The sequence below is a fragment of the Vicugna pacos genome, chromosome 30 (genome assembly GCF_048564905.1).
Source record: "Vicugna pacos chromosome 30, VicPac4, whole genome shotgun sequence".
In the NCBI taxonomy this organism is placed as follows: domain Eukaryota; kingdom Metazoa; phylum Chordata; class Mammalia; order Artiodactyla; family Camelidae; genus Vicugna; species Vicugna pacos.
In genome coordinates, this window is record NC_133016.1 from 13,520,933 (window position 1) to 13,809,290 (window position 288,358).

The 288,358-nt window shown below is 45.6% G+C and overlaps 2 protein-coding genes and 1 long non-coding RNA gene across 4 annotated transcripts; 1 reads left to right on the forward strand and 2 right to left on the reverse strand.

The window, feature by feature from the left end:
* Nucleotides 1–10,626: 10,626 nt before the first annotated feature.
* On the reverse strand, nucleotides 10,627–43,476 carry ONECUT2 (one cut homeobox 2). The gene is made up of 2 exons (XM_006205749.4): nucleotides 42,234–43,476; nucleotides 10,627–11,725 (listed from the first exon to the last, which is right to left on the reverse strand). The coding sequence occupies exons 1-2, from the start codon at nucleotides 43,474–43,476 to the stop codon at nucleotides 11,439–11,441; spliced, it is 1,530 nt and encodes a 509-aa protein (XP_006205811.2). The 3' UTR covers nucleotides 10,627–11,438.
* An 8,249-nt stretch (nucleotides 43,477–51,725) lies between these two features.
* Nucleotides 51,726–182,748, forward strand: LOC140690472 (uncharacterized). Of its 2 annotated transcripts, XR_012065773.1 has the most exons (4): nucleotides 51,726–51,796; nucleotides 63,918–64,062; nucleotides 172,963–173,013; nucleotides 182,620–182,748. It is a non-coding gene; the product is annotated as an uncharacterized lncRNA (long non-coding RNA). The 2 variants fall into 2 exon arrangements; XR_012065772.1 differs by lacking the exons at nucleotides 172,963–173,013; nucleotides 182,620–182,748 and adding an exon at nucleotides 94,044–94,621.
* On the reverse strand, nucleotides 90,760–98,759 carry ST8SIA3 (ST8 alpha-N-acetyl-neuraminide alpha-2,8-sialyltransferase 3). Its single transcript, XM_006205750.4, has 4 exons — nucleotides 98,470–98,759; nucleotides 96,987–97,106; nucleotides 94,016–94,573; nucleotides 90,760–91,538 (listed from the first exon to the last, which is right to left on the reverse strand). Exons 1-4 carry the CDS (start codon nucleotides 98,646–98,648, stop codon nucleotides 91,256–91,258), a joined length of 1,140 nt encoding a protein of 379 aa, XP_006205812.1. The 5' UTR covers nucleotides 98,649–98,759; the 3' UTR covers nucleotides 90,760–91,255.
* Nucleotides 182,749–288,358: the final 105,610 nt, after the last annotated feature.

The window sequence follows — 288,358 nt, forward strand, 5'->3', positions numbered from 1 at the left end:
ATCCACTGCAAGTGAAAGATACTTTTGAGATATAGAGGCCTCAGAGAATTACGGGGTTTAAACAAAGATCACTTTCCTAAACTGGGTTTCAAAACTTCTTATACCCTCTTTAGGACAGACGTAACATTGCTGGGCAGGAAAGAGTAAGTGAGCATCACCTCTCACTCTGGGGAGGAAAAACCATGATATGGCTGCACAGCTGATGTTTTGGGGAATGGCCATCTACTTTTGCCCAAATCACTGGAATAGTTGGTGGAGTCACCCAAGAGAATGCACCAAAAAACCCAGAGAATAATTATTGATGTTGATGCTGTTTGAGTTTCTACTGGGAACTGATCTAACAAAATACTCTAACATTCTTCCAAGAAACCAAGCACAGTCAAGGTGGCCATTCCTGAGCAAAGATCCAGGAGAGGCTAAAACTGGATGAATTTGCATCGCCATAGACACGGCTGAGGTCACGAACATAAAGCCAAAATGACTCTTTTTAGTGGAAATTAAAAATGCAGCATTGTTTCCAAACCCCTCTTGCCGGAGTGATACAGCCGGGTTATGCGGGTCCCAGTAGCGGAATGCAGGTTGCTGAACCCCAACGTGGAAGGACCTTTCTCATCAAATTTGAACTCGATTTAAAACTGACTCATTTTGAAATCCCAACAGAGGTCAAGGTATTTTCGAGGTGCGGTATCTCCCAATAAAACCAATATTACCACTGTCTGAGGCTGAACTGTGTACATTTTCACAGTTTAATGTATACACAACTGTTCCACAACCGCTAACGAACAATTGGCGCCCATGCATAAATCAAGTCCATTGAACCAAAGAGAAGATCTAGTTCAAAATGAAAAATGTTGCTATTAAGACCACAATGCATCACACTGCTAAACTTTTAGCCTCATGCATAAAATTATAGCACTGATTGGCAGTTGCTAATAATACTACACTGTTAACACAGAACAATTAATTGTTCAGACCAAGTAGCACAAATGTAGAAAATAATCATTTTTTTCAACAGAGCAAATGAACACAGATTGTTTCTTCAGCAAAATATGAAACTGTAAACTTTGGGCTCATTCTGCAACTTTCCCCAATCCAGAATAAATAAAATCCAAAGAGGGAAAAAAAAAAAAAGAACATACATTTTTTTTCAAGCGCACCTTTTCGTCTATTACAAAAGCACAACCTAAAACGTATAAAGCTTTTTTTTCTTTTTTCTTTTTTTAAATCACAGTTACCAAAAGAAACAGTGAATAATTTATTACATACGCTATAATAACATTACTCTAAACACTATTATCTATGAGGTATATCTGAGAAAATTCGGTAAGGAATTGCGCGGTCTGCATTGCCAACATGCCCAGGTTCATATTAAAGCTTTGGAACCGTGAAGAACTAGAAAAGGGAGAAGAACAGGGGAGACAGGAGGAGACAGAGAGAAAGAACCTTTGGTATTAGTACAAATCTTGTTCTTTGCAGGGTTGCGTTGCAAAGCACCACAGTACAATAAGCCCACCAGTTTACTGTATGGAGGCCCAGTTGAAGCTGAGGTATTCACAGGAAGGATTAAAAAAAGCACAGAGAGGTCCAGACTGGCTAAATCGTTGCTTTGGTTCAAGCAAGGCACTCGTCCCGTGGTTACGTCACACTTTGCACGTGAAGCATGAGGCTGAGTGGGGATTGCTGAGGAAGGGGGGTCTGCCAACCGGGGATGTTTTCTGTGTTCAGGCTGCCACCCATCTCTCTAGGCTCCCTCTTCTAGGGGTGGGTGCTCGGAAGGCTGCGGAAGGTGGTGTTTGCTTAGAGATGAGCACCCTGCTGCTCAGTGACCAGATCTTCTTTGCTGTGTTTCCCAGGTATTCTGAGAATTCTATTTCCAATAGGAATTTGGGAAGAAAACCAAAGCAATTTGCTGTTTGGAAGGCTGGCCTTACACGTTTGCCTGGTGTAGAGGGAAGATGGCGCTCTGAGCCTGTTTGGACAGGAAAGGACTTTCACATGTCAGTGTGGTATGGAAACTACAGAGAGGGGATAAGTCTGTCCATTTATCTTCTAAATCCCTCTACTAGCTGCACTCTGTCTATGCCTGGACCAGATGAGTTGTTTTTTTTTCATGTTACTTTATGTTTATTAATCCTTCCATGGAGGAATCACTATCCACTCTTTTTTTTTTCCGGACCAGATGAGTTGATTGGTCTTTTCCCTTCTTAGCTTCTTTGTCTAAATGGTCTCTTAAAAAAGCTCAAAGAGAACACACATGGAATGCAAAATACTAGTACTCAGTAAAGAACTACGCAGACTAGAGGCTGATCTTTGCATATGTCTGAATTCATTTGCTGAGAATGATTCATTGGCTAACAGACAAATCACTCTGAAGAATGAATCTTAACAGTGATTTAATCATTTGATGGACTCAGGAGAAACTTAGAAAAAGACCAATTAATCTCATGAGTAAGAAGGGAAGAGAGAAGCAACTTTTAAATAATCACTTCTTAAACTGGCGTATCTATTCCTCTGAAATTTGGGGGACATCTTTTGTTTACAATGAATACTTTTTCAGCATCCAAGGCTTAGGTATCTCTTATAGATACAGGATAGATATTGATACAGAGTTGATATAAAAACGATATATCAACGTGTACAAGTAAAGAAGAAAAGGAAAAAGCCGAACAGCTTAAAAGTCACACGTGCAAGCGGTGATCAAATTCCCCTTCTCTCTTACTGACCTAAATGTATCCATAATAATTAAACTCAACAGACCAAGAATGAACTTCCTCTTCTCGCTGAATTAAAAGCTTATATAGACAACACTCTGGAGCAGGGAGGTTCAACAGTGATCACACTGGACCACTGTGTACTTCCATGGCGAAAACCCCTCCATGAGCCCTGACGTAGCAAGGCTGGCCACCTTTACAAGCAACTGATCATATGTGGCTTTTTGTTGGGGTTCTAACTAGACAGGCACTGAAATGCCTGCGACTCTTTTTACAGGGTGGAAATGTTAAGTGACAAGCCTCAGGCCCTCCTCACTGCTAAAGGATTGCTACCTTCTTCTTTGCCAAACTGTGGCTCATCTCGGCAGCACTGAGCAATGGGTACAGCACTAGAGCGGAAGGCAGGAGGCTTGTCTGGGCTTTGTCTCTAGAGTTACTTGCCTTGGATAACTGTTTCACTCCTCCAGGCTTCCTGAAAGACTCCTAAGGTCCCTTCCAGCTCTGCTATTCAATGATTAGAATTTCTATGAGCCAATCATTGGAAATCTTGACTATGATAGCTCCAAAGAGGGGACAGAGGTCGGGGCGAGGACTGAAGGCCACTTCCAACCAGGCTTCTTCACCAATTTGGAATTGGAATTTAAGGAATCCAATTATGGCAGCCTCTGAACGTGCATCCTGAATGTGTGGAGGGGACAGCAAACGAATGAGGGAAACACAGAAAATATCCCTTTCCAATTAGCAGCCACCGTCACAGAGAGAACGATTTCTTTGGGGTATCTGAGCTGTGGCTGTACATACCGTATGTCAGAGAGAACAGTTAAAATTATAAAAGAGCACAAGCAAAATGCAGACCGCACAGAGAAAGAAATCTTTGGTATCTTTGGTGTCATCAACACGATTAAAATTACAAATGGAAAAAGTCAGTGAGGTAGCCTTCTTTGGTTCTCACTAGAAATAGAAAGTTTTTCCTTTTTTTTTTCTTTTTTCTGCTTTTTTTTTTCCTTTTTTGTTTTGTTGTTTTACACACACACAGAGTTCATTCTTGGAAGCAGCTAGTGTCAGGGTTTCTCTCTTTTTGCTGTTCTGATTTTTTTTTAAATGTATTTTTCCAGTTTCTGTATAGAAGCCCCGAAATCCAGGCTGGTGAAGCAGGGTCTCGGCTTAACGTTTTCTGAATGCAGAAAGGTTCAGGTTGAATGGTCACTGCTTGTCCACAAACTTTGCTCTGTTGTTCTGACAGCAAACAAACTGTAGCGCTCTCTGTTGTTTTAAATAAAAAATATAAACTCTATAGTGCACCTTTAGCAGATGCTGAATAAGTTAAATAAATAAGTTACAATATGAAGGCTCTGAGGGCCCCATAATTAAAAGGTGAAATTCGCCTGGTACCAGGTGGGGCTGGGAACTTAAATAATTTAATAACTGTTATTTAAACTATTTTCAAAGTTAATTCAAGAAGGAACAATACCTTGCTTTTTTTTTTTTGTAACCTGTATTTCTTCCCTGTCTGTAACAGAATTTCACTGCTTTATAAAGCAAACTAAGACTCAAGGGAATGCTAAAAGGGACTTTGCATCTCTGATGCACCACTGGTCTAGATTTTGATAAATAAGGACAAAGAATTAAAATCAAAGGAAATATGATTAAATAATTACCAAAATCCTATACACTTGTGTGCTAAAAAACTAATTTAAATTAGTTAATTACATACTTAGCTTGTTGGGTCATAACCCAAAGGGGTAAGAAAAAAAGAAAGTTTGACTGTCTTCATTTTCTGATGGACGAAATATACAGCCTCTTTCAATAGTCAATGAAAATAAAGCAGGGAATTATAACCTCTAAACTTTCTCACGTTCATGGAGACCATTTAAATGTGACAAGCATGAAAGAAAATTACCACATTCCCCCTCTAGCTAGCACAGCCCCACAATTCCATGTCACCTTTGTCTTAACCCTGGAAACCAGAGCCCACTTATTCCTCACTAGTTTGCGCTTTGCTTTGCTAAGTTTCCTTCTATTTTTTTTTTCTTTTTCTTCCTTTTTTTTTTTTTTTTTTTTTTGGTGTGTGTCCTTTTTCAGGTCTTTGGATTCAGCTTTAGTTATGACAGATCCAGAATAAAGCTATTCAACCGAAGTCCTCAAGCACATATGTCAATCTTACACGGATGATTAAATAATAGCCAAGGTTTCTTGAAAGTTGAGTTTATCTTGGATGTGCCCAAATGAAAGTAATTCTGAATAGACAGAATGAGGATGTTGGGGTACTTTTTTCTTTTTCCTGCACTTTTGTTTTCAATGTTACAATAAATAATAAAAACAATGTACATTGTAGAAGTACCACATACATGCTAAAATGATTGTTTAAAATTTATTTATTGTAACAGATGACAGTATGTATGTATGTATGGAGGTGTCTGTGCATGTGTCTGCAGTCTAGACACTCACAGGTGATATGAGTTGCTTTGGGGACATCCATGAGAATACATGCTGAAAGATGTATCTACACCTCTACACATCCAAGCTGACAGACTGTATAAAATTCAGGCAAACTCATCTACCAAGGTTTCTGCTGTGTGGAACGCCTGCTGCTAAAGACAGAGCAGAGTGGAAGACTTCCACAGAATGGACAGACCTGTAGCGATGAATTTTTTTTTTTTTTTGCTATACACATTTTCCCCACTAAAAAGGGGTTAGCTGGTTAATTCCAGTCAACCAAGCTCAAAAACCTGTACGGAAAGCTTAGGCTCTAGCTTTAACTTGCCTCAGACTTTCAGAGACTTTTTGGTATCTGAGAACAATGAACACTTGTGGTTCCCATGGGATTCATGCAATAGCCCATCAGCCTCAATCGTAAGTTTTGTGTCTACCTATGTGAGGCCTTCTGCTATTTCAATAATTATTTTTATATTTTATAACCCATTCTGAGACTTTCTAAAACAAATAAACAAACCCTCTCCCTTCCCCCTGCCCCTGGAAAGAAACACATTGTAGGTAGAAAATAGACATGGGACATCCATATTTAAAGCCATCGTTAACTTATGAAATTTACACAGCAAAGTCGGGTGCACCTTCTTCCTCTAGCACGGATTTTGTGGCCTTATTTGAAAACAAGAATCTCCTGTTGTTTTAGAGGTGACCTGGTCTTAGCTAAATGTACAACATTATTAAGCTCTCCAGTCTTACAGGTAAACGTCGGAACATTACAGGCACACCAGCTCCACCCCTTCTGTCTACCACCTTCCACTCTCTCTTCCTGGTTAGGCTAACAAGCCTGGATCACGAGGCAGCAGCAGCAAAAACAACAACAAAAAGTCAGCTCTGATCTGTTAGGAGTCGTGACAGTTATTGTCACAGTCCTTGTGTCTGGGCTTTGGGGTCAACCTTGACCACATGTATCAGCCCTTTTTCTCTACTTTTTCATATACTCCATTGTTCTTCAACAACACTGGAACCCAGCAGATTCTTTTTCTATTTTGAAAGATTCATACTATACAACCTCCTGAAAATCAAAAGTTCACCGCAAAGGTATACTGTCACGACACTTCGGTAACGGTGATCAGACAGACACTTCTGTAATTCTAAAAGCATTTTCAAAAGTGGGCAAGTGCCCCCCTGCGCCAGGTGGTGGTGATATTAAAAAAAAAATTCAACTTTAACTTATGGGCATGAATTTAATTTATCTATGCTGGGTAAAATGGTTGATTATCTAAAAGGGATTTATGTTTGTCTTTGAAATACGTTGTCTGACTTACAAAAATGCGTGTGTGTGTGCGGTATCAGATTTACCTCCCTAATTCTGATTTTATTTTAGCTAGAAATAATGATTAGCTTGAATTTCCTAAGCCCACAATTGCCAAGCGCCTGTGGGGAATGAGATGCTGCAGAGGAGACGCTTTGATTTCTCCAGACAAAGCGTCAGGCTGGGGCCTTCTTGGCTCATCTCGCCTGTGCCGTTAAGTGGTTCAACCTACACACTATTTAACATTTTGGAAAAGCCTTTAAATACCGTGGACAAGTTTTTATTGTTCTTGCTGTTTTCTTTTCCAAAAGAAATATATTGGCTCTTTTTTTTTAATAAAAATTTCCTAGAATGAACGAAGTATACTTCTAGTACCAAAATCACATTGAAAATAAAAATAAAGCAAGCTTATTTCTCTAAAGAAACAAAGAAAAGTATTTCCCACTCATTAGCCTTTGGATTTCTGTTGTCTCAAGAATGGGAATTTTGTGCAGCTTCCATTTTCATGTTTTATTTTAATTACTAGTCACTCTGAAAATGAAATTTATTTCAGAGCAGCAGTATTTTGTTAAACAAAAAGTAACACAACTCAAATTCTGAATAATTCTCAATGCTTGGCATTGAAACCAAAATAAAACCAAAAACTTAAAAAAAATGTATCTTTTTAATCAAGGAAAAAAAAAAGAATGGGAATTTTGGGTTGGAACTGCCCCTGCACACTGCCTTTTTCATTGCTGGTGGCCGAGGCATGCCTGGATTTTTTTTTTTTGGATTGAGAAAACGGATCCTGAATAATAACCAGTCCAAACAGTTATTTTTTTTTCCCCTGACATTATTAACTGAAAATAAGTTTTTAAAATGCTTGAAGGAAACTTACTGGGTCAAATTCCACTACCTTTCAGTTTGCAGGGTTTTTTTTTCCTTCCCAATTTTTAACAAATTGAAATTCTGTAGGGCTTCACTTTTTGAAACAAAGATATAGGTACACACATGTATTTATATATGTATGTAGAGAATTTTTAAGAAGCAAGCACTTCTCTCTAGTAGCACATTACCTAGTGTGAGACATTTATCAGAAGTCCTTGGAAGGAAGTTCTTGCCTTTCTACATTATGACATCTTCCTCTGGTCACCAGGAACCCTGAGGGTGTGTGTGTGACTATACCTGGTTTGACCAATGTTGAAATCTCAGGCCACAAAGACAGCCTCTTTTGGTTTAGACATCTTCATAGGATGCCAGAGCCCGAAATGCTGAGATTAAGCTGCCAAAGAATCACCAACCAATATAATCTCGAGAAGAACAACCATTTCCATTGGGCCACACGTCACAAGGATTCATTTAGAAAGAGCCAAGATGAAATTCATTTTTATCAACCCAGAGGCATGTTCCCCTGCTGAAATATGCTCTTCTCTTAGTCATTTGACAGAGACAAAGGGACACAGGACAAAGCCAAGGAATATCCCTAAATAGGATGAATTACAAAAGCCATGGAAAATCACTTCCTTTCATGGCTCCATGGCTGCTGCCCCTGCAAAGGGAGACCCCACGTGGTGGGAGCAAGGAGGTGGCACCATGGACAGTGGGGCTCCCAAAGGCAGGATGCTAGGATTCTCCCCAAACCCTGCTTTGTGTTTTCTCTCTAGGATTGAGACACCCCCACCCCCAACAGCACTGCCTCACCCCAGTGCCAGCTGTGGATGCACACAGGCTTGTCTGAACAAATTGGTAATTACTACCCTGAGAAAACCTGATCAACTCACTGCAGCAGAAGTTGGACTTCCCCTCTGAGAAGTCCCTTTGGTGGATCTACTCAATGAGGGGGATCTGGGAACACCCCAATGGGATAGGGCAGTTCCTGGAGAACAGATTCTGGGCTGGCCTCATCTCTGTAACGGGTGGGAACAGACCACTGAGCTTTCCCAGCAGTTACAGAAGAGGAGCACCCCACTAACCACGGCCCAGGTCTGGTGGATGGACCTCACTCACCACCTAGATCATGCTTGAGGCGTAGAATAGAGATGACTCAAAATACAAATAAAATTCATTTGTACCATGGATCCATTTATCAACAGGTTAAATGCTGAAAGGCTTGAACTTGGCTTTCAACCATCTCCAGGGACTTTCACAGAAATCTGAATACTCCAAATCATCCGCAGCAGCAAACGTACTCTGGGATGGCATGAGAAATGAGCAGAATTCTGAACTGGGTACTTAATAGATGAAGCACTTGACAAAAACAAGACATGAATTTGGACAGCAATAATTTGGGGTTATCACCAATGTCAAGCTGAATCTATATATGTATTCATATATATTATATATATCTTTCTTTAGAAATGCAACTTTACAGCTGATTTTTAAAAAGCTAATAGAAAAGTAGAAACTGACAATTATTTTTACATGTTTCTCCCCACCCCCAAATGAAGCCCTGTTAGGATGTAGCAATCACATGAAGATGAGGCTGTCAATTCCTCTATAAATTCTTTGGTTCTGTGGCTCGGGAGAGGATGTGTCACCAAGACCCCTACCCCTGACCCTCAACCCCCCTTCCCTCCCCTGATGCTGAGACTCTGAACATAGAAGGACCCAAGACTAAGGGTTAAGCAAAGAACATTCAAGGGACAATATTATTCCCCACACTCTGCGGAGCAGAAAGAGAATGGTTCAGTTTCCCAACACCTTAAACTTGGAGTCCACGGAACCTTTTGAGAGATTCCGTGTTGGGTAGAAAGCCATAAAACAAAATTAAAGGAAAACAATAAAATCAAATAAATGACCCTTTCCTTTCGTTGCTCAGAAACAAAATTGATTACCTTTACACAGATCAATGGCGCTATTAGTATTTAAGCCAGGCAAGAGGAGATAATGAACTGAAACAAAAGGTGTGAGAAATCCTCATCTTTGGTATTGTAGCTGTTGAGGTTTCTGTTGCTCTGTTCCGTGTTCTTTTGAAAAACTGCATAGGCACAAATTAAAGACAATCTTCAACTTTAAGATTACCGCGTGAGTTGTCAAATGAAGCAGCAGCCACGGAGGCTTTTCCTTATTCCTATTCCTGTCTCAACCCTTTCTTTAAAATCTGCTTCCAAAAAATGTCCCAGAGGTCTGTTTGAACACAGTGTGTTTCGCTGTTTTTCCATTTCTGGTTTTTGTTTTTTTTTTTCCTGGCGTGCTTCCTTCTTGTTGGTGGTGATTTTCATTGATTTATGTATTTACTTATTTACTCATTTTAATGGGACAGTTTTGTTTGTTGCAGAAGTAGGTGCAGAAAAAGTTTCTTTGGTTTCGATTAAGTAATTCATAAAAAAAGTCAGTCTCAAGTGTCTGTAAAGAATCATTGCAGCGTTTGGCTTGCTTTGAACACCCCTGTGGTGCCCACCTGGGGCCATTCACTGGTAAATACACACATGGTGACCCTTGCAATCTCCCAGGGTTCTGTGGGCGCTCTTCCGCTTGCTGTGGGAAGGTGACAGCCAGGAACTACTCGCTGGGTGGCTTGGCGAACGTCTTTGGCATAGCCGGTCCGCTCAGCCCAATGGTGAGCCAAATGCAAGAGCTGAATGCCATTTGGAGTTGCAGAGGCTTTCTGACTTCTAAAAGTAATCACAGTATTTTTAGGCTAGAAAATGGCAAGTAGTAAATGTCTTTGGTTTGCAGTATCCTGCTTCTTTGGTGTGCTGCGTTTTCTCCAGATTTAGTCAGCTGTTTTGCTAGGATGATTCAACAATGGAAGAGATTCAGGACTACATGACAGTGATGAGTAACACATATGGCGGTTTGAATGACTTCTTTCTTCCTTGCTAGGAAACACTGAAAACACCCCTACCAATGGGATGGACAAGGGAACAACCCAAATCTGAAAGAATGAGAATGTATTATGTGGTGGTCATAATGTATAGTAGGAGCGACCAGGTGATGGATAACCAAGAAGGATACATTAATGATCTAAAATAATCTAGAGCTTTTAAAATGCTGCATTTGCTCCATGTACCGTAACAGTTAAGTTGGCCTCCTGAGTGTGCGTCTGCATTATGTACAAACAGAATTTGTAGCAAACGGCAAAATGTGCTTGAAGCCATATTCCTAATGATTCCCTAATGACTTCCCAACTGGCGTCTTGAAAATCCAGATGCAGTGAATCCAGAACCTTCCTTACTTCTCTGTTTATCTTCGTTGTGCTTGATACTTTGAGCTCAAGTGAACTGATCTGTTTTGTTTTTTTTTTGATGGATCCAAGACATGTGAGATTTCCAGGAGGTAAGAAAAAGGAAATGGTAAATGAGATCAACTTAAAGCTTTCTAAACCATTCAATGAAAAAGATGCCTGAGTTGGAAAAACAGGTCCTTGGATTTTTTTTTTAACTTCCATATTTAAAACTTGTGCTCAGTAATTGTCCTTCTGATGGTTTTTTTTTTTAATGTTATGGCTGCGAATGTTGGTGTACTATGGTATGATGAGGCTAAGCACTTGGAAAGCAAATGAGGTCATTCTTGTTGCTAGATTCTCCTCTTATTTGTAGCTTCTTGGGAGCCCAAACTCAAGAGTCCTTACACAGGCCAAAGTCCCACTATTACTCACAGGAACTCCGACTGCAAGAGGTTAACAGGACCCAAAGTGGGACTGTTGACGTTCTAAGCAATCTTAAGCTTGGCTGACACCACAATGAAATTCACTTGCTCCAGGAAGGTCCCATTTGGGTTTCTGGGGTACTTAGCATGCTCACTCAGAGGACAATGTCCGGTTCCAAGAGATTAATTTTCAGCTTGCACTTGGACTCCATAGCCATTAAAAACAAACAAACAAAAAAGAACACCTGGTCTATGATTACAGCTAGAATAGAAGTTTTCTTTTCAAGAGAATTGTGCTTTCAAATCACCAGTGAAGGGCCCCAGCTAAGAATCCGGTGTCTTTTTCCTTTGTGTTTTCTTTTGGTATCTGTTGTCCTCATTTGGAGGTGACTTGTGCCCAACTGAGAGTCCTTCCATCACGCTTTGGTACAAGTGCTGGAGGTGGACGAGGAGCCCCCTGTGCTCAGATCGTCCTGCCACTTCTCCAGGCTGCGGCGCCGGGCGTTCATGAAGAAGTTGCTGACAGTTGTGAGCTCCAGGCCCAGCTGCTGGGAAATGGTGATCTGCATCTCTTTGGACGGGCGTTTGTTCTCTTTGAAGATGGCAAAGAGTGTTCGGCGCTGGAGGTCGGTGAACACCAGGCGGGATTTCTTCTGGGAATTGTTCCTGTCTTTATTTGGTTCTTGCTCTTTGCGTTTGCACGCTGGAAAGGGAAGAGAAGAGAGAGTCAGTGCGAGTCTGAGGACCAGCACCCGGGAAGGTGAGCCATTGAGAACATTGACAGAGTCGTACCAGGGGATGTAAACCGTTAAACTTTATTGTGCAAATTGCCCAGCTGTCAATAGCCAGCCTTCCCAGTTCATCTCAGGGTGATGGAAGGCATCGTTAGTGGGGGAAGGGAGAGAGGAGGAAATAGCAGGGCTGTTTTACACAGTTTCGTTTTGAATCAAACGTGGTTGCTTTTTTTTCACTCCCGACCCCCCAGCACACCCTGAAAACGCTTTATCTCTGAAATCAGGTGCTGTGAAGGGAGCGATGACTTCCCCAGGGCAAGCCTGGTTAGGCAGTTCCTCTTTCACATTCACCATCTAGAATTGTTTACAGCTGAGCAGAAATTACTTTCTGGAGTCAAAGCTTGAAAGTGCGTAATTTTTCAAAAATCAAAGGTTCCACTCATGTGATTCGAATAATTGTTAACAGGATGAAATCAGAAGCGATAGAACGATGGTATCATCTCGACCCAAATCCCCTTCTTCCAGACTTTTGAAAAATCAAAAAATAAAATCAAACAGAGAGGGAAAGACTGTGAAAAAATTGGTTTAACCAATTCTAATTTGGCTGGAATTATACTAACATATTGAAGTGAAGCCAGGGCTGAGGGTCACTGGAAGAACCCAAATTTACAATGACAGGATCTTGAGGCCCTAGATATGTCAATCAATAGATGCAGTCTCTGACTTCATAGGTGGGTGTCCACATCTGGGTTGACATATGCAGCCAGGACATTAATTTATGTGTCACTACCTGTGTCATACCCCACAAGTTCCTAGACGGCAGGGACCAGGTCTGTGTGACATCCCCAACCGGCTTCTTTTTGGAGACATGGACTTAAATGAATGCTTGGGATGCTGATGACAAGTGGTGCCTCGATTCTTTCAGGGAATCTGCATACTTCACAGACAGAGTGAGTCTCAGAAGAGTCACTTGTAAGGATTAAATAGTGCAGTGCATACAAATCACGAATTTGAACATGAGAACATGTGTTCAAACTGCCAGAAAGAAATCCCAGCTCATCCAGGGGTGTTGTGCAGCCTCAACAGAGCTCATCCGGGAAAGGCGAGGAGGGAGCAGAGGCCTGGCTCTGAGCATCCTTCCCTGAATCAAATCCTACTGGATGTTCTGGCCCCAGGTTGACAATCTCTTTGTACTCAACTGACACTCCCCCAAGACCAGCTGTCTGGGGTGCCACCCGGAAGCCTTTTCATACTTCTCAGAGCCCTGGTTTGTGAGTTTTGTTTCTGAGCTTTGGGTCAGGCCACTTTCTACTCTTTGCCTTTTGTAGGGAGCATCAGGTAGAGAGGGGCTGACACAGGTTGAGTATATGCATATGATTTAAGGGACAAATGTTAAAGGTTTAATGTTCAGCAACCTGCAGAGAAACACAGAGAAACTGTGTTTGCCTTCCCAACAGCTTTCCAAAGCCACCAGATTCTAAACCAAGAAATGCAAAGCAGTAGCCTGTGGTCTGCAGATGTACGGCGTGTCCCAAAGCCCAGAACAACGAGGCAGCAGGGAGATCACCCGCCCGGAGTCCTGACAGCTGGCAGTTGCCACCCCATGATTCTTACACACAATAGCGGTTGGTCAGGAGCTGAAGGAAAATAAAAACAAGAGGGCAAATGCCTGCTGTGAAAGTCCAAGAAAAAAGAGACAGATTGGATGATGTCTGGAAGCTGGTACGAAGGCGTGAACCTCAGAATTTCTCAGTCAAGGTGTGAGGAAGCCAGCTATTCCCATAGGTGCGGAGTGTAAATGCTTTCAGTGTCAAAACATTACACGGCACAGTCAAATACCCATTTCAGAACGGCTGGGAAATGCCAAGGAGCTCCCTTCCGCCCGGGGATGCATGTTAGGTTTCTAACCCACCAGACAGCATTCGTCAGTGGTGTGGGTGCAGGGAGACTCTGGCGGGTCCCAGCCACTCAAGGGGAATTCTGCCCCTGGAGGGTGTGAGGTCAGCCCGGGCTCCTGCAGGCTTCTTCTCCCCGCTCTTCTAGGAGGGAAGCAGGGAGGGTGTGCAATGGGGCACAGGCGTGTTGCTGGATGGGAGGTTGGGGTGAGGACATGGAAAGCCCTCAGCCATTCTTGACCTTCCTTCCTCTCTTGGGAAGTGGTCCCTACGTGGGTCCCTACTTGGAGGGTTGAGAGCTCATTTCCATTTCAAAAACTAGGAGAAATCCTTTGTTTATCTACAGTGAGGCCACCTATTGAGCCTACCCGTGCCTTTTCCCAGTTTTGGGACAGGAACAATATCAGCTCAGATGGAGAACGCTGCCTGTCTCCTGTGGACCAGGACCAGGGACGAGCAGGTATACACAGCCAGACGCATCTGTGATTAGCAACAGTGGTGACAGCCACTGCTTAAGACTAGCAAGGTCCTTTTTTCAACTCAAATTGTTCAAACCACCGGGTTCCCAGGGTGAAATCATAAGCTCTGGTTCAAGGCACAAGCGCCGGCGCCACCTGCCTTCCCCTCCCCACCCCCCCCCCCCAGATCGTGAGACGCCCACTCACCTTCTCCCTGGTGGCCACTCTCAGAGGGTCAGAAACAGGACAAAGAAAGTGCCTCTCCGAGGATGTGCCACTTCCCTGGGGCTGATCTTTCTAAACCAGAAGAGAGAGAAGAATTTCTCTCCACCACTGGCCTTTCCCCCTGCTCCCTCCATGGCCAGGCTGCTCCCAGGTGTTCCCAGGCGCCCGGGTAACCGGCCACAGCTCTGTCCAATGCCTGCCGCATGGAGACATGCAGTCAGGCGTGTGGTGAGGCTGGAAAGCCAGAAGTCATCCCCATCAGGAGGGCGTTCCAAGGGAGGTGAGACAGAGCAAGGGGCAGTACCAGGGACTTGGGGAAAATATTAAGGAGGCCACGAAAAGCGCTGCATCATCTGGGGCTTTCCTTTCACACACAGCCAGTCAGGGACTGTAGTTTCTCTGAAAAGAGTCACTTTTACTCACCCCTAATTTTCCTTCCTGGGACAAACGTCTTTGGTATTTGCATGCCAAGGGGTGGAGGACTGTGCAGGCAGGAGGGGAAGGCAGGCAGTGTGGGAGGGAGCAGCAAGTGGGACAGGCACAGGGCCACGAGCTGCCAGCTGCCAGCCCACGGGCCTTGTTTTTCTCCTCGGTCTTCCCTAGGAGGGCCCGTGCCTGGACACAGGTGGAGCGACCTCAGCTGTGAGCACCTGCAGGGTCAGGGCGACAGTAACAGCTGGTTCTGTGAGGCAGATCCAGGTGGGGGGCCACCTGGAACCACACTTCACCTTGATGCTCAGTCCCACAGGTGCAGTGGCTTCAGCCCTTCAAGGCACCTGCACATCTTCCACTGCTCATAACTTGACCCTCACCACTGAGTCACAGAGAGGCAGGGCTCCTGTTGGGTCTGGGGGCTGGAGGCACACAAGACGAGCTTGAGAGGCAGCTGAGGTCTGCACCCCCATCAGTGCCTTCCTTTCACAACCTCCTTGTGAGGAACGAGGGGCTGAGCTGTGGATTCCCATTTGACAGTCGGTGAAGGTCCAGTGACTTATTTAGGGTGACACAATGAGACACAGACCTGGAAACCCCTTCTCAGCCTCCCTGGGTCCTGAGGAGCCCGGGAGGTAAGGGGCTCTCAGCCTCCCTGGGTCCTGAGGAGCCCGGGAGGTAAGGGGCACCCAACACTGGGTCAGACTCCTCGGTCCTCCCTGCTCTGGGGCTGAAACTCCCACCTGTTGGGATTCTGCCCCACGAATTCAGGACCCTCAGGAGCAACCTTTGCTGTAGTGGGCTGAAATGCTCCCACCTGTCTTTGGAGAATCTGGCTCCATCTCATGATTTGCTACAGAATTATGAGTACTGGAGGGGTCCCGCACGCCTGCCTGAATTGACAGGAAAAGAAAACGTCTCGTGGAAATGAATTACACGCCTCAGATTTGAAACAAAAGGTTCTGTAGTTTGTTTGTTTGTTTGTTTCTGAGGCAACTGACAAGGGAGAAGATGAAAATGGATGAGGGCAGGGCGGTTTCCATCGGACCCAAGGTCAAACCCAGCTCTGCCACTCACCAGCCGCAAGGCCTGGGTCTGATCACCGCGCCTCCCCCTCCCTCGCGCTGACGGGACCAGAAACGATTGCCGGGTCCATTCCATCCTTCTCACCGATTTGCCTTCCTCTGCCTGGCACCATTTTACTGACTTTTCCAAACCAAAGGCAAATGGTGCCTTCTCAGTGACACCTCTCATTGCTCCTGAGAGGTCAGAAGAATGAAAGAAATCGCCAGCTGTTCCCTGCAGGCTGTTCTTGGACGCGACCCACTCTGCCTCTCAAGTCCCGTGCTGGGCCGGCGCCTCCTGGGGAACGATTGCCCCACCTGCCTAATGGGAAGTGGAATCGGGGCTGCTCTGGCCTTCCAGACTAGAAGCTGCAGGGTTAGGGAGGGGTGTCTTTACCCTCCTGGACCGCCTCACAGGGGTCATCAATAATCTGCTGGTGAAGGTGGTCCGAGCAGGAGCCGGGCCGGGCAAGTGCGGGCTCCGGCGTCTGGAAACCCCGGCCTCCTTTGGCTTGTCCTCTCATCTCTGACCTTTTAGATCTGATTTTTAAACTGCCATCTCTCGTTTCCTCTCAACTTGTTGTCTCTTTCTCATGACTTTGGGTCTGTCCCAGTCCTCCAGGAATCCGCAGCCCTTTCCATTTCTGCCCCGAGGTCCCCTTCTTTTCCTCCCCAAGTGCCCACGCTGCCTCTCCCCCACAGCCTGACATCAGCTCCCATGTCCTCCAGGGTAGCCCTGCGGTCCTGCGGAAGCAGACTCTTCCTTCCAACCCTCCTCCCCAGAAACCTCAGGCACACAGGCCAAAGGGAGGTCCTTGCAGAGGCCTGTGCGAGGGTGAGGGGCTGAGACCCTGCAGAGGAGGGGAATTCTGGCTCCACCAGCACAGCCCGATGCCCTCAGATGCTGGCAGCTGGACCGGGGGGGGGGGGTCAACTCCAAAGAAGTATCTGGAAGAAGCACGGGTCTCAGGTGCAGGCAGAGAAGGACGCTTCTCGATGTGGTTTCTGAGAGCCCCGGAAGGCCAGCTCCACTCCCCCCCGACCCGGTTCCCCTCCTGTGCTGGTTGAGGCCGAGGGCTGCCTGCTTCAGTTTAATCAGGTCAGTGGAAGGCTTAACCCCTGCCAAACTGACTGCCTCCCTTCCCCTCGGGAAGAGGGCCTTTAAATCCTCCTCCAAGGTCATTCTGCACCTCAGTACAAATAAAAAACAGCTGCGAGCACAGGCTTGGAGAGGAGGGAGTGGAGGGAACTGAGGCTTCCAGGAAGCTGGTGCCCCCCAAGGAAGCAGAGCGGCCCCACCAATGGGAAATGAGGCAGACTAACTGCAAAACTGGCCCCAATTCTTCCCCTCCTGCCACCTCCACCCTCTACAACGACACTCCGCAGCTCCTCCCGGCACAAGATGGAGTTTGTCTGCCTTCCCTGGATCTGGGCTAGTCTGGTGATCTGCTTTGTTCAGCTCAATGTGGCAGAGGTGACAGCTTATGCCTCAAGAAGCCGTGGGTTTCGTTCATGCTCTTGGAGCTCTGCCTGGCCACCTCCTGACAAGGCCAGGCCAGCCTGGCTCAGCCCGCCTCTGCCGCCCCGGCAGCTGACAGCAGCGAGCCCAGCTGAGACCCCTGGAGCGGGGCCGGGGTCAGGAGAACTGCCCGGCTGACCCACAGAGTCTTGAGCAAAAATGAATGTTTATATTTGCATGTTCAAGAGCATTGAATGCCACTGGTTTTGTGGTTCCGGGCATGTGGCATCTCTGTGGAGACAGAAAACCAAGAAAGAAGCAAAGACCAACCAACCGTTGCCTTCCTGCCCCGGTGGTGAGTCAAATGTAGGGCAAGCAATCTTAGCGTGAAGTCAAAACCTGGTTTCAAATCCATGTTGGCCACTCATCAGCTGCAGGACCTTGAGCCTCAATTTCTTCATCTATAAAATGGGGATATGAAAGCAAAACAGTCCGGACACCAAGGTGCTAGCTGTAACTCTTGGCACACAGTAGGCGCTCAGTAAATGTAAATATCCTTCCTTCCTTCCTTCTTAGAAAGAGAAGAAAGAAGGTGGTGGATGAGAAAGTGAGGTTAAAGAATCCTTAGTTTGAAGTGATTTGCCAAGACTAACTCAACAGGAGATGAGCTGCCCAGAGGGCTTATGGCAAATAAAAGGTTAAAGGTTTTTGTTTTCTTTGTGAAGTTGTCTCAGAGTCAATTCCCAGCCTCACAGAAAAGGTAAGACTATGATGCGTTTTTACGTATGTGTCAGAGATCCTAATAGGTTTTGGACCACTGGTGTTTCCTAACATCACTAATTTATGTCCAAATACATTCTCCCTATGATGGGTATTGTTAGCCCCTCATAAATAATGCAGACGTGCTCTGTTCTCCTTGCGTTCAGTAAATACTTTCCCTGAATAGTTCAATGTGATCTTGCCAGGGCATCGGGTGGGGGAAGGGAAGGAAGTCATCGGGGTGGGCACTGTCAGCATGGTCACTTAACCTCCAAGTACAAGGGTTTGAAAACAATGCTGAGGGAGAAACATTTCCATCCTTCAGCTCGAGAGCACGAAGCTGCCCCCTTCCCAGGGCTTGTGCAAAGAGGGAGAGTGACCCCTCCAGCAAGGAGGGCACCCGCGCAGGGGCTGGAGTTGAATCCCCAGTACCACAATAAAACAAACAAACACATAAAAAAACACAAGAGTAAGTTCATATTTGTACCTCTAGTCTTTTTCCAAGAAGCCAGTCTTTTTGAGGTAAGAAGAAATCAACTCCCTTTTCTTCCCTGGTCTGAAGAGGTGACCCTTTGTTACTGTCAGGATGGCAAGCCCCTGGGAGAAGTGATCACGGTGTCCAGGAGGGCCCCCTTCCTCTGGAACTAATTTGCATATTCAAGAGCACTGAAAATAATCACAGCATCCCTTGCATTCAAATAGGGAAGCAAGAATAGAAGAGTAACATACTCTGATAGTACATATTCAATGTTCAGGAAGCCATCAATACCGGTAAATCCTAGCAATGCAGGCTTCTCCGGCCAGCAAAGGGATAGGTGCTGGCACATTGCTACAGGGGCACGGAGACGAGGCGTCTGATGCACAAGACTTGGGGCTTAGGCTCTAAGCTTTGGCCACTAAGGGCCAGAGGGTGGCAGGGGCACTGATCACTCACCTGGGAGGTGGCAGAGCTTGATGAAAGGGGAGGGGCTACAAAGGACAAGATCTTTTCATCATCATTTGATTATCTTGTGCTCTCTGCAATTTGGAAACGATACACAGTTTGCAGCTAGATGCTCTGCAGTTTTCCCTGAGCCTATTATCAAAGACCACCTGGGTCCAGATGACCACGGAGCCAGGATGGTGACCTTCGCCCCAGAGAGCTAAACTCTAGCTTCCCTCTCATTTCTCCAAACAGCCCTGACCTAAGTCAGATGAGAAACTTTAATGGCTTTGGCTCCAGGTTGGGACATAGCTTTCCTTACGGACCAGATGCCAGTCCACTCAGGCAGTGGAGCCAGTGACATCCAGATCAACGTCCATTTGGGCGGCCAAGAGCGGAGACAGGGAGGCCGTGCTGCACAAATGGACTTGCAGTCATTCTTGGTCTGGAGTTTTATCCCTCCTTTCACTCCCTTCTCACTGGACTTCCCTGCTGAGAAAAACCTCTAAACTACTTGGCAAATTATTCTGGACAGCCAAGGCGCTCTGGGCCGAACAACCCATGTGCCAGTGAGATAGCTCCTGCCTGGCTCGTTAGAGCAAATACTCCAGGCACAGAAAGATGAAGCAGGAGCAAAAGAGGAGAGAGAGGGAGGAGAGAGGAGTGAGAAAGAAACTGAGCAAGGGACCTCGCTTGTGTGAGCACACACCCCGCATCCTGGAGACTCTGGAAGGGGTCACGTCCAAAGTGCAGAGAAGCCAGGAGCCCCAGGAAGCCTGGCGTTGCCTGCAAGAGCCCGAGCCCCGCCTGGGGCTTCACTTCTGACCTGGGGCATGGCTCTGCCCACCTGGGCATCCCTGCAGTAGTACTGTCTTCCTCCCATTTGGGAAATAGGGCTGATAAGTGATGACTCTGCGCTTCCACTATGCCCCGCCCCTGCCTTCACCTGGGAGTTGGGAGGGCTGTAAGCAGGTTGGTCGTGACAAATGTGACAGCAACTCCCCCACGTCTGCTCGTTGTCACGTGAAAGGCAGCCAGCCAGCCACCATTCCCAGTGCCTGAAATACATTCTCTGAAGAAAACAAGTTTCATTTCCTACCCCTATTTTTCTCTTCAATACAAAGTCACTGAAGGGGACTCAGGAAATGGGGTCCTTAAATGTCTGACAACTTGTTTATACAGAGGCCTGGTGTGGCCCCAGGGGGCGGACCTCCAGAGGGGGTGCCGGGCCTCTGTCCCCCTCTGCCCCTCGCTCCTCCAGCCGTCCCGCCCAGCAGGCTCTGCCTGTGGCTGGGGCTCGCCCACCCAGCATGGATGTACCTTCTCCCCTGCTTCCTGTTCTGCAGAAACTCTGGGAGTAAAAGGGGAGCCCCAAGGAATAGGTTTCTAACAGTAGACGTTCCAGGCCAGCAGGTAAAACCACTGAGTCCTAGAATGGCAGGACTTCAGCGACTGTTTGGTCCTCTCCTTTATTGTAGACACAGAGAGTCCAGGCTCTTAGAGGTGTTGTGATTTGCACAACACTGACCACAGCGAGTCAGTGACAGAGCCCTGAGAACCCAGATTCCCTCACTTCTAGTCCAGTGGGTCTTTAATTTCCCCCTAGGCTATTAGAATAAATCTTTAGGGGGCACTCAGCCTTTGAAATCACAATTTCTGATCATCTATCCCCACTGTGAAGAAGCAGGGCAAAGAGAGATCCTTAGTTCTGCTGCATAGCTGCCTTCCTGCAAGCTATCCAAGAAGTCATGAGTTGCTAAAACAAATATTTAATTCTGGATAGAACCATTTTGTTTAAATTGGTTAGGAGAATCTAGTACAGCCTCTCTAACTTCCCACTGAAATCATCTCAAAGACCCAGAATAAAAGATAAAACTCACCAAACGGAAGACTAAGATACACTCAACCTGCATGGGGGCATTTCTGAGGAATTCTCACCTAAACACAAGGCCCATGGAACTGGATTGAAAACATAACACCTGAGTCCTCCAGCTGTTCAGAAATTCAAATTAAGCAGCTGTCATTCAATTTGATCGGTGATGCCTTGAAACAGCCAGAGTGCCGTCCACTCCCCTGCACTTACTAATTGAGAACTTCAACTCTCAGAAAACAACTGGGCAAAAAAACTGAGGATGGGATGGGTAGACGACGGACAACAATGGTGGCAGATCACACCCTGGGAGGTGTAGTTTCCAAAGAGTGCTCCAGGGGAGCGTAAGGACAGGAGGAGGCCGTGGCATGTGGCATTTGGGGGAACTGATGCCCAGCAGTGGGAATGCTGGCTCCCATGGTAATTCTATTTTTAATTTTTTAATAAACTGCCATATTCTTTTCATAGAAGCTATACCATTTTACATTCCCACCTAACAGTGCACAAGGTCTCCAATTTCTCCACATCTGACACTTCCTGGGTTTTTTGATAGCACCATCCCAATGGGTGTGAGGACAAATAAACTTTTAATGAAAAGATCTGGCCAGCAGAGGTCTGAGAGAGAACCAGACTTCCAGAGTCTAGCCAGTGCCCAGCCACATATCTGCTAAAACTGAAGAAAATTTGTTTTTCTTATTCCTTCCCAAGTACAAGTTCTCAGGGCAGATTTCTTATAGCGCTACCCTGTCCTTAACTCAGCTTCCAGAAGAGGCTAAAGTGATGTTCACCTCCCACCAGGAACTCCGCCCCCTCTGCTGCCCTGGACCCCTTCCAGAGGACCGGTCTTCAGTGCAGGCTTCCCTCTCTCCCTGCATCCAAAGGGCAGGGGCGAGGGTACAGCTGCAACCAGACCCCATCAGAGCCGCCGGAGATGCGCCTGTGGATCAGAACTAATGGCATTAGGCGATCACTCAGGGAATAGAGCTGCAATTACCCCTTGGATGCTTTCTCCAAGATGACCACATGCAGAACACCAAGAGGGGAGAGAGTAATGAATCACCAAGTGAATTAACTGAAAGCCGCTCTAATTAGTGTTATAATTTTTCATGAAAACACTAATGAATATGAAATAATGTGGCCATGAAACCACTAGGACAATTAATGCCTCGGAGTAATTTGGGGTCAGGAAAGGATTCTAGAGACTGTTTAAATACGACGTGTGCGTTGAGAATTCAGAGGCCCACGGCTTCAAAATCTTACATTAGCAAATAAGCTGCCACTTCAGGAAAAGCAACAGTAGGGTGTCTGTAGGTTTTCTTCCTTTCTTTCTTTTCTGGTTAAGGCTCCTGGCTTTGGGAATAAAAATGATGGCATGAACCAAAACAGGAGCCCTTCAGGGACTAAGATGAGAACCAAATGGATCTGGGAAACGAGAAAGAGGCAGGGGCCAGACATACTAAAACCAGAAAGGAGGAAACAGTACTCTGCACTTTTAGGCTCACGACCACCTGGATGTCTGAGAAAATCACTTGCTGATATGACTCCCAAACCTGCAGTTTTGATGGAGATATGAGACAAGCGGAGCCTTGTGGGCTGAGCTGCAATTTTTATGTGTAACATTGTACAGTCCTATCAAATGGAGCGTTTGTGCTCAACACAGACCACATTTGCAAAATGGACTTCATCCCAACATAAGTCAGTAAGGATTCAGCAGTATCTGCTGCATACACAGCAGACTTAGCAAAATGCTCGTGATTGTTAAGAGAGCATTAAAGGACACAGGGGTCAGGGAGGCGGGTGGTGATAGCAGGAGGAAATAGCACTGCTGCATGTTTGGCTGGTTTGCAGGGGGAGGATCCAAAGACCATCGTGGTGTCTGGCAACCTCTCTCAGCACAAATTCCACTGGTGAAGATGACATCGATTATGCTGAAGAACAGATGTGTCCATGTGGAATGGGGGGTGATCTGGGGTATGAAGGAAATCAGAGGTAAAAATGGCAGGTGCCGTGCTAAACACTTCATGTTATCTCATTCAACCTGCACACCAACTAGATGATGTTAGCATCAGCCTTCTCCCCATTCTACAAAAGAGGCAACTGAGGCTCTTTGAGGTTAATGACTTGCGTTGAAGTCACATACCAAGTAATTGGTCGTAGCTGGGACCCAAACTGGATATATCCACCCCTGAAGCTCATGCTATCAATGACAATGCCAAGCAATACTCTTGATACATAAAAATTATGGAAGAGTTGGTGATTCAGGCCAAATTCCTGCTTATGTACAGAGAAGTGACAGAGTTTTGGAACTATTTTCTTAAATATATATTAAAGCAGCGCTTATGAAATGCCAGCTTTCCAACTACAGCTCGAGTATCACAGGTTTCCCTCCCAGAATTGAACGAGATGGCTGTGCCAAGGAGAGCCAGGATAAAAGATGAGGAGGATCGGTTTTTCTTGTCTTCAGTGGCAGAGTGGGTGGAGCTGAGAGATAAGGCCTTTCTCCTGGGTCTTGCTTCCAAAGATACAAAACATCTGGAATCTATCTCTTCCCCTGGGAATGAATCCTTGGACGACAAAGCCTATTTGCTTTCAAACTCAATCTGGAATTCCACCTGCCTCCGCTATGCAAATAAGACTTTTGTCCGCCCTACAGGAAGCAAGCTGCCCTGAGCTGGACTGTGAGCTTGTAAATAAGAGTCCTAAGACTCCAGCTAATCTATGGAAGAAGTTACAGATTTTGTTCACTATGCTCAGAATCCGAATACATCAGCCTGTCAAACTGCAGGCACAAAAACATGAGGACTTTTTGGAATTACAGGGTGAACAAGTTCCGTAACCAAGGACAGCCTGTTATGAATAGCAGGAGTCCACGTTTTGCCTACTAAGGGTGTCATTTCTTCACATCCATGGGAAGCATACGCACTGGGCATTGATTCATAGGATGCCGTTTCATATGTACGCAGAACGGATCCAGCTAAACAAAGTTATCTGCCCAATGGAACTCAAAAATATTTCTCAATTTAATTTTAAACAGACCTCGATGTGAAGGAAATTTAATTAGGTACGTAATATAGAACACAATGAAATGTCCATCAAAATTGCTTCCAAAGGTTTAAAATGTTTTCCCTTTCAGACAATGTAGTTAGAGCGGCTGAGATATCTATGTTAGTACAATGTCTTGAAAAGTGGGCCTGGGAAATCAATGTGATCACCTCTCTGAATTAAGTATGCGCAAATGAGAGCAACTGAGATCCATATAAATCAGCTCAAGTAGCCCTCTGTGTACCAGACCATTAGGGGACAGGCAGGGAAGAAGGAAGATGCAAATAAACACATTATCTGAGGCATACTCACTAATGGAAGGCATCTCTTAACACCCACATTAAGAACCAAGACAAAACGGGCAAGAATTTTTAACACTGCTTATGATTAAAAACAGAACCAGCTTGCCCCAGATGTAGAACCTAAGGTTAAACAAAACAAAACACCTCAACAAACCTTAGACATTGTTAAGAGTCACAAATGAGTAAATCTCTTGGTCTTTTTGCTATCACCTCCAAATTGCTTCTATACTCATTGGCAAAATGAATGAAGTGCTCGCACTGTTTGGACTTTGTTGGCACAGAGTAATGGAGATCTGGATTGGATGGCTTAACTTCCATAGGCAACAGATTTGGACTTTTGTTTCTCAGGTGTTTGGTGATGATTTCAGTAGAAAAAAATAAGAAAAGTTTAGAATGAAGTCTTTTTTTTTTTTGAGTAAAGGTAGACTTATTCAGAGAGATACATACTGCATAGAGTGTAGGCTGTTTCAAAAGGCAAGAGAAAGGCTACGAGGGGGTTGAGTGCTCAGATTAGAGTAAAAGTAGGTACACACTTCATAGACAGGATGCGGGCATCTCTGAAGATGATGGAGCAAGAGGTGGCCAGGCATGGTGCTGCCAGTTTCTATGGGCTTGGTAGCTTCACACACCTACAGGTGGGACCATAGAACGAAGTCTTTTTCAAAAATACATGTAGAGCTACATGTGGTGGTCTGGTGGGGCTGGAAGGGACCTCCTGTTAGGATATCAGAGCCAGTGACCCTGGGCTTCACCTGCATTGACTGAGCACCCACTACGTGTTAGGTACTGTGCGGGCACTAAAGGGAAGATGAAGGAGAGCCTGCTGTCACCTAGAGGGCAGGTCAGGCATGTCCACAGATCTTCATGGTACAAAGAAACACTGCTCCTGACAAGCTGGGCATAGTCTGTTAGCTGTATAAAGTATGAAATAATAAAAGGTTTTGAAATACTTCCATATTTATTTTCTATTTGTTGCCATATTTGTTTTCCTATCCTATCACAACCATAGGAATGGCTTCCTGCAAGAATGGAAGTGAGCTAAAATATGTGGTAGGAGGTAGATAGCCAAAGAACAAACCAGCCCCCACTCCCAACTCCAATTCACCCTTTCCTGGACCCAGGCTCCTTGCCACGGAACCTAGTACTGCCTTCCCATTCTGTCCCTAGGCTCAGCCACGTGACTTGCTTTCACCAATGGAATGTTATAGTGCATTTTATTGCCTGTGCATCACCCCATGAGGACATATTCAGGCTACCCCTGGAGAGGATGGGAAACATGGAGCAGAGTCACCCACAGACACATGATCTAGCCAGCCAAACCACAGATGCATGGGCAATTCCAGCTGGGACCAGTCTAGATCAGCTGAATCCCACAAACATGTGGGAAAAGAATGTTTATTGCTGAATGTCATGAGTTTTGGAGTGGTTTGTTACTTAGCATTATTATGGCAACAGGTAACTGATACATAGCACATAACAGAAGTTGAATAAAATCTATACTTTATTTTCTTTCTCTCTTCCTCCCCAATATCCAAGGCCATCTTGTCCCTCAGGTCACCACTCTAGGCAAGGGATTCTATGGGGAAGTCCTGAGGACAGTTCATCAGCCTGGTAACCTGACAGTGACTCCATACAGATCATCTCTAATATTTCTATCATTCTCCAAGGTGGACATGTTATTCCCATTTTATAAAGGAGGAAACAGAGACTCAGAAATTAAATTAGAGCCAGTAAATGGCAGAGTTAGAATGAGTACTCACAGCTATCTGAGTCTAAAGCCAAAGACCATTCGTTTCACTGTGCTACCCTGCAACTGCTTCCATAAGATCGGCTCTGAGAGAGGTGGGGAGAAAGAAATGCTTGGTGCCTCCGACCCCTTCCCAGCTGCCTCAGAGAGACAGATCTAGGTCATGTAGACAGTGCTCCCAGGACCTGCTGTAGTCTTCTCTTCTTAGCGTGCGGCTCCTCTGTCATCTCAGGTGGGGATATTCATATCCTGGGGACTACTAGAGCTCTAAGGAAGCAGAACACTTGGGGTCCTGACTCACTGTGGCTTACAGTAGAAAAGCCCACCTATCTCTGCTGCAGATTTTCCTCCCCTCCCCCCAAGTCCAACCACCTACCTATGTCCTGTTTGGTCTTTAAGCTGACTTCCCAGAATCTGTCTATGGAAGCCCAAATCCCATTCTCTAGGTGGAGAACGGGTCAGGGATGGTGAACTCAGCAGTACTGACTCCTCCAGGTCCCATCTGATTGCTTTGGGAGGATGGCAGAGGAGGAAGATGAGGCACCAGGCAGAAAGGAAAAAAGGAGTATGTGGTCTTTGGTGCCAGCCACCAACAGGCCATGGTACCCCAGGCAGAGAAGAGGGCAGCTTCTGACTGGGGTGGGGGTGGGGGTCTCAGGATCTTCAGAGAGACATCAGAGTTGCCTCCTGCTCTGCCCAACCCTGCCTCTCTCTACCTCCGTGTCAATGGAAACTTGGTTTAGCTAAGCAAGGCACACAAATGACAGTCACTTAAGTCAACTGCTTACCAAGCATACTTAATTATCACGTAGTATTCATGCGTGACAGCAATGCATTCAATTAAACGCATTAAAAAATGGTCTGGAATGTTTTAACATTTTGTTCATATATGAATGGTCTTCCTAGTTTGTTACTCATGTGCCATGAATATCAAAACATAACTGTAAACAAAAATCTCCAGGCAATATATTATTTCCACATAAGACATACAACAAATTATCTCAGTTTCAGTTTCTCACTAAAGTTAAGATAATAGCAGAACCTCTTTTCACTCAATCTTATATAGATATTGTAAACATGTGGATTTATACACTCAAATCTTAAAATTCCAGTAAAATCAAAGGTAAAAAAAGCTAGTTAATTTTTCCCATGCTTAATTACTTAGTTCAATACTGTGTAGGCAGAACTGTGTATACCCCTGAAAATTTTTGAACTACTGGGTTTCAAAGACCTCCAGTAACTTTATGTTCTCAGTTGCGAAAAGACAAAGAAATGAGAAAGAAAAAGGATAAACTTTTAAAAATGTTGACCTCTGGCTTTTTTCCTTACAGGTAAATCTAAGTCAGTAACAATCTAAGAATTTTCAGTATATCAAGTAATTGCCATTTATATGCAAATTTGGTTTACTGATAATTAAGCTGACTTAAAACAGTCCCTGTGATTCGCTGATGTGTTTGCAGGCTCAAATGTCCTAAAATGGGTAACATTTTCAGCTGTATGTGGAAGCAGAACCACCTTTGTTATTTACCAAGCCATCATGAACATTGTTTTCACCATACTAAGCTTATGTATCACTTCAGGTTAACACAGGAATCCATTTCTGTCAACAAAGAATTTACAAAAAAGAATACATTCTGCTTTTTAAAGAGTAGAGGCTAGAAAAGGATGCTAGATGTAAGGAAACATACACAATCTATTTCCCCCCAACCCAGAGTGACTGAAATTAGGAGAGTTCAGGAGTGCATCAAATGACTCAGTTGGAAAAAAAGCCCACTGTGGGTTCAGCCATGGACCAGCAGCTGTGGGAGGCACAAAGGATACAGTGTCTTCCCTCCAGAGCCACAGGAAAGGGATACAGAAGAGACCCAGAGAGTGGTGTAAGACCACAGCTAAAAAGCTGCTATGTAGTTTGAAACGGATGATTGCAACCACAGTTGAGGAAAGGAAAAAAAAAAAGAATGGGCTAGAGTTTGCTGGGGACATTCAGAGAAGGAGGACCTGAGGTGGCCAGGAAGGATGGGGAGGAACTGAAGAGGGCCAGATAAGACATTCCAGGTAGGAAGAAGAGAGTGTGCAGAGACACGGACATGGTGAGGAGGGCAACATATCAGCAGAATGCCAAGGAGAACTACCTGATTCGAGCGGGTTACCTTGCAGACTAGAGTCAACTGGTAAAACGGGTCACTAGTCTGGTGATCAGTGATCATCAGTTCACATCCTTTGCCTCATTGGCGATAATCTGAAACTTTGATTCAGACTTAACCCCACTTCAAGATTTCCTTTGAAACTCATAGATACTTGTAGTATCTTAGCTTAGGAAGAAAATGACATTAATGAGAACTTGATATTGTGAAATACGAAGTACTGCCCCAAAATGATGCACCAACACTGATGCTTCTTTTTCAACTGCCATCTGCTAACCTGGGGGAGTAAAATGGGCAGAAACAGTGTCATATAAAAGTATTTATTAGTCTATTTACAGATATTTATTGGCTGCCATCATATGCTAAATCCAATCTTTGGTCTCACGGAATTTACAATCTGGCTGGCGGGGCATTGACAAGTAAGCACGTGATATCTACCTGTGTTCTATGTGAAATGGGAGCAGTAATCCAAGGAGATCCCAATTTAGCAGACCAGAGAAGACTTTCTAGAGGCAAAGACCTCTAAGCCAAGACCTGAAGTTAAGTTAAAGTTAGTGGAGTGAAGGAAAAAGTGTTCCAGGCCAAAGGAATGGCCTGGTGTGTTTGAGGAGCTGGAAGAAGCACAGCGTGTCTGGAGCCCACAAAGAACGGGCGGAATGATGTGAGATGAGGCAGGAGGTGAGCAGGGGTTAGTCTACACAGTGGCGAGTACACCCTGCTCAAGGATCTGGACCTCCTCCAACGGTCAAAGGGAGCTTACAAAGAGTTTTTAAACAAGAGTATAATGAGTTCCAGAAAAATCACTCCGGCTTAAGGCTGGAAAATGGATGGGAGAAGGCAAGACTGAAAATGGCGAGACCAGTCAGGAGGCTGTTTAAATTGGTGATGCCCCCAAGGAGGGCAGCAGCAGAAGGGATGGAAGCAGATATATAGTAGGTATAATCCACATGGCTGGGATGGTTGAGTAGTAGGGGAAAAGGAAAGAGTCTGAGTTGACTTCCTGGTTTCTGGTTTGAGATTCTGTGTATAAGGTGATGTTATTGAAGGAGAGAGAGAATAAACAAAGAGACTCGTATTTGGTGATGGTGGTGATGGGGGCTGTGGGATAAGGAAAATGAGATCACTTTGAGATAGACTGAGTTTGTGGACACTCAGGCAATGATGTCCAGATGCAGAAGGAAATAGGGACCTGGAACTCGGGAGAGATATAAGGGCTGGAGAGAGACCCAGAAGCCCTCAGCATAGAGAGATGACAACCAAATGGATGCACTCTTCCAGGTTGAGTATGTTGAGTGAATAAAAAAATAAGCCTAGGCCTGAATGCTGAGCTAGATGGACAGAGCAAGAGAAGCCCAGAAAGGAGTCTGAGTAGGAGTAGGCAGAATGCCAAAAAGAAAAATAAGAGAGTACAGTATTTCAGAAGTCAGGGGAAGAAAGGGAGAGAGGAGGATGGTCAGTAGTGTGTCACATGCTGTGGAGAGGCCAAGCTAAGACTGAGATGAACCCACTGGATTTAGCTACAAAGACCTCAACAGTGTGACACTGGTAAGAGCATGTTTATTTAGTAAGCAGGAGTGGCTGGAACCAGACAGCAAAGGGCTGGGACTGAAGAGGGAGGCAAGAAACAGACACCGAGTTATAGCAACTCCTCCTAGAAGTGAAAGGAGGGAAGAGCTAAAGCTAGAACAGGTGTTGAGGGAACATTAAAAAAAGAGAGTCTGGAGCACAACTTTTCTGATGGGAAAAAGCTAATGAAGAAGAGGCTATAAGCACAGGAAAGAAAGGGGTCCTGAGAAGACAGGAGAGGCAGGGCCCAGAATGAGGTTGAGGAATCAGTTTTCAACAGGAAGAATTCCTCTTCCCTTTCAGAAGAATGAAAAAAAGAAAAAAAAAGATGAGAAGGGTTAAACATTGAGAGTGACTAAAGAATTCATTCTTGTGCCTTGAATGTGAACTGATATGAACTCTGCTATATATTAGGAGGCATCTGAATCTAAGATTTAAAAAAAAAAGATTAGATCTGGGAATCTGTTGCACTGTTTCAGAAAAGCAAAAAATTCTTTTACTCTACACTTTTTTTTTTAGTATTTATTGTCAAAGAAGACTATAAAAGAGGTCCTGTTTATAGTGCAGTTTTAACAAAATATCTTTTGAAAGCCACTAGAAAGGACATGCATTTAGTGTAAGCCTTGCAGAATGGACTGCTTTATTTTAATAAGATGCAGTGATGCATACAAAGTAGGCTTTAAAAAAAAGGCTTTGCTTACTGTCAAATCCATGTTTTACTGGAAAAGGTTTTGATAGTGTAACCCAACAACTACTAGGAAATACATGTCTGCAAATTGGAAGATCCTATGACTTGAGGAAACTGCTTTAATCAGTGTTTATCAAGTAGATTTAAAACCAGTTCTTAGATCTTATTCAAATGTGTTTCTGCTCATTTATAGATCAAAATTTTAGATATTTAGACAAAGAAAACAATTTTTTTTTAACACTAAGAGTGAATGCTCTACCAGATTTAATTGTTTGAGGCTGGATTTTCTTTTCACCCAAGAGCCACTTGGAATTTAAAGATGAATTGTCACAGGGAAGAAAATCTCATTTATCATACCCTTGACTTTCTTTTTAAGGGGATACACTTGTCTGTTTCTATGCTTCACCTCCCTCAGAACCACTTTAGCAGTAAATTAGGCTTGAACTAAAGTTCCTTGATATAAAGCAAAAGTTTTACATTTTAATTAGCTTTGGGAAGTCAAGGACCATTTTACTAGAAACCTAAAGAGATGTAAGTTGTGCCCAACCACAGACCAAAAGGACCCACCTGCCTCCTCTCTCTGGAATAAAAACACAAATAAAGCAGAGCAACTGACTGAAAATGGCCAGAGTCAGGGGTCAGCGCCTAATGTCAGCTCTCACCCTGGCCAGGGTCATATGACTCTTTTGTGTGGCCTTGAGGAGGTGACTCAACCCTTGGCCCACAGAAGCTGTGAAGAGGTTCCTCTGAAAAAGATAACTCTCGAGAAATCAAACGCACTTTCTGGATTTATTGGCGGTAGTGATGGCTCTCCTAGCAATATTACTGCTAATATAATGTGAGATCTTGCTTAATATAATGAAAACCATGTTTTCAAAAACCATGAGCATATACATGGGGAGAAAAAAACCTGTTTTTGAATGTCTGTGTAGGACAACCAGACCACAAACCTTGAAAGGAAATCCTAAATCTGAAATACTGTGTTAAGAGTCGCAACTGGCGGCTGCAGAAGCCAGGAACATCGAGCAAAACAGTTCAACTCCTCCTCCCCTCAACAGAGGTAATGTTCTTCCTCTTTGAAAGGAAAGGGTCGTTTAGCATCTTTTGTCCTCTCACCGCCGTTGCCTCCTCTCCCTTTATTATCGCTGATCTCACACAGAGAACCGAAGCCACGCGTTGATAGTGGAAAATATGAGGCCCCCTTCTGTCTGGAACTCAGAGATTTAGAGAGCTGGAGCTACTGACCAGGGTCTTGCCCGGATTTAACCCGGTAGAGGACCCATCTCCCTTCTCTGGGTTGAGATGTAAACTCGCTCGGACCATAGCTAGGGCGCGCTGGCTCTTGGGGCGCTCCGTGGCGCTGTTCGTGGTGCTGAAGCCTGAGCCGGGGCGCGGAGGCAGCAACTCACCCTCAGGCGCTCTGCTGCCAGGGGCTCCGGGGACCGGATAGATGTGAGGCGAGTCTGGAAACAGCTGCCACCCACAGAGCTACATCCAGCTTCACAGTTTGGCCCCAAGTGTAGCTCACTGGCTTACTTCTTTGCAATTGCAAAACGGCTGGTTCATTCTCTTCCCAGGAGATTTCACAGAGCCCACCTCTGGCTCACTAATCCAGCACATTTCTTTCCTAATGTCTTTCCTGCCCATAGGAATTCTCTCCCACCTCCCTCTCTTTTGTACAGTATTTTGCCTTAGCAGAGCACCTTACACTTGGCACAGCCCTCACTGGCACCATCAACTGAGCCATTTCTCTTACACACACAACCAATCCCTATTCCTTCCAAGGATTTTTTTTTTTTGCTTTCTCTGCCCCTCCTCTCCCAAGCACTTTCCAACTAAGCAGGAGACTATTACCTCAATGTGCAGGGTGGATGAATAACCTTACCCATCATAGCAAAAAATCATAGCTGATTTCTCCTTGGCAACGAAATAGAAGAGACAGAGGTTAGAGTCCCAAAGGACCAGGAAAAAGCCCCTTAAGAAATTTTTAGGAAAATATACATTATGGTCAGGAGGGTGGGGAATGGAAACAAAGATACTAGGAACAAAGTGAAGGAAGGGGCTTGGAACTTAGAGGTGCAAGGCTTCCTGCAGTTAGAAGACTTCCGGCAGGTGGCACTCTAGTTCAAGGTGCTCTTGATAGAAGCCTTGATTGTGCTCTTGGCTCCACCTCAAACCTTTTTTTCTGCTAAACAATCCCTCCTCGCCCCCCTTCCCCCCAGCCACGTTTGGAAGTCTGTCTTCCTCTTGATCTAAGCATGTATCCAGAATATATTCCTGCTAAAAAGCACTGTTTGCACAATTCTATTTACTGTAATACACAATGTTGAAGGGAACATAAATGGGAAAGAGAGGGTCAGTGGGAGAACTGTTTTTTTTTTTATGTGTGATTGATGGTGCTCAGATCAAAACTGTGTAATCATCAATAACGTGATTCAGCAATTGGGAAATACAAGCACGTTGTGCAAGGGCATGCTTTGGTCAAAGCCCTGGAGGAGCCCATGGGTCTGGGCCAAGCTTGGGGAGGGTGGTGCCAACAGGATGCTTTCTCCCACCCACCAGGGCAGAGCTGGCTGTGCCTACAGCCTGACTTGCGTGACCTTTGGCTTTTGCAACACACATGCGGATGGGCCAGGGTTAATGGCACTTCGCAGGGAGCTCCAATTGAGTAAACAAAAATGCCTTGCCCTGTTCTAATGGAGCACATTATTCTGAAGCCTAAGCCTTCATCCAGGCCCCTGCAGCTGCTCTGCAGGTCAGTGCTACCAATAAAGCAATTAGCCAATGAGAAAACTCTTCTTCCCCGAGGGGGACTCTGGGGTTTTGTTGCAGTTGCTGTACTTTGCTTTGGGTTTTTAAACAAGCAATCCAAGTTGATCTGAGCCTCTTACATCAGACTCTAGGATGAGGACAGTGAAATTGTGTGTTTGCTGAGTGTGATATTTTAAGGGACTGGTCCCTTGTTCAGCACAGACTGGCGAGCTCACTGCTTCCTGTTCAATTAACCTGAACCACAGCTGAACTCTGCCCTTTGAACTCACTCAGCAGATAAATACATTAGCTCACCTAAGGAATCATTAATATTTTTCAATCACATAAAACAAACATGAATGTCTGAACAAAACCCAAGAGACAGCCAATTAGGAATAGCGCATGGAACATGTTGAAAAAAATCACAAATGAATGTTATTTACAGAACAAAAAGGGTCAAGAAAGAAAAAATGGATCATGCCAACAGTTCTGGAAACAAAGAGGACTTTCCTGTTCATATCTGCAAACATGAGGGATATCGAGCAATATTTAGCAATTCCTGTTTCATCTACACTGCTCTATAAGAAAAGTTGTACCTTACTCTCGGTCTAGTTTCTACCCACATCTGTCAGAACACATAACTCCAAGCCCCTCTCTCTTCTAAAGTAACTTCAGTGTCCTTGCTCATATACAGAGTCTAGACTATTGCGTTTCTGGGGACAATTCTATTCCTAATTTACTACAAGTGAACTAAAATAATTTTTGTGGTAGTACTGCTTTTAAGTGAACCAGCCTAAACGAACCAAGTCAGTGGCTTGATTTAAATAATTTTACAGTAGAAAGTGATATTCCTGAGATGTTGCTACTCTAGCATGTAAACAGATTTTGTTTTGTGGAGAGGGAGAGAGAGAGAGAGAGATGCTAAATGCATCTATTTTGTCCTTATCTCCACATGTCATCTTTGAAGAATGAGAAAAACATCCCCAACTGAGTCATTACACATTTCAGTTTGATTCAGTTTCACTTCCCACAATTCTGCCTCCTGACTCCTCCCCTCCTACCCCCTTTTCATTTTTGTTTGGTTTGGAGTGTGGGCTTAATGCCCAGCTATCCTAGATGAGAACACTTAAAGGAGTATCACAAGCACTGAGGGTAAATCTATTGAACGAGGGTCTTTAACTATGTGGTTTCCTTAAAGGGAAAGGTTGGATCAATAGGATCAATATGAAAGGTTTCCCTGGCCCTGCATAAAAGGGTAAGGGCTTCTCTTTTCACTGGTTTAACTTTACTCTCTGACAAATGCAAATCAATGGATCTGTGTTTACAACAGATTCCCTAACAGACCCAACTTGGGTAAAGCCCAGAGCCTCGCCATGGGGGTGGGGAGTCCAAGCTTGTCTTGGGGGATGCTCGAGGGCAGAGCTTCGAGCTCAAGGTCCTGGACGATGGAGTGGGCTTCCTGCCTCCCCTCATCCCCCGAGGATCCTGCTGCTGCTGCCTGTGGTCTCTCCAAAGAGGACTGAAATAAATGGAGCGCCAAACAGGTTCCTCCAAGGATGTCTCAACCCAACATAAATATAAAGCCCAAATTCCTAGGATCTAGTGAGCCAGTCAGCCTTGTTTCCTACCAATATAGATTTGGGAGGTTGACTACACAGAGGACGCCGGAGTGGGATACCTACAATTGGAGCAGCCCAAGTGTTTGAGCTCTAGAATGCTCCTTCTGCCCTCTCTTAGGCAGTAACTGGCTCTCTTAGCTATTACCAGGGAAACCACTAAAACTGTGGGTTCTTTCCCCCTTCATTTTACCTTTCCTTTTAAAAATGTGATGCTTTCCAGAAATTACATGGCTTCAAGTCAATACCAGTTACAGAGAAATTATTTTTCTTCCTGCAGGAGAAAGTATATGTATATTTGATTACATGAGCCAAAGTCCAATGCTGATTAAATTACGTTGGAGGTGTGCTTCCAACCCAAACAAAGTCTGCTTTCTACAGAAGAGTAATGGATCTTCAAATGGCGAGAGAGGCGCCAAGGTGGAACGCAGAGCCTCCCTTCCCTTTGGGACAATTTGTGTGGGACAGTTTTTCAATAACAAATGTCCACAGCTTCTAGGAATCCTGCTCCCCCAGTGAGACTAGCTCTGTCTGCAGCGCCCCTAGCCTACCTCCCTGCCTCGCCCATCTGCACCTTGTCATGCATCAGATGGGCTGAGTTATCCAATCAAACTCCCTAGCTCCTCCCTCTCTGGCCCTACAAAGACCTACGCACATTTCTCAGCGTCGTTGCCTGGAGTGAGTCTTGGAAATGAAAAAAGCCTTTCCTGAAAGCACTGGAGTGTGTTATAGGAGGATGGACTGGGTGACGAGCGGTGATGATGGGCCCGGCCCACCTTGAGCAGGCCCTGGACCAGACAGCATAAATGACTGCTGGGCTCTGACACAATGGTCTCCTCCTACCAAGAAAAGTATCCCCTTGGAGGAAGCAACTTTCCCTGGGTCAGGGTTGGGGATGAGGGTTGGGGATGAGGATAATGCAGAGTCTGTAGATGATGTTTAAGGCCCAGGGTTCCTCAATATTCGCCCTTTTCCCCAGGGCCCTTTATCCAGACAATTATTTCTATTTATTCCCTCCTCATTTCCCTTCCTTTGGCGAGAACCCAGAAACTAAATCTCTCTGCTTCTCCTCGGAGGTTTTCATTCCTCCAGGGATACCCCGACATGATACCACTTTTCCTCAAGACAGTTTCTGCCAACACCAGCCACCAGCGTAGTGTGGTGGGGTCCAGGACCTTCTTCCTGAGAACTCTTCAACTCCCTTCCTCTGCTCTTCTTTAGAAACAGGTTCAAAAGGCCAGAAAACCAAGAGGTGACCCTAAAGTGAAGTTCTGGGTTGAAGACAGCAGGAGAGGCAGCCTCTTTTTCTCGCAGGGTTCAGGCCTGAGGCTCTGGAAGGTAAAGCCCAACCAGGGGCCCTCTTTATCTCCGGGCAGACCTGTGTCTCAAGAGGGAAGTGGGGCCCCTCTCCTTTTGGAAACACAGAGAATCCGGGGGAAGCCCTTTTCCCCCTCTGCCCCACCCTCACCGCACCGTTCACCAGGAATCCAGCCCTGTTTGGGGATTTTAAGGTGGGGGCGGGGAAGAGTCTAAGACTCCACGATCCAAAAGCCGACTCACCTCTCCCAGAACCTAAAGACCCTTCACATGGGCATGTAAGAAGGGGCCAGCTGTCCTTCTCACCAGAAGGAAACAATTCAACCTTTTTGGTTTCTGTATCTGATCACCTGACCTAGTTCACTACAGTTTTCAGAATGGGGTAGGGCTCGTTCTGACCAGCAATCAAGGAGCTGTATCAAACCTCCTTTCTTTAAGGAAACCCACTGGTGGGAAGATGACCCCCCTCTCCAGGGAGTGGGGAACAGAAAGAAATAACTGCTTACCCTTTGCCACAAGTCAAAGCAGAACAATGAAAGATACGATTTTCCCCCCTTTCACCTTTCCTTCCTCCTTTTTCTCATTTCGTTCTTGGGGGAGGAATTTTCCCTCCTGATTCAGAACTTCTCTTGAAGGAAAAGCTTAGTTTTCTCAAATTGGAGAATTTATAATTTTAAAAAACCCAAACAATTTAGTTCTCATCCTACCCCCATCACCGCCCCAGCTCTTTCATTCATTCAGTGTTCCTTCTGGGAGAATAAGCCAGGTGGCAAAGGGAGCGGCTGGCAGAGTGTGGAGGTCTCCCCTGCCGGTTGGCAGGAAGGAAAAGCTTTGAAGTTTCTTTTCCAGTCGATTCAGGTGTCTCAGAGAAAACCTCTTTGAGTCCTGGTTCTGAGGGGACGTTCTCTCCGCCTTGTGGGAAGGGGAGGGTCCCCCCAGTCTGGTTTTCTTATCTTTCTGCCCCAGCTGGGGTAAGAAACAAGATTCTTCCCTGGTTGACCCAACTAGCCCAGAGCAGAGCAGGCTACTCTAAGGGATGAAGCCCCAACCATTATCACTTGGGCCTCATTTAATTGTCCAACTAATGCATCGGTGTAGAAAGCCTGCGAATGGGAACATTTAAGGCGATTGTTCTTTTTTAGCGAGAACAAATACGGATGAAGGGGATCCGCGGGTCCGGAAGCTGCGAGGTTAGTAGGCAGCTTTAGAGACATGGCTTCTATGTCATACCAAGAGAAGACCAAATTTCCTGGCTAGTTTCAATGGAAGAAGATGAGTTGCCCTGGGCCCTGTTAGACCAGACGCGGGCCACATGGGGAGGAGGTGAAGGCCCGTCGATAACCAGAGGAATGGGAGACCTCAGGCGCCGTCCTCCGCACGGCCTGCGCGATGCCAACCACCCGGAGAGTCCGCAGCGGGGGCGCAGAAAGCGGAGTGCGCGCGCGGGGATTCAGGGAGACGGCTGGCAGCCCTGCGGCAGGAGAAAGCCGGGGGGGGGGGGGGGGGGGGATGTAGCGGGCCAGGGCCGCGCGGGAGCGGCGCAGCGGCCCGACCCGAGAACCCGCCTGGAGCTGGGGAAGCTGCGCGGCAGGAGCGCTGGTTCCGGAAGCTGCGCGGCAGAAGAGCCGCGGAGAGCAGCAGCTCTGCGGAGAGCAGCGCCGCGGAGAGGAGCAGCGCCGCGGAAAGCAGCTGAGCGGCAAGAACGCCGCGGAAAGCAGCAGCTCTGCGGAGAGCAGCGCCTCGGAGAGCAGCAGCGCTGCGGAGAGCTGCGCGGCAAGAGCGCCGGGGAGGCGCTGGCGAGCGCTCTGCTGGGAAGAGGGCGCCGTCGGGCTTACTGGAAACGCGCCGGATCAGGTTCCAGATCAATGAAATCTGGGTCCACACGTTTACGTTATTGTTGCCAGCATTAATGCTCTTTTAATCTTCTAAACATTATCAGCATCGATCTCCCTTCATATACACATTTGTTTGAGAAAGTGACATAACCACACGGTGGAAAGCCTGGAATAAAAATTAGTGCGCAGCCTCTCGCACCGAGGGCGCCCGCCGGCCTGGGCTACTTCTCGCGCTCGGGTTCACTACCCTCCCTCGCATGCCGCCTGCTCGGCCTCGCTCCCGGCCACTCTAATGCAAGTTAGGAAGGTGTTCTCGAGGCACCTGGAACTTGACTAAGCAAGGACTGTAGCGAGCTTTTCAATTCTTAATCCGACCTGCCAGCGGGCGGAAACACCGTGTGTTCCGTACCGACGTGGGCTACAGTCGCCTCTCCAGATCGGATCCCAAACTGTCGGGAGAGACTGGCTGAGCCGGGCCGGAAGCCAGACCAACGGGAGGGGAAAAGAGTGGTGGGCTCTACAGATGAGGCCCGGGCCCTCGGCCCTCGCCCTTAGGTTTAGCGCAGCCTGAGGATTTCCCCTGGCGCCAAAAGGACATGCGCACGAACGTGGTGCCCCTGGCAGGTGCCACTGCGTACTGCCCTGGCCACTCTCCATCGCCGCGGGCATCAGGTAGCCCAGACGACATCTCGTTGGGTTGGTTAAGGGCCCACCGCTGCCTCACAGTGTTGGCCCCAGATTGGCCGCGGGGAGCAGTTGTCTGGAGAAGGCCGGGCGTCTGTCCGTCAGGCTCATGGGAGGCAGAAACCTCGGCAGGGTATGTTGTCGGGGGCTCTGCTTTGTCTTGCGGTCGTAGGAGGAAACCACTCTCGCTATCGGGCCTGGATCTTCCTCCGCAAGACGCCCATCCAGTTTCTTGCCTGGGTTCTCTCCGTCCCTCCTAGTTCGTGTTTGTGCTTGGGTCAGAGTCTCCTTGGGCTCAAAGCCTTAGAGGGTTTGTGCTCTGACCGAGGGAGTTTATCGTTGCCGCTTCCTGCCCTTCGAGAACCAGCCCTGGGGACCGCCAAAGAGGCCCAACGCGGCGCGCTTGCAACCACTTGCTACCCTCACCACCCTTTAGGAATGAAGTCGTGTACTTGGAGCCCATTTCTCCTAAATCTAATCTTGGAGCAACCTGAGTTTCCCCGACATCTTCTCCCTTACCCTTTGAAATGCTATCCGAGGCTGTGGATACGCCGAGGAGGTGGGCAAGGAAGAAAGCCGCGGAATGTGGCTGGGAGAGGAGACGAAGGACCGCTTCTGTTGTGACCGAGTGTACTTCTCCTAAGGGTGAGGTTGCCGATGCTGTCCCAAATCAGACATCTTAACTCCGCGGTGCCTCAAACTCCTATCTGCTTAGGCCTCTGGGGGCCCCGAAATGAGAAAGAGAAAGGGGGGAAAAAGGAGACAGAGATAGAGATGGACCTGGTCTCGGTGAGATGAGGGGGCCAGCCGGTCTCTGCGAGGCGTGTACCTGGGAGTCGGGCACAGCAGTCCTGTGGGTTAAACTAGGCTTGTTTAACCCTGGGAGCCTAATGGTGTGCTCCCTCAGCAGCATCCGGCGGGATTCCGATCGATACTCCTAGAGGAGAAGGCCTCAGCTTTTCTTCTCCATTTGCTTCTGTCTCCTAGCGCTTCTGAGCACATAATACCTACTTATCAGTCCCAGCTTCTGCATCAGTGTCTGAAGAGACTGATCTACTGACCCCAAACTGAAAAGACTCCTATGTAATAATAACCACTCAACACACTTGTAGTTGCTGATAAAATGGCCAGATAAAAAGGCTAAAGCTCTTGTCCCTTTTCAACTCGGGGTAATAAAACAGACACATATTTGAATGCTTGAGCAGAGCAGGGTCCTTGGCAGGAAATCCCCACTTGCTGAAGGAGGCTTTCAGTCTCCCACTGAGGGGGCTTTCTTGCTCCTGCTCTGAAAAGCCCCGGTGCTGCCCAAGGCCAGCCTCTGAGGAGTGACCCTGGGACTCTCCCATGGTGGGTGGTGGGACCGGGGACCCCCTGCTCAGATGATGCCACACTCTCCCTCACCCCAGCAATGCTTGAGGGCATTGTAAAGGCTGTTGTAAAAGTGCATCAGACCAGCTAATAGGCAAAGCATTACTTTCCACATCACTTTCGACACACACAGGCAAAAGACACCTGTTTTTAAAAAGCTCCGTCCTTTGCCCGGCAGGCGTGAGGGGGCGGCAGTGCTCTGAGATGGGCTGGAGTTGAATAGCTGTCATCCTGCCTTCAACTGTACTCCAGCCCCACTTCCCCAAGACCAACTGCTAAATTTCTTCAGGCTGCCTGTACCCAGAAATCCAGCTCTCGCTAGAACTCACCTGAGAGGAACCAAGAACGTTTTCCGGAGCCTAAGACAAAGGGGTACTACATTGTTCAGAATTGTCAGTAAGCTTCCAGTTTATTTTTCACTGCTCCTCTCTATTCACTGCTTAATCTTTGCTAGGAACCAAAAGCAATCGGAGAAAACTGCAGAAGATGAAGAGTAAGCTAAATTTGGAGAAAGATACAGTTGGTTTCTAAATCCATGCAAAACTATCTGGAGCCCCAGATTTGGGGAAGCTCTGAGGGGAAAACTAGTTTTCTTTACCTTTTCAGATCAACACTGCGAGATTACTGACTCGAGATTGGAATCCTTCAACAGTGGGCAAAGGCGGAGTCTGTCAGAGTGGAAACGCCCCCTCCTCAAGCCTGGGCGAACACGCTGCCTGTCACAGCCCCAGCCCTGTCGGGCGTCGGTAGAATGCACCTCATAAGCCAGGCTCAGCGGTGCGAGGAAAGCCCCGGGGAGCCGGAGAAGAAGCCTGAGCTCGCCTCTCCAGAAGCGCGTTGTGTGCCACAGGCTCGCAGCCGCGCGAGACCCCACTGTGCGCGCCAGTCTAAATCACTGCCACCACGACTTGTCCCCCCAGATAACCCGACGATCTGAAGAGGTAGCCCCAGTCCAAAAGAAGCTGCCCATCCTGGCTTGCAGTCGGGTACGTGAGTCCTCCCCAGTGGGGCGCCTGGACACTTTGCCCTTCTTGGCCCGCGGCTGGGTCCTGGGGGCAGCGCAAATGCCACGCGCACCGCGCTGGGTCTGTGCGCACAAAAGCGCCCAACTGTGTGCCAGTCACAGCCACGGCTGCGTCTTTCTCGCTCCCGCCGCCCACACAGGAGGTTTCTGCGCTCCTAGAACAATAGAGGGCTGTACCTCGCGGCTCGGCCGCTAGAGGAGGCACAAAGAGCCAAGCCCGCTCCAGAACAATGTAGCCGGCGCGTCGCCCAGTCCCCTCCCGCCGGCCGCCGGCCCTCCCTGCCGCCGAGCTAAGCGCACCATCAGCGTCCGCTTAACGCAAAGGCGGAGCCTGTAGCCCACGGCCAAGATGCGTTAACTAACCTGCATCTTAATTTCTCAGCACCGCTTCCCGCGAGCTCCTAGCCTCTCCCGGAGGCCAACCAAACCTCGGCAAATCCCAGCAAACGCTGGGAGAGGGGCAAGGGCGGCCGGCGAGTAAGGCAGGGAGCTCTCCACACTCGTTTCTCCTCTCTTGTCCTCCCAAAGAGGTAAATATGGCATTCCCGACCTTCATCCTTGCACCTCCCCTCACTGTGGGCAGTGACACGAGACTGGCCCAAGCCTGCTTTCCGTCAGAAAGTGCCCCCGCTAATGTCAAGGCCAGAGGTGGTCTCGGAAGCGCTGTTGTAGCCTGGCTACACGTTCTCCGCCTGGGCAAGCTGTGACTCTTGTCAGTGGCCAAAGAAGTTTGCCTCATATGGTGGGTCGGAGGAGAGCAGAAAGATCTTTTTCCCTTCTGTAGAGCAAAGCACCCCCCCCCGCCCCTCCACCACAACTACCTCCACATAGGGAGACTAGGCAGCCTGGTAAACTGAAGTGTATTGTCTAAGCAAGAGTTTAAGAGCACAGGATTTTGAGTAAGGGCAATCCCCCATCTCTGTGAATCCTGGAAAGAGAAGCTCCTAGCTGACACGGCATACCCCCATTTCGCCTCCCACAACTGGATACGGTTGGAAAGAGGGCAGAGTTGGCACGTCAAGCAGAGTGCGAGTGAAATGGGGGCGGGGGTCGGCCAATGAAGCTCGGGAGACAAGGAGGTAGGAAGGAAGAGAAGTAAAGAAAAAAGTGAAGGGGAAAAAAGGGAGAAAAGAAGACAGACAAAGAGAAAAAGGAAACGGAAGAAGAAACATAGTACAGAAAAAGTAAGAACTGTTGAGGGGAGAGGAGCAGAAAACCAAGAGAAGTGGCTAGGCGCGCTTACCCGGGGCCACAGGCACCCCGGAGCTCTCTCCCTGCAACCTAACTCCAGGCGAGCCTCTGAGCTTACCTGCCAGGCGTAAGGCGGACATGCGCTGGAACTCGGGCTCCTGCAGCCACTTCCACATCCTGCGGAAGGTCTCCCTGCCAGATTTGAGTTTACTCCACGGTTTCGGGTTCCGGAGCAGGTCGGAGAGAGTCCCCTGAGACCGGCACAACACCCTCTGCGCGAAGATCGCCTGTGGGATGCTGTAGCGCTTCAGCTCGGCGGTGATGCGCTGGGCCACCTCTTTGGTGTTGATCTCCTCCAGCTGGCCTGATGTGGCCACTTGCGATCCCGAAGAGGACGAGGGTGGCCTCTCGCGGCTGGGCGCCAGCACAGGCCCATGGGACTGAGCGTGGCCCGGGTGGTGCAGGCCGTTGAGGTGCGACATCATGGCCGCGGGCGGGGTGCCCAGGCCGCGGGACAGGTGTTGCTCACCGCGGGTCAGCATGGCAGTGTGGTGCGCGTCGAAGTTGGGGCTGAGCATTTTGTCGTGGCCAGGGGGCCCGTAGTTAGGCAGGCTCTGCTGCGCGTTGTGGAGGCCGCCCAGCCCATTGCCCAGCGGTGTGGCGGCCAGCGGGGACAGGCTCTGGCTCATGCCAGGCATCTCCTTGTAGGGACTGTAGAGGTTGTTCATGGCCGGAAGCCCGCGCTCGTCGCGCATGAGAGTGAAGCTGCCGCTGACGTTGCCTGACAGGCGCTGGTGGTGGTGGTGGTGGTGGTGGTGCGGGTGGTGGTGCGGGTGCGGGTGGTGGAACTTGTCCGAAACGGTGGAGATGGGCGGCAGTGGCTGGAGCGGTGTCAGCGTGGTGTAGGTGTTGCTCATGCCCATGCCGGGCGGGGACGAGTCGCAGGACATACTCATGGCGTGATGGAGCGGGATGGAGAGCTCGGGCCGGTAGTCGCCGCCGTCCAGGATCGAGGCCATGCTAGTGACCATGGCCGAGCGCGACGCCGCCGCCGCCGCCGCTGCCGCCGTGCCCAGCTCCTGGTGCGCCGTTGGCGGCGGCGGCGGCGGCGGCGGCGGCGGGCCCCGCAGCGAGCCTGCCGCGCCGCGGCCCGCGTGGTGGGGGCTAGGGCTAGCCAGCAGCTCCTGCTCATGGCCCGGGCCCCCGCCGCCGCCCCCGCCGCCCCCGCCGCCGCCCCCGCCGCTGCCGCCGCCGGCCGGCCCGTGCAAAGTGCCCAGACTTTCCATTGTCAGCTCCGGGTTCATGGCGCAGCCTTCTAGGTCTTTGGTGAGGCATCGATAGGCGTTGTAGGCAGCCTTCATTCAGTCCATCGGGGCCCGGGGGCGGCGGGGGCGGCGGGGGCGGCCGGCGGGCTGGCGAGGCGCGCGTGGCGGAGCTCGGCCGCGGGAGCGAGGGGGGGCGCGGGAGTGCGTGAGTGTGTGGAGGGGGAGCGTGCGTGCGGGTGTGCGCCCCAGGCTGCGAACGGGCGGGCGCGCCCGGGGTGGGGGCGGGGTGGGGGCGGACGGGGCGTGCGTGCGGGAGAGGGGAGGGGGCAGGGAAGGAGGGAGGGATCACCGGGCCCCGCCGCTCGGGCCGGCGCGCTGCCTCGCCATGTCCGAGCCCGCTCCGGCGCCGACGTCTTCTGTTTGGGTGAGCGGGAGCTGTCCAGAAGGGCTCTGCCGCTCGCCGGGGCAGCCAACCTACCCTCCCGTACCGGGGGCGGGGTAGTGCCCGATGGGCGTCGCGAGCAGCCACTCCGCGGCCGCGGCTTCCCTCGGGGGCGGGCCTCCTGCGCTCAACTGCCAATGGCTGGTGAGGGGGCGCGGCCGCGCGTTTCATGTTTGGCTGACGGCTCTGTGCTTTTTTTTTTATTCCTCCTTTGCCACAGGAATCAAACGTCAAGGAGAGGGAGGGAGGGGAAGAGTGGGTAGTGGGGAGAGAGGGGATAGTACGAGCGAGGGAGAGAAATTACGTTAAAGATGCTGCTCTGTCTCTCCGGAGCTGCTGCGATCTGGGGAAAAGGGCATTTGCTTTAGTTCCCTTCGCTTCACCCCAAAGCTTTTCTGGAGGCTAGTAAGCCAGGAGAAAAAGACTCCAGCTACGTGCTGGTATAAAAACAAACACAAATCTTCTAACAAGCCACTGCCCAAGGGTCCGTAGCTGGGAGCCAGTAGTTTAGCCTTTTAAAATACAGGCGCTAATGTATTCTAATGCAGGGTAAATTCCCAAGACTGGGGAGTGCATAATCCCACAGAGCGAAGCGAACTCCAGCGCCCTCGCCGCCAGCGAGCTGCGGCCGGCAGACGCAAGCCCACCCGCCGTGCGGGCCGCGGTAATGCATGCAAAGTTAACACAATAACATCATTTAATTACCTAGCAAGCCCATAAATCTCTCAGTTATGAGCCTTCAGAAGGGCCCTGCTAGATTGCAAAACAAAATTAGAACTCCAAGAGCTGCGGTTTCAAGGTGACCAAGTGCTTGCCGGGCGAGCGAGTTGGAAAGAAGAGGTGGGGTTGGAGGGGGGGGGGCAGTGCACATCATGGTTGTTGCAGATGCCAGTAGTGAACAAACTTCTCCTGGGGGCAGGGAGTGTGTAAACCGTCCAGGTCGTTACCCGCGCGGATCTCTCTCTCTCTCTCTCTCTCCCTCTCTCTCTCTCTCTCTCTCTCTCTCCCTCCCCCCTCCCTCCCTCTCTATCTCTTTCCCTTTCCCCCCTCGCCTACCCCCTTTCTAGAATCGCCGGAGAGGAATGCCCCGGGTTAGACTGTGAGTAGATGACACGGAGCCGATATCTATATGCCCAAATCTTGTTTCCGAGAAGACCAGACCTCTGGCGAGTTTCAGAAACCTCAGCTTGCTTGAAAAGTGCACCTTCATCTACCTACGATTTGCGTTGTTTAGTAAACCGGGTCTGCGACTGGGAGTGGAACTGGGGAAGAGAGAAGGTGGGGATTTCTGCGGCCCGGGTAGGAGTGGAGAGGTCGTTGAAGAGAGCCACTCGTCATTGAAAGCCTTACAAGTAACAGATTCTTCCAAAGCAGGTTGCGCTCTGTTTGCCTCCGAAGATTCAAGCTAGCTGAGGTTGCGCAGATGTTGCCTTTGTTTAAAGAGACAGTAATTAAGGACAGGGTGGACATAAGTTTGAGAAGCGTGACCTATTTTCTTTTGATCAGCTGTCAAAAGAAGAGCAGGGGGTCTCCTTAAGACAGCCCCCTCCAACCACTTACAGCTGTTAGAGAAAACTTGATAAGAAAACAAGGACACAGTCTGGAATATGCCTTCCTGGCGCTAGAGAAAGATTTAATTTATTTGGAAAACAGTTCTTAGTCTCGGTGACCTTTTACGGCTGCCCTCCTCTCTTTTCTAGCTACAGAGCAAAAAAATCCACCCCTACTACCGCATCATCCTGCCACATGAATGTACGGTGACACTATTTATAGATCAACTTTATTGAGCTCAGGCCAATACCTTGCCAATTATTCTTTCAAATAGCTTCTTCTCTGTGATATCAAAGCCTGGATAAGAAAGTGGACGATCCCCTGCTTTGCTAGACATACTTTTCTAGCTTCTCATGTCTTTAATGTCACAATACTAGACAGGTAAAATCACTCAGTTTTCTGTTTCTCTAACATTCCTCTCTCCCTCACCTTCTCCTACTGTCTCTCTACCACTCCGCACCTTAAATATGGCGGCTGGACATTTGAGATAACTTGAAACAGTTAGTGTATGAAATACACGCCAAGTTGAACAAAAGTTCACAAGAATGCAACCTCCTGTTGGTCCAGGAGTGCTCAGAAACTGAAATAGGGCAGGAGACGAGCCAGGCAGGGGAAGAGTCTGTCTGACGTGCCCCAGTGCTGAATGAAGGCTGCCTCCTCTGCCCTGGCTTCAGGCTCAAGGAGTGGCCAGTGACCCCTGGCTGGGACATCGGGGTAGGCAGTACCTCCTATAGAAATCTAGGCATATAAATTGCCATTTAAATAATTTTTCAAAATGATAAACTCATTTACCAGGCCACCAAGATAAATCTGCTCCTAGATATTGCATCTTGGTGTGCCTGGGAGCAGTCACGTGCTGGGGAGTTGAAAGGTGAGTTGCATATTCTCGCTGCCCTGCTTCCTCCCTCCCTCCTCCCTCCCTTCCCCCTTCCCTCGATCAATATCGGCGATCTCAGGGAAATCATGAAATCGTATTGGCTTCTTTGTGTATAATTTCATTGGGCTAGATTAAAGCTGATTTTCCACGTTGTTTTTCTAACAGTGGTTTGAGGTTTTGTATTTCAACCTAGATCCTATTTAAAAGAAAAATTAATGTGCTTGTTTAGTCAGCATCCTAATGTTTTCTGAATTAGGTTTGCATGTTTTCATCCTTTCTTTCTAAACAGGAAAAAATATTTAGTATCTACTTGAAGAAAAATGTAAGAATATCAGTACTAATAAGATTTTCAAATATGTTTTGAAATGTCTTTGCTTTTTTTTTTCTACAGTTCTTCAAGAAAATAAAAAGGAGGAGTCGCTTTTTAACTGCCCCTTGTTTAGCACACATGCTCTAACCTTCAGAAGTTCTGGTACTCAGAATTTTTTTCTTTTAATTTGAAGTTATACTCCTATTCCCTCTGACCGTGTAGAAGTGTGATAGTGGGAGTGCTCCTTCACGACTATCAGAATCTCGACAGACAGTTTCACCAGCCATTATACCAGAAGCAGGATATTCGTTTCTTAGAATACCACATCGGCAGGTCCGATTTTCTTCACGATCAGACACTTAAGTGGGTCTAAAGAAGCCTGTGAATAAAAATGCAGCTTCGACAACAAATGTAAGCTGTTGTACTGTAAAAGAAAATAAATCTGAATTTGAGTTAGCAAGGGCAGGAAGAGGCTGGAAATTTTTACTGTCGGAGCTTTTCAGACGTATTTTAACGTTAATTTTTTTTTTTTAGGCTCCGAGAGGGAGAGAGAGGAGAACGTTCAATTAAAACAGAGACTCTATAAATTATTCACAGAAAAAAAATAAACAGACCACAAGTAAACCCAATCTGGATATGGGGCCCAACCAGCTCTGTTTTCACTAAACAACAGTAACCTTAGCCCAAACCCCAGGAAGAGGGGGGCTGCTTATTTCCACCCAAATGTTCAAAATCCTGAAGGTTTTGTGTTGGGCAGAACACATTTGTGCTGCAACTAGGTTTATCAGAGCATTACAAAAAGACATAATGGTGGGTTGATTTGGACTATTTTATTTTTGTCCTTCCCCAAACCATCTGGCGTGTGAGTGTAGGGGTATTGATCAGGATCTGTGAGCTGCAGACCCCATGCCAATCCATAGCGTTTCTGGCAATCAGCGTCGCCTATGAATTGCAGCTGTCTGTGCAGCTCCTGAACACAGAAATCTTCAAAAAAAAAAAAGTCCCCCCCTTATCAAACACATCATCCGTTCAGGGGTAAGTCAATATCATTTCTTTGTCATTCCGTGAGCCAGGATTATGCAGGAGAAAGTTTTTGTTGTCTGTCGTAGCTGCTGCTGTGCCCCCCCCCCACCTTTTTTTTAAAGGAAGGAGAGCAATTTTCTAGCTATTGAATGGTAATGGTTTTCCAGAAAGGCCTCAAGCGTTTGTATGAATCGGACAACAAATGGTGTTTCAATATTGTGGGGGAATTTTAAGACTAGGGAGAAATTCTTATGTTGCTATACACAAATAAAAATAGTGATAATAGAGGGTTCCTTTTAATGACGGAGAATTTTCTCCCCCATTCTCGGAGCCCCTGGTGATGAAGACACCGCAAGTCTGTGATTACACTTGCAGATGGACGGTGGGTGCTGGTGGCGGGAAAGGAGCCTTCCGAGCTGTGGCTCTGTTTGATATCTCCATTAGCTGCAGTTTTCTGCTGCCTGAAAGATCGTGCTGGTCGAACATAGGCAGAAGAAAACTAAATTTCAAGCCCAGCCCCACTAACTCCCTTCTGTTTCTCAGCTCAGAAATTCACCGACACTTCTCAGATTCCAGGTGAATCAAGGAAAGTTAAAAAAAAAAAAGTTTGCTAGGTAGTGAGGCCGAATATGTTCTTTTCGCCTGCTTCTGGCTCTGCGTGGATGTCGTTAAAATCGAAAACGCCGTGTTACTTAGAAGAGCTGGCCCAGGACTGCCCTTAACTTTTCGACGGACAAAGGGCACTTTGCGCCAGGATCGGGGAAGCGGTGGAGTTTGTTAGCGTTCATCCCACCCTCAGCTAGCCTCTTAGGGAAAGAAAAACGAAGCTCCCAGAGCTCTCCCCGCCGAGGGGAGCGGTCTCTTGGAGCCAGCCCTGCACCTGGATTCGAAGGTGGGGAGCAGGGCCGAGGCGCGAACCCAGCGGGAGCCTGGGCCAAATCCACCCAACCTCAGTAGTCCGGGCACGGGGAGTGGGCGGGCTTGGGGGAAGGGAGGGATGGGAGGAGACCCCGCTCGAAAGAGCACTGGCACCTGCTCCTGGGGCGGTGAGTCTGGAGAGGCAGCGGCAGTCGGAATCCCAGCTCCGCAGAGCGAAGCTTCGTGCGTGTCCACCTGCCTAATTTTAAAGAAAGCTTAGGAGTAGGTCGGCCGACCTTGATCGTCACCCTCCACTCCCACAGATAGGGGACTGAGGGAGTTTTGTGTTTTCAGGGACACAGACACGTACACGTTTCTGTCCTCCTCTCTCCCTGTCCTCTCTGGGTTCTCCGGCCCCCTCGTGGGAGGAGTCTGCGCAGAAGTCGGTGCCCAGGGCCTCGTATCTGGACTGGAGGTGACTGTTGCCAGGGATGGGTGCCAGGGTTTTAGCCCCTGCCAGAGAACTTTTCTTCCTTCGAATTCGGGGCCCACAACAGAACCCTCTCTGGAGGCCCCTTCCAGTTGTTTCTGATGCTGCTACCACAACAGAAGCTGGTGGGAGAACAATGAAAATGAAACTCAAAAAAAGTGAAGAGGAATTTGAGATTCGAACCTGCGAAGATCAGAGGGCTGCTGCTTCTTTTCTGGTGGGAGTAGTGGCGCGGGGGGCCGCGAACATGGTTTCACAACTACGTAGCTTTCCCGCACCCACAAAAGAAAGTTGAGATCTTTAAGAAAGCAACTCAGACTGAAAACGATGAGGAATTTTCTTAACGGCCTTCAGTTTCTGTCCCGTTATCTCTCTCTACAAAGCCCTGAAGTCTTTATTTTGTGGATCTGCAGTCTCATTTTCTTTTTACAGTGGGTTTCCAAAAGTACAATTCAAGTATACTTAAAGTTTTCCTCTCCTCCAGTTGTCACCCCACAAAAGAAAAACTGGCGTGAGGTCCTTTTGTTCAGGTCAACTTGTGCGTGAAATCTTTTTGTTGTCCTTTCAAAAGGACGGCAAAAAGTTGCAGTTGATTTTAAAAAGGACAAATTTAACTCCCTGAAAGTGGAGCTGTTTTCAAGTTGCTCTCAGACACTAAGCACAGGCGTTGCTTTTTATTACCTTAAAACAATCATTTATTTGCTCTGGATATAACCCCCCCCCCCAAATTGTTTAGACATTAACGCAAATACCTAGCACTTTCCCTCTCTATGAAAATGGGAGCAAGAGTTAAAAATCTTTTTGCATAACTTCAATTGCCTAGTTACCGTTGAATTAAAAAAATGTACTTACAGAGTATTAAAAAAGTTGGCCAGGTTTTAAACTTGAGAAATACTATTTTCGATTTCAAAAGATGTTTCTGTTGGAAAACTAAGAAAACTAACCGAGGGGCTTAACATATATATGCGAATGAGACCACTTCTTTAAAAAAAAATCACATAATGTATTTATTCTTTTAGATTCCTCCGGTATCAGCTTCCAAAGATATTAAATAAATAAGTGAATCTCAGCTGATCTTTCAAGGTAATACGATAAAAAAATATAATAGAAAGCACACTCGGTTTATTTTAGGAGCATCTTATCTTTGGAAAATCGCTTCGATGCCACTTTTGAGAAATTTCGAACTGTTTCTCTTCTAAACGGGTTAAGAAAAACCAACTCTGGCCGACCGCAGGGTTCAGAGGCGGCCGTTCGGTAAGTGTGGGGGCCGTGCTCGTTCGAGGAGCGGAAGACGGTCCCCGCGGGCCACGCGATCCAGCCCCGGGGCCGCGCCTGGCCCGGGCACAGGTGGTTTGGCTGCTTCTAAAAAAGCCAGGCTCCGAGGGCGTCCCGCCGCCGGGGTTTGGAGAGCGATGCCGGCAGCGCGCCTGACTCCGGGGAGACCTGTTGGCCACAAGGAAGCCGTGTTTGCGCCGACCGGCCGGCGTCGAGGCCGCGGGCGCCAGTGGCCACCAGTGGCTTCCCTGGTCCGCCGCGCCCTCGAGTTGCCCTGGTCCAGCCCTCCCGGCCCCGCCGAGCCCGGCGGCCCCGGGGCCCGCGCCCAGCCGCTTCTGGAGGAGGGGGCCGCGCGGCCCCATGGCTCAGGGGCGGAGGGAGCCGGCGGGAGCCGGCCGGGATTGATGTCTAAATCAATGCCGTTTCTAGGCGCTTCTCTGTGCTCCTCTCCATCTTCCTCAAAGGCAGATCGCTTCGCGAGGGTGCATTTCTTCTCCCTTCGCAAAGTCAGCGAGAGGAGGGAGTCCGCGCGAAACCGAAACCGCAGCCCCATGCGAGGCCCCTGACTGGTGGGGGATCTGAAACGCGGAGGGAAATTGCGGAACTGGTAGCCGGGCCTCGGCGGAGCCTGCTCGTCCCTCCTCATGCCCGGTTCTCCCCAGGCTGACACCCTGCTTGTTCCCCACAGCGGAGCTCCTGCTTCCCTCAGCCGCTCCGAAAGGCGCCCCGACAAGGGTCGCACTCTCAGCCGAGACACAGGGCGAGGCCTAGCCCCGGTCCTCTCTCCCAGCTCCCACCTGGGCCCCCAATTTGACAGGATCTGAAGAAGAGACCCCTAGTCTCGGACGCCAACCCCGGCCCTGCTCGGGCAGGCCTGGCTGCTTCTGATTTAATTATTCACTGATGAATTAGACAGCTGCAATTGTGAAAAGTCAGCGGACACTATTGATTCCCGGAATGAGCAGAGGGTGGGGAGGCCGCGGGGCGCGGGGGAAGGGAGGGGAGTCGGCTCCGGCCCTCGGGTGACCCTCGATCCGGCGGCCTCGCCCGGCCCCGGGCCCCCCGCGGAGCACGCGGCCGGGTCCGGCCACCAAGATTCAAGCTCCCCTCCACGCTCTAGGCCCGGCGGGGCGCGGGTGGCGCCTGCCGTAGCCTCTTGAGGAGAAGGGGAACTGGGGTTCCCCGGGGGGGGCCCCCTCCAGCGCCAGGGGAGCATCCCTCCCCTGCCCTTTGTTTCCTTGACGGGAACTGAAAACTGAAAACAAAGGGCAGGGGAGAGATGCTCCCCTGGCGCTGGCGGGGGGGCCCCCCCGGGGAAAACCCAGGCCCCACGCGGCTCCCGGGCCCGGCGCCCGCGTCCTGGCGGCGGAAGGGCGGGCTAGGGGCGCTTCCGGTCCCGCACGCTGGAGCGAGGGGGCCGAGGGCGGCCGCTGCCGGGCTCCAGGCCCCGCCTGGCGACGGTCCCGGGCTCCTAGGGCCGCGCGGTCCCCGAACCGCCGCCGTGCGACAGGCGGCCGAGCCCCCGGACACCGGCTGCCCGCACAGGCCGCCCTCCTCGTGGGCAGGGCGAACCACACTCGGTGGACAATGGTGAGTTCCCGCCGCCGCCGCCAGAGCAACAAGTCCAGGCGGCCTTGGGGCAGGAGCACCCTGAGGGCAGGCGGTGGATGCCCGTTTCCTCTCCTTTGTCCCAAACTGAGTCAGAAATGCGTGCCCTGAGGAGGAATGTCTGGGTGTCGTCAGCCAAGGAGCGGAAAATACATGCTAAAGAAGCCATGGTGGTTCTAATTGAAACAAAAATGTAGAAGGATTTGATGTATTCAGATAGCGTACGAGAAGCACCCGCCTCCTTTTTTTGGTATCGGAAAAGCACTGGCAGCCCGGTAGTGTTTTGGGGAGTTTTACATTTTATGCCCGCTTCTTTGGCCGTCTTAAAGCCATGTGCTCTCCATTACGATTTGAAATTATATTTTATACGACATTTTGTAGGCATCACAAATTATACAGGAAATACGAAAGCAATGCAGAGCAAAAGTCTTAAAGGTATAAAGCTCCTCATTCCCAATATTTTCCTCTTTCTTTCTAAAACTACTCTTAAGTATTTCTATCTTCCTTTGTTGGAGGAATGTGTTCTTCAGACTTTATCACGGAAAGAGTTGAGCACTGTCTCCCTGGAGATCAAATATAGAGTCAGAAAGGGACCTCTCATTACATTGCCTGCTTCATAATCCATGGGCTGAGTATAGGTCACTGAACACAAAATGGCCTTTCGTCTCTTGCTTACTGAGATGGTTTAATGGATTTTGTAATGGTTTTCCAACTATCAGACTAGGGAAACCTGGTTTGGGGGCATTGTGTTCACATAAACCAAATGCAGTGCGCTTTGTCAAATACTTTACCTTATCAGCACAAATCAGTGACAAGATATGGAATTTCATAGGACAATTTTGAAACATCGTGTTTTGAAACACCAAGTTTCAAACATGGCCAGTCATTTTCAATGTGAAAGTCCTTAAATTTTCCATTTAAGGGCTCGGTGAAGGTTCTGAAAATCCTTTAAATGATATTCTATATACATCTGCTACAAAACGATGATATTTGATCTGGTGGCAGTTTTTAGTATTAGTCTCCTCACCACTTTTTTTTTTTAAGTAGAGGATTTGGGGTAGGGGAATGAATTATGGTGCATGACTACCTACAGTAAAGTAGAGGTGGGGTGAGTGGAAACATTTTTAAGGATTCACTAACCAACCAAGATTCATATTCATATTCATATCAAGATTCATATCAAACCAAGATTACCTAGTTTCATATGATTAAAGCAAAGATTTTTGTGTTGTGAAAGGACGTAATTTTTGCCTTCGAAGATGCCATTCCCTCAGTGATGAAGTGTGTCAAACCCCAGTACACCTGGTGAATGCCAGCTCATATCTGAAGTTTCATTTTTATAGTTCTTTTTGAAGCTATTTGTATATCAGAGTTATTCTGGGAGATTTTTAAAAATTCCTTTTATTTTCATACTTTAGCTTTCCCAGCTCTTACTCAGAATCATTTTTAGAGTTCTCACTTAATAAATTACTCGTTGCTTAAATGATACCACTAGTAGTGGTAAAACTACAACACATGATATTATGACATACTTGGGGAAATTATGACTAACCCTAGTTTAAGTGTTAAAAAATTCTTTTTTTTTTACTTGACTCTTGCATCAGAAAGAACTTGCCATGGTTAAATATTGTAATTTAATTATTGGGACATGAATACGGCAGCAACCAGGTACAATGATCAGAATACGAAAGAGTTCTTGGAAACTATAAAGTGTCATATGGAAACTTAGGCTGATGGTCAATTGATTCATTAATTTATTTGTTCATTTAAGAAATATTTATTGAATGCCTACTATGTGCCTGTTAGATAATGGTTTTGGTTGCAAGCAAGAGAAGCTGTTTTAAATTAACTTAAGTAGAAAAGAACTTCCCTGGAATGAACCAGGTAGCTCACAGAAGCAACAGGAATGCAGGAGATGTAATTTGGAAAGCAAGCAGCAACCAAGACAGAACGCAGCAGAGTCAGGGTCATGCCATTCAGGAGACTGGTCAGGCAGCCTCTGTTCCTGCTGCCAAGAGCAACTTCTAAGCTTCTCCCTACGTTTTCATGTTGCTTCTACAAGAGCCAGTTGCGGGGTGTCCTCTCCTAACACATATATCGGGCTCCCAGCTGCCAGAGGGTGAAAAGGAGGGGGCACTGCATTCTACCTATACTGCACACTTTAGGGAGTCACTTCAAAATAAGCAGATTTGAATAGTGGGCAGCGAAGAAAAAACTTCCCAGAAAGCAAACAAAAAGCATCCAGAAATATGTGACCATTTAGGTGCTGGGAATAGAACAATGAACAAGTTAGATGTGGTTCCTGCTCTCATGAAACTTACATCTTCGTGGAGTGATGATGATGACTGTTTATTTTTTGTATAAAGGAGGAAAAACAAGTTATTCAGCTCCCATCTCAAAGTAATGGGCTCAGGTTTCCCTCTATTTTTTTTCTCTCGTTCTCTTTTGGGTATGATTGGATGTTGGTCAGGAGAAGTTAGAAATTACCAATTAAGGAGGTGCTGTGTTTGCCAGTGCACCACCCTCAGTCTTAGGGTCAAGGGTGTGGTGGAAACAAGCTCTGGATCTGGAGGTAGAGCCCTGCATTCCAGTCCCAATCCTATTATTCTGTGTGTCTTGGAGCTCCCTCCTCCTAAAGAGGCTCTCCAAAGTCTTTCCCACACTTCAAGTCTAATTTGATATGAATCCCTTTTATCAGTAGGGTCCTTTGTTTTGTTTTTTTTTTTATTGAATACTTTATATAACATTTATTCACTGCAACATATTAGGATAAAGGATTGGATTAGGATTTCCAATTTATTACTGCTATTAATTTTTATTGCAGTGACTGGGTTAATTTCCTGAGGGCTTTTTTTCAAAGATACCCTAAGTCAAGTTCCAAGTATTTTTGGGGCTTGTAGTCTTAAAAAGCTATTTTTTAAAATTGAAGTATAGTTGATTTACAGTATTGTGTTAATTTCAGGGGTACAGCGAAGTGATTCAGTTATACATGTATATCTGTATTCTTTTTTTCCAATTCTTTTCCATTATAATTTATTCCAAGATATTGAATGTAGTTCTTTGTGCTATACAGTAAGTCCTTGTGTATCTATTTTATGAATGATAGTGTGCATCTGTTAATCGCATACTTCCAATTTATCCCTGTCCCCCCTGCCCCTGTGGTAAGCATACATTTATTTTCTATGTCTGTGAGTCTGTTTCTGTTTTGTAAATCGTTCATTTGTACTATTTTTTTTTAGATTCCACATATATGTGATATCATATAATATTTGTTTTTCTCTGACTTGCTTCACTTAATGTGATTAACTCTAGGTCTGTCCATGTTACTGCAAATGACATTATTTCATTCTTAAAAAGCTACTTCTCATGGGATAACTTTATAATGATTAACTTCATATTCCAAAAGCATTCAGGATTCTCTTTAAAAAAAAATGAATTTTCTTTTAGTTCTAATTCCAAGTGGTGTCATTCAGGGAGTGAGTTCTGGGTTTCTTGGTTCCTATCTGTGTCTAATTTACAGACCAAGAAAGGCAGAAGGACCAGAAGACAGAGAATGAAAGAACAGAAACTGTCATGATTTAAAGTGATTAGTGAGACCAGAATTACTTTAGAGTTAAGTGATTTTTTGGAATTTATTACACAGTTTTGACTGAAGGACTTCTTCTGAAGGAAATTTTAAGTTCCATGCGAAAAAATTACTTGACAGGGCTAAATCCTTGTTTAAACCCTGTGTTTTCAACGTGGAACCATAGCAATATTTACTATATCATCTAAGTGTCCTGACTGGAGAGATTTGGGAACAGTTTCAAGGGTCATGTTTAACATTAGGTTTGTTACACAATGTAGGCAAACAGCAGCAACCCTGGATATTTTGTATTCTTGGTATTCTAAAAAAACTGGGTATCAATCCATGCACACATTTTAAACCAGGGTCACTTGCCTTGTAAATGAACCCTCTGCATGGACCCGTTTTAAAAGTGAATAATCCCTTGGAAAACCAATTAATCATTAAATAAATAAATAAATAAGCTTAAAATATTGATTTCTCTGTGTTGGGGTTGCTTATAGTAGTGGGTGTTTGGGGTGGGGTGGGTGGAGTGAAATGGGCAGTGGAAGTATTTCCATCTATGGGGGTTTGTTGGTCCATAACAGGGTAAGATTTATTTCCTTGGTTTACTCTCCCCTTCTCTATGATAATTCAAACCCTACCATCTTTTACTACCGTGTTTGTAAACTTTCTGGGTGATAGCAACTGTAAGAAGTGGATTTTATGTTGCAGCCCTAGTATACATTTCAGGAAGGAAGGCATCTTTTAAAATGCCCTTTTGTAACCAAACTTAAATTTGAGATTAATTACTAAAGTATAGAGCCTTGTCTGATGGTTCTGAGCTGTGTTATTTTCTTCTCTGTGTATCATTTGTTTTTCTTGCTGCTCATTCAGTACATGTCGTTTAGAACTTGGTGTTGTTATTTGTTCATTGGCTGTTTGAGATAGTGAGCACTTGAGGATGCCTTCCTCGAGGGAAGCCTCTAGTGGGTTGCCACAGGGCTTTTGATCCTATCTTGTTCAATATTTTTTATTAAAATCTTCACTGAAGGTTAGAAGGCGTGCTCATCAAATTTGTAGGCGACCCAGGGCCAGCAGTCATAGCTAATATACTGAAAGTCAAACTCAAGATTCAAAATGAAATATGAATGTTAGAATGAAAACCAACACGATGCATTGACCAAAGACCCATATAAGAGCCCTTTACTGAGGCTGAAAATATAAGTCAAAGGAGGCTCCAGGATTATGATAACAATGCATGTGCAAAGATGGGGGTGTTAATTTAATATACATACAGAATGATACAAAAGTATTATGCTAAATAAAAGAGCTAATGTAATTTTAGGTTGCATTAATAGAAATATGGCATATAGCTTACAAAGAAGGTAACAGTGCCCTGTACCCTGAATTGGAGGTTTATCTGGCTCTAGCTACCTCATTTTAATGTAGATATTGATAAATCGGAGATTAGCATGAGCTCTCAGGATGTCAGGGAAGAGAAAATCATACTTTATGTGGAAGAGTTAGAGCAAATGTTTAGAAGCAAATGGTGTACCTGACTGCCACTTCAAATATTTGCCTAGCTGTCATGTGGCAGAGGGGTGGAGTAATTTTTCCTGATCCCCAGGGCAGTTAGGACCAAAGGGTAAAAGTGACAGAGGATCTGACTTTGATCCTAATAATTAAGGATGCCCAAGAGTACAGGAAAGTTGCCCCATGAAAAGTGAATTCTTTTTCCATAGCATATTCTGCAAAAGCTGAGTGACTGTCTGATTAGGATGCTATTAGTAGGGACCAGTTGAATTGGGCTGCAGGTTGAAATAGATGATCATTGTAGTTGAATTCCAGAATTTGCTGGATTAATTATTTAAAAATATCATGAATGATTTTAGAGATAAATTAATATTAATACTCAAGCTTGTAAGAACTTCTTTTTTTATTTTCATTTTTCTAATTTTATTTTTTAATTGAAGTGTAGTTGATTTACAATGTTAGTTTCAGGTGTACAGCAAAGCAAATCAGTTATACATATACATACACACATATATATACACATTTTTTCAGATTACTTTCTATTATATGTTATTACAAGAAATGGAACATAGTTCTCTGTGCTATACAGTGAGTCTTTGTTGTTTATCTATTTTATATATAGTAATGTGTAGCTGTTAATTCCAAACTCCTAATTTATCTCTCCTCTGGTCTTTTCCTTTTGGTGACCATAGTTTGTTTTCTATGTCCTTGGTCTGTTTCTGGTTTGTAAATAAGACTTGTATCTTTTTTTTTTCACATTCCACATATAAGTGATATCATACAATATTTGTCTTTCTCTGTCTAACTTACTTCATTTAATATGGTAATCTCTAGGTCCATCCACGTTGCTGCAAATGGTATTATTTCATTCTTTTTTCACTTTCTTTTGTGAAGTTTATTTCTTTTTTTTTCCTTATTTTTGATGCTATTATAAATGGAATTGTTTTCCTGATTTTCTTTTCAGATACATTGTTGTTAGTGTATAGAAACACAATTGATTTTTGTATGTTGATTTTGTATCTTGTAACTTTACTGAATCTGCTTATCAGTTCCACCAGTTTTTGTAGAGTCTGTAGAGTTTTCTACGTTTGTTGATCGTGTCATCTGCAAACAGAAAGAGTTCTACTTTCTGATTTGGATAGCTTTTATTTCTTTTTTTTTTTTTTGACTAATTTCTCTGGCTAGAACTTCCAGTATTATGTTGAATAGGAGAGGTAGGAGTGGGCATCCTTGCCTTGTTCTGGATCTTAGAAGGAAAGCTTTCAGCTTTTCATTGTTGAGCATGATGTTTGCTGTAGGCTTTTTATAAATGGCTTTTATTGTATTGAGGTAAGTTCCTTCTGTACCTAATTTGTTGAGAGATTTTAATCATGAAAAGATGTTAAATATTGTCAGATGTTTTTTATGCATCCATTGTGACGACCATGTGATTTTCATGCTTCATCTTGTTAATGGAGTGTATCATGATTGATTTGCATACGTTGAACCATCCTTGTATTCCAGGGATAAATTCTATTTAGCCACGGTGCATGATTTTTTAAATACGCTGTTATATTCAGTTTACTAGTATTTTTTGAGGATTTTTGCATCTATGTTCATCAGGAATATTCACCTGTAGTTTTCTTTTCTTGTGGTATCTTTGTCTGGCTTTGGTTTCAGACTGGACTTATATGATGAGTTTGAAAGTGTTTCTTCTAATTTTTCAATGAATTAGGAAGGCTTGGTATTCTCTTTAAGTGTTTGGTAAAATTCACCTATGAAGCTATCTGGTCCTAGGCTTTTCTATGTTGAAAGTTTAAACATTATTCCTTGAGTCTCTTTATTTGTCATAGGTATGTTCAGACTTTCTGTTTCTTCTTGATTGGGTCTTGGTAGATTGTATGTGTCATAAAACTTCCTCTAGATTGTCCAGTTTGTTGGCATATGGTTGTTAATAATAGTCTCTTATGATCCTTTTTATTTCTGTGGGATCAATTATTATGTCTCCTCTTTCATTTCTGATTTTATTTATTTTAGTCTCCTCTCTTTTTTTTTTTTTTTTTGCTTAGTTATTTGAGTCTTCTCTTTTTTCTTAGGCTAGCTAAGAGTTTGTTGATTTTGTTTTACTTTTCAAAAACCAACTCTTAGTTTCATCAATTTAAAAACTATTTTTCTATAATCAAAATTATACTGTATAGCACAGGGGAATATATACAAGATCTTATGGTAGCTCACAGTGAAAAAAAAGTGACAATGAATATATGTATGTTCATGCATAACTGAAAAATTGTGCTCTACACTGGAATTTGACACAACATTGTAAAATGACTATAACTCAATAAAAAATGTTAAAAAAATAAAGAATTAGGATTTGAGGAATATCAGAAATTTTAATAAATCACTTTGCATAGTTGAGTAAAAAAAAAAAAAGAAATGATATTGCCAAAAATACAAAGCAAATTTAAGGACTTCAGAAAAAAATGTTTTTCTATTCTCTGCTTTATTTACTTATGCTCTAATCGGTATTATTTTCTTCTTTCTGCTAATTTTGGGCTTAATTTCCTGGGATAAATGTCTAGTAGGGCAGTTGCTGGGTTGAATTGGTAGTTGCATGTTTCATTTTTTTTAGGAAACTGCAAAGTTTTCCCCAGAGTGACTATACCATTTTACTTTCCCACTAGCAGTGTGTGAGTGACTTTCTTTACATCTTCACCAGCTTAAGTATTGTCATTATAGTTTTAATTTGCATCTCCTTAGTTGCTAGTGATGTAGATCTTTTCATGTGCTTATTTGCCTTGTGTATATACACTTCAATGAAATGTCTGTTTATATCTTTTGCCACTTTCTAATTATATTGTTTGTCTTTCACTGTTGAGTTTTAAGAGTTTCTTTTTATATTCTAGATAGTAGTCAGATAGGTGGCTTGCAAATAATATTCTCCCAGTCTGGTGCTTGCCTTTTCATTCTCTTTCATAGGATCTTTCACAGAGCAAATATTAATTCTGATGAAGTCCAATTATGAAGTTTTCTTTTTGGGGATCATGTTTTTGATTTCAGGGCTAAGAATGCTTTGCCTAACCCCAGATCTATTTTCTTCTCTCTCTCTTTTTTTCAGTCTGTTAGATACTTGTCAATTTTATTGGTCTTTTTTCAAAGAACTAGCTTTTTTTCAGTGATTTCCTTTGTTGCTTTTCTGTTTTAATTTCATTGATTTCTGCTCTTTATTTCCTTCATTCTGCTTGCTCTGGGTTTATTTTGCTCTTTTTTTCAGATTCTTGAGGTATGACCTTAGACTATTTAAAACTTTTCCTGTTTTTTAATGTAAGTATTTAATGCTATGAATTTTCCTTTCAGCACTGCTTTACCTGGTGTTTTGATGTTTTGATATGCTACAAGTTTTGATATGCTGGGTTTTCATTTTCATTCAGTTCTATGTATTTAAAAATTTCTTTTGAGACTTCGGATGGAGTAATTCTAAGTGTGTTATTTAGTTTAAAAGATTTCTGAGATTTTCTGTTATCACTCTGTTATTGATTTCTAGTTTGATTTCATTGTGGACAAACAACACACTCTACAATTTCAGTTATTTTAAATTGATTGAGGTTTGCTTTATGGCTCAGAATATGGTTTATGTTGGTATATGTTCCATGGATGCTTCAAAAGAATGTGTATTCTGCTGTTGTTAGGTGGTGTGTTTTATCAGTTAAATTCTGATTAGATCATGTTGGTGGGTAATACGTCTTTGCTGATTTTTTGTCTAGTTCTGTGAATTATTATGGCAGTGGTAGTGAAGTCTTCAAATATAATTGTGGATTTGTCTATTTATTATATTAGCCCTTCCTTCCTTCCAAGCTGGTACAGAGGAGTTGTATCTTAACTTAATTAAGGCCATTTATGACAAACCCACAGCTAATATCATACTTGATGGTGAAAAGCTGAAAGCTTTTCCTGTAAAATCAGGAGTAAGACAAGGATGCTTACTCCTGCCACTTCTATTTAACATAATATTGGAAGCCCTAGCCACAGCAACCAGACAAGAAAAAGAAATAAAATGCTTCCAAATTAGGAGGAGAGAAGTAAAACCATCACTATTTGCAGATGACATGATTCTGTTGCTTTTCTATACAGTATTAATGAACTACCAGAAAGAGAAAGCAGGAAAACAATGCTGTTTAAAATTGTATCAAAAAGAATGAAATACTTAAGAATAAACTTAGCCAAGGAAGTGAAAGACCTATATGCTGAAAACTATAAAACATTGATGAAGGAAATTGAAGATAATATAAAAAAATGGAAATATATCCTGTGTCCATGGATTGGAAGAATTAATATTGTTAAAATGTCCATACTACTCAAAGCAATCTACAGATTTAATGTAATCTCTATCAAAATATCCATGACATTTTTCACAGAACTAGAACAAATAATCCTAAAATTTATATGGAACCACAAAAGACCTTGAATAGCCAAAGAAGTCTTGAGAAAAAAAAAAAACAACAAAACTTGGAGTTATCATGCTCCCTGACATCAGACTATACTACAAAGCTACAGTCATCAAACCAGTATGGTATGGACACAAAAACAAACACATAGATTAATGGAACAGAAATAGAAAGCCCAGAAATAAACCTATGCCCTTATGGCCAACTAATCTATGACAATGAAAGCAAGAATATCCAATGGGGAAAAGACAGTCTCTTCAATAAGTGGTGCTGGGAAAACTGGACAGCAACACGTGAAAGAATGAAATTAGAACATTTTCTCACACCACATACAAAAATAAACTAAAAATGGATTAAAGACCTAAATGTAAGACCAGAAATCATTAAACTCCTAGAATAAAACATAGGCATAACACTCTTTGACATAAGTCGTAACAATATTTTTTTGAATCTGTTTCAGGTGAAGGAAACAAAAGCAAAAATGAACAAATGGTACTTAAATTAAAAGCTTTTTCACAGCGAAGAAGCCACTGACAAAACAAAAAGACAACCTACTGAATGGAAGAAAATATTTGCAAGTGATATGTCCAATAGAGTTAATATCTAAACTATATAAACAGCTCATACATTCAGTATCAAAACCCCCCCCAAGCAATCCCATTAAAAAAATGGACAGATAACCTGAACAGACATTTTTCCAAAGAAGACATATGGATGGCCAACAGGCACATGAAAAGATGCTCAGCATTGCTAATCATGAGGGAAATGCAAATCAGAAGCACAATGAGATATCACCTTACACCTGTCACAATGGCTATCATCAAAAAGTCAACAAATAACAAATGTTGGTGAGGATGTGGAGTTAAAGACAACCCTAGTACGCTGCTGGTGGGAATGTAACCTGGTGCAGCCATTATGGAAAATAGTATGAAAGCTCCTCAAAAAACTAAAAACAGAGCTACCATATGATCCAGCAGTTCCACTCCTGTGTATATATCTGAAGGAAAAAACCCATCAATTCAAAGAGATACATGCACCTAGTGTTCATAGCAGCATTATTTGCAATAACCGAGATATGGAAGCAACCTAAGTGTCCATCAACATAGGAATGGATAAAGAAGTGGTATAAATATACAATGAAATATTACTCAGCCATGAAAAAGAATGAAATTTTGCCATTTGCAACAAATTGGATGGACCTGGAAGGTATTATACTTAGTTAATAACTCAGAGAAATAATAAGTTAATAAGTCAGAGAAAGACAAATAGTGTACGTTATCACTTACATGTGGAATCAAAAAAAAATAAAACAAACTAGAAACAGATTCACAGATACAGAGAACAAACTAGTGGTTACCAGTGGGAAGAGGGCTGGGGGAGAGGTAAATTAAGTCTAGGGGATCAAGAGGTACAGACTACTATGTATAAAATAAGTAAGTTACCAAGATATGTTGTATAGCACAGGAAATATAGCCAATATTTTATAATAACTTTAAGTGGAGTATAATCTATAAAAATATTGAATCACTCTATTGTACACTTGAAACATAATATTGTAAATCAACCATACTTTAATTAAAAAAACAAATATCCAGTCTCTATATAGAATAGATGGACAACAAGGTCCTACTGTATAGCACAGGGAACTATATTCAGTACCTTATGGTGGCCTCTAATGAAGGGGAATATGAAAAGGAATGTGTATGTGTATATATATACATACACATATATATAGATGGATGAGTCACTGTGCTGTACACCAGAAGTTGACACAGCATTGTAAATTGACTATACTTCAATTAAAAAATTTTGAAAAAATACATCTTAAGATAGTACAAAAATCACAGGAAATTAAGCTCTAATAAGGGAGTGACTAAAATAATACAAAAAGAAACAAATGAAATAGGTTTCAGATTTCGCCTTCCAGGACATTTGCTACACCCATTTTGGGGGAAGTTTACATTTATTTTTTCAATCAGAGAAAAGGTCAAGTTAAGGCACATTGGCTTGATGGTGTAGGATGGCTCTGGCTTAGACTTTAGCCTGCCTGGGTGATAACCAAGGTTCTGCCATTGGACCACATGACCTGTTCATGTCTCATTTGTATCTTTTTTGCCAGGTAGGATTATAATACCCAACTTATTTAGTAGGGTTTTAGATCTTGTTAGTGTAAATCAGAAGACTAGGCAGAGATTTGAGCCTAGTTATACGTTCTAGCCCTGCCCCCTTTACCAGCTTTACACCGTTAAGCTCCTTATCGTAGGTGTCTGCCTCCATTCAGGAAACAAGAGGGTTGTACTGCTTCCTAGCTTTCTGCTTTAGGAGGGAAGATATAATTATCCCGCTTTATAAATGAGGCATATAAGGATACAGAGAAGCTAAGTCAGTTGTCTAAAGGCACACAGTTTATCGGTTAGGGACAGGACTAGAAATAGTCCACATCCAAACATTTTACAATTAATGCAGAATATGCTTGACAGAGAAGTGATCACCTCATGGTATGATCTGAAGGACTGATGGTTTCTGAGCTTTGTGTTCAGCAGGTACTCTCTCCTTGGCTTGCCATGGCGTCTGAGATTTCCATCTCTTCTCATTTCTCTAGGTTCAGCCACTGAAGACCTTGTGGAAGAAGAGGTGTCACGCTGAGAAGGCACCTAAAATCCACCATGGAGACTTCAGCAGTGATGCTTCGTGCTGTTCCAGCACGGAGCAGCCGTGGGAGTGGAGCCCCCCAGGAATGTTTTCAGGTACTGTCCAAAAGCCGACTTAAAATACGGCTGCTGGGATTTATAGGAATCAGTGTCCCGACTTAGTCAAGTATGAGTGAATTTTATGAGTCTTTCAGGGTGATATCAATGTAGGTCATTAATGTGAAGAAACATTTTATAATGGGAATGATCGTTAAAATTTTGCAGTTTATTTCCTCTGTAAAATAGAGACCTGACTTTCAAACACCAAGTGCAACTCAGAGTGTTAGGTGGTCATTCTTACAGAGCTACTGTAGTTGTTTCCACGACCGCCAGTGGCTGCTTCTGCCTCGGGCTTAGTCCTGCGGAGAGGAGCCAGTGCTGAACAAAGTTCCCCGCCTGGCCTCTGGAGTGGTCATTTACATGGAGGTGGGGTGGGGGGAAATTCCACGTTTCACAAAGGGGGATGGGTTCTAGAAATTAGTGTGTGTTAGGAAGGCATAAGACGGAAGTAAGATTTGAGATGACTCTCGGAAAGAAAGCTGATTCATAGACTGGGGCACTAACACAGTTAAAGAGAAGGAGATGAGGGTTAAGGACAAAAGTTAGCCCTACTTACAGGAAGGGAATACCGAGTTTAGGGCTGTTTAAAGATGAGATTAAATGAAATGGATTGGATTGACGGAGTTGGATTGATCATCCTGATCTGGCATTTGTTTGAGTGTTTTTTGAATTTTGACCTATGCGTTTCCTTATAATATATGTGCCAACACTGAAGTGGTTCAGTGACCCAGGGACCCAAATTCATGGAATCACTTTAAGGAGACAGATAGATGGGTTTCTAACCTTGCAGCTATTTGGCTACATTCAGGTCCCACTTAAGAATATTACCCGGATTTAAGATAATCCTCAGAGGATTTTGGTTCCATTAAAAATTTTGAGCACAGGATAGATGTAATCCTTGATTCCTCATTTAATAAAACATAAAGGGGAAGGGGTGCACACACACACCGGTACCCTGAAATAGCAGATGACTAGAAACAACTTGGTTGGAATACATTCAGACAAATAGAAATATATTTGAAATCTTTGGGTGACTTTTTCATGTGGTTTGGGGAAATGTAGTTGCCTCTCTCCTTTTGTAGTCTGATGCAGAAGGAAATCTCTCTTCGACAGGGTATTATAGAAGCATTTATACTTTCCAACATTCATAGGGTGCCAAGGCCTGGCATTACTGAGTCCTGTCTTGAAAGTCAGGGAAAAGATTTTAGGCATCTGCCAAGTGGTGAACACTGCACCAGTTGCTTTGAAGTTAAATGAAATGGAAGAGGGGGACTCTGTTCTTGTTAAGGAGGCAAGACCAAGCCTCTGAAAAATGTAAAATATTACATATTAAACATGCTGTGTTGTAATCATAGTTGCTGGTGTTTCGGTACCATGTTATAGTTTCCAGGTAGTTTTGCAAGCTTCTTTTCATTTGATGCTAGTCATACATGGAGTGTTTATTATGTGTCAGATATCATAAAATATTATGTCATTTAGTGTTTCTAAGAATCCTCATTCTAAGAATTAAGTAGACTGGTATGAGTAGAGTACCCAGTGCAGTACATGCTGTGAAGGGAAGGTCAACGGGGAGGGGAGACAGGGTCAGGATGAACTGGAGGTGGCTCAGATGTCAGAGTCCCTGCAGGCTGGGGCGGGGGGCAGGTACTGAGAGCGTTCAGGATCTCTGAGCCAGCTTGGACTGTCACCCTAAATTCCCTGAGAAATTACAAGAAGGCCCAGAGGCTTGTGCAGAGGGGGTGAGAATGATGGGCAAGACCATTTATAGGGGTGATCCAGGTGACATATTTATATTCCTCGAAGTGCCTCTTTCCCCAGATTCTGTCTGGCATGCAAAGTCCCACGTGCAGATTGGTCAGCGTGACGTCTGCCCTCCTCGCCTGCTCCTTGGTTGGCTCGGGCTCTCCTCCTCCTCCCTCCTCCTCTTTCCCAGGACGCCTCCGTTTGGTTTGCCATCCTGCCTCTTCCACTCACCTAAATCCTTCTTACTAAGGCCTCCTTTCAGCCTTCTGGGGTGCATCCAGCTCGTGTGAACCCTCTTCCTTCTTACTTTGTACCAAATAGTCAGGTCAGGCCCCAGCTAGCACAGGACAGGTGTCTGCTCACCTTATTTGTGTATTTCTCATTTCTCTGTAGAGAGTTTCTGGACAGTGGCCATCATAGTGCTCCAAAAAGAAGAAAAGATACTGGCTCAACTGGATAGTTAGCATTTGTCTACTTAGACCTTCCAGCAAATTAATAGGGAAGTAAGTCCCTGTGCAGAGAATCCTGATTCATGTTCAGAGTATCTCTGGAGACACATGTCACTTTCCTGAGCCTCAAGTTTTATAAATTGAGAGTACTGGGTATGATCACTAGGGTCCTTGAAGCCACTCTGCACCCCTGCAACAGGGGCAGCTGCAGAAACTGGTCACAAGGCAGCAACAGCAACTTGATGCTGAAAACAGAGTTCAGCCTCACTGAGCAGGCAAACATCTCATGGAGTAAATGTGGTCTAGACAGACATCCTGGAAGAGGTGTCTCCTTGGCTAAATCCTACAAGGAATTGAGAATTTGAATTCGTAGGGAAAGCAAACTGGGCCTGTCTTGGATTTGATTTGCTTAGGGATCGAACACACTGGACGAATGGAAAAGCTACCCCTTTCCCTCTCTTCTCTCTCCTTAAGTCAGGAGAAGTCTAACTTAGAGGAAATGGGGAGGGGTCCGCTCCCTCTGGGCCTTCCTTTTTGCCTGTGCTGACATATGAAAACCTGTCTCCCTATTCATCTTCTTCCTCCCTCTCCCCTCAGACTGGCGTTCCCATCCTGCACTTTGTGGTTTTGACTTAACGAATGTTAATGAGATGGCATTGTAATCACCGGATTTTATAAATATCTCATCCACAAATTGGACCACAAAACCCAAATGAGCCAGCTGAGCATCTATATTCCATGAGCCTGTGTTTTCCCCACAGTCTTAACCAAAGGATGTAAAACGTGTTCTTGCTTTGAAGCAGTTCAGGCCCATGGGTGTTAGACGCTGAGGACAACTGCTGTTTGCCTGGCCCTAACTCAAGTGGCTTGTTGGGTATGAGCCTTCCACACAGTCCTGGGTGATGTAAGGGATTTAGGCTTGATCAATTATACCCTTTTCAAGTTAAAGCTAGAAAAATGAGAAATTGATTTTTTTGACGAAACAATATTTTAGAAATTCAGGATATAAAAATGGGATTTGACCTCCCTTATCAAGTCAGCTATCATCATGATGATTACAGTCTACAATTATGCCATATTTTGTATGTCACGGCCTAACGCGATCAGCTTGTCAGATTTGTTCGGGGAGAGGGTAGAGCCACGATAAAGCATCCAGCTGTGCCTGCTTTGTGGTGTGAACGGGAGGACCTGAAGGATCCATCTTGTTCAGCAAATCTTCTGGAGTGAGCATCCTCAGAGCGTCCTCAGACATGGGCATCAAATCTGACGATCCTGCTTAATCTCTCTGCGGAGCTCTAATAAGCAAAAGCTATATTGGATGATTTTTCTGGTGTTTCATGCTTTTACCTGATATTTCTTATTTTTACACAGTATACTCCTATATCTATGCCCAATCATAACCATACAATAAGCAACGAGATGATGTGTGTTGCAGACAGTCTGTTGGCTTACTGAGACTTGAACAGCATTTTGAAGATAGAGCTAAGCTTTACTCACTGCTGTGTCGGCAGCACTGAGCACAAAGCTTGGCCCATGGAAGGGACTTAATTCCTGTTCACCGAACACTTATAAATAATAGTCTAACCTTGGAACTATCTGAAGACTAGTCCTCAGGCTTTTCCACTGCAGTAATAAGAAAGAAATCCCAATTCTTAAAAATTTGCCGGTAGAAAATGTTGCTTGCGTTGGGTAAGTGACCGTTTAACCAAGGTGATTGGTTAAATCAAACATTCAAATGACCTGGTAAATGAAACAAAAGATAAATATAAATATATGGGAGGAGAACACAAAAGATTTTGTTAAAAACAGCTACTGCCGTACATCTTCCTATCTGGGAACCTGAATGACTGTGACTTTGACTTTCTTAACTGTTCCTTCCCAGGTGCTGGGGCTTTGTTTTTCCAATACCATTTATTTAATCACTGGTTTAAAATGTTATTATAATTATATACTGAATTCTTGGATCTGCTCTCAGAATTTCATTTTAGAACGGAATATATTTACTTTTCTACTCACTCACTAATAATACACTTTTAATTATGGCAGCTTTCTATACGTTTTAATATCTGCCAGAGCTATCATTCATTACTAATTGTTTTTTTAATGTTTTTTTTTGTTTTTGTTTTTGCATAACTATTTGTTTTTTAGGCTGAAGTGAATAGTCATTTTGTGAACTTAAGTGGTTTTTTGCTGGTTCTCTGCCTTCTATTCCCAAATTCTGGTTGGAACTTTTAATGGAACTAAGTTAAAATTATTTACTAGATTGTGAGAAAATGGACTAACTTATGATGTTATGTGTCTCAATTTTGTAAATCTCCACTATGGAGGCAACAATGTAGACTATAGCAGGGAAAGAACAAGAGGTACAAATTACTATGTATGAATAAATAAGTTACAAAGATATATTGTATAGCACAGGAATATACCCAATATTTTATAATAATTTTAAATGGAATATAATCTATACAGTATTGAATTACTATGTTGTTTGCTTGAAACTAATATAATATTGTAAATCAATTATACATCAATAGAAAAAACGAATTCATCAGACACAATAGCAACCCAAGTGTCCGTGGACTGATGAATAGATTAACAAATTGTGGTATTCACATACAATGAAAATTATTCAGCCTTAAAAATGAAGGGAATTCTGATACATGCTGCAATGTGGATGAACCTTGAGGACATTATGCTAGTAAAACAAGCTAGTCACAAAAGGACACATATGAGGGATTCTGCTTGCATGAATTATATAGAGGAGTCAAATTCATATTCAGAAAGTAGAATGGTGGCTGTCAGGGGCGGAGGGGGAAGGAAAATGGGAACTTGTTGCTTAATGGATACAGAGTTTCATTTTGGGAAGATGAAAACGTTCTGGAGATGGATGGTGGTGATAGTTGCACAACCAATGTGAATATACTTAATGCCACCAAAATGTGTACTTACAAATGAATAAAATGGTTAATTTTATGTTATGTGTGTTTTATCACACTTAAAAAAACCTTGGAGAGCTGGGGACAGGAAGAAACTTAAAGGAAATACAATTCAGAAGTAATGATCTATTTCTAGGAGGGAAGAACAGGGCAGTGGGAGGGAGCTAGAGGCAGGTATAAGAAGATAGCTTAGCTTTAGATAATTCTTAAAAATTAAGTGTTTTAGACCTAAATAGACACATTTCAAAATTTAAAGCATAAAATTTGATATGTTTTGACCCTATTATATACCCAGGAAACTATCACCAAAATCAAAATAATGAGCACACTACTTCCAGAAGTTTCTTCATGTCTCCTTTGTAATCCTTCCTTCTCTCTCCCCACTCCCGGCCACGTCCATCCCCAGGCAACCAGTGATCTTCTTTTTGTCCATGTGAGATTAGTTTGTATTTTCAAGAATTTTATGTGAATGGAAATAAGCAGTATGAACTCTTTTAGTTTAATTATATTTTTTTGAGGTTTACCTATATTGTTGAGTGTGTCAATAGTTCATTCCTCTTTATTGTGGGGTAGTATTACATTATATGGCTATAGCAGTTTTTTATACATTCATCTGCTGATGGACATTTTGGTTATTTCTAGTATTTGGCTGCTACAAATCGAGTTGATGTGAGTATTTGTACAAAATCCTTTGTATGGTCATATGCTTTCTTTTCTTGGGTAAATACCAAGGATCAGAATGGCTGAATCACAGAACAGACGTATGTTTTAGCTTTTTAAAGAAACTGCCAGGCCATTTCCCAAGGTAGCTGTGCCATTTTGCATTCCCACTAACAGTGTCTCTGAGTACCAGTTTTTCTATGTCTTCATCAACACTTGGTAGAGTCAGTCCTTTTAATTTTAGCCATTTAATGAATGAGGATGTAGTGGCATTTTATTGTGTTTTAATGTGCACTTCTCTAAATGATGATGATGATTTCTCTCAGTGATAATTAGTGATGTTGAGCATCCTTTCATGTGCTTGGTTGCCATCTGTATGTCTTCTCTGGTGAGGTGTCTGTTCAGATCTTTTGCCTTCAGTGAACTTCTGGTGGCCACATGTGGGTTGGTGTGACCAATTGGTATCTTGAGGAGCCCCTGCCACAGATCAGGTCTATGTCCACATGTAGGAGCTCTATAATGGGCTTCACTGAGTTCATGGGGTTAGTACACTGTATTAGTTTCCTAGGGCTGCCATAGCAAAGTACCACTGAGTGGCTTAAACAACAGAATAGAAAATAGAAAAGTTCATAGATCCTGTCAAAAAATCGCTCTGTTACCTGTGTAATTAATAACAGAAGGAGAGGACAGAGAGAATGGGACAGATGAAATATGTGAAGAAATAATGGCCAAGAATTTTCTGAAATTGATAAAAGACACAAACCCACAGATCCAAGAATCACCAAAAACTTCAAAGAAAACCACCCCTAGGCACATGTTAGTTAAGCTGCTGGAAAACAAAAGTAAATAATCTTAAAAGCAGTCAGAGAAAACAATATATTATACACAGGTGAAAACAACAGGAAAAGAGACTGCTTGTCAGAAACAGTGGGTTACAGAACGCAGTGAAAAAGTAGCCTTTCAGAGCTGAAAGGTAAAACCCAAAGTGTACAACCAGAATCCTTTATCTAGTGACAATATTCTCCAAAAATTAAGGTAAAATAGACATTTTCAGACAGACCAGAGCTGAGAGAGTTAATCTTTAGTAGATCTACACTACAAGAAACGCCAAAGGAAGTGCTTCAGGCTAAAGGGAAGTGACACCAAGCGGACTCCTGGATCTTCAAGAAGATTGAAGATCACCAGAAATGGTAATTTTCTGGATAAATATAGAATACCTTTTAAAAATAATTAACTAGGTAGACACAACTATATGTATTTGTGTGTGTATTTGCATTTCTTTAAAAGAATATGGACTGTTGAAGGCAAGAATAATAACAATAACAGGGCATTCTGGGGTGATTACAACGTGTCAAAGTGAAATACATAGGAACAAGTGCACAAAGGTTAAGAAAGAGAAAAACTGCATAATACTGGTTTAAGTTTCTTACAGCGTTATTGGAGCTATATTAATATTCTTTGAAATTAGACCTTGATAAGTTATAGACATATATTACAATTTCTAGGGCAACAGCTAAAAATATAGTACTAAAGAGTACCTCTAAAAAGACAGTAGGGGATAAAAAATGGATTACTAAATACACGTGATTAACTGGAAGTCGGTTAGGAGGAACAGAAACAAAGAACAGAAGAGACAAAGAGAGAACAAATACCAAGATGAAGATATTAAATGAAGGCATATATGATTACATGAAATGTAAATTATCTGAATACCCCACATAAAAGGTGGTGGTTGTCAGACTGGATAACACACACACACACACACACACACACACACACACACACACACACACACACACAGAGTCTCTGTGCTATTTACATGAAACACATTTTAAATATAAAGACACAAAGAGATCAAAAGTAGAAGGATGGAAAAACATATATCATCCACATTCTAAGCATAGGAAAGTCAGCATAGCATAATATTGGAAAAAGTGACTTCAAGGCGAGTCTTACCAGAGATAAAGAAGGATGTATTATAACAATGAAGGGGGCAATTCATCAAGAAGACTTAATATTTCTCAATGTGCACATCCCTAATAAGAGAACTTCAACATTGTGACACAAAATTGATCTTTCTGAAGGGAGAAATAGACAAAACTACCATTATAGTTGGTAATTTTATGCCCTCTCGGCAATTGACAGAAAAAATAGATTAAATAAATCAGTGACTCTGAGCTTCCTGGATTTATGCTTTGGTGTTGTTAATTTTGGAAAATTCTTAGACTTTATTATTTCAAGTATTTCTTCTCCCATTTTCTCTTTCTTCTTCTGGTTCTAATTAGGCATATGTTGCACCTTTTGATGTTGTCCCGCAGTTCTTGGATGTTCTGTTATTCTTTTTTCATATTTTTGTCTTTGTATTGACCTATCTTCAAGCTCACTGATTGTTTCCTGGGCCATGACCTGTCTATTGATGAACTCATCAAAGCATTCTTCATTTCCATAACAGTGTTTTGATTTCTAGCATTTCCTTTTGATTCCTTCTTAGAGTTTCCATCTCTACCCGTTACCCATTTGTTCTTGCATGTTGTTTTCTTTTCCTTAAGAAGAGTGAGTCCTTAACAGAATCATCATAGTTACTGAAAACTTCCTGTCTGACACTTCAACATCTGTGTCACGTCTGAGGCTGGTTCTGATGATTGTTTATTCAGGTTTTGTTTCTTTTTTCACTTTGGTTTCCACGCAGTTTATTCTTGAAAGCCAGGCATATTGTTTTAGGTACTAGGACCTAAAGTCTAAGTAGTCCTTTATGTAAGGATTTATGTTAACTGTCTAAGACTTGGGCTATGTTTAGTATTTGCCACAGTGCTGGGTGCCAGAGGATTCAGCTTCTCCTAGTTCCCTTGTTTTTGTGTCCTCTTGACTTTGGTCATCCCTAAATACTCCTCCAGCGAGAGTCTGCATCTTGCAGCTCCTTCAGCTATAAGCCGCTGGTGCTGTCCCCTTGGTGTGGTGGTGACATAGAAGGAGGTGGAACAGTCTTTAATCTAAATCTCAGTCTTTTAGTGGCCCGTGGCCCAGGGCTGTGACCTCCACAGGTGTTTCTTCAGCGGTCTTCCTTTTTCCCTCCAGCCCCTGGCTCCCTTCCCTGGGCTCAGCATTTTCTTGAAGCTTTGACCCCTGTTGATTGCATTTTCCCTCTTAGGTGAGGCAGAAAGGCTGCAGGGGGACTGAGTGGGAGGATTCCCCTCTTTCAGCTGGTGTAAGGCTCTGGCAAAATCTTTCTCCCAGAGAGTGGACCTTTGTTATGGGTAAGGCTCTGGCTGGGTGTATTTAAAATGATCACTCTTCCTCTCCCCATTCTTGAGCTATAAGCTGTATAATTCCTTTTATAGGAGTTTAAGAAAAGGGAAAATAATCTATGGGGATGGAAATCAGATTGTGTTCACCTCTGGGGTGGGACAATTCACTGAAAGGTGATAAGCGGAAATTTCAGGATTGATTGGAATATTTTATATGTTGTTTTGGGTGTCAAAAGTCATGGAACTGGACACTTAATATTTGTGTACTTTATTACATGTAAATTATACTTCAATAGGAAAAAAGAAAAATCCCAGCCTATAGATATGGAAAAATCCAGTAGTATTAGCGAAGTGTCTGTAATCATGACCATCCTGATGAATGGAGATATGATGATGAATGGAACACAGGCCTGGAAGGATAGCTCGGGAGAGGGAAGTTGGTGCCAGCAACTGAGCTTGCCTCAGTCACCTCACCTACCTGGGTTTTCGTTTCTTCCTCTATGAAAAGAAGTGGCTAGAACAGGTGATCAGGAAGTAGCATGATCTTATACATCGTCCCCATCACGGCATTCCTGAGGGAGTGAAGCTCTCTTACTGATGATCCGGGAGAAGAGTGTTAAACTGCTCCTGTCCTGGGCACACGGGGATGAATAATTGTCCTATCAGTAACAGCCTCTAAAATGTCAAAGACCTTGTGAGGTGACAGCCTCGGTGTAGCAGCAGTCTGGACCTGGGAGCTGCATCTTACGTGTGATCTCCTGGCTTCCGTTTGGTCTGATAATGTGTCCGAATCTGTCAGCACCACCACATGCAGGTCAGTGGGAGAGGTGTCTATTTAGAAAGGCCTCCAGTCCTCCCAGTCAATGGGCGGTTGCCTTTCCTGCCTGTGGGATAATGAAGACTTTCTAGTAGTGCGCCATGGACATTTCTAGGTTAAAAACTATTGTTGAAATGAAGCTAATTCTCAATAGGATGAAAAATGGATCCTGCTTTCCCTTGCTCTGATAATATGAAAATAATGAGTCTCCTTTACAACAGTCACCTTTTTTTTTTCATTCTTTGGAGGCTGCAGATCAACCTGTATTTATAAAACTCATAGAGATGATAAGCTATTAGGGTCTCCTCTGTGCTGCCAAAGCTTTGAAGGGACTGAGAAGAAGGTTCTAAGTGATTAGGGTTCTGGCCATTCTGAACAATCATAATGTCATGTTGATGGAATTCAATTTATTAAAAGAGACATCTCATTAGAATCCATTCCTGGAAAGAATACAAGGAGTACCATACATTTGTGTTTAAAAGTGATAGAAACTAGGAAATATTTTGAAGGTGACTGAAAAAATGCTCCCAAAGTTAATGAGCCTCCCTAGGGTCCTGGGAAGGGAGTGGGATTTAAATAAATAAATGAATGTATTTATAGATAAATCTAGCCTCTTAGATGGTCAGAGCAGGAGGCAGCCTTCTCAAGTATATGCTGCTAAATAGGACCTCTTTGTTCCCAAACATGTCCAATGGGTGCATCCTTTGTTAAGAATCAGGAGTGGAGACCTAGTTCCAGGTCTGCCCCGGGGAAGTTTGGATTTTCTAGAGGTTAAGTGGATGGACTTCATCAGCAGGACCTCTGGAGGATGGTAACCGCTTGAGAGGATGGTAGAGGGGATAAAATGAGATGCTGTTTTAAAAGCCTTCAGCATACTCCCTGGTACATTGTTCTGTAAATTCTAGTACTAGAGTTAGATTCTTAGGTTCTGCATGGCGCTGCTTCAGTTCTTAACCTTTTTTTGTGCTATTGAATCTCTTTGGAAGTCTAGTGAAATCTATAGACCATGCATGTCTCATAATTTAAGAAATGCAGTAGTTATGTTGCATATAACTATCAAAATAGTAAAACAATATTTTGGTAAAATAATGTTTTTCTTAAACAAATGCATTAAATGAGATTTAGCAGTGGCTTTAATAGCTATTTATTTTGAAGTAGTGATGAATATATGCTATTTTAAGATATCTGCTGCAATTTAATATAGGAAAATATCTGGGATTCCTATTGGTAACAGTCACAGATATTGCTAATATCACTGCGATTTGTTGCCTGTTTTCATAATTAAAAGCACTTTATTAATTTCAGTCAGAGGTTAGTCAAAATAAAGGTGTAATTTGTTTTGCATCCAGATTCATGGACCTCTTGAATTCCTTTTAGGGAGAACAATTGTTTCCCAGAACTCAGGACTTCTCAGTGCTAAAATTGAGGACACTCCCATGCAAACTGGGACAGTTGGTCACTTGGTGGACCCCCGGTTAGGCTCTGGGAGCTCCACAGTAAGATGCAAATTTCTTTCTTAAAGGCAAGATATTACCCCACTGTTACCTTTCCATCTATCAGGAGGAATTAGAATTAGCTTCAGTGACCAAACTTACCAAGTGATATATTTCCTTTAAATCTACTTTGCTTTAATTTTTTAGAAAGCCTTTTTTGGTTTTAATTTTCAGTAGACCCCATTGTATTTTCATGGTTGCTATTGGAATGCTGACACATTAATTACTAATTACAGTATAACGATGGTTGTTTCAAATCTAAGCAGTTGCCTTTTGGTTGGAGGAGTCTGAAAGTGACGTACAGCACAAGGGTGGGCATAGAGAAGCCATGTAGGCCACTTTATGTCCTCTGGTTGTCGATCTAAGAAGCCATTCACCTAGAAAGTAGTGTCCCCTGGCATCCTGTTTCTAGATGGAGGGAAGGACGTATGCTGGGGTTGCTTTGACTGAGACATTTTCCTCCCCGCTCCCCACTTTGAGCCAGGTCTTAAAGTGCCATTAGTCCTGGTTCATGGGGCTGTGGGCTCCTGCTGTGCAGGCTCCCCACAAGGGGCACTGTGTAGTATTGTTGGGGCACCACTGGCATCCAGTCGAAGTGAGCTATTTGGGACAACTCTCTGTGGAGACTGATATTCCTGTGTGTGGCTATGAAAGTCTTGGGCCCGTTGATTTTTCCTGTTTAGCATCTGTTGTTTGGTTGAACATTTCAGCTGCTGGGTACAGACACCTCCCTCTGGGGTCCTGGTGCTTCATCGGGCCAGGGTGGTCACTTCCGGGGAGGGCTGCGCCCCAGGCAAGGCCTCAGTATCCCCTGAGGAAATTTTAGAATTTTAAATTGTGTTCAGGATGGAATCATTGGGTTTTCTGGGTGGGAGGGGAAAGAAACAAAGTAAACATTTTTTTTCCTGATAACAAAAATAAATGTTCATTGGAGAAAATTTAGAAAATTACAGAAAGACACCAAAATTTCACCACGCAGGGACAGCCATTGTGAGTTCATATGCTGGTGTCTTTCCTTCCAGGCAGGGGTATGAGGGAAATGCTGCCATCAGATATCCAAAGGGATTCCTGAATATATCGAGTCATGAAAACTATCTCTACTCTCCAGAGAGCTTCGCGTTGAAATTAAGTAGTGCGAGCTGACTCCTCAGGGCTGTTTACTTTAGAAGAAGAACATTAACCACGACAGAACGTTCTGGCTGGGTGGGGCCACAGAGGGGTAAACTCTCCTACGTGAGGCTGTTCAGTTCCAAGACCACACACACTGAGCCGCTCTGTCTTCCTATCTCTGAAACCGAATGAGGCATTTCTGTTGGTAGAGATGACACTGCCAAGGCAGTGGAACTAGCTGCTGCAAGAACTTTATAGATGCAACTGTAAGAAGAGCCACAGGTGAAGTCTGAGCAACTGTGCAATTAAGAAACACTCACCCAGGACCCCTTGTGAAGGGGTCAGAGTAAAGGACGTGAAGAGGTATGGGACATGGTTCTTGTCCTCAAGGAGCTTGTATTAGCTGGGTTACAAGATGCAAAGCATAAAACACAAAGCAGGATGAGCTAAAGGTCAAAGAAGTAGCGAATACAAGGAATGCCATCAGTGGTGGGGACTTGAGGGCAGAGGAGGAGGGAGAGCAATCTCATGTCAGACGAGGACATGGGAATGGGGGATGCAAGCCTGTCTGTGGGGAGGAGGATCTATAGCTGGACACCAAGAGATTAAACTGGACTAACTTCTATATGCACACCGTCTTTTGGTGAAACCTGTGTTTGAAAGTTTAAAGTCTAAGGTATTATATTAATCTAGGGTATATTTTGGTAATACGTTAATCCCCAAATCTCAGTGGTTTAACAGCATGGCTTGACTGTCTCAGACACCCCTGGGGATGCAAAAGTCATGGAGAGGTTTCTGAAGATGCCGTTTTCTTATGAGGCTGCTGGGACTCTGCCCACCTCAGCTTCCTGCCTCTCTTCCCACGGCCACTTTCTCCCTCCCCACAGGGACTAAGTCTGCTTTTCTTTTTTCATTGCAATGCTGCCACCTATTTCATCCCTTCAGCTTCTTCTGTGAGTCCCCAAACTGGCAGCAGAGGAGGCCAGACTCCTAGTTCTAGCTTGCGGGGTTATTCTGATAATTCTGTACTTACATGGGCTGGGTCTTGGGGTGCTGGGGGCTTGCCGAATCATGTCCCAAGGTCCTGGCTTGGGGGCACCATCACAGCCTGTGATTATTATCGTTTGTGCGTCTCAAGGACAGTCCCTGGTTACAAAACAAAGTGAAATCTGGAGTTGGCATTACTGCACTCAGCCAGGGGCAGATGAGGACATGAAGCTGGGAGCTGAGTGGGAGGGGGACTCTGGGGAGTTAATATGTGACGACATCAGTGCAGTTAGAGAGAAAAGAAATGAGGAGCTTGCCTGAAGCAGAATGTTGGGACCATCAAAGGGGCTGTCAGACAGTTAACTCTACCCACAACAGGGGAACAGTCAAGATATTCAGCAAAAGAAACTTAGGGGATTACAAAGGTTAAAGAGAATGACAGTTCTCTGGTCCCTTGTCCCTGGTAGGTAGTTCATTATTCCCTTCTTTAGCTAGTGTCCGGATCAACCCAACCCTCTTCCTTTTATATCAGAGACTCCTTGAGCTTACCTCTTCCACCATCTGTTCTCTCTGCTCTAGCATTGGCTGGATTCATCACATGGGAAATGCCCTCTCTTAGTTAAGGCTGGATCCAGAGAGTGAGAATGGACAGATCATGTTGTGTTCCCTGGCACCAGTGGATCATTTCCTGGTCTAGGACATCTTGGGGGTGGGGGATGTCTCCCATCTGGGAACCCTTAGCTACCAATGGGAAAAACCATTTAGGCCATTTAAGCCTCCACATTCCATGCAATTTTATCTCCTAAGGATGAAGGCTCCAAGTAGTCATTCTGGTCTTGACATACTTTAATGCAGAAAACTTTCTTGTATACGTTCCATTTTCAAGAGTGTAATGCTTCCAAACTGGACAAAACAAATCTCTGTGACCATTTCAGTTTCTGATTTTCTATTTAACTCTTTGACTTTTTTCTCCTTTAAGTCACTCAATGACCGTCCTTTATGTCTTCTACACTTCATTAAAGATAGTTTCAGTGTGTTGCATTTCTGAGAAAAATATCTCCAACTAAATTTCCACCTTAGTTCCCAACAGGCTTTGTTTGCGGATTAGATCACAAAGGTTTCTGGAAACTAAATCAGAAGTATTAGTGTTTGTGAGTAAAGTTTTTCGGATCTATATCTGTATGTCTGTGAAATCTGCTGCAAGATGAGAATGAGTTTTAAATTGATCTTTAAGTGTTGAAAAAACATCTTAGACATTTCTTCTGAACTTACCACTTTGTGTCATACTTTGTTCAACTTTCATATTTTCTCCATACTCGTTTTTTTCTTTCAATGTCCTGCATGTACCCCAGTCAGAAAACTCACTTATGCAAGACCAGTGCCTCTGGCACTGAGCATCTCCCTGGTGTGGGAAATGAGTTCTTGTGTACTAGCAGTGTTTTTAGATGATTTTGGTGGTGATGTTTGGTTTATGTCTGAATCCACTGTTGGAAGCATATCCATTTATTATCTGTAGATACCAGAGAGCTTTATAAATTATAACTTGAGGACATAACTTCCACCACCCAATAATGCTGTTGAGCTTTTGCAGTATAGCTTGGTTAACTCTGAAGGGGAATAATGGCACCTGGAGCACATCTGAGTCTGTGCATCACTGCATTGTGTTCCATGGACTCTTCTGTGTGGGTCCTTAAAGTACTTGGTAGAGGGAGTAATATTGTAAATGGATGTAGTGGGTTGAATTGTGGCCCCCAAAAGTATGTTTACCTGGAATGTGACCTTATTTGTAGTAAGGGTCTTTGCAGATATAATAAAGTAAGGATCTTGAGATGAGATCATCCTGGATTAGGGTGGGCTCCAAATTTCTTATAAGGCAAGTCCTTATAAGAAAAGAGATGGGGGACATCAGACACACAGAGAAGGCCATGTGAACAAGGTGGCAGATTAGAGTTATGTAGCCAAAAGCCAAGGAGTGCCAAGGGTTGCTGGCAGCCCCAGACACAAGGAGAGAGACATCAAACGATTCTCCATCAGAACTTCCAGAAGGAATTAACCTTGCTGATACCTTGAATTCAGACTTGTAGCCTCCAGAACTATGATGGAATGAATTTCTGTTGCTTTAAGCCACCAAGTTTGTGGTACTGGATTATGACAACCTCAGGAAACTAATACAGTAGAGACTGTCAGATGAACTAGTTTACATACAGAAAGGAGGATGTTACTTAAGGCAAGGCTTGACAAACCATAGCCCCGCAGGCCAGATCTGGCTGTTGCCTGTTTTGTAAATAAAGTTTTATTCGAACACAGGTGTACTCACTCATTTATGGGTCATCTCCAGCTGCTTTTGTGCTACAATGGCAGAGTTAGTAGTTGTGACAGAGGCTGTAAGACCCACAGTGATGAATATATTTACTAATTTTTTTGGGGTGCAAATACAGATTTACTAAAGGGGGATATCGATAAGGAATAGGGAACTTTGTAGTTGTTTCCTTGGCTGCCCTTAATACATCTGGTTTGAAAATCGGTATGTCCAAATTTTGAATTTGCTTAAAGTCACTTCTCTCCTGTAGAAGTGAAGATATTGATTTTAAAAAGTTCAACAGAACAACTGGTCTGCAGGATTTGTGTGTAGCCTCAAGGTAGATTGTTTACTTCAACCTCTTCATTTTGACTTTTGGACTTAATGTGAAGTGGAAGCAGTATTGGGCTGGTAGGATTAAGTAAGCAATAAACATGCTCTCAGAATAAGGAAAAGAGCTATCTGTCGTCGTATTGAGGGGCCATCTCTCCCACATAGTTCTGGGTGCTTCTTGTTTGATCAGCAATGAGGATGTGACTGGATGAACTTTCTCTCTTGATGTGTGAAGTTCTCCCAGCTCCTAAACAAGAGATATAATAGCTGAATTAAGTAGCACACAACGATAGTTAATTTCTTTACCTTAGGATAGTATTTAAATAGGAATTATTTCTCTGTTGAAGAGTCATTGATTATGCTTGCATTTCTCCTAACCCTTTTGCCTTTTGTAAGCCTTTTAAACTTTTCTGAGGGAAATAAAGGTTTAGAAATTTGGTCATTGAACTTCTGCTTGAACAGTTCTGACTGGCTTTGAAAAAGACTTCTCTTACAAACATTTTTCATACCTCTTGAAAATCTGCTTCAAGGGATTTATACAGGGAAACAATCACGGATTTTCAAACATTCAGTTGCAAAGATGTTAATCAAAGCACTGTTCATAGTGGTGAAAAGTGGCAAAGAACCCAAAGTTAAATTTGAAACAACAATTGACAGTTGGTTAAATAAGTTATAGTGCTTCCATTCTGTGAGCTTATCAAAGAATGTTTAATGACATGGAAAGCTGTTCTTGATATTTTTTAAGTGGGGAAAAAGCAAAAAACATAACAGTATGTGTGGTTTAGAGCAAACATACACTCAGAAAAACAGGTGAAAGTTTTAGGTGGTTTTTTATATTCTTTTGCTTATCTCTATTTTCTAATATTTTTCAAAGAATATTTTAATAATAATCAGAAAAAAGAATTAACTTTAAAACAAGCAGATTGTCTGTTCAAGAACTTTCATTTAGAACTGAGAACTGTTAGTTGATATAAAAATAACTTTGTCATTTGCTTCCCAGAAAAATTGATAGAGTACTTACATTGTAGCTCACTAGGAGAATACATTTAGATAAGTCACTTCCACTCCTGAGTCCGTTTTTTCATCGCTTTCGTGCACTAATATGCTGGGACTTCCTTAAGGTTGGAGTGTGGATATTGAGAAGAACGATTCTAGGACTGTTCATTCATTCAGACAACAAATACTTATTCATGGTGCTATCTGAGGCAGCACAGTTGGAGCAGAGTAAGGGCTTTTGGTGTCTGTGATGTAGGCACAAAGATGGGAAAGGAGATAAAGAGTAGAAATGATACACAGACTCTATGGTGTGTCCTTCCATCCATCTGTCCTTCCATCCATCCATCCATCCATCTATCCATCCAGCCTTCCATCCAACAAATATCAGTCAATAGTCTGCTAAGTTCCTAGCACAGTTATAGGCATTAGGGGCATAGTGTGATTAAAATAGGCAAAATTACCTGCTTTGTAAAAGGTAGAGTTTATAAAATAGTAGGAGACAGAAAAACAATGAGTAAATAAATAAATACTATCATTTTGAGCAAGGGAAGAAAATACTATGAAAAAAATAACACAGGGTAGGGGGTGGGGGCTGATGAGGGAATTCAGGGCAGGTGCTAATGAGGCAGTGGTCTCAGGAGTGACTGGGATGGCGTGAAGATGCACGGGAAGGAGCACTGGACTGTGAGCTGGGTTCTCTTTAACTCTGCCACTCACCGTGCATTGTGAAGCCAGTCATTCAGCATCCCTCTCAACTGATTACTGATGAAATAAAATGATGCGTGAGACTGTAACATTGAGGAGTAATGTATTATTATTAATAATGTTAAGGCTTGCTGCATGATTTGCATTTAAAGGACCCAGGGAAGAACTGTGCACCAGGGAGCTATTAGCATTTGCTGCTAGTTCATGGCTGTGGACAGCCAAACTCGATGTTTATGAAGTCCAAAAATCTCCAAGGAGAATTATTCAAAACACAGGGAATAAAAAAAAAAAAGGATGCATTTAATCTCTTCATTGGATGCAGTGTGTTTGTGTGCTTGTGTGTGTGTGTATGTGTGTGTGTGACAGAGACAACCAGTGATGTTTTCCAATGCACAATAAAACAGTTTATTTAAAAACAGCGCATTCTGTACTGTGTTTGGCACACGAGGCAATGAGGCAGGCACATTCACACTTAACGGGTACATTTGGGGAGCTGTTGAAGCAAATCATTGCATTTTCTTCACGAACTACAATCACAATATACACGCGATTACCTCTACAAAAGAAAAAGATGATGGTCCTTGTTCACCAAGACGGCAGAAGATTATTTACACGTTCCTCAGTCCAGTGTGCTGGCTTCCTTCAGGTCTCCACGGCCCCGTCAGTCCGGCAGCTTGTTTCCAAAGCAGCTGAGGCTGCCTCTCACAAGAGATGTGAGTCTGAGTCCTAAGGGCTGAAGCTTCTTCCAAAGACCAAGAGGTCTTTTGACTTAGCTGGGAAGGAGCGAAGTCTTCAGTGCCAGTCTCTCAGCATAAAATGTCATTTTCCAGAACAAATGCATCAGGTTCGTGGGGGAGGGCTCCACGGTTATAACATCATAAGTAGCATTTATTTTCCCTGACACATGCTTCTTGCTCATTTCTTTAATAACTTACATTCACTGTTCTCCTACCTTTTGGCCTTTTGGTTCCATCGTTACTCTACAAAGAGCTTTGTTCCTCAATCTACATTGATACAACATTCCTTAAAATGATGCTAAAATGAAATGGTGAAACCAAGTAGCTTAAGTGAGAGAAGATACCACAAACATTCTTTTGTCTTGATTTCTGATATATGCTCTCGCAATGGATGGTCAGCTTCCCATCTAGAGAACAGAGGCAGCAAGGTGGATGCGGTAGAATCAGTGGTTGGGACACCCAGACTCTAATTCCAGTTAACTAGCTGGGCAGGTAAGTCACTTCCTGCTTTCTGAACCTCAGGTGTCTCATCTCTGTGTTGAGGATGTTCACCTAGAATCTGGACCTGAGATGTCTAGATCTGTGAAGTTCTGCTGTGGACTTAGGTGACTGTCCTATGTGAGCAAATGGTGCTGCATTGTGATGCTTCAGTATTTTTGTTCTGGGTCCTGGGAGAATTTCTGTGCTAATTGCTGATGTTTGCTGTTTTTGATCTCAATCCATCAATAACCCCCTCCTGGGGCTCTTGGCTGTAAGGCTGCTTTTCTGCCTAGTAAGGGCTTAGATCCGGATCTTGAAATGTAGTTAAAGAACATTTCTGTCACGGAGACCAGTTATTCTAAGTCTTGCAAAATGGTCTAGATTCTAGGTTTCAGAGGGAAACCTTCCCTTCCTTTTTGCAAATACTTAAATGACTTTATTTCACCTGCACACATTGACCAAACCTCTCTCCCATTATCTTACCGATGTTTCTTTCCTACCTCGTGAGCAAAAAATGTTGTGGGAATGGCTGGTTCTTCAATGCTGATTTTGCTGTTAATTTGTTCATAATAAAATGGGGCCTACTGGCAAGTCCCCTCTGGTTATAGCTGTGGACTTACTTCTTTGGTGTCCAGAAAAGAACCAGAGGTTGAAGGCCTACTATGTGCCCAGGCTACATGCAGTTTGTTCTAAATAAAGAAAAGACATTTTAACATGTACCTGACTCATTTAAAATCAAATGCAGCTTATTAAGTATAGAGAAACAAGCTCATCTGTGAGAAGAACAGAAAACAGAGGTATACCCTGGCCTTTTAAACACAATAAGGAAAATGTCCGAGTTGAGTTTCAAACATTTACAGTCTAGAAATGTTTTGTAGAACCTGTAGGATATTTCACTAGAGCAAGGGAAGAAAATTTGGTCCTTTATGATCTAATTTTGCTTTACTCCACACAGAATAAAAACCTTTGGCTACTTATTGTATGTGAGGAATTAAGTACATTTTTTCCAGCACTGTCTTCCACAGGATTTAATTAAACCCACCTGAAAATGATTTCCATCAGAAAACCTTCCATTTGCAAACAAAGCTTGTTCTGTGACTTACTAGGGTTTCTGGTTTCTCAGCACTCAGGCTTTTGCTTAGAACTAGTGGTGAGGAAGAAGGAGAGCTGTGCTCAGTGTCCAGGGACTGCAGTGGCCAAATGTTTGCTGGTGGATTTTTTTCAGGATCCAGCCTTACCCTAGGTTAGCTCAGGGCAGGACATCACATGATGCCTTCCTTTATGGTCTTCCCAGTAGGGTTCTTTTTTAGTGGTGTTTCTAGCTGTGAGGAATTTTCTGAGTGCAGATAAAGCCCTGGGCATGACACTTAGCTGAGTGTCCCCCTGTTGAGGGAGAGACATTGAACCATAGAGCCTCTCCAAGTGTGACGGGGCCACGTACGCTTATTGGATGTCTTGTTCTTTCCCCTGCTCCTTTGCAGGCACTGATTTCTGGATGCCTGTCCATTTTGTGCTGTGTCAGAAGGCTGAGGAATAAGTGGACAGAGAAAATTAGAGATTTGGGGAAACAGGCAATGGACCGTAGGACATGAGAAAAGGTCAGCCAAACATGGTTTCAGCTGGCAGTTGAATTAAAGAATGTTTAACCAGAAAGTCACTTTTAGAAATTAGGCCATGGCTAGAATGTCCTGAGGAGTTTGTTGAGAGGTTCCTAAGAGTCACATGGCTAGGAATTATTTTGAACACCTTAGGGTTCTTAGCTTCAAGGACCCAATAATACAATAAAAATCAGAAGAACTGATCCAAGTGGAAATGCCTCTTTGTGGGGAGGCGGGTTCTTGGGAGTCCCTCCAAAGTCACTGCTAGCCCCTCTTATTTGGTGTTCACTGACTCAGAAATTGTTCAGGGGATGCTGTGCTGGAACCAGCTCATAGTGACTCTTGAAAACATACTGTGACATTTTCAGCTGGTTGACATCAAGTTAGTAGTTTGGAATTGGATATGATGAGAGTATTTACACCGTGGAAATTGGTGAGTCCTACAAGTCAGGGCTCCACCATTCTTCAGAGCCAGTTATTAAACATTTAACAGCACAGCAAAGAGCCAAAGCTGTCTCTTAATCCCATAAAAGGGAAATCAGCGGAGACCTGCATTGTCCCTGAGGACTGATGGCTCTGCCTGTGCACGGCTGCAGAAAGGAGCCTGGCTAAAACTTCACTAGGAGGGTGGCACCTTACTCAACAGAGGCTGGCAAAAGGCAGCCAGTGCCAGCTGACCGCCTTTCTCATACTCAGTTGGCTTTAGAATTTTAGCTCCGTGATTTTTCTTTTTTGATTGGTTTTGTTTTAACCCAAAGACCTTTGCATTTTGGGCATTATCTGGAGGTTGTGAAATCAGAGCCCTTTAGGAATATTTTAGGCTCTGGGAATGATTATCTAAGTAGAATCTGAATGAGTAATTTACCTTCCCTGTTTCTCCATCTATCTGTTTATGAAGATGAGTGACCTAAGATCTGTCTCTTGTTGTTTTTTTTTTAACATTTTTTATTGAGTTATAATAATTTTACAATGTTGTGTCAATGTCTCTTGTTTTAAAATATAAAGAGTGACATATAAAGAGCTGGCCTTGGGGTAAAGTATGTGAAATCTATGTTCCCCACTCTGTCTTCAGGCTTGCATCCACTCTGACTAAACTGACCAGTTACTATTCACTTACAAATTAGTGACTGGTCAGTTTAGCCAATATAGTTGAATGGTTGAATCAGTAGGATGGTGTCTGTATCGCCATATATCATGATAGCTTTAGGAAACAGATCTGATATTAACTGCATAAGGAGTAATAAGCATTCAGCTCCTTTGGTCAATGTGGTATATATGACTTTGCTGTATATTGTTGGTTCCCAAATTGTGGCCACATCATTATCCCCTGGGAATCTTTGTAAGCTGGGCTTATTCCAGGACATTCTGAGCCAAAAGTCTGGGGCAGAGAGCACGACTTGTATTTTAAAGAGCTCCTTGTGTCATACAGCTCTGTTTGCTGGCGGCTCGGCAGCATAATCCAGCTCCTCACCCCGTAACCCCACTGTGATCTTAAATCCGAGTCAGTTATTCTGTGACGGGCTCTCCACTGCGATTCCATTGTCACAACAACAAGAGAATGAGCTTCATGGAGGATAAAACATCTATTCAGACACATATATCTTCAATAATAAGTCAGCACAATAAAAAGAAATTTTAAGAAATACTGACTGCATAATACAATAATGAGATTCTAGAACGTTTCCCATCTCAAATGTTACATCGATCAATCTATGAGAGCGGCAAATTCCATCATTTTGGCCTTCGTATCAGCTCATCTGTGGCCTTGCTTAATTGGGCCACAGAGCCCAGACAGCTAGCTGGCCCAGGAGCTCCAAGTCCCCAGCACCTGTGCTCCTCCCTCTGGGCCTTCCCAGCCACACACTCAGCCCCGTCTCTCTGTAAGCAGAAGCGTAGTTCCGCACGTTAAGGGAGAAGCAGAGGTTCATGAGAAACTTCCGCCTGGCACGTTCAGACATTCAGGAGAAAAAGGATGTAAGGATCCAGAATTATACAGAAAATTGCTAAGTCTGTCATTCTGCACATGAAGACCCAGCCCAAAGTATTCATTATTTACACATCTTCTTAGCATACTGAGCTAAATGCAATAATGTAAAGTTTGCTGTTGAAATTCCTTACAATATGGAAGGCATTGACAAAAAGTATTCTTACCTCAAAAGGCCTCAACGGAAAATTATACATATGAAGAAGTACATAACCATTCTCAGTATTAAATTTTTAAATTATGCATACGTATTACTAAAACAAGGTTTTACCAAGATGAATAGATAAGATTCAACTTATTGAATTATTATTATCAACTTACTATTCAACTCCCTGTCAACTGGGAGCTGTCAGTAACTGAGTTGTAATTTACCAGAATCATGATTTATCAAGTGGATTTTCTCTTATTTTAGGGGAGAATGTAGGTTATTGCTGGTGGACTGTTGTATACCCAGGCAAGGATTTCCTTTTCTGTTTTGCATTGAGAAATCATTTTTTTTTTTTGGTGGGAGGAGAATTTTTTTTCGTCCTTTATGGCTTTTCTAACTTATTTAGTTTTCTGTGCCTTATGGACCGCAGATCAAAATCACTTTCCTTTTGAACCCAGCTTTATCTGAGGCTGATTAGGCTAGGAAGTACTAGATGAGGAGTCAGAATTTCTCACTGATTACCTGTGCAATCTGGGGAAAATCACTTAGCCTCTCTGTTTCTCCATTTCTCATTTGGAAAGTCAAGAATTAGGACTAGAGATGCTCAAAGGCTCTTCAATTTCCAGTGTCCTAGGGTTCTAGAATTCTGTCCCTGCTACCTTTGGCCTCAAGTCAGCGCCTCTTTGCTATCTGAGAGTGCCTAATAATTAGTACTTTGTCCCGAGTCAGAAGAAATGATCTTCCGTTCCTCAGCTTCCCCACCAAATTAGGTTGCTCCCAGCACTCACATTCACGGATCACTGGAGGCCGAGCACAAGGAGGCCGGAGGAGTCTCTCCCTTTGCACGTCCTGGCTGATGGCCTCGTGGTCAGGTGCCTGACATCAGAGTTACACACAGACTGACGGCACAGCGGTCACAGCCAGCACTGCGAGGCACACACACCACTAAGCGCACAGCACTTTTACAACGGTCAAGGACACTTCAGACACAGAAGCAGAGGCAGAGAAAGCATAAACGTTTAATCATCACATACGGGAAAGATTTTCTGGGTTTCGGGGGGATTCTTAACACCACACTGTAACTCTGTCTCCCCAGGATCTGCATGTCTGCACATGACACTCAGAACAACTGATGAAAACTGAGGGACTAGCATCGAGCAGGTTGCTAAATGTTTGTGTTTATTTTTCTCTGCAGCTGAATCGGTCATTTGTATTTGTGTCACATGTAGACAGATTGGGGGCTTTATGGTGATATTTATTCCAGTAGCTGAGGGTAGACCCTGCTGTGAGTATCTGAAAAGAGGAAAGGTTCTGACAAAAGGACATACTTAACTTAGAACCAATAAAACAAGGGCAGTGCAAAAGCCAGGGGTTTGTATCTGTGGCTGAATAAGGAGGAAGGACCAGACAGTCCTGCCTGCCGAGGTCACTGCTCTCGACCCCGCAGGCCCGGAAGTTCTGGCTGTGTGCACCACTGCCTTTCTCATCTGGACTCACGGGACCCACCAGCTCTTGGCTGTGACAGTAGCTATGTAGGTTTAATCTGTGAAACAGTGTTTAAAAACAAAAAGCCTTTTAGTATGATCAGCTAGAGGCTGTTTTTCTCTGTGCTGGAACTGTAGGTCAAGGGCATAACTAACAATAAAAATCACAGTAAAAGCTGCCATATACTGAGTGCTGACTATACATCGAAAACCGGGGTAAATGCTTTACCCACATATTGGATCTAATTTTTGCAATAGGAGAATATAGGCTGTATATATAAAGAATTGATAAGTTATGAGAATTGTGGTTAATGGCTCGGGGAGGATTTGGGATTTTTTTCAGAGATTTTTTTAAAGAAAAGAAAAGGGTGATCTCTTTGGAACCACTCCAGGAGGTCCTACATGGAAACGGGATGAGCCCCATCTCTAAACCCTTCTAGTTCTGGGAGACGAGTGTTTCCTCAACGTTTTGAGATTTTTTTGTGAAAGTGGTAGATGAAATGATGCTGGGAGACGGAAAAGTCCTCTCACTCCAGGTTAAGATGGAGCTAAGAGTGAAGTGAGATTTAAAAACTTGGCATTCTGATGAGATGTAATTTAAATGGTCCACTAATAGAACAATTAACTGGTTTTAGAGATTCTGGCCTTTTGCCCTTTTAACCTACCTGGTTCAAAGTGTCTATATATTTATATTTAGTGAAATCTAATGTGCACATTGGGATTAGAACTCCAGACTCAGAATCTGGCCCGTATAACATTGGCATTAATATCACTTAACTGTAACCAAATGAACTGAGTGCTTAGGAAGAGCCGACTGAAGTCTTCCTGCACTTATGAATCTCGCAGTGGCCCTAACAGAGAACAGCATGAGAACTGCGGCCCTTTCCTCTTTGAAGGGACAGGGAGTAAGCATGGTGTGGTTTTGGTGCCCATCAAATCATACCATTGCATTTTAAAATGTTTTTAATATCTCCCCTTCTCATTATTTCAACTATCAGTGTATCTTAGTGTTTCCCATCTCGAAACATCTATTTCTAATTCTCCCTGTTGATTTGAAGGATTACCATTCACACAACATTGTGAGATGCGTCAGTCACAATTGGTAACACGTTTGAACCTGTATGATTTTTCTTTCACTGGTTGGTATCTGGGTCTATATAAGCTGCTCTGATTAGCTTTCTGGAAAAAACTACAATAAAACAGCCTTTAGGACCAGGCAGAACATGAGCATAGGGACTGTGTCTTTCCTTAACTGTATTTGGTTTGATTTTAGGCATGATGGTACCTTCCCAAGGAGGGACAGTGAGCCGATTACTGAATTACAGCAATTGTTTTGAACAGTGTTTGTAACTTTACAAGCAATCTAGATGAGATTTCTGGGAAAAAAAAAACAAGCTACCACACCCAAATGTATTATAAATGTGCTTGACTGGCATTTGGAAAGGAGAAAGAAACTCTTATTAAAATTTAACATCAACTTGGCCAGACTTCGGGCTGAACTGGAAGAACAAAGTGCTACGCAGTGAACAATGGGGGACAGGAGTGATGTGATTTCTACTCCTAAGGCTGAAATAATGGAAAAGAGAATAGCCTGTGACTCCCTCTGCAGTGGCTCCCTATGCAGCTATAAGAGTACCTCTCAAATTCCAAGGGTTTATTTAGTACCAGTCTTGCCACTACACAGTGGCTTTTCCTTTTAAATGCTTAATTTGTAGATGTATTAATTTGTAGACCTGATTTCAGTGGAAAGAGGGAATATCTGGTGTCTACAATTGTCTTGAAGTTCTGGAGCAGTGCTGATGGACACAGTGATACTTGAGATGACCTCACCTCAGCACTGGTCACACAAGGGCCTGGCCTGGCCAACCTCAGAGCTTTTGCTCTGCTTGAACCCTGCTAGTTCTCAGAGGCCTGATCATAGTTACAACACTTTAAGGGATATGAGATCATAACATCTTCTAAGTATTCTTCCTCTTTTTCCTCTATATGTTCCAGGCTCTTAAGCAGACTCTTTGCCTCTATATTCTGAGAGAATTCCCAGCCCAGGGCTTGGGTTGGGATTGTGGGAGGCACTAAACCCAGGTTGGAATGCCCCTGTAGATGTGGCAACAGAATGACTTGCCATATTGGCACTCATGTCAAGAGATGTGATGCCACCCATGACATAGGCTTTCTTAGTACCAGGGAAAGATGCACTGCTATGCCTCTCAACACAGAGGGGCCACTATGCTGTAGAGTGACTGCATGGAATAGTGAGAACTTCCTAAGAGGCATTTCTTATAAAAGTAATCAAAGATCCAACAAGATTTGCTCAGTTTGTCATGAAACCTCAATGTTACCCAGAGCCTTGAACATACTAAGTACAGATGCAAGACTTATACAAGCAAAGTGATTTCAATATGATTCCTAGCAGAATAGTAAACTCCGCAGTGGTGGTGCCAGGGGAGTTGTTGCAGAAAAAGAAAGAGAGAGAGAGAAAGAGAGAGGAAAAGGGAGGGAAGGAGGTGGGGGTGGGTACAGAGAGAGAGAGAGAGATGATAAATGCAAACCAGTTTTTTGTTTTCATTTTGAACAGTCTGATCCCACCCAGGCAGAACTGAAATCCTGCCCCAGTTGGCCAGCAGCCTCTGATTACGAGGACTGTCTGAGCAAAGCTGCAGAAACTACAGCTCTGATCCTTATAAAAAAATGGGAGGCAGTTTATTATTAAAATACAAACATGAAAATACTTTAGACCATTTCTTGAGCAGCATACTTCCAAATGCAACATTCCCTTTATCAATCGAGTTTTAAATTAGGTGGTTTCAAAGCATCTGTCCTGCTAAAACCCTTAAAAGAGCAGTGCAAAAGAAGGGGAGCAGACATCTTTCCTCTTAAATGGCAGACAGTCCTTATAAGAAATTCTCTAGGGTTCTATTCTGACGACTATTCAGCATGACTTGGGGCACTTTTAAATCAGCCATTTGGCACTTTCTGTCCTGAGTTCTTAGGCACAGCGCGACAGAGTGAGCTTGGTGAGCCCTTCCCCGTGCATTCGGTACAGCAGCTGAAACTCAGCAGGCAGCTGGTGGGACTCCTGCCACTTGGTGGTAAATTTCGTTCCTTTTTTGTCATAGTAATGGTACGGAAGGTCTTCCCTTGTGTTGGGGTCAAATCCAAAAGGCCAAAATCCATACAAGTGGATCTCTTCACATATTGCTGATGCAAGGGTGTACATAAGAATACCTGTGCTCAGCCGTTTGGGTGACAAATGTTTGTTTTTCCAGTACCTGTGGAACAATAAGTACAGGCGGATTCAGAGGCCAGTGTTGAAGGTTTCAGTCAGATAGGTCACTATGACTGGTTTGGGAAGTGAACTTCGCCAAGTAACTTAAACAGTACTTGCTTTGAATCTATCCTTTAGACCACAAAACACCTTGGGGGCAGGACCAGCTACGTAATTTGTGACACTAAGTGCAGAATGGAAATGTGGGCCTTATTTCAAAAAATTTTGAGTATTTCAAGAGGGCAATAGCAGAGTATTAAACCAAGTGTTGGCCCTTCTGAGCACGGGCTCCTGTGTTACTACAAAGGTCACACAGGTTTGAAGCTGTCCCTGCCTCTGGGCTGTCCTACAGAGTGGTGTCTCTGACGCAGTGCTGATGCCACAGAAGCCCACCAGTGAGAATGACTGCTGCTCGCACAGAAGGGCCCTTGGAGTGGGGAGGGGCTTACTTAATCTAAGAGGACCTCTTCTGTTACTTCCTTACCCGAGAATAGCGATTAAATCTTTTTCTTGGGTTTGGAAAGATTGTGGGGCTTGCTTTATGTTTTTTCTACCTTCTTGTAAAAAAATCACATTCCCTGTTCCTTTGTCTTCTGACCAGGGGCTCCCAAGCCCTGCTTTGGTGTGCCAGGATCTAAGAAAATTATTTACACACTTTCTGAATTAAAAAAAATGCTAAATTATGATTGTTTCTCCTTCCATGTTTACATAGTAATTTGAAGCCTTCCTACCTACACTGCCAAATATTTGAGACTGCTGTGGAGTGTGTGTGTGCCTGCTTGTGACTGGCTGTCCAGGCATAATCAAACTGTTCATGAATCAGGAACCAATGTGTTTGGGTCAAGCCTGAGTGGGCTGTTATGGCTAACTCCATGGGTCTACTGAAAGGCTGGGGACAAGTGGGCCACTTCCTGAAGTTTCTAAGCACATGCAGTTCCTTCTTCACTACCTGAAGGCTTCAAATGGACATTTTCCCTTCCAGTTGAAGTTTAAAAGATCAGTCTTGGATTTAATATTCTTATCTAAGGCATTAGAATGACTTCTGACAATTCTCTTGGTACTGCTCAGCTAACAGAGAGCAAGAGGGGTGCAAAATGATGAGGTCAAAAGACCACAGGGCAGGTTGGCAGGAGGCCTGGCCTCTAGTTCTGGTTCTGCCCATTTTGAGCAGTGATGTTGGGTAAATAACTCATTCTTCGCACTTCAGTTGACTCGTCTATAAACTTAGTTGGGCTACCTTACCTCTTAAAAAGGTAACCATACATTCCGGGAAACTGGGACAGTCTGTTTTGGTCTGTTATCTTTGTTGTAATTCTTAATAGTGCTCTTTTTCTTTCAAAGAAAAAGTTTCAGTTTGGACTATAAATTATGACATCACCCTACCTGTCAGATACATACCAGTTGATTACGTGATGATTTCTCCTTCTATAATTGGTCAACTAAACAAATCTTAGATTTGGAAGACTTTGGAAGAGGACTATAGGATGTGAATAATCTACTATGGGATAAAAAGATTCAGAATCTCTGTTTACTAGACCTCCTAGAATGCACTCTAACTTGCAGTAATATCTGGACAGTATGTTAGGACACTGGGGCTACTTGCATATGGGAAATTAAGAGTTGAGGACATTTCCTCAAATTATTTAAAGAAAAAAATTTGTAATTAATCTTGCTTTATAAAATGCCCTGCATTATTGGCTCCTAATTCTGACTACTTACTAGAATCATCTGGGGAGTTATTAAGACATACCAAGTGTCTGAGCCTCTTTCCTCCCCCAACCAAATTACATTAGAGTCTCTTGAAGTAGAACCCAGGCAAGAATATTTTAAAAATCTCTCCAAGTGATTCTAAGGTATAGCCAGAGTTAAGACCTATCAGACTAGATGAAAACATTGTATTTCTGATTAATCTGGCTTTCAAATTACAAGGCTTAACAATGAGCTGATAAAGTACTTTTCACATGTTTTTTGGTACTCAAGTCCCAAATTATAAAAGCAGATTACACAATTTTGATTTATCTAAGTGGTTTTCTAATCTTGGACATCTAAAAAAACACCCAAATATAAAATAAAAAGGAACATTTAAAGTCAATTGCATCTTTTTAAAAAAACCACTTGATTTGTCTACTTTAGTCATTGGCATTACTGGGATGTAGCTATCCATTAAAAGAAAATTATTGATTTGTGGTGATTTCCATCATTGCTTGTTAGGCTTACCACCAAGGAAGGGGACTGGAGATAGAGAGACAGGAGGCTAGGAAAAACCAGTCCCTCCATTTGACTTTGGCTACCAGCTGGGGCAGGAGACTGAACTTCTTACTTAGAATGATTCATTCATTCATTACAAAACTTAAGAGCTTGTTTTAAAGTACTAAGCTAACCACAACAACTAACTAATCAGATAGCTCCCACCCCCAAGAGATTACAATATTGATTTGCCATCTGGTAGGATATGAGTTAAAGGCAATAAAATATACACACCTGTTGACATGTTGCATTATATTTCCAGGCCAGGCCAATTGGACCTTTAACTGACCTCTGTGTTCAACAAAAAAGTCAACTAATGTCCTGGTAACAGTTGCTGAAGTGTGGAAGAAAAACGCAGGGATCCAAAGAATGGCCCCATCGAGCTTTTTTAAACTGAGAAAAAAGTTGTTACGGTCCTGAATGGTCAAAAGATTGTTGTAATATTTTTCCAGGATGCTGGGGTTGAAGGTGGTAAGGTTGGTTTTCCTTCCAACATCTCTTTGGAAAGCCTCCGTGGGGGCAAAATTGCAACGGAAAACAAAATCTGACTTATCTATTTCTTGTCCACACCGGCTCCCTGTCAGGATCCCACTATTTCCAACCACAGCACAAATATTATAATGCTTATTCACAATGGGTGACACATCTGGAAGCAGTGATCGGAAGTTATTGCTAATGGAGAAAACATATTTATGGCTGGAATAATCATAGTGCATCAGTTGTCCAATCCGAACACTATTCTTGGTCAAAGAAAAATTTTTTATTACATCGACATGCTGAAGAATTTCTTGCCTAAAATAAAAAGAAATTCATTAAATGTATCCCATTCAAAAGAATTGATTTTCCATCTTATTTCTTATGCTGCCGTTTTATTCAGACAAGAACCGTAGGCACATTGAATCCAAGAAAGACTATACATTCATAACAATTGTGGTCTTTGAAGGGATGACTGCCTTAGAATTTACAGACATGTGCTAATCTCTCAGTCAAATTCCGGGTATAATCCTTTGAAGCTTGTAAATGTAACTTACAGTTTTAGCTGCCAGTTCTTTGGTTTTCTGCTCTACCTGAAAAGTGTTTTTGATCAGGGGGGAGGCCTAGGCCAAACTGCATCAGAAAACACAGGGAGACAATTTACACAGGCCCCAAAGAGCTCACATTAATGCACAAACATTGGTGACTTAGAGTTTGTAATTAGGGACTACTTGTTTGCTATTGGACTACAGTGTCCAAGGAAGATCAAATGTCACTGATGTCCAAGTAAGAGCCAAATAGTTATGAGTCAGTATAGTACTATCTATTACTAAAATATGAAAATGGTAATAGCAATGGGTGTAGTTGAATATTTAATAGAAATGAGATGATAATCTCATTAATGTACTTTGAATAGTGAAATGGGAGTTTTTTTCTACTTGATTATAAAGAAACACAATTAAGTTGGAGAAATGTAATCCTTAGAAAAAGAAGCTATCGTAAGTCCTGAAAACGTGTATATTCTGAGAATTCAGAGGATAAACAAGGCAAGGGTGATACTTAGGACTAATTTCTGGTTGCTTTCAGGTTGAGCTTTAAGTGAAATTAAGCATCTCCTCTTAAAGTCTCTGCTATTTAAAATATTTAAGAGAGATTGGTCACATGTTACTCTGTTACTAGGTTCTCCAGTTCTAAGAAATTATATTGAACCTCCTGTGTCTTTTGCCTGAAAAATAGCAAGAATGAAACTAAATGCTTTGCATATCATCGCTTTACCTAGAATTTTATTTTTAAAAAATTACTTCATTTTTCAAAGTACAGAGCAATGTAAACTGAAAGCTTTAATCCAAAGCTTCCAAAGTTACTGTTCTATACAAACTGTTACAAAGGTAAAGTAAATTTAGAACAATACTGGGAAAATTAATTAAAGATTACCTAATACATGGATTGAAAGGAGGGAAGTTTTGAGAGGAAAGTATTGTTCTAACAGTTACTTGGGTCACATGGCCTAGTGTGGGAAGAATATTTTTATTGAGTCAGAAATATGTTTTGGGAGAAGGTATAATATATTTAACCTGTGCAAGTTTTCTGGGTTGTCTCAAAAAAAAAAAAACTTCATGGTTTTAGAATTAATCAATTGTTGCCGTGGATTAATTTCTAATTAAACAATGTTTAAAAATTTTTAATCATAATCATATGACTTTGTGTCAACTTTTCAAGCAAACATTCTCATGACACCATGGATATCTACTGAATTTGTTTTAATTCCATCATCAGATTAAAATTAAAAAGTGCCATAACTAGAAATTCTATGACCACAATACAACACCCTAAATAGAGTGGCAAAATAAGTATTTGTAAAACAAGTATTCATACCCCTAGTACACTAGATGGCTCACAGTCCATTTAGCAGCGTAATAATCCCACTAAGAAAGGAAGAGTAATGACTTATCTGGGATGGCTAAGAGTAGACCAGAAAATAAATACATAAATACCAGAAAATAAATAAATAAATCTCATCCTTCTCGTACTTCAAAAAAAAAAAAAAAAAAGAAAGAAAGAAAAGAAAGACGAGAAAAAAACCATACACATACACATACACACAGACTAATTCATGTATAATTGAGGCAGCTACAAGACAACTAAGAATAATGTTTGGTAGCTTTTACAATATGTTAAAAGCTATAAAAGTTTAATGAGAACAAACCAAAAAACCAAAACTGTAATTAAATACCTGCATATATTTGGGCTGAGATTTTTCACTAGCAATTTGTTAGGGATGAAGTGTAGTGTTTCCTGTGTTTCAATGAGACGATACTTTTTTCAAATAATTTGTTTTACTTTATTTTTTCAAAAATTTCCAGTGGGGGAATGAAAATGCATTGGGTGATCTTTTTGTAATTAACTTTTTTTTTTTTTAAAATGGCTTTGGCAGTATTAGCCATACGTGTTAAATATAAATCATGGTTGCACAGTTAAGCTCAAGTTAGGGAGGAGTCTGGAAATGCCTTTTTTTCTTCCAAATGGGTCTTTTTGATGTTTTCTTTTTATGGGAGGGCACTACACAAATTTAAAAGGGTTACTAATCAGCCTTTGCACATTCGGGCCAAGAAGATAATGCAATACACCTCGGGTTGGGGGCAGGTAGATTTTTGTTGTTTTGTATTATTTCGTTTTGGTTTTTGAGCTCCCTAATTCAAAACACCTTTTGGATCTTTCCCCACTATCCTACCTTTGATGTAAAAACGCTGTCCGATTAAATGTCCACTTAGGTCTGGCTTGGAGTTCGTGAGTCAGAGAATGCGGAAAGGGCACAAATGACGGATCTAGAAGCTTCAGCGCAAATTGTGACCTAGAGAGGAGCATGAGTACACAGACAAACGTGCTGGCCTCAGCCAGGGGAAGGAAGCCAAGGTAGCCATTAAAGTCCAGGGGGTTGGGAGCGGGGCGGGGGTGGGGAGCAGTCGGCACACGCACTGGCTACATTCCGCCCCAGATCCCCTTCTCGCCTGGTCCACATTTTGCTCCCCTCACACATCTGGGAGGAAGAAAGAAAACTAGGGAAATCCGTTTCCATTGTCCATCCCTCCGGGTGCGGGAGAGACCATAAAATGGCCGTCTCACGGAGAGCAGGGGCGGGAGCCGGACGCTCTGCTAGAAACTGATGCGCCGGGAGGACCGGGGAGTCAGCACCGCGGACAGCGGCCGCACCACAGCTTGCGCGACCTGCGCCGCCCCCGCGGTCCCGGCGAATTGATTTTTGGAGAAAGGGCCGAGGAAACCGATGACCCAGGGGAAGGCTGGGGTGGCTCTTTCCTTAACCTCTTCCTTCCCGAGCCTATGTCTGATTTCACTCCTTGTCCACTGACTGGGGACCCCCGGAGGCCGCTGGCCAATCCCACTCCTCTGCGCAGGTGGGGCTTCTCTAGGTTCCACACCTCTGGCCGGGCTTGGACCACAGGTTGCAGTTTGTATTTGCCACCTGCCCCTCAGAGGCTCTGCTGGGAGAGCTCTAGGGGTCACAGTTGGGGCAGAGGCTCTCGATAAGCTGCGCTAGGCTTTGCCTGGAACCTTCTCAGTGCAACCTCGCACCCAACAGTGACTTGGACCTGGGGCGAGGGTAGGCGGCCCCTAGGAGTCTCGCTTCCCGCAGCGGGCGGGGGAATTGCAGAAATCCCGGAAAGAGGCGGGGGGCGATGGCAGCGGGGGCAAAGGGATCGAGGTAGAATACCCCAGGGGCTTCAGGAGAATAGACCCGCGCAACATTTGATGTAGGGGGTGGGGGAGAGGAAAGGAGGAGAGCGAGAAAGGAGTCCGGCGCCTGCGCCATTAAATCGCCCGGGACCGCCCGGAACCCGGCAGCAGAGTCTGCGGACAGGGCGCGGGGTAGGCACTCAACTCACGCATGTCCATCTCTCCATGCCCCCTCCCCAATACACACAGGGCCTTTCCCTCTACCATCATTCTCTTTAAACCCTCCCTCCCCCCATTTTTGAAATGGGGGAAGGGATGCTGAAGAAGAATACGAGAATGCAATCACATCGATTAGGGGCTTTGGGTTTTTGAAAAAAAGCGGGGTAGGGGGAGAATCAGAGAGAAGAATGGAAGGATCACGCAGTTATCTTGCCCATATCTCGGAGAAGCCAAAACCCTCCCTCCTGACCTCCCTCCCCCATAAACCAGATACCTGAGGGCGCTCAGAGGCCCGCACTCACCGGAATCCCGCGTGGAACATGTACATTCGGGGCGCCCCCGGGTTGGCGTACTTGGGAGTGGTGAAAATGTTCTCCTTTTTCAGGGACACGTAGCTGATGAGCGATAAAATCAGCAGGGCGACGCTGAGCATGACCAGCCCCAGCACACTGGCGACCCGGGCCATTTTGCAGTTTCTCATCCCGGGCTGGGCTGGGATCAGGAAAAGCGGGGAAATCGGTCCATTGAGCGGCCAGCAGCTCGCTGGCGTGTCAGTGTGTGTGAGTGTGTGTGTGTGTGTGTGCTCGCGCGCGCGTGTCAGCGTGTGTGCCGGGGGAGGGGGGCCGGGCAGGGGAGCCGCGGAGGGCCGGGGGTAGGGGCTGGCAGGAGCCCTAGAGAGAAGCCGGGCCCCCTAGGCAGGGGCGAGCAGGGCCAGGAGGCTGAGCAGGAAGATGGAGGGTCTGCGCGGCAGCGTGGCGATGGAGCGGCGCGCCGTGCGTCTCGGGCCGCAGGCTCAGGCTCCCCCACGCGTTTCCAGCGAGGCTGCCATCTCCTCTGCCGCCTGCAAGATAAATGTGATTGGAATAATGTTACAGTTCGATCTAAGCACAGGATTTAATTAATGAACTCTTAATCTCCCAAATAACCAGGGGAGGGGCGGAAGAGGGAGGGATGAAGGGGAGGGGTGGCAGAGGGAGGGGAATTGAGGCTGGAAGGCTGCAGCACACGTCCACGGCCTTCCCAGATGAGGGTGTCGGTGAGGAGGTGGCTGTGGCGAGACAGACGCCCAAACTTAGTTTAATGGACAATTCATTACTTTATAAATGTATCGGGAAATACAGAGATAAATAACTGGATTTGCTTTCCTGGCGGTTGCACACCAGCTGGATGCTTCTGAGATGCAGGGAGAGTAGATGTTTAAAAGCCTCTCTCCTCACCACTGAGTACAGCCCTGGGCCCCATGGAACAGCATCCGCCCCAGCACCCCAACAAGGAAGCCCTAAATAGCCGCTGGGACTTGTGAGCAATTAAAACCTCCTTGGAATTTCCCAGAATCTCTCCCCTATTCCCGTCCTATGCTCACCGCATACTTTACTTCTCTCTAAAAGACAGGTAGAGCTTAGCAGAGTTGTGTGGTGAGCTGTGAGTGTGGAGGGCCCGGCTCCCCCTCCCTTGTCTTCCTCCCAGCATCTGACTCCCAGCATGCTGCAGGTGGACAGTGGGCATGCCCCAGAGGTGACCAGGCCTGGAGCAGTTTGCCCTGATTTAACTTTCCATTGCCCACTTTTCTGATTTATCCCTGTGGCCAGGCCTTCAGGATAGGCCACTCAGCTTAGCCCTGAAGTTTAGCTTAGCTTAGCCCAGGAGCTGGGCGTTATAAACCTCTGTCCATTATAAATGCCCAAAACTCTCTTTTGAAGGCACCCAAGAACCAGGCCAAGAACCAGGTTAGAGAGGCTGCCTCTGAGGGTGGAAGAAAGGCTCACCACCTAACACTTTGTGTTGCTTGACTTTCAATTTGTTTTAGCATAGTCACATATTACCTGTTTTAATATCTTTTGGAAATAGAAGTTAATTCATTTGCTGTCATGCTGTTGGAGGCTCAGAAGGCAACCCACATGTTTCTTTAGATCTGTCCTTTGCAGGTAGCTTGTGGCTTCTTCACCCTAGCTTTACCCTGGGCCTGGTGTTCCCAGTACTGGTCAATAAGTACTAAGGAAAGAAGCTGGAGGTTAGAAATTGGCCTTCAAGAGCCTTTTCCAAGAAAGCAAGCTGATATGTTCCAAGGTGACTAAGATTTCTTTCTCTCCTGAAGTTTGGTTTTATGGGCTTTGGTAGACCTAATGTGTGTCTGTGGGCCATGAATTCTTCAAAGCAGTGAGCTTCGAGGCTGTGAGCTCCTACAGAACCAGGGTCGTGTCTTCTGCCCTGTTTCTGCATACTACTTGTATGCTGTCTGTGGAGAAGCATGCTTAATAAATGTTTGAGGACCTAATGAGCTCCCTGTGAAACATATGTCCAGTTCTGGACAGCAGTGCACAAAATGCAACTGTTTTTTTCCAGTGGGTTAGTCATTTTGCACCTATTGAAGACATTTTACACCCAAATCTAAAAATGTGGGTCAAGAGGACAGAAATAATTTTTTCCCAATGGGATTTTTACTTTATCAGAATTTTAGAGAAGGCCTGGGTGTCCGCACATGATGAATATTTGAACCATATTTATCGAATAAATACTATTTTTTAAAAAAAGACCATATGAATAGAGTGTAAATTGCCAAAAGGAGTAAGCACTGTCTAGGAATTACACACGTTGGAAAAACTCCTCTTGAATAAGAAATAAGAGAACAAGACATGGAGCCCAGGGTACTGGTTACACTGCCAGGCTCTGGAGCCAGCAGACTGGACTTCAAATGCTGACTCTGTGACCTTGGGTCACAGTTTTGTCAGCATCTCTGTGCTTCAGGCTCCTTATCTACAGAACTAGAATAAAAACCTCCCAGGATTTGGGGGAAGATTAAACAAGGCATGTAAAGGCCTTGGCACAGCCCCTGCTTGTATTAAGCAGTTAATAAATATGAGCTAAACAGCTTAGGCAAGTTTTTAGTGTCTTTCTCTGACCCCACAAATATGTGCTACAGAATGCATAGAAAAGAATGTACGTGGTGAGGCATTTTCCTACAGAAAATGGCAAAGGTCGAGGAGCTCTTTGGTCCCTTTAGAAAACAGCATTACAGGCTTTCCTGGGACATATGATATGGACTCATTCTGCCTAGATTTAAAAATTGATATATTACTTATTCCTAGCACACCTCTGCGAGCCTTCTAAAGAAAGTCCTACTAGGCTGATTCCCACATTGCATATGGGTCACTGAAGGTCATATGATGTAAAGGAACCAAATTAGCCAGAAAATAAACAGGCACACAGAAATCCTGTGCCAGGCCCAAAGGTGACAACGGATAGCTCAGTAATTACCAGAGGAGAAACACCTTGGGGATGCTGCTTCTAAGAGCCACTGCAGCTACTGGATCTGGTATTTTTCAGGCCTGGAATTATAGGTACTTAGTAAATTAAAAAAAACAGGATATTTTTAATAAAATATCACTTTTCAGATTTTATTGTAAGTCAGACCTCTACAGGAGTATAGGAGGGTGAAAACAAGGAATACAGAAATGAAAGACTGCTTTGACATGTTTTCTAGGGGAATTGTTAATTTGGACACAAGTACTTCCCTCTCCCACTTTTGTGCTCTGTTGCCCTGTGTATTTTCTCCCCAACCCATACTTAGGGAGAGTAACTTATAGGCACCACTTTGATTGACGTTGGCTGGGAAAGATGGCGGCCTTTTGTTAGAAATGGCAGCATTCATTCATTCATTTATTTCTGTTTTCTTTCATCTGTTCATTAAATAAAATGTGTTGGTTACGGGCAGACACAGGGGTTATAAAATCATTCTTGACTGATAATGCTTGTGGTCTTGTGGGGGAGAGCAGAGTAAGCATACTGGCAATACTATGTGAAGAGCTCAACCATAAAGGATTGATGAGGGAACTGGGCTGTAAACTCTGTCTGGAGAGGATGATGGAATTCTTCATAGAGGGCAATATCTGAGCTGGGTTTTAAAGCATGAGTGGGATTCATTAGGTAAAGAACTTTAAGAAGACATTCCAAGTGGAGGGAAGACACGGAGGCAGGGAAGATTATAGTGGGCTTGGGGAATAGCAAGAGTGTGCGCTGACTACCACAAAGAAGACCCTTTGAAGGGTCCTGGATGACGTGCGTTATCTTCTAGCAGCACTGCTCAGAACCCTCCACAGTTTGTAGAGAGGAATGGCTCAATCTGATTCGAACTGAATGGATGTAGGAGCAGCTGGGGTCAGGCCCATGGAGAGATGGGAACCGCCACCACTCGTTTGGATGTCAGCTGATGAGTCCAGTGGACCACCAGGCTGTTCACATGTTATAAGCCCCAGTCTGCCCTAATTTATCAATGAAAAAACTGTCTGTTTTCTGTGATGATACACTCCTGAATAAGGCATCATGGAGTGGACTTTTGGAAGGGCAAGGCACCTCTCCAGGTGGCAGTCCATTGGGAAACCTCCAAAGAGCAGTATCTTAGAACACTGTCCCCGAGCCACATGTGCCTGGAGTCCTTTCTGTATGCTATAGCCTGACCTCTTTGCTTCTAGTAGGTCTAACTGTGGCCACAGAGGAAAGATCTTGGGGTCCCGTGGATTTCTGTCTCCCCACAGAGGATAAATACTTTATGAGTTCAGAGGTGGGAGAAGCCATTGTGGTCAAAGAAAGCTTCCCAAAAGCTCTTGGATGGAACCGAGACTAGAAAGATGCATGGATATTTCCAGAGATGGAGATGGTAAGAGGGGCAGTGCAGTCAGGGGCAAGGAGGCTGAACAAAGATGGAGGGGAGAAGAGGGAAAGGCGTGCTGGGGCCAGCAAATAGCTGAGCCCCCTTGGAGCAAAGTGAAAATAGCCAGGATGTGTAGAGCACTTATTATGTGCCAGGTGCTTTTTATACATTATCTGAAACCTTTGCCCTGATCTGATAAGAAGGTATAATTCTCCTCACTTTATTGTTGAAGAAACTGATGTTAAGGATTTGCTCAAGGTAAAGCTTCTTTGGCTTTAAAGTCCACCCTTTCCACTACTGCATACTGCTTGTAAGCAGTCCAGAGACAGAGAGCTGGAAATGTGTGCAGGCCGGGGAAGTCTGAAAGCATCATCTTTGACAGTGAGAACCAGCTAACAAGATTACCATTGATGATGATGGTGATAATTTCATCTCACGCTGATTGCACACCTACTGTGTGTTGGGTATCATACAAGGCATTTTACATAACTAATCTCATTCAATCTCCATTCCATCCCTCTTGTGATAATGACTGCCGCCATTGCAAGAATGAGAAACTGGGATTCAGAGAGGTTAAGTAACTTGCCAAGGTCACACAGCTAGTGGCTTTGATGTGTTTCACTGGTATTTCAGGGCCAAGAGGAAGAGAGGTTTAAACCTTCTCCCTTGGTCATTGTGTCTTAGGGTTACTGAGGAAGGGAGTGCCTACTAGCCTCTTTTAAAAAGCTATTTAATCACAAGGGTTAGAGGTGGTGTGTGGCAACAAGGAAGAGACCAGAGTGATACATCTGAAAAGCAGTGGCCTGCTCTGGGGCTGGGAGAAGGCGGGGTAGGGCTGGAGCCTGGGCACAGGAGGCAGAGGTGCCCAGCCATCCCGTGGGGACAGTCAGGAGACAGCATTTTATTTTCATTGTCTCCTTTAGTGCCAGCACAGCACCCCACACAGCTGATGCTCAGCGTGGAAAGAAAACAAGGAGCTCCTCTGCTGTACAGCATAGCTGAGGTCCAGGTTAGGGAGAAGGCTGGTCTCTGGTACCGATGATAGAGAAAGATCATTCACCCAGACTGGGGTGGGAAGTTGGCTTGCTTATTGACGAGCCCACGTTTAATTAAATACAAAATATAAAGCACAGGAGAGATGCACTGTGAACAGCAAAGCTCCTCCCTACTGTCATCTCCCTAGAGACAGCCGCTGTTGCCATTCAGAGACGTTCTGTGCATTCACAGGCAGTTGAGTATGTATTAATTTTTTAAACATCAGTGCTGAGAACAGTTTGAAATATTTATTTCAAAGTTTTTATCTGTATCTTTATGAAAGACATTTTGCATAAAATTTTAACATTTCAGATGTTTGCAATGATTATATTTTCTAGAAGCTGAGGAATTACTCATTTTGTGCCTACAGACTTCTCTTAAAGCTCTGTGAAACATCTCCCTGTGAAAGGAATGCAAGAACTTCAAATAGCCTTTTTGTCCACGAATATAAAATATATTTGGAAAGCTGTCTTAAGGCTTTTTGCAGTCCAGTCCCTAGGAAATGGTTTGGAAGGAGCTATTATGTTCAATTGTGTTAACCTCCCGGGTCCTTGCATAGAATTTCAACTTTTCAAATGTTTGCGGTGATTACATTTTCTAGAAGCTAAGGTATTATACTTGGAGAAGCTGCTCGAAAAATAATCTTACAGTTAAGTTCTTACATCTATTGTGTCTCTTTATCGCACTGACTGTGGGTACAAGAAATCACCCACAGTTAAAGCTGGCACTATAACATTACCTAGGTATTGTCAGGGGAGGTGTTTTAAAAAGAACTCTAATTTTAGCCTTCATCTTGAGTTTTTGGGCAGTTTTTGTCCCTTGTGCTTCTGTAATTGTCAATAACATATCTTTGAGAGCAGGGGAAAAACACTTTTGTTTGTATTTTATTATGACAAAAGTAAAATTTCCATGTAATTTTTAAAAATGCACTACGCCTTGCTGATTTATTGACGGGTATGGCTTCCACAGAGGAAATGGTAGGACTTGTTGAAGGATGGACTGTTAAGTATTCTCTTCCCTGGTCCCTAGACCCCCCTCTCCCAATTATAGGCACATGCCTCTAGCTGTGACTTCTCATATTGTGTTCACAGGGACTTCACAGGAATAAGAGGTCACTGGACTCCCCATTATTGAAAACTCAGTCTCAGTAGGACCGTGGGGAGATTGAGCTACACCGTGTTATATACTGTAGACCTCCACGTTCTGTATCAAGTTATGTTCACAGAAATGCTATCTGATAGTATTTTGTTCCTTTCCATACATATGGGGAAAAGAGACTAAGAGGGATTAAATAACTTGGCCAAGTTAAACAGCAGCTTTTTAAAAAACGGGATTTTACTGGAGGACTAAATGCTTGCATAGTTACTCCTCTTTTCATCAAACCTTGTTGCCTTCCATGCCAGATGCTTAGGGTCTGGACCCTGGGGCATGAATGATGCTTCCTCAAAAGGTGAGTGTTTCTCATGAAGAAAGGAGGCAAGGGTGTAGTAGCCACCTTGACTTCTGTATGCCTTTCTCCTCATGGTCACCTTTTTACCAGGATGTTTGAATATGAGGAAAGTGGCTTCTCAGTGGATGAGATGATAAGTGTAAACTTGGGCAGAATCCTTTGTATCTTTGTTTCAAAATCCTGTTTTGCTCTGTAGTTTTGCAGTTTTACACGCAGAAGTCTCTAAGTCCTGCTGGAGGTGGTGTGAGATGAGGGAGTGCCTGGCTTTGGGTGTCTGTACTTGTGTTTTGAGGAGGGTAGTTTCGAAATAAGTTTTTTTTTGCAGGTAGAAGAGGTCGGGTGGAGAATATCAGAGGAATTGCAGGCAGATCAAGAATGTAATTAGTGCCTTCTCCCTAACAGCAACCCGAGGAGAAGGAGCCGGAGGAAGCTCAGGGAAAGGGGAAGGTAACTGAGCTTCCCCACGATAGTCTGATGTTTACACCAGTTATCTGACACCTGGCTCGATTCCCATGTTGGAGTTTAATTCTTGCTCTGAGTTCAAGCTGCTTATTAGAAAAAAGAAACTAATCTATTTGTAGATTATTTTTCATGTTCTATATATATCATCATCGTCTGCTTGTAATAATAGTTTCATCTTTTTCCTCTCCTTGTACATTTTATTTATTTTTCTTATCTACTGTGCTGTGCAAGACTTCTAGTAGGATGTTGAATAAAACTGGTAATTATTATTTATACAATGGAATACTACTCAGCCATAAAAACCGACAACATAATGCCATTTGCAGCAACATGGATGATCCTAGAGAATGTCATTCTAAGTGAAGTAAGCCAGAAAGAGAAAGAAAAATACCATATGAGATCGCTCATATGTGGAATCTAAAAAACAAAAACAAACAAAAACAAAGCATAAATACAGGACAGAAATAGACTCATGGACAGAGAATACAGACTTGTGGTTACCGGGGGTGGGGGGAGTAGAGGGTGGGAAGGGATAGAATGGGATTTCAAAATTGTAGAATAGATAAACAAGATTACACTGTATAGCACAGGGAAATATACACAAAATGTTATGATAAATCACAGAGAAAAAAATGTGACAATGAGTGTGTATATGTCCATGAATGAGTGAAAAATTGTGCTGAACACTGGAATTTGACACAACACTGTAAAATGATTATGAATCAATAAAAAATGTAAAAAAAAAAAGAAACTCAACTATATGTCTTTGACACAGAATTGTATTTCTTGTATTTTTTTCCTGAAGGAAAATACCAAACAAAAGTGAGTAGTAGAGAGCATGTGGTAATACTGTTGTTCACATCTATGATCATCTGTGATTCCAGAAAGCCTCCCTACTGGAACTTAGTCATCATAAACACGTACCACTGCCCACCTTGGGGCGGGTGCTACCTCACGGGCAATCAGAGTGTGGAAGACCGAGAATATTGCTTCATTTTGTGGAGACCTGGCATGACATATATGATACACGTGGGCATATCCAGGTACCTAAAGTAGACCCCAAGGTGCTTACTGAATTCTGCTGCTGGTTTTGGCTTGGATCTTGGACAGGCTTTCCCCATCTTCTGGGAGAATTAGGCTTTTCTGACCCTGCAGTGTTGTCTGCGCTTTAGATATCTCCCAATCTGCCCTCTGCCTTCCCCATTCTCTATGACAATGAGGACTGACAACTAAATGGGGACCTTGTAACATTAAACTTGCTTTTTAATTTTTACAGAAGCATCCCTCAGCCCTTTAGTTTATGTTGGATGGCTGTGTGTTTAGCAATTTTTGATAGGATGCGCAAGACTATGGAAATCACATCTATTGTAGACCCTGTGCTAGGCTAGCTGTGAAAAGGTGCTGGTTGCAGACAGCACTAGACCTTTAGATAGCGGCTGTGAGTGCTTATCAAAGGATGCTCTCTTTGTGAGCTCAGTGTGGGAAGGGATGCTGGTTCCACGTAGGTCTTTACAGTTGATAATCACTATCTTTAGGTCCATCTTCGGGGAAAAAAAACTGACAACCGTATAAATCTTACATTTTTATAGTGCTTCAATCTTTTTTCAAAGTACTCTCACATCTATTATCCCATCTTGACTTTCCAAGGAAACTGTGAGTTGGGCACAGCAAGTATTTCTATCCTGATTTCATAGATAAGAAACAGAAGGTTAAATTGCAGCAAGGCAGGAGGAGACTGGGGCTAAACATCCATGTCTGATGTTAAGACTCTTAGTCTCTCTACTAAAAAAAAAATCCAGAAAAATACACTTTCCTTCTTTATTCTCTGCAGTCTAGCCTCTACTGTTGACATTGTTTTATTTAAAGCAGTGGTTCTCAACTCTACCCGCACATTTAAGTCACCTGAGCAACTTAAAAATAATACCGATGCCCAGGCCCCATCCCAAATCAGTCGCATTAGGATCTTGGAAGTAACTCCCCAGGCACTTTTATGTTTTAAAGCTCCTTGGGTGATTCTGATCAACAGTGAGGCTCAAAAACCATTGCTAGAAGCTGACCAGTGTCAACCTTCATGACAAACTCAATGGCTTTTCCTTCACTACTAGTCTGGAGCCACTGGATATTAATTTCTTCTTTAAATTCACTCCTCTTTTGGCTTCTGTTAACGACACTCCCTCTGTTCCCAGTTCTTCTCTGATGGCGCCCTGCCAGTCTTATTTCTTCCCAGCTTACATGACTTCAGCCCTCTCTTTTCTCTGCATGGTCACACAGGATACAGGGGAGAGTGTGGAGGTTTGTACAAAAGGTCATTTATTTTTGAGGGCTTAGACATTAGAAAACAAGCCATGCAGAAGCAGAGGCTTCATTCTGATCACTTCTGCAGCTCTAGAAAGTTCTAGAACCTAGGACAGACACATGCTCAGTAAATGGATGAATGATCACAAGTACTTGACTGCATCTCATATCTGTGTACAGAGTCCTGCCCTGTATTCCAGTCTTGTCCAGTCTTAGATGTGCTACCATCTTCTTAAAACTAACTTGTTAAAAACTTACCACATCTTCTTTCCTCCTACAAGACAGTTCTTTTAAATGTTTCCTAACCATTTCACTGCTTCCAATAGCCTCATTCTTTCCATCTTGTAAATCAGCTTTGCATCTTCTTTCTCCTTTACCCAGGCTTACATCATGATCTCCCCATTTGGCTGACACTGCCCTGCCCAGAATCTGGTAGGGAAGCAGTGCTAAGCTGTGCTCTGGGCAATGACTGGACCAGAAGTGGGTCCATCCATCCACTGGCCAGTTGCCCATATGGTGACCAGGGAGAAAGGCTCTCAGTTCTCATGGATCGTGGAGGGAGAGCATGGAAAACGTTGGAAGAGACTGAAGAATCACCAAAGTCAATTTGGGAGCCAACTTGCTTGGACACCGAATGGCTTTCTAGGTTCAGTCCCATGGCCTGTGAATCCCTTTAGACATTCAATTTTCTTAAGATTTGCTGGCATGTGATTCCGTTCTGGCAACACCCATGCATAATCAATTGTATCAATGTTAGTACTAGTATTTCTTCCTTGGAAAATAGTATATATTTTTTGAATTCGTTTCTTTTCGTACCACCTAACCAAGGTCCTCACCATCTCCTACCTGAACCAGGTAATAACTTTCTAGCAGGTGTACTTGAACCTTCTTATCTCTTTCAACTCGTCTTATTTGCTGTTCCTTCTGCCTAGAATTCTTACTTCTAGTTTAAACATGTGGGGAACTCATGTTTGTCCCTTTCAGAAGTTCTTTTAAGATTAAGAAGGACAAATAGTTCAGGAATTAAGTAAAAGAATGGATCTGGAATCAGCCTGCCCAGGCTTGAATCCAGGGGCCAGTTAATTAAATTAGTGACCTGGGAAAATCTAACTTCTCCATGCCTTAGTTTCCTCACCTTCAAGTGGGAAAGAGTAGCACGTATGTAGAGGGCTCTTGAAGGGATTAAATGAATTACTTACGTAACACAGCTCTGTGCTGGGCATGTCGTAAATGTCAAGATGTCTTGGCTTTGCTATTGGCCTCTCCTCTGAGAAAGCATCCCCAGTTTCCTGCTCCTTCCCCACTCTCTTCCCAAGAGTTGGAATTAGGCACTGCTCTTCTCTGCTCTCATCAGAGATGTATTTAACCATAATTTTATAGCTAACCAACACTTTGCATACTGAATTTCACAATGGTCTTTATACTGGAGTTTGGCTAACGTTGCGTCTTCTACCTAATAACTCAGAACAGAGTGAGAGTCCTGGCTGGTGCCTGTCACAGGCACTGCTGGCAAACTCCCCAACACCCATCCCCTGCTCAAGAACAATTCTTGCTGAGTCTAATCTCACTATGGTAATTCCATTTTCTTGGCACATTCGGCTATGCTCTGGCCAACAAGACATGAAACGAAGTGTCTGGGAGGAGTTCTGAGGAAGATACCTCTGTTTTAAAATAGGCCTGAGGGAAAAGCAGTCATTCTTTTTCCCCTGGATATTGTCATATTTGTTGTGAGGTTTGGAATGGTGGCAGCCACCTTGTGATTATGAGGGGAGATTGCTGAGGACAAGTCTAACACTGGGGATGATAAGATAGCCAGACAGAAGGAACTGGGTCCTTGAGGATATTGCAAGGAATTGACCTGACTGATCTTGCAGCTTCCTTTTACCAGGACCTCTGGCTTTGTGACAAAACACATCTTCCTTTTTGTTTAAACCAATTTTGCGTCTGGGTTTAATTTGACCAAAGGTATCTTACCTGACATAGTGCCTGTGCCACACTGTTTAAACTCTGATGTTTATTTATTTATTTTTTAAAATCTGGTCCCTGGTCTGATGTCCCTGGGGCTTCCTAAAGTCACACTTAAAGCCTTGAAGAGAGGCAGTAGCACTAGATGAGGCCAGTATTTCATTACATAGGGGAGGAGGTGAAGGAAACACTGAAGAAGAGAAAGGCAGATAAAGGGGAGGGAGGGCTCTGCTCAGCCCCCTGCCCCCACTTAATCTATATGAAGTACGGAAGTTCCCCATGGTTTTTGATAAGGGCCCCTAGGGGCATAGTCCAACATGTCCCCTACATGTGGCCTCAACTCTTCCTTTCTGGCCAGCCAGCTCTTGTCAGTAACCTGCCAAAACAACATAAAGTGTCAGGTTAATTTCTCCCTTACTTTTGCTTAAAGAACTTCTCTCTGCTCCCAATACATTCCTCCAGAGCATCTTTGAGCTCATCTGAGTACTAGGCCCTCATCCACTAACTATTTAATGAGAACACACTGTGTGCCCAAGCAGTGTTCCGTGCTCTGGGGATCTAGCAGTGAACGACACAGATCTCCAGCTGGGGTCTTGCATTAGCTGAACCTAATGCTTGCAGAAGGCAGGAAACTCACTGATACAAGTCCAGGTCTAGGCCCATATCCCAGGGCACGAGGCAGAGTGGATCGGAGTGGAGAGTGGCTGTGGTGGTGCCAACAGAAGACAGCTGACACAGGAATCTAGCCCCTTCCCATCTCCCCTCCTTTTGTAGCATTGACTTTAGGATTGCAGGGATTGTGTTTTGTTAGAATGAGAGTAACATTCTGTCCTCCTCCTCCTCCCCATCATCATTATCGTTCCTGTTTACACAACAAGAGTCTGAACAGTTCAGTAGTTCAAGGTAATGTGGTTCGTTGAGGCAGAGCCAGGGTAATATCCCAAGAGTTTGGGCTCCTGGTTCAGAACTTCCCACCATCACACCCAGCATCTCCCCATCCCCCCTGCTCTTGGCCCCACATGGATGGCTCATCCTCATCTTCATACGTTAACCCACTGTCATGCCTGGCAGTTCACCGCAGAGGATGCCCGCACAGAGTCCACACACCACGCGGCTATTTGCGATTTCGTATTTGCACCACGTGCAACATCACTCTAAAGCCCCTGGGAACTGGAAGCCCAGGAGCCACACCAGGTCCTGATGAAATTCCAAGGCAAGGGTTGTAATTACCAAGGAGCTACCTGATCTGAATGGTCTCTCCTTTCAGAAAGCGGGACACAGTGTTTAGTTGCTGTGCCTGCTGCCAGCGCAGGCTGCCTTCCAGGAATGACTCTTCTCCAGGCGTGTGCAGGGAGACGTCCTTGGCAGGTGATGGCTCCATTGGTTTTGAGATGAAGGCGCTTTTCTCTAGGGGTTCATCCTTAGAACTGTAAAACAGAGACAACCTGGGGCTTCGCTCAACCCTGTTTGTTAGAAATAGTGGCGTTTCTTAAAGATTAAGAGAATTTAGGAAGAGAGGCCTGGTAATAAAAAATGGCAAACTAATATTTATTCTAGTATGTCAGGCAGTATTCTAAGCACTTTGTATTATAGAAGTGATTCTTATAACAACCAGAGGTACAAGTGTTATTCTGACAGTCCTATATTTCCCGGGTCCTTTTGTTCTGCTCCACTCATGTGGACACCTGTCACACCTTCTCCTCTCTCCTTAAGCCTCTACACCTCCTTCCTCATTCTCATTCTCACCTGATGACTTCACTGAGAAACTAGAAGCAACCAGAATAGAACTTCCACGCTGCTCATCTTCTACCTCCTGGCATCTGCGTCCACACAGTACCACCCACCCTCCCTCCCGTGACTGTGGATGCACTGCAGCCCGTGCACTTGTGCGCTGGACCCCACCTGCCCTCGCCTTCTCAAGGGCGTGGGTTCCCAGTGCTCCTCTCCCGCATTATCGAAATGTTGCTCCCTGCTGGTTCACTCCCAACGGCCTGCCAACATACTTCAGTTTCTCCTATCTTAAAAAATTTCTTCTCTTGACTCCATTTACTTCTCCAGCGGCTACCCCAATTTTCTGTCCTCTTTTATAGCCAACTCTTTAAAGAGAGTTGTCTATTCTTTTTTCTAAAAAAAAACTTTATTGAGGGGTAATTGACAAATATGACTGTATATATTTAAAATGTACAACGTGGTGATTTGACATACATATACATAAAGAATGATTACCAAGATCAAGATAATTAATACACCCATCACTTCACATAGTTAGCTCCCTCCCCCCTTTTTTGTGGTGAGGATGCTTCAGACTTACTCTCAGCAACCTTCAGGTATACGGTAGCTGACAGTTAACAATGCGGTGTTGTACACTTGAAAGAAGTGTCTCCGGTTCTCCCCGGAACCTACTCTAATCAAGCTTTTGTTATGACCTTCTGCAGAACCCACTCCATGGGGAGTCTCATATGTGCTGGGGGTGTGTAAAGCACAAGGTGAATGAATGCATCTTCCCGGGATACCCATTTTACCTGAAGAATAGGGGAAGGAGTTTTACACTAAAATAAATATGGAAAGAGTATGGAATAAGATACAAAAAGCACGTGTGTCTTAAAGGGGAAAACAGATTTTTGCTGTAGATCTTTTTATACCTCTTCCCAGACCCCAGGGGGCTTGCCTGCCCTGTCATCTGCTTGTGGGAAGGGCTGACCCGGAACGTCTGCCTGTGGGTCTGTTCAGTGTGAAGGGCTGGAGGCAGAGACAGGCCACCTTCCACCCTAGGAAGTGAGCTTGAGAAGAGCTGGCCTGGCCTCCCACACAGCAGCCTGGGCCAGGAGCAGAGCCTGGGTGTCACCGTCAGTCTTCACGGGGAAATCTGATGCCACCCAGGGGTGCGGTGTCAGCCTCACCTCTCTCTGAAAGCAGCTCTTGCTTCTCGGTGTCACTTGCCTGGGGAGCTGGAACCAGGGAGAAGTTTCCACTGTGTCAGAGCCAGGGCCTGTTCTGGTGGTGGTGGGGTTCTTTTTGGATGGGGTCAGGGCTGCTCATGGGGCTGTAGAATCACTGAAAGTTAGAGCCACGAGGGCCTGATAAATCCCCTACCTGACGCCATCGTCACATAGGAGCATCCTGCAGCTCAGGGAGGCAGCTGGCTGGTGAGTGGCAGAGGCAGAGTCACAATAACACCTTTTTTTTCTTAGTTAAAAAAATTTAAATTGTGCTAAGAACACAATATGAGATCCATCCTCTTAATAAATGTTGAAGTGTGCAAATACAGTATTACTCTCTACAGGCACAATCTTGTCCAAGAGATCTCTAGAACTTACTCATCTTGCATAATGGAAATGTTAGACTCATGGATTAGCAGCTCCCCGTTTCTCTCTCCCTCCAGCCTCTGGCAACCAGCATTCCATTCTGTGTTTCTATGAGTTTGACCATTTTAGATACCTCATATAAGGGAAATCATAACAGTATTTGTCCTTCTGTAACTGGCTTATTTCACTTAGTATAATGTCCTCAGGGTTCATCCATGTTGTCACATATTGCAGGATTTCTTCTTTTTAAAGGCTGAGTAATAGTCCATTGTATGCATATACCACATTTTCTTTATTCATTCGTTGGTGAACATTTAGGTTATTTCCACATCTTGGCTGTTGTGAATAGTGCTGCAATGGACATCGGAGTGCTAACATCTCTTAGAGATCCTGATTTCAATCCTTTTAGATGTATACCCTGAAATGGGATTGCTGGGTCCTATGGTAGCTCTATTTTTAATTATGGGGGAACCTCTGTGCTGTTTTCCATAGTGGCTGTACAATTTTGCATTCCTGCACACACTGTACAAGGGTTCTAATTCCTCTGTATCCTAAGCGACATTTGTCATCTTTTGCTTTTTTAATAATGGCCATCCTAGTAGATGTGAGTGATATCTTGTTGTGGCTTTGACTTGCATTCCCCTGATGATTAATGACACTGAACATCTTTTTGTATACCTGTTGGCCATTCTTATGTCTTCTTTGGAGAAATATCTATTAAAGTCCTTATCCTGTTTTTAAATCAAGTTATTAGTGTTTTTTGTTGATGAGTTGTAGGAATTCTTTGTATATTATGGAAATTACCAGCTCTATGGTTTGCAAATATTTTCTCCCATTCTGCAGGTTGCCTTTTCACTCTGTGGATTGTTTCCTTTGCTGTGCAGAAGCTTTTCAGTTAGATGTAGTCCCACGTGTCTATTTTGGCTTTGGTTGCCTCTGCTGTTGGTGTCATATCCATGAACTTATTGTTAAGATTAATGTCATGAAAGTTTTTCCCCTGTTTTGTTCTAGGGGTTTTATAGTTCCAGGTCTTACATTTAAGTCTTTAATCCATTTTGAGTTAATTTTTGTGTGTGGCATGAGGATCCAATTTCATTCTTTTATGTGTGGATATCCAGATTTCCTTGTATGTAAAAGATATCCTTTCCTATCGTGTGTTCTTGGCACCATCATTGAAGTAACATCTTGGCCTCTTGATCAGGGCTGTTTGCACTCCTCCAATGCCTTTCATGTGTCGGGGACTGAAAAGTCCATCTGCTCGAACACGGCCAGGACACAATGGTCAGAATTTCCCAGAATCGTCTTTGAGAGAGATTTATCCTAACACAATAGTGACTCATACAAAAATATATGCACAAGGATTTTTAGAGCAACATTATGGAAAATAGTAAAATCAGAGACAAATAAAAAGATTGATTGTAGCCATTATGGAACAACTATCCAACGTAATAATGTCTATCAATAAAAATCTTCTTGGGAAGAACATACCCTGACTTAGGGCCTCAGTGATGGATCCAGGTCAGAGGAAACGGCGGTGATACTCTGGATGCTGGACCGTAGCTTCTATTTTCTTTATCATTTTCTGTATTTTTCAAGTTTTCTGCAATGAACATTCATAATATTACTTTATTATTTTACCTTTTAAAATAAAAGTGAAATGTTTTTTGACTGACTACAGTCACTAGTGAGCACAAATTGCCAATGTGTCTTATAATTTCTAGGGCCATTGGGTAGCCCACATCTTAACTCTAGCTTGATTTTTCTTTTTTCTGAAGAACACCCTTTAGTGTTTTATGCAGAAAGGGAGTGTTGGTGGTAAAAAAAAAAGTATTTGTTTTTGTAAAATTAAGATGTGTTTATTTTGCCTTCATTAATGATCTTTTAGCAGAGTATATAGTTTTTATTACATTTTCCTTGAGCACTTTGAAGATGTTGGCCTGTTGTCTTGTGGCATCTGTTCTTGCTGCTGAAAAGACTGAGGTCAGTTTAGTGAGCATATTTTTGTAGGTAATCTCTCTCTCTCTCTCTCCGTCTCTCTTCTGATAGCTTTTATGATTTTATCTTTAATATCCTGCAGTTTTTCACTATGCTGTGTCTAAGTGGAGATTTATTGTTGTTTATTCTGCTTGGCACTTGGTGTACACTTTCAATCCGAGGATTCATCCTCTCTCATCAATTCCCAGCCATTTCCTCTTTGAATATTGCCTTGCCATCAGTTCCTCAGTTCTCTTCATCTAGAAGTTGGATCACATGTATTCTTGAGTCTTTCAATCTGTTCTCAATCTTCTTAGCTATTTTTTATTTGTTAATTGAGGTAGAACTGATACACAGAGAAATGCACAGATCTTAACTGTACAATTTGATAGGTGTATGCACCTGTATAACCACAACCCCAATCAAGATTTAGAACATTTCCATCACCAAGAACATTCCCTTATGCCTCCACCAAGAAATTCCCACCTCTCACAGATAAAATTGTTCTCATTTTTTTCCCCACCATGTGTTAGTTTTCCTGTTCTTGAACTTCTTATAAATGGAATTGTACAGAATACAGTTTTTGTGTGTGGTCTCTTTTGCTCAAAATATTTTTAAAAGTCAATCATGTTGTATGTAGCGCATTCCTTTCTTTGGCAGAGTAATATTTCATTGTAGAAAAATACCAGAATTTGTTTAATCTATTTTCCTGCATTATCTGGGGGGAATGAGGTCCATTCTACTGACTACTTTTTTCCCTTGAATATTAGTCATATAAAATCAGGGGGAAAGTCATTGAAATCAATGCTATGGCACTCCTGCCTCTCATTTCCTCACTCTTTACCCTCTCTTAGTACCCAGTGTTCTTTTCTTATCCAGCTCCTGAGTGTCTCCACTTATCTCCCCAGTCACCTAGCAGGGAAGAAATATGATTGCATCTTTCACTCATACTAAATGTTGGCGAATATGGCGATAGAGTAATACTTCCCCTGAAATGCTCACGTCCTAATCCCCAGACCTGTGGGTCTGTTACGTTACATGGCAGAAATAACTCGGCAGATATGATTCACTTAAGGATTTTGAAATGCGAAGATTATCCTGGATTATTGTGATGGGCCCAATGGAATCACAAGGGTCCTCATAAGAGGGCGGCCGGATGGTCAAAGGAAGGAGCTGTGACAAAGGAAGCAGAGTCAGAAAAAGCGGTGCAATGGTGGACGCAGAGAAGCAGACACAGAGAGACAGAAAAAGGCAGAGACAGAGACAGATGGGAAGATGTGACGCTGCAACTTTCAAAATGGAGGAAGAGTCAGGGAACGCAGGTGGCCTCTAGGAGCTGGAAACCATGAGGATCGAGTCCTTTCCTAGAGCCTCCAGAAAGAAGGCAGCCCTGCTGACCCATTTTGGACTTCTGACTCCTAGAACTGTGAGAGTAAGTTTGTTTTAAGCCATACGTTTTTGGTAATTTGTTACAGCAGTAATAGGGAAATAGAACAGGAACTGAAAGTTTGACCTCCCTAGAAATGCTTCATATCTGAAATAGGTTACTACTTAACTCAAATGAATGACTTTAATGGTGGGCTTCAGCCATGCAGGTGGCTGCATACCGCCCCTGCAAGGCCTGCTTCTGGGATGTTCTCCATGTGTTGTGATGCCCGCACTTCCTTCATCAGCGCCATTGCTCTGGAATATGGCTTTATCGCCCTAGGAAGCCTCCTTCCATAGGTTATTGAGCTGGGAGGGTCTTAGCACTGGAGCAGGTTTTAATTTATTAGCATCAAGACAGATACAGTGAAAGGAATGGGCTGTGAAAATATGAGAGGTTCTCAGCCTGGAGGCTGGAGGTTTTGTGGGGCCCTGGACACCTGGGAGGAGATACTGGGTTGGTGGAAGGAGGCACCTGAGTCCACAGCTTGGCCCAGCGAGGTCTCGCCCTTCAGTGCTACAGGCCTAGCGAGGTCACGTAACTCCTCTAGCAAACCGTACAGAGGAACAAGTTGCAGTAAGAAACAAAGGTGATTTTGCTTCCGATTCTTCAGAGATAGCAATATGTCAGCAGCCCCCAGAGAGGCTGAAAGTAAATGAATCAGTGCTAGAAAGTGAAGGATACCATCCTCACTGAATGGTGAAAAGGACTCCTGAACAGTATCTTCATTGATTTTTTCTGTAATTGACACAGCATCTTGGTTTGCCTTCAGGCTGCAGAAGGAGGAAACGGGGAGCCTGCGTACACAGCTTCCCTGGGCTGGAATTTAATAAAAAAAATTCCCCTGAATGAGCTTCCTTCCCTCCATCGTTTCTCTTTCTCTTTGTGTCTTCTCTCTGCTATTTCCTTCCTTCTGCTTTCCTCCTTCATTTCTTCCTCCCTTCCCACCCCCTCCTTACCAGCCAGCCTCTCTCTCTCTCTCTCTCTCTCTCTCTCTCTCTCTCTCATTTCCTGTTGTACAAATAAGAGTTTTGACAATAGATGCCACAGTACAGGTAGCCTATTTTTGCTGGATGTGACTTCGAGGACCTTGGGAGAGAAAAATAGCTCATTCCATCTTTTGTTTGCTTAAATCTCATTGGGTCAGAAGCTCAATATTTTTTTGTGGAAAAATCTCTCTCTCTCACACGTGCCACAGCTGAGCACTGCCCTGGGTGGGGGGTGGGATGCAGGGAGAAGACCTGGGCTCCCTGCAGGGGGTCCCAGGGGCCACCTCACAGGAGATGGAAGGATCACCTTCTCACAGATGAGGCAACCCCCACCTGACATCCCGGGCCTCAGCGGGGAGAGCCAGTTCCTGGCTTTGTTGCTGGTCATGGATTTTACAGATGGGAAAAGCAGAAGTCAGCCAGATAATTTTCAGGAGAGCTTCCTGAAATGAGTCTCTCTGTAGGGCAAGTCTGGCTCCGAAGCCAGAGAGGGCAGAGCTGTCAGCAGGTTTATCAGCAGCCGCTGGGAAGTGCCTGGGAAACAGAATTTGGTGCTGGGGAAGGCAAATCACCCAGTAATTGCTCTTTGTGCCAGACAAGCTTGCCTAAGTGTGCTCAGAGGAATGGGAGAGCATTTCAGACGCTCTAGCACAAAGATACTCTATCAGGCTGAAAGCCGGTCTTGGCACAGAAGAGGTTCAAAAGTTATTTAACAAAAAGTAAAATGCACCTGAAGGCTTGTTGTTATTGTTTTTAAAAGCTGTCTTCAAATTTGCCTTTGTGAACCATATTCACGCATGCAACAAATACTTATAAAGTTCCTGCTGTGTGCCAGGCGCTGTGCTTTATGCTGCGAGTCAGCAACAAGTCAGAGGGAATGTCCTGTTTCACAAGAAAATAGAAAACTCCCAGTGTGCTAGGAGCTATGGAGGAGCGAGGTGGGGTCACAGGATGGGTAATAGCAGGAACCGAATTGGTCAGACAGGTCAGGAAACAGTTCCCTGAGGAAGTGGTGATTCGGTGCTGGAAGCTAAAATCTGCAGGAAGAGCAGGAGTTAATCAGGGGAAAGGAGTGGGAGTGTCCGAAGGACAATCAGAAAGCATGTGTAAATGCCCTGTGCAATGGTGGTTTCAAGGAGCAAAAAGAAGCCCCAACTGACTGGCCAGCACTGAGGGTGGGAGAATGGTAAGCAATGGGGTTGGAGATTCTGGCCAGGGGCCAGGCTGGGGTGAGGATTTTCATCTTTATCTCAAAAGCATTTGAAGGGCTTGTTAGCAGCTTTAATGTATGTGTGTGTGCATGTGTGTGTGTGTGTGTGTGTGTGTGAGAGAGAGAGAGAGACAGAGAGAGAGAGGGGGTATCAGGAGAAGTCAATGGTATTGGCAGAGATTGAGGTAGAGTTGGAGAGAAGTACATGGATTCCATAGAGATTTTTCAGGTAAAATTGGTTGTATTTGGTGATGAGTTGGATAAAAAAGGTGAGCAAGTAGAAAGAGTTTATGACTCCTGGGTTTCTGGCCTGAGCAACCACGTGGACGATGGCGGAGTGGTTTGATGATGTGGAGAACCATAAAGGAGCGGATTTGGGACGGGCGTGAATTTGGTATTAATCACTCTGGGTTTGAGATGCCTTTGAAAAATCTAAATGGAGATGTCAGGTTAAGATCTCCATGTTCTTCGTGGTTCTTCCTGCCGCTGACTGAGAGCCACTGCCGTACACAGTTTCATCTGCGCCCCCGTAACGTGTAAGTGAGCAGAGCAAGTATCATCCTCACCTTTAGATGAAAAAACTGAGGCTCAGAAAGGTTAAGCTGTTTGCCTGAGGTCACACAGCTAGAAATCTGTAGAACTGTGGTCAGTGTAATTCTTTTGACTTCAGTGAGAGCCCACTGCCATTTTACCACACTGCTTTCTAGTTATGCCACATGAGTCATGGCGGGCTGCCTGGCACTGTGGCAAACTGCTGGGAGAAGATATTTTGGCAAATGGGGGCTCCTGCCTAGGTGGCCCTGTAGTCTGCCTACGAATGAGGCTGATGCCACATTGCCACAGAACATCCTAAGTGCTAGTGACAGAAACCGAGAGTGTCAAACTGCTGTGGTAGAGTCTTATGCGTGTGGTTGTGCTTTGAAGTTAAATATCACGTTCAGGATGCAGAATGCAGCTAAGAGGACTAATGTCTACTGCTGACTCATTTCTTCTTCACAGCCAACAGCTCTGTAGTGGGGGTTGGGATGAGTGTCAGATCCTCATTTTATGGACAAGTAAACTGAAGGACTTTGATATAAGGCACACTTAAGATAAGCTTGGACTAAAACTCAGGTTGGCCTGATGGCAAGTTCATGCTCCTTAAATGAAGCCTCACTGATTCCTGATGGGATGAGGGTCCAAACCAGATGGCCTTGAAGTGACCCTCTAATGCTCTCATTTAATGATCTGAATCACGAAAAGAGTGTTAGGGAAAAAAATAGCACCAAACATGATTCTAATGTGAACGGTCTGTTGCTTTATATTATTTTTCCTCGAATACCAAGGGTCACCTCTATGGTTGTGTGGAATACTAATGCCCATTTTTGCCTGATCTTATAAAAAAAACCCTGAGCTCCAAATCAAGCAATAAAACAGTTCTCATGGAGCTGTCTTACCAAGGAGAAACTGGTCTTTTCTACTCCCTTCCCTTGCTAGCATCCTGCTCTTAGCTTGTGGGGGCTGCGGGGGGGGGGGCAGGATTTACTAGGGAAGATTTAGAAGTGGAAAGATTTAAAGAACCCAAAGCAGGATGGGTATCAGGCACCCACTTTGGGTTGGGGGGCGTTTCCCTAGCCTCTTCTAGCTCCCTTTGGGACCCTTCCTCTTACCTGAGCGTGTCCCCCAACCCCTCCCCTCCAAGATGTGGTCAGTGCCTTACATCAGTGAATTGTCACCCCAGCCACACGTTAGAATTGTGTGGGGGACTTTAATACATATATACAGATACTGGGCAGCACCCCAGCCTTTGGCAGTGTGGGTGAGTGAGTCTAAAGTCTCACCAGGGCTGAGAACCACTGCCCAAATGTTTGTGCCCAAAATCCTTCTTGAGATTTTTGGGAAGGGCTAATTTAGAAAGAGGAGCTAGTGATGGTGGCTGAGGCAGAGTTTCAGAGAGGTAGGAGACGTGGGCATGAGGGATGATGGAGGGGGGCATGCCAAGGTGGGGAGTGGTCGGTGATGTCTCAGGAGAGCGCAGGAGAGACTGGGGAGGAAGGAACGCTGGGTCCAACCCTTAGGAGTTCAACTGGAGTCATTTTCAGGGTGTGATGGGGGGATGGAAGCCTGCCTGAAGTGACGAGGGATCAGGAGTTGAGAAAGCAGGAATGGCGAGTGTATGTTTCTCTTTCAAGGAAGTTGGTGGTGAAAGGAAGGAATTCTTGAAGCAGTAGCATGTTGTGGACAAGGTGGAGGAAATCTTTTTATTAAGATGGGGAACCTGAGCATGTTTGTATGCTGAAGTCAGCACCAGCGAGAAGGGGAAAAGGTGAAAATGATAGACAAAGCTTCCATGTTCTTCCCAGGCCGGGATCTGACTTACTTTCAATCTTGTTACTTCTCTGTGCCTCAGTTTCCATGTCTGCAAAATGGGGATAATAATAATAGCTGCTTCAGACGGCTGTAGAGAGGACAGCGTGCCTGGCATTGAGAAAGCATGGTGTGATGTGTGTTTGCTCACCTCACTCCCTCCCCTCACCCCCTGCCTCCTCCGTCACATTCTTCTACCTGTACGATGTCTCCCTCTCTCTCTGTCCCAGGTCACATTCACCCAGACGCATGGCATGGGAAAATGGTGCCTCAGCCCCCTCCCAGCCTGGATGGGTGGTCTGGATGTGCTGCAGAGCAGAGGAGGACAGTTTCGATCCCCTGCCTCTAACTTTGGCTTTTTAAATTATTTCCTTTATAGTCTTTCATAGCCATGCTAATTTTGTCACAAAAATCTATACTTGGTCCCTGCAGCATACGGTGCAATGGCAAAACTCTCAGTGTAGCAAAGTGAGGGGGAAGGCTCGGCTCCACAACTTTTCATTAAAAAGGTATTTTAAATGTGGGCAACACCACCCCCTGCCCTTGTCCGGCTGTCAGTTCCCAAGTCTGCCCCTAAGCGTGGGGCCGTGGAAAGAGCTCACGGCTGGGTACCAGATGACCTAGGCTTCAGCCCTTGTCCTACCAGCAAGCAGCTGTGTGACCTCGTGTCTCTGAGTCCCAGTGACTTCCTGTGAGGTCACTCAGTCCCAATGGCCGACCACCATTTCTTGACCTCCCGTGGCTACCCCGCTGCTGTCACCACCCAGAGGCCAGGGGGCCTCATATCTACCCACTGAGGTTGCTCAGCAAGGCCAGGGCTGACCCTTGAGAGGAGGCCGTGAGGAAAGGCAAGGAAGTGATTTTAGGGATTGCAGAAGGCCTGGCTGCATCCCCAGTGGGCCCCTTTCTCATCAGGGAAATCCATTATCTGTACTCGATTCCTTCTGTCTCAAAGCCAAGGTCTGTGGGAAGGAGGCATCCTATTTCAAGGCCTTCGCATCTCAGCAGGAACAAAAGGCAGGTGCTGTCCCAGAGCACCAGGGCCTTGAGGGGAAGGTCTGCGGTGGAAAGGGTAGCTGATCACAGGAAGCGGAGAAGAGGGCAAAGAAGGACTCTCGTGTCACAGTCGGCTGGGCGGGGGAGCTCACGTCTGTCAGCTGTGCTGTGACTGTAACTCCTTCATCATCACCTGAGTAGTGCAGCCCAGGGGTGCAGAGCTGGATGCTGGGTTTGCGCAAAGACCTTGTACCGCTCTGTGCCTCAGTCTTCCTTGTAGTAACAAAGGCAGACATCTGGATTTCTGACACCAGAAAGTTTTGCTTTCCCTCCTTTTGCTATGCATGAGCAATCTCTGCTCTTTTTGGTCCAAAAATCTCAACTTCTGCATTGGGTTCCGTCATCTCTCTTCTATTCAAGGATGTAGCTCCTGAAATTATCCTTCTTTCTCCTGCATTATTAATCTTTCCCCTCCTTACTGGACCATCCCCATCATCATGTAAACACGCTGTAATTTCTCACATCCTTAATAAAACACAAAGACTCTTTTCCACCTCCAGCTATTGCCTCATCATTTTGTTCCTTTTCATGGCAAAAAACTCGGAAAGGTTGTACTTGCTCTATTCAATCGCTATCCTCCATCCTCTCTTGAATCCATATGATCTAATATCCAAAGATACTGCTCTCCTCAAGTTTGCTGATGACTTCCATGTTGCTAAAACCAGTGAGCAATTCTCAGTCCTCGTTTACTTGCCTCAGAAAAAGTGTATCCCCTTTACTCAGTGCATCCCTTTCTCCTTGTGGCATGTTTTCTTCACCTGGGTCTTTGACACCCCAGTCTTCTGGCTTCCTCCTTACTTTGTGGGCTACACTTCCTCAGAACCCTTTGCTGGTCTCATCATTCCTCCAGTGGCACTCTTTTGACTGTTTCTTCTGTGGAAACTTGCCCGAGTTTTCTGAGTGGTCCTTCTGGATAGGAGAAATTCGAGCCAAGCAGAGCTCTTGATTATCCCTGGTGTCCTACAGGAGCCAGTCCGCAGCTGTCTGGAAACTGGCCTTCATGAAGGAAAAGGGCTTGGATCAGAGGCACGGCTAGCTAAGCACCCCTTCTCCAGGTTGCCTGGGTGGCCTGGGGGGACCTGCACATACTGTGACCTTGACATGTGCACTGGAGGTAGCTCAGGGCAGCTAATTTAGGTACCCCAGTGGGGAGAGATACATAGCACATGAACAGATGAAACCCAGAGCAGAAGGCAGCTCACAGGCCAGGCAGTCAGGAAAGTTCCCATTCTGGGACCTGTTCATGATACTTCCATCTGGAATTCTAAAAAAGATCAGAGAAGGGCTGGTCCTAATATTATCTGTGCTCCTGCACTGACAGCTTTGAGGCTGGGAGCCATTCATCTCGCCATGGTACCCAGCATGCAGTGGGTGCTCAGGAAACCTGTGAAAAAGAATAAATTATTTAGAACTGTGTCATTGCCAGGGAGCCATAGAAAGAGGGGGCTCTGAAAGTTCATCTAAAAGGGAGTGTTGGGGTGCAGAGGTCTTGTCTTTGTGAAGCTGTTTTTTGGGCAGGGGTGGTCACACATCTGAAGATATTTTTAAAAGCCTATTTAGCCAGAGCCTGTTTGTGTGCTGGGGTGTGAAACTCTATGAATGTATTAGCAGCAGGGCCTTAGATGGGTTGTGTGATTTGCTTTGGCTAGAAACAGGCTCCTTCTTCACACAGTCCCTGGGGGCAGAGCGACCAGCCGGACCACCTGCTACTCTAATGATCCACATACACGTCTCCAATTAATGCAGGCGATGTTTTGGTCTTTAAAGGAACAGCCTCAGCTTGCTCTCAAGGTGCAGTGTCCAAAATGGTAGCCTCTAGCCACATGTGGCTATTAGTGCTGGAAATGTGGCTAGTCCAAATTGAGCTGTGCTGTGGGTATAAAAGAGCCACCAGGTACTTAAGGCTTGGTACAAACAAAAGAATGTCAAATCCCTCATTAGCAATTTTTATACTGTTTAGACAATGAAATGATAGTATTTTTGATATATTAAAAAGTGTTGAACATTTCTTAAAAATCATAGTTATTAATATCTTTTAAAATGTGGCTACATAAAATTGAAAAATTTTAAATAGATGCTCACAGTATATTCCTATTGCACATTGCTGCTCTAAAAGATATTTTGTCAGGGATTCCTGACAGGCTCATTCCTGGAATCCTTGTATTTCATTGAGATCTTGAGGAAATTACAAAATCCAAAGAGATAGAGGGGAAAATGGGATCCTGCGTGGGGGAAAATGCAGATACCTGACACCACAAGGTGTATTTTGCAAAAGAGAGTGGACCAGTTGGCCACAAGCCCAGCGCTGCTTCTCCCTGTACTTGATCTTGTTGTCTGAGGACTCAAGTGTCAGTTTCAGCATCATTTCAGTGTGCGGGGAAGAAGGCACAACAGTGACAGCGACATCACTGAACTGAGAACTTGCTGTGACTATTCCGGCTGTGTTCTGTTACTGAGAACTTGCTGTGTGCCTTGGGCTGTACTAATTACTTTATCTGCTTTTGCATTAATGAAGCAGGCACCTGACTATCCCCATCTTACAAACAAGCAGAGTAAGCAGACAGTACGCAGAAGGATCAAGAAGTGGGGAGTGAGGGACAGAGCGTGGTCTCGGCTATTACCCTGGTCCCTGGCTTGACAAGTAGGTGAATGTTGGGGCCACGCCCAGGTCAGGGATGGCAGGAGGGGCCTTGTTGTCCTCCTAGCAGATGCCTGGGAGAATGCCTGTGTGTAGCATGTGCTCATTAAACATTCGTCGATTCACCACCTGAGCCGTCTTCCTTCTCCCTCACCTTAATCATGCTCCTTCCTGCTCCCATCACCTCTTCCCAGGAAAACTCCTCCATTTTCTTGCCGTGTGGTGAACAAAGCTTGGTTGTCAGAGTCAGATGGACTCAGGACTGGAGCCAAGTACTTACTGGCTGAATAAGTGGGAGAAGGTCCCAGTTACAGTTCCCTCCCTTGAGAGATGGGAGAGGGGGTCTAACACTCACCTCCCAGGCTGTAATGGAGACTAAGTGACATGTCGAACATAATGAAACTGCAGGCATACAGAAGATGCCAGAAGCACTAGCTAGTGTCATTATTTGTCCTTTTCTTGTGGCTCACCTCTGGCTACCTCTCTGTTTTCCTGCTGGAGTTGCTGGACTTGCTGAATTGCTGGAGGAGGGAGTGAAACTGATGGCGTGGGGGACTAGGGGTTAGAAGGGAGTGACTTCCGTGCTGAGGTCCACCCTGACCTCCGCCTCAGGCCAATTCACTTCTTCCACTTGTAAACTCCTTGAGATCTGAAGAGAGCCAGTCTCTTGGCCTAGAAAGAAATTTTTTTTTCTTAAGCAATTATTTCTATAAATATTTTGAGGACTTTTTTCCCCCTTTTAAATATTTGTGTGTAATCAGTGAGCCCAGGCAGCTGCCCTTTGAAAACTGGTGACCAGCTCTGCCTGTGCAGGTGGCAAAGAGGGCAGAAGCCACGTCAACAATGTGGTTTCAAAGGTGACTACCCTCTGGCTGTCCATTTGTCATGGTCCTATGACCAGCCATGTGCCACAGGCACAGGGGAGCTGACTGAGGACACTTTTTTCCACTAGTAGGGGAGGGCACATGTGGGGGCAGGGCCCAGCCTAGGGCTAGCAGACCTAGATTTCTGTTCCAGCTCCTGCCCTCAGCTGCAAGATGGCTTTGGGCAAATTCATTTTCCTCTCTGGGTCTCAGGATCCTGTCTGTCTGACTAGACAGCTGGACCTTAAGGTCTCAGCTCCTGAGCCCCCCGATGAAAACCCCAGAAGGCAGAGACTGTATCCTTCTTGTCTGTAGCTGGATCCCTTGTGCCTCACATAGCATCTGGCACACAGTAAGTGCTCAATAAATGCTTGTTGAATAAACGATTGCTCCTCAGCACTTTCAGCTGTGGCCATCAACAGATGCCGCTGCTCCTAAAACTCTTCTCGGGAGAGATGAAGAATAAGAGGGCTGAACAGATACACGAGTTGCTTTGGGCAAGCTGAGTGGTTCTTACCATTTTTCATCTTTCTCATCCCTGTGCTGTGTTCATCTTTTGCCTGAATCTACACACAGCATAAAATAACAAAAAGAGGGATAACAGTAAAACTAGTGAACTCAGTCAAGAACTCTTGTGTATATTAAGAACCATGAATAGGCCATACATCTTTTGTCTACTTTTGTTTAATATATAAAAAATGCTACCTTACTTGGATTCAAGAGAAGGAGCCAGCAAATGCTTAATGAACTGCGTCAGTTGGTATATACGGAGCATCTCCTGTAAAGGCTGAATTGTCAGGGGCTGCGATTCTTTGGTTGGCAGACCTGAGATAGAGTTCCTGCCCAGCAGCTTGCGGACTCTTCTTGGTGTGTTTGCCCCTGAAGGTGGTCGGGAGTAGCTGAGGGGACACACGGACTTTATTTGTGAAGTCCATTAACTCTAATCCCTTAACCACGCCAGTGCCTGCAGACCCTCCCCAAGGCCATTCGGGAGACAGCGAGCTTGAGGAGTCCTCCTCTTTCAGAGGAGATGGCGCACGCTGAGCATGGGGCCCAGGAGATTGCTCAGTGTACTCAGCACCTGATGAGTAATTAAATAGTCGTTGATAACCGAGGATTGAAGGTACGTTGTATCCAGAGCATAAAAAGGAAGACCCTGTCCCTGAAACTGTGAACTGTCTCCTGTACAGTCAGGATGAGAAAGGATAGCAGGTTGGGTGCAGACCTCAGACCTGAAACCAAGCAGAGATAACTCAAAAACGGGGAGCAGGTGAAGGCTGCTGAGGAAGGACCGCGGGACGGGGCCCCAAAGCTCCCAGGTTTCTCCCTGGCTCTCCCTCCATCCCTCCTTCTTGCTTCCTCACTCTTGTGAATCTCTGTTTCTCTTTCTGTGTCTCCACACACACACTCCAACCACTCTGAAGACTTGCCAGACCCGAGCAGTGAGATACACAGGGCATCACAAAGACAGCACAGAAATGGAAGGGATGTCATCCTAATAGGATGATTTTCATCCTTACCCCGGTCTGAGTTTACTTACAATTTATGGTCATTGTCACATTTAATCCTTTCTATTTTCTAAAATGCTTCCCTCTGAGAGCCCAAGAGGGATTACTTCTCTCCATCCTCCTTTCTCAGCTCTCAGGGCTGCTCTGGGCGGTGCCAGGACAGGGGCCGGCTGCCCCAGCTGCGCCAGCTGCCGATGGGATGTCGGTGCTGCCGGCTGCAAGTGCCCAGCAGAGCACTTGGCGGACAGTGTCATTCTGCCTCAGGCTGCGCAAAGACTGGAGCGGTGCGGCTGCAAGAGAGATGGCCCTCTGGGAGGCAGGGGCTGCTGCTGCCGAAAACTTAGTTCGAGGCCTCTTTTGTTCTGAGTAAAAACAAGTCCCTGCACTGGGCATTGGATGGACACCATAAGGGAAAAAAAGGCTGGAGCCGTGTGATTTTTCTGTTCGGTTACAATTCTGTTCCTAGGGTTGCAGAAAATATCTGAATCTTCCAGAGAGAGGCAGAGTGAATTTGTGGAGCTAGGTCTGGGCTCGGAGTCTGGGAACTGGATTTCTGGCCCTACCAGCTCTCACACGTTGAGCCAGGACCATCGCCTCGCTTCTTGATCATTAAGTGATCCAGACTGCACCGCTGTCCCGAGGGTTGCTCCATGAAAGCGGGGCTCCAGAATCAGTGTGGTCAACAGTGCAGCCCGTTCCAGTAATAGTCAGCTCTTAAATAGTGCCTGGTTTTTGATATCAACACATATTAACTCATTCAAGCCTTATGAAGCAGGTGCTCCTGTTACTCTTATCTTACAGGTGAGGTACAGAGAGGTTAAGTGATGTGCCCAAGGTCACACAGCCAGTAAGGGGCAAAGCTGGGGCTCTTGCCTCCTAACCATTATGCCACTCTCTGCCCATTACAGTAGTGAGGCAGGGCTCTGGCAAGTTTAACTTTGTTTAACCCAGTAATTCCCAAACTGATTTGACCAAGGAACCCCCAGGAAGCATCAGAGTGTGGTGACTGAAAGCAGAGTCAGGAGTCAGACATGGCTGGGTTTACATCTGTGCCTTCCACTCACAACTGTTGTGACCTTGGGCAGTGCTCAGCCTCTCAAAACATCATAAAAACTATAACACGAGGATGATGATGATAATAGGATTGCTAGGAGGATTAAAGGAACCAATGCATGAAAAATTCTTTGCAGAGTGGTTGGCTTATTGTATGGATGTCGGCTTTTACTATAGATAGATAGATAGATAGAGATACAGGCAATAAAGATATCTATATCTATGTGTTATATATATGCAAACATACTTATCTTTATACACATCTATCTACAGCTGTATATTTTATATCGTATATAACTATAAGCTTATATAAAACTTTACACACAATTTAAAAAATATAACTTTATATATAATTATCTATATACAATGTACAGACGTAGATAGGCAGATATAGATAGATAGAAAAATGTGTACACACAAACACACATGTATACATACATCCTATTCAGAGTCTGCAGAACTAATATTCCTGAGATACATTTTGGGATATGTTAATCTAACAATCTCTAAGGCCCTCTTCTTTCCCCTTCCCCCTATTTTGATTTCAAATTTTGAATTCTAAACTTCCTAAGATCTTATTAATGCATATGTGGGCTTCCTCTGTGGAAAGAGCTCATGTGCACAGGATGTCACAGCTGGGAAGGCCTTAGAAAGAGATCATGGTGTCAAACTCACTTGCATCTGCCTGGGGAGGTTCAGTGACATCTTTAAAGTCACTGTCCATGGTGCTATCATTGAAAAACAATGTAACTATATGAATTCATAGAATTATAGGGTAGCATCTCATCCCTTCTCTTGCTCTGGGATGGGGTGGGACTTTGGTCCCTATAAGCCTTTGAAGTAGACCCCCTACAGCCTCAGGGTAGGGTGCTCCGGGCTTCTCTGAAAACCCAATCATGAGGTTCTCATAATTTCCTTCCCTACGACTGAGCTACTCATGGTCTCTCCTCCATTTCCTTCAGGAATATGAACATTCTCTAAAATCCAAATAATGTTTAAGTAAGGGATTGCAAACTCCTTGGCCATCCTGGCCAAGAATATTACTAAGATCAGTGTTGGGCCTTTTTGAGATACTTCAAGAGGTCATCATGGTGGCATCAGGCAGTTGGAGGCCCTCTCCGAAGTCATTCCGGTCCTCAGACCCCACAGTCCTGGCCACCAAGGCTGACCTCTGCCTGGATGGGGCTTTCCAGGCTTACAATTGGTCATCACTGTGCAAACTGTCCTGAAGCACCTTGCTGTTGGAGTCCCTGTCTTCCCTCCTGACCTGAGTCTCAGTCATCCATGTCAGACTCTGGATCCTCCACTGTGACCTTCTCCTGAGTTTCACACCCTACTATGCTGGGTCCCACCTCTGACCTTTGTCCTCTGTGGCTAACTTTCCACTAACATTTTATATTCTCCTTTCAGAGGGTTGTTGCTGGAAAGTGGCTGATCTACCAGACACCATAGTTCTCATCCCTTTTCCATCTGACTTTAGGCCAATGGGGTTCTCATCCCTTTTCCAAGGTGACTTTAGGCCAATGGGATGTGGGAGAAGTGATGTGAGCCCCTGCGGGCCTGGTTTATATAAACTTCCCACGTGATCTTTGCCCACTGTGTCCCCATTTGCTGGGTGGATGTTGAAGCCCTGAGTAGCCTTGAAAGGCATGTCTTGGAGATAACGGAACCCCTGACAGCCTGGGACCCTGAATGACTATATGAAGAAGAGTGCCACCCCCACCCCACTGCCCAGTGGCCTTTATGTGAGCAAGACATAAACTTCTGTTGTGTTAAGGCACTGATATTTCAGAGTGTTTTGTTACTGTAGGTAGTGTTGCCCTAATATTCAGTGATGTTGCCCACCCTCTGACTCTAGCTCCGGTCCCAGGTCTCCTGGCCTCCCTGATCTCAGCGTGCCCTGTCCTCTGCACTTCTGTTTTTTGTACTGTCACATTCAGACAGTTCCCACTTTGTTACACATGGGCTTGTAGCATTAATTGAAGAGGACGGAGACCGTGTTCTGTACTCATTCTGCATCTCCCAAAATGCCTAGCATCAAGCCCGGCAAACAGTAGTCACTCAATCAATACTAGCTGATCGATTTGAGAGAGGCTGGAATGATCCATATCAAACTCCAAGCGTCATCTGGGAGCTTGCTGATTAAACAGATGAATCTTGCAGCCTTTCCTTAACGCCACCAACCCAGCCTTTGCTGCGGGGAGCCCCATGTCTGAGCCTCTAGGCTGCAGATCCCTCTTTGTCGGCTGGTTCCTGGCTGACTTCCCAGGATCCAAGGCGCTCTGGGCCCTTCTCAGATGGCCAGGGCATCCATCAATGACCTGTCGACTGAAGATTATTCTTTGTTCTCTCTGGTCTTCCTGCTTAAAAAAAAAAAAATCAACCCACAGTAGACCCCTCTTTCTAGGGCTCTTGTTTCTCTTTCTCTACCTATCTGGGGAAGAGTGGGCTAGAATTATCTTCCAATTATTGTACCTGAATTTTAAAATATACATATAAGTTATAAAGTCTCATGGAAGTGCCAGGGCTCGGGGCTTGAACCTTGGTTAGCAGCATACTTCAAACTGGGCATTTCTGCTCTAATGCTGCGGCTGCTGACAGGTTAGTGAGAAATTCAGCCACCCTAGGTAGCTGGGAATCATGGTGATCAATAATATTGTAGAGACACTGCAGTTAGTTTCAGTCATCTATTTTATTTTTGCATTACTTTTTGTAGAACAAGTAATACTGGTTTAGTGAAAAATGAGAAAATATGAATAAGCAAACAAAAAATTTTTTCAGGTCACATGAATTTATGTGACTCAAAGATAACTCACTCTGAATATTTTGGTGTACATCTTTTCCAGACTTTCCAGTGCCAGAATATACATTTCATATATATGATATATATGTATATACTCTACACATACTGTTTTACAAGTTGGTTTTTACTTAGCATTATTCTATCTTAAATATAAATAGTACCATTTGAAATGAATTCGTATTATTCCGTTCTATAGAAACACACCGTAGTCTAGAAAGCTATTGTTATCTATTGTTGGCTGTTTAAGTGTTTTTCTGTGTGTTTTGTTTTGCTATTATGAATTCTTTGATGGACATTCTTATAAGCTTGCTAGCTTAGGATAAATTTTTCTTAGGATAAATTCATAGAAATGGAATTACTGGATAAAAGGGAATGTAGATTTTAAAGATGTTTGATACCTGGTAGCCAGAAAAGTCACACTAAAATACACTCCACCTGCACTCTAGCTAGTTTTAAGTTTATTCAGTCAGCTAGGTTTGTGTATGTGGGTACAACAGGGGAGAAGTGGGATGGGGAGAAAGATGTTAAACAGTTAATATGTTTTTAAAGCTGTTTATCTTAATCCAATCTGCTCTGGTTGAATTCTGCTGCTCTTTAGAACAGACTTATGGATTCAGATCCAGTTTTTGTCTGATACAAGCTTGCCAAACATCTGAAATCGTACATTTGCATGAGTCTAAAGAAGATGGGTTTGTTTTCAGCACGATTCAAATGGGCACAAGTCCTGCGACCTGGAGAGCCCTGTGTTGTGGTGTGTGGATAGGGAGGTATATGTATTCATCCTGTGGTTCATAGCCTCCCAAGTCAAGGGCTGGTTGTTTCAATAGGAAAAAAAAAAGAAAGAAAAAAAGAAAGAAATCTGCTTTTGAGAGGCTCAAGGGAAAGAAAAAGCGAGGTGAAGCGTGGGCTGTTTTATCTTGCCAGGAAGAATGTTGGAGCAGGGAAGAGCTGCATTCGGGAACTGGCTTTTTAGTGTGTGCAGATGAATTCAAATTCTTCTACTTAATATGTCAAAAAAATCTCTATTCAAAGTAAAAAATAGAAACAGTTAATGTCTCCCCCTCTCTCCTCTCTGCCATGCTCCCTTCTCTTGTCTGCCTCTTGACTCCCACGCTGCCAGGCTCGCTGTTCGATGGAAAGAGGGTCGGTCAGCATCTGTGATGGGCACAGACGCTCTGCAGCAGGGAGCACCTTTGCCTGTGGACAAGACCCCTCACACCGCCCAAGGTCACTGGTCCTGATTAGCTTGGCCCCTGTGGAAAGGGTTGGCTTATTAAGTGAGCAGGATCACTTCTGGACGTGGGGCACGAGCTGTCGTGTGGAGAGGAGCAGGGGAGGTAGCTCCTGGTTAAACCCCATCCTGGAAGGTCCAGCCAGTTTTCTAGATGATGGCTTTGTGCTTCTCCAAAGAGAGGTCGGCGACAGTGCCACACAAGGAGAAGAGAACTGGAATTGAGTCAGGAGTCTGGTGCGGTGACTTCACCCAAGTCAGTCAACTGCTCTGAATCTCAGAGTCTCAATATGTAAGATGGTGACGATGGGGTTGTCGGTGAACATCAGATGGGCTAATCCTTCTGGGCCCACTGACTCTGTGATGAAAACATCCCCTGGATTCCCAGTGGACGTCTTCTCTCCCACCATTCCCTCTTTGGTACTCTTATAGCACATTGTTAGTGTAGCTCTTATCACACTGAGTGATGGCAATTTTCATAGTTTGTGTTCTTTGCTGGACTGTTATGTCAGTTAAAGCAATGCTAGTGTCCACGATGAATAAACCCCTCGAGTTTTAGAGGCTCAGCCCAATAGAAGTGCATTTATCAGTTATTTGGCTGAAAAAGGGACCTCCAGGATTTCCACCTGCATGCAAGGGAAAACTACACCTTCATAGGCTCCATAGGTTTTACCTAAAATTGAGAAAATATAAATTGTCCGTGTTAAAGAATGGAGAGGGTGGCTGAGGGAGAATATGGGACGACTAAGTCCTTCTCCCTGCCCACAGGCCTGCCAGTGATACAGACTCAATGTCTTTGTATCCCCTCTCTACCTATTGTATTCCCTTGCTTGGTGACGTGGTCAGAATGTATCTTTAACATGTGTTGAACTGTTTTTTTTTTCAATTGAAGTATAGTCAGTTACAATGTGTCAATTTCTGGTGTACAGCATAATGTTTCAGTCATACATATGCATACATATAATTGTTTTCATATTCTTTTTCATTGTAGGTCACTATAAGATATTGAATATAGTTCCCTGTGCTACACAGAAAAATTTGGGTTTTTTTAATCTATTTTATGTGTTGTAGTTAGTATTTGCACATCTCAAACTCCCAGTTTATCCCTTCCCACCCCCTTCCCCCCCAAGAACCATAAGATTGTTTACTGTGTCTGTGAGTCTGTTTCTGTTTTGTAGTTGAGTCCATTAGTGTCCTCTTTTTTCTTTTCTTTTCTTCTTCTTCTTTTTTTTTAGATTCCACATATGAGTGATATCATATGGTATTTTTCTCTTTCTGGCTTACTTTACTTAGAATGACAACCTCCAGGTCCATCCATGTTGCTGCAAATGGCATTATTTTATTCTTTTTAATGGCTGACTAGTATTCCATTGTAAATATATACCACATCTTCTTTATCCAGTCATCTGTCGATGGACATTTAGGTTGTTTCCATGTCTTGGCTACTATATATAGTGCTGCTATGAACATTGGGGTGCACATATCTTTTCAAGTTAGAGTTCCTTCCTGATATATAACGTATGTTGAACTGAATAGTTACACCCATCATGAAATAGCATTATATACTAATAGAAGAATTATCAGCAGTGAGAGTAGGAAGGACTAGAGTTCAGGGTGTCCAGGGGTCACCAGGTGCATGAAGGAGGAAGTGAGGCTAGAACAGGGCCTGCAGGATGGTTAAGATGAGAGGGAGGGGAAGGGAGGGTGTTTCTAAGGTGGAAAGAAGCACAATTAACCTGTTGGCAATGAGAGCAAACAAATCATGTTCATTTGCATGAAGGTAGAAATAGAGCAACAGAGTGACTACAGAAAAGAATTCATGCTGTAAAGTAACGGGAACTTCTAGGTGGTTAAGTAGGATAGGGATGGCATGTTTAGGGATTTTAAATTTAGAAAAAGGACTTTAGTTTCATATGGGAAGTGGGGATCACTGTTGGAAAAGCTCAGTGAGTGTTTTAAGGCAGCAAATCCATCAGTGATGGGCAAGATGAGTTAGTATGGAGAGAACAGAGTGGATAACATAAGTCTGGGAGACATTTTGAAGGAAGACGCAATAGGAGTTGGAAACTAATTGAATGGGTAGGCTGAGAAGAGAGAAGAGTCAAAGATGATGCTTTGGTACCCAGCCTGGCAGGCTGGGAGATGGTAATGACATTTAATACACAGGAAAGTAGGTTTGCAAGGAAGACCACAAGTTTGCCTTTAGGTATATTGAGGTTGAGAACATCCAAGAGAAAAGGTTTGGAAGAAAGAGGTGGTAGAAGGGCTACAGAGAACGTCACAGAAACTAGGAAGAGAAATTTCAAGGAAGTGTGTTTGGAGGGGGAGGGGTTCACAAAAGTGTGACATATTGTAGAGAAATTAGAGCAGGGTGGTCAAAGCACTTGAGATTTGGCCTTAAAGAATACAGTTTCAGCTAACGTGATGGTGACAGAGTTGGCCTGTGTTGGACCACACTCTCCAATGCAACAGGCTGTTTATTATCTTCTTTCTCTTCGTCTTAGCTGTTCTCCCTGTCCCTTTGGGGGCTCATCTAGTCATCTAGTCAATGGTACTGTTCAGGAACAATCCCAGGCTCTCTTTCCTGTCTCACATTATGCTCCCTCCCTAGGCAATTTCATTTTACCCTTGGCTTTCCTGCCCTCTAAGTACCAACTGGTACCCAGATTCGATCACAGCATGATCCTGCCTGCCCACCTCGGGGTCAGAACGGCTTTCCATTTCGGGTGCCAGTGCCCCTTGCAGGCCATGAAACATACATGATTCTGTATAAAATTAAATTCTCTCTCTTTTCTATTCAAGCTAGCAGAATTGAGCTGGTTATTTTTATCAAAAAAATGCAACCTATAATGTCAGGGAAAAGCTTGGCCCCTCTCTGAGGAAAACTACAATTCAGTTGGAACGATCAAATATGTGTATGTGAAACAGTACGTCCCAAGGCAAGCGGTGAAGGAATTTACAGACAAGAAGAGGCCATGAGCAATATTATGGCAAAAATAACTAAATCTGACTAAATGAGGTGCTGGAGTCATTCCCTTCGCACAAAGACATCTATTAGTCAGAGAGAGAAGCTGGCTTCTGTACTGTTCTATCAGAAATTAAGGCCATCACCAGCTCTCACCAGAATAACACACGAACAGCACATCTAAAAGCCATTTAGCAGAACCACTCAATATCACATGCGAGGTTTGAAGATGCCCACTTTGAAATCGCTCCTTTTAATCACAGACTGGAAGCGCCAAGATGTAGGAAAAATTATTCTTGCCTCAAATTAATTAGGATTCTCTCTGGTTGAAAGCCTTTTCAATGAAAGAAAAGGAAAAATAATTAATGCCACATAAAAGATGACGATGGAGGAGGGCTAGGTATGAACACAGTGACCGTTCAGACCACCCGATGCTTGCGGACATCCGAGGCTTTCTCCAGGGACGCTGGTCATGGACGCACTCAGGGAGAGGACTCCTTCTGCTCCTGAGCTGGCCGCTCTCAGAGCCTGTTAGCAGTAGAAGAAGCAATGTTGTAGCTGTAGGTTCAGAACTGTCCAAAGGTTGACGCTGGGAAAGAAGGCTGGCTGAAGGCAGACCTGAACCAGTGGAAGCTTCTAGCCTCTGTTCCTTCCCAGGCCCCTCCCCTCATGCGCTGTTATCAGATCTCTCTCGTTAAGCCCTGGGATCCCGGTCCCATCCTGGAATCTTATGATTGCTGGCTGAGCCCCCACGCCTTCCATAAACCTTCTTCCTCCCTCACAATGCATCTGTCCGATGTCGCATCTCCCCAAGGCCTTCCTCATCCCTAGTTGTCTGTGTTATGTTACATTCCTTAGGTAAACTGATTTTTACCTGAACTGTGACTTCAGGCAGGTAACAATGCAGCCCAAAGGAGTGGCCTACAGGGAGAAGTTTCAGACCATCTGACAGGTGTGTCTCCTATAGTCATATACCACATCCGGTTTTGGGGCAGGAGTGTTGACCCTGAAGTAGAGCAATCTCGATTCCAGGTGGGAGGTCCTACAGCTGGGAGCTCTTAGGCTTGTTGCTTAACCTCCCTGAGCCTCATGTCTTCATTTATGAAGGACAGATGGTGCTGTCTACAACTCAGGGCTGCCAAGGACTAGAGACAATGGATGTCATGGGCTCAGCCCAGTGCCCGGAGCAAGGTTGGTGCCTGTTTGTGTAGGTTGTCCTGATTGTATAGGCTACTGACCCTGCCTATGGAAATGCCCGTTTTTTTTTTTTAAATAGAAGTTCTTGTGATTTGGCTGAAGAAAGAGTAATGATGGGGCAATGATGGTTCTGCACCAACCAGTTGTATACAAGCCCCTGCATCAGTTGTGTGTTCATGCTGACTGCCTGGGCAAAGAGAGTCCCATCCCATGTTCCAGTGGAGGTGCCCTCACTGACCCAGGAGTTAGGGTGACTGGGTTCTCGTTGGTTCTGGTTGTCTGGTCTAGGGTAAGTTACATTTCCTCTGAGAATTAAATGAGCAACTATACGTGGGAGCCTTTGAAAAGTCTGAAGTGCTATGTAAGTGTTGGCTATGAAGACTCTCACTGCCAGTTTGGCCTCACAGAGTCTTGAAGGAGGCCAAGGCATGTTCAGGTGCACTCAGTTTCACAGCCTAGCAAGTAGAGGAGAGGGTAGGCCACATGAATCATCTCGGAGACTTGGGGACCTCATTTTCAGGAGGTTTTGCAAGAGGTTGTTTCTCAGAATTATGTAAAGACATCTTCCTATGGCCATCTCAGTTCTCAAAAGGAAGTTTCATGCAGTTGCCTCCCTTGAAATCAGGGAGGGGAAGCACTCCATTTTCCTTCCCTGATGAGTAGGTTAGAAAGGATGCCCTTGCCCAAATGCTGGCCTTTAAAAAAAAATTTGTTTCATACTTGACATACAACATTATATTAGTTTCAGGTGTACAACATAATCATTCCATATTTTGATATACTGCAATATAACTACCATAGTAAGTCTAGTTAATATCTGTCACCATACGTAGTTACAGATTTTTTCTTCTTGTGATGAGGATTTTTAAGATCTGCTCTCTTAGCAACCGTCAAATATACAATGCAGTATGATGAGCTACAGTTGCCATGCTGTACATTATCCTGTGACTTATTTATTTTATAACTGTAAGTTTGTGCCTTTTGATCCCCTTCACCCAGTTCTGACCTCTTCTTACAATGCAGTGTTCTTTCTATAGCGAAGGGGGTGGCAGGGCAGGTTTCAAAAAGGCGCATCTCAGTCAGCCCTGGAAGAAGGACCCAACTGCTGTGAGTTTTCTGTACTAAGAATGTTGTGCAGATATTAGCGAGAATTCTAGAACCACAGGAAGAACCCTGCTTCACATTGGGTCATGTTGCTTTGCCACCAAATGATGGGATAGCATATGGAGTAGTAGGAGTCTGATGATGGCAATCACATTCATTTAACCAGGGACCCTGAGGGGTAGATCGTAATTATATGTGTCACGCAGTGTCCTGGCTCAACACCAGCAAAACGGCCAAGGTGAAGACAGCACTGAAATGCTTTTCTGCTTAGCGACTGCTGTTCCATTTACCTAGCGTTTAGTAGACCCTGGCACTGAGCTGGTGATTGCAATCCACTAGCAAAAACTGACGTGCAAAAATAACCAGAATGCTGGACAGGATGGAGGGTGTGCTAAACCTGGGTGGGAATGCCAATGCTGTGGAAGGGCAGAGGGAGGAGCGATTAATTCCACAGGGCAATCAAGGATGGCGTCAGGAAGAGGAGATATTTGAGTGGGCCTTGAAGATGAGTCAGTTGTGAAAGGTAGAGTGGGTGGGAAACGTTTAAACGTACATGTGGATGAGCAAACCTGGTCCAGCCTGACGGCGTAACACGAATGGCCCAGAGACAGATGCGGCGGGCCAGTCCTGTGGCAGGATTGGCCGGACAGAGAAGGAAGCGGGGCTGGAGAGACAGCCGGAGGCTGGACTTGGGAGGGCGTCTTGAGAGAAGTAAGCTCCTTCCAAGAAGGACCTTGTCTGTTCATCTCTGTTTCTAAGACGTAGCCAGCCCCTGGCACATAGTGGACGTTCAGTACAAATGTATTAAGTGTAGGTGTGGCTACTGAGATGAGTTATAAGCATTAATTCATGCTTTAGGACAGTGACTCCATTGGTGCAAAGGGATGAAAGACTGCTGGTGAGGTCTCCAGGGTGGTGGACGTGCGTCAGAAGACTCCCTCCCAGCCGGCCACAGAGCTCCTCCTACACGGGCAGAACCTGTTCCTTTTGGTCCAGCAGCCCAGGGGTTAGTCCACAGTGGGGAATATGCCCCAAGCTAAGCCAGTGAGAACTTCCCTGGAACTTTCCCTGGCTAGAGCTATGCCAACTCCTATCTGTTTCCATTAGGAATGCTAAACTAGGAGGGTGTGAGTTTGGGGCTGCCAGCAACGGTCTTGCCTCATACAGCAGGCAGACTGCAGTCAGACAGCAATATTCAGAGCCCAGAGATGGAGAAACTGAGCCCTGACAACATCATCTGTGGTCCCAGAGCCAGCTGTGCCTGAAATCTCCACAAGTCTATGTTCTTCAAGTCAATAAGTCCCCTTTTTAGCTTAAGTCACTTGGAGGTAAAGGTTTGTCCCATGTAACCATAGTGGTCCTGACTAATGCCATCAATTAGGAAACTATTTCCAAAGTCTCGACAACTGTTACAATTTGACAGCAAGATAAGACAGACTGAAATCTACTGAAGAGACACTTTACTGGATATTTAACCAAGGGGGCTCTGTCAACCGGAAGTCACAGTAAACTCGCAGGTGTTTTTGTTCACACTATGTGTATGTTTGGTTTTTGCCCCATAAATCTGCTTAGTGCCAGGAACCCAGTGTAGATGTGGTGCAATGGGACAGGAAGGATCCTCTTCTGTCGGTTGCTGTTACTCCTGCAGTTCCTTTGCTTACTCCTCACTTGCCCCCATCCCTGTTCTCCATCTTCACCCAAAGGAGGCGGAATCTTCTAAGTTGGAGGAAGGGAAAAGTTGATATGAAAGAAGACAAGGTATTAGGTTCAGCGTAGGGAAATGACCCTTCCTTCTGCTTGGAACTCCATCTTAAATTTGGAAATCTGCGAGTGGAGAGGACTTGGGTGACTCAGTTCTAGGACAAAGCCCAGGGACTCAGCAAGGCTGATAGGCAAGTCCTCCCAGTGGTCAGGATGGCATAGGGATCAAATGGAACTGGTGGTGGGATGAGGTGTGTGCAGGCAGGAGAGGGCTAGAGCGGCCCCTAGGTTTCCTGTGGGAGGGTGAGAGTGGGCCGGTGGGAAGGGACCTTCTTGTGGCCAGAACCAGGAAGGATGAACAGACCACCCAGGACTTGGCTGCAGAGAAACAGAGGATGGAGATGGATCAAGGCTGAGAGGTAGTCGTTCCCGCCTCTGCAGGGCTGCAGCGGCATTGCACAGCCCTGTTGCCTCCTCGCCTGGAGCATAGGATCAGCTGCAAAAGACACAAGGGAGGGCAGGGAATCCCAAATGTGACTGAGATTTAGACCTGAAATGGTTGAGACATCACTGAATTTGAGAATTCTCCTGAAATTAATCAGACTGGGTTTCTGGCCATCAGGTAGAAATGAGTCATTGAGAAATAAATCCTGTTAGAGGAAAAACCTGTGAGTTTATGATTTAGAAAATTTGTACCTGTTGCATATACTTTTGGGTACTAATCTTTGGTAAAGATTAACTAAAGATTTGGTGAAGGTAAAATCTTTAGTTAAAGGGGGTATGGGGTTGACTAACAGTGCAACTCGCCAACAAGCATCTCCTTTCCGTGCTGGTGGACCGTGGCCAGCCCTGCGTGTCTGGCCATCTTGGCTGTTAAGGCTTCTGCTAGCAGGCTGCCATCCTTCCCTGGCGAGGGAGTGACCAGCTTGCTTACCAGAGCCCACAGCACTAATTATAGGAAATGGACATTTCTGAGGGACCTTAAGCCTTTGCCTATATAGAGACCTCCCATCTCTGATTTCAAAATGCAGATTTGCCCAGGACTGATTAATTTGTACAAATGAAAACATTCAAGACCTTTCAGGCATTGGTGTTCAAACTCTGGTGTGCATCCGAGTTACCTGGTGGGGAGAGGGGCATGTTGTCTGATAAAATGCAGATCCCCAGTCCTGGCCTCTTCCTGGATTTTGATTTTGATGTAAGTAATCTTTGGTACACATTTTGAGAAACAGTCTTAAGGGTATCGTATACCATTTGGATTTCCTTGAAGGCACTCTCCGAATGGACAAATAATTCATTTGAATTCTCTCCTGTGGATTAATTCCAAAGGTAAACTAAAGTTTTTAAGGGGGGAAAATCATGCGAAAGGTAGTTTCTTTAGAAAGTTGACAGCAACTAGAAGGGAGACGTGCCTAGAATAGACATGACATCTTAATCATTGGTGCTGAGGAGCTGTAATGCCAGACTACAGAAAGCTTAAATAAAACTGTAGCTCTTTTTCTTCTATTAAAGAAAGAAAGCCCAAGAGTACAATAGCAGAACAAGAACTAATTTGGGCAGCTTGCTGGTATGATATTGTCAATCACACCAGTGATGTGGATAAAAGCTTTTAGCACATGAATAATTTCAGTGAAAGGGCTTTATCGCTTTTTATTTGCTGGGCATTTACAGGAGAATAAACATGCTGGTATATATTATATATGGAGTGAAAGTCAGCAGCAAATGAAAGCAAAGACCCCCGGACCCAGTTACCAGAACAGACTATGGTTGCCTAGCAACCAGGCAACTGGAGAATTCTCTCTCCCTTTCTTTCTTTTGTTTTTAGATTGCAGTAACCTTTGATCAATTTTGGCTTCACAACAAAAGCCTTGGATATTTTGAGCGAAGGGTACCTGCTAATTTGTAGTAGAGGGACGTAGACCATGACACCAATTTCTCTCTCCAGTTTCATGTTAAACAGCAAAACAGTCTAACGTTCCTTTTAAAAGTCTTGGTGCTGGTGGGCCGGGTCCCTGATGAATCAGAAGTTACATGATAATTGCTTGCAATTACTCTAAAGGATGTTGCTGTCTGTCAATTCACCTTGATTCTTATGCTCACCGGTCAGCTTTAGAAGCCTAGTTCTTGGTTCTAAATCCAGTTCCTAAGAAGAAGCGTCTGAATGCCCAGGTCTTAAATCCTTGGGAGACTTCACATGGTCATTCCTTTCAAAAATGTGGAATTAGGGAATGCTGAAGTGGAAAGGGCTTTATAAATCGTCGCTTCTGGTCTCTTCCTTCTCTGTCGGCTCTTTCCATTCGGTCTCACAAGGCACTTGCCGGTGTCCACAGTCCCAGCTACTCTCCACAAAAACTCCAGATTCTCCTCTGAGGGAGCTTTAAAGCTGTGAAGAGCAAGGAAGGTACAGATAATGATCTGATTCAATTGTTTGGCCAACACAGAAGGGGTCTATCTGACAGTTTGCCTGCAGCATGTCAATGTAGATTCCAGGGGATAGAGCAGTTTCTGGCTTCCAAGGATCAAATTTCTCAAAAGTCTGCTAACAGTTTGGATTCTAGAGGCTGAGTTTGTTTCAATGAAATTAACTTTCCTAAATCAGTCAGTCAAGGACTCCTCATAGGCCGATAGCAGTGCTTCCTTAGTGAAGGAGGTGGAGGAGCAGGGGTTAGGGAAGGCGGGGATCAGGACTTTCTGGACTCCATGGTTCTTCTGATAACCAGGGACCCTGTGAGCAGTGCAATATTTTCCTCCTTGAAAGGGAAGGTAAACAGTAGGTTTGCAGCCCCAGATGTGCTTGGTCTTGGATCAGCTTTGGAGTGTACTTTGCCTTGAGGAGCAAAGGTTAGTTTCATGGCCTCTCCATGACTCAGGTCAAATGAGGTGCCTAATTCCCACGAGGTCAGTTCCCAGGCCACTTGGGCTATAGGTGTGAAAGGCCCTGGTGTTACTCTCCCAATCTTGTCTAAATGCCCAGGCATGGCAACGGCTTTTGATGTCTAAGGATGTTGGGCACAAGGTAAGGGAAATTGTTCATTCGAATCGGCCTAGAGAGTTTGTTGGGGACCCCGGATGGGTCAGAGGAGAGGCGCCTGGACCAGCAGCCAGTTTTCTGCTCCGAAGCCCCACATCTGGGTTTGTCACTGGCTCACTTTACAGCAGCTCTTTGCACTTTGCTGAAAGGAGGATGAGCAGCGCTCACCTGCCCTGCTGATCCCCAACGTCTGAGCTCCTTCTTGTTAGGCTGGTGTCCCTAGCACCTGTCACTTTTCTCCCTGTCCTCAATTACTGCCACCTGAGCAACTGCTGGGCGGGGAGGCACTTTGAACTTAAACTGTCTCTGTGTCTGCGCCTTGAGCTGAGCCTAATTGTGATTCTCCACCTGCTTCTGCATTCCCGGAGACCTCTGGGAGCTCTCCTGTGGCTCATTTAAACCTGGCGAATCCCAGAGAGGCCAGACCAAACGCAGAGACCTAGGGAAGGCGACTCTGCTGTTTCTTCCTTTGTGGCTTGATGCCAATCCCGCAATGAGATGATTCCTGTGCTGTGGAATGAACATGAACACAGTTGTTTTGATGATCACCGCTTCCTAAAAGAGGATTTAGGATCGTGAGGCTACTGTTGCTGAAAGACCTTCCTTCTTCCCCAGCAGCATTCCAAACACTGGAAAGAAATAGGTCAGTCGGGCTGTTGAAAGGCTCACAAACTCAGAGTGGTCACAGGGGGACATGGTTTTGAGTGGCTGAGCTTAACACTTTACAGCGGGACTGTTTCATTCTAAGGCCTGAACGTTTATACGTGAACCTAACCCAGTTGCCAACAAGAATGCCTGCTAATACACTCTTCATGCCCTGCCCGATGCTGGAGCTGGTCAGTGCAGTGTGAGGACAATTTAATTTAGTAAATAGTATCAATCAGATTGGTAATTCTGTGGTGCAGGGACAAATCAGGAGCCATGCTGACTCAGTTCTTGGCTTTTCCCCAAGTTGAGTTAGAATCATGCAGAGGTCACTTGTTAGCCTTTGTATCTTTATCCTCAGTTATTAACTGTACACTCAGGCACAGAAAGTCAGAGAATTGGCATAGTGGGGAAAAGGGGCGACTGAGAGGATGACAACAGATGTGCACATTGTCTGGGTTCAGAGACCTAGATATCTCTGTTGAAAAGTGTTTGACATAGGTGTGTCACCCAGGATATATAGTCCCTGTCATTTTTGCTCCATCAGCTGTTGGAAATAATGTTTTCTTAGGGAACCCCCAACCCTTTGGATAGAGTATGCCAGTCTTTACCGTAGGTGTTGCCTTGGGTTTTAACCATTTGTGCAAACTTACAGTTTGGGAAGTGGACATTTGATTAAGATGTTGACTCCAAAATCTCGGCTTGATTGATCACAGCTCGAGGAAAGTGGAAGGGTATACAGCAGCAGAAGCACGCTGCCTCTGCTGAGCTGTGCCACAGAGCCTTCCGCACAGAGCCCGAATTGAAGGGAGCGTTTGGAGACCCCACACGAGGGGCCCAAGTCTGGGGCAGCATCCCCTGGGCGGCCTTTCCCTCTGCTGTCAGAGTTGCAGACAAGAAAAACGTAGTTAACACTGAACATCAGCAGAGGAAATTCCTGGATTAGTTCTACAGAGCCCGAAACGTTGGGATTTTGCACACAAGGGCTGTAGGAGGAAGAGGCATTTCAGGAGAGTGTTGGGCATTCTAAGGGGAACTTGAGAGCAGTGGGCTTCTGGTCCCCAGTGAATGTGACCTAGACACTTATTTAATTTACCTATCAACCATTAAGAATTTTAAGAAAACAAACCTGTTTATGGGATGTCTTTTCCATATTTGAATCTTGTGACCTATAGGGGAAAAAAACGTAAGGAGGGATTAGGACTTTTTCTGGTCCCTAAATTTCCTGGCTTCAGATGTGGCCTGGAGGGTGGGAGGAGAGGGTGTTTACAGCAGGCACAAGGATTTCCCCAGACCAGGGGTTGTCCAGGCACTCGTCTCAGGAGTGTGATACCTGCCGGGTCTCTGGGACACCTGTGAAGACTTTGACCAGGTCACCCGGCCAGCTTCCAGCAACTCTTCCCTCTCATGTTCCTGCATTTCCCCAGAAGAGGTTGACCTCATGTTTTTGCAACTGGACATTCCAGCCTTATCAGAGAGCTGGTCAAATGTTTGTCTTTTATGGATTTAACATTTACTTATAGTCCAAGAATGACTAACCATAGCCTAATGGTCTCTCAGTTAATCAAATTAATATTCCTTTATTAAGCCCCTAATTTCATCCTAGGCTCTGGAGTCAGCCTGCCTGAGCCTGAATCCTTCATCAGCTACTATCTGTAAATGAGTTACTCAGCCTCTTTGTGCCTCAGCTTCTCTGTCTGTAAAATGGGAAATAATAGAATTTACCTCATAGGGTTGTTATCTCAAATGATACAATACAGGTGAAGAATTTAGAATAGAGCCTGAAACATGATAAATGCTCAATAAATGTGCCTTAATATTACATAGCCCCAATACCCAAACGTTGATGGGCGCCGTTGGTGTGTTTCTGTGTTCACTGGGGGAGGAAAAGAGAATGACTTGACTTCTATTAACACAACAACTCGCCAGCCCTCCTCCCGGCCCTGCTTGTTCTCCTTTGTCACCAAATACTTCCATTGCCTCCTTCAAGGCCTGGTGATGCCTTGAAAGGCCCCACAGTGTTCAGACCACTTCTTTTAAAGCCTAGCAGTGGAGACAACAGAACCCAGTCATCTGGGAGTCAATTAAAGTAATCTTGGTGACACCCTTTCACACCAGCTTGGCGTCAGTGTGATTCTCAAGTAGCTCTGGGGACCAGAGTGAAGTCTGTGGTGCTCTGTTTTGACACCTGCATCCTGGATCTTCCAGTCCCAGAAAACGGGAGTATTTCTGCTAGAAGTCACTTCCGATGTTGGGGACACTTTTGTCTCCGGAGGGGTAAATCACAGGGCCAGGGAGGGTGAGGCAGAGGGAATGGAGTGAAATGGGGAATTCATGGAATACACGAATTAATTTCTGAGACAACTGAAGTTTCATCATTCAATTCACATTGTTTCAACACTTGATTTTTCAAACTTTTCCCATACCTTTAAGTCTTCTTTGGGCTTTGAAAAGTCCAGTCTTGTGGCCAGAATCAAATCTTAACTGAGGATCGTGTTGGACTCAAGGTGTTCTGTTTTGAATGCCAGTGCTCTCTCTGCAGTCTTGCAGACCTAGACGTGATGACACTTCTCTAGGTCCCAGACTTGTCATCTGTGCAATTGGGATAATAATAGGACCTGCCTCAAATAGTTATCATGCGACTCAAATGTAAAGTGTTTAGTACAGGGCCTGGCACACGGTAAGCACTACACAAATGTTTGCTGCTCTAATTATTAAAATTTTTTATTCCGGGGGAACATCCACTTAACCAAAGGTTCGAATTAGGTAGGTTCTGGTTAACTGAGATTCCTCTGTAGGTAGACAAGTCTTAAAAAATAAGTCTTTATAATTACTTAGGTGCTTAGTGAGTGTTTCCTGGTGGGGAGTTTAGAATCAAATAACATCATTCAGTAATAGAAATAAATTAAGTTGTTTTGTTAACTCTCCAAAAAGAAAAGTGCTTGTAACTATGAGGGAGAGACGAGCAGGACGCAGTAGGATTGGGAGCATCCGGCATATCTGGGTGACGTGCCTCCTCCCGGGAGCGCGCCGTATCTGTGCAGACGCCCCGTAAGTACCAATTGACGATGAAGGCGAGGCCTGATCTTGTCTACAGCACTTTATGCTCCCAGGCTTGGGTGCCAGGGCAGGTGGGGCCACAACTCAGGAATCTTTTCTTTCCCTTCGCTGGGTTCTGTAAAGAGACAGCGCCTTCGCCAAAAGAGCAAGTCCCACCTAATTGTTTCATTATCTGTGTATCTGTAACTCCCCCCAAATTGGTCAAAGGTTGGAAGAGATAGTTTATCCCAGCAGGAGAAGACGGTAACCCCAAGCACCTCCGTGAAAGTCAGTCACTAGGGCCAAGCCAAGAGCAGCTCAGGGAGCATCAATTCCTGGGAACCAGGGCCTCTGTGTTACAGTGTCCAGAGCCAGTACGGTCGCCTTCCAGGGTCATTAATTGCTATTAGAGGGGCACAAAAAGGTGAGCAATCAATGCACAGTTATTTATGGTACCCTCGTCCGTGTCATTCTTATTACTATTGCTGTGTATAATGAATTCTGGTCTGCTCGTAATTGTACCAAATGTCGTCCTTCATATATTTAATTGTTGAGAAATAAAATTTTAATTAAAAATTGGGACTTTTAAATAGGGACCTATTATAGAACCAAACTCTCAAGGGAAATAAGATCAAGACATTCATGGATTTTCAACTCTAGTATGGATGTCAATGAATTAAGAAACTGGAGGATGCTGAGAGTCTCTTTCCTGTATTTCAGTTTCTTCTGCTTTATGGCAAAGGAGATCAAAGTATATTGGCGTCCTGATGGGAACCACGGTTTTGTGATTAAACATGCCATTCTAGGCTGTGTTTGCTAGTGCTGTGAAGCAAGGGGATTTTAAAACAAGGGTTCTAGCATGTAAACAACTCTCTATCAATTGAGGAGTCCACACATACTGCTCAGTGTTATAGAGGGTTTTCATTGTTCCATTTCCCCTCAAAGAGGTAAAGAAGGAATCTCTGTAGGAAACAGAATCTCAACTAATTAGTAAGGCCTGGCCTTCCGCCCCCACCCCCCCATAAACTCATTTATCAGATATGTTCCTATTTCAGACAGTTATTTTTAAAAGCAAATACTCTTTATCAGACATGTCTCTATTTTAACCAATTACTTTATTGCATTTTTATTACAAGTGCAAAGGTTAGGCAAAGTTGACGTCTGCTGTCTACACGGCTTAGCCACAGCAAACACTGCTGGTCAAGGAACTTTGGAACCAGGCTTCTTATTGTCCAAACTGTCATTAGTGCTGAAGTAATTATTATAAATGTCTTTTATATGTCAACCATTATGTTGAAAGTCTTCCCAAGTTCAAGCACATGAGGGGAAAAATCACCTCCACCTTGGATTCCTCTGATAATCTGAAGAGATTATTTTTTCAACCCTAAACGATGTGTATAAAATGGTCTTTTGTGAGGTAAAGCTTATAGCACTCCCTGGTCATAAACAGAGACTGACAGAAGCACAAATATTAACTACCCAGCATGTTAATTTGAGCTAAAAGTATCCATTTGAATTGTGAAATCTATTCAGCTATCTGACTTTGTCTTGTACCAGTCTTTTGCTCATTCCAACAACAACTTACGCAATGTGTTGAGACAAGAGATGGAAAGGGTCTAGGGGCGGAGGAAATAAATGGACATGGATATTTTAAGGGTTTAGTGCTCCCAGCATTCATTCAGAGAATTCTTGCCCTGAATTCTGATCTCCCTCTGGCTTCATTCCATCTTCGTAAAGAAGGCTTCTGGGAGTGAGGAGGGGCAGCGGGGCCTGGGGGAATTGGCAGAGCCCTGTGCACCTCTGAACTGATCGTCTTGAGTTGATATTCTTGTTACTTCGGATCAGAACGGCAGAGTTCTGATGGATTTTACCCCTGGCTGACTCTGTGGTCTTGGGTAAGTCACAGCACCTCTTGAAGCCTCCATTTTCTCATCTGTATTTCAAAGGAACCTGGTGGATGAGTCTTTCTCCAAGTGTGACCTATTGGCATCACTCAGTGCTTGTTGAAAATGTGGCTTCTGGTCCTGGCTCCAGACCCCTGATGGCTGCGGTGGGGCCTGGGAATCTGTGTGTTTAACTCGCCCACGGGTCTGCTCATGGACTCAATCCGAGGACCACTGCCTAGATGAGCCCTGAGGCTCCTTGTGAGCTCACAGCCCATGCTGCCGGCAGGGCCAGGTGTGGGTGGCCGACACAGGTGTCCGTGTGGTGGCTGGGGCTGCCTTGGCTGGCAGCAGGTCACTTGGTGAGGTGCTGGTTTCAGGAGAGAGGGGTCAGTCTTCCGGCCTCTGATCAGGGAGGGATGGGGCTCAACGCTCTGGTTTCATCCACTTTTCCTTTCCTGAGACGCACCGCCTCCTCCTACTGGGTGAGTTTGGGTGGGGCTGTGTGTCCAGGAGGAGGGTAGAGACCTCCAACACCCCTCTCCACATTCTGTTTGGCTCCTTCTAGACCAAAATGGTCTAACAGCCACCTTTACCCACATGGCACAGCTGTGAATGTAGCCTGTATTTCCAGAGCTATGTGAAATTTGAAAAAAGATTCTTTCCTTCTCTCTCCCTCCCCACTCCTCCCTCCCCCTTCTTCCTCTTCTCTCTTCCTCTTTCCTTCCCCCCCACCCCTTCCCTCCTTCCCTCCTTCCTCCATTGGCCTTGTCGCTGTCTCTGTGTGGATATTCCCGATCTCCTTGGCTGGCTGGCTGGATGTTACCTCTCACCAGGCCGCCCAGTGGAATTAGAAAACTCCAGGAGACCTTGTAGCCCCAAGAATTTATGCCTTTTTTACTTCCCAATGGGACAAGTCCACTCAGTGAGTAATCTACCTACTACACCAAGAGATGTGAGTCACTGATTAAACCTTGGCCCTTATGCACCCCACCCCCAGGGCAGAGCAGTCATGGTCTCCTCTACGCCTTTCAGCCCGGCCTCAGTCATGCTGTGTTTGTAAGAATTTGCTTCCCTGGCTAGACGGTGAGTTCTCTGAGGTGGCCACAGTCTTGTTCTTCGCCGCCTGCCCAGGGCCCAGCAGTGATCCTGGCACACGCCAGCCCTCTGTATTAATTTGCTGCGGCTACAGAGGGCCACAGGTTGGGAGCCCTAAACAGCAGACATTCACTGTCTCTTCCAGAGGCCGGAAGCCTGAGAGCGAGGTGTCAGCAGGTCTGATTTCTCCTGAGGCCTCTCCTGGGCTTGCAGACGGCCGTCTCCTCCTTGTGTCTTCACATCACCTTCCCTCTGAGTGTCTGTGTCCAGAGTCCCCCTTCTGATCAGGACCTGGTCATATCGGATTAGAGGCCACCCTAACGACCTCACATCGACTTAGTCACCTCTTCAAACACCCTGACCCCACGTGCAGCCACATGCTGAAGTACAGGGGGTACGACTTGCATGCTTGAATTTTGGGAGACACGATTAAGCTTCCAACACCTTCAGTAAATGTTTGTCAAGGAGTAATGAGTCAGTGAGATAGGAGTGTGTGTCTGTGCTTTCTTTACAAACGGACACCCTCCTTCCTTACCTCTTCCAGACACACATAAATAAGCATGAAAAATTTATTCGACAATATACAAACAGGAGGAGTTTTTAAAAATAAAATTGAGGCTACTGATGATCAAACTTGTGATCAGACCAGAGCCGTTGCAAGGTCTTGGCTCTGGTTTCATCCAGATAAGAAACCGTCCAGACGGCAGGCAGCTGTAGATGGTAGTTGGGTTTCTTATCTTCCCACATTCTTGAGTTCCCTGGGAGGTTCTGTAGCGCAAGAGCCCACTGAAAGACAAGTTTTTTTTTTTTCACTACTTTTTCCACGTGGCTTTTCAGCTTCCCATTTGTAAGTGTGTAATCAGCTGAACGGGCGCCTGTCAGAAGTCTGTACTGTAGTGGAGTTGGGAATTTGAAGTCATGGTACAATTCTCATGCCCCAGGCCATCTTCTGTGACTTTGGAGCTGAGGACTGGTTGTAGTTTTCAAAAACCACCAAGCCACAAAGTTTCCAAAAGTCCTTTTCACTCCTACCGATGTCACTGCGTCATCACCCTTCTCACACGCCTTTGATTTTTAGGGTGTGTTGCACTTCCCAACACTGGTTTATATCTGTGATTTGAGGGGGCTCATACCAACCCTGAGAGATGAGAGAAGAAAGGATCATTATTCTCTTTTCTAGATGGGATGGTGAGTGAACAGATAAGTGCTATGCACAGCTTCCCTGACTTAAAGTCTTCCTTCTCCTTCTCCCCAGCTCCAGAGTGACCTGTCCCCACGCCAGTCTTGTGGATCTTGACCTCTTCTCACCTAGTATTATCTAGTCCTCTGTCAAGCGTCTTGAAAGTGATACCCATACCTTTAATCCCTATATGAGTCTATGTGCCTGTACATAGTAGGTGCTCAATCATTGCTGATCATGTAGCATATCTTGTACCATCTCTTGAGGAGCTCCTATGTCCTGGCCACTGTGCTTTGCACCTTAACACACTCCATCTCATTGAATTCTGCAGCCCTCTGCAGTAGGTATACTTTTCATCCCCATTTGACAGAGGGGAAAGCTGAGGCTTAGCAAGGTTAGATGATTTGGCCAAGGTCACAGAGCTGGTAAGTGATGAAACCAGGATGTGAACCTGGGTACCCCTGATGGGTTGGGCTGCAGTGCTTTATCACTAGTCTGCACTGAATGGTGGTCCCACCAGGAGGTAAGAACAAACCAGACCAGAAGCCAGTTCTCCCTTCTTGGGGCATTAGTGCCCAGAGCCCCAGCGCAGCGATGAGCAACCTTTTGAATAATCCATCGTGCTGCATTTTCCACGTTCACAAACAGATTTCCCATCATCTAATCTCAGTTTGGCTCATTCTGGGTATTTCTGATGAAAATTTGCCTTCTTTAGGACACATATGTGCTATGTACACACATATATCCATTCAGTTCTGAGAGCTCATTGCCAAGCTTGAAAGCAGATCTCTGAGTTTCTATCTTCTCCCAGATCTTTCCTCCCAGCCCCTTCCCATCCCCACCCACCCCAAACCGCCAGCCTGAGAATTTGGGACTTCCAAATTGTGACCTTCTTCAAGGGCACAGGAACAATCCCCAGTGTCACTTTAGAGGACTCAATCTGCAAAGCAGGCAGCGAAAGAAATGAAGTATCATTTCCCCTTGGAATTAGCAAAAAAAGAAAAGGGAGTTTCTTGTTTCAGTAGAGAATTTATTGCTAACAACATAATTATGTCAGAATGGATTTATTAGTAATAAAATTTTCAAAGTGCATTTTAGGACTCAGAGTTGTAAGAAATCATGACTACGTCTCCATTCTTGCCTTCCTCTCACAGCAACACTGACTGGCCCGGGAGGAGGTCTAACCCACTCTCAGCCAGTCCAGCGAAATCCTGCCCCTGGGTGTGTTTCCTTAGCTCCAGCCTCTGGGAGCCAGGTGTGTGCTTCTGCAGGCTGAATTTGGCTGTAAATTATGTTTTGTTTTCTGTCAGCTGCCTGACAGCTAAAATCATATTTGCTGTCAGAGGTGACAGGAGGCCACAATGGTGATGGATTAAAGTGCTGCAGAGTCACGAGGGAGCAGGCTGGACAGTTCCTCTGGTCCCTCTGCTCGTCCCTGCTTCCTGCGGTGTGTGGCCGGAGCAGGTGTACCCGGTACAGGAAGGCACCACGAATGAGATGCAGTCTCATCAGAGTCATTGAAAACATGGCCAGCTTCCATACGGATCACTTAATAGGCTTAAGATGTTGGCGAAACCCTACCCCTTAATTGCATTGCATGATAAAATGCAAAATCCATCACCATAATTACTTCCAAGCACTAGGTTTCAAAGCATTTTGGTTATATTCAAATGGATATTTAAACTCACAGACAACAAGCTGAATTCTCCCCAAATGACTGATTGTTTTTTGCCATTGTCCCAGTCCCCAGCCCCACCCCCTACCCCCACCAGGATGCCTGCTTTCCTCATTTTTAGACACCGAGCGATGCGATAAGCCCAGCTTCGTGGCTTCACTACTCACTAACCAGAGGCACAGCGTTCTCTTGCTCCACCCCTGCCCCTCATATGCTGATCTCAGGCAGTCTTTCCTCCGTGTCTGTCTAGATTCCTCCCCTCTCCTTTTCCTGGATTCCTTCTGGATTCATGGGGCACCTTAGAAGATCGAATCCAGCTTCCTCCTAAAGCGTGATTGTTGGAAACCCACCACTCTATCAGGGACAGCTCCAACTTACTAAGCCCCCTCTAAGGCCCAGCCATCCCGCAATGTACTGGATCTCCGTCACACATCCCTCAGGGCACAAGAGGACCAGCGGGAGAACCAGAGTTGGAACTGAGGCCTGGCTCACCTCCAAAGCCCACTCCTCCCCCTCTCTGCCGCTGTTCTGAAGCTCACAGGGATGAGCTCGAATGGCCTTTACTTAGAGCAGTGGGCACCTTAGGTCCGGGGCTGGCTTCATTGGCGAGTAGCTCTGGAGTCCCATGCTCAGAAAGGCCCCGTGCTTGGGAAGATGATCTGTGGTTGCTCAATCTTGAAATTCTTACTCATTTTGCCTTTGAATTTGCGTTTCATAAGTGAAGTCTAATGGGACAGTGGGGCGTGTGCTGGGGACACGGAGCCTCAGCTCAGCACAGCGCCACCTCAGGGGTCCCCCTGCCGCCCCTAAGTGCCTTCTACAGTGTGAGCATCTCACTGTCAAGAATGTAATTACAGCATTTTAGGAGAGCTCTTTCTCACTTAACCCGGCCCCTGAGGACAAACCAGGAGCAGACGCGCTGACGGCCTGAAGAAAGCCTGACCTGTGTAGTGAGATGTTCTGTGTTCATCGCCAGGGAGGGGAAGGGAGACTCTGTTGCTGAACTGTGATCGATTTAAGGGGTTTTCGAGGGAAGCTCCGACCAATAGTGAGCCCTTCCTTAGGCACTGACTTTAGAATCCAACCCTGATAAAACCTCAGACAGCGCCGCGTCGTCTCTGTTGTAGAAATGGTGCCCCAGGAACTCAAAGGTATTAAGTTCCTTCTTCAAGATCACACAACTAGTACCCGGAGAGCTCGTTTCTAGTCATTGAGTCCAGACCTAACTGGCTCCAAAACCCATGTCCAATTGCCCTGTTGTCCATAATCTGCCCTTGGACCAAGGGAATGATTTGTGTGTTCCCTCCTCCCCCAAACTTGAGGTCTGAGCTGCTGGGGTCTGGGTTGAGGCTGGGGTGGGATTTGGAGGAATCTGTTTGCCCCTAGAAGGGAGAATGTGTGTTCTTGATCCAAATGTGCTTTGTTCCCAGAGAGAACTGGGTGTTTAGAGGCCTGACCTTGGACTGACCTCTGCCTTCCTTCCCTCTTGGGTTTTAGACTTACCAGAAAAGGCAGAGGGAGCCACCCTGCCCACACAGAGAGAGCACCTTTGTGAGGGACTCTGGGGAGCAATATTTCCTCCAGAGATCAGCTCTAGGACTAATTTCCTACAAACCCCAACACTTCTAATCTCTGGCTGTCAGAGCAGGTGCCAAGGAGAGAAGGACACTGAGCAAGAGCTTCTCTTGAAGCTGAGGCAGAGGGGGAAGAGGTGGGGAGGAAGGTACGACCAAGCCCAGACCAAAGCCAGAACAAGCATTGGGAATTAAGCCAAGAGACAGAAGGTCAGAAACTTAGGGACCTATCAGATGGAAAGGGTTTGGATACTAATTTCAAGGGCAAGTTCATTTTCTTGACCTCTGTGTAGGGTTAAAGAATAAATGTGATGAAAATGTTAATCCAGTTCTTGGTTTTCTCTTCTTTGTTTCCACTATTCAGGTTCATGAAAGGTGAGAGTCAGTGGGTATGTGCATCCAATCAGTGCCTCCAAATTTACATCTATGACAAAACAACCCCTCATATCCAAAGGGCATCCTTTGCTGGTCCTCCTCACATACACTGACACTTGAAAAACCCTGGGGTGGCCTGTTGCCTGCCCCTTGGTTGGCTGTACTTCTTGCCTGCAGCCCTAAACATGTGTCTGACTCTATACTCACTGCCCCCTTCCTCCAGCACACAGGAGACTCAACAAATGTCCATGGAATAAATGAATGCCCCTGTTACAGATGATGAAAAGGAAGTCAGTAGCTTGCCCGAGGTCTCACAGTGGGACCAGAGCCGATACTGGGTACCTGCTGGTTCAGGCCGCCTTTATTCTGCCCTGTCCTGCTCGCGTGACCAGGGCCTTCTCTGCTGGCTGCATGGCCCCAGAGGCGGCCACACTGAGTGCACCCGGTCTTCCCTTGTTTGGCCCCAATCTGCATCTAGGGGGATTGCATTAAAATGTGCTTCTCTGACAACAGAAGATGGCAGTCTGCACCCCGAAGAGCTGGTGGAGGGAACGAGGAGGAGGCTGGGGGAGGGCAGGGTGAGAGTTTGGCGTCTTGGGTGTTTTCTTGACCGAGACTGCGGTGGCCTCTGTGAAGCAGTCCCTGGGACTGCTGTTTGCATGGGTTCTGCGTTGGAGACCATCCCAGATAGTAGCTGATGGAGTCCCCCGGGGTTGGCAGGCCAGCGTGTCCCCACGAGGCTGGGATCCCTCCATCACCAGCCTGGTGGTCACTGATCCCTGATCTGGTGGGGAAGTGCTGGCCACTGAGAAGCAGCATTTTAAACTCAGACAATGCACGGAATGTGCAGACAGGGGAGCTGGTGCCAGATGTGGTGCCCTCAGGAGTCAGTAGCCAAGGTCTCCTCTTGGAAGTGATGAGGGTAATGTGTGCCTCAGGCTGGGTGAACGTGCAGATCACTTCCCTGCTTGGGGTGATGGCAGAAGTGACAACAATGACAGACTGTCTTCATGGAAGGAGACTTGGGCTACAGACACATTGCCCTGGGGACTGTCCCCAAGGACATGGGAATCAGGTCCCTTGGAAAATCCTAAGACCAAGATGTTGAAGAAGATCTTTCTGTAGCATCGGGATCAGCAACCAGGACCCCCAGGTGAAGACAAAGGTTCTGAACAGTTCAGGGGTCAGGCTACCCCCGTGGCCCATTAAGAGATGGCCAGTGACTTGGCTCCCCTTGACTCTTACCCCAGAGCCCACTCCCCACAATTCCCCTTCCTCAGTCAACACAAGGGAACAGCTGAGCAGTGACAGCAAGAGGAGGGGGAAGAGCTGGTAGGAGCTCGGGGGGGTATTGGTCCAGCCGAGATGCTGTGAGTCTGCCCCCCACCCAACTCCAGCGGGAGGGGCTTTGGGAGAATCCCTCATGGAGATCGGGCATGTCTGACGCCTCATTTCCTGACTGTTCACGCTCGGGCAGCAGACCCGCTGATCTCCCCCCGTCTGACTGAGGAGGGGAGAAGAGACTCAGAGAAAGATGGCAGGGGGGCAGAGAGAGGGCGGCAGCACGGCTCCCGGGAGCCCCGTGGTTGGGTGAGGCAAGGGTGCGTGGCTGCCTGAGGGCCAAGCACACACGGTCGGAGGTAACTAGGCTTGAGCTCCTGCCTCCACAGAGAGACAAGAGCTGGCTGGGGTGGGTACCCAGGTCAGGAGTCCACTTCCCTCACCCCAGAACCCCCCCAACCCAGTGAGTCCCACGTGTGCCCACCAAGAGGCCCGTCAAGTGGTGGGTTAGTGTCAGTAAAGAGAGACCACAGCAGCTCCCTCTGCCCTTGTCCATCAGAGGAGGCAGGGGCCCAGAAGTTCAAGGTGGAGAGAAGGAAACGGGCAGGCCAAGGGGCAGAAGCAGGGGAGGAAGGACTAAGTAATGGCGGTACCTCCCTGTCCCAGTACAAGACACTGAGGAGGAGAGAGTGTGATGTCACATTGGATGAGACTGCAGTTTGACCTGGATTAACTTGGAATAGGTAAGTCTTTTTAAATAACCGAACGTAACTGGAAAACTACCGTGGGACTAGCACCTGTAAGGAAGTGATGGCGGGGGACTGGTTAGGCCATGGCACAGATTAGCCTGAGTTATGGATTGAATTGTTCCCCAACCCGATTCACGTGTTGAAGTCCTAGCTCTCAGCATCTCAGACTGTGACTTTGTTTGGAAATAGTGCTGCTGATATCATGAGCGAAGATGAGGGCACATGGAGGAGGGTGAGCCTCGAATCCCATGTGAGTGGCGTCCTTACAAAAAGAGCACCATGCGAAGATTGGAGTCATGCAGCCACGAGTCAAGGAACTACCAAAAGCCAGGAGAGAGGAGCAGGTCCTCCTCTGTCACCTTGAGAGGGAGCGTGGCCCTTCTGACACCTTGATTTTAGACTTTTGGCCTCCAGACCTGTGGGCAGTGCATTCTGGTTGTTGTAGGTTGTTGTAAGCTGCACGCTTTGTGGTACTTGGTTATGGCAGCTCTTGGAAACCAACAGAGCTGATCCCATGGGGACCTCTGGAGCTGGGATGGCTCTTTGGGGTTGTCACAGCTGTGCCTTTGAATCTCTTCATCGACCAGTCACTGGGCGTGGGCTGCCCCGCTTCCCCCACATCCAAGGGGCGTAAGCTGGGGTGAGGCAGCTCCCTCTAGTCAAGGGTTATTCCAGCAGAGGCGCTCAACCCTGAGCTATCGCAGCCAACACTCCTGCCAGAGCCAGCGAAATGAGGCACTCCCCTTTACCCAGGGTGCAGAATTTAAGGGGGTGCCCAACCTCAGAGACCAAGATAAATTGTATTTTAATGCAAAGTTGTAAAAAATGACAATGACCGCAACCATCCATGATGAACCAACACCTCTCAAAACTTTAAATTTAAATTTTAAATCAGTGGTATTGATTTTTCCTCTGGCTGTAGGCTGCAGAATGGCTTAGCGTGGCACTGCTCCCTGTAGCTGGGAGAGGAGTGTCGTGGTCCTGAAGGGGACGTCTGGATGGCATACCGCAATGACCACTGCGCCCAGGGAGAAGTGAAGCCAGGTTTAGGACCTAGGGAGTCAGACTTCACAGCCTGGATGCTCAGCCACTGCCCCCTACTGCTTGGAAGCATCCAGAGAAAGTGCATTGTGGAAAAGGAATGATGGAAGCTGCAGGCAAAGTTATAAAGTCTGTTGTGTCACAAAATCAAATCTACCCATTGTTCTGTGAAACGGCAACGCCAACGCCAACGGGACCACAAGCAGCTGGGTTGTGGTGCTCTGGGGTCAGCGTCTGTGAGCACCTTGACCCTTCCGGACTCAGTAGAGAAGGGGGCTCACCTCGGCTTCTGAATAGGTTACTGTGCCGCCGATGACACAGTCACATCAAGGTCATGATGTGCAAGGACAAGGGTGTTTGCTCGTCCCTCTTCCGCCATCAATCCAGCCTTTTGAGTGATGTACGGCTCCTACCTGGCATGTTCCCTGCTGCTCTAATGACAAGTCCGGTAGGTTTTATGTCCCGTGTGCGGGATCTTTGAACTCACGGCAGATAGGCTCCAGGCTCAGAGGGATGGATGGATGGATGGTGTCTGTACATTGACCTCTACCCTTCATCCCAAAGTCGGTCTCCACAAGGCCACCTGAGTAATTCACTCCTCTCCTTCCAGGCCTTGATTTCCGCTCCTCCCCCGCCCACTGACAGAACCTAAAGCCAGAGACAGCCTTCCTTTGGCCAACTGTTATAAATCCCCGTCTTAGCAGATCTCGGGCTGATTGCCTTGGCTCCGCCGTCTGTCTGTAAGTGAGGCTCCTCGCACGTGACGGATGGCCCCACACTCCGGACGTACATTTGATCTAACAGGAAGCAGCACCGCTGACTGTTTAACAGTATTGCTCCGGAGCCAGCTCCTCTGGACGGCGCTCTCCCCAGGTTGATCGGTTCTAATCGATAAAAATTGTCGGGGGGAATGAGTGCCTCCCCCCTCACGTGGAATGACGGAGGCTGCGTCCTGGCCGTGAGCTCCGAGAGTCCCTTGCCTCCTGAATAAACATCATGTCAAAGGGTGTTCTCTGTTCTTCCCGTCAAGCTGAAATTTAGCCAAATTAGGATACGGATTTTCCTTGATTCTCTGTGATCACAAATGTAATGTCAGATTTTTTCTCCCAGAGAGCTTTTCATCCCACCTCTACTCAGTGCCAAGGTTGTCAGAACGATAATTTATTCATATTTTTGACCTCTGGGGAGGACAGTATCCAAGGGTCAGGGGGTGTTATTGGCTGTCAGGAGGAGAATTCACTGCTCAGAGCCCTTTACCGCGTCACGTTTCATCAGGCCCCTGCCACCGTGCCGAGGCGCTGGCTGCTGTGTTAACCCCCGAAGAGCGACCCTTTCCTTATTAGCAGCTCTGCAATATACGTGCATCCTCGAAGTTCTCCATGTGGAAACCTCCCAGAGGCTGCTTGGTTTTTTCCATAAGGCATCGGAGGTCTGTGATTTCTGCCCCTGCGCTCGAGTCACTGCCGTGACCCACCAGAGCTGCTGTGAGACTGGCCTGGAGGGGCGAAGGCCATGAGCTGGGGGCTGGGCCGTCTCGTTCCTGGGGTCCCTTTCCCGGGGCCCCTCTGCAGTATGCCTCATCCTCGCAGGGCTCAGAGTACAGCTCTTTACCCAGAATGTCAAGACCTGGGCAACCCTGGAAGCGTAATGATTTTTCTGAGAATGCTGCGGAGAGGCCTAGAGGCCGGGGGAGCAATTAATCAATGCTAAATAATAACAATAGTTATTCTGTGATTCATGGACAGAATAAATCCCTCATTCCTGACCCACAATAGACACAGTCTGGACCTGCACCGCAGAGCCCGGAGGCTCATTAGAATTCTTGCCAATCGGCATCTTACAAGTCTTCCAGAGAGCTCTATCTTCGCAGTCATTTTAAATGGTTCAGAAAGAGCTTTTGTAAACCCCACTGTCTTCGGATTGGTTTGTCCCCATTGCCCTTGCGGCAGCTGGGAGGTTAAGATTCTGACAGGGCAATTCAGGCAGCGGGTGAGAGAGATGGGCTCCGTCCGGGCTTTGGAACCAGACAGACCTGTGTCTGTGAACTGGTCCTACCACATTTCTGCTCCATAACCTTCATCACGTCACTTAACCTCTCAGACCTCAGCTTTCTCATTTGCAGAATGAGAGCGATAGTTGTTCCTATGCATAGGGCCATGGAGAAGATTCTGTGAGATTCTGTGAGATACTGAGATGAACTGAGATTTTATTTTTGTCAGAGCTGGTACTGGGAAACCCTCTGATGTGTAAAGGCCCCTGATTAGCTCCCTTGGGGTTGAGCCCCAGAGCCCGGATATTTATGATCACATTTCAGAGGAGGCAGAAACTGTTCTGCCAAGTAGATGAGAGGCAGTGGGAAATGGGGTAGGGGTGGGAGAAGGAAGGAAGGACAAATAAAATGAGCAACAGTGTGCCGAGCACCCTTGCAAGCGGACTTCCCCCACTTCTGGGGAACATTCTAGAAATGCTTGATGAAGCTGGATCCCTAGTGGACGCTGGTGAGGGGGTAGCAGCCTTGGGTCCAGGTGGCCTAGGGCCCAGAGACAGTAGGGACAGTGAGAGGCAGAGGGAGGGGAGCCTGTGGCTCCCACAGGACATCACAGAGGTCTTTTTAGGACCCGGGTTTTGGAACAGGGGAGTCGTGGTCAAGAAATTTTACCTTCAGTGTGAGGGGCAGGGCCCCCAGCAGACAAGCTTAGCACGTGCCTGACTTCTGGTAAAACACTCAGGAAGCAGTTGCTTTCAGGAATGTTCATATTTTTCCGTTGGCCCAGAGGAGCCGGGGTGTCAGGTTCACTCCCGAGGTGGACCAGGGCTGGACGAGCAGTCTCCCACCTTCTGACTCCTACAGCCTTTGAGAAAGAACTAGCAGGACTGAGGGCTATAAGGGGTACTGAAAGGCTGGGCCCCGGAGACCTGGGTCCGACTCCGAATTTTCATCTTATCCCATCATATTAACCATTTATAGACTTCTTCTGTCTTACGTACGCATCAGTATAAATCATTTAGATCCTGAGTTTCTTTTTTAATTCAAATGTACCTGCTTAAGGTTCTGGACAGAAACTCCACTCTGGCTTGTTGCTCTGCTTCTAGGGAGCCCAGCAAGGGTCTCTCCCATTGCAGGTCCCCTCTGCTTGCAATGTTCCCCCTTCATCTCTGCAGGTCTGAACCCCACCAAACCGTCCAGGTCCATTTCAGATGCCTCTTCTCCATGAATATTTCCCTGACCCTGCAGTCAGAGGGTGCCTCCCGGATCGCTTCTCGGCCTTTTGACTAAGATCAAGTGCAGAGGGCGCCTCTTGGCTTGGCATGCCCACTACAGCTGGAGGTTCCCTCTCTGTTGGCACGTGCCACCTTCTGCAGGGCTCAGTGGATACAGGGTGAACGTGTGACATTCACAAAGGATGTACCCAGGCCCTTGGCAGGTGTCCAGATCACAACTTCCACTCATCACTGTGGATAACTGCTTCCACAGAACTTGGATCTCCTATTTAAGAACTATCTTCACTTTCTTTTCACTTTCCCCATCTGTTCAAACACTTACTTTCTTTTGGGAGCCGTTTTGGTTTTACAAAAGCAGCAACGTTTTTACCCCTTCACTCGAATGACTGCATTGACTGGTACTGTTCGATAGAATGTTCTGCAGTGATGGAAATCTATATCTGCACCGTCCAATAGGGTAGTGACCTATGTTATCGAGCGCTTGAAATGTGGCCAGTGCAAGTGAAGAACTGAATTTATCATTTTATTTAATTTTAATGAATTTAATACTAAATTTCAATAGCCACATTAAACATGGGGTTATTTGTTACCATTTGGGACAGTGCTGTCATGGACACTGACAAGAAGAGGATCACACAGGTAGGTGGCTAGGTTCTCTCACCGCCTAAGGAACACGGTTTTGGACTCATGTCCTTGAAGAGTGCACGACTCAAATACAAGTTAAATTTCAGCTTGTCAGAGAGGAGATAGGACGAGTTAAAAATCTTGGCATGCCAAAGCCGAACCGTTTTCTTGTTTTATCTTTACCATCATTACTTCAGGTAGGCTCATTTAAACATTTTCTGTAGCTCACACAGTGCCTTTCAAAGATCATGTGTGTAATAAATATCGGAAGGGGAAATGAGTGGGGATTTTATGACACTAAGCTGTGCTTTGAAAGACCAGCAGCCTCTGGGATTCTCTGCTCTTAAAAACAGATACAGTGAGGTTTGGGGTGAGGCTATCAGGAGATTGAAGAGAATCATTCAATAAATACTGATTGAAGGCACCTTCTGGTACACAGTGATCATGGCGGATGAGTGAAGGTGGAAGCTGTGTCTTTTCTCCCTTACATCACAATAGTTCTGGAAGCTTCCTTAGGGGAACTTTGGTGACCTTATTGGTGTAGTCTGGTGTTATGGCTTGGATTGTGCCCCTTAAAAAGTTGGAGTCCTAACCCCTAGTACCTTAGAATGTGACCTGTTTGGAAGTATGGTCATTTCACATGTGATTAGTTAGGGTAATAAGATGAGGTCCTGTTGGAGTCGGGTGGACCCTTAATCCAGTAGGACTGTATCCTTATAAGAAGAGGGAAGTCTGGACACAGGGAACACGCCACGAAGCAGAGATAGGAGTGCTGTCTCTACAAGCCAAAGAGGGCCAAGGATTGATTGTCCCCACCAGGAGCAAGGAACAGGACAGGAAGGATGCTACCCATCTCGGAGGGAGCGTGGCCCTGCTGACACTTTGATTTTGAACTTCCAGCCTCCAGAGCATGAGAGAATAAACGTCTGCTGTTTTAACCCACCCAGTTTGTGGTACTTTGTCATAGCGGCCCTAGGACCCAAGATAGCTGGTTTATGCTGAGGTGGTGTGGTGCCAGTGATACTTACAGGGGCCCCACCGCTGGTCAGTGAGGATTCGTTGGGCTGCACTATGGCTGGGGGTGGGGAGGGGAAGAGGAGCCGCGGGCCCAGGTGGAATCAGTGCAGCCACCAGCCCCTGGGGAAAGTGTCCGCAGGTGCTTGCACACATTCTGCACCCACCGGGGTGGCGGACTCAGAGCCGAGAGACAGGGCTCTGGCCCAGCTCTACTGCTTACCTCCATCAAGTCTTGCTTCTCTCCTCTGCGAAATGGGGATGCATTGTCTTGGAATTTCCCCCTCACTTTTGCAGCTCGGTTATAATCTCCCCAACTGGATGGAGACCTTTGGAGGGCAGGAATCCCCTCCCCGTCTTCAGGGTGTTCGGATGTACTGGGTGTTGATTACACAAAGCCCCATGAGATCATTGGTCATATCTGCCCCACTTACTATGATAGGCCCAGTGTCGGGTGCTCAGTAGAGATTTACTGAGTGAGTAATACACTCCAAACGAAGATCCTGTACGGAGTTAGTGAGCAGAAGGACCGCACGCCAGGTCTGTCCCTCACATGGTACTTACTGATGCTCACTTTGGGGGTATGGGATGGTATCAGGTATAATGGACCACAGAGAGCTGTCAGTCCTGGATTGCTGTCATCCTTTGCATCTCGGATCAACAAAGCGAGGAGCAGTACTGAGGGGCCAGGCCGCCAGGGGGCCACGGGCCTCTGCTGTTGACCCCACCGCTCCTGGGCTTCCATGTTCCACCCCTGAATTCTAGGAGAGTGGATGGTGGGTAAGGGGAGGCGAGTCCAGGCTTGTTCCGAAGCGGGTGGTGTGGTGAAGGCGTCTCAGAGAAAGGATGGGATTCGGTGGATCGCTGCAGCCTGGAGAGAGTCTGAGTGTTCCCAGCGAGCTTCCAACCAGATGAAATTGTCAGCTCTGTGACTAAGATCAGAAAATCATAACACATTGAAAAAATGCTCAATATTACTGATTATCAGGGAAATGCAAATCAGATCTACAGTGAGATATCACCTCACACCAGTCAGAATGGCCATCATTGAAAAGCCCACAAATGATAAATGCTGGAGAGGCTGTGGAGAAAAGGGAACCCTCCTACACTGCTGGTGGGAATGCAGTTTGGTGCAACCATTATGGAAAACAGTATGGAGATTCCTCAAAAGACTGAAAGTTGACTTACCATATGATCCAGCAATCCCTCTCCTGGGCATATACCCAGAGAGAACCTTAATTCAAACAATATATGAACCCAATGTTCATAGCAGCACTATTTACAATAGCCAAGACATGGAAACCTAATATCCATCAACAGATGACTGGATAAAGAAGTTGTGATACATTTATATTATACAATAGACTACTACTCACCGATAGAAAAGAATAAAATAATGCCATTTGCAGCAACATGGATGGACCTGGAGATTGTCATTCTACATAAAGTAAGCCAGAAACAGAAAGATAAATACCATATGATATCACTTATATGTGGAATCTAAAAAAAGATGAACTTATTTACAAAACAGAAACAGACTCACAGACATAGAAAACAAACATAGTTCCCAGGGGGGAGGGTGGGTGGGAAGGGCTAAACTGGAAGTCTGAGATTTGTAGATACTAACTGATATATATATAAAGTAGGTAAACAAGTTCATACTGTATGGCACAGGGAACTATATTCAATATCTTGTAGTAACTTATGGTGAAAAGAATATGAAAATGAATATATGTATGTTCATGTATGACTGAAACATTATGCTATACACCAGAAATATATGCAACAATGTAAACTGACTATACTTCAATAAACAAATGTATATATATATACAGGAAAAAAGGGAAAATCATAACACGGACAAACAGACAGCAAGAACTGTCTCCTCTCTTTACTAGAGGGTCCTTCCGCCGTCCCTCTCTCCTTTCCTTCTTTTTGGAGCAAAACAGACCGAACATCTTCATGTTTCCATCCGGTGGCCCTGTGCTCACTTACAAAATACATTTCGATCAGATTTGAGCGGGTTCGCCTCATTAGGTTTTTCTGTTCATCCTTGTCAAGATTTCCCGCTTGACCACTGTGGCATCATTTCCTCGGCTGACCATCTCAGAGGAGAGGAGGCAGTGGCGAGGAGGCCTCTGCTGAGAAAGGGCAGGTTTAATAAGGAGTCGCTGCCCCCGCAGCCCCCATGGAAAGAGCACATTCTATTTAACAAGGAGGGTGCTGCGTACATCCTGTTCAGCCGCTCCCTGTCCCTTCTCCGCACCTCCCTGCCCCTGAGCCCCAGCCTCTTTGGGGAAGGGGAGGAGGGCTGCCCTCCTTGATTGAACCTGAACTGGAAACCAGCTCCTGTGAGCTCGGTTAACTCTGAACAGAACTGTGGGCTCCCTCTTCTTCCAAGGGAAAATTTATGGCTCCAATTTTTACAATTTACATCTTTCATTGAATATTCCAGCTTTCTTTCCCCAAGGCTTCCAGCGCAGCTCATGTCAGAAGGGACTACTTATTTCCCAAACCCTTTTGCATTATTAGTTTCATTTATTATTTTTATGTTTTCTGTTGGGTCCATGTACATATCATTTCTGTGAGATCCCTGGAGCAACTGACAGTGAGCTGGGAGCCGTCATCTCTCGGCCAGGGAAGCTAAGATGCTGTCGTGGGTCCTCCAGGGAAAATGTTTCTAGCTTGTGCATTTCAAATTAGTCCCAATTAACCCCTCATCAACCAGCCCCAAAATATCCATGCAGATGTTGTCAAACCTTCTGCTCTCTGTTCCTGTCTGCTTTAGACAGTGCGGGGCTTCAGGGGACAGACAACATGTGATGTTTTAATTTCTCAGAGCTAAGATGCCTTCCTCCCACATCCATTTTTTTTATAATGATAGGTTTTTTTTTGTTGTTTTTGTTTAATTCTATTTATTTATTTATTTATTTATTTATTTATTTATTTATTTATTTGGGGGGGAGTGTAATTAAGTTTACTTTTATTTTTAGAGGAGGTACATGGGGATTGAACCCAGGACCCTGTGTATGCTAAGCATGTTCTCTACCACTTGAGCTATATCCCCCCCCCCAACATCCATTTATGTTTTGGAGACACTCGAAGTCAGAGAAGACTGGAGTTTGAAAACCCATCATTGTTTGAGAGGAGAAAGGCAAACTAATTTGACTTTGCCTTTGAAAATCATGGTATTTCTGTTAAATAAAGGTGAAGCAGCCACAAAGCAGCCGTGCATCCTACGAGATCTGCTGGATCACTGCAGAAGAGCCTTGTGGCATGATTCTGCTCGGTGGAGTGATCTTTACTAGGTGCCCCGTGTCACTTTCAGAACCGGCAAAGACCTTTGACAGAGTCACCTGTCTAGACTGGTATTTAGCAGACAAATGGGTATAAATGAATTCTCACTCAGCTTCTAAGGAGCAGGAGTGTCCCTTAGAAGCATTTCTATTTGTGAGCAAGACAATTGTTGAGAACACATGTTCTGGTAACTCAGGGCAGAAAACTACTTCTTAGGGGCTTAGAAAGACCCCAAAGAGTCACAGTGATTGAATGGCGGTTGCTGGATTGGAAGCTTCTCTGGGGAGACTGCTGTCTTCTCACCTCCCGTCGTCTGCTGTGGTGCCTTGACATGGACCTCGTGTAGCGGGGAGATGCCTAATGTTTACTGATCTTAATCAGTTCATTTCTCTTCACAGGGGTCAGGGGTAACAGGTATCAGCCAGGAGAGGCGTGGAAGCATGGTGGGCTTGAGGACATCGGCCCCTCCTGAGTTGGGACAGTTTTATGGCAGGCTCCTCTGTGTTCCATCACTAGCTCCCATTGCCTGGTCAGCTCCACAGCCCCCCTCCGAACAGGCGCATCGGGTTTGGTCGCAAAGCACTTAAGAAGCTCAAGGTTAAAGGGAAGCCCCTTATTTATTTGGGGCTGAGTCACTCACATATTCACCCATTCCTGGGCTTAGCCCCACGTACCACGTGACTTAACAGGCTGCTGATTTCCAGTTACCCTGGGAGATTTTGAAAATCTTAATGTGAATAAATGCAGTTACATGAAGATCACGTTGAAGGAGAAGTTCATGTTTACATATTTCCCCCCAAAGCACTTCCTCATCCTTTATGTCATTTATACCTCCTTAGCCCCTCAAAAATGACTCATTTTCTGTCTCACACAGGATCCTTTTTAGAAAGTGCTCTTTGAAGTTAAAACAGTTGAAAAGCTAAAACTTTCAGAATGAGGACTAGTCTTGGAAAATCTGACTAAACTTGCATCGGATACATTGACAAAGAAGAATTGATTCAACTTGTGCCAACACGTGGTATTTATTTCTTAGAAATAATAGTAAATTAGGAACAATAAAAAAGAGAGAGGTGTATTTTGAATATATATATATCTTTTTGAAAACCACTGTGTGTTGCCTATTAACCTCCTTGGGAACGGACTCCTGTTCCTGTTGAGGCTCGGTGACACATCCTGATGCCCGTTGCTCTAGCCCCAGATGAATAGTAAGTCTCCGGAAAGGTACTTACAGTCTGTAATACTATTACCGCTCGGTCTGCTGTGGGGCCCCTCAGTCATTTTTTCAATTAAAAAAGGCCCAATGCTCTATTAACCTTTTGTCTGCTGCTCCATCCTTCATAGTGCCATTGCCCTGAGATGACGAACCATGTATTAAAAAAGGCATATATTACTGTAAGCCACCTCTGTGTTCTCTGTCATTAGAAAGATGAAGTATCGTTTTTTTCATTAAAAAATACGAGACAGTTTGTCATACTCACAACTGCCGAGCCTGTCTGCAATCTCTTTGTTATGGGACATGAGAGGTGACTCCCACCACTCCCAGTCCCGTGGGCTGGAAGCTCTACTGAGCCACTCCCCATAGGAGATGGGCCAGTGGAGGGTTTTGTCCTCAAGAGACAAAGCTGTGACCTATTGACATTTTTCTCTTGGTAACCACTCTCAGGTGAAACACTGGCCTTGGTTTATCAGATGCCTGAGCAGTAAATAAAACTGCACACTTCACACCACCCACAACTGCACAGAAAATCAGGTGGCTTTCTGAGTCCTCTTCCTGCCTTCTCATGTAGGAAGCAGCAAACCACTCAAGGAAGCACAAGGTCACTTTTGGCCAAGATGGCAGAGTAGAAGGATGCTTGTAGCTCACCCTCACCCACAAATACACCAAACCTCACATCCACAGACCCACCCAGGCAACCAGAGCACCTGCTGAACTCCAACAGAACATCACCCTCTTCAAAAGACAAAGACGCCACGAATCTGGTAGGAGAAAAGGAAAAAAGAAAGAAGAAAAAGCAAAGGAAGCACGAGGTCTCGGCCATACATTCTGTGCTGTGGATCCTCCCACTTTCAAGTCTTAGAAGAAGCTGCCCAGTGTGACCAATTTGATCAAGTTACCGAAGTTCGAGTCGACGTAGACATTAGCAGACCCAGGTGTCCAGAGTCCAGCCATCATTGTTATGTCTCTGGCACCAAGTGACAGCCATTTAGGGTCAGTGTCCTGGCTTCAAGTTTCCAGAGTACTCAAGGAATTGCCTTTCTTTTCCCAGACTTTGGGGGAAACGTGCCAAGACCACTGGGTCTTTGGAAGCGCACCTTGGCTACACTGACGCGGGTGTGGGAATAGGTTTGATCATGACTGTTGTTAAAACCAGTCAAGCTGCACCTGCTGGATTCCATGTGACCCTCTGCCTATACTTCCAACCAACCATCCCTCTCTGCATCTCCCTTGCTCTTTCCACTTCAGAGTCTCAGGACTTCCTAACCCCTCCAGCCCCTCAGTCAGAACAGACTCATGGGAGAGAAGCTAGCTTCTCATTCGGTTTGTTAAACATTCATGGACCATGTTGATTGGCACCATGGCTAGTTTATGATTTCTGACCTCACTTGTGGAAACTGAAGCAGTTCTTTCATTCATCTCTAATTGAGCACCATTCCTGGGCCACTTGTGAGCTCTTCCAAACCCTGCTCCCCTTCCCCATGGAAGGGACAGATTGTCATCTTCTGGCTTCCCTGTGTCAGATGCTGGGGGAGGTAGGTTTGTGTAGTGGTTTACTTCCTCAATGCCTCTCTGTCCTACCTCCACACTCCTTGCGGCTTTCAATCATCTCTCTCCTCCATTCTAAGGCCACTGTGTTTATTTCAGCCCCTTCAGCTTCCTTCAGGACTTGGCTCCAAGAACTTTCACTATACTCTCACTCCTGTATCTTCCATCACTCCTTCTCCATTGGCTTGGTCCATTGGCTTTTCTCCTGTTAACGTCAATGAGAAGATCAACACAACACTCCTTCCTTCCCATCCACTGGATGGCTGTAGCTAACTCCTACCAGCTCACAAGAGCTGACTGTTAAAATGTCAGCAATTTTGTAGGACAGTTGACATCATGTTGGTAGCTTGAAATCAGCCATGAGTATTTACGCTACAGACATCTCAGGGCTTTATTTTTGTGTCCTGAGAATTGTTGTTAAAATTTACGAGCATATCACTACTCCCACCCCCATGTTCCCAACTACCAGCATATCTCCCCTTCTCTTTAAAACCAAAGTTCTTGAAGAGTGGCTTATACCCCTCTACCTCCCTTTCCCCAGATTACATCTGCTATCTCCAAAAGCAATGAAGCTTTTGTCTCCACTCTTAGCAACAATCTCAGCCGATCTTAACACTGCCTCATTTGGTGCACCATTCTCACCTGGAGACCCTCGCTTTCCTGAGTCTCCTTTGTTTGATGTGACACTCTCCTGATCACCCTCCCTCTCTGATCACTCTTTATCTTGTCCTCTGGGTCCTGAGATGCTGTCTGTGTGCTTCTTCCCTTGTCTCTAGAGTCACCAATCTTATCCACTCCAGGATGTCAAATATGACCCACACCCTCTTGATTTCTGTAGCAGATGCTGTATGTACACTGCACCATGTCTGCTCAGCCCGCTGGATTTTAATGCACTGGTCCTGAACGTCTCCCTGCACACCTTAGAATGCTCTGGGTGCCTCTGTACTTTCCTGCCTCAGAGATTCTGCTAAAGCTGTGGCAGGCCATGCCTCAGTGCAGGAAGTATGGAGGAGTTAACAATTTCTGGGTGCAGCCCTCAACCAATGGAGGGATGTGGTAAGTGGGTAAATGTTTCAGCTTCCCATCTTTAGAGGAATTGTTCTGTGGTGGTTACTACTGTGTAACCTCAGAGAGTCTCCAGTGAGACTGAGCACCAGTTGCCCCCTGAGACAAGCAACTCAGTAACACACCCTTTATTGGCTTTTCTTCATTCCCCATCTCACTTTCCCCTGGCCTTTGTTCCCTGGTGTCACCTCCCAACTAAACTACCTGTGCCCAAGCCTGTGCCTCAGGTTCTCTTTTGGGGGGACCCCAAACTAGAATACTCCATGACTGAAATTTCAGTGCCAGACTCACTTCAGAGCTCCAGACCTGTAGCACTGATAGATGTATATTATCTCAAGGGCAACATGACCCATGATGCCTGCTCCTGTCCCTCGGACACTCTCTATGCTCTGGGTTACTCCATGACAGCACGATCCCCTCAAGTTCCTAAGCTAGAAATTCCACAGCTTTTTTTTCTCTTTTATTTCGTCTACCTCAGATTACTCACTAAGACTTATAACTTTGAAATGACTCTCAAATTTGTCCTCTGGGCTGAGGAGAAATTGGTGGAAAATCCTCAATTCACCAGAGGCTCTTCTCCTCCAGCAAAGAAATTATGCAAGCCTCCACCCGGCATTCACAAAACGAAAGGGTCGTGAAGGTTTTGCAGGTGCAAAATGCTCTCAGGACATTGGAAAGAGTATGTTTTCTCTACAAGTATGTGAACTGTAGCTGAGTTGTCTTCTTCCTTCTTCACAAGAAGTGGCTGCTGGTTCAGATACGAAATCACAGAAATTGTGGCTTAGTTTGATAAGCTTTGTTTTTGAAATACCAACCAACTGAAGAAGTAATTATTGTAGTATGGTAAATAACCATTGCTCGTTGGGTCAGTCTTGCTTCCTCAAACTTCTGCAGGCTAGGCTCCTCTTACCAGCGCTGGGGTCCTGGCATGTGCTTAAGTAGAAGGGATAAGTGAATGCATGCTTCTGATGCTCTAAAGCTCTAACTGCCAGGGCACTACTCTATCTTCAGAATTGCTAGACAAGAAGTATCGTTTCATCAAATATCACCATTGAAGTATGGCAGCCCTTCCCCAAAAGACTACAATTTTCTAGACCGGCAGTTGACCCCAGATTCCTCCTGAGACAATGATAATCCTTCTCCCAGGAATTTGGAGTTGAGATTCAGACAGGCTGGCTCACTTAGTTGCCAACTCTGGCCCTGATGTGGCACTGTTAGTCAGCGCCGATTGATTTGACTGTTGAGGCTGCCATATTGGGGCAGCCATTTTGAGGCAACGATCAGTGATTGGCATTGACAGGCACGAGACAAGCCAAGTTACAGAAAAAAGAAGAAAGATGCAGAGAGAAATGTAAGTGAGCACTCAAGAGACTCCAGAGAGAGGCAAATTCTAGTTTTTTGACATAAACATTGCTGGAAGAACATCCTTACACATGGACATCTTTCCACAGCTATGATTATTTCTTTGTGATAACTTTCTATAAATGGAGTTTCTGAGTCAAAGAATATGTACATTTTAAGGATTTTTATATATGTTGCCAAATGATCCCTGAAAAAGTTTTGTATCAGTTTCTACACCTATTGATAGTCTGTGTCTGAGTCCTAGTTCTGATACTTCCTAGACATTATCCTATACAGAAAAAATTGGGAACAATTTGAAGAAAATAAACATACATTTCAGAGGAAAGGAGATAAAAATGGTTATTTAATATATGGAACGATGCCCAGACTCACTTATAATAGAAGAAATGCAAATTGAAAATATCTTGAGATACCACTTTTTACTCATCCATTTGGTAAGTTCCAGAAACTTGATATCATACTCTGCTGGCAAGGCTGTGGAGAGACAGGCACACTCATGTATTTTGGGTGCATGTGTAAATTGATAAAACCCTTAGAGAAAGCAATTTGGCAGCATTTTCTGAATTAAAAATGCATATATCCTTGGTCCCAGCAATTTCACTTCTTGGAATTCATTCTACAGATACCTTGGCCTATTTGGGAAATGACGTATGTTCAGGGTTTTTCATTGCAGCATTGCTTGCGAGAGTCAAAGACTGGAAACCATCTAAATAAATTATTGCACACCTATACAATAAAAAGCTACATAATGATAAATAGAGAAGTTTTTGATACACTAGACATTAAAAGTTGTCTAGTATATGTTGTTAAGAGGGAGAAGCTATGTGTGTGAAACTGTATATATAATATGCTATGTTTTATTTAAAAGGGAGGAAAATAAATGATAATGAATACCAGTATTTGCTTGTGTATATGTATATAAACTCTGGACATGTACACAAATTCTCATAGAAGTGGTTGCCTGTTTGGGGTGTGGTGAGCCCTAGGCAGATGGGAGACAGGGGTGGGAGAAAGACTCGTCACTGTATTCTTTGTTTTTTGATTTGTAACAAAAAATTGATTTAAACAAAAAATAAAATGAAAAAAATGCAAAAACCACTCACTTTTGTACAATTAAAATTTTTTTATTTGCCTTTAAATATTTAGTGAATTTGAATATTTTTTATAAGCCTGTTGGCCATTTGCATTTCTTATTTGGGAATTATGCCATTGAGATCCTTTGATGATATTTTTAAAAATTCAAATTTCTTTTCTTATTGATTCTAAGTGCATCCTATAGCTTAAGAATACTAACCTCTGTCTCTCACGTTTGTTTCTTGTTTTCCCCAGTTTGTTGTGTATTCTTTAAACTTTAACAGTATTTGATTTGGTATATTGGAGTTTAAAATTCTTTATGGAATTGAGTCTATCTGTTCTTTTATTTGTAAACCTTCCTTTGCAAGCATTAGAAAATTTTCTGGTCTAAGATGAGATATTCACCTATGTTTTCTCCTAGTTCTTCTAGGGTTATTTTCATGTAAATCCTGAACTCTTTTGGAATTTGTTTTTACGTACTGTACAAAGCTAGAATAAAGCTTTTCTTTTTAGCAGATTGCTAGCCAACAACCCAAACAATTTATTGGCTAAGTCATCCTTCACCCACTAACTTGAAGTGCTGCCTTTATCATAAAGGAAATTATTTTCACTCATGGGCCTGTTTATGGACTTTCCCTTTTGCTGCTCCACTGACCCACCTAGACCTGCACCAGACCACCCTGACCCTCGTTAGGAAACCACTGCGTTCTTCTGAGCTCAGAGCCCTGTGCTTCCACACAGCACTTGCTGGACCGTGGGCAGCATCCCCGTGGCGTGGTCCTCACATGCTCTGGTGGGGACGGGTGTGCTTGCCCTCCGGCTCCCACTGTATCTCAAGGGCATTCTTCCCTTCCCCGCCAGTCCCTGAGCCCTTCAAATATTAGTCTGTATCTTCTATTTTTTATACTTCCCCCATGTGCCTACCATCTGGCAGAGCACACAATTCTGGTTTCAACTGTGGAACAGTAGAGATTCCAGCTTGGTTGCTTAATAGCATTTTTATGTTATCTGGGAAAAGAAACTTATCCACTCTGACCCTCAGAATCTTTGCTGTCAAAACGAAGATAATAATCCTTACCTCATAAAGTTAGTGTGAGGATTAAAATAAGTAATACTCTTAAACATTCCTGGCACAGGCCCTGATGCATAGGAGGGCCTCAGTGTGGGCTCATTTGTCCATTCATTTAAGGTTCTTCTTCATCAAATATAAATGAATGTTTTGATTGGTTCATTCTGTCTCCATCATCACGAGCTTGGCTGTGCTAAATTAACTTCTTCTGTAATAGCTTCTTAGGCAAGGGACTAGGCAAGCCTGCCGATGGACTCCAGATGGCTTAAAGGCAGATAAGATCCCAGACCACCTTCAGCTGGGGTTTTGACCATTTTGGGGTGTTCAGAGAGGACGGAATAAAGAGCACTGAGCTTGGTGGGGAAGCAGGAGGCTCTGATGTGTGCATGTGCAGATATGCATGTGTGTATGTGTGTATATGTTTTTATACACCTGTACTTACGTATATTTGTGTATGTATGTGTTTCTATGTATTTAATGCATTCAGTTTTTTTGTTTGTTTCCAACAGTGACCAGAGAGTACAGGTTCTGGAGATGCAGAGAGTTTCGGGTGCTCCCAGGTATGTGTTCTGCTTCATGCTCTCTCTCCCCTCCCACTCTCTCCTCCTGCCTCTCATTTTCTCCCTCCCACACCTGTGCTCTCTCCAGGAGACTCAGTGTCTCTGTGGGAGCTACCAGAGTTTCTAAGCTCAGCTGTCAGTCAAAGTTCCCTTCTCTGGAGAGTGCAGTGGAATCTGTCGGTGTCAGGGAAGAGGGTGGGAAAGTGAGAAGAGGCACAGGAGTCAGATGTGAATGTGCATGAAGCCAGGGCCCCGGGGGCGGCGAGAAAGGCTTCCTGACCTCCGGCACAGTAGTTTTCCCCTTCTTCCTCCCGGCTCCTGCACACACTGCTCACTCCCGGATTCACCTCTGTAATCGTGTATCTGCATATCTGTTTTCTCACTAGGTAGTGAGCACCTCACGCCACGTGTTGATTACTTTCTAACCCCTTGATCCTAGCACAGTGCCTGGAATATAGTAGACACTCAGTAAACACTTGCCGTATGGACAAGTGAGTGCGTGACTGCGATGTATGCTCTGTGGCCCAGTAGAGAGTTTCTACAGTGCTATGTGACCTTGTCACTCGCCGCCTCTCGTGTGGCACAGCCAAGGATACACTGTGCTCCCTAAATGAATCAATTGACCTGTTCCTGAGTGTCAGGGGGTGGCTTTGAGAAACTGAGCTCGGCATCTTCTCTGGCTTAATCACAATGGAGCTTTGCATCCTGGCTCCGGGACTCTGTGAAGCTGAAGACAATGCAGGTGCGTGCAGTCTGCCCTGCCTCTGTCCCCGACCAGAATGAAGCATCTGCCTCGTAGTTTCCAGTAGTTTTAAAGTAGGGGCTTTTAGAATAAGATCAAGGGAGCCTGAGTCCTGCATCAGTTACCTAAGTGGCCCTGGGCGACAACTTGACTGCTCTTTTCAGTACTTTTAACGTGGGAAGTAGAGCCTTCCTCAAAGGGTTGGTGTCAGGTTTCGGTGGAATAGCACTTGGGAAGTGGTGAGCGCTGTGCCGAGCAAACAGTAGGCGCTCCGTACACGTTAGCAGTTATGACTAAGCTACATCAAGGTGTTAGTGAGAAGCTGTAATGGAGTAGATGAAAGTGTGTGGGTGGGGAGGGAGGGATGGACGGAGAGAGGGAGGGAGGGAGGGCGGGCAGATCGCTGTTGCGCTTTCCCTCACTGGCTCTGGGACGCACACCGTGTGACTAGTGAGCATCACTTAGAGGCGTTCCTGGCACTGCAGAGCGGGTGTACGTCCAGGTGCAGGGTTCTTTTCCAGGCCTTATAGTCACCGCCCACGAGAGCGCGCAGCTAGGTCACTGAGACTGTTTACTGCTCTCTTCTGTTTTTTGGATCCGAACAAAGTCCTAGAGATAGAATGATTTCCATACTGATCGCTCAGAGCACATCGATCGAACAACCTACTGTCTGCCAGGGGACCGAAAGATGAATTAAGCACAGTGTCCACCCCACCCTGAGGAGTTCCCAATCTACTTGCAGAAACAAGGTTAAAAACTCAGAAAAAGCTAAATCTTCATCCAAGGGTTGAATCACAGCTCAAAACATCCTGCCGCAAAGGCAGCGCGTTACCTCCGTCCGGTCCAAAGGAGGGAGCGACCCAGGCGGAGGGCGCTAGTGAGAGAGGAAGCCCTGGACAAAGAGGGTGGGTGGAATCTGGGCCCCAGAGGAGGATGTTCCAGGGGGAGCTGTGGGGAGATGGAAGCCGTCTTCTAGTGGCAGAGGGTAGACCAGCCTGAACGGAAAGGAGAGTCCCGGGCGGGCGGGACTTCCACGCTGAATCTGGGAATCGGGAATATATTTGGAGCCACGTGTGGTTTTTGAGCAGGGAGGCGACGCGATGCATGTGACATTTTCCAGAACTTCTACTAAAGGCTTTCCTGAGGATTCACACCTCCGCCGTGAATGTGAGACCCACACTTGAGAGAGGCCGGGGGCCCCTACCCGGAAGCTTTTCCCGCATGTCCAAGGCCATTAGGGCCTGGCTGCTGCTCACTCAGCCCCGGGTTCTGTTTTCTTAGGAGCTGTTTTCTCACATCTTTTGTGACATTAAAAAAAAATAAAAATAAAAATCATGGTTTTATTTGGTCTTGCAGCAGCTCCCTGCAGAATGAGGAGCATGAGTGACTCGCCCGGTTTACATATTAAGTTAGTGTCAGGTCTGGGGTGCTCCTGGACTCACATCCAAATTTCCTGAGCCCCAGTTCAGGGCAGCGGCTCCCACAGCAAGCTGTTCCGGGAGCCATGCCTGGTCCTGAGCGTTAGATACAAAAAGCAGGGAAGAGCTGAAGTTTTTGCCTTACATCATCAGAATAGAAACAGTTTTCCCCCAGATTTATCTTCAAAATAGCTGGCAGGCATTTAGGAAATGAGAAATGGTAGTCAAGGCACCTAAGAAAAAGTTACCTTCAACTCCTCACCCATCCCAACAGGCTAAGGTTTGTCCATGAACCTCAGTTTGGGACCGGTGGCCCACGGGCAGGAGCCAAGCAGACAGTTGGCCATTGGACCCCCAACGGGAACACCCTGTCCAGTGGGCCTGATGGCAGTAGGGGGAGAGAGGGGGGTTTATTGCTGAGAGCACATGGTTACCATGGATGCAGCTGGCTAGGCAGACTCAGGGCCCCCCTGAATCAACCCGAGAAAAAGCCCATTTACCCCTCTGTGGCCCCTTTCAAGCCAGGTCTGGAGACCCTCCAAGAAGCTAAATAAATAGGAAAGCCAGGAGACAGCAACCCAGTTTGGCAATTAGCCTGCATCAGGCCAGGAAGATGGATCTTCAACTTCAAGGAAATTGGCAAGAAGAGCAGAGGGAACCCTTACATTTTTCTTTCCCATCCTGGGTCTCTTTCCAGTGAGTTGAAAAATCTATTTTGCAAAATATATGGGCCCAGAAAGAACCCAAACCTAAGACGAGTTTTTGCCATTTGATGTATCGCCCCCTTTATTTAAAATGATGAAAGAGAGAAAATGTTTTTCAAAGTGACATCATTTATCTTATGATAATCAATGAAACTTCATAAACTAATATATTAAAGAAAACATCTAAGTTCAAACCAAGCAAAAATGCAAGAGGTCTTTGAAGTGACCCCAGGGCTCTGAGGGGGTGTGCAGTGGTCTACTCGGTTCCCCCTTCTGAGGTCTGTTGTGCTGGTCCTTTAATTTTCTGGCTCCTCTTTCCCGCCAGCCAGGTGGCTGATCAGTAATAAACCACTGGGCCCATCGCTCCCGGCCCTTCCCTGCTCGTACTGTCATACTGTCGTAAATACGAGACCCACTTGACACCCTCTGCTTGGAACTGACCTTGACAGGACACCTCTGCCCACTTCTCTGGGCTCCCCTCTTTTCCAGGGAAGCTGGCCAAGCAGGTTTGATCTTCCTGGAAACCCTTGGCCAGTAGAACATGGGGCCTCAGGCAGAAGAGGGTTCATCCTTTCCCTGCATTGCTGTTCCAGGCCCATGCGGTTTGCTCATGTTCTCATGATTCCCCGGCAGAGAGGAGGGGCTGGGAACAAGCCCCTCCTTCCCTCGCCCTCCTGCATCCTCCAGCCTGTGCCGGAGGCAGTGTGGCACAGCACCGGGGAGGCCCGCTTCAGGGTACTTTTCCATTTGCAATAGTTTCTGACCCCCTTTGGTCTGCAGATGCCCCGAATGCAATGGAAAAGCTGCAGCGCCAGTAGTTTGCCTTCCTGTTAACTTCCCCAAAGGCCAAGGGAGGGAAGCTGCCTTGTTTGGAATAAGAAGGTGTGGAGGAAGGTTTAGGTTTATGGGGAAGCAGAGGGGTTGCGTCTCTCTGACTGTGATCTGAGGGCAGTAGAAGGCTTCCTCTCACCCAGTATCTTACTTCCCAAAACATCTCAGGGCCTGGAGCTTCCCCGTGGTGTTTATGCCACTGCCCTCCCTCTGCGAGAATCCTGTGAATGGATGGTTTGAAGGGAAGGCCCAGTGTCTATTCTTTGGAACTAACACTTTCCTGGCAAAACCTGGAAGAAAAGTCGGGGAACGGGCCCCTCTGTGCCCCTGCCTCCCGCCCCATGGAATGATCTGGTTAGTGTGACCAGTGGCTGAAAGAACTGGTGTTGGGGGCACATACTGAGGCCATTCGCTCCTCCACATCAACCCAGGGGTTTGGGGCATGATTTTCTCCTCCAGGTCTCCTTCCTCCTTCCCTTCTTCTTCTTCTTCTTTTTTTTTTAAGACTCAAGACTTCATGAAAAGGCCTAGATGTCTATGCAGCTGGCTGTGGGGTGCTGGGCAAGGGAGGCAGCGGGAGACCATGGGAGAGGCTGTTTTTCCTTCCCCCCTCCCCGGCTGAGGCCCACCACGGTTTTCTCTGTAGGAGGATCATGAAGAATCTGCTGGCCTAGAAAACAAGGGCTCCCAAGACAGTTTCTCATCCATAAAAAGGGGACTGGATGTATTTGTCACTCTGCTGAGCATGAGAGTGACAAGGATACATGAGACTGGGGTCTGCGGTCAGGAGCTCGAGGTGATGGTAGGGAGGCAGTGGGACCGGACCCTGTGGAGTCCGGTTGTCACGGGGCCGGTGTACTTGGGGTACGAGGGGCGCAGCAGAGGAGCATCCAGGGCAGAGACTTTAGAGAAGACGTTGAGTCTCCTGAAGGTCCCTGAGCTCTACAAGGGTGTGGACTCTGCTCAGAAAGTATCCCAAGAGGGCTGTGCTCACGGGCAGGGAAGCATTCTGTTCTTGACCGTCTCCAGTTGGTGGTTGGGACTTCGTTCCTCCATTCCCTCTAAAGTTACTGAGAATCCTCTGTGTTCCAGGGACCGTGTTGGGCCCTGAGGTTAGAAAGATGAGATGCTTGGATGACGTCACCACGAGGTGACAAGCATCAAAGGAAGGCGGGCAGAATCACAGAGAAGGCTGCTCTGACATTGTTGCTACAGAACCAGTTTCAGCAGCCCCGAACCTTCCAACTATTTATTTGTTGAATCCACTGGAGTTGCTATAGGCCCTGTTTCCAAGGAGCCTAATGTGGAAAACTGACATGTGAGTGGATGAGTATCAACGGATAATGCTGACGGTGGTCTGGGGACACAGAACAGGGGCACTGTACTGGACCTTCCCAGAACTACTTTCCACCCTTCTTCATCTGCTCTGGTCCTGAGACGTGGCCCTGGGAGGTCTGCATTAGTGGGCTTCCTTATCCTCTGCCTTCCAGCTGGGCTGGGACAGTGCAAGTCTCTGCCAGGAGATCAGGGGCTGAGATGAGAGTGAAGTCAGGGTATTTACTCCCTCCACCCCAGCTTCCTCCTTGCATGGTCACCCTTTGGAGTGAGTTCTCCTAACAAAGGCTTTTGTGGGGCAGCCCTCTCCTGCAGCCACGACCGCTGCTGTCTCCGGGCTCTGGAACCTATTTCCTTCTCTAGCCCTTTTAGACCTAGTGATGGACCCTCTCTCTCTCCACCGTGCTAACCCCTGGGGCTTTGCCCTCCTTTGCTGGTTTCCCTTAACCCTGTCCATTCTTTGTAAGGGTCCTTTCATCAGTTTCTCACCCAGGTACCCTGATCGAGTGCACTATCTGTTTTCCTCTGGGGCCTGGCCACGCGGGTCCCTGGGGCACACTTCTGCCCCATCATGATGCTAGGCAAATCTCTAAAATCCTATAAATGCATATGAAATAGATGCTTGTACATCGCTGTGTCATACTTGGTCTCATAAGAACCCTGCGGTGGAAGCAGAAGGGAAACTGAGGGCCCCAGGAGGAAGGGCTAAAGCAGCTGAGTGAGTGTTGAGGCTGGCACCTTTGACCTCAGGAATGGCAGGCCCTACGCTAAGAGGGAGGGGGGCCCTCCTCCGTCGGAGCCCTCTCTGATGCAGGGGCTGGTCAGCACAGCCTCTGTGAGCTGTCGCTGTACCTGCTGCCACCCCCCGCCCCCCACTGTGTTGCAGAGTGGGAACTGCCGTCCCCAGCCCGCAGCCAGCCCTTTGTTCCACACTAACAACGAAGCGTGTTCTACGGGGAGCTGGGGGTTCCACTTCGATTTTCAGGACCTACAAATAACACTCTACAGCACATCGTTTGCTAGAAATTACCCAGAGTTCAGCTCTTCCGCGCTCATTCTGCTCCACGGAAAGCAGCCGCAGCAACAATCGATGGCTTTGCATGGTCTCTGACTGTCCACTAGCTCTTGTTTGGCTGGCTTTATTTTGCTTATGCCGTCCCAGCTGTGATTATCAATACGTGCGTTCAAACCACCCCTGCCTGATTGTAGCGGTAGTAATAAGATTTGGTCGGGGGCTTGTCGATCTACCACGCTCTGCGAGGTTACAGTCTCTGGACTGAGGGAGGGTAAGTGAGGGAGCAGGGAGTGGGGAAGGAGGAGGGGAGAGATAGTGAGAGAGCCCAGAGGGGACTCCAGGAGGAGGGAGGAGAGAGGAGGAGAAAGCAGAGTAGACTCACCACCCGGCAGGGCAGCTCACCGCTCCATTTCAAGCAAACTTGAATCCTAACCCATCCCTCTCTGAACTCAGGCTCTCCGCCTTCACACACCAAACCTCTCTCTAGAGCCAGCTGTTCCCTGTCACCCCTTCAAGCCTTTAAATACAGGCAGATAAACCCCGCGCCTTCCAGGATACAAGAACATGTTCAAGCAATTACCACGGCTTTATGATAATGCAAGTTCAAGGGGCTTATGCGTCGCCGGGTCTGGAGGAGAGAAAATGAACTCCTGAATCTTTCACATTGTCTTAAAAAGTCTTAAAGCAAAAAGGAAATGTTTTCCTGGTCGAATGGGGGTAGGGATGGGGATTGTGCCACTAGCTGATTTGCAGTTCCCAGGCTAGTCTGAAATTTTGTTTCAAATCTTCAGTCAAGCCCATGTTTCTTTAGCAAGCAGCATCACATTTCAGTTACGCAAATGTTCTTCCTCAGTTCTCTTGTAACTCACCTAAGCAAATGCTTAAATTTATGATTCTCTTGGATGTTCAAAACTGGCCAATAGCTTGTCTGGGACACTAGGTGGGCCTAAAAATATCTTGGGGCATGTGGGTGAGTGTTGTGTGTTATGTGCATGAATATTGCTGGGCAATTCGAGTTTGACATGGCCATTAGAGACATGCAGAATTCAATCAGTTAATACATTAATATCCATACAAGTTGCATAGCCCTAACAGAGGGGAAGAATAAAAATAAATCAGGACAGAATGGAGTGGCAAATAGATTTTTGAACCCAATCAAACATACAGTTACCTGAGGAGAGGTTATAGAAACTGCATGACTTGAAAATTAGCTAAAATTGCAACCTGGGGAGAACCAGATGATGTGACCACTCTATTCCTTGAGTTTGGAAAACCAGGAGCAGTGACTGCAAACATGGCTTTAGCCTGGATGCTGGAGTTGCAGACAATAATCTGGTCAAATATTGGTTAATACCCTTGGTCATTTAAGAAGCCTCTCTAATAGAGAGAGAGAGAAAAAAAAGGCCTGGGAAGATAACCCTCAAATTTGTTTAGGACAAAACTGTTTCCTTAGAGTGTATGTTTTAACCCAGCAGTTTTTAAAATTAAAAATATGAACATTTAAAAGAATCAAATTGGTAGCAGGGGTGTTTTCATATTAGGGATTGCTTTGTGTATTTGTTGTCTTCATTTTGTAACATTGAAGAGAATTTGTCTTCGTAGAAACAGCTCAGTCCTGTAATCTTCATTTAAAATGAAACTGAGTGATTCATGAGGCTTATGATGTTCAGTGGAAATCTTATAAAATTAACACACAGGGTTAAAACATTTAGGAGAACCTAGGATTCACCATACTCATAAGTTTAATTTATTAGATTTGTAAAAATGTAAGTATCTGGGAGGTTTTTGTTTATTAAATCAGTCAAATGAGGTGCTCAAAAAGGAAAGAGACCATAGTACATTTATAACTGCAGTTTAAAATGTTAAAAAAAATTTAACTTTATAAATGGAATCCACCATGCATCAAGCTCTCCTTTAAAGTGGTTGTTAAAATGTGTGAGACTCACACATACAATCATGAGATTTATCAGTTAAATGTAAAAGCCTAAGTTAGAAGCAGGTTTTTTAATTTGGCTCTTTAAGGAGAAACAGGAGAACATAATGGGTAAGAGCTTGATTGTTGGAGCCAAACTGCCAGGGTTTGAAACCAGCACTGCCGTTGAATTGCTGTGTGATCCTGGGTGGGTGGAGTCACCTGGCTGTGCCTCAGTCTTCTCACCTGTAAAATGGGCATGCTGACATTAATAGCAGAATATTAATAGAGCATTAAATAAGATAGTAGATGTAAGCTCTTAGACAGTCCCTGCTGTCTAATAAGAACTCATTAAATGTTAGCATTCATCACTAATAAACTGAAAATCTTATTTCCGAAACAAAACCTGAAACCATTTTTTCTGCATACAAAAACCCACCTATGAGGACATCAAAAGACCTCACACAGTGACGTGTGTGTGTATATAAGGTGCTTTTGGCATAATCCAAAGAAGTCCTTTGAAATATGAAAAAATTCAGTCACTTCAGCCTTTTCCCCTCTTAGTTCTGAGTACTTGGCACTAACTTGCCTAACTTGTCTGGGCTGGTCAAAAGTCAGAAGTGCTGGTGCAGGGGCACCGTCTCCAGATGTGGCTCCAACCCCTGCCTCTGCTTCAGTGGCATCTGGGAGCCTCAGACATTTCCGATCTGAGGATCTCTGCCAGAATCAGAACGTGGCGTTCCGACTTCATTAGCACCCAGTCATGTCTAGTAGCTAAGGATTCAGGAATTATGTAATGACCTAAAGTAATGCGGACTTGATTGTACTTATTGTTCTTATGATTTGGGAGACCCTTGCAATAATAACCCTCTGGCTTCCCAGCTCACTTTATTAGACTGATCTTTAGTATCTTTACCCAAAGCAGCACATGGAAGCAATCCCATGCTCAGAGAGTCTCTCCAGTCTTGAGCTTCAAATTTTGGCAATGGACTAGAACTTCCAAATAGCTACTAAGTTTTAGAATTCTCCCCATGAACCCAGGAGACTTAGCTTATAAGCGTCGCTTTCTTGCTCCAATAGTTTCGAGTCTGTGCATTTTCTTGGCCTCTGCACAAATTTGAAGTTACTTGGAAGAGTGGGAATGTGTTCTTTCCATGAGGCGTGCATGGAGAGGCTGGTAAAGAAAAGTGGTGAAGATTTGGGGCAGGAAGAAAGAAATTTTAGCCTTGGGGTTAAATATAAAATTATTCGGAATACAAACTCAGCTGATAGGTAGCACCTAATGCAACTCTGGAAAAATCCTTCTAATTGCTGAATTCAACCAGAGTCCACCAAGAAATTAAGCACTAAGATACACAGGTGAACAAAGAAGAAAAAAAAAAAAGGGAGAGCCAGCCAAACTCCACTCTCTTCACTAGTACTTTGTTCTGTTTCCATTTTAGCCTCAGCTAGCCCCCAAACCTCCCATCTCTGTCCCTTAAAGCGCACACACACTTACCCACATTCACTATGATTTTTTTCTGCATAATATAGTCAACCAACAAATCTATTTTTATGCTAACCACCTTCAAATGTGAAAGACAACTGTACTTAAAATTACAGTGTTGTGAAGTTGAATATCATCTTAATCAAATGCCCTGATTTTACAGATGGTGGGACTGAGGCCCAGAAGTCATCGGTAACTTACAGATGAGAATTCAAGGCCTTGTGTTTCAGGGCCCCTTTCTGCCTACCATATTTGTTTGCTGGTTCAAGGATACAGTGAATACAGTTTTTTTTTTTTTTGCGGGGGGGAGGTGATTAAAATTGTTTTGGATCCAGAGAGAGGAGGTAGTTACACAACAACATGGATGCACTAAATGCCCCTGAGTTGTGCACTTTAAAATGGTTAATTTTATGTCATATGAATTTCACCTCAATAAAAGCGTCTTAAAAAAAGAGAATACAATGAGAATGGATTATGCCAGAGCCCGTTATTAACTGTATAGGAATAAATCCACTTGAACAGTGTCAGCCCCCGAAGGTGAGTGTTATTAATTCAGCCCCCCAGTATCATGGTGGTCCGCTGTACAGCACTGGGTAAATAAGGCTCTGTGTGTTGGCTTTCATCTCTCTTCAGTTTTAAGACCAGCACTGTTGTTTCCAGGGTACTGTAATGTCGGGGAATTACATTTAAGCCATCCTTAACTCCTCCAGCCCACATCGATCTTTCACTTCTCTGAAACTCCACCACTTACAGCCTGAACCAGATGATTTAGAACTTAATTATGTTCTATCTGGTGCTGTTCTTTAATTGTTTGATGTAGGATAATCTTGTCTTGCAGTAAGACTCGAAGAACTTTGAAGTTAGAGACTCTGTCTTATATTCATTGTGCATTCATGCATTCATCCATGCGTGCATTTAATAAACACTTTTCACCACCGGTTATGTGCCAGGTATTGGGGACACAAAAGAGCATGATGCATCAATGGGATGACAAGGACTTCAGGGTCTGTGTACTCCCCTTGGGGCCTGGTGGCACACGGCACACGGGTACACCAGCATCTACAGTTGACTCTCACTCCAGATTCTCTCCTCTTGGGTCCCCTGTTCCAGGGACTGGCACCACAGCTCTCATCTGAGCATCAGTTCTCCTTCCCGGTCACTTTCCCGTGTCCCTCTTTGTCTCTGCCCCCACTGATGCTCCCTGGCTCATCTCTCGCCTGCACCCTGCAGTTGCCTTCAACCTGATCTCCCTGCCTTCAGTTCCACCCTCTGCTCTCCTCCTCTCCTTACTGCAGTCAGAAAGATCTTTTTCAAATGCAGATCTGAGTCCATCACTTCTTTAACTTAAAAGGTCCCACTGGCTTCTCAGTGCCCTTAGGAGAGATGAATGAAGCCCAAACTCCTAGTCAGGCTGCTAAGCCCTTTGTGATTTGCACCTTTGTGGTTTCTCCAGTTTCATCTCTTCCCATCTCCCCCATCATCCATTGTAAGCTCCAGCTGAATTTTTTACAGATCCTCATGCTATGCCAAGCAATCTCTTTTTAAAACTTGTTTTTTTGATTGAAGTATAGTTAGTTACAGCGTGTCACTTTCTGGTGTACAGCATAATGTCCCAGGTGTACAATATATTCATTTTTGTATTTTTTCCACTAAAGGTTATAATGAGATATTGAATACAGTTACCTGTGCTATACAGAAGAAATTTTTTAAATTATTTTTATATATAGTAGTTAATATCTGCAAATCTCGAGCTCCCAAATCTATCCCTTTCCACCCCCTTTCCCCCAGTAACCATAGGCTTGTTTACTATGTCTGCGAATCTGTTTCTGTTTTGTAGATGAGTTCATTAGTGTCTTCTTTTTTCTTTTTTTTTTAGATTCCACATATGAGTGATATCATATGGTATATTTCTTTCTGTTTCTGGCTTAATTCACTTAGAATGACAATCTCCAGGTCCATCCACGTTGCTGCAAATGGCATTATTTTATTCTGTTTTAATGGCTGAGTAGTATTCCATTGTATAAATATACCACAACTTCTTTATCCAGTCATCTGTTGATGGACATCTAGGTTGTTTCCATGTCTTGGCTATTGTGAGAAACAAATTTTTTTTTAATTGAAGTATAGTTGATTTACAATGTTTGTTTTAGTTTTTGGTGTACAGCATTCAGTTATATACATATATATGTATATATATATTTTTGTACATATATTTTTTCATACTCTTATTTCATTACAGGTTACTATAAGCCCTTGAATATAGTTCCCAGTAGGACCTGGTTGTTTATTCTGAACACAGTAGTTTGTATCTGCCAGGCCCAAACCCCCAATTTATCCCTCCCTCCTGCTTTTCCCCTCTGGTAACCATAAGTTTATTTTCTATATCTGTGAGTCTCTTTCTGTTTTGTGAATAAGTTCATGTCAAGTTCTTAGATTCTGCATGTAAGTGATATATGATATTTGTCTCTGACTTACTTCACTTAGTATGATAATCTTTAGGTTCATCCATGTTGCTGCAAATGGCATTTCATTCTTTTTTGTGGTTGAGTAATATTCCACTGTATGTATATGCATGCGTGTGTGTGTGTGTGTGTGTGTGTGTGTGTGTATACACACACCACAACTTCTTTATCCAGTCATCTGTCGATGGACATTTAGGTTGCTTCCATGTCTTGGCTATTGTAAACAGTGCTGCTATGAACATTGAGGTGCATGTATCGTTTTGAATTGGGGTTTTCTCTGGATATATGCCCAGGAGAGGGATTGCTGGATCATATGGAAACTCTATTTTCAGTTTTTTAAGGGATCTACATACTGTTTTCCTTAATGGCTGATACAATTTACATTCTCACTTACAGTGTAGGAAGGTTCCCTTTTCTCCACACACTCTCCAGCATTTATCATTTGATGGCCATTTTAATGATGGCCATTCTGGCCATTCTGTCCAGTGTGAGGTGATACCTCATTGTAGTTGTGATTTGCATTTCTCTGATGATTAGCGATATTGAGCATCTTTTCATATGCCTATTGGCCATCAGATGTCTTCACTCTGGAGTTTTCTATACACTGGTTGCCAGCACTGTCTGACTCAACCTGCCACATAGGGGGCAAAGTGCAGGGGGTCAGCAGAGTTCAACCACAGCCATGCCCAGTGCCCATCAGGACCCTCTGGGCAGGCTGCACACGGGTGATCGGCTATGTATTGTGTTTCCAGCAGTGCCAGAGGGCCCAGGTCTTTAAAAATGTCCTCTTCTGTCTGCATACCTGACCCCACGCCCCTTAGTGGCTCCCTCTCTTTAGCTCAAGGTTTGGCTGCAGGTAAGATGCTGACTGCTCCTTGGATGGACGCCTGGTGGAGGTGACTGAGAGATGCCACATAGGGCTCCAGAGGTGTGTGGCGGGAAATCACAGGAAGACGCTGGGGTCCTCAGCCAGGAAAAGCGAGGAGGGCAGGGTACCTGGCCGGGGGGCTGGTGGGCAAGGTCAAAGCCCTCTTTTTCCCTCTCTGTGAGGTCCAGTCCTGACCACTCTTGGATGCTGCTCAACCAGGAGACACTGTGGGCTCTTCCTCTGAGTAGCCCAGGGTGGTGACCAAGAGCTGCCTCTGCTGAACTCAGTGACATCTGGTCTAAATTCCTTCTTGCCCTCAGTTAATCATGGAGAACGCTCCAGACTTGCTTTCAGGGTAGTCTATTATGGGGTGCCAATACCAAGGTGGAGGATTTTCCCACCAGGGCCATAGCGTGATAAAAATTCTGAACTGGGACTACCTGAGACACACCCAGCGTTCCAGCCACCCCTCACCGCACAGAACATGGGGCAGAAGAACGAGGCAACGGGGCTCGCTCTCTGCTGGGAAGAGGTGGCTTTCCTTCATGACGAGAGCCTGCACTTTGCCCAGTGCAGAGGAGAGGCTGACGAACATTCCCTCGGGGCCAGCTGGCTCTTGCTGGGAGAGAGATGAGTCATGGTGCGTGTCTCCCGGGCTGGAGGGAGTGTGCCGTGCGGAGTCAGCCTCCTTGCAGCTTTCAGAGGAGAGCCGCAAATGATCCCAGCCTAATCCCCGTAATCACCTAATGGGTGTTTTAAGTCCGGCTGGGTAATGCCTGTTCTTCCCTTTTCCAAATTACTTCCCGCCTCCTTTTCCTCTGTTCGGGGCTCCGGAGTCAGGAGTTTCTCACCAAGGGACTGTCAGCGGGGAGTGCGGCAGATTTCCTTTGGGACATCCCCTGCCCCAAGAAGGGGGTTAAACGGCTTCTCCCGCCGCTTCTCCACCTCCCTGACCATTAAATTGATCAGAAGGGAGATCAATGGGCCGGATTGAAATTTTATTTATCTTCGTCCCTCCATGGGGTGTCTCTGCTGCTGCTGCCTGCTCCCAGCTGTAAAAGTAATTCAGGAACTGGCTCCAGTGGGCGGTGAGTGAGAGAAGGAGCTCTCAGCAGGAGCCAGAGGGGCCCCTTTTGCCTTTGTCAGCATTATACCGAATGATATCACGACGTGTAATTTTACATCAAGGCGTGTCAGAAATCAATAGGCCCCACAGGGGGTTGGCAGGTGGGAGATGGGCAAACTGGGAGGAAGGGCGGGGAATCAGAGCTTGACCCAGCTTAGCCAGGGCTTTTTGCTTTAAAACCCCCTTATCATATCCTGACAACACAGGAAGAAACGGTCATCTCTTTAACGTCTGGCTTCCCCCACTAAACAGTGAGCTACGTGAGGGTGGAGACTGAATGAAGGAATGAGTGAACGAATGAATATGAAAGTAATGGAGAGAGACATGGGACATGAGGAGCCAGCTCATTTCATGCTGTAAACAGAAGCCACTGCGGGGAGGGGGAGTTGGATGCAGGCAGTCAAAAGGTGCAAGCTTCTACTTACAAGGCCGATAAGTGCTAGGTACGTGACACGTGTAATTAACACTGCTGTACGTTATGTATGAAAGGTGTTCAGAGAGCAAATCCTCGGAGTTCTCATCACAAGGAAAAAATTGTTTTCCTATTTCTTTTACTTTGTGTCCATAGGAGATGATGATGGATGTTCATTAAACTTCTTTTGACAGTCATTTCATGATGTATGTAAGTCAAATCATTATGCGTACTCCTTACACTTTTACAGCGCGACATGTCAAGTATATCTCAGTAAACCTGGAAAATTTTTAAATTTTAAAAATGATTTATGTGGGCTGAGAATTCAGTGGGATGAAAACATAGCAGTAAATGCACTTATATAACTACTGAAATGCTTATCGTAAAGAAAGAAGTCATAACGGTCCAAAAAAGAGACCATTAAGTCCATCAATAATTTAGTCTATCTTGGGGTAATTTGTCCACGCATTGGAAATTTGGATTAATTGCCATTGTGCCCAAACTGAATGAAATGACTCTGTATTTTGATCTTACAGAGATGTTGCTTCTGGCTTACGTAGATACACCCTGGGTCAGGCTATCCATTCCCAGAAACAAACTCCTGCTCTCAATCACGTGGAGAAAACCCTTGAAGAGAGTCCTGTTTTCTTGGGGGTAGTTCTGCCCCAGCAGAGTTCCGGGAGTGCAGAGTGGGGAGTTATAAGGGTTTGATGGTGATGCAGGTTGGACCACGCCCTGCACAAATCTACCAGCTACCCACTGTACAACCCACCAGGACACAACCGTTGTACAGGAGGGCACAGCTCTCCGGTCCCAGCTCTCCTCTGGCTCTGGCAGATTCCCCTTACTACCTGCTCCTCCCTCGAGTGGGGTCACCTGCTGACCTGAGGCTTGGAGACTGGCCTGTTGCCTAGGAATTATTTTCTGGCATGGATGCATCACTTTTTTGTGATGGTTCAGCTTCTCTGCATAGGGCATTTGGGCAGATTAGTGGTTCTCCTCATTGGCTAGATTCTTGCTCGGGAAACAACATCAAAGCTGCCACATGGCCACTGAGTAAGCAAGAGCCCTTGCCGATCCTTCCTATCCAGTCTTGCATCCCAGCCCTCATGCCCTCAGACCTCACCTCTCCCAGGGATGAGCAAGGGCAAGACTCCAGCACAGGTGGATGGAGAATCACCGGGATGAAACCCAAAGCCCCGCCCTCTGCCACCAGCCACAGGGTCTGGAACCCTTTCATTCTGAAGTTCATCCTTCCACCAGAGGTAGACTTCTGGGTCTCTAGCGAGGCTCTTCATACCTTCCAGGGACCAGGTCGGCTACTTGCCTTGCAGGTGACAGCCCCCTGGGGATGAATGGGCACAAGTTTAGGAAGAAGAGGGTTATAGGAAAGAGGCATGGTAGGAATACCAGGCCTGTGAGGGCCCCTGGGGAAGAAGGCACCAGGCATCACAAAGTGGGCTGCAAAAATGCCTTTCTCCTTCAGAAGAGGGACAGGGGCAGTCTGGGGCGTGGCCACTCGAGCCCCAGGCAGTAGCCTGGATATGGAAACTTCCTGGATCAGTAGGAGGATTTCAATGTCAAGGGATTGTCCATTACACAAAAAACTGAGCAGCCCCTGGTGCCAGCACCCGTCAGGGGACTGTTCCCAACTCACCCAGGATGACACACACACCTTTTAGAAGCCACGGGTTACCACCCCCTCCTGTTCCGCCTAAGTTTCCCCTTAGCCTCTTTGCCCTGAGATTTATTATTCTACAGCGATTGCGTTGAATTGCATTTGAAATCAATTAGCACAGGTACTCAAAGATGGATGCTTAGGCTCTGAAGAAAGGTGATGAAAACATACCATTTAAATAGAAATCAATTTTCCTTTCATGTATTTCTTTCTTGCTGCTGCCCCAAAATTAATAGTTTTTAGATATTTGTGTGTAAAGGGGAGACTTCTTTCACATAAACCATTGGCGCCGCCGCCTCCTGCCTCCTTGCCTCTGCCCTGGAAGGCATAACCCCCGCTTGTAATGTTCCTGCCTTGCCGTCTCCACGGAGATGCTTTATGCCGTGTGCTCATTTGAATACGCAGCAGCGAGGGGAGCTGGGTCAGCAAGGGGGGAATGCCTCTGGGCTTGTTGTGTTTTGTCAACAGCAATTATGAGGTGGGAGGCAGCCGCTCCATTCCCACAATATCAAATGTCAGGGCAGCAGACAATAAAGTCCCTGAGACCCGCCCAGCCCTCTGTGCCTTGCTCTTGATCAGAACCCTGTGCGGAACAGTCAGGCTCTTGGTGAGGAGAGGCCCCCTGTAAGGTGATGTAAAGGAAGTGTTATTCTTGGGAGTCAGAACCTTTTCAAATGTCAGTATGAGAACTGCTGCAAAAAGAGAAAGAGAAGTGGGGGAGCACTGGAGTCAAGTTAGAGGTGTGTCAGCTCAGGAAGCCCTGGTCCCGTTTCTCCTTGCTCCTTGCCTACTTCTCCCTCCTGGGAGCTGGGGCACTTACTACAGTCCAAGCCTCCCATCAGGGATTTTGAATATTCTGTCTCTCTTGAGTTTCCTCCCCAATGGGCGAGGAAGGTGCTGTCATCATGCCCGTTTTACAGATGAGGAGACTGAGGCACAGGGACATGAAGTAACTTCGAGGTGGTGATGGTTGATTTTATTGACTGGGTCATGGGGGCGCCCAGATCTTTGGCTCAAAGTTAATCTGAGTGTGTCTGTGAGGGGGTTTCTGGATAAGATGAACATCAGAATTAACAGACTGAATAAAGCAGATTGCTCTCCCCAGTGTGAGTGGCTCTCATCCAACGCGATGGTGGCCTGAAGAGAACAAAAGGCTGAGCAAGACGGAATTTGCTCTCTGCCTGGCTGTGTCTGAGCTGCGGCCTTCTCCTGCCGTGGGACTCAGACTGGGGCCTGCACCATCTCTTCTCCTGGGCCTCCAGCCTTTGGGCTGTGGTTCTTGGGGCTTTTTGGCCCCTGTAATCACGTGAACCAAGTCTTTATAATAATCCTGTTTCCTTTTTCACTTTGGCCTTCCTGAATCTCAGGCCAAATCCCATACCTTCTCTAATCTCTTTAGGATCTTACCCCTTCCATTTGTTTTTGTTACTTTTTAAATTAAACTTTGGATTTTCAGATAATTGTAGATTCTAGTGCAGTTGTAAGAAATATTATAGAGGGATCCCAGGTGCCCTTTGCCCAGTGTCCCTCAATGGTAATCTCTCATAAAATGAGAGCACGACGTCACATCCAGGGTACCACAGTAATAACCCTTCCAGTTTTTGGAAAGAAAAGATATGAGTTGAACTTCAGTGAAGGGTGTGAAAATTCAGACCCATAGTTGTGGACTGTGGACACATTCACATCTGGCCTCCCGTTGCAAATGTTTCCCTAGATCTGGTATTTAAATTTGTATTTTAAAATTTGTGTTTTCTATGTACTACCCATCTCACTGAGGGTGGTGGGGTAAATAAATAAATGAGGAGACAATGGCTGTTGTTAGCAAACTGAGGCGGACTGTGTGGATGGCTGGGCTTTTGAGTCCCTGACTTCAAGTTGGCCTCTTGCATAAGGCTCCAAGGTGGGGGCTCAACTACTGGACTTTCAAGAGAAAATACTGGCCTTTAAGGCAGGCGCCGTGCTTTCTCAGGGGAGCACCTGGACCCCTAGATGCGTGCAGCAGGTCTCCCTGAAAGTGTCAGCAGCACTGTCCTTCCTGGTGGCCACCCTCCAAGACCAGAGATGTGGCTCACACTCACTCTAGCTCTTCGCCTTTAGTCGTAGACAGGCTGTGGCCTGGCCGAGGAGGAGCCAGCGACACTACAGGATCACTCCCATCCCTGGATTCTGCAGGGTCCGGACAACAGTCCCTCAGTCAAGGTTCCCCAGGGATGAGGAGGTTGCATGGACCACCTCATCTTCCCTTCCTGATTTAGAATCCAGCGTGGGAGGAATCTACCGTTAGCAGAGCCGAGCTGATCACTCGTCACTGTGATTCAGTCCATATTTATTCCTTTTAAAGAGCGGGAGGGGAATGTTAAACTTTGGTTCTCTTTGGGTATTTTAGACATCTTTTTTATGCTAGAACTTTAAAATGTGCTCATTCAGTTGTGCCTTCAGGAACACATATTTCTCTCCCGCCAGCCCTTTCCAAAGCATATTGAGTGGAGAATTTCTGTCACTTCACTGCAGAATGTAATTATTGTTCAGACCCATTTCAGATACATCTGGCACTCATTTTCTCTCTTTACCCTCCCTCATTAAAACATGTCATAAAATGAAGAGGTTGGCACAAGTGGGAAGAAAAGTGTCCTGGTACCCAAGCCCTGTCAGCCTCTCTTCCTTAAAAATGTGTCAGGAGCCCTCTGGGAGAGCCCTGGGAGGCATCGGCTGGGGTACTGGGCCTTTGGAATCACACTGCAAAGGAACTTAAAGCTTTATCTACTGTGGATGGTGAAGATTGAGTCAGTTCATCAGTTTCACGCTGATCCTAACTCCTAGTGAAACTGATCCGGTGTCTCTGGACCGGGAAGAACTCTGACACACTTACATTTTACAAGACTAAACCAATCCTAGGACCCAGCAGCATCACACAGGGCTCCTGCTGAAATGCCCTTCTGTCCCCTACTCTGTAGGTATAACCTAAAATCTAAGATCAAAGCACATCCTGTATGACTAAATTAAAAAGACTGGCAACGATGTAGAGCAGATGGAACACTCACATGTCAGTGGTGGGAATGCAAATGGTACAGTCACTTTGGAAAACATTTGGCAATTTTTTAAATAAAGTTTAGTATATACTTACTATGCAACCATGTAAACAATTCTAGTCTTAGGTATTTGCCCAAGAGAGATGAAAATATATGTTCACACATAGACTTACCCATTTGACCGCCAAACAATATGGCTTTGAACCGCATGGATCTACTTTTTCCCCAATAAGTAGTACGACGCAATCTGCAGTTGGTTGAATCCATGGATGCAGAAATGTAAATCCCAAGGGCCAATTATAAAGTTACATGTGGATTTTTGACCGTGTGGAAGATCAGTGCCCCTAACCCCTACGCTGTTCAAGGGTTGACAGTACATGAAAGTTCATAGCAACTTTATTTATAACAGCCAAAAGCTGGGAGCAACTCAAATGTTTGTTAACAGATGAATGTGTAAACAAATTGTGATATATCCATTCAATGGAATGCACTTTAGCATTAAAAGGGAACAAACTACAGATACATACTGATGGATGAATTTCAGAACATCATGCTGAATGCAGGAGGCTGGACACAAGGTTACATTTATTAAACTCTGGGAAAAACAAATCTAATCTATAGTGACAGAAGGTGGATCAGTGATTCCTTAGGGCTGGAGTGGGGGTAGGGGTAGCAATTGACTCGGAAGGGACATAGGAGAACTTTTGGGGGTGATGGAAACTTCCTCCATCTCGGTTATGTGAAAACTCATCAAAATGTACACTCAAAATAGGTGTAGTTACTGTATATAAGTTATGCCTTAATATGGTTTATTTTAAAAGTAGAATCTATGCCTCATGGTCCTGGGACCTGAATTACAGGATCTCAGATGGAAAGAGGGTATGAAAGTTCTCTTAGTTTCTGCCTCTCATTTAATAGAGACAGAGGACCAGAGAGGTTGAAACTTGCCCATCCGTATTCAGTTTCTTGACTCACAGTACAGTCTTCTTTCCAATACATGCTCTGGATTCTCAGGAGGTAAAGATGAGATACCATAAAATGCCATCACATTCTAGAAGTGGAAGACTCGGCCCCATAAAGCTTGGCATGGAGTCCTGAGTGTGGGCCTCTCCACCTGTCTGGGGAAGTCTTATCTTAATTTGCCTTCGAACCCCATACATTAGGGAAAATGAGACTGGTTCCCAGGAGCCTTCTCTGCCTGGGAGGTGGGGTATCAGAAGGGGAGTCAACTTGGCCTCCCCACATCTCAAAAGAAACTTCATGACATCCTCCCCCAACACTCACCCCACCAGCTACTCTGTTAGCATTTCCAAGAGAAGAGTTCCAGAATGTTCACTAAAGGCTTTGGCAGGCATCAGCAGACAAGACTGGAGTTAGACAAGTATTCATTCCTCCTCGTGGCAGAGGAGGAAAGCAGCTGATATTTACAGCCGTGGGAAGCTGCTCCTTTAAGAGAAGTATGGTCCTTGTTGTTGAGTTAAATCTGCCTTCTGCTCTGCGTCCTTGAGATTGTTCTAGGTGATTCAACCCCTGCCTTTTCCACCTTAGCACAGCGTTAGTCATTAAGCCCTTATGGAAAGGCTTAGAAACCCAGCCAAAGTGGGCTTTATTACCCCAATAGCTATAGAAGGAAGCAAGGATGGGTAGAATCCTCTCTTGGGACTTCTGAACTCAGACATCTTTCTGGGGAAGCCAGAGCGTATATCATCCTTCATCCCGGGTGGCTCAGCCCTCTAAGATTGTGTTCTCAAAGTGCAGCCTCCAAGTCACCTGCATGACAGTCAACTGGGAGACTTATTAAAACACACATTTTTGAGCCTCATCCTGAATCCTCTGGATCAAAGACACTTCTGGGGAGGATGGGGTGGGGCTAAAGTCTGAGTTTTAAATAAGCTCCTAAGATGACTCTTGCCTTCTTCAGTGATGACTGATAGAGTGGAGTGAGCACCGTACTTGGAGTTGGAAGCCTGAACGTGAGCTCCCGACTCTGCCACTGGCTAGCAGCCTGGCATCAGGGCAGTGGCTTAGTCCATCTGAACCTCCCCAGTGAGGGGCCGATTGTGCTGTGACAGTTAAATGAAATACATGGAAAAGGGCTGCACACAAGGATGCCTGCGTACATGTTAGATAAATCTAAAGATGACCCTCTGCTTGATTTATTTATTCTTAACCTTTTGTTATGCAAAGTTTCAAATATAATACAAAAGTAGGGAGTATAGCATGAGAAATTCCCATGTCCCCATTACTTCGTTTCTTGGCCAACTTTGTGTCATCTATACTCCCTGCCTACCCACTCCCTGAGTTGTTTTTAAATACATCCCAGACACCTTATAATTTCATCCATCAATATTGCAGTATGTATGTTTAAAATATAAGGATTCTCTGAAAGAGAGAGACAGAGAAAGACAAACACTGTGTGCTATAACTTATATGTGAATCTAAAAGAGCAAAACCAAAACCAAGACCAAACTCACAGATACAGAGAACAGACTGGTGGTTGCCAAGGCAGGGGGTGGGGAGTGGGTGAATGGAATAAAAAATTTCAAACTGCCAGTTATGAGGTAAATAAATCCTATGGATGTAATGTTACAACATGGTGACTATAGTTAACAATACTGTGTTGCATATCTGAAAGATGCTAAGAGTAGATCTTAAAAGTTCTCATCGCAAGAAAAAAGAAGTGTAAATATAACTAAATAAATAAATTTAATTAAACTCATTCTGGTGATGATTTTGCAATACATACATATATCAAATGATTACGTTGTATACCTAAAATGAAAATAATGTTACATGTCAATTATATCTCAATTAGAAAAGAAAAGAGAAAAAGAAGGAAAAAACTATCTTCCATCGCAGTAGTTCTCAAAATGTGGTCTCCATCGTGTGGGAGCTTGTTAAAAAATACAAAATCTCAGGCACCCTCCCCCAAACCTACTGAATCAGGATCATCCAGCCCCCCAAAGCTCTCCAAATGATTTCCATGCAGCTTAAGTTTAAGAAGCATTGCTGTCTGCATTCTCAATGTGTCCCTTAACATGGTCCCCTCTCCTCTATAGTTAATGTAATTCATAGTTAGATCTAAAGGTTTGATTAGAGATCGACTAATTTTTTTTTTTTTGGCAAGACTTCTTCACAGGTAGAATTAACAGTCTGCTTTGGATCACATTTGTATTCATATCATATTTCTCAGTGCGGTCCTTTGAACATAGATTGGTCCATATTTGCAGATCACAGAGCAAATTTCTTGCCTAACATCATCCTGTACTTTTCTAACCATTTTTAGTACAATTTCTACATACTTCCTTAATTGTTCCACTTTGAAATTAAATTTCTGTCTGAAGCAAACATGAGTCAACGACTTGGGAACCTGGAATATTAGTGTCCATTGACTTCTTACCACCTTCAAAAGATTCACATCCACTTGCTTGGGCCCTATAGATGGAAGCACGGGTTACTCTCACGGGGTGATTTATGATGAACGTGGAAAGAAAGGTATTCTATATAAAAACCCTACTGGTCCACCATACTGCTGGAAACTCCACCAGCTGAGTTTCATTCCTTTGGGTTTAAGTCAGCTGTTCTCCAGGTAAATTAGGTTTAAGATGTAAATACTCCTGGGGGAACAGATTGGCCCATTTTCAGTCACTGGCATCCCACTGACTGCATTCGATTCTGAGGGCAGCCATAAAAAAAGTACCACCAACCTGTGGCTTAGAGCAACAGGAATTTATCCTCTCTAGTTCTGGAGGCTTGAAGTCTGAAGTCAAGGTGTCGGCAGGACTGTGCTCCCTCTGAAGGCTCTAGGAAAGAGCCCTTCCCTGCCTCTTCCAGCTCTGGTGGCCCCAGACATCTCTTGGCTTGTGGCAGCATCACTGCAGTCCCTGCCTCCCTCCCTCCCTCTTCACATGGCCTTCTTTTGTGTGTCTCTATGTCCTGTCCTCTTCTAATAATGATACCAGTCATTGGATTTAGGGCCTGCCCTAAGTCCAGGAAGATTTTATCTTAAAGTCCTTAATTAATTACATCCACAAAGGAACTATTTCCAAACTTGGTCACATTCTGAGTTTCCAGGTGAGCATGAATTTTGAGGGATGGACACTATTTAACCCACTACACTGGCGATCTATTTTTTGGCCACGTTGCTGAGGAAGAAGGTTGGGGAGGTTGAGGAGGAATCTGGGGCACAGCTAACTGTCCACCTGAAGCCCCATGTAGGAAGTCTGCTTAGCACGAGGGCCCCAGTGGACCGGAGGGATGGGGCAACACCAAGTGTGAGAAGGGTGACCACACTGACCCCCGCCTGCCCTGATGCCCAAAACACGGTGTATCATCTCTGTGACTTCACCAATCCCGAGTCAAGGTGTGAATGTCCACAAGCTCCGTCTCCCCTGTTACCATGTTGGATGCGTCCTGTCCAGCTGGTACAGGACTGGGGAGTCCTGAGGTATCACTTGAATCTTTTTCTTAATTTAATAGTAGCCCGTGGTGCTTATTTTTCAACATCTTAAAATCATGTCCACCCAAAGTTCTCCTTTTCTTTTTTTCTCCAGTTTCTTCGTAATCAACATTGGGGGATAATGGAAAGCAAAATGCCTATAGTTTAGGAACACACAGCTCTTTGTTCCCTTGAGCCTGAGCAGCTGTAGCTTCATAATTACCCGGAAGCTAACTTTCTAGACTGGTCAAAAATTTCAAATGTTGATGACTTCACCCTTGGCTTCTTTGGCTTTAATTTTGTCTCTTCTAATACCTTTCTTAGCTTATAACGTTTGTCACATTAGTTGATCACCTATTGTGTGCAGGTTGCCATAGAGACATAAGGATCTCACAACCCAGCATGAGAGTTGAACCAGGGACACAGCCACATGTCTACAACTCCAAGTGCACATGTAAGAAAGGAGGATCATAATCTTCCCGACTCCCTCGTCCTTGATGCATTTGGACGATAACGTTCCTCTCTGACTCCCAGGTCCCTCCATTCTGGAGGCAGAGGTGAAGTGGAAGGGGGCAGGGATCCTTTTTCATCTCCTCGTCTTCCTGAGAGGAGGATTTGCACATTGATAGTAACAGCTAATACTTAGTAAATGCTTACTGCACATGAAGTTCTGTTCTAAGAATGTGATGTGCGTGACTCACGTAACCCTTAACCCACCTCCATTTTCGAGGAAACGGAGGCACAGAGAGATTAGTGACTTGGCCAAGCCCCAAGGTCACGCAGCTAGAAAGTGAACCCAGATGCCATTTTCCCTTGGAAGTCAGGGCTTTGGCTGTTTGCTGTAGTCCCAGCTGGCTCTACTCAGCCCCCTAAAAGCTCTCAAGAGAGAGAGGCGCTCACCCTTTGTAAATGAAAGCAAGCTTAGCTGAGGTCCAGGGTGAGCCTTCCCGAAACAGAAGAGGAGGGCCTCTTAGAGAGGACAGCGGCCAAGAGCCGGATTTAGGCCCCGTCTAGGTGAGCAGGCGATTCTCCTTCTCCCAGCTTACTCATTATCATATACCAATGAGGTGGTCAAGGCCAGTCAAGAAGAGAAGAGAGGGTTGAGGCCAAACCCAGGGTGCATCCTCTTTTGGGGGTGGAGACAGAGACGCAGCAAAGGGGAGGGAGAAGGATGAGGGAAAGGCTGAGTGAGCCCTGCTCTGGGGGCCCAGACAGGGGAGGGACTCAGAGTGGAGGGTGTCATCAAAGGTCCCAGAGAAGCAAAAAGGGCAAGAAAGAGAAGACTGAGAAATGGGCCTCGGCCCTGGGTGTTAGGGCTCTGGGGACCTTCAGGAAGGCTGACTGGTTAAAGCATCGTGGTTGAATCTGACCATGGTGGGGGCGAGTGGCAGGTGGTGAACGGTGACAGAGAAAGTCCTGAGGGTTAGCTGCTGCTTTTGGAAAACAGAATATGAGGAGGATGAGAGGAAGTTCGGGAGCTTGGTGGAGGGGCTGGTCAGGGTGAGGCAGGGCTGAGAATGTTCTGTGTGGACGCATCACGGGGCTAAATGGTGGAGCATAGGCTTGGAGGCAACAGGGAACAGGAATTGTCTGGAATACCCAACAACAGGGCCATCCAGCAAGGCCCATCCATATGGTGCTATATTTTGCAGCTGTGAAAAATCTTTTGAAAGATATTTAACACCATGAAAACTATTTAACAACAGGGAAAAAATTTCCCCATAAGATAACACAGGGAGAGAAGGATCAAAAATGCTGTTATGCTTGTGAACATCCTAATAAAGAAGTGTATTCATATTCCAATTAAAAAAAAACTATGTTATGATTCCAGTTTCCTTGAAAACATGTGCATATTTGCACTGGCAGGAAATACACCAGAATAGATGTGGCTTTTAAAAATTCTTTTCTGTATGTTCCAAATTTTCTAAAAAAAAAAAAAGAAGAAGAAAGAAAGGAAGTGTTATTTTGCAGTGATTAAAAGGAGTACAAATGGCTGGGAGCCGTGACAAAATTATTGGTGTTATTGTGCCTTTTATTGTGTGATCTTTCTGTCTGGAAAGTGGAAGGAAATGGCTTCTCCCCCCGAGGTGTGGTCCATGAAGCAATGATGTGTTTTGGGTCCCTTCCTCTGGGCAAGGTGATGGAGTAGGGGGAGATGGGTAGTGAGCAACGTGCTTTAGAGTCTGGTTGGAGAGAGGAAGAAGCAGCTAAGAAAACAAACAAACAAAAAAACAAAACAAAACCAAAAAAAAAAAAAAAACAGAGCCTCAAGCACAAGAAAGAGGGAAATCCTGCCAAGTTTGACAGCATGGATGGACTGGGAAGACCTTGGCTAAATGAGATAAGTCAGAGAGAGAAAGACAAGCTGTATGATCTCACTCATCTGTGCAATCGAAAACACTGAGCTTGTAAGAACAGGGAGCAGACTGGTGGTTGCCAGGGGCTGGAGGGTGGGGCAGTAGAAGAGACATTTAAGATATAAACTTACAACTGGTAGACAGATAAGTCCTGGAGATCCACTGCACAGTCTGGTGAACACAGACAATACAGTAAATACAAAGTGAATACATATTGTGTTATCATCATCAAACTTTCTAAGAGCCTAGATCGTAACTATTCCCACCAGAACAAAGAAATAATCATGTGAGGTGCAGAGGTGCTATCACTATGCTGGCAATCATATTACAATTTATAAATGTGTCAGATCAACATGTTGTACACCTTAAATTTACACAATGTTATATGTCAACTATATTTCAGTAACAAACAAAAACCCCAGGGCTATGGTGATACGGCTCTTGCCCTTTCAGAGAAAGGGTCCAACTGTGAGGGCTGGAGTTGGTGGAGAAGTGGGACTTGGTCTAGACCTTGGAGAGTGAAAAGGTTGCTGTGAGGAGTCTCTTGCTTTGGACTGGAGCCTTTGGTCGTGGGTTTGGACAGGGGAGGCTGGTGGTGTGCTGGGCTGGAAAAGGGAAAGGGGGCTCCATTCAGCTAGAAGTGAGGGAGCCGCTGGGGTCCCGGTGTTGCAACTGTTGCCACAGAATCTCTGGGCTTGGTGGCTCCCAGGGGCAATGCTCTGCCAGGGTATGAGAATCAGGGGGCTCGGAAGGGGGGCTGGCCACTGAAACTACTTTTCTTCTTTGCCCTTCTCCCCACACCCTCCTTGTCCCCACCCAACATGGAATTGGGGCTGTTTCTCCAGTTTCCCACCACTCTGGGTTGCTCTGGGTGGGTGGGTGGCAGGGACACCAGAAGAACGGCCAGGTCTTGGACTTTATTATTTATTAGTATCTCTGCTAAGAGTTGATGAAGGAGGCAGGTCCTTGGGTCATGTCCTTTGGATCAAAAAGGCAGTGATGTCTCTCCATCTGGCATCCAGAGTGCTGACTCTGAGCCAGACACCATGAGCACAGAGGCAAATACAAGGTGGGGCCCCCTTGTATTTGAGTAGGGAGAGAGATGATAAGCAAATACATCATCAGAATGCACAGTGAGTGCTAAGTGTTTGGGAGAACATTTAAGCAGGGAAAGGTGCCAGGGTGTATTGTGGGGGAAGCTGGCTCCTCAGCTCTTGAGCTTTCCTCACTGGCAGCCCTGCGTCTTCAGACAGATGCTTCTAGTGTGAATCATCGAGGTGCTGAGAGACCCGCGACCATCAGCAGCTGCTCGTTGCTTACATGCCTCAGCCATTCGGAGACCACCAGAAGCAGCCCTGGTCTTGAGCAGCGGAGGGGCTGTGCGTGCACGAGGCTGGGCTGCCCTCTGAGATGTGCAGGCTTTTGGTGATGACCCTCTTGGTGTGAGAGAAGCAAATGCCAACACTCATGAGTAAGTGGAATCCCCCAGGATCAGGGCTGTCTTCCCTTCTCTGCCTTTAGGAGGTTGGTGATTTTATCCTCTCTCCCTGTCTGGCATTGCTCTGATGAAGCAGCAACGAGCGTGGCCATGGGACAAGTCCTCATTTTGCTCTGTCTTCTTCACTTCTCTAAATTCATCCCCAGAACTCATCTACAGAATCCTAAGGCACAAGAGCAATTTGAGAGAGGCTGGGCAAGCACTCCATCTAGCCAAGAGGACCTCTGATGCAGTCAGGGTTGAGGCAGAAGCCACCCTATGTCCTACACACAGAACCTCGGTGACCTGGGAGATGCTGAGAAAGCCAAACAGAGACAAGGAGACATCCCAGAGACTAGTAAGAGCAGGAAGCCACTACCGGGCGTTAGAGAGGCAATGGAGGAGGACTTGTCACCAGAAGCCAGGAAGCCAGGCCTTCTGGTGGGAGCTAGAACCATTGTCTGGGGCTGCCGAGTGGAACCTGGATCCAAGGCGGAAAGGCTGCCTGGTATGCCCACCATCGCTGCTGGAGATGCTGCCGAGGCAGAGCGAGATGGGGATACGGGGAGATGGGGGGCAGGCACACCCTGGATCCTACCCCCCTCTACCTCCCCAAACTGGCCGTTGCCTCTGTGATGGTTAGTTTTATGGCAACTTGGCTAGGCTATAGTACACAGCCATTGAATAATCTAGGTGTTGCTATGGTGATGTTTTGTAGACAAATGGCTGACATCTGTATAACATGGCTAACAATCAGTTGACTTTAAGTAAAGGAGATTATCTTTGACAGTTTGGGTGGGCCCAGTTCAATCAGTTGAAAACCTTAAGAGCAAAACTTGAGATTTCTTGGAGAAGAAGAAATTCTGCCTTAATATTGCAGCATCAGCTCCAGCCTGAGTTGCCAGCCTTGCAAGCCCTTGTAAATTTTAGACCTGCCAGCTCAGCCCCACAATTGCATGAACAAGTTCCTTGAAATAAATCTATCAGTCATCTATCCATCCATCATCTCTCTCTTTCTCTCTCTCTCTCTCTCTCTCTCTCTCATTCTCTCTCTGTCTCTCTCTATCCAATTGGTTCTATTTCTCAGGAGAACCCTGACTGATATAGCCTCCCATTGGCTAAAACCACACAGAAGCCAGCTGGCAGAGGAGCCAGAGAAATATAGCTCCTTGTGATTCCATACAAGGGAGGGAAATGCGATGAGCACAGTCTCCTATCTGGAGTGACATTCAGAATTCTTCTGTTTGATCTTTTCCTGCAATGCTCCTTTTTCCTACAGTTCCCAGGTGTTTGCACAGCACCAGGGGCTGGCACTTCTTGAGCACTTACTATGCAGCAAGCCCTAAGCTAAGTACTTTACATGTGTTTTTGCATCTAACCCCCTAGACTATCCAGGGAGGCAGGTACTATTATTGTCTCTGTTGTGCAGATGAAGAAACTAAGAGGTGAAGGCACTGAGCATTTAAGCAACATGCCCAACGTCACACAGCCTGTTGGTGGTGGAGCTGGGATGGTATCCCTTTTGGACATAGAAGGAGTGTAATTAAATGGTCATCTGTCTAGGAAGCCCACAGTCCTGGGTTTGAAATCAGGATCCACTATTTACCGTCTTTGTAAGCAAGTCTGTGAACTTTGCACAGATTTCATGTATTCGTCTGTAAATGGGGCTGTCAGACAGAGCTGAAAGGATGGATGAGCTCATGTCTATCCAAGTGCTCTATCCACAGGGTGAACCACAGACCCAGGCGTCCTCATCACTTTCTATCCTTTTCTCTCCCCCTCAAAGGAGTTTCTGTGCATCTGTCTCTTCTCACTCTACCGCACACTGCTCCGATTTTCATTTTCTTTCAATCATTTATACCAACTGATTTTGCCCAGCTTGACACCCAAACATGATGGTGAGTGGTGACTTGGATCTGTCACCATCAGCCAGAACAAGGGTTGGAAGAAAACAGTGTATGATTTGCTGTGTCTAGTGCCCATGCGTTAAAAAAAAATGCATGCTGGGAGCCTCCAAAAGCAGGACTATGACATTCTTTAGAAGCGCTGAATTTACTTCCAGCAGGCTCTTACTGGCTCCTTTCATTGAAAGAAAAAGGGTTTGTCTCTGCCTTCTCCCAGCCCTGGAAACCTTGTGTTCACAGTCAGCTGCTTCCTTGCGCAAAGTGCATGGATCATGCTATAAAACATGGCCTTTTGGTTTCTTTTCTCCGAGTATTGATCACTGTTCTGAATTTTCCATTCCAGCTTTGTCCTGCTATGATTTATTTTTAAAACGGGAGGCAGGTCATCCCTCCTCCAGTTTCCCTTCCTTTCTGTTGTTGTTTTTCATTTTTACCTACCTACTAAGGAGAGAAAAATAGTCATTGGATCCTAAAATATTAGAGAAATAATGCAAGCCTGTATTTCTCAAACTGGACAGTACATATCTCTGGGGGCTATGTGGCCATGTATCAGGGACTAGTGTTCAAAATACAAATTAAGCTTGAGACAGCTTTCTGGAGGATTATTTCACCCAAAGATTCATCAGAGAATATTTTTGTATTAAACAAACTAAGGCTTATTATAGAATTGATTGCAAAATCCACATGATTTTTAGGTTAAAAACTGAAACTCTTAACTCAAGGACTTCAGTAGGAGGAGGACGGGGTGAGGCACACCAAGCATGGATGCCTCCAGCACCCAGGATGCTGGCACCTGGCTTGTCACTCAAGGCTGGAGACTGAGGACTTCAGTGGAGAAACTGAAAGGCCCAGAGAAAAGACCATCTTTAATCACGTGTGGGGATCCATCCCCAAATAAAAAAGCAAGGTTCCCACCTAACCTGTTGTTTCTGCCACACTTTTAAAGATGAACAAACAGCCCAGGTCACCAGAGTCTTGGATGTAGTGAGTCAGCACTCAGCTCCATCTCTGCTTCCTGCTCTCTAGAACCTGGCAAGTCAAAACCTCTATTTCCCGGACTCCCTTGCAGCTAGGGTATGGGAAGAGACTTGGATCCACCAATAAGAAGGACTTGGACAGTCTGGGAAGATGGAAGGGAGGTAGTGCCATCTTCCTGATGCTTTGGGCTGTTTTCCTGCTGGCGAGCAGGTTATGAAGGTTTCCAGCAGCAGCCCTCTCCCAGGGCATGTCTCCAGCTTTGTGGGAAGAAAGTGACCATTGAGGCTCTCATGACTTGTGGTGGCAGCTTGATGATTGCATTGCATCTCTAGCAAAATGTTCTTGAATTTAATTCTTCCCGTGGCGCCTTCCTGGCTTCCTGTATCTCCAAAGCAGTAGCTCTTTTGACAGTTCTCTGAAGTTGCAGGGAGTTTAGCATAGAATTCTAGAGCCCAGTCCTCTGGCTCTTCCACTGATTTTGCAAGCACTCAACTCCCTGTATTAAATCCTTTTCTTCTTTAATATTTAGAATGATTTTTCTTTTATAGCCTGCTTCTAAACCTTTTTCTGGGTTCAATCCTCAGTGCCTCCATTAAAAATAAATAAATAAACCTAATTACCACCCCTCCTCCAATTCCAAAATAAACAATTGCATCCAAAAAAAAAAAAACCCTAGGAATTAATCTAACCAAAGAGGTAAAAGACTTGTACTCTGAAAACAATGACATTGATGAAAGAAATTGAATATGACACAAATAAATGGAAAGGTATACTATGCTCAGAAGGATTAATATTAGTAACATGACTACACTATCAGGGGAAGCTACAGATTCAATGCAATTCCTATCAAAATGCTAATGGCGTTTTTCACATAAGTAGAACAAATAATTCTATGATTTGTATGGAAGCACAAAAGATTCCGAATAACCAAAACAACCTTAAGAAGAACAAAGCCTGAGATATTATGCAAACTATAATACAAGTCTACATTAATCAGAATAGTATGGTACTGGCACAAAAACAGATGCATAGATCAATGGGGCAGAACAGGGGCCCAGAAATAAACCCACACTTTTACGGCCAATTAATCTATAACAAAAGAGGCAAGACTATACAATGGGGAAAAGACAGCTTCTCCAGTAAATGATGTTGGGAAACTGGACAGCTGCATGCAAAATAATAAGACTGGACTACTTTCTCACATTATATACAAACGTAAACTCTAAATAGACTGAAGACTTAAATGTCAGACCTGAAACCATAAAACTCCTAGATGAAAACATAGGCAGGATGCTCTTTGACAGCAGTCTGATCACGATTTTTTTCATCTACCTCCTCAGGCAAGGAAAACAAAAGCAAAAATAAAGGGGGCTACATCAAACTTACTTATTCCTTTACTTCTTTTTCTTTTTTTTTTTTAATTGAAGTACAGTTTACAATGTTGTGTCAGTTTCTGGTGTACAGCATAGTGTTTCTGTCATCCATATACATACATATATTCTTTTTCATATCTTCTTCATTATATGTTACTATAAGATATTGAATATAGTTCCCTGTGTTATACAGTATAAATTTCTTATTTATCTATTTTATATATAGTAGTTAGTATCTGCAAATCTCGAACACCCAATTCATCCCTTTCTGCTCCCTTTCCCCCTCCAGTAACTGTAAGTTTGTTTTCTATGTCTATGAGTCTGTTTCTGTTTTATAAATAAGTTTGTATGTGTTTTCCTCTTTTTGTTTTTTAAGATTCCACATAAAAGTGATATCATATGGTATTTTTCTTTCTGTTTCTGGCTTACTTTACTTAGAATGACAATCTCCAGGACCATCCATGTTGCTGTAAATGGCATTGTTGTATTCTTTTTTTGGCTGAGTAGTATTTCATTGTACAAATAATATACCACAACTTCTTTATCCAGTCATCTGTTGATGGACATTTAGGTTGTTTCCATGTCTTGGCTGTTGTATATAGTGCTGCTATGAACATTGAGGCACATGTATCTTTTTGAATTAAGTTCCCTCTGAATATATATGCCCAGGAGTGGGATTGCTGGATCATAGAGTAAGTCTATTTTTAGTTTTTTAAGGAATCACCGTACTGTTTTCCATAATGGCTGCACCAAACTGCATTCCCATCAACAGTGTAGGAGGGTTCCCTTTTCTCCACATCCTCACTAGCATTTATTCTTTGTGTTCTTTTAGATGATAGCCATTCTGACAGATGTGGAGTGATATCTCATTGTGGTTTTGGTTTGCATTTCCCGGATGATTAGCAATGTTGAGCATCTTTTCATGTGCCTGTTGGCCATCTGCATTCCCTCTTTGGAAAAATGTCCATTCATTTCTTCTACCCATTTTTAAATCAGGTTGTTTGTTTTTTTGATGTTGTGCTGTATGAGCTGTTTATATATGTTGAATATTAATCCTTTATCACTCATATCATTTACAAGGATTTTCCCTCATTCAATAGGTTTTTTTCATTTTGTCGATGGTTTCCTTTGCTGTACAAAAACTTTTAAGTTTAATCAGGTCTCATTTGTTTATTTTTATTTCTATTTCCTTTACTTTAGGAGACAGAGCCATAAAAATATTGCCACAATTTGTGTCAAAGAGTGTCCTGCCTATGTTTTCCTCTAAGAGTTTTATAGTATTTGGTCTTACATTTAGGCCTTTAATCCATTTTGAGTTTATTTTTGTATATGGTGTTAGATTAAAAAAAAACTCTGATTCAGAAAGATACATGTACCACAATGTTCATAGCAACATTATTTACAATTGCCAAGATATGGAAGCAACCTAAGTATCCATTAACAGAAGAATGTATAAAGAAGATGTGATATGTGTGTATATATATATATATATATATATATATATATATATATGGTGGAATACTACTCAGCTGTGAAAAAGAACGAAATGTTGCCATTTGCAACAACATGGATGGACTTGGAGGGCATTACACTAAGTGAAATAAGTCAGACAGACAAATACAATGTGATATCACTTATATGAGAATCTAAAAATTACAACAAACTAGGAAATATAACAACAACAAAAAAGAAGCAGACTCACAGATATCGAGGACAAACTAGTGGTTACCAGTAGGGACAGGGTGAGGGGAGGGGCAATACAGAGATGGGGGATTAAGTCCAAACTATTGGGTGTAAGACAGGCTACAAGGATGTATTGTACAACATGGGGAATATAGCCAATGTTTTGGAATAACTGTAAATGGAGTGTACCTCTAAAAATTGTATACAAAGTAAAATTTTTAAAAATATAAACTTTTAAAAATAAAATCTTCCATTTCCTTTTTCCTAACCCAAAGGAGAGAGAGAGTAATTATTTGTGCCTCACTTACCACTCTTAGACCTTTGACAAGAGTTGTCATACCTGGTAGTCTCCTCTTTAGTTGAACTGCTTTAGCCATTTTCTCCCATCTCAGGTATTTCCATGACTAGTTCATTATTTCAGCCATTTTTTCCCGCACTCACTCCAGTTTCTCCTGATCCTCCCAAAGAAATGGGGCTGGAAATCACTTGAGGTCTTCTCCATGGGGCACTGAAGATCGTTTGCTTCCTGGCTGGATGGCATTCGCCTTGTGTCATTTGTTGACGCCGCATGGCTTCTCCTGCCATCTGGGGGTCTGTTGAAAACTACGTGTAGTCTCCATTTAGCTCTAGCCTGATCTACAATCTTGACAAAGACCAATCACTTATTCAGTTCCATTCCTGAGTTTTGTGTCATATGCCCCCATTGTGATAGGCTGTTTCCTGTGCCTTGTTCAATTTTTCAACTTGGTCCAATTTGTTATGACCCATGGGTAGTTTGCGTTATTAAAATTCTGTCATCTAGGCTACAGACAAAGATGGACAATCTGAAGTCTATCTAATCCATTCTGGAACTAACTCTTCCCTGTCTCTGTCTCTCTCTCTCTCTCAATTCTAAAACATTAGCAGCCATTGGGAGCAGGAAAGGTCCTGTTTTCCACCCTGCACACACCAGTGTCAATATGGTATCAATACAAAACTGTATTCTGGCATTTTGAATGGATGAAGGAGCAATTAGCTGAGTACCTGCCGCCTGTCTGTTTGCAGGGGAGGAGGTGGACTGGGGTTAAGCTCCCTTGTGCCAGTCTCCGAAGGTTGCAGTTCATATGCCTAAGAACCCATTCATTCATTTATTCAACAGACATGTATTAAGTGCCACAGCACACAAACCCAGGAGGCACAAAACAAATGCTTGCCAGATAAAATTGTCTGACAATGGACCTCAACTCACTGAGGCAACGGAGCCAAGAGGAGGCGAGCATGGCAGGAACTGGCTCCCCCACCATCATGTGTAGGAGCTCTGGGGCTCCTGACCCCTGGCCTGAACCCCAGCAAGCCAGCTTGTCACCGAGCCTGTCACGTGGGGCAGAAGCGCATGCCTTGCTGAGGTCTAGGTCGATCACATCTATTGCTTCCACCTTATCTACATGGCCTGTCACTCTATCATAGGAGGAAATTAAATTGGTCCAACTTGATTTACTCTTTGCACGGCTGTGTCCATAAGCTCCCCGGGCCTTGCCCCCTTCTGGCTGACTGCACATTGATTGCTTGATGATTTGTTCCAGCATCTTCCCCGGACACCAGGTTAAGCTTATCAGGCTGTAAGGAATGTGGTCATCTTTTTCTGCTTCCTAAAAGATGGGCATCATGTTTGTTCTTTGTGAAGCTCCCGAGGTAACACCCCTTCCCTGGGAGATGCTCAGAATAATTGCTGGTCCCTCCCCAGTGGTCCCCGCCAATTCCCCACATCCATTCAATTGAGTGCTGTGAGTCCCTGAAGGTTTTGTTTCAGACAGCTTTTTGCAAAGGCCACTCCACTCTATTTCAGGGACAGTGGCCCCAGCCATGTCACACGGGGTGGGACTCCACGCCTGAGAACAAACTCAAGGTTAAAGACAAAGGAAGGCTCAGAGAAGAAACTGATTGTACACATCTGCCATGGGTGGGGCTGAAAGGAGATCTGAAGGCTTGCGAATTACTGGGAGCTGGTTCCGCACGAGACAAACTGATTGTGGTTGCTTTCGGAGTGTAACCCACAGACCTTCCATCAAAATGTAGCAACTTTTGGTAAAGACAGAAATAAAAATACACATTCAGACCTCTGCTGTTTTGGGTCCTGCTGCTACCTGCTTGCCCTCTTTGCCCATTGGAAATGGTATTTTTCTGAGCTTTTCTTCTGTGTAAAGTCAATGAAGAATATTTCTGATAAAATTTCATAAAAGCCTGTCTAACCTTTCTGCTATGTGGTCAGGCCACCTCTTTGTTCCTTGGTGATTTGTTCCTTTCACTCCATCTGCTCCCACTTGCCCCTTTTTAGGTCCCAGAGCACAGCACCATCTTGCTCCACTTCCCATCCTTTCTCTGTTCTGGTGTTTTTCCTGAGTCCCTGAGCTAATTAGCTAAAGGGCACCTGTTTTCCCTCATATTTCTTTCCCTATTTGACCCTTTTCCTCCATGAGGTAGTAAGAAACGTCTCATAAATTCCTTCAGATTTAGAAATTTGCTTTCTAAAGCCTCCCTCTGGGTCTCTGCTTCCTTCTTCATTAACGACTCCTACTTAGGATCGTAGACTTTTGCACCCAACCCCGAATCTCTCATTCTCTTCACAGGCAAACTTTGATGACTCAAGAAAAAAATTGCCATCTGCTGTATCACCTGGGGAGGTGAAGTCGGGACAAGGAGTGCCATCAGGGGGCCAGTTAGTGGTCCTTGAAGCTCTGAAAAGGAGACAGAAGAGTGAGAGCCAAGAGGGTAGGGGCAGGGATGTGCTGCATGGGCACTATTTGGCTGGAGGATGACACTGAGTTTCTCCATAAAAAATATAAAAAAGAGATGAGGAAGATGTATTTGGTGATTTGAGTTAAGCCACGCCAACATAGGGCAGAAGGCGCAAGTCTTCTTGGAATGGCTCTAAGTTTAAATTATTGAAGTGATGGGGTGTCTGCTCCTTAACTGGGAGGATAGAAGACCTTTCCAGGGGGTACCAACATTGCAAAACCAATTCTCCCACTCAACTGAAATTCTCCCATGCTTGTTTCCAGTCAATAATGATTTCTTCCTAAAGCAGTGGGGTTTTCAGCAGTACTCCTCAATTTAAGTAGTTTGCAAAGGGAAATTAGGGTAAAACTAAATGCCATTTCTCTCCTTCCTCCCACACCCCGATCGGCTCAATGCTGTGCAGCTGGCTCCCTGGCTTCCTGCTTGGGCTGCGCATTTTAACCATCAGGGGCCCTTTTAAAACTCCCACCCAGACCAATGAAATCAGAGCCTCTGAGGGTGGGACCCACACAGCACGAGTTCTAAGACTGCCCCATGACTGCATATGCAGCCAAGGTTGAGAACCGCTGCATTTGCTGATCTGTATTTTCCAGCATCGCAACTCGCTGGGGCTGAGATGCCCTGTGGGGTCTGTTTCTTTCCCTCACGGGCTCTGTCACCTCATCCCAGTGGTTGTCAGTCTTCCTGTGTTCGTGTCATACTTTTAAACCCTGAGTTTTTTTTTTTGGCAGCACACTTGTAGTGATTCAAAGACTTGAAGTTACACTGACCAGCTGGCACGTCGCACAGCACAGTTGGCTTGCCGTTTCTTACCGAGTTTGAAAGCCTCGGCCTGGTCCCAGCCCTCCTGGACACTCAGAGCAAAGTATTTGCTCCAGTGAACACACCTTCTTTCTCTGGCATCAGCCTGGCTTTATGCTCTGCTTCTTACCCATTTCTCTCAATAAGTTCTACCCAGTTCTACCCCCATGGTGTTAAAGCCACTCAGATGCCATCTGAAAGACCCCAAGGTAGCATTAGTTAGTGGCACAAAAAATATGTCCGACAAATACTGTTTGAAATCGAGCATACTCCTGTCTCTGCCCTGGTTCCCCCATTTAGGCATGATGGGCCCTTATCTCCCGAGCCCCTGCCTCCTGCAGGATCTGGGCACCCTCTGCCAGGAGCTGGTCCCATCCCGAGAGCAGGCAAGAGGCAAGTTTTCTGTCCGAGTAGGAAACTGCCCTCTTCAGAGCTGTCCTGGTAAAGTGATGCCCCCTCCCTGCTTTCCTGCCCTTTAGCTGCTTTCTGCTCCTGGCCTCACGTGACCCCCTGCTCTCCTGGTTTCTCGTCCCGTTCACCCACTCCACCCTGACCACGAGCCCGCAGACCCCAGCCCCTCCTCTCCTGGAGCCTGGATTCTGCCTGCTTCCCTTGGCTCTACTTTGACTCTCCAGGCCTAGCTGTCTGGTCCGGCTCCCGAGTACCTGCCACCACCTTCAGACGCATGGTGAGAAAGAGCTATCCTCAGCCCGCAGCCCGCCTTAGATCTCTGCTTTTCCCCACCATGTGTCCGGGGAGGTGACCATGTTTGTCCCTGACCTACAATCCATGTTCTCCCTTCACCTCTGATGGGCTCCTCGGCTTCCTCCTCTGGGGCCTTGCTTCCTCGTTCTTATCAATCATTACACTTCCCAGGCCCACTTGCCCAGAACGTGATTGGGTCTTGGAGCCCCCAAGGCAGTGTAGAGAGAGACCCTTCTGTCCTCTCTGTCCTCTGACCCACGGCCAAGGGCTCAATCCCGCATCCAGGCAAGGTTGTGCTCAAGAACCCACGACAGAGACACAGAAAGCAAATCTTCTCTGAGCACTTCAGACTTCTTCTCCTGCCGCCTGGTCCACAGCTGCTTCCTCCTCAGAAATCCCTGAGCCCAGAGCAAACCCAGGGGCTGACTGCAGAGAGCCAGGAGTGTGGGCAGGAGGAAGGGCGCAGGTCCCCGCAGCTGGCAGAGCCGTGTTCTTTCCTCCCGACGCCGTCCATGAGGTCCCAACCTGGAGACCCCGCGACTGAGGGGATCTGGCCATTCCTCCTGAGACCAGCACCTGGTCATGGGTCCACATTGTTGATCAAGAGGCAACCATTCATTCTTCCTTATGGCTACTTCAGACCCCTCAAAGCTAAGCGAACAATAACTTGTTCCCCTGGAATGTGACAGGAACTCATGAAGGACGTTGGTGCCTTGGAAGGATTCCTGGTTCCTCTCGCACAGGTTTGCTGGAGCCTCGTCAGAGCCCTCTCCACTCTCAGCTCCCACTAGCTCCTCTGCTGATGAAGAATCCCAGCTTCCTGTGGAGAAGGTAAGTGAGGCCAAGCACCCAGTCATGGACTGATGATGCAGGAAAGGAGCTCCTGGACCACCATGTTCCAAGGAGGCACTCTGGAGGGCCACATCCAGCCAACTAGTGTATCTGCCTGGAGAGCCACGTCCAGGTTCATGAGGCTGGTGCATGGACTAGTCATTAAGAATGCAGTGATTAATTATCATTGTCCGCTAGCGGTGCAAGGGTGGAACTGTGTGCTGTGTATTTACTCATTCTGATCCGGTTCAACAGTTTCATTTCCAGAAAGATGAGGTGACTTGCTTGAAAGTCATCACAAAACTCCTTAGCAGAACCACAACTTGAACTGAAATTGCTGGCTTCTGGGCCATTGCTTTTAGATGGCACTTTCCATGGTGTGTCATGATGTTAAATGCCCATATTGGCAGTAGACACTTCTCGTATGAACTGGGCCTCCCTACAAACCCTATTATCTCAGTGGCTCTGGCTTGTGTACGGGGACATTCTCAGAAAAGCCAGCTGTCTCATAGTCTCTCTCCTTTTCTTCTGATTTTTCTACCATTTGACTGATGATGTAATTTTATTTTTGGTGAAAACTAAGTTTGACTCGCTTAGCAAATTTTAATTATACAATACAGTGTTATCAGTTATAGTCACCATGTTCTCCATTAGGTCCTCAGACCTTATTGATCTTATAAATGGAAGTTTGTACCCTTTTACCAATTTCTGCCTATTTCACCTAACCGCCAGCCTCTGGCAACCACTTTTCTCTCTGTTTCTGTAGGTTTGACTTATTTTTAGATTCCATATATAAGTGTTACCATGCAATATTTGCCTTCCTCTATTTGGTTTACTTCACTGAGCATAATGCTCTTATAGTCTATCCGTATTGTTGCAAACGGTAGGATTTCCTTACTTCTCTAGCTGAATAATATTTCATTGTATATATATCACATTTTCTTTATCTGTTATCCACTGATGGACACTTAGGTTGTTTCTGTGTCTTGGTTATTGTAAATAATACTTCAGTGAACATGGGGGTGCAGATATGTCTTCAAGATGTTGATTTAGTTTCCTTTGGATATAAACCCAGAAGTGGAATTGCTGGACCATATGGTAGTTCTATTTTAATGTTTTAAGGAAGCTCCACACTGCTTTCCATAATAGCTCCACAGATTTACATTCCCACCAACAAGGCACAAGGGTTCCCTTTTCTCCACGTCCTCACCAACCCTTGTTATATCTTGTGTTTTTGATGATAACCATTCTAACAGGTGAGAGTGATGTCTCTTTGTGGTTTTGATTTGCATTCCCTGATGATCAGTGATGTTGAGCACCTTTTCATGTACCTGTTCACCATTTGTGTATCTTCTTTGAAAAATATGCCTACTCAGTTCTGCCCATTTTTAAATCAGACTGTTTTATTTTTTGCTATTGAGTTGTATGAATTGTTTATATATAATCAGCCCTTCGTATCTGCACTATATAAAGTTTACATGATGTGAGCTTTGTGTACTATGTTTACAGCTTGGGGTTGGTTAAATCTGAGACACAGAACCCACCGATAGGGAGAGGACCTGTGGGACCTGCATAGCTGTGGATTTTGGTATCTATAGTGGGCCTGGAATCAATCTCCTGCAGATACCAAGAAATGACTAATTTTCAAAAATATTATCAGATATATGATTTGTAAATATTTTCTCCCATTCCATAGGTTGCCTTTTCATTTTGTTCATGGTTTCCTTTGCTCTGGAAAAGCTTTTTAGTTAGATGTAGTCCTTCTAGTTTATTTTTGCTTTTGGAGTCAAATCCAAAAATCACTGCCAAGACTGATGTCAAGGAGATTGTCCCCTATGTTTTCTTCTAGGAGTTTTATGGTTTCATGTCTCAAATTTAACTTTTTAATTCATTTTGAGTTGATTCTTGTGTATGGTGTTAAAGAAGCCTCCAGGTTCATTCTTTTGCATCTCACTGTCCAGTTTTCCCAATACCATTTATTAAAGAGACCATCCTTTTCCTATTTCTTGGCTTCCTGTCATAAATTAATTGACCATAAATGCATGAGTTTCTTTCCAGGCTCTCTATTCTGTTCCATTTATCTGTGTATCAGTGTATCCAACCTTTGGATATGATTTATATCAATACCATACTGTTTTGACTACTATAACTTTATAATTTGAAATTAGGAAGTGTGATGCCTCCAGCTTTGTTCTTCTTTCTCAAGATTACTTTGGCTACTCAGGCTCTTCTGTGGTACTATACACATTTTAAAATTGTTTTTTTTCAAGATTTATTAAGAGGAATTAGCTCAGATAATTATGGAAGCTGAGAAGTCCCACAATCAACTGTCCACAAGCTGAAGACACCAGAGACCAGATGGTATAGCTCCAGTCCAAGTCCCCAGGCCTGAGAGCCAGAAGAGCCAATAGTGTAAATTCCAGTCTAAGTCCATACGCTGGAGAAGGCTAATTATCAGTTGGAAAATAGTCAGGCAGAGAGAGGGAGTTCCCCCTTACCCTCCCTGCTACAGAGATTGGGTGAGATCCAGCCACACCAGGCAGGAGAATCTGCTTTATTCAGTCTATGAATTCAAGTGTTCATCTCATCCAGAGATGCCTTCACAGATACATCGAGAATAATGCTTAACCAGGTGCCTGGGAACTCCACGGCCCAATCATGTTGACACATAAAATTAACCATCACAGTCCATATGATGGAATATATGATGAAATAATTTCAACCATTGAAAATGATGTAGAACAATGTTTATTGATAGCAATTTAATAATATATCCCTGAGTTAACAGAGTGTATTCCTGAAGAGTCTATATTGTTTGATACATTTTTAAACTACATATATATGTAGAAAAAAGTCATGAAAAAATATGTAACCAGTTAAAATCTTCACGATAAAATTGCCTACAAAGTGTAGCATATCTGCACTTTCTGATTTCCTACTTGGTGGAGACTTCCAAGATGGTCCCCAGTGACCCCCATCTCCTCGTGCTCATGTCCTTGTACCATCCCTTCCTTTTGCGTGTGGGCTGGACTTAGTGACTTGCTTCTAGAGAGTAGACTGCAGTAAAGTTGACGGGCTGTGCTTCCAAATTCGGATATAAGAAGACAGGCTTCTGTCTCGGGCGCTCTCTTGCTCTCTTGCTCCCTCACTTGCTTTGAGGGGAGCCAACTGCTGTGTTGAGTTGCCCTATGAAGAGGACCCCATGGCAAGGAACTGTGGAGGCCCCTGGCCAGCAGCCAGCAACTGAATCTTGCCAGGAGTCACATGAGTGAGCTTGGAATTGGGTTCCCCCCCACCGAGGTGGGCCTTCAGCTGAGGCCATGGCCCCAGCTGAAGTCTTGACTGCAGTCATGTGAGACACCTTAAGCCCGAGGCATCTGGCTAAGCTGTGCCAGGGTTCCTGACCTACAAAAACTGTTAAGCTTTGTGTTGAATTGTTATACAGCAACAAAAAGTGAGACACTTATGTAACGACATTTTAAAAATTACTTTTTAAAAAATTTCAGGGACAGGTTTGCCAACAAGTTTAGCTCTAACTCCTGAGCCTTGGTTCCCCTTTTCCCTGCCCAGCATTTTCTTTCTAACTTTGCCAAACTAGTCAGACTCAAATATCTGGGTTCTGGTCCCTGCTTGACTACAGAATCCCCTCCCTCCCTAGGCCTCGGTCTCCTCCTCTTTGTGAAGACGGGGCGGGGCACAATCCCCAGGGGCCTGCTCCTGCCTGCTTGGCTCTGCTCCCTCCCTCCGTGGAAGGATCTCTCGTTGGGGCCTCTCAGGGGTAAGGCCTTCACCTCATCTCCTTGCATTTATTCTTCCGTTTCTCTCTCCCCCTCACTTCAGCTGTAAAGGCTGAATATTTATGAAGTCCAGATTCTGGAGAAAATAAATGAAGCGAAAACGCAGCAGCCCCGAGGAGAGCCATGACAAGGAATTCAGACGCACCAGTTAGACTTAGTGTCAGATTGAGGGAGCCCCTCAGTCATTTCTCCATCGTCTTCAGCTTCTACAAAAACAGGAATAGAAGTTAAAAAAAAAAAAAAACCCAACTGCAACCAAACTACCACACTCCACATAAAGTCTCTCCTGGAAGTTCCAAATCTGAAGAAATACTTACTTGTAGCCGGGCCTCTGGGTAAAAGTTAGTTCTGCCTGAGAAACAGGGGCCAAGACGAGCTTCTCAAAGCCCTCTACACTGCAAGTTGTCTGCACTCTGGGGCCTCTGCCAACCAGGCATGATGTGAAATTGGAATGACTCTGAGCCCAGACCCATTAAACGCGCTGGGAAGGTGTTTCTGTAGTGGTTAATGGAATTACACACATGGAGGGACAGTGATCAGATGAATACCTCGGGCTCCCATCCTGTAATCCTAGGAAAGTGATCTGATTGGGAGTCCAGTTAAACACGACAGAAAGCGCAGAGCTCTCTAAGTCCTCTGGAGATCCGGAACCAGTCTATTTTCCCCTCTAGTGTGGCTTATTGCGTAAGCCCAGGACAATCCCACCACAGGCATAAAACGGTATATTTTGAGAGTGATTAAGCACTAAATGTTTGCCAGGACAGAGATGTAAGTGGCTCAGGCAAGCATGGGATTATGAGCCTCACAGGAAACTAGTGCCACGTGGGTTCCACTTTTTGCTGTGGTTCCTCTGATGGTTTGATGCTGGGCTTCAGTGATGCCGCAGAAGTTGGTGGTCAGTTTCTGACTCTTCCTATGTTGCAAGTCTTTTGTACTCTTGTAAGAGCAGTAATAGAACAGCAATAATAATAACAACTGGATGAGATATTTATGTATTATATATATGTATACATATATATATATATACACGTGTATATATATACACACACAATCTTATTTAAAATTTAAGCCTGTGGAGTAGGCATTATTAAATCCATGTAAGAGATTGAAGCATAAAAATATTAAGTCATCTCAGGGACAGCTATTAAGTGGCAGGCCTGAGATTCAAGCACAGACTGTGTGGCCGTGAACCTGGATTCCCTGGAGTGGATGCTGAACTACACTACTTGTGGGCACTGTCCCCACCTACAGCCTCCTGACCGATCTGTGGTTGCAGGATGCCTCATACCGGCATTGTCTTTCTTAGAAATCTCCTTGAACTACGAGAGAGACAGATGGTCAGAGTCAGTGGTTCCCAATCTGGCTGAACACAGAATCTGCAGGAATGCTAAGCACCCTCTCCCCCGCCACCCCACCACCACCACCTTCAGACTCAGGGGTCTGGGATGGGGCCACGAATCTGAATTTTGTTAACAAGGGCTCTGGGTGGTTCTGACACAGTCAAATCACAGACTCACATTTTGGAACCACCAGACCGAGTGATCTGTGCCCCAAATCCTGGGATTATGGTCTCTGTCGAGATTTACAGTTCTTGAGCACCCTCTCCAGTGCTGACTGACCCCTTCATAGTCATCTCTGTGTATCCAGGTTCCCTTTTGTCTACACCAACCAAGCCCAGCTCTTCTGCTCTTTAGGCTGGCCGGCCACGTGGAAACTGAAGACCTACCCCAAGTCGCATGATCTGGACCATCTCCAGGTAAAACCACAATGTAGGTGACATTTGTCTTGGGGCCGTTCTGTCCATTTTCTCTGGATCCCTCCATGCCCTCAAAACACTCTTCAGCTGCTCAAGAGTTTCCTCTGGGCCTCTTGCCCAGATTTGCTGACTATAATTAACAATGCTGTGCGCTCCAGATTTCGTACACTCTCTCCGTCCTTATTTCAGAACATATCTGTCTTGTCTCCCATCTCCTACGCGTCCAGCTGGATATACTTATCCTCATTGGCGGATAATGCCATCAATATGACAATCCTCCTAGAGCTGTTTTCATCTTGATACGGGGCTTCCTGAGATAACCTTGGCTGAATGGATGGCACTTCAGGGATGCAAGTGAGTCAAGGAAAAGTTAAGGAAAGGAGGGGTGGCTGGTAGCGGTAGCATGGTTCATCATGTGGCAGAAGGGACACACCTAAACAACTGATATTCTGGGTCGCCATTTCTGGGTCATACCCCTCACTTTGCAGAGCCCAAATTTCCTCATAATAATTTATCTCACTGGTATTGAAGGCAGCTAAGATAATTGATGCAGAAGCACTTTGTAACTACAAGGTGCTGTTAGCCTGTCGCCAGCATCCTCCAAAGCCCAGAGTGCTTAGCGGCCAAGAATGCAAGGTGGCCATTTGGCAAGAAAGGAAGACGAAATTGTTCTCTCCTGTTACCACCTCCGTCTCTAAAAAGTACTGACAGCAGCAGATTAAACACTGAAGCCCTTGTGAAAATCTTTCCACCGTCAGGGTCAACCCTAATTTTTCATCTTGCCTCAAACATTAACTTCTTTTCTTAGAGCTGTACAGGAACAAACTCTTCTTGGTTATAGGTAGACCGTTACTTGAATCTGTTCTTGTGAATGCTAGACATTTAAATGTCTTCTTTCTGCATCTGTTCCCCCAAATTTTCAGAAGACATTTCCTGTGTCTGCTATTCACACTGTCTTTCTGCTTATTCAGTTTGCGGTGGAACCCTGACTGTCACGGGGGGTCTCGGAACAGCCTGGATGAGAGCTGACAGCTTCTCCGCTCGACGCTGACTCGGAATTCCCAGAGCGCTCTCGCCACAGCTCCTGACCTGAACTGTACAGACCCAGGTGACTTGGAGTCGGATGCTTTCTTTGTTTCTCTGCATTGTTCTTCTGCTTTTGTTCTGATTTATACGTGTCCATTACTCCTGGTCCAGGTCACCGCATCCCTGATGACCTCCTCAGGAGAAGCAGGATTACAGGGACAAGCCATTTTGTTCCCTGCCTAGAGTAACAGGAAATGATAGGAGGAACGAATGCTCCTTTCTACAAAAGCTTTGGGGGCATCTCTGCTTTCTTTTTCCCCTGGGTCAACTCAAAAGAAAATAAAATTCTCAATCTCGAAAGCTCATTCCTATCCCCAGTGTTCTCCACAGCAAGCCTGGGACAAAGGTATGCTGGAAAAACTAGGAGCCTGAGAAGTTAAAGGATTTTTTTGTCAAGGCCACATGCTTAGTAAGGAGTCTGAGCAGGATCCAGGAGCAGTGAAACGAAGGCAAGAATCCTTTTAGCATTGAAACCATGTGAAACATGGCAAGAGAGAGACCCTGCTTCTCTGGAGAAAACTCTATGTTGAAGATTATTCCCTATCAATACACAGAGAGTTCTCCAGCTTCATATTCTACTGAGTGGGTCATAATTTATTTTCACCAATTAGGAGGAATTGGTATTAATATCAAAACCGCCATAGTGTCGTGCTCAGCTATAATTTGCTGTATGTCTATACACGTATGAGTGAATAGTTGGCAGTTAAATATATGTGTATCTGTATGTGTATATATATGCATAAATATTTTATGTAGGGATATTTACTCATATAATATCTGCTTACATAAGTAGTAAATAATCTTTTATTTGTTTATCTGTGGTGTTGTTTTTAGCTTTTTAAAATGAATCCCCTTGTTCTCCTATAGCCTCAGATTAAGAATTTGTCCAAGTTTTGTATATCCCTTCAACCAATTGCTTCAATATCAAACTTTAGTGCATCTTTGAAGTTATATATAGCATTTTGGCATTTGATTTTTGGTCTTCAATATTTATTCAGTTCCCCTTCCTCACCATCCCTCTAGGACAAGAGCATCACTACTTTTTTAGTGGGAGGTAGCAGTCATATTGCATTTTCTGTATTTGAGCACAATTATTTCAAACATGGTGTTCTAGTTTTTTGGGAGGCAGGTGAGGAATTGGATTCCCACGTGGACATGTCGAGTTGAAGATGCTCATTAGACAGCCAAGAGGAGATGTCAAGCATATATCCTCCACCCCAAGTCCAAACGGAGACTCCTTAGTTCCAACTTCAGATGACATGGTCCTCAGACTTCTTTTTTTCAGTGTTTTTGGGGTCCCTCTTTAATGTGGCACCAGAATTAAATATGGTGCTCCAGATAATGGTTGACCAACAAGAAAGGACACTGGTTCATTATATAATTCTTAGAGATGTAGCAGATGTTACTGGTACACAGCTCATATTCCCTTGAGCCTTGCCATTTTGGTGCATGCCAGTCTGACTGCTCACTGCCTGCACCTGCCAGTCTTTGCCTGAGGGCATCCTCTGACTGCCAGAGTCCACTTGGCCTGTGCACATGCGGAAGTGCCAAGGAATGAACACTCTTCTGGGGAGCCTTCGATGAACTACTGGATGGGAGTCACTGGAGTATAAATACCACAGCTCTCTCACTCCTCCACCGGGGTGACCCTGAGATTCCTTCTCAGAGTGTCCAGCAGCATCAAGCTCCTGTCACCTGCATAGTTACTGGCTTGATACTCACTTTATCGGCTCTTTTCCTTGTCCTACAGGAGGAGGTGTTGTGGGGTCACTTCTCCAATTCATTACTTGTGCTGGAATCCTTATCTTGGGTTCTGCTTCTGGAGGTACCCGAATGAAGACAGAGCCTAATACTGCATCTTCTTTCTTAGCAGTCACATTATGCTGTTGCTTTATCCTGATTTTACGGTCAGATAAATCTCCAACCTTTTATTCATGTCAACTGCCGCCAAGCCATACTTACCTAATGCTGTGCCTTTCCTATTGATTTTTTTAACCTGAACTCAGACTTTATGTTCATTCCTGTTATGCTCTTGGTTTATTTCCATATTCCAACCTAACAGAATAACTTTGAATATTGATTTGTTCTTTTGCTGTGTTAACTGCCCTTCCCAGACGTGTCATATCTGTAAATCTGATAAGCATGTCTTTTGTGACTTCACTGACTTTTTTTTAAGAAAAATGTTGAACAAGGTAGGCTTGGGAACAGAATTCTAAACGGAATTTTTCCTTTGATTCAATAATGAAGATTTTTCAGTAAGAATCCTTATTGATAGTGATTCCAACTAACTGCACAAATTTAACCCAGAATTTACAAATTTACCTATAAGAATGTCAAGCAAGATCAGCTTAGTTGCTGCTCTAGAATCAAGATGATCCATGATGACGTTGTACCTGTGATACACAAGTCAAGAACCCTGTCAAAAAGGAATTGTGGTTAGTTCCACTTGTTATTTACAAATCCAGATTAACTATTAAGAACCACTGGATTCATTTCTAAAAGCCCCCGATCTTCTTTTTAATAATCTGTTCTGGAATTTTACCAGGGTTCAAGTTTAAGGTTTCTAGACCCTACCCTTTCTTTTTCATTTGAAAATGAGGACTTTTACCAATACCTATTTTCCTATCCTCTTTCCTTAATTTCTTAGCAACAGAAAATAGTACTAAGGTCACATTTGTAAGTTCTTTTAGGAGCCTGACATGCAATTTATCTGGGTGACATCAACCCAGTTCAAGTGGCCACATGGTCCCCGATGTCCTTCACTTCCTCCCTACAGCTGAGCTTTCCCATCACTGGGAAGGCTGGTTCTTACCTGAGAACCCAGCTGGGCCCCTGTAGCCCCGTAATCCCTCATCAGCCTTCTCAAACTTGGACCCCTCCCTTCCCCATTTGTCTTCTTACACTAAACACATGGTTTAGAGCTTTTGAGGTTGCATTTAGCCCTTTGGGAGCCTGAGATCCTTTTGACTCAGCTCCCTCTACCTCATGGTGGTAAGCCCACTCTCACCAGCACTCCCCAGTACCACCCAGTCTACTTTGAGCTCCTGGATCAGCACCAAGATTTTTGCTTTTTGTTTTATTCTATTTTATCTCTCGCTTCCTTTTCACTTTCACTGGGATGATTCACATTCAATAATCTAATTCATTTTTGCCCTCTCTGATTCCCCCCATGAGAAATACTCCCTTTTATAATCTTTTACCTTGGGATCAAAGCCATTTTTCCCCCTGGAGCACTTGAGGTGAGGTGGGCATCTCTTCCTGTCTTTGATCTTACTTACCCACCGCCAGCTTTCTTCTCCAGGGTTCTTCAGTTATGCTAGAAGGTTTCAGGCCACTTCGGTGGGCTGCAGCCCTGAGGTCAGGGATGGGCCTGGATTCATGTTTGTGTCACCACAGTGCATGGTTCACCCAGCCTGATGTACACAGGATGTTGTGGAATAAAACTGGATAACTGGCTGCCTTCCTTCTCGCATCCAGGAGGAGAGTTACTTATGTGAGCCTTGTCTAGCACCAGTGTGATGCGGGAAACGGCTGGGGCTGCTGCGGGGTGCAGGGGAGCAAGAATCTGATTTCTTAGCACAGATTTCCTCACTTCCTAGCAGCCCAGCCTCCTTCCTCAGGAAGCCAGTGGAATCAAGCTGACAAGGATGTCCGCCGTCAGATGGCTTTCTGCTGCACATCTCAGGAGGAGGAAGCCAACCTGTAGCCTTCAGAGTACCCACAGCCCGAGGAGCCGCTGCACCACACTGCTGAGCGGGGCTGTAACAGACACCTGCCTCAGACAGGTCAGCGCTGAGGAAGAAGGCGGGGCGCGGGGGAAGAGGGAGGGGAAGAGGGAACTGGGGGGTTGGAGAAGGAGGGGAAAGGAAGGGAAGGGGCAGGGAGGAAAGGAGGAGTCAGTCTACACTCCTGACTCTGGCCCCGCATCCCTTTGCCAAGCCATTATCAAAATTGATTTTAATAAATGAAAGATTTACCTGGGTCGAACATTGTTTTTAACTGGCGGCAATTAATTAATTAACCATCACTAGCCTGGACATCATAATGGGATGATATTTTGATGCTAACACATTACTGAAAAGGACAAGCCATGTTTTGTTTTTTTTTCCAAGTAATTGATTAATCAGCCTCAAATGAAGATTCAGACCACAGACTATGCTCACAGGCACTTTAATAGCTGCCTTTGCCAGGACCCCCAGACACCTGGTTGAGGGCTCTGTGCCCTGGGAAGCAGTGTGAGGTAAGTCAATGTTAACTCAGTATTCTAAAAAATTACAATAGTTAACTTTAAGAAATCTCTGAAACATCTTCTTCATAATTAATAAATGAAAAATGTTCCTGCAGCTAATCAATAAAGTTGTTAGAGAGAATTGATCGGATGGGGAACTCTTTTTGTGGGTACAATTTTTCACCTTTTCAGAACAAAAGACTCCCTAGAGCACTGTCAGCATGATAGACACTTAAGAGTCTGACCCAAAAGGAAAAAAATAAAATAAAAAGACGATTAATTAAAATCTCCAGGAGTGACATTTACTCCCATCCTGTGGGCAGAGAGCTGGGTCAGGTGTGCAGGTGGTTACTGGGAACCTTTGGGGAGGTTAAGGAAACAGAGATACCGGGGGACATGCCTTACCCTGAGGCTGTGCCCTGGATGTCCTGGGGTCCCAGTCTCTTTGGAGGATTAAAAACAGGACTGGTCCATGGAGGCCTGCGTCGTTCAGGTTGGTTAAGGAGCACAGTAGCCTTATTCTCACAGGTGGGTGCACAAGGTGTATGCAACTCAGCTGGAATGGAACAACAGCTTGCAAATTATTTTAATGTACAAGGCAGTCGGCATGTTCAGGAGCAATGCACCCTGAGTGTTCTACTGGATCTCAAACCTGACAGCGCCCTGGAATTATTTGCCAAGATTCTCCAGCCCGTGCACATCCGCTGAATCAGAATCTGTGAGACGGGGCATGGGAATTTCTGTTTTTCATTATGTGCCCTGGTGATTGGACCCTGGCTTGCAGCAGGCTGAGATTACCACTGGTTTTGATTTCTCTGTCTCCAGGTATAAATTCAGGCTGCGTGAGAGGTATACTGTCCCCTCCTCTTTATCTTTTGTTGGACAAGTCATAATACAAAATAGAGACTGAGTGCTTCCTCTGTGCCAGGCAGTGCGCTGAGCTTCTAAAGTGCATTGGTCGAGGGGAGAAGGTAGAGCACATGCTTAGCGTGCACAAGGTCCTGGGTTCAACCCTCAGGACCTCCATTTAAATGAATAAATAAACCTAATTCCCCCGCCGCCCCCCCAGTTTTTAAAAAAACCAGTAGAGTGCAGTAGTCATTTAGTCCTCACGGCAATCCCACAAGATGGGCAGCATGATTATTATCATTTTACAGATGAGTCATCTGAGCCCTAGAAAGGGGAAGTCATTGGCTAACGGTCACACATCTAACCATTAGGACTCCCTGCCCCAGGGAGGCGGTAGGCAGCTGGGAGGACCCGGGGCAGAGCTGCGGGGCTGGCAGTTCTGAACTTACAGAATTTGAATGAAAGAACTCAGATCCAGGAAACTTTACCTCAGGAGACTACATGGGTTGAAGTAATATTTTGTCCCTCTTTCTAGAGTGCTGACTACCAGTCTTCTTCAAGCTGAAAAATGACGAAGGTGGGACGAGAAGGTAGATCAGGACTGCTGTAATTTCCAAGGCATTTTTGTCCAGTGAGCTTGCTCTTTTGTTAGAGTGGCTATAATCTAATTATCTGATGATTCTACAATATTCTTGGACAACTGGGGCACGTGTTTAAAAGGTACTCAGACCCAAACCAGAGCTCCTGAAATTGTCCAGCAATGTGCACTTTTAACTAGCTCTCCATGTCATTCCGATACTTTGTTAAGCGTGACGACCACTGATGTAGCTCTTCCCCATCAGCCCATCTCCCGTTCCCAGTGAGATGCTGGTGGATGGTCTAATAAGGATTGTAGTGGACAGGTAGTGTTCGAGTCATTTATTGTGATATAACAAACCACCCAAACCACATTTATTTAGCCCACCAGTCTGCAGGAAAGGCCCATCTCTGATCCATGGGGCACCAACAGGGGTGGGGGTGGGCGGGGCTGAAGGACCTACTTCTAGGATGATTTACCCACATGGCTGGTGAGTTGGTACTGGCTGTGGGCTGGGAGCTCAGCTGGAACCAACAGCCAGGGACCTTGGGTCCTCTCCACACGGGCTTCTCCGCAGGCTGCTTTGCCTTCCCCACAGCATCGTGGCTGGACTCCAAGAATGCAAGTTCCAACAGACAGAAGGTAGAAGCTGCCTGTAACTTAAAGTCCTGTTCTGGGAAACTGCTACAGCACCACTTACTTCTGCCATTATTCTCCTAGTCAGTCAATCACAGAGCCCAGATTCACGGAGAGGGGAGATGGACTCTCTCTCAGTGGGAGGAATGTCAGAGAAGTTGTGGGACATGTGTTTAAACCACCACAATCAAGATACCTGGCATGAACCCACCTTGGCAATTAGTTTTGTCATGTCAGAGGATCCCTTTGCTTTTCCAGTCTTAAGCAAGACGAATAGTTTGGCTGACATTGCTATCAAAGGACTTCTGATTCCATGTCTGCACATCACCAACCGGGGGACGTGAGTTCAGGGAAGCTCCTCTGTAAGATTTGTCTTAGTTCTTTGGTGCTTAATATTGTATTGCGATTCCTTCACTCACGCCTGAAACCCATGTCCTTGCGGGCTTATTTAGCTTGGCTGCCGTTTTAGGTCAATTTCAGAAATCCCCCCCGAGCTCCTGAGAGGGCGGTGGAGGTTAACGCGACTCTGGGGGTATTGGCCTCATTTTACTCCCTCCCTGAGACCTGCCCAGCATGAGGACACACTCACGCAGCAGCCTGCTCAGAATCTGAAGGTCACTTTTCAGAAGGACGCGGAGAAAAGAGCAGCTGCTTCAGTGTTAATTTAGTGACTTCTCCAAGACCTGCTTAAGAGAGCGTCAGACATCCCCCAAGCTAGGGAAAGGGGAGGGAGAAGGGACGGAGGGATTTGGCCAAAATGTGTTATTTTCTCACTCCAGCAGATGAGAAAGACGCTGCTACCTCTGCCTCACAACGGCAAAGGGGTCAGGAGATCGGTCAGGTCACTCCATCATGCCAATCCCTGGAACACACAATGAGGGGCTCTTACCAAGACCTCATGTAGAAGCGGTGGAAACCACCGAAAACAAGTGGGTCAGCTTGAAGATGTGGTCCCCACCTCCACATGAATGGCTCTGCATGCAACTATGATAAAGACCCAAACATTGTCATTTCCATTTTTCCCAGGGGGTGTCTGCAGGATGCCCCCTGAGAGAGGAGTGGTTGGGGAGAGAGGAAGGGCAAGTCATAGCACCCTTCCCAAACGTGACATCAGGGTGTCTTCTGACATTACCACATGTCCCCGGGGTGGGGGTGGGGGAACTCCTCATCTGAGAACCATTGGCCTATATTAAACCTTATGTGCTATCAGGATGGGTAGTGCCATTCTGGTGACCTGGCAATCCTAGGTACACGTGCCAGGGACACCACCTAGGGCAACAGGTGCAAGAACGCTCAACACAGTGCTGTTTGTGGCAACTGGCAATGGGGACACACGCCAGGTGCCCATGTCTGTGGGGAATTAATAAGGCAAGTGTGGTTTAAAGAAGCCTTTTCTCCCACATGCTCCTTTATCTTCAGACCTGACAGTTCCCTCCAGCATTAACCTTGTCACTAGGTCAAGACTTCAGAATGCCTCAAAGCTTCAGTTTGGTGTTTTGAAATATAAGTTCTATGGCCAGCTTTGCTCAGCCTTTCCCTCAAGGCTCACACTCTTCTGTTGTTCACAAGGCCCCTTTCAGGGAAGAGACTGTGTTCAATCTGTCTTTGTTTGCCTCCAGAACCTGCTCGATGCTTTGCGCTCAAATGCCATCCAGTACGTGCTGCATTTATTAAATATGTAATACCCATTACCTGGAATTTATTTGTTAACGCTACGTAAGATGTATTGAGATTGCCTGAGATAAAAATAAATGTTTGATTCTTAAGAAAATAATCTATTTTTAGAAAGTAAATATAATCTAACTCAGTTGTCCTGCATAAATAGGAAATCTGATTATTCTTTGATCTTACTTTTCCTTTTTAAAATTTAATTCACGGAGAGATGACCAACTATGGATGACCCCACAGCTTTATAACGTATCTGTTAATGTTCTGGGTGCGGGGGGAAGGCCAAAGAATTAAGTTAAGTATTAACGGGGTTTGGATTGATTTGAGGAATTGAAACAAATAGCTATTATACCTTGCTGTGATCTAGTTCTTTGTATTTTTACTGCTAAGACTGACTTCAAGCTTGGAAATAAAGAGGAACTCTGTTTTTGTGTTTTTGAGATCCATTTCCCTTGGGTCATGTCACAGTACTAGACACTTGGTTATATGTAAATTACAATAAACACAGTAGCCAAACTGGTAAGTAAAGTTGGACCATATATTGGTTCATTTGTCTGTTCACCCATCAGTAAGCGTCCACGGTGCACCTACTGTCTCAGATGTTACTCTAAGTCCTAGGGATTTAGAGATGCACTAGAAACAGTCCCTGTCCTCAAGGAGCTTCTCGAATGGTAAGGAGAGGCAGGCGTGTGAACACTATCACTGGGGTGGTGGCAGGCTGTGTACAGAGGACGGGGGAGATGCCAGGCAGGCAGATCTATCTGGGAAGGATCAGGAAAGTCCTCACAGAGAAGGTGACCCTTACATTGGCACTTGAAGAACATGAGGGTCAGATGTCCAATGGGCAGGCGGATCCTGAGGTTTGGGAAGTAGAAGAAAAGTCTGCTCTGGATGTCCCCACCTGGTGGTCATTAGCAGTGAGATGGCTGTGTGAAGCTGGGGGTGTCGCTGAGATCCCACAGATGGGTCACCTCAGAAAATGAGCTTGACTCATTTAATTGTCACCCAGAAGTCTTTCTGAGGTAGGGACGTCAGTATCGCCACTTCGCAAATGGGGAAGTTGAGGCCCAGAGAAATTCAATAACTGGCCACAGCACGTAAGACTGGTCAGCGAAGAGAGAGTGGAATGGTGGTTACCCGGGACTGGGGGGTGGGGGGACGGGGAGATGCTGGTCAAATGGTACAAACGCCCAGTTATAAGATGAGTCAGTTCTGGGGCCCTAATGTACAGCATGATGGTCATAGTTAATCATAACTGTGTTGTAAGTTGCTAAAAGGGTAAATTTGAAGTGTTCCCGCTACACACACACACAAACACACACACACACACACGGTAACTATGTGAGGTAACTGATGTGTTAATTACCTTGACTGATTTTACAAGGTATGCACATACTAACTCATCACACTGTTTGCCTTCTAAAAATCATGTTGTATCACCTAAATATATACAACTGATTTGTAGATCATACCTCAGTAAAGCTGGGGAAAAACCCCAGATTCCAGACATTGTATCATTCCATCTATGAACACCTATATGTATATTTCTAATCAAAGAAAGGCTTTTGGAAACACAACTACAACACCACGATCACGCCTAATACCCAGTCTGTGATCAGATTTTCCCACTTCTCTAAGAAATGTGGCTTTACAGTTGGTTTATTCAAAGCACGATCCAAACCGGGTCCACATACTGGATTTAGCTGGTATGTCAGTTAAGTCTCTTTCACTCTTACAAAAAAGCAGCCAAACAACCACAGGTCAGGGGGGCCTGGCTCCAGCCCCTGGTGGCCGCATGCCTGAGCCCCTCCCCACTCCTGCCCTTGGTCCTTGGCCCCATCTGACAGCGACCGGGTTTTCTACACATGCTCACTGACATCCTAAGTGTGAAAAACTGCTTCCAGCGGGCAGATGCAAATGACTGGCATTGCTCGTTCGTTTTTTGTATGTGCAACACCTAACTCTAGGTAGTAGGTGACCAGTGGTCCCCACTGGGTGACGCTGTTCAAGCAGATCCTCTCCTAACCGTGGGTTTTTGGGGAAAGGAAAGCTGCCCTTAACAGGCGGAGTGCAAAGATGTCCAAATGAACCAAGTGTAATGTACTAATAAACTCTTAACAGTGGGTGCCAGGCGTGGTTCTAGGGCTTTACAAGTATTAAAGTATTAATCCTCACAATAACCCTAGGTCTTTTTTTTGGTGGGGGGAGGTAATTAGATTTGTTTATTTATTCTTAGAGGAGGTACTGGGGATTGAACCCAGGACCTAATGCGTGCTAAGCATGCGCTCTACCACTTGAGCTATACCCTCCCCTCAACAATAACCCCAGGGACGCAGATACCATAGTCTTTTATGGGGGGGAAATCGAGGTATAAGGTGGTGAAGTGACTGGCCCAAGGTCACCCAGCTAGAAGGTGCAGAGAAAGGAAAGCAGGGAATCTGGCTTTTCAACCTCCACACTGTCTCCTTTGGACACCAGAGTACAAGCCGTGGGGCTTTTGTTGTGTGCCAAGGAGCTGCTTCAGATCACACAAGGGGACCTCAGCAGGGAGGCCAGAAGCTGACCTCATGAATGTTTCATTTTGACACTTGGGTGGCAAGAACTGGAAACAACACACTCACCGGGACTTGGGGATCCACGCAATGTAGGGGTGGCTTTGGGCCGGGGTTGAGGGACTGGGGGTAATGGGGCGGAAAACCCAAGGGAGGGCCCGCAGCCCCGGAGGGGAAGCCCGGTCTCACTTTGCCTGGGGCAGGGACTTTGGCCAGATCTCTCTGCTCAGAGGCAGTTTTGCAGAAGCCAAATCTCACTGTTACCAGCTTTTGAATGAGTGTGAGATCCAGAGCTCTAAAACAGGAGATCAGCAATGTACCCAAAACAGGGTTTTTTGTGGGGGGAACCAGGGTCCTGCTTGCCATTTCTTAGCTTCCCAGAGCAGCTGTAGTGGGAGGCATGTGGTCAGGAATGTTCCCCGTGGCCTCTGAAAGTCAAGGCTGGGCCTCTGAAGGAGCCTGCCTCCTGTCAGCGATGGGCCCAGCGGACTGGAAGGAACTGGCTTAATAAATGTTTTCGCTTTGGCATTTGGAGGAGGGCAGACCTGGGCCAGACCTCAGAGTGCTCTCAGGTGCTGCGGGCCCGCTGACACTTCCCTGCTCTTTCCAAGGTGTTCTCGTGACCGCAGCTACTTGGGGGCCACGGGGCTGGAACAGCTGCTGGGCGAGGTGGTGACCTTCTAAACCCAGATCAGTTAATGAACCTAGCCGGCCCAGGGAGCCCCAGGGGCTGCACTCTCCGCGGTGGCTTCTGCCAAATTCCTCTTGTTGTTTTTGATTCCCTCCTTCCTCCTCCCCATCCCCGTGACGCTTGACATTTCTAAGGCCAAGTTTTGTTACAAGCAATTAGCCTGTGTCAGGGATCTGGGGAGACAAGCCGCGTGCCAAGGCACAGCCTGGAAGCTGGCAGCCAAGAGGGGTCTGCACGGACAGCCAGGTCGGTCCCTGCGCTGACGATGGAGCGGGAGGCTTCGGAGGGGACAGGAGGTGGGGGATTCGAGAGTGTGCGCCCCGCCTCCTCCCCCGGCACAGGGCAGCCCAAACAGCGTCTGCCCTGGAGCCTTCTTCCAGATTCCAAACTAGAATGATTTTCCCAGCCTGAGCGTCCCAGACCCTGGAAGTGCTTAAAGGCCAGAGTTCATGACTGATTTTCAATCATCGAGGAGAAAAAAAGAAATCATGCGTGCAGGTATCCACCGTGAGCTGTGCAGTGTAACAGACACATTTTTCTTAAATTTTGCCTGGGATTATTTGTCCACTCAGTATGGTTGTCCAGACACTCAGTTAGCAATTCTGTGTACTAACAAAAACTAGGCGCATAAAACATTCCTGAATCAATGCGTTCCGTGGAGATGACAACTTACTGCACGTGTGGGCGGCTCGGTGGGGGCCGCGGGCAGGAGGCAGGGGCGCTGAGGCCGCTGACTGCTCAGCGTGACTTCCCCAACTCGGCCGCAGCGCTTCCAACCAGCTCCCTCCCACCCCGGGCCTCCGTTCTCAGGTCTCTCAGGAGGATGTCCAGTCATTCAGAGCCAACCACTGGTTTCAATGATCTCATCGCTTCTGTGTCGGGGCACAGTGAAGCAACTCGAGAAATCAGCGTGTACTCCTGCGAGAGAGCCTGTCCTAACCCTTCCAGATCCCGCAGGAGGATTTCAGGAGTGGCTTTCTTGACATACTTCCCATGTTTCTTGCAGAGTCACAGGTGAGCATCTCAGAAAGATAAGGGAACTGAAGTTGCCTGAGGCCACACGGGATTTTGTATAGATGCCATGACCGAGCTCAGCCGCATGACCCCCGCACGAGGCTCCTCCCACCTGGAGAAAGGCGGTGGCTGCGTGCCATTAGCATTCAATCCGTGTTTCCTGTCTGATCCGTGAAGAGAATATAAACAGAGAGTCCACAGTGGTAGCAGATCCAGATAGCCAGAAATAATCCATTTTAGTCTGAAAGCAAATAGTGCTCTCATAAGCCCCCTGCCGCCCTGCTCCTCCCCCCTCCAGGCGACAGGAGGAGGCCAGCCTTTCAAGATCAAGGCAAGGGAGGAGCAGGGAAGAAGAAGGGACAAGGAAGAGAAAAATCCTGGTGGAAACTGAGGATGAGGAGAGCTGCCCTGGACCTCTTCGCGTGAGGGAGTTCTTCCTCCCTAGTTAGACGGGGTCGAGGAGCCGGAAGCCTCCTGACCTGTCATCCCTGGGAAAGGCTGTAACTGGAGTAGACAGTGGGGTTAATTGACCCCCGTGCCTAGACTCCATAGGTTGCCAACACTTCCGAGTAGCCTGGGCCACCTTGGTTGATGGCGCTCCCGACACCTCTCAGACATCTCTCTCCTATCTGCTCCAGATAACACTGCTTTCCTTGCTTTGGTCTCTTCTTACGGACACCAGATCAGCCATGACCATTCGCAGCCCCGAGGGGTGGTCTCCAGACCACACAGTGGTGCTCTAGCTCAAAAGTTCTGCTTTGGAAGGTGGGGAAGCCCCTCTTCCATGTTGTCCAAAACAGAGCAGATGTGACCATTCAGCATCTCTTTCCCAACTCGTAACCCTTTTTCAAATTTTCCAGGGTAATAAAGTGACATGGCAGTTTAACAACCACGACAAAAGAGAGGGGAAAAAATACATTAGGGGAAGCAGCAAGAAATACACAATAGAGACCTCAGTGAGAAGACCCCTCTTTACGCAGTGCTCACTGTCAGTGACGCAAGCTCCTCCCGCAGGTTAGAGCTGGACCACATCCATGCCCCCTCTCTCTGCTAAGATCTCTGTTGGATGGGTTTCATTTTCTCGGTCCTGGAGCCTGCCTGTAATATTGTGACAACTGATGACATGTCTAAAATGCCAAACCTCACTGAACCCCTTTCTTGCTCTTTCTACCTGAATTCTGGTGATTTTAGTATTCCCAGGGGTGGAGGGCACAAAGGACGTGCTTAACCCTGAAGCTTCACTAAGAACACTGCCCAAATCTAGCATCCCCACCTGACAGTGGTACCTTCACTGGATGGACAAGGAAGAGGGAAAGACTGATGTGAATACTTGAGTTCTGCTGGGTATTTGTAATCATCTGCGAACTGGGGTGAGGGGTGAACTGGGATGGGGGTGGGAATAGCTCCCAAGAAATGATAGCTGGATTTCCAAAGATTGTGTAGATGCAAAAAAGAAACTGGGAAAGCTTTCTTCCTCCTCCACCCCTCCTGCCAATCATAAGAAAACAAAAATGAGCAAATAGTCAATATCACATTTTATGTTTAACAGTTTCGAGAACAGCCATTTCCAGGAAGTGGGGACAGAATGAATCAGGAAGGGAAGTGGTTCTGGTCCTCCCGGGCAGAGTCGGCTAGAGGATTTCAAAGGATGTTCCCCAGGCCCGCAGCCCCCAGAACTTGTTAGAAATGCAGACTTCAGGGCCCACTCAGACCCACTGCATCAGAAACTCTGGGAGGGCCAGGTGATGTGTATTTCAACCATATCTGTCCTCCAGACGATGCTCGCTCAAGTTTGAGAAGCTCTCAACCACCACTGCACCCCAGTTTCCTGTGTTAGGGGAGCCATTCATATTGGAGCAGAAGACTCTCTAAACACACATTCTCTGCCTCCCAGCTGCTTTTGCCCATTCTCACCCCTCTGCCTGTTCATTCCCTTGGCCCTGCCTACCAGGGCATCATGCTGGCTCATCTTATCTGATTCCTGGCTTCCTTTCAAAGGCTTACTCAAGTCTCTTCTCCAAAGACCCCTGCATCATTTCAGCCCTGGGAACAAACTGCTTCCTGCTCTGAAGCCACATGCACTAATATATCTCTCATTCTGCACTCGCCTGTCTATTTTAAGTACTTATTTCCCCAAACAGGCTAGAAGTGCCTGGGGGAGTAGCACCCTTGCCCTGAAATTCCTTGCATCTCCCACCCTGTGATGCCGTGCACACCCTGGGTGATTCCAGGTGGTGAGCCCAGAAAGCTCTTCCTTCAGAGGAGATCCCAGAGTGAGTGTGTAAATCAAAAAGGCTAGCCTGGGGGCAGGGGGACCTCACCGTTTCCTCCTAGGACTGTCCTCCCAGCACACAGCCGTGGAGCAGGCCCTCCCCTTCGGGCCCCTTCGTGTTATTCCCCACGTGGATTAGAGGATGAACACAAACAGAATACAAAAGACAAAAGACAGGGAGCCTTTGCTGCTGTCAGAGTCTATAAAAGTCTTGGAAGTGACAGCAGGAGCTCCTGCCTGCTGCTGCAGCCCTGAAACCCAGAAAGAATCAATTTCAGACCCAGGGCCAAATAGTGCCCCAGGGCGCATGCCGGTGACAGGCGCTGACTCCGCCCAGACCCCCCGGACTCACCCCAGCCCTGGATCTGGGGTGGGAGAGGGAGGAGGGAGGGGTGGAGAGAGCTTCCCGCAGTTTACAAAGGGAAAGCACCTCGCTCTCTCTCTCTCCCTTTCTGTCTCTCCTATTGCTCTGTTCCTTCCCTGAAATCCTCTCCACTCTTCATCGGGGTTACACTAATCATTTTCTTTCTTGCTTCATGAAACCTAGGATGTGACCCCAGGATAAGGACTTTGCCACCTTCCCCTTTGGGTCCCAAGTCTCCTAAAACATATACATTTTCAAGAAATGCTTGTAGTTCATTGATAAGGACTATTTAGGGTTACAGAAATTACATTCATTTATCCTTCTGGATGGCAAGACAAGAATTTTTTATCAGGGAACAGTGAGTATGTGTGTGTGATAAGATACCCCAGGACATGCTATTAGCTTTATTTATTTGTTTCCTTATTAATTTTCAGGATATTGTTCATCATATAGGTTAGTGTTTTCCATTTGGTAGAAATAGGAGGCTCCCAGGCCGGGGTTGCTAGATTTAGCAAATAAAAGCACAGGGCACCAGTAAATTTGAATTTCAAATAAACAAATATATTTTTAACGTAAGTATACCCCAAATCTTATGCACGGGACAGTATTTGTTATTTATCTGAAATTCAAATTTACAAGGCCAGTTCAAGTTGAGAAGAGCAAAGGGACATTGGTAGAGGAAAAAGACAGAAAAACTTTAAAAATTTTATTACACTTTATTACATAATTTTTTTTTGAAAAAAGTACGAAACCAAAAATTGCTTTCTCAACACGTTTCTTAAAAGCAGAAATTAGGCTCCTTTTATGTGAGTGCAAACATAGGTGCCAAGCAGGGGTCTCAGATGGAATGATTTTAAATCTCAGAAAGAGCTTAGCTGTTTTTGTAAAAAGGAAAGTTGGCAAGTGATTAGTGCCGATGTGGCCCAGCTGCTCTTTTGTACTTTGAAAGAAACAATTAAAACGGCTGGGACATTAAACTTTAAAGAGCTGGGTCCTTCATATTCAGAAGCTAATTTTAAAAGAGCTTGATACCTGGGAGAGAAAGGAACATTTTCCAAGAGGATATAATTTCTGTGCTGCCCGTCTGCCTTCAAGACTCTAAATTTTGGAAAGTCATCTTAAATAGCTCATAAGGAAATGTTATGGCTACATAGATAAATACTGGGGTAAGAAAGCTTTCTCTTGCTTGACCATGAAGATGCCAGATATAAAATTAATTTTTTGTCACATTTTAGATGATAAAAGGCACAATCTGAGAAATTGAATACATTCTAGAGAAAACAGATCCAGAATTAGTTTCTTTCTACAAACTGCTGAGGTCCTGCAATATGCCAGGCACTTGGGTTAGGAAAAAAAAAAAACCCCAAAACTGCTGAACAAAGCAAATCCATACCCTGGAGGGAGCTAACACTTAAGTGAGGAGGACAGATCTCCAAGCAAAGACAGCTCTGTGTGGAGGAGAGGAAGTGCAGAGCCAGGGTTCCAGCTGTGGGCTCTGATTGGACGTGAGCTCAGACCCAGCCCTGCCATGGGGCCTACATTTGTAAAATGGGACTAAAGATGAAGTTATTTCACTAGATCGTGCAGACTAACCCAGTAAACAAAGTGAAGTGCTTAGTCCATCACCTGCCATGCGGTGAGTGCTCCCTAAGTATTAGCTACTGGTACTAAGTGTTGACATACCTTTGAGGATTTACAGGAGCACAGGACAAGGAGATTGTCGCTCTGCCTGGTCACAGAGATGGGGCAGTTGTGGTGGTGGCAGCCGCCCGGAGGCTGAGCCTTCAAGGACAGTAGGGGTGTCGATGGTTGAGGGCATCCCCTTCATGGGGCGTGGAGGAAGCATGGTGTCTACAGGACAGCGATGGTCATGTGGCATGGCTGTCATATGGGAAGGACAGTGTCTGGGACAGCAGAGGTGACCTGGAGCCTAAGTATCATGGTCCTTATAAACCATGCCAAGTGTTTGACCTTCTAGAAGTATCAGAAAACTCTGGAGGAGTTTAAAGATGGACATAATCTGTATTAGTTAAAAGATCTCTAATTGTGGGTGGAAAATGAATGGGATATGGACAAGAGAGAAGGAAGGGAGACAATTTAAGGAGTCATGTCAACCACCTATGAAGGAGATGGTGAGAACTGGGTCAGGCTGGTGGCCCGCAGGTGAAGGAGAGAATAGTGATGCAAAAGAGACTCAGGAGGCAGACTCATCACAGGGCTTTGGCACCAACTGGGCAAGAGGCATAAGGGGAAGGAGAGGCTCAGAAAAACTTCCGGGTTTCTGACTTGGGTAACAGGGTGTGAAGCTGTCATTTACTAAATGGAGGACAGCTTTGGGGATGAGGATACAGAGGTAGAGAGGCGTGCATGGTGCCTTCCACTTCTATTTACTGAGTTCGAGGTGCTTACGGATCATTCTGGAAACTAATGCCTAGGAAGTCCAAAGAAATTAGGGACCTGGGCCTGGGAGACACATCTATCTCTCTGGGGATAGAGAATACAGGTGGCAATTGAGATGGCAAACTCAGATGAGAAGGAGGAACACTTGGGGAGCCCATGCAGGGGAGTGAGATAAACAGGGAAAGAGGTGGGAGGAAACCCACAGGGGCCTGGGGTCCTAGCCTGCAAGAGACCAAGTTTTAAGAAGCTGCTCCAAAAAGCATCCTTCAGATGCCACACTGTGTTCCAAAAGCTGTCCTTTGGGTTCGCATTTGGGGGTGGAGGCATCAGACAGGTGGAGGGTTCTTTCAGCGAGAGAGCTGTGTCTTATGGAAGAGCTGCAAAAGGCAGCCACGTCCAGCCCCGCCTTACAGGGAAGCGCAGATGCACAGAAAGGAAACATCAACATTTCAAAAGAAAAACAGGCCCTTGATTTCACTGAAACACTCTTTCCCCTGCGGTAGAACGGTTTCGCCTCTGAAACGTAGACACTAGATTGTTCTATGAGCTCAGTCATAACTCAGAGATAGTATTTCACCGAAGAAAATTCACACAATTACAGATGCCATCAATAATCTCTCCCCCTAGCCTTGAAGATACAAGAGCAGACAATTAGAAAGGTTAATACTTTGAATCTCTTCTCTAGGAAGCAGTGAGCCTACTAAGATCTCACCACAGCATCGCCCTCCCCCCACCCATCTCCATCCCCACGATCAATGTAATGCTTAGGTTCCATATTTTTTAATCAATCAATATTTCTTAAGAGACTAGTACCTGTATCCCCCGGTGCCGAGCATCATGGTGCTTACTATGTGCCTGGCACAACGCAATACTCAATTAATGTTTGCTATGGCTGTTGTTTAAGGTACCCAGCGTGGTGCCAGCCTTCCAGAAGCTGAGAGTCTGGATGAAGAGGGGAGACATAGATGAGGAGGGTAACTCGGGACCCATATGAATTGCACGGAAACACAGATGTAACACAAGCCCTGTTACGAGATGTAACTGGCACAAAAGAGGGATTAATATTCGTTGGATAAAGAAACTGCATCGATGAAAGGTTGGCATCCCCACCACATGTCAGAGAATGTCGGAGGCTAGGAGAACATGGAGGATGGGAGAAGGCTTTGCAGAAGAGCTTGGGACTGACTTCAAACTTATTTTATCTATTCACCGGGTGTGCCCTTCAGACTGTGGACGAGATCTCTGTCTTAGACTGCAATCACCCTCACGGATCAGCGGTGAGATCTACGCGGTTCTCCAGGCGCTGCCTCACACCCAGGTGGACCCTCACTCAAGCCTTTGATAGTGACCGTAGTAATCCAATTGCAGCATCCCACTCTGCGCTGAAACACGTCCGCTGTCGCACACATTTCCTCCTCCTCCTCCTTTCCCAGTCTTAGACTGTGTGCTGGCACGGCTTTCCTGAATGGCTCACTTGTGTATTATTTGTAATAACAGACATCAAGGTTACCATAATTATCCCATCACCTCTCGTCAGGGTTTAGGGCACAGGACAGTTCCCACTGAGGTCTCAAACCACTGCTCCCAGCTGCCTGGCAAACTAGAAGGCCACTGGAGTAACGTCACTGACCTCTAGCTGACCTGCTGGGATCAATGAACAATTAATTACTATCATCCCGCTCTGGGAGAGATAGCACACTGCTATTTCTCAATTACAAGTGGAAGGGCCCCTTGGCTGACAGCTGCCTGTCGGCCAAGCCCACACTCTACTGATTCTAGCCTCCCCCCGCCACCTCCCATCCCACCCCCAGCAGCACATACGCACACAGGGGCACACATGTGCAAACACCCAGGGCCCACTTCAGATCACACCCATTCCCCCATTACACCCACCAACACACACAGTCACACATGAGAGTCCCACGCAGACCACCTGCCCCCTACACTCACACCCACAATCATACAAGAGTCTGACTCAGATCACAGCCATATCTTTATCAATCTCTGTTTTCCTGATGTATCACATGGCTTCTGTTGCAATACTGTCTAAGGGTAGGGGAGAGTCGTTGCAGAGTCAGGACTCGGGAAGATTCGTCTTAACTATACTTCCTGTCATGTCTCTAACCAACCAAACCTTGATGTTTTCCACCTTCACCTCTTCCTACAACTTCAGTCCGCCCCACTCTAATACTCTGTGCTCGGCACTCTCCCCAGTCACCCTGACCACATAACCTACACCTTTCCTAGCCCCTCCCCATGTAACAAAATGCCTTCAGCACATCCTCTTTTCTTCCCCATCCCCAGTCAGTGACTAAAGCCAGACCGATCAACTCCGACTAAGATACTCCAGGCTGCTGGCTGATGCCTTCAGATACCACTCCTGTAAGCAACTAGGACATCTCCTCCTAAACTTAAAAGAGTGAGTATGGTGGCATCTTCAGGGGCTCTGGTTCAGCCTGAGGTGGGGCTGAGCTATTTTGGATCACAGACGCTCTGAGAACACTCGTATCTCACTAGGTGTGCACTTTTCTGCTTAATTTCCACAATAAACTCTCTGAAGACTCTTCATCCCATTGGAAAGATCCACAGATACATTAGCCAACACTTCTTTGGTTGTATGCAACAGAAACCCCATTCAAAAAAGGAGGGAGGACACACAGCCTCACTTGATTGGAAAGCCAGAGGTGCACCTAGCTAGACTTTAGGGAGGGAGCCAAGTGCTTGAACAAAATCAGAAAGACATGATCTCTGGTTTGGCTTTCGTCCCCTTGTCGGATCCCCCGACAAGGGCCCCCCCAACATCCCCAGGTTTACGTTGCTCATACAGTTAGCAACCTCCACTGACAAAGCAGCTGCTGGTTCTGAGGAAGAGAAGGTCCAAGGAAAGTCCCAGGATTCTGTCTCCTGGTCTAACCCGAGTCAGTTCTCATCCTTGAACCAACCACCTTGACCAGGGGCTTGACACACCAAAATCTAGAAAATTCCTTCTCTTCCCAAGCTCCTGATCCCTAGTGCCCAGGGCAGACCCAGCCTGTAGTCAGTCACAGTCCCTGATGGCCATCTAGGGGTGAAAGCAATTTGCTATCGCAAAGCTTGGCCAGTGACTGTTAGAGAAACTGGCAAGTCCACTGCTTCTGGTTGGTGCCCTGTCAAGAAATCAAAACCACTTTCAATGAAGAATGCATGTAACACCCTGATCAGAATACCTGGTACCTGGGAGAAGTTCTCCATGATTACAGCTATTAAAGGTATACCACTAAGATTCCTATAACCCTGCTCCTTGTATTTTTCCCCCTTGTCCCAGGCCCAAAAGAGAGACATATTGGGATAAATATTTCCACGTCCTTTCCCCACCCCTCACATGCTGTTCCAGACAGGAGAGGAGTGACTTCTCTGCTCGGTGACATCCACGAGAAGCAGGCGAACCTGATGGATCACATCTGCCAGGAGCCAGTTCCCCGAGTGAAACATGAATATGGTTTGCTTGTTCTCACTGAGACCTGCCTGCTGCCCTCCTCCCCTGCCCGGCCCCCTCCTCAAGGGACGGCTGCCTCCCTTGAGAAGGCCTGTGGCTGAGCTTCTAAGTTCAGACCAGCGAGCTAGGGGGGAGGGTATAGCACATGCTTAGCATACACAAAGTCCTGGGCTCGATCCCCAGTACCTCCCCTAAAAATTAACAATAAACATAATTACCAGCCCCACCCTGCCGAAACCCCAAGAAAACAGACGGGAGAGCCAACTGGAAGACCCCACAGTCCAATTCTACAGGTGACTCTTTAATCCCATTTAGCGCTTTAATTGGTTAGAACCAAAAGGGTAGGAAGTCTAAGTGATTCGCACTTCCCCCACTTTAAGCACAAAATAGCAATTATTATTACCATCATTATTATTATTACTGCTACTACTATTATTATTGTTATTACGCAGGCCGTCTCCCCAAACCCAGAGCAGTAGGGGAGCCAGGCCAGCCGTAGCCGTGGTCTCTCACTTTTCCTCCCGAGAAGAATCACCAGCCCTGAATGTCCCTCTACTGGGAACTGAGCCTTGTCCTCGGCAGAAAACACAAAAATAATTGGAAAGCCCTGTCTCCATCCTACAGAAGCACACCAATTCCTTGGGGCTCAGGCACTAAATCATACCCAGAGCCCATATATCTGCCCGGGGAAGAAAGAAAGCAATTGAAACCCAGTATTTAAAGGCGGCCTCAAATTTATCCCCCTTCTCGACAGCCTACAAAATGTTAGCGAATAGACCCTGCCTTTTCTGGACGATAAAACAGGATCCGCTGTCCAGGGATTGACCCTGAGAAAGTTCATTTCTCATCCTCACGTGACCCTCCTGAGAACCGGGAACTGCCGGCCAAAACTCTTCATTTCAACAGTTTTCTCCTTCGACTCACTTGCAAAGCAAGGACTGTCTCCCCAGCATCCCAAGATGCTGTACTTTTTGTGCATTTTAATGGAGAAAAATCTTACCCGCTAGCTTTCTTTAACCAATGTTCCATCCTTCTCTGCTGGACCCCACCCTAACATGCTCCCGGAAAGGATTTTTAGGACCAAATATTCTGGCTTGTTCCCATTCAGAAAGCTTCCCTGTTGTTTGGATATTAATAAACTAAAATTCAAGTCCTCGGCCAATTTCCTCAACCCTTAACCTGACTTTAGAAGTTTGCTGGCTCCATGTCGAACCAGTTACTGATGACAGGCAATCAGTCATCACGCCTTGTCTGTGGGTGGCGGAGCCTGACTGCCCTGCAAGGCCAGACTCAGTCCGCACGGGTTGTATCATCCACAGCTGTCAATCCAGAGAACCGTGGGCAGCATGGTTGCTGATAACCCCGTCCCCGCTCTGGCAGCGGACGCTCACGTTATCGTTGACAGTTCATCTGGCCCAAGAAACCCACGTAAATCAAAAAAAAGTTCTCTCTCTGCAATGGTAAATGTGCAGAGAAGGTCAGCGGCCTGGGTTTACAAAGTTTCTATCCAAGGCGAGAATTTGGGGAGAAGTTGCCAGTAGAATCAGAGACATTTCTGAGAATATAATTTCCAGACCCATGCTGGGGGGGCCTGCCTTCCGTCGGCCCTCAGACCTGTTTCCTTAGCTTGGTACTTGGTGCCTCCTTCAGGCTTCTTTCTCGATGCCCCTTCTCGGTGTCCTCATTCCCGAAGTTTCCCTCTGGCTGCCCACTGGGTGGGCCTTCCTCCTTCCTCACTCCACGCCGCCCCTCTCCTCCCCTCAGGGTACCTCCTCACCATCATGTGTGTCTCAGCCTAACATTCCTTGGAGCTGGCACTTTGTTTGACCCCTCATTCTGCTCCAGGGGACCCCACAGTGTTCTCCAACAAGGCTTGTATTAAGTTTCCTAGGGCTGCGTGACTGGATGACTAAAAACAGAACTTTTATCATCTCCCAGCCCTGGAGGCTGGAAGTCTGCGATCCAGGTGTGGACAGGATTGAGTCCTTCTAAGGGTCATTCCCAGACTCTCCCCTTGGCTTGTAGATGGCCGTCTTCTCCCCGTCTTCTCATCCTCTTCCCTATGTGAGTGTCTCTGTGTCCAAATGCCCCCTTCTTATAAAGACACAGTCAAGTTGGGTTAGGGCTCACCCTAACGACCTTGCTTTAACTTTACTACCTCTGTAAATTCTATCTCCAAATGAGATCTCAGTCTGAAGTATACAGAGGGTTAGGATTTCAACATATGAATCTGGAAGGGACACAATTCAACCCAGAACAGGGCCCTTATCTCTTCACACCTGTCCTAAGATGGTAACTGGCCCCGTTCCTCTTCCGTCCCCGTCACTGAAAGCAGGGACAGTATCTGAATCTCCCCCCTACTCCCAGGGCCTGACAGCCAGTAGGCACTCAACTCACGTGCCTCTCCCCACGCCTCCTTTATCTTGTACTGCCTCTGGCTACTGACAGCGCAGTCAGTGGCCCCAGGGATTCCTGAATTGCCCAGACCTGAGTAGGGAGGAGCCTGCCTGCTGTTGGCGGTGCTGTCTTAATGACCTAGACACATCCTCGCCATCTATTCAGCCCTTGAGGGAGCCGCCGCCGCCGCCGCCGCTGGGGACGCAGGTCCCTCCTTGGCAGAGCCGGCATCAAGCTCATTCTCTGGCTCCATTGCTTAATCTAACCAGTGGTTCCAGGAATCCAGCCATGTGCTCTAATGGGCCCCTGTCATTAGAGGCTTGGCAACGCTCACACTCCAGGGCTCCCCAAAGCCCCGGAGCGCTGGCCAAGGGCTGAGAGGCACCAAGGCCATTTTCAAAAGCAAAAGGGCAACAGGATCAGAGTCTGACCTTTTTTTAAAACCTGCATTTATTTAGTAAATAATGTATGTTAATGCAACATATGCTATATTATGCAATAATTATGGACACGCCCTGCTCCCGCTGTGGCAGACCTCACTTGTCATCCTCAGTGGCTCAGCCCGGCCCTCCAGCAGAGCCTTCTCCTGGGGTGAACGAAAGGCCGTGAACGTTGGCGCTCAGCTCCCCTGGCTACTGTGTCACCTGCTGGGCTGCTCACCTTTCTTCCTGTACGACCTTTCTCACACCAAACCACCCACACCCCACCACAGACCCTCCTCAGACCAAGACCTCCCAGATGGTATCAGCCGGTAGTCACCTCCAGACTTGTAAAATCACCTCATCACGTTGCCATTCTGGCCCTAAGTGACACACAAGGGGCCATGGCACCTCAGCTGTTCCCCAGGCCTCTCTCTAAGCAGATCCTAGAGTTACGGGGACATGCCCTCTCCCCCTGGCCCTTTCAGGGCACCAGGGCAGTGCCAGGCACTGTCAGAATTATTCCAGTTTCAGTTGACTAAAACCTTAATGTCAAGTCAGATCCACTTTTGTTTGAGGGAATGGGAGATAATTAACATGAGGGAACTTTCTGGGGTGATAGAAATCGTCTCATTCAGGGCTGAAGTGGTCGTCACCTAGATGTATACATTTTTCTATACCCACCAAACTATAAGATTAAAATCTGATTTTACGGTATGCAAACTATAACTTCAATAAGATTGATTGAAGGAAAAAAAAAACAAAACCTTGTCATCAGAACAATACATAGACCCAGGTTTCCCTCGTGCTTTGATGACTTTGAGGCTCTAACACCTTCCTCTGTAGATAACTGTCCTAACCATTAATTCTTGTGATGTTGGTGGTCCAGGATGCTTGTTAAAATATGGATCTGTAGGTATAGATCCTACAGTACATCCCACACTGGAGGTGTACATCCTACAGTAGCCATCAATTCAGGAGAAAGCTTCCAGCCCTGTATCACCAGGAAAGTTCTGTCCTAACACAGACTGTCAATATTCAGGTAGGGAAGCCAGCCCAGGACCAGCACTGGTTTTAGAGTCTGGTTTTAGATCTGACAGCCCACGGGATCTTGGCAGCATGCTTACGGTCTCTAGTTCTCCATGCCTTTAACCATAAAATGAGGCTTCAGACTGGCTGATCTGTGACATTTCTTTTACCTCTACAATTCAATAATCAGGCTGCACCATCTCTGTGTACTGCAGAAGTCACCAAATCACGGGAAAACTGGGTACGGGTGACATCCTTCACATCCCCGCCACTCCAGCCTTTCCACGGGCCTGTTCTTGCCTCCTGATCTTTACTGAACTCTTCTCCTATCTCTCAGTTTTTTCTGAATTGTTTTCTGGTCAATTTTTTCTTTCTTACCTTACCTGCTTCACTCTTATTCCAGCAACTCAGAGATACAAAGTTTTTTGTAGGGATTGGAGAACCAGATTTTCAAGTAAACTTCCTCTTTACCACAAACCATAGAAAAGTTAAAGGTTCCATATGATTCCAACTTTATGACATTCTAGAAAAGGCAAAACTATGGACACAGTCAAAAGACCAGTGGTTACCAGGGATGGAGTGGAGGTGGGGAGGGATGAAGAGGTGAAGCACAGAAGATTTTGGGGGCAGTGAAAATACTCTGCATGAGATTGTAATGATGGATACATTTGTCCAAACCCATAGAAAGTTTAATACCAAGAGCGAACCCTAAGGTAAATTACGGACTTTGGGTGGTTATGATGTGTCAAATTATGATATATCCAAAGGGTCATCAACTGTAATAAATATACCACTCTGGTGGGGGATTTTGACAATGGGGGAGGCTACATATGTGTTGGGACAGGAGGTATGTGGGAAATTTCTGTATGTGCCTTCCTCTCAATTTTGCCGTGAACCTGAAGCTGCTTTAAAAAAAAATGAAGTCTTTAATTGTTTAAATGTTAAAGGGACTTGCTCACGTGTATTCAGCTCATGCATGGTGCACAGGGATGTGAACTCAGGTGATCAAGAGATTACCATGATGCTAATCTGCTTCCGTAAAACTCAAGATACTTCAAGAAGGTAGGTAATGCCATGTTCTCCTTTCTTTATAAAGAATAAATGCAACCTAATATGACAACCAAGAAAGAAACACTTCTTCTGATACAAAATTGGTGGAATGATGACCCCTAATTTTTTGGATGACTTTGCCTCAAGTCTTCTGCTTGTTGGGACCAGGGAAGAGTTAATATTGAAACTAAAATCACGGAAAAGGAAAAGTAGGTGGTTTCCAAGGCAGACTGCTTCTCACCCTACTGGTCTCCCCACAAACAACACAGAGCTATAGAAACTTCCTTGGACACTGACCAGGCAAATTTAAAGACAGATCAGATCAGCTCTAATTTGGAACAACCCCAGAAAGGCACTTCTCAAATTATGTGCTTCTGAGCTCAGTGTTTAGGGAAACATTAATACACATTCCCTGAAGGAGAGTTCATGGTCAAATGAATTTAAGAAAGGCTAGATCAAAGTTGAACACATCTCCTTACCAGAGGGCTCTTCATTATGGTGTCAAGTGATTTATAAATCTCCAAATGTAGCTTGCCATGTTTCTTTTGACCATGAACGTTTGTTGCTTACAATGGTGGTGTTATCTATGTGTGGTGGGGGTGAAGCTGGGGTAGGTAGTCATTTTTGACAGATGCCTACTAACATCTTGAAGACTGTAGAACAGTGTTTGGAAAAATACTGTTAGTGCTACCATGGGTAGAAGACAGGGTGAAGATTCAGGTAAGTTAATAAGATAGCCAGCCTCCCAGATGGCCCCCAGTGATCCTCACTTCTTGGTATTCACACTTTTGTGTAGTTTCCTCTTCCATAGGCTGAACTGTATAACCAATAGGATTTTGCAGAGATGATGGAGTACGACTTCTGAGGCTGAGTCTAAAAGACATTGCAGCCTCTGTCCTGTTCTCTGTTGGATCTTGATTCTGGGGGAAGCTAATTACTGTGTCATGGGGAACTGGAGCAGTCCTATTTGGATGCCCAAGTGGTAAAGAACTGAGATGCCTCATCAACAGCCAGCACTGGCTCACCAGTCATGATGATGCACCATTTTGGAAGCAGATCTTCCAATCCCAAACAAGCCATCAGATGATTGCAATCCCAACTGTCATCTGACCTCATGAGAGGCTATGAGCCAGAACCACCCACCTAAGCCACTCCTTATTCTTGACCCACAGAACCCCTGTGAGATAATAAATGTTAATGACTGTTTAAAGCCACTACGTTCTGGGATCCTTTGTTATGCAGCACTAGGTAACTAATATAGTTAAGTGGGATTTCCATGATGCTTCAATGTGATGAGCCTTTAGGAAATAGTTTATACCTTTTAGAAATGAAGAGCAATGCCATTCTAGCTGTCATGCTTCCCTCCCAATTACTGGGACAAAGTCTGGAAGACCTAGAATTATATCCTTCCCAACCTTTTAAACTCCATCTTGTCATTCGGTGAAATAAAACAAACAACAAAACTTTTCCTTCGGGATGTTTTCCTCCACTAACTGGGAGAGCACAGGTGATCGGTACTAATACATGGCTTCCATAATTTCATTTTCACCTATTGGATGTAAGTACATTTTTTTTCCTTTACCTAATGTAAAAAGTTAGCTTTCATTACATTAATTTAGCTCTATAATGAAAACAGCATGCTGTTACTATAACAACTGTCTGTCTGTCTGTCTTGGACTGTAAGTCCCTGGCTGCAGGGACAAGAGTACCTAACGACTGTTCTTATGGGAAAGTTACCAACAAGGCCCAGAGCATCGTTTTGCCCACCCATCAGCTTTCATCCAGTTCTTTAAGAGTCAATGAAATGACTATTAACATCCTACAAAGAAGGAAATCTCATAATCTCGGCAAGAAATCACTTCATAAAATATTTCAATGCTACAACAAGCATTTGCTAGGTCATGAGAGAAATTGTGAGCTACTGTCTAGAGCAGAAGGATATATGGTATAAAACAAGATGTTTAAAGATTTACTAAATAATATTAATAACACTAATATGACGGTTGTTCTGAATTTTCTTGGGGAAAAAAAAAACCTAAGTTGTGAATAGATAAACATGATCGCCAGCTGCCAAGTTGAATAAGGGAGGTTGCATTTCCCTGAGCCTTGAAACAAGGATAATAAAATATTGTTTTTGCGGAGGCCCTTTCTTGGAAGAAGAGCTCATAAAACTTTATCATACATATAGTTGCTCTACTAATGTAATCAGTTAATCTCCCTCCTGTCTTTCTGAAGGCATCTTTACTACCATGTGGCAGGGACCCCAGACTAATTGTGTTTACAGAGAATGTCGAACCCTCCTCTGGAAAGGCTTGATTTTCAGAGGGACTTCAACAGTGAAAAACATCACATGATTTTCCCCTTTATCAGAAAAACATTCTCAGGGTTTAAGAAAATTGTAACCAGCGTCTCTATGAAGCAATGAGCTTGTTGTGTTGATTAACCTTATCTGCAGTCCCCTCATTCATTCTCTTGGTCACACAGGCTGCCGTGAGAGAGTAAACACTGCCCCAGACGTCACCTCTTCACCTCTGCCTAATCTTCCTTCGGGGGCTCCTAGCAACTGTCCCGCCCCGAGAACCAGGTAGAGCGTGGGAGTGCGGAAACTCAGGCATAGCATGCGGGCTTTTGACCAGTGTCAGCCCAGAAGAGGGAAGCAGAGAGGCTCCATTTTTGGTCTCCCTCAAAGAAGTTACCGACACATCACGGAGGGTAAGGATGTCTGCCCCGCCCCCCACGTGCCCCTTTGTTTCTCCATTTTGCCCAGAGAAATACAAAGCCAAACACTCCTGTCTTCAAGCAGAGTGCTGAGGTTTGCCAAGGGGCAGAAGCAAGAAAGGCAAAACGTCTTACAGGCGAGGGGTGAGGACTGCTGGCCCTGCCTGGTCCGCCGCACGCAGAGGCCAGCTTCGGGGTTCTCAATCCCAATCTTTGCTGTCTTTCTCCCAAGAGATGTTTCTCCATTGGCATTGAGATGTTATCCCTTTCACAGTTAATGAAAAGACACAATTATCAGCAGTTTAAGGGCCAAGAGAGTGTTTCTAAAGCCAATGCTCAGATGTGTCTAGCCATCGTGATCCTGTTCTCTTCCTGATAGAACTGGTTATAGCTCTCGATCTGATTGGAACTCCACAGTTCTCGATGGAAGCCCAAAGGGTTCACTATATGGTTGTTTGGTTGAATGAATGAGTAATTCTTTACATGCACTGTATCATTCCATCCTTAGAACAACCTGGTGAGATATGAAAGTCGGATATTCCTCCCCTTTTTAACAGATGTGCAAACTGAGGTAGGAACCCTGTGACAGCCTAAGGTTACAGGGAAAATGAGTTACAGGACCTTAGAACTCACCATGCTCTTTCCACCCTGGAAGGAAAGACAAAAGGCAGAGTAAGTGGCTAATCCACAAATTGTGTCTCTATTGTGTAAGACTTAGTTGAGTCATTTATTAATGAGTAATGAGCCTGCTCCCTCAGCGAGGTGTGGCCCCCATCCCCTCCCTCTTCTTCCCGTTCCACACCTTCCTTGTGCCCCCAGGACTTCACAGCCCAACAGAGACACTGTTTCTTCCATGATGCCTTCCTGAGACCCACCAATGGAAGTTGACCTGCCCCAACCCCAACCCCAGGCTCCTCCCTAATGCCCATCATGCTTTTCTCTCCTGTCTCATCTCTTCACCTAGAACATCAGCTCTATGTCTGGGTCCCCTTTGCAGTATTCATGGTCCCAGCCTTGCCTGTCTGAACCCTCCCACCATCTCTGAGAAGAGTCTAGTTAGAGAAGGTATTTGCATGAATTATTCTGGAGCAAAAGCAAATTCAGCCCAGGAGTTGCTCCTCTTCCTAATGAGAAGTGGCGGAACCAGGAGTCAGGCGATGGGAAGGAATGGCTGGAGTGTGATCCACTTTGGGTCTTACTATTTCTGGACCTTGCTGTCACTTCTTTGGCTCTCTCCTTCCTTCCTCCCAATCCCTCAGGCACAGGGTAACTGTATGGCAATGGGATTGATTTTTTTTCATTCATTTAAATGGAAAAACTTTATTTCAAAGTACTTTCTTATTCTAATGACATCTCCATTGTTCTAAAAGTATTGAGATCTCTTCAGGCATTTCTTTCATTGCTGCTGAATATTCTTTTGGATAATTCTCCATGGTGGCAGCTTTTCATCCCCAAGGGTGGGTTTGGCCATGGCTGTTGAGCCAGATAATAATAACAATGTAAATGTGTGGAACACTTTACAGGCTCAGAGAACTATGACATCCTCGGTGTTGACAGGTTCAGGATGAAGACTTACAGTTAAGTACGGTGGTGAGTATTGTTTGGGTAGAAACTCTGACATGATAACAAAGAAGTGGCCCCCAAAGCAAGGCCAAAGGCAAGGTCTAGACCAGATTTGAGCAATGGCAGCCTCATGAGACTGCTAACCAAACTGTCTGAGGGCAAGACGGGTGCAAGGGCTTTCACGCCCCTGCGCTAGTTATTACCAATCATAGCCACTGTGCCGGGGCTTTCAACCAACATCCACAAAGTGCCTACGAGGTGTTCAGTGCCAGAGTAATAAAAACTGGCACAGGGCTCTGATGTCTGGATTCGCAACCTAGTGGGGACAAATGTAATAGTGTGACAGGTGCAGCAACGGAGTCTGTAGCGCCAAATGGCACAAAGGAAGTTGTCACATCTCGTGGAGCTAATGCACCAGAGGAGGTTGATGAGAAGGCAGAGGGTGTTAGAAAAGACTTCATGGGCTTAGCACCAACCTCACAGCCACTCCTAGGGTGGGTATCAAATTCCTATCGTGCGGGTCAGAGAGCTTACAGAGCTGGCCGAGTTCACTCAGCTTGGAAGTGCAAAAGGCAAGGATATTTCCTCTCTGTCGTGCTCATTGCTGGGTCTCCAGCCATTGACACGCAAGTAAAATGCCAGGATTTGAATCTGGGTCTATTTGAATCTCAACACTATGCTCTTTCTGCTACAGAATGCTGCCTCTGCTCTCCTTTTCTTGAAAGATCAGGTTTTGTTTTGTTGTAATTTTATAGGAATGTTCCAACTAAAGTGAAGCATCAGGAACCATGTCTGGCACCGCAGCCACAGAGAACCTGGCAGGGTCTCTGCCCGTTAGTCCCTGGGAAGCCTTGGGAAGTCACTTCACTTTCTAGGCTCCTCTTTGCTCAGATAGAAAAAGAGGAGGCAGCTGAATTCAGGTTGAGGAGTGAGGAGGGTCCCAAACCCAGCTGCTGTCAGCATTGAGATGCTCTGTAAGTGAGGGAGCCAGCCAGCAGGGCTGCCGCCTCCAGTACAAGAGGTGGCCGCTCCTCCGCTCTCCCCACACAGGAATGGGGCCCGGAGGCGCCGGCCAGAGTTTCCAATTTTTCAAGAAAAATCCCTCCAACTTGACTTTTATTTGAAATATCCAGATTTTAAAATACTGACAACAAATTCCATTTAAAACAAATAAACAAGGAAACAAACCAAACAAGGCGAGGTGGGTTAAAAAAGTTGTGTCCGTCATAGGGACCCATTTGGCCACCAGTTTGCCACGTCAGATGACATGCCATTTGAAGTCTTTTCTAGTTCTGGAGTTTGGCAAATAAGTGGAGGTTGCTTGATTCTCCTCTTGTGAAGTGACGTGGAACAGGAAGGCTAAAACCTGGGCGCCTTCTGTCTTTGAGACAATGCTGGTGAAGGCTGGGCCTGATCCCAGAGGACAGGCATTCTCACACTGATGGGTTTTTCTCAAACCTTGGCTGCAAGCCTGTCGCCTGACTTCTCCTTTCACGGTTAACACGGCTGCCCTGCCTGCCACAGGCGCCCATCCTGCTGGAGGCAATCATGTGGGCTGACGACCTCTGTCACCTGTCCTCCTCCAGTGCCTTCAGGTATGTAAATGAGGAGCTTTTCCTTCCGAACTGGACAGATAAGATGTACTGTCACAAAGCAGATGTGTGCAATAAAATCTCAGTTCTAGAGAAAGGTGAGGTTCGGGAAATATTTTGTTAAAAAAAAAAGTGTAAGTATGAGCAGGGTCATCAGATAATATTGGCTTTTACAGATTGGGGCTGCTAAGAGGGAGTCTATAAAACCTCTTCATGGGGACTCAAAAGGATATTGATTTTTGGGGAGCAGAGGGGGTCAAAATTACATCCTTCACACAACAGCCACCAGTGCTCCTCCTCTCCAGATCTTTTTAACAAAGAAGTCAGGAAAAGGCAGAAAGGCAGAGCTGGAGAGAAGGATAAAGAGGAAAGCATTTTCTGGTCCCTGAAAACCTTGCCTGGGGCCGTGGTGCTGAGACAGGGTGAGTCCTGCGGAAACCCAGAACCTGGTTTTGTGTTGTGGCTGCTGTGGTTGACAGCCACCTCTGGGGACACCCACTCTGTGTCTGCGGGAAGGCAGTGGAGAAGGTCATGCAGGGCGGGCAGTGGCCCGATGACACTGGCAGCCCAAGAGTTCTCAGCTGGATCCACCTGTTCCTGCAAGTGCATCACACGCTCAGAAGGGAGGCGCTAGCTACGTTCACGCTCCAGCAGAGGCATGGTGACCAGAGTACGCATGCTTGCTGATGCCCTCTGGTCTGGAAGGACAGACACCTGGGAGAACAGGGTCACTCTTACGCTATTGCGAAAGGTGACCCAGGATTAATGTTCACCACGTGGGCCTGGGAGAGGCCCCTGGCCTGAAGGGGGAGGGGAAGGCTTCTTCAGGAGGGAAGTAGGGTTTACAGATCAGAAGACCATTTTCCACCAGTCTTTCCCCTAAGACTCTGTCTCCAAACCAGGTATCTGGACATGGGCCAGATGGACATATGGAGAGCCCAGAATGGAGGGCCTGCTTGAGGTGGCCAATGGCCAGGCAGTTTGTAAGCACAGAAGGACTTAGGTAACAAGGAGAGAGGTGAGAAGGTACATTGGGATCACAGACTTTGTGAAGAAAGGGGCAGGATCAGGTGAGAAAGCTCTGGAAGTGAGAAAAGTCAAGCTCCGCGTAGCGCTAAAGGGGGAGAAGTCTGACCGGCTTCTCACACACCAAGCTTCCAAGAAATTCCAAGAATGTGCTAAAGAGAGAGTGGGGTCTTCAGGGCCTGATTTGGACAAGATCTGACCAAGAGGCAGCCGTCCTGCCTGCAAGTGCTAAGTGCCAGGGGAGCGGGCTCCCCTTGACGGCCTGGAGGAGAAACAGACTTCAATTTAAGGCACCCACAGAGCTGCTTCCCCATTCTAGAATGCAGTGAATGTGGAGATTCCCCTTAGTCTGAACTTAAGGAAAGCTGGGGAATGTCCACAATGACCAGTGGGCTCAAGGATGGAGAAGATTCTAGTGGAAGGTGAGACTTTCCCTGAGTGATGTAGGAAGCTTCTACACAACAGCAAATTCTATTCATTCATATTTCCAGCCTCATACATCTCAGTCAGTCAAATCTCCTTGCTCAGACCCTCATTCTCTGGGTACACAGCTTCCACCCCTCCCCTAATAATCCCTTAAGACTCAAGCCTGAACTTGAATGAAAATATTTATAAAGAGAAGCTAAAAGCAAAGGTCATTATTTAAGTTTCTGTTGACACTTCCGTTACCAACCAACAATTGTCTTTCATTAGCCAAGTTCTCCTTGTTTGGCCACTGGTCATTAATGCCGATCAGTGAAAGATGGAGGACCTCTGGTTCATGGAGTTGCTCCAGTTTGCTCAGACTGTACAATGGCGCCCACATTCGGGTCAATGTTTTCTGAACAATCTGACTCCCAGGGAAGCTCAGGACCTACTTTGGGTAATAAATGATTATCTGTCACAACAGCACCGCAGACAGAACCCTAAGAAAAGATTTCGCCAACGGCCCTGCTGGCTTATGGGGATTAGCGTAATCTTTCGCACCAGCCATTCTCTCTCCTCTCTCTACCTGGGGCTCCCCAGTTGGCCCACCCTTCTGAGCAAACATTGACCACAGGAAGGAAGGACACTGATAAGGACTCAGTTCTGTTTGGAAATCAAACAGAGTGAAGACATGTTTATCCTACAAAGGGTCTCCTGTGTGAAAAAAAAAAGGGGGAAATGGGGCTTTACCCTTCTTTGGAACCCCCAAACCTCACTCTGGATTCATCCACTCAACCATGGAGTGAAGCCATACAAGAGAGGAGGACTTCCCGATGTCACACAGCTGGGACAAGAGTCCAGGTTGGACTCCTCAGCTCCTCAGGGCTGTTTCCACAGCACTGTGTGTTCCTACAAAATGGAAGCTGGCAACGGAGCGCACCAGCCCCTTGGAAAGTAGCGGAAGGAACCCAAAGCCAACACCTCGCAGAGCTCAGCAAGGAGAAGTCTGGCAGTGGAGGGGAAGGCTGCCTTGGCTCACAGGATAGTAAAGGCTTTAAAAAGGTGCATGGGGTCATGGACATTTCTCCCTCCGCCTTGAATGACTCAGTGGTCCATTTTACAAAGGAAGAAACTAAGGTTTAAAGAAGTTTAAAAACTTGCCCCAGGTCACGTGGCTGATTATCAGACTAAAGTAAAGCCCACCCCCACCCCGGGCCAGTGCTCCCTGCAGCGCTGTTTCCCCACATCCCGTTAGTTCATTTAACAGTGTGAACTGCTGCTTCTCGCCATCTTTGGAAAAGATTCATGGGGATTATTTTTTGTTTTTTTTTTTAATTCCACTCCCAGAAAGTTATCCTGCTAATACAGTCTCACATCTGTGAACTAAGTGCGTGTAAGATTATACACTGCAGCATTCTTTAATGATTGGAAACAATCTAACTGTCCATCAGCAGGGGATTATTCATATAAATTATGGTCTATCCATGCAGTTATCAAAAAGAACGAAGCAGCTGTACTGACACAGGTGCACTGATGTGAAATGCCCTATAAGACATGATGTTAAGTGAAAAAGAAAGGTGCACAAGAGTACGTTTTGCAAAATGTGTGTGTGTGTGTGTGTGTGTGTGTTTGCTGTACAGAATAATTTGAGAGAATGTCTAGGACATTAGAAATAGTGGTTGCCTCCTGGGTGCTGATGCTTGGCACATAGTAGATACTCAATAAATAAATGCTATTGGAGGGGTAAAATCCACTCTGGCCAACAGTCACTTTCTACCAAGCATGAAATAGAAGGGTTTGTATCCAATTATTCTTATTCCCCCAAAGTTGATAGCAGGGTCCAAGCCAAGATTCCTTGCTTTTATAGAGGAAATATCCATCTGTTGCAAACATCTTTGCAGCCTGACCCATCCAAGTGTGTTACAGCAAGACACAGGAAGTCCAGCCTCGGAGGCTGAGCAATTAGTTTGCAATGTCAGGAAGAGAAACTCGGCAGACGCTTAGCACCCCACAGGGACACTTAGAGATGTTTCCTAGATGCGTCTACCGGGAAGTCATACTCTCTTCAGTAAAAAGTAAATGCGAAAGTGGCCCAGACCAAAACTCTAGTAAAATGACAGACTCCTTCCTCAGAATCCTAGGAAAAAGCCAATATCGGAAGTGGCTCCTTTCCTTTGTTAACTTTTAAATTTGTATCAATGAAATACAGCCCCTCACGCTGGGGTGATCGCTCCCTTCGGGCGTCACGCCTGGACGGACTGTCCTCCCAGACCACCCATCCCCCTCAAAGCTTACCTGCTCAGACCTCAGTTCCTAGGGCTCCTCATCTCTCTTTCTCCAAAATGGCAACAAGCTGAGACCTGGATAAACTACACGTACTAGCAGTGAATACATAGCAATAACCCAGTGGGATGTATGTTCCAAGAGTTGAATCTTTTATTTGAAGCAGACTAACAATAAAGACCCTAAACCAAAATGAATAACAGCTAGTACACTTATGGCACTTACCAGGTTCTAGACACCATTCTGAGCACTTTACCGAAGCTAACTTACTTTATCTTCCTAACAACAGTAAGAATCGTGCTAACAGCAGCTCGGTATTATGAGTGGTCTCACTGTACAGATGAGGAAACTGAGGTTAGCTAACTTTCCCAGGTCCACATTTAATAAGTGGTGAAGCCAGAATTTGAACCCTGAGAGTCTGACTCCAGAATCGTTTTCTTAACCGCAACGCAGTGGATCAGAGGGAGGATTTAAGGCACTGAGACAAGCCAATAATAAGATGGTTTAAAGTCCTGGCGGCACAACAATCAGAGTTGCTGTGGATTCTCTCCTGCTCCAAACACACAGAAGTCCTGGGTAAAATATAACCAAAATATGTTTTAAGTTTTGAGCCAAGTAGAAAAGAAAGAAAGAAAACTTCCTGGTGCCAGAGGCAAAAAGAGACTCTAAAGTCGAGCCAACAAGGGCTGGAGAGCCAGGGGTATAGAGGACCTGGAGGTGGGTCCCCGTGGCACACACAGTGTGGGGTCTGGGTTCGCATCACACAGAGAGCAGACCTGAGACCCTGCCTCGAAGCAGGCCCTTGGGAGAACTGCCTCTTCCAGGAAGAGAAGACTGGAGAAATCTCTCCCAGGGGCTCAGAGGAATGGCAAAGAGATGCGTTGTTCTGCTGGGGCACCTGAGGGGCAAATGTCCCCCGTGTGAACCTGAAATCCCAAGACTGAGGCTCCCATAGAGGGGAGTCTGAATGTGGACTCCTCTCAGGGTACCAGAACCTAGAGCCGGGGAGTTCATAGGCAACCATTCGCAAATCACAGAAGCAAGCGCAGAACCTCTTTCTGCACACTTCCATGCCCAGAGCCATGGGACTCCTACAGGAAAAAAAACAAACCTCCAGTGAAAAGAAGTCCCAGTATGAGGACAGGACCCACCCCAGGAGATCAGCAGACAGTACCCCGGAATGTACCCTTCCCCGCTTTATTTTCCTTCAGCACGTGCATGTATGTTGGGTTTCTTATCTTCTTTTTATGGCTTGATAGCTCATTGCATTTTGGCAATGAATACTATTCCATGGTCTGGAAGTACCCCAGTTTTTTTAATCCGTTCATCTATTGAAGGACATCTTGGTTGTGAAACTAACTTTAATAATATATTTTATTTAACTCAGTATATCCAAAATACCATTTCAACGTGTAATCAATAAGGTTATTAATGAGACATTTCGTATACTTTCTTTCATACCAACTCTTCAAAATCCAGTATCTATTTTATATTTATAGTACTTCTCCATTTGGCTAGACATCTTTCACATGTTCACCAGCTGCAGGTGACTGTATTGGACAACACAGACTTCACAAATGAGAAAATATAGCCCGAACCTTGGAAACTTTATAATTTAATCAGAAGAGATCAACTAGCCCTTCTTTTCACTCTCAATAACTTGAGAATTGCACAATCCCTTTCACACAGATGCAAATATTTTTAACATGTTGCTAACTTATTGCCTGGACTTTATTTCACCTTTTTCCATGAAAAAAAGACTTTTTTGCAATACTTGTTTTATGGTAGGCACCAGCCCTCCCTCCCCTTCCCCCAAAGTGGAACAATGATGTGACGTCTAAGGTAGCTGCTTCAATTACATAGGAAACATCCAGTAGGTGCAAATAATATTGCCCCCACCCCCTTGGAACTTTCCACATTTCTCTTATAGATTTTTCACATTAAAGTTTGTTTTATTCAACAGGTACTAACTAAATATTCAGAGCAGCAATTTTCAAAGTATGGTCTAGGGCTCCTGGGAGTCCCTGAGATGCTTTCAGGGGCTCACAGGGGCACAATTATTTCATGATAATGCTAGAGTTTATTTGCCTGTCTCCTGCTCATTATCTCTTGAGTGTACACTGGAGTTTTTCAGAGCCTACTTGCTGGAGGCTGATGCAAGGCCAAATATAGAATCTATCTATCCACTATTAAGCTACGTACGAAAGAGATTTGCAGAAATGTAAGTCAATGCCACTCTTCTCACTAAATTTAAGTCAAATCTCTCTTCTTACTACACTTCTGATATGGGAAAACATCGTTCTTCCTCATAAAAATATTATTTATAACATTTTATGTGTTCATTATTGTTTTTTAAATGAATTTATACGTATTTTTAATTTTTCTTAGTTTTAATTTCTAATGTATTAAATGCATTAGGGATAATCTGCATCAACAAAGCTCTTTGGAGTCCTCAATAATTTTTAAGAATGTAAAAGAGTTCTGAGGCCAGGAAGTTTGAGAATCACTGCTCAAGGGTTTGCCAGGCTCTGGTCTGAGCCCTGAGAGAACCAAGATAAATGAGGCAATCCCTCTGAGATGCCCACTGCCCGACATCTCTCACCCACTCCGCACCGCTTGCCATGACTTCATATGGAGGTCATCACATTTACGTAATATTAATAAAGGTGTCCTGTCCCACAGCCCTATAATTGAGACACCAGGTAATTTATTGTCCAAAGTGGGATATTTGAGTCCGAAGGAGCACACAATTCACCATGATGCTGTCATCATCAGACTGTGGCAGTCATGGGAAAACCAGGAGAGGTGGTCACCCTACAGAAAAATTTTCTTTGTCTTCTTAAAAATAACTGGAGATACAGGTTGGGAAAGTCTCCACGGGAGGAAGAAGTACGGGTGCTGTGTATCCATGGGTGATGGTGATATCCATGACATCTGGAGCAGGAGGGAGAATGCCGGCTTGGGCAACTGGGGTGAGGCCCTGAGAGGGGACTTCCAACCAGAGAGCTGGTGTGGAGGCAAGAAAGAAGCAGGACATCCCCTTAGCTGGGCCCAGCATCCTTGGGGTCAGGCTCACCTGAGTCCTGGTAGAGTCAGGCTCTTCCAGCTGGTTGTCCTTTACTGAAAATTGAAATAAGAACAACAGAAATGTTTCTGGGTTATGGAAGGATAATGGATAGAGGGGTTCACTCTAGAAGATTTTTCTGCAGGTACTAGGGTGAACAGGAAAGGACCCTATTTATGTGGACTTGACTCCCTCACCACTTTCCAAGAGGAACAGGGTAAGTCTCCTCCACTGAGTTTGGCCATCATTTATTTCATTTCTTTGCAAGTTTCTAAGTTAATTTCTAAGATGCCTGATGAGTGGAGTTTTAGAAATGTCATATATTTTTATGGTCCTAAAATGAGCAGGAGGAAGTGGGTGTTGAAAAGAGAAGTAAGAAGCACCATTTCCAGATTTGTCCTGGAAAGTTGATGTCTTTTGATGAAGGATACGGATAAGATCACATCCCATAGGCCAAGTGTCATCTGCATCAGCATCATGGCAACCAGGCATCGAAATGAGCTCACAGCCCAGCTGTCTGCAGCTGCCTGAATGCACTGACCCTGCCCTTAGACATGCAATGCCTTCAGGAGCCTGGGGACGGTTAGACATCCCGTCCTAAGTCCTGACCGGCTCTGAACTGAAGGTCAGGAGACCAGGGATCCAGGTCCATCTCAGTCACTTATTAGCTATGGACTTTACCTTTTAGTTTCTATGTTTTGCATCAGACATTCGGAGGTAAAGTCTTCTAGGATTTTGTGAGGATGACAAGTGAGTTAATCCAAGTGCTTGGAAGTCATCAATATTGTAAGGCAGCACTGCGTGTATGATGTGCAGAATACACCCTACGGCGGAGATTTCCTTAAAGACAGCAAAAGCTCTTACTGTAATAAAAGAGTGATTTGGTCACCATTTAGAAAATGACCACCACTCTTTTAACGGCTAGATGAGATTTAGGGAAAAAAAAAAAAAGGAATAAAGAAGAGAGGGAGAAAGGGCCAGCAAGAGGAAGAGAGTGAAGATAAAATTAGACAGACAAGATTGGTTCCCTTAACTCGGAATTCAATCCTGTCATCTCCTTGACAACTGGCCCTGCTGAGGGACAGGGGGCAGAGGTCAGGTCCCAGGGGGTCACCTGCCTCAGCAGAAATCCGGGCCTGGGGCCTGCTTGGTCGGCAAACTGGAAAACCTGAAGTGGGAAGCTCCTGGCCTGCCTTCCTGCACTGGCCGTGACCGGGGGAGAAGGGCAGCCGGTCCACGGGCTGCCGCCCTGGGGGCCACAGCATATGGGAGCATCCACAGTAGAGCCGAACTGAGTGAGGGGCCCCCACTAAGATGAATCAGGAAGTTCTGTCCTGGACTCGGAGTCTAGAGAAGCTTCTAGAGCATCCGGCACCACCACCCTCTTCTTCCCAACCATCAGAGAAACAATACCCCGTGGCCTCTTCAGTGCTGGAGTGACCAGGGGCAGCTATTGTGACCCCTCCACGCTGGGCCTGACTCGATCCCAAATTTGGACCGTGTCCCAGGTGGGCAGGGCCCATGACACAGTCGGTGTCCAGCCCAGGTGCATTTCACTTCCTGAAGCAGTATTCACGTTCAGGCCACAGATTCATTAGAAACCACAGGCTTGGACACATTTGACATTAGCACTGATCATTCTAAGGCAGAATGCGCAGATGTGGAAACTGCTTTCAAAAGGCCCATCTTACTGATCTCAGCCCTGACGCTGTCTGCCTTCCCTCCTTCCCTCCTGTGAGCCTTCCTTTCACCTGGCGTCTGCTCCCATCCACCCCTCTTCTCCCATTTAAAGAGACATGTCTCCTTGCAGACTACTGAGGACAGCCTGGGGGCTTTTACTCTGCAGTGGTTCCCAAACCTGACTTAAAGTCAGAATTGCTTAGGGACACTTTCTAAAGCTCATATCCCCGAGTTCCAGCCAGATACATGGGTCAAAATGTCAGGCATAGGTTCTGGGCAGCTGTATGCTTTTAAGTGCCCCTCCCCCCAGTGATTCTGATGCAGCAGGTTTGGGGAACTGTGTTCAGAACCAATAGACCAGTGGGTAATCATCACTTCTCTTCTAATTTTTCTTTTTTCTAAATGTAAGTCACTTGGAGCATGCGTATGTTATTGAGTAGACTTCAAAGTCTGCATGAACTTTTAGGGGGGAAAACTCATGAATTTCACACTTGCTGTGCTGTATAGCTCAAACCACACCCCCGCCCAGAACAGACATGCTCATCCCTGCCCCCGCCGTTAGGGGGCTTTGTGGGAAAATGTGAAAAAGGCAGGTCTGATATGTTACCTCTCCCATGAATATTTACCTTTTAAGAGGACCTCAGGGAGAAGAACACATAAACTTCTCTGGAATGAAATTAGACATAAATAAATGGAAAATGATGGTTGAACCGTAGACATTGTAGATCAGGCAACATTTGAGTGGAGCAGGAATTCGCCGCCCCTCTGCTCATGCCAGGCAGCAAATAATAATGAAACAGCAGGTACCACTTTTAGAGCACCTGCTGTGTAAATACAGCATCTCTGCAGGCGAGGTGTTGCCGTCCCCACCTTCTCAGTGATTCTCAGAGCTGATTAGCCTGTAACCACCCACCTAGCAGATTTGCAGTCAAGTCGCCAGGGCTCTGCTCTCCCCCTCCCATGACGGGACCCCTCTTTAGGAAGCGAGCACTGGCTGGAAGCAGAAAACTCTGACTGAAAAAGCAGAGACAAGACAAAGTAGCTTCTGTTCCCAAGAACCTCCCAGGTGAGAAATGGCCCTTTTGAGCCAGGAACTCCAGGGCAAAGTGGGAAGGCCAGGCGTCTGAAAGCCCACAGGAAGCTAATCCCCAGCAAGGGTGGGGTCTGGGCTGGCATCCTTAAGTGAATTCTCCTGCTCTTGTGGCTTCCCAGTAACCTGCTTACTGTCATCGGAGCGGCTGCTCCTATTTGTTAAGGTCCATGAATGGGCCATGATTAGGTTTCCGGCCGGTCATAACATTATACCTGGATCATATTTGGGTTAATCGTCTGAAGCTGGGCTAATGTCATTCCTCTGTGATGGATCCTGCACCCTCCCAAGGCTGAACCCCTCTTTCTGATGGACTTGGGCTGTGTGAGTTGTGAGAGGCAATGGGGTTTTTGTCAAGTACCTGGTTCACAGCCCCAGAGGGAACAAAGGGTGATCATTGGAAGAGAAACCCAGCAATTGGACCTCTCTAACAAAACTGCCTGGACAGCTGGCTTTTTGGAAAAACAAATGGCAGAGGGACTAAAGAGGGTGATGTCTTGGCACCTGGCTGCCCAGAGTGAAACCCCAGAGGTCTGCTTGCCTGACTCCACCAGGCTTGCTGTCCTGTCGCCCCCACGCCTCCGCCAGGAGCCAGTTACAAATGTTCCAAATCTCTCTTGAGTCTCATTACTATGCAGACCGATTTTTCATTCATCTGGAATCCACTGTAGCATTTTAATGTGGAAAGGCCGCAACTCCATTTCTCTCCCCTGAAGAAAAATGGCTTAATTTCTCCAGCTGATAGATTTTTTTTTTTCTGATCCTTTAGACAGTAGAAAAAGAGCCTGGAAAATCAGCCATTGGACTAGCCACGGACATTTTATGATGGCCATAAACAGGGCTGTGGCAGGGAGACACACCAGGCAGCATCCTGATCGGTGGCCTCAACCCTTCTATTATCAACCTACAAAAATGATGGCTAGATAGATACATAGATAGATAGAAAATAGATAGGTGATAGATAGATAGATAGATAGATGGATGACAGAGAGAGAGAGATACATGGATGGATGGATGGAGGGTGGATGGATGGATGATGAGTAGATAAACCATGAAAGAAGCTATGGCTTTCCCACCATATTTGGAGCATATACTCCCTCCCCATATTTTTCCTGGCAGACATATGAGATCTTCTGATACCAAATCAGTCCAGACTCCTCTACCTACTCGCCCACCCCCAGATTGAGATAGATTTCATCAGCAGGGGAAAAATCTATTTAGGAAGGAAATTAGAGGCAAAATGAGGGTTAATCATTTTAGCTGTGTTTTCGATTGTTCGTTCAGCCCACGAGGCTCAGATGGATGAAATCAGCCCATCCTGTCTGAGGTTCTTCCTATGAGGCTGAAGACGGCCTGACTTGGCCTGAGGCAGAAGGGGCCAAGGGCAGAGAAAGGCCAGGCCCTTCTGGATGAAAAGACTGGAATTTCATTAAAAGAGTGTGACAGTTTAAGGCGTACATCCTGGAGCCAAACCCCTCGGGTTTGAATCCTAGGTCTGCCATGAGCTAATTTGGCGACTTCAGCAACTTACTTAACTTGCCCATGTTTCTGTTTCCCCACTGATAAAATGGGGATGATAATAATAAATACCTCATATGATTGTGGAATTTAGTGACTTAGTATGCCCAAAGTGCTTAAAACAGAGGCTGGCACATAGTAAGTGCCATGGGGGTTAAACCAAACTCCCCTCCACATCTCCCCAACTAAGCAAATTCACTACACAAGGATGAGACTTTAACCCCAACAAGAAGATAATCAAATTTAATTAACTCAACCTTAGGTTCAAGGCCGAAGGTTGCACTTAACTATCACCTCCTTTCCTTGCACTGTTTATCGATCTTTCCTCGAAGCCAAAGCAACACTCACCCAAAGCAATAGCCCAATCTCTGCCTGGATCCAGAATGCAGAGGAAGTGAATTTCATGACCCAGGGCCTTGAACCTCCAGGGCAGAATTCTCTACTTCCAGCTGCTTTGGCCTTGGAGGAACCACTGGGCAGCTAGCTGACCTCAGAAACCCTGGAAGCGTTGGCAGACTTTATCCTGCTGCTGCGTAATTAAAATGCCTGTATTCTCAGGCATGACTTAGCAGTCACCCAATGCCTACATTCATGTTAATTGCCTCTTTGTCACATGGGCTTACTGATGTGTGGCCTTTCTTGGTGTCTGGGACCTCAGAGGAGCTGAAGTTATAAAAGCAGGAGACAGCTGAGTGCTAACATTGAACTTCATCATGCCAAAATGTGTACCACTGTCTCAGTGCCCCATCTGCATACATTACAGTGACTGGTTAGAGATTCAGTTCCAAAGCTGAAATACCAGTTACTGATAAACCTTGACCCTCTTCCAATGCTCTCCGCTCCTGCTGCAGTGGGAACTAGCCACAGCTCTCCCTGCCAGCCTGCAGTCACGCCAACCAGTCTGTGTGAAGCCAGGACATTTTCTTGGGAGAACAGGAATGTAAAACTAGAGCATGTCAATGTGATGGAGTACTATGTTGCCGTAAAAAATGATCGGCATGTGGATTGAGTCGATATATGGAAATGAGGATGTGAAATAATGTTAAATGGAAACAGGAAGGACACCCAATAGCTTGCGGGCACTGATTGCAAGTCCATCAATACTGGTGTGTGCATATTCATACGCAAGGACTAGACGCAAAGTTAAGAGTAGTGTAAATGCTCTAGGATTATTCACTGGAGTCTTCTTTTCTCCCATGGAATCTTAGATATTTCATTTTTTTTAATGAGAAGAACAGGAAATTTGGCTTGGACCAACAAGAGTAGCATTAAGCTGCTGACCCAATTGCTTGGACAGGAAGGGACATTTGCTGTGGTTGAAAATAAACATCCAGGGAAAACATAAGCCTGAAAACACACACAGTTTTATGAGCTATGCAGGACCCGCCCCCGCCGGGCAGGCTGCAGCTCCAGGCTGAGTGGGGCTCCTGGGCTACTGGACAGAGAACAAAGCCCACGGATGGGGATACAGAGGAGGCTTCAAATGGATACAGTCTTGCTCTCCATGAAGTTCACATTTTGCTTTAAAAGAAGGTGATCACATTGTCCTAGTTTGTCCAGGCACAGCCCTAGTTGTGCACATTGTTTTAGTGTAACTATTAATAACATCCCTTTCATCACAAAAGTGTCCCTGTTAAGATTATAAAGTATGCAATCATCCTGCTTAAAGAGGCCACGCAAGCCCCAGCTGACTGCCTAAGAGGTAAAGAATGACTGTCTTCACAGGCACCCCAAACACTGGGGTACAGAGCTGCTCTCCTTCTCACCTCACAGTGACCAGGGAATCAGGATGGTGTTTCTGTCCTCTCTTTCCAAGGACACCCAGCCATGGGTGTGTGCTGGGATTGCTAGCAGTGCTGAGCTGGAGCCGACTGGCTCATCTTCCCAACCTCGCGTTCAATGACATCATGTTAGTAGCTTGAGATCAGCACGGTTGGGAAATACTTCACCACAGAAATCAGGAAATACTACAAACCTGGGCTTTTCTTGCTTGCTTTCTTGCTTTGCTTTGTTTGCTTTGCTTTGCTTTGCTTTGCTTTGCTTTGCTTTGCTTTGCTTTGCTTTTTCTTTTCTTTTCTTCTCCCAGGGAGCTGGTTGTGAAATATTTAGCAGCATGCCACAGGTTGCTGGAGTCAGTGAAGCAAGAATGTAAACCTTCTTACGGGGCTATCTGATCAGACAGGTTCACACTTAGCTCTCAGCCAAAGCTCACAGCTGCATTTTACACAAAACACCAAAGAGTAGCCAGAAGACTGTGTGATGCGGTGGTCCCTGGCAGAAGGGAGAAAGGGACAAGCATCTCTTTATTTTCCACACATATGGGATGAAACAAAATGAGAACACACACACAAATCAATCTTCTTGGAATATGACAGCTTGATTCATATCTGCTGCCTGACAAGGTTGTTTGCATCCTATTAAAGCAGGTGACTAGTGTGCTGTTGATACAGCACTGAGTCTTTCCACAGTGACAGCTTTTGAATCATGACTCTTTCTTCAGTATACATATCACTGGAAACCCCTGCCCCAGTTGACACCATGGCATGGGTGTCTCTATAAAAAGTGGCTCATTCTTTGGCATCAACAACACCTTGTTAAATTTTCCCTCCCTGCATCACCTTCCTGCAGCTCTTCGGTATAGCCCTTTGTGCAAGTCACATTTCATGGTCACGGACAATTCATTACTTCCTGTCACACGCTATTTATTGTCAGCTCCCTTTGTAACCATGGTGAACATGATGAACTCCTCAAAGTTTTAAGAGGTTTTTTAAAGTAACTTATAGGCACCTGCACTTCAGCACTTGGCTAGTGAGTCAGCTAAATCCAAAAGGAGCATTGGAAGGACTGAAGGTGAAGGATATTCTGGTCTGATTATAGAACCCAACATACTGGAGAAAAAAGAGTAGGAAGGATGATCAGCAGCACCAACTTCACAATAACCACTCATGCTCAGCTGTGTAGGCTTTGGGGATGAAAGGAGAGCAAAGCTTGCATTGTCCAACCATCTCCTGGGTGCAGAGTTCTCAGCTACGTGGTACAGGATAAGTCAGAAAAATTACGACATGTGTTCTTTGTCTTTATAAACTAGTGGAAGAGAAAGGATGGAGGCAGAGGACATATTGAGGTGCTAGTGAGTGGGAGAGAAGACAAACCAAAATGGCAGTCCTTGACTTACCATAGTGATGGAGGGAAGCTAAATTAACTTAGTGCTTATGGCTGGATTGGAATAATCAGGGCCATCTCCTGGAGGGGACTTTGGGACAGGGCCATTGAATGTATTTCACTGGTAGCTATCAGGGGTTGTAGCTTCATGAGCTGAAAATGGACCAAAAATTGTGAAATTCTAGAAATTAGAAAAGATCTTAGCACATTTTTCTTCAGTTCAGCTCAGATTAGTCCAGGATGCTCTCCGGCAACCTTGAAGTTTTTTTTCTCAGTGACAATTGCACTATCTCCAAAGCTTCCTCAAAGTTTGTGTGTGTCTAGGACATATGAGGAAGATTAGAATAGCTGATGGTGTCACTCCTGGAGTGGCAGCTAGGCTCCCAGGGTGCTTTATTGACTTGTTTACTTGTCAGTCCTTCCCACCAGCCTGTGAGCTTGCTAAGAGTGGGAACCATGCCAGACTCTGTGAGTACTGTGTGCCCAGTGCCTGGTACAGTTAGGAAGGCTCGGAGAATGGTTATACTTGACACTGGGATCAGCGATTTGTTATTTTTACCACATGCAAATCCTTGCACCTCCCTCAGGCAAACTCAATTCTCCCAAGAGACTCATGTCACCATCTTACCATCAGCCAGAGCACATGCTATTTCTAGGTTCCTTCAATCTCTAAGAATTTAAAGTTTAATGGTGATTTAAAGGTCATATTACATAGGGGGGAAAAAACCTTTGAAACAGGACCATTTCTTATTAACTATACAAAACTTTGGGTCCAATATAATCTCATGATGCTGAGCTGATGCAGCCTTTAAAAGAGAGGGTGGAGAGTAATGGTTCCAGTTGTGGGCAATGGTGTTGATTTCCATGTTACACCCGGATTTCTGCAAGCCAGAAAAGCATGCCAGAGCAAGCTGACTTTTAATTATATAAACATTTAAGGAAAAACCTGTACATTCTACATAAGATTGTGTTTCTATAAGGGTGTAGTTCACAGCAAGGGGCAGGGGATGATATTCCCCAGACATGTGTCCCTCTCCTTTGGCACAGTTGGATTCTTATTTATCAGGACTTGTTATAATTCTTTCTGTGGATCTCTGTGCTGTAAATGGTGTCCTCATTGCCTTCATAGAAGTTCCTTAAATGTCTGCTTGTGTTTCAGAACAGCATGTAGATCATATATCAATGCGTGATCTTCTCATAAGAGATCACCTGCCCCTGTATTCCAAATTTGACAAAATGTGGTATTTGATTCTAACCTATCCCTCACAGGCAGAGTGACAACTCTTAAAAGAAGGAGTTGAACTCTATATAGTTCCTTTCTTACCTAAATGCTTTTTATGAACATCAATAATATAAATTCTGGTGAAGTTTTCTGAAGTTCAGCTTCATTCTTTCATTAATTCTGATAAATTATTGGCTAGTGTTCTTGACTCGTGGTCCATTAATCTCTATTGTCAGCTCTGAGGAGATTTCTCTGTAGATATATTTTCTAAACTTCTCACTGGGGTGTGTGTGGGTTGTATTTAAGAATTCTGTTTTTTCCTTTGTGTATCTGGATTAGCCTTAAGCTTTAAAAATTGGCACCTAAGTAATGCCCAGTCTGTAATGCCCATAACTGTAAAGGTAGAGCTGATTTCTGGATAATAACAATGCATTAAGGAGTAGACAATAAAAATCACAGAATGTCTCAGCTTTAATTCTTTTGATGAATAGTCAGTTGGGGATAGCTAAGGGTTAGGGGTCTGAGTCTGTTTGTCTCTTTAGGATGGTGATTTTTTTCTTTTTTTTCCCCAGAAGCCAACCTCAATATATTGCCTCAATAAAATGTGAAAACCCAAATCTCAATGGACTTCATTTTAATTTCTACTTCTGTTAACAGACTACACTTTCATTCCTAATAAGACATGTAAGAAATTTCCTGGCTTGGGCAAAATTCTCCACAAAGTTTTAGAGCTAGTAAGAAATTTAGAGATCATATAGTCCAATGTTCTCATTTCATGGATGAGAAATACAGCACTTAGAGAAGTCAAGGGATCTGACCAATGTCACTCAGCACGTTAGTAGCAGAGCCAGGGCAAGACCCACCCAGTGCTCTGTTCATCACAACATACTCTGTGCCTAACACAGAGACCACCTTGCTGTTCCTGCCTCATATTTATTATACTCTCTTGTACTCATCCATCTACTTCCCGTGATTCAGCTGTTTCCTGACCACTCATTTTATATTTTGGTCTTCTATTTTATCGTGAAACATTAATTTTGACCTAATTTCTTACTAATTGCCTTCATGAGTTATTGTGTAAGGTTGATGCTTTCATTTTTGCTTATAGTCATGGTTTCTGGTCTCTGATTTATCCTAGCACTTGAATCCTGGGTGCACCACCTAGCAAAGGCCCAGAATATTAGTAAATAATCATTTACTTCTTCCTTTATCCTAAATTCCTCACTGTCTTCTAATTTTTAGTTCACTGCCAAGTCCAGACCCTTAACTTTGCGATATTTTTGGTTCTTCTAATCTTGGCCACTTTATGAATTTGCTGTCGCTGTCCGTGGTGCTGATATTAGCAACAGCAGCGACTGTACAGCCTGAGTGGGAAATACAGTTAAGAATCCTCCATAACACATTTGATTTGGTGGTCTACTGGACCAAACAAAATTAAGTAAAACAATAATTAGAAATTATAAATCTTATAAATGAATTGTTATAAAAATTGGTTCCCCTTTTTAATGACTTCCTGGAGAAGGGCTGTCAAGTCAACTGCATGATAGCTAGTGATGTGCTGGTAAATACTTCACAAATTTTAAACAGTTTTCTCCAGGGAAAAATTATTTTTAATGTTTTCTGGAAGTCATCTGGTGGCTAAACCTGAGTGGAACTGACATGGGACTGTGTATAATATTTTACTTACCCTACTTGGTGTAAATATTCATACATTCTGTTGGCAGCAGATGAATTATGAAAAACCCTCCAAGCTGGAGGCATCACACTACCTGATATCTATACATAGCTATATCTGATTATATCTATATCTGTATATTACAAACTATTATAATCAAAACAGCTTGGTACTAGCATACAAACAGACATATAGACCAATGGAACAGGATAGAGGGCCAACAAATAAATCTACACCTTTATGGTCAATTGGTCTTCAGCAAAGATGCCAAGAACACACAATAGGTAAAGTACAGTCTCTTCAATAAATAGTTTTGGGGAAACTGAATATTCACTTGCAGAATTAAATTGGAACCTTATCTCACACCATATATAAAAATCAACTCAAAATGGGTTAAAGATATAAGACCTGAAACTATAAGACAACTAGAAGAAAGCATAGGGGGAAAGATTCTTGACATTGGTCTGGGCAATGATCTTTTGGATATGACCCAAAAAGCAAAAAGAAACCAATGGGATTGCATCAAACTAAAAAGGAAAAAATCAACAGATTGAGGAGACAACCTATTTTTTCAAGAAAATATTTTCAAATCACACATATGATAAGGAGTTAATATCCAAAACATACAAGGAACTCAACTCAATAGCAAGGGGGGAAAACCCTGATTAAAACATGGGCAAAGGGCCTAAATAGATATTTATCCAAAGAAGACATACAAATGACCAACAGGTGTATGAAACGAAGAATTCAAAAGGTTAATAAATGCACACAATGCCACAAAGCTGGAAAGTAGCCAAGGTGGAATTTAAACTGCCCCCAAAGATGTCATTTTGATGCCACTCATGGGCATTAAAACAACTTTTCCCACAGACCTGCACTCAGTGGGTGGGGGAAGGGCCTGTTCTATATTGGAAGGTTTTAGGGCATTGGAGATGGCCAACTGGCCAGATATTTTCCAGCTGTGTCAAAATATTATTAGTGATTTACTCTTTGGAGGGAATAATAGAGTACGTCCCTAAGGCTTCAAAGGATGAATGACATTACCAGACATTTTAAAAGGAAAGTAGTCATGAGAGCTTTTGAGAGAGAGAAGAGAGAGGTGGAAGTAAAGATAGAGGTGGTATCACTGGAAATACTGGAGATGGGGGAGACAGCCTTTAAAAAGAGAGCTGGAGAGGAAAGATCAGCTTTGCTGATTTTACACCTTGGCTTCTGGACCACTCAGATCTTGTCATTCACTGCAGGGAATTCCTCAAAGCTAGAAGCCCCTGCTAAGAATGGAATGATGTAGGGAAAGGGCCAGCTGCTCCAGAACGTACTGCGAGTGTTTTTATTAAGTTCCAAGCAGTTCATCCATATTATGGGCTTTCTCCATCAGAAGCAAGTACCTTCCTTCAGAATAAACCAAGCCCCAAATCCATCTGGAAGGATTTGGCCAGAAGGTCAAAGTGTGTGTCCACCCTATCTCACAAAATCATTTTTCTTTGACTTTACAAGCCTGTGCGTCTGGTTTTGTTCCTTCTCTTATCACTGCTCTCAGGCTGTCTTCCCCCCCATGAATCACTCTGTTTCCCACTGTCTGACTTCTTAGCTTCAATATTTCTGCCTTCTCCCTTTGCTCTCTGCAGGAAAACGAAGTCTCAGGTTTCACCTCTATTGAAGCCTGACATCTTTTCAGCACCTATCAGAACATCCAAGAATTCTTCAGACTCTAGCCTCTTCCAGCACATGTGCTTGTCAGCAGCTGTCATGAAGGGCATCCAGCTCTGGACAACACGCAGAAACTATTCAGAGCAGTCCCTCATACAGGCTGCAGATTTACCCGTGATAGTGCAGGTTTTATATCCACCCCAAAGCTCTGCCTTTGTCCAGACAAGAGGGGGTCACCAGCCAGCGTTGCTTGTTGCCTTATTTATGAAGAAAATGCCACTTTGCACTTTTGAAAAGAGATGCTTGTAGTTGAGTGTCTCAACATTTAATGCTCCTTGTCCCAAAATTAAAGATGGAAGAAAAATTACAGAGAAGGGCTAACTGCTTTCTCCTGGGAAATGTGACAGGTGAGCAGGTATCAAAATTGGACCTTACTAAGCTAGCGTTATTGAGTCTGCTCTCCTGCATTAAGAGTGTTGAGCCAGAAGGAGCCTGGAGTTGTGATCCCCTCATCTCATAGAAAGGCTGCCCAGAGCCACCCAGCCAGTTAGTGGCAGAATCTGTGTTGGAGCCCTAGTCTCTGACTCCCAGGCCAATATCCTTCTGAACACGTGCCTGAATTTCTTATATTGAAAAATCAGAAATAAGAGGAGCCCTTGGTAGAAGCCATTCACCTGCTGCTTAGAGAGGAAAGAGCCAGAGCCCCTGGAGAAAGGCCTTCTCCCCTGGGTCCTAGGACCCCCGGTGGGACTCGAAGGGGTGGAAACATGAGATTCTTTTCCAGGAAACTTCACATGGACGTCCATTCAGGGGGGATGGGAGATGAGATGCCAAGTGAGGCACAGAGGTTTGACCCTTGACCTGAGAGCTGGGGAAGCACGTAGAGAGGTGGGGGAGGGGGGGCTGGAGCTGGCAGGATGCACTGGATGAAGAGGGCTTAGGGTCTGCCGGGTCCCCGCCCTTGGAGACTCTGGCCAAGGAAGAGAGCAGTGTGAAGCCCAACTGGGGCTCTCTGGTGAGACTCTGGGTCCCTTCCTCCGACTGGGTGGAGCTGCCAGGACCACACGCCTGCTGGAGCAAAGGGGAGCCTGAAGACTTAGCGAAACCCAGAGTGATAAACAGAGCATAACACATGTGGAAGCAAAGTGGGCGGGAAAGCAGGCTTCGCACTACAAGAGCTCTGAAAACAGATGGCCAGACTTTCCTTCTCTTCCCCCAGAGCTTTTTCAGAGGACACTGAGAGCTAGAGAGAGCCCACCTCTCCATGGGGAACATCTGCCTGCCCTCTTTCTCCTCCCTTCCTCCTTCCCTGCCTCCCTCTCTCTTTGCCCTTCCTCCCTCTCACCACCACCCCTCCCTCTTCTCCAGCTGATTACAGCTGTGTTTTATTTTGCCATCTCCAGTTTTCTCATTAGCAACAGTTAGCTGCATCTCCTCCCCATGCAAGTGGCTGTACCCCCTGACACAGGTATAAAAGGGACACAGGAAATCCTTCCTTCCTGGGGACAATCTCTGGCACCTTTCTGCAAAAGGCTACTTCAGATCATGCCTGCTAGCAATTTGCAGTGGTGTGTGGGAGAGGGGGTGGGGTGGGGGGCGTGCTGGTTTGAGTACTGTAGTTGGCTTGCTCCAGAAAAGGCTTGGCTTTCCTTTTCCTTCTCCTCCCTGGCCCTGTCCTAGATGAAAATATTCCTTTCCTGGAACACTTCTAGTCTCCACTCCACTCCTCTGCCCCCGGCCCCTCACCCCAGCACCACGGGATTATAAAGGAAAGCTTCAAGGTTGGAGGATGAGAGCGCTGTCGCTGGTTTTGTCCCAGTATCTCTCCTGACATCTGCATAGTCAACTGTTCCACTCTCCTTGAGCTGCCTTTGCAAAATGCAAGCGCGTGAGCCAAGAATGTCACTCAAACCCTTCAGCACGTTACCCTTATGAAGTTGTTAGCTTCAGCCTCTCATCACAGCCCTGAAGAGCTGAGACTTAAGCTTCAAAAAACTGACATTCCCTTAGGGACACAGTGGGGTCCTTGGAGTTGGCAGAGGACAGAGTAGTACTAGGAGTGGTGAACAATGAAAGAAAAGCTGGAGAGAAAATTATAAAGAATCATTTGCACACATCATCACAATGCCTAGGACCACCGGCCCAGCCCTGGCATCTGCCCTAAGACAAGGACATTTCTGCATCTGTATCCACTCTTTTTCAAAATGAATCACTGCTTCCTTTGCTGGTAGTGCCACAGAGAACTTTTCTCCCTCGTGGTGCATTGTGGGCAAACAAATGTAACGCCAGCCTCCACGAAGCTCAAATTGCTCCTCTACCCAGTGAAAAGCCATGTGGTTCTGAAGTAAGCTGAGCTTGGATTCAGGAAGGAGACAGACTTGGCATCTAATCTCAGCCTTGCCCACTAGAGTAACGAAGCCACCATTTTCTCAGGTGTAAAATGAGAAGCATGACCCCTACTCCCCAAGCTGTTGGGAAGAAGACAGACCCAACAAAAAGAACCCCCGTCTGTGTCTTGAGGTCCCTCTCCTCCATAAGTCTAGCATATTATAGATGCAAAGTTGAGAACTTTAGCTGGAGGCAGAAAAAGGGGAATCCACTTTCCCTTCTAGAGGAAGCTCATGTAGACTTGGGAAGGCAGCAGAGAGCCCGGGCATCAGTTCGGGAGGCCAGGCAAAGCTGGGCGTGATCAAGCTGTAAATTAAACCCAGTGAAGCACCGACCTATGTGGCGAGCCCTGTGGTCTAGAAAAGGGGTTAAGAAGCCTCGAGTCTTCAGGTGGGTTTCTCAGAAATCTCCCTTTTCATGCAAGACTGCATTCAGCAATCTCGGCAGCCCCAGTAGGACCATAAAACTCCCGCTCTGGAAGCATGGCTATTGGGAGTAGGTTTCAAAGGCTGGAGGTCTAGGCAAAACTCCAGAAACCGAATACACATGGGTTTGCAGTTTTACAGTTTGGTCAATAATCCATTTTTCTGGCTCCCTCTGCTTTGCTCTCAATGCTGACTGCATCTCTATTTCAGCACTCATCCCAGCCCGCCAGGTGGGACTGTGCCACCTGGCCACCCTGTATTGTCCTCCAGAGCAGGAAGGGCCAGACCTTTCCTGATACTGAAGCAACACCAGCGAACTCCGACCTGGTGCTTGCTTTGCACCGGGCAATGTTCTAGGCATGTGACCTATTTTTAATCCTCATCACAGTCTTGTACAATTATTATTTTATCTCCACCTTACAGTTGAGAAAACGGAGGCATCTAATGTTTAAATAACTTGGCTGTGACCTTCACATGGTTAGGAAGGGGCCAAGATAGGATTTCAAACAGGCAGTCGGATTTGGGGGTTCTTGATCTTAAGCCTGGAGCTCCGTACCTGAGGAACCATATTATTTTACCCACCACTGTATCCAGGGCCAATGGAGGTATGAAAAGAAAAGAGGAGGCGTCCTGTAGTTTGCAGACCCCTCTGTGGCCGAGAAGAGACTAGCACCACTTTCTCTACCATCTGACCTTAGAGAACCTGCCTAACATTTCTGGCCTCAGTTTCCCCATCTGTAAAATGAGGCCACTGGAATTCCTGCTCGGGCAGTACTTCTTTAAACTGACATTAATCAGGGCCGGGCATTGTATTTGTTCTGTAAATATGAAACATTCCATTTTGGTGGCGTCACTTTTATCAGTGATGTGATGCCTGTTTTTATCTCCCATGAACAATACATGCTTGTTGAGTGAAAGAAAAAAAGATAAAGTAAAGTTAACAGAGGAGATGTTTATAGGAGACATGAACAGCCAAAGTTCATGATCTTCAGATGTCCCTCAGTCTCCCACCGTTCAGTAGACTCTGAGCATCGGAAGGAGAGGCAGTTCGGGAGGAGGAAACTAGAGGTAAGGTTCTCAGAAGAGAGCAGAGAAGTCTCTTTAATTGAACATTTCTCTTGGGCCTTTTCAATGCCTGTCAAGGAAGCCACAGCACTCCCGGCACATCAAGGGTAATATTCTGGTACTCGCTGCAAAGCTCTGACCTTGGGTGGTTTACGTGACCTCTCTGGACATCCATTTTCTATAATATGGTGCGGCGGTTTTAAATCATGGTCATAAAGTCCTTGACATCCCTCCTCAGAGAGGTGGAGTCTGTGTCCTCTCTCTTGAATCCGTGGCTGGAGGAGGAGGCTGATGACTATTCTGACCAAAGCACTGGGACAAAAATGACACTGTGTGACTTTGAGGCTAGATTAGAAGGGCACATGGATTCCATTCTGGTCGCTAGGACCCCTCATTCTTAAAGCCCTCAACCTCCATGCAAGAAGTCTGACCGCCCTGAGACCACCATGCTGTGGGGGGTGGGGAGGGGTCACATGTCAGCACTCTGGGGACAGTCTCCAACTAAGATTGTCCTTTAGTCAGGCTGGCAGCAGTCTTAGATCCTCCAGCCCTGGCTCCTTCAGCCCTAGCTGTCTGAGTTACTTCCAGCCATTTAAGTCAACCCAGCGTAGAACCCAACATCATAGTGCAGAGGAGAACCCTCCTCACAGCTTCCTGTCCCAGAGAATCTGAGCCCAATCAGTGGTGATTGTCTATGCTGCTAAGTTTGGAGGTAGGTAACTGGGATATTTGTGAACAGCATCACATATGTGTATGACCAGTTCTGAGGCCCTGACTAGGGGCAGGTCAGTTCCCCTTCTGGAGCAGCCAATTAAATCCACCCCCTCAGCCACTTCCCTCATTGGGGTCTTATAGTCCAGGCCACTATCCACCTACTGAATCACCGCAGGGTCAGGTACCAGACATCCCAGGACAGCCCCACAGACATTCCAGTGCCCCGGAGTCTGCTGGAATTACACAAACCAGCCACCGCAAAGCCTGTTTACCCTGCCTTGCCCATTCCTTTCCTCAAAAACTGCAATAAAGGCTCCTGCCCACAGCTCCCCGCCCTCCCTGTGCTTTGCAACAGAGCCCGGGGCTTCCCACAAGTGGCCCTATGCGGTGGGCTACGTGCTTCCCGGAGAGCTGGGAGTACCAGACCATAAAACTCTTCCGGTTTCTCTCTCTCGATCTGCCTCTGGGCGCACTGTACCTCATCCAAGGCAACATGGCTAAAAGAGTGACGCAGGATGGGTCATCGATCTGGGTTACTTTCTCTTCCTTCACCCACTTCCTACCATGTTAAAATTGTGTATCACTAGGAAATAGCTCTGAGTCAGCAAGTGTAGTCAACTTGATTGGAAGACAAAATAGGAGACGAACAGGTGCCTCAGTAAAAGTCTGAGGAACAAAGATGGAATGGAGTCCACAGACAGCGGATATAACCAATATTTTATACTAAATATAAATGGAGTATAATCTTCAAAAATTGTGAATCACTAAATTGTACACTTGTAAAATTACCTAAGATCGTACATCAACTATACTTCACTTAAACAAAGAAGAAAAAACCTCAAGAGTAATAACTGTAAAATGAAAGCAACCTTTAAAAATTGTATAAATTTTTTTAAATGATATGCACAACGGAAAAAAAAAACAAGAAGAAGCAAGTCAAGAGCCCTCCGTCACTCACGTTTCTCCCCTGCCTCTTGCCTTACATTCTTCTCTCTCTCCCGGTTGTCTCTGCTTCCCTGCCGGGATTGGGCAGACGGGGAACTTCCTAGCCTGTAGCATCCCAGGTGTGCACAGGACTGGGGCTAAACAACACGTCTGAGCTCCAGTTCTAAGTTTCTCGGTTGTCCTAGTTTCTACCAGCCAAGACATCTCAGGGGGGTAGAGCGAACCGGACCAGATCACAAAATGTGCACCCACCCCTCTTTCAGAACCAAAGGCTCCAATGGCTGTTCTCCCTTCTCCCTTTTCTCACGTCTCTGTCACAACCACTTCCTTCCTCATCTTTCATTTTCTGTTCATTGCGTTCAGTCTTTTGTTTCTGTCCCCTCCTTTTCAGAACATGTGGCAAAAGTTCACTTAGAAAAGTGGATCCTATTCAAGGCAGCCATCATGGCTTATAACATTCCATATTTGAGTGAGTGCAAATCCCCCATATTTACTGTTTCCTTTGCCAAAAAAAAAGCTGGTCGACTAGGCTGGCTGCGGCAGGAAGCCACACTTTTCCTCTGCTTCTGTGTTCCTTGATGACCTCCTCTGGTCTATGCAGCTCATATGAATGCCCTTTAATGAAAGCTGTCACTGAAAGTTCTCCTGGTGTAGTTAAGACAGGTTAATAATTGTCCTGCCACAGTGTAAGGGCATCTCTGATGAACGTGGGGTGGGTGAAAATGTGAAGCAATGAGTGTTTTCCATTTTCTAGTTCATTCATTCATTCTGCGTCTCAGTCTTCCAGCTGAGCAGTCAATTCACCAACGTTCTGTTTTTTCATCCTTGCGGTCTCTTGTTCACCTTGTGTGATGAAGGAAAGAGAGTGAGAGACAATTAGTGTAATGAACCGCTGGTGTGTAAAGCGGGAGGGACGAGCAGGAGGAGATTACGTGGAGGGAACACGTGAGGAACCAGAATGTTAGATGAGGTCCGGGAAAATCAAAAACCTGGGGATGAGAAGCATGAGGCAAGAAGAATGTGGAAGTTCTATTTTCTAGTGAAAATAGGAGCAAATTGGTGGATTGAAGAATGATTTTGTGGAGGTCCTCTGACTATTGATCACCATCATATGACAGTAACAACCACCACTAGCCTTCCATCACATACACCAACAACACTTGCTCACATCCAAGTGTCTGGAGCCAGCTAAGGGCTAACCCTGGGGCTCCGCTGAACTGCTAATTGCTCACATGGCAGAGTTGGCTGGTTGTTGGCTGATCTTGGCCCATCCAGGCACCACAGTTCAGCCGGCTTGCTCCTATGTTCGTTGACATCCCACTGACCGAAGCACGTCGCGTGGCTGAGCCCAGTATTAAAGGGTGGGGCAGGTCACCTTGCCTGCAGGGCGGGGAAAGGTACTCAGATTCACATGGCAAAGGGTAGGAAGAATTGAGGCCATGGTTGCAGTCAAACATGAGTGCCATGCTTAGTGAAAGTTCAAGGGCAGGTGCTTCATTAGCAGTTATCACTTCTCTGAGTCCTTTGGGTCTGGGCTGGGCCTGAGAACGCGGTCATTACGTGTAAACCTGATGGGCACAGACTTACTGTGCGGCTGGAGGATCTGGAAGTCAGCAAGCTCTGTGCCAGCACAGCATCTGTGTACAGACTGTGGCTTTGTTCTTACTTTGTAGACTCAGGCTTATGGGCTCAGAGGCATTTCCCACCTACACATGGGTGTGCTTCCCCTGCGGACTGGTGGAGTTGTGCCCAACCACATGATCCCAAGGAAAACGAATGACGAGCACTGAAGCAAATGTATTTTCCCCATTTTCCTTGCCAAATAAATAAACAGCATGAAATACATCTATAAAACGTGGTATTCAGAAAAACTCTGTGATTCCTGCTTACGTAAATTTACCTTTATCTTATTAACAAGGCTCATTCAAATGCTTTAAAAAAATTTTATCATAATTCTCTTCTTGAAGGTACAGTCCTTTCAAGTCAGCCAACAATTGGAAGACTTCAGGTTAGTATTAAAATATCAGTAGTTTCCTTTTCTTCACCTGTTACGACCCTTTCCTCCTAAGTCACAAACATAAGTTTTTGAAAAAATTTTAAAATGGCTTATACCCACACAATGGACTATTATTTGTCAATAATAAGAATTAAATTATGGATCCATGCTACACCGTGAATGAACTTTGAGAACACTGTGCTAAATGAAAGAATTCAGGCACAAAGGACCATATTCTGTTTATGTGAAATGCTTGGAACACCTAAACCTGTAGAGACAGAAAGTAGATTAGTGGTTTGCTGGGGCTGGGAAGATGGGGAGTTTGCAGAGCGATGGCCAAGAAATGTCGGGTTTCTTTGTGGGATAATGAAAATATTCTAAAATTGACCTAAATGACGAATGCATAACTCTGTGAATATACTAAAAGCCATTGAATTGTACACTTTAAATGGATAAATTGTTCCATAAAAGGTCTCAAACAGCTGTTTTTTTTTTAAGTGATCCTTTCTAATATTCCCGATCAGCTAAGGTGTCCACGGTAATTCTGTGTGCCCTTTCTGCCATGTAGCTCAAGGAAAAAGGGAGGGAAAAGTGTCACATAGAACATTTACACAATAAGAAAGCAAATTCCCCATGAATATTTTCATGTCAGGAAGGAGTAATGTTCCATTTAAAATTTTTAAACCATTTATTGCCTACTTGACACAGAGACTCCGACACAAATGTCCAGAAATCTTACACTATCTAAGCTTCCTTCTGGCTGTGTTTTGAAATGCTAAGTGGTTCAAGGCCACCAGAAGTCTTACGAGGAAACCGATTCTACGGGGGCTTTTGTATCACTCACAATTTAGAAAAAGTGTTTGCCAAGAAGACACATTTGCCTGGATTACATTATGTGTTTGTATTTGTCTGCCCTTTCCCACTTCATTGGTTAAAAGGTTGACTTGAAAGAGGGTTGAAAAACCCAAAGCCTTCCGTGACCTACAGCCGTCACTTTTTTTCTCTTTTTCCTTGTTTGTTTCTTTCTCCATGCTCCACCCCTTTTTTTCTTATTCAAAAGAGCAATTACAAATTTTTTTGGTTATAATGCTTACAATTTACTGATCATAGAGACTGAGCTATAGATTAAATAAATTTTTATGCAGAAGTTACCTAAGACTTCAACATTATTTCAAAGTTTTCTCCAGAATAACATGATTGAGAACAACTGCCAAGTATGAAGGAAGACACAGGGGTAGAAGAGTTTGAGCATTTGAAGGGAATGGCAGAGTCCTGAATGAGTTATTCTGGAAAGTGAAAGAGTGAGTGATGACTCAAGAAGCACCATAGGATTGCTGGGTGTCTTCAAGGGCTCATATGAGACTGGGGTTTGAAAACGTACAGTGGTGCCAGTCTGCCCTAATGTGAGACTTCTCCAACTGTCCTCAGCTACATGAATGCCAGCAGATATCTGGGTTCACCAATGGGTGGTGTGCATTAAAAAGATGGAAGAACCATGGCATGGGAACAACTGTCTATCAACGGATGGATGGATAAAGAGGATGTGATGTATATGCACAATGGAATATTACGCAGCCATGAGAAAGAAGAAGTCCTGCCATTTGTGACAACATGAATGGAACTTGAAGTCAAATAAATCAAATAGAGAAAGACAAATACTGTACAATATCACTTGTATGCAGAATCTAAAAAAACTAAATTCATAAAAACAGAATAGATTGGTGGTTACCAGAGATAGGAGGTTGGGGGGGTGAAATGGGTGAAAGGGGTCAAAAGGTACAAATTTCCAGGTATAAGATAAACAAGTCCTAGGGATGTAATGTTACAGCATGGTGACTACAGTTAATAATACTATGTTGTATATTCGAATGTTGCTAAGAGAGCAGAACTTAAAAAGTTCATCATAAGAAAACTGTAACCATGTGAAGTGATGTATGTTAAATAAACTTATTGTGGTGATCATTTTGCAATGCATATGTAAATCAAATCATTATGTTGGACACCTTAGATTAATACAATGTTTTATGTCAATTATATCCTTGGAAAAACACGATAGAAGGATCAGAGTGTTTGAACAGTTGATATGGGTGTTATTGAAATGTACCGTGCCAACCATCTCTTTTTTAACAAAGAGACAAAGACAGAAAACCCAAAAGCCCAGTCTGACACTTAGAAGGCATTGCCTTCACCTTGGCCTGAGCTTTGGAAGTCAGACCCATGATAGTACAGTCAGAATCAGTTCTTTGTGGACCGGACAACAGAGGGAGTAGGCATGAGGTCTGCAGCCCAGCCTCCTGTCCTCCCCTTCACTCTGCAGGGTCAGCTGGTCTCTGGGCTAAAGGTGAGTGAGACTGGGACCAGTGGGTGGGGCTTAAGTGTTCAGCCAAGCACATCCATTCAACACAAACAATCCAGACGTAGTCGTATTGCCCTGCGGCTGTCAGGGCAGCTGCAAAGAACCAGGGCTGCATTCAGAGCAGGTGGGTGTAGAAGGGCTCGAGCAGAATCTGAGACCCTTAGCTGGCTCTCCCCAGCAGGTTGGGCCAAGGTCTTCATGCAGGAAAAGTGTTGGCAGTGGTCAGGTGCACCTGCTCTTTCCGAAGGAGACTCCTCACCTGTGCGAGGCAGTAGTACTGTCTACCTAGTATTTCTGTTCCTCTTTCCTGCCCCACAAAACATACACACACAGGACACAGGAGGATGGCTCTTCTTGCTCCATTGAAGTTAAGTGTGGCCATGTGACTTCTCAGGCCAATGAAGAGTAAGTGGAGGACAGGTGTCACTTCCAGGCAGGAGAGTTAAGAGAATGTCACTCCGTGATGGGTTCCCTATCTCTTGACAAGAGGCAATAGTAAAGATGGAGTTTCTTCCATCGACATCATAAAGAGAAGGGAAACAAAGTCCCCTGCCATGGGCCACGTGCAGCATGAAGAAGAAAGAAACCTTCATTACAGCAGCAGAATCCAGGGGAAAAAAAAGCCTTGTTTGTTACAGCAGCATGACCTAGCTCATCCTGACGAATACATCCTCTGATTAACAAATGCCCCAGACTGTGCAGTGAAAAAATGAAGGGTAAGAGGAAGGAGACTAATGTTTGTTGATACTTCTTTTGTGTTTCTCCTGCTCTCAGAGCTGTTTATCTCTGCCCTGAACAATCATGGGTGGATTTCATAGTTTAACCCTGAAGGGTCTGACCTGGTCCCCTTGTTCCCATTTTCCTGGGGCGAGGGGTGGCCCATGCTGTTGCTGGGAGGGAAAGTCCATCCTGACTCAGGGAACTTCCAGCTCAGCATCAGTTGTATGTGAGTGTTCTGTGTTGGGGTGCTTGCTGAAGGATGGGGTTGTGCAGGGAACAGGGTGCCAGGTCTCCTTGCTAGGCAGCCTTGCGTCTAGAGGGAAAGAGAGAAGACAAAGTGGGGAGGACGGCAGGGAGTGGTCGTGCACCTGGAGCAGAAGGACGGGGTGGGGCTGAGCCAGGGAAGCACAAACTCGGGGCAGCCAAGCAGAGGGGTCCAGGCAGGCTCAGGTCAGCAACAGAGAGGGGGACGCTGTCTCCCTCAAAGGTGGAGACAAAGGGGTGGGTTAAACTAGGAAGAGCCTCATGCCTCTGAGAAGTTCATTCATTCAATAAAAATGTATTATTCACATATGACATCCCAGGTGCTTTTCCAGGTGCTCGGGGAAAAAAATACTAAACAAAAGAGACCATAACCTCTGTCCTCTTGGAGCTCACATCCTAGGAGGGAGACAAGTGTTAAACCGGCATGTAAGTAAATTACCCAGCATGTCCCATTGGGAGCAATGCTATGGGAGCAGGGAAGGCCAGCAGGGTATAGGGAAGACAGGGTTAGGGGCAGGAAATGGGAAAGAAATGGGGTGGACAGAAAAGGTGGGTGACACCTGGGAATGGCAGAGGGCCTGGCATGCTTGCAGGCCCTGAGGGGTCAGTGCTTCCACCTGTGCACGGATGGTTAGGATCAGCTGGGAACCCAGGACTGGCCTCCTCCCTGCCCCCCAGTAGCAAGGCTTTTGAATCCAGTGCATGTGCGTGGTTGGGATAGGGTTCCCTTTTGTGTCACAGGAGGCATATTCAAGCTTGGGTCTGGGTCTAGCCTGGGGCCAGAGGCGGGGACGGGGCTCTCTGCTTCTCCCGATGATATGATGGTGATGATGATGACCAGCTGTCAGTCAACGTTCCGGCCCCGCCCACGAGGCCTGAGCCCCTCCTCCACACGCACTGCTGCTTCTCCTGCCAGCACCTTCCTCTGGCAGGTCGTCTGGGGATTCTTTTCTCATGCCTGCATCTGTTTCCCCGCCTGACAGGTGGGGCGGGCAGGACGGCGGGGGCGGGGGGAGGGCTCCACTGTCAGGAGCCGCTGTAACCAGAGGGCCCTCAGCCCAGCGCTGGGTAGGATGGATGGGCTGGTCAAACCAATTGTCCATTAGTAACTCCAGAGCCATTTTCCAGGTTTACATTCTCAATTCATAAAGGTTTAAAAACTATGGATTTTCATTTTGCTTGTTGCACCTGTAACCTCCCTAAGCATCCTCAGGGGCGCGGGGCGGCGGCGGCCGGCAGCCAGGCCTGCGAGGTAACGTAGCGCCTCTGCCGCGGAGATGGGCGCCTGGGGAGAAGGGACATTAAACAGATCAGCGGCTGCAAATCAATCACGCCCTGCCTGGGGACACTGAGGGGGCTGCTCCGGTTGGCCCTGCTGTGTGTGTGTGTGTGTTTGTGTGTGTGTGTGCGTGTGCGTGAGCACAGGGGAGAGAGGGGAAGGGGTGGAAAATTCTGGAAAGTGCCAGAGTTTACGCTGTGGCAAGGGCAGAGGAACCAGGCCCAAATTCTCGCTGTGGAAGAGCTAAGTCCACCAAAGGGCTGGTACTCCCACCCTCCCCTGCCCACTGCACAAGCCACAGGCCAGACTCACCCTCAACACCCCAGTGTTCCCTCAGGCCCTGGCTGGGGCTGCCACAGTGCAGGTGACAGGAGAAAGGAGACAGGTGAGGGGACACCTGGGGCCTCCCCACGCTGGCTCGCAGCTGCACGTGCGCAGAAACACACACAGCACTAAATATTTCAGCAGGTGAATGATTTTGATGGGGGTGGGGAGAAGGACAGGATAATGATTTATAGAATTTTAGAAAACTTGATTCCGTAAGTGTACTTCACAGGAAGCCCAGCACACACGCAAAGGCAGAGTCCCAGGATTGATTCTTCAGGAAGAAGAAAGGGAACCGTAAGGGCCCTTCACTCTTCATTTCTAGGGCACTCAGCGACAACCAACCCCTCAGGACGCCCCCAGCCCCACCCGCCCCGAGTCCTGGTCCCCTCACCCTCTGCCCTACCCTTGATCAAGGAATCAGTCTGGCCAGCGACAGGTGGGGCTGCTCCCTCCTCGACGGCTTAATATCCCCCAGGGGCCTCTGGCCTCCAGGCCCTCTGTGCCCAGTCCCAGGAGCTCAGCTTTGCCCCAGCCTCTCAGGGCTTTCCAAGGAGCCTCCTGACTCTACCAGAGCTGGCTCTTGGCTGGAAGAGTCCTGCCCAGAATGGCCGCTTGTAGGCTTGGCTCCTCAGCTCCTAAGCCCAGCTGGAACCGTGCAGGGACCAGGCAAGACCAGCCACTGGGAAAAAGGGCCCTCTGCCTCTGCCCTGCAGGCCTGCCCTTATCCCCACAGTCACCACCCTTGCTGCAGCCACCCATGCTCCAGTGTAGAGAAGACAGAGAGGGACAGCTGTGCAGCCAGGAGCCCAAACTGAATCTCAGCTCTGCTAGCATGTTCATGAGGAGCCTCTGTCTTCTCATCTGGGAAATGACACCATAGTAATGGGCAGGGCTTCTGGTGAGCGTCTGTGTGGACGATCCTGGCTTATGCTCATGTTGCCGTGCTTTACCAAAGGTAGGATGGGGCAGCGGCGGAGTTTTAAAAGACTTCAGGGTACAGATCTCTCAATCTCCCCCAGGCATGCTGCAGGGGAAACAGTCACTCTCACTAAGTGCCCTGAGGCTAGAAGACCCTGGGGATGTTTCTGGGCCTGAAAGAGGCACCAAATCACCCTTAGATTAGCCCAGAGGGTGGAAAGGAAGTGATTTTTTGGCAGCTTCTTCCCACCTCAGCTCCAAATAGGCCTGCCACGGAGATGTGGATCTAAGGTTGCCCCACCGTGGAGGGAGCCCCGGTGCCCAAGGCCCTTACCTGGGGTGACCCAGTCCCTCCGGGGACAGCCTTCCAGTGGGAGGGGAACTCTTGCTGGAACATTCCGGATACGACTGTGTAGAGACAGCCGCTGGCAAAGGCCCCTCTCAGGTCAAAACACCCAATCTGTTGCCCATCAGGGTGGTCTGACTCCAGCCTCTGTGCTGCCGAAAAGGGTCCAGGAGGACGAACGAGAGGGAGGGCCCGAACGGCCACCGCCCAGAACAATCATCGAAGGCTTTCATGTTCCAGGACCAATTAATTACCCAAACCTCCCGATTTGAAAAGGAAGATGTTTAATCTCCCGTTTTCCCCAGGGTCTTAGCCCCTGACCCTGCTTCTTGACCCCTGCCCTTCCACCTAGCCTTTTCCCTAGAGGCGGTGATGCTGCAGCCGCTTTGCTTAGTAAACAAGGCTCCTGAGTGGGGGAGGTTAAATGCATCTTTTGACAAAGCCGTGAGCTTTTCACAAGGTGGCTTGGGCAGGGTCTGCCAACCAGCACTCACAGGATTCGGCCTTGTGACCCCAGGGAGGCTCTTGGCTCTCCGCTGGAGAGAGCATTTCACTGTCACCATGCCACTAAGCAGGGTCATCCTTTTTTTATTTTTTCTTCTGAGCACCGTCATGCAACAAGGTTGGCCAGCTGCAGAAGACGTGATAAAGGGATCCCCCAGGGAGCTAGCAGGGTCCACGTGTGGGAACAGAGGTCCTCAGGCCACTGCTCTCTCCAGGGTCTTAAACAATCCAGGGTTGAACTAGAAGGTGCCAAGTCACCCTGGGTTCAAATCCCAGTGCTACACCCAATTACCTTTGGGAGCTTGAGCAAATTACTTAACTTCCCTTTGCCTCAGTTTCCTCCTCCACAAGAGGAGAAGAATGAGAGGACTAGTCTCACGGGTTGATGGTAAAAATCAAATGAGATGATCTAAGTAACTGATTGTGTTGTGTGAGGTTTACAGAAGGGTTGGCTACATTAATTTTTTTCTGATGAGACTGGATGTGACTCTGATCCAGTTTCATCCTCTCCCCCAATCCCCACACACCTTTGGGTCCCTAGGGATCCTAAATTCTAGGTCTTACCAGCGTTTGTGGCAAGTCTGGGTCTGTTTGAGTCCCTAGTTACCCTGAGCCAGTGGTTCTTAACCAGGCGAGATTTTGCCCTCCAGGGACATTTGGCAATATCTGGAGACAATTTTGGGCATCACATCTGGGCGAATGGTTGCTATAAGCATCTAGCAGGTAGAGCGCAGGGATGCTTCTAAGCACCCTACAAGGCATGGGACAGCCTCCAGACAAAGAAGCATCAGGTCCCAGATGTCAATACTGTGGAGGCTGAGAAAGCCTCCCCTGTGCCTGGGGCCGGGTGAGAGAGAGACCACGACAGGGAAACAGCTGAGGTGCCTGCCTCCTGCTGCCCACCCCCCCCCCGCCCTGGGAGAATCTGGCTGTCCCATTCCAACTGATCAGATACATCAGTGGAGAGGAGAGTGCCCCTCCTGTGATATTTTCATTCTCCCACATTCCCTAAAGAGTTCCTTGAAACAAAAGCAATGACGCAAATTATGTACCCTGAGAAGCCAGCTACAATATGCATTCATGTAAATCAATGAACAAACACCGACTGCTGGGGCATCAATTGCTAAACAAAGCCTCGGAACTAATGCCTGTAATTGCAAGTGTTCAAGACAGTGATAAAAATCTATCCTTAGCACCTGGTCCTCCTCTGTCTCCCAGAGACACTTGCAGCCTTTTAGCTGTCACTCAGCCACAGCGGCTCCCGGAAGGGAGCCTCTGCAGCCCTGCTCACCAGGGTCCCCTCCGAGTTAAACCCTTGCTGGACGTTCGTCCTCTCACTGGAGACTAGGACCAAGAACTGTTCCTTCTGCTGGGCCCCGGTGACCTTGGTTACAGTCAGGGACAAACCGATCAACCTAATGCAAAGGGGCAGGAGTTGGGGTAGATATGGGGAGGGTGTAGAAAAGTTTGCCCTGGACATTTCTAGTGCTTCCATTAATTCTTTCCTCAAAATGGAATCTGAGCAAAACTCCCCAGCTTGCTAGAGACCAACTAACCTCTCCCTTTTGCTCTCTTCATGGATGCTGCATTTTATATGGCCAGGTGCCATTATTCCTGAAGACATTGCCCCAGACAGCTTGCCCAACCCCAAACCAAGGGCTCGAATGCTACAGTTTGGGGAAGTGCTAAATAAACAAGAATACAACACATAGGACTGTTTGTATCTTTCCGACTGGTTGTCACGATGCCTGCAAGTTGACCATCTCTGGCCAAGAACAGATGTCAGCCCCGGAGAAAAGGAATCCAATCATCACCTTGAACTTGTGTGTAAGGTCCACATAGGCAATTAAAATCTTCATTCATTTTGTTTTTAATTTCTAAAATGGGAACAAAAATGATTACTTCAAAAGCCATTTGTCTTTCTTGGGGGTTGGGGAGAAATATTTCCCCAAACCACATGATTCCAATAATTCAGCATTCCATTTTAGCAAGTTACGGCACAGACTTAATTACAGCTTCTCACGTCGTGTGCCCACGAACATTGACGAGATGCTGCCAGCCCCTAAGGAAGCAGGGTTAGGCACTAGAAACGATGGGTCCAATTACCCAAACTTGGCTTTATAAGGGGTGCTGGAACATACTTTGTCTACGTGAACCTCGAAGTAACTAGTGCTTTTAGCAATAAATAAAGGCTACACAGTCAGCAGGAGCAGAGAGACAAAGACAGCTTGGGTTACTGGGTTTTTTACCCTCTGATCACCCGAACTGGTATTCGTGGGCAAATTCTGGGGCCACTCATTGTCTGTGTGTCCTTGGGCAAGTCACGCCACTCCTCCGCACTTTAGTGTCCTCCTGGGTACACACTACATGATGCAATTCTGAGAATTAAAAGAGACGGTGAGCGTGGAGCCCTCCACAGAGCATCTGGAGTTTAGTTATTGCTGACACAAAGTAACTCTTGTGTAATCATTGTAATAATATAAGACCCAGCCTCTCTCTTCCCCCGCGATGGATTGAAAGAGGTTCCCAAGGCCTTTTTGCTGAGACTCCCAGCACTTGTGAAGGACCCCCTGCCCATCGGATAGAAGCGAAGTCCTGAAGGTGGGCAGGCCAAACTTCCGCTAGGCCCGTCAGCAACTTGAGCGCAGAGCCCACCCTGTCTTGTAGGACAGCTGGGGCTGTCCAGCTGGTCAACGTCACAGAGTGGAGTCCAGGACGCCCGTGGGACCTGATGTGAGTCAGCTGAACTCCTGAGCCTCTGCTTTCTCATCCACGAGGTAGAAGGGCAGGCGAGGGGGCCCAGAGCCCCGTCCAACTCTGAAGTGCTGTGACTTCAGGACCTGAGAGAAATTGGCAGCTGACACACATTTTGTAGCCCTAGGGCAGGGAGGGTACCAATTGTGTCTGTGACATCCCCTACAGTGCCCAGCCCAGTGCTGTCCAGCACTCCGTAGATATCTGCTGGTCGATCCATCAGTCAGATCCTGGGGCTCATGGCTCCCAGCTCCTTGCTCTTTTAATTTCAAAAAGGTCAATCAGTCAATCAATCAATACACTTCCTCCAATGCTGCAGCTTGGGAGGACAGGACATGGGCACCAGCCAAATGGCATCCACACCCCAATCTGACAGCAGTTAAAGACCTTCACGTGCACACACACACACACGCACATACGTGCACACGTGCAAGTGAGAACGCACCCTTTGCTGGACTCACCGGGAGTCTTCCTGAGGCGCTTTGCTAGGTTCAAAGATTTGGAGGAAAATGACCCAACCCGAGCACTCGGTCAGCAAGATGGCGCCCAGCACCGACCAGCCCGGCAAACTGAATAAAGTGCAGAGGGCCCTGCACACAGGCCTGTGCCCTGCGTGTGCCAGGAAGCGGGGAGCCTCCACCGCTGGAAAGAGAGACCTCTCAGAAAGATGAGCAACAAAGAAAACCACCTCTAAATAAGTAACGGGGTGGAAGGGGGAAGGGAGGCCTGATCCGGCTTCCCTGCCCGTGGCGTCTTCCCCTGAGAGCACATCCATCTGACCCCAAACTTTCCCCATTTTCCAAGTCAGTGCCCTTGATGGGGCCCGTCAGGCGCCTTGATCCCATCCCCTGTCATTGCTTTGCCAGGGAACTGGTGTCAATTTAGAGCGGTCGGAATTCATTTCTTTATACCCACCTCCGATCTTATCAAAGGGGCTGCAGGGGAGGGAGGAGCTGCTGGTTTTGTTCCTCGGGCTTCCATCCTCCCTCCCACCGTGAGCCTCTCTCCCCCTCCCCCAGGCCCCCAAGCCTGAGCGGAGATCCCCTCCTCTCTGAAGTTAATGGCTGTAAGAAGATTTCATTTTATTATATCTCCAACAGCCCTGATATTTTAAATTTGCCTCTGACGAACTCGGAGCCCTGGAATCATCATTTAGGAAACAAAGCTTAACCGGGAGCTTTTAAGGAGGGTTTTTTTTTCCTTTCAATTTTAGTAGGCTAGTAAAAATCAATAATGCCGTGTTCCCATCTGTAGCCCACCTGACATCTCATGAATGGTCAATGGAGCCTGCTTCGAGCCGCTGAAGCTACCGAGAGCAGCAGTGGCCAGCCCGGCTGGGAATCACATTTCTTTTCTGCCAATTTAAAGTCCTCTGTCCCCCCAGAAGATGCTCCTGGGTGACTTCCTGGGGGAGAAGGTTGGGTCTTTGCAGAAAGAGTTTAGAAAGACCAGACTGAGGACAGGAAAATTGCGGGGTGGGGTGGGGACGTATTAATCTGAGCACAGAGATGGTCTAACTCTCTGTCCCTCAAAGGATTCGTTAAATAGGACAGGCCTAGGATGGGGATTTGGAGGGTATTATTCCCGTGCAATTAGCCGTGAGCCCCAGGATTCAAGAAGCTGTAAATTGGCCCTGGCTGGTGCCAAAAGATTTGGGACCCAAAGCCCTGTTTGGTTGCTCAGCAAGCCCTCAGTGGGCTGAGATAGAGGCACCAGAAAAACACAGCCCTGGCCTACCGACGTGACCCAGTCTTGCTGGTTAGTTCGAGGATGAGGACGTGGGTCTGTCCACCTGCCCAGGGCTTCTGAACGTACCCTGGAAGGGTGATCTGGGACAGCCAGCGTGGTCTTTCTGGCAGCACAGTCAATTGATCAAACCCGAGTCTCAGACAATGGAGCCAAAATTTGGGAACTGCTGTGGCCCCAGGGCACGTGAAAAACAGGGCTCCGTGAACAGGAGCCAAAGGAGGCCGGGGAACATGAAACAGCCACCCCCCTCACCCTACCCTGAGGCCTTTTCAAAGCCACAGACTGAACCATATTGTCACTCCCAAGCCAAGTTTAACTTCTAAAGAAATCTTTTCAAGATGTTCAAAGCACCCGAGAGCAGTTCGGCGCTAAGCGCTACCATCTGCCGCTGCAAGCGGGCCCACCCCCTCGTAATCCCCCACTCGCTCCCCGCTCCCGGGCAGAGGCCCTCGTGGCAGGGGCCCTGCTGTGCCCACTGGAGAATGCACATTGGGTAGCAGACGACAAAGGGCCGCCGGGCGCTCCGGCTCCTGGCAGTGGCCCACGGAGCGCTGGGGGTCCGGGAGCAGCTCAGGATGGACCACACCTGTGCCGACACCCTGCTCAGCCTGGGCTCCAGCCAGCTCTGGGGAGGGGTCGGTCCCCGAGGTCCGAACCCCCAGCCCCGTGAGCAGGAAAGGAGGGCTCAGGGTCCACCTGCGACACCTGGAATTCCTTTGACTCCAGAATTTCAAGTGCTAATAAATGGGACTATTTGATTCCAAAGGGAAGTCATCCTTGTATAGGTTTTTGTTCCTTTTCTCTTTTTTCTGTCCCCCCCACCCCGTTCTAGAGTGCAAAACCATCATGAGTTGGCATGAAATTAAATAGCTGCTCATTTTAATAAGAGAACCAATATCGTTCTCTAGCTATGTCAGTCATCTTATCTCTGACCTTGAACATCAGGGCTCAGATAATTCTAGGCCAAAGGTTTGTTATTCTAGGGCCAGGACCACCGAGGTGGATGATGGTGGGGGCTCAGAGCCTGGGGGATGACAAGGAGCAGGGCCCTCTAGGCAGAGGGTGAAGGGCCCAGGGGTGAGATCAGGGATGAGGACCGTCAGGAGGCCCAAAGGACCAGAGTGGAGCAGAAGGAACAGTCGGCCTGGGAAGCAAGGCGAGGAGGAAGAATCAGACTGCTCTGGCTGCCTCCGAAATCCCTGGGACCCGGACGCAGTCTGGCTTGCGCAGGAGAGAGAGTCAGGCATCCAGCAGTAGCGTCTCCCCAGCCAGGCTGTCAGGAGAGGCAGCAGGAGGCCACATCCTGACAGGAGGCTCAACTTGAAGAGGGCTGCAGTCGCTAATCCT

Bases quoted from the DNA above. Each gene is read 5' to 3' on its own strand.
- ONECUT2 (XM_006205749.4), bottom strand. From the start codon at position 43,476: ATGAAGGCTGCCTACAACGCCTATCGATGCCTCACCAAAGACCTAGAA. The intron at 11,726-42,233 runs GTAAGCTCAGAG...TTCCCTTTCCAG, and splicing joins GTCCGCCTTACGCCTGGCAG to CGTGCAAACGCAAAGAGCAA.
- ST8SIA3 (XM_006205750.4), bottom strand. From the start codon at position 98,648: ATGAGAAACTGCAAAATGGCCCGGGTCGCCAGTGTGCTGGGGCTGGTC. The intron at 94,574-96,986 runs GTAGGATAGTGG...TTTTTATTTTAG, and splicing joins ACAGCGTTTTTACATCAAAG to GCAAGAAATTCTTCAGCATG. The intron at 91,539-94,015 runs GTGTGTATATTT...ATTGTTCCACAG, and splicing joins ATAATGCAACATGTCAACAG to GTACTGGAAAAACAAACATT.